This window comes from Rhipicephalus microplus, chromosome 3, assembly GCF_043290135.1.
Source record: "Rhipicephalus microplus isolate Deutch F79 chromosome 3, USDA_Rmic, whole genome shotgun sequence".
Lineage (NCBI taxonomy): Eukaryota > Metazoa > Arthropoda > Arachnida > Ixodida > Ixodidae > Rhipicephalus > Rhipicephalus microplus.
In genome coordinates, this window is record NC_134702.1 from 223,072,079 (window position 1) to 223,332,942 (window position 260,864).

Sequence of the window (260,864 nt, forward strand, 5' to 3'; positions counted from 1 at the left end):
AGTTTCTCGTTGTGGAGTTTCTAGAGTCGGAGTTTCAAATGCGGAGTCTCTAGTTTTGGAGTTTGTCGTTGCGGAGTATCTAGTTGTGGAGTTTCTAGTTGTGGAGTTTCTAGTTGTGGAGTTTCCAGTTGTAGAGTCTCTAGTTGTGGAGTATCTAGTTGTGGAGTTTCTGGTTGTGGAGGCTCTAGTTATCGAGGTTCTAGTTGTGGAGTTTCTAGTCGTGGAATTTCTAGTTGCGCAGTTTCTAGTTGTGGAGTTTCTAGTTCTGGAGTTTCCATTTGCGGAGTATCTAGTTGTCGAGTCTCTAGTTGTGGAGTCTCTACTTGTGGAGTTTGTAGTCGGAGTTTCTTTGCAGAGTTTCTAGTTGTGAAATTTCTAGTTGTGGCGTTTCTAGTTGTGGAGTCTCTAGTTGTGGAGTTTCTAGTTGTTGAGTTTCTAGTTGTGGAGTTTCTAGTTGTGGATGTTCAATTGCGGAGTCTCTAGTTGTGGAGTTTCTAGTTGCGGAGTTTCTGGTTGTGGAGTCACTAGTTGAGAAGTCTCTGGTTGTGGAGTTTCTAGTTGTGCAGTTTGTAATCGGAGTTTCTAGATGCGGAGTTTCTAGTTGTGAAGTTTCTAGTTGTGGAGTTTCAAGTTCTGGAGTTTCTAGTTGTGGAGTTTCTAGTTGCGGAGTTTCTAGTTGTGGAGGTTCTTGTTGTGGAGTTTCTAGTTTTGAAGTTTCTAATTTCGGAGTTTCTAGTTTTGGAGTCTCTAGTTGTCGAGTCTCTAATGGTGGAGTCTCTAGTTGTGGAGTTTCTAGTCGGAGTTTCTAGTTGTGGACTTTCTAGTCGTGGAGTTTCTAGCTGTAGAGTTTCTAGTTGTTGAGTTTCTAGTTGTGTAGTCTCTAGTTGTGGAGTTTGAAGTCGGTGTTCCTACTTGTGGAGTTTCTAGTTGCGGAGTGTGTAGCTGTGGAGTTTCTGGTTGCAGAGTTTCTAGTTGTGAAATTTCTAGTTGTGAAGCCTAGTTGTTGAGTTCCTAGTTGTTGAGTTCCTAGTTGCTGAGTTTCTAGTTGCGGAGTTTCTAGTGTCAGAGTTTCATTTGCGGCGTCTCTAGTTGTGGAGTTTCTAGTTGTGGAGTTTCCAGTTGTGGAGTTTCTAGTTGTAGAGTTTCCAGTTGCAGAGTTTCTAGTTGTGAAATTTCTAGTTGTGGAGTTTCTAGTTGTGGAAGCTCTAGTTGTGGAGTTTCTAGTTGTTGAGTTTCTAGTTGTTGAGTTTCTAGTTGTGGAGGTTCAATTGCGGAGTCTCTAGTTGTGGAGTTTCCAGTTGTGGATTTTCTGGTTGCGGAGTTTCTGGTTGTGGAGTCTCTAGTTGTGGAGTCTGTAGTTGTGGAGTCCCTGGTTGTGCAGTTTGTAATCGGAGTTTCTAGTTGCGGAGTTTCTAGTTGTGGAGTTTCTAGTTGTGGAATTTCTAGTTGTGGAGTTTCAAGTTGGCGAGTTTCTAGTTGTAGAGTTTCTAGTTGTTGAGTTTCTAGTTGTGGAGTTTCTAGTTGCGGAGGTTCAGTTGTGGAGTTTCTAGTTGTGGAGTTTCCAGTTGTGGAGTTTCGAGTTGCGGAGTTTCTGGTTGTGGAGTCTCTAGTTGTGGTGTCCCTAGTTTCGGAGTTTCTAGTTGTGGAGTTTCTGTTTGTGGAGTTTCTAGTTGTGGAGTTTCAAGTTCTGGAGTTTCTAGTTGTGGAGTTTCTAGTTGCGGAGTTTCTAGTTGTGGAGGTTCTAGTTGTGGAGTCTCTAGTTGTGGAGTTTCTAGTTGTGGAGTTTCTAGTTGTGAAGTTTCTAGTTCCGGAGTTTCTAGTTGTGGAGTCTCTTGTTGTCGAGTCTCTAATGGTGGAGTCTCTAGTTGTGGAGATTCTAGTCGGAGTTTCTAGTTGTGGAGTTTCTAGTTGCGGAGTTTCTAGTTTTGGAGTTTCTAGTTGTGAAGTCTCTAGTTGTGGAGTCTCTAGTTGTGGAGTTTCTAGTTGTTGAGTTTCTCGTTGTGGAGTTTCTAGAGTCGGAGTTTCAAATGCGGAGTCTCTAGTTTTGGAGTTTCTAGTTGCGGAGTATCTAGTTGTGGAGTTTCTAGTTGTGGAGTTTCCAGTTGTAGAGTCTCTAGTTGTGGAGTATCTTGTTGTGGAGTTTCTGGTTGTGGAGGCTCTAGTTATCGAGGTTCTAGTTGTGGAGTTTCTAGTCGTGGAATTTCTAGTTGCGCAGTTTCTAGTTGTGGAGTTTCTAGTTCTGGAGTTTCCAGTTGCGGAGTATCTAGTTGTCGAGTCTCTAGTTGTGGAGTCTCTACTTGTGGAGTTTGTAGTCGGAGTTTCTTTGCAGAGTTTCTAGTTGTGAAATTTCTAGTTGTGGCGTTTCTAGTTGTGGAGTCTCTAGTTGTGGAGTTTCTAGTTGTTGAGTTTCTAGTTGTGGAGTTACTAGTTGTGGATGTTCAATTGCGGAGTCTCTAGTTGTGGAGTTTCTAGTTGAGGAGTTTCCAGTTGTGGAGTTTCTAGTTGCGGAGTTTCTGGTTGTGGAGTCACTAGTTGAGAAGTCTCTAGTTGTGGAGTTTCTAGTTGTGCAGTTTGTAATCGGAGTTTCTAGATGCGGAGTTTCTAGTTGTGAAGTTTTTAGTTGTGGAGTTTCAAGTTCTGGAGTTTCTAGTTGTGGAGTTTCTAGTTGCGGAGTTTCTAGTTGTGGAGGTTCTTGTTGTGGAGTTTCTAGTTGCGAAGTTTCTAGTTTCGGAGTTTCTAGTTGTGGAGTTTCTAGTTGTCGAGTCTCTAATGGTGGAGTCTCTAGTTGTGGAGTTTCTAGTCGGAGTTTCTAGTTGTGGACTTTCTAGTCGTGGAGTTTCTAGCTGTAGAGTTTCTAGTTGTTGAGTTTCTAGTTGTGGAGTCTCTAGTTGTGGAGTTTGAACTCGGTGTTCCTACTTGTGGAATTTCTAGTTGCGGAGTGTGTAGCTGTACTGTTTCTGGTTGCAGAGTTTCTAGGTATGAAATTTCTAGTTGTGGAGCCTAGTTGTTGAGTTCCTAGTTGTTGAGTTCCTAGTTGTTGAGTTTCTAGTTACGGAGTTTCTAGTGTCGGTGTTTTATTTGCGGCGTCTCTAGTTGTGGAGTTTCTAGATGTGGAGTTTCCAGTTGTGGAGTTTCTAGTTGCGGAGTTTCTGATTGTGGAGTTTCTAGTTGTGGAATTTCTAGTTGTGGAGGTTCTAGGTGTGGAGTTTCTAGTTGTGGAGTTTCTAGTTGCGCAGTTTTTAGTTGTGGAGTTTCTAGTTCTGGAGTTTCCAGTAGCGGAGTATCTAGTTGTCGAGTCTCTAGTTGTGGAGTCTCTAGTTGTGGAGTTTCTAGTCGAAGTTTCTTGTTGCAGAGTTTCTAGTTGGGAAATTTCTAGTTGTGGAGTTTCTAGTTGTGGAGTCTCTAGTTCTGGAGTTTCTAGTTGTTGAGTTTCTAGTTGATGAGTTTCTAGTTGCGGAGGTTCGATTGCGGAGTCTCTAGTTGTGGAGTTTCTAGTTGTGGAGTTTCAAGTTGTGGATTTCCTGGTTGCGGAGTTTCTGGTTGTGGAGTCTCTAGTTGTGGAGTCTGTAGTTGTGGAGTCCCTGGTTGTGCAGATTGTAATCGGAGTTTCTCATTGCGAAATTTCTAGCTGTGGAGTTTCTAGTTGTGGAATTTCTAGTTGTGGAGTTTCAAGTTGGGGAGTTTCTAGTTGTGGAGTTTCTAGTTGCGGAGTTTTTAGTTCTGGAGGTTCTAGTTGCGGAGTTTGTAGCTGTGGAGTTTCTGGTTACAGAGTTTCTAGTTGTGAAATTTCTAGTTGTGGAGTCTAGTTGTGGAGTTTCTAGTTGTTGAGTTCCTAGTTGTTGAGTTTCCAGTTGCGGAGTTTCTAGTTGCGGGGTTTCAATTGCGGAGTCTCTAGTTGTGGAGTTTCTAGTTGTTGAGTTTCCAGTTGTGGAATTTCTAGTTGCGGAGTTTCAATTGCGGAAGCTCTAGTTGTGGAGTTTCTAGTTGTGGAGTTTCTAGTTGTGGAGTTTCTAGTTGTGGAGTCTCTAGTTGTTGAGTTTCTAGTTGCGGAGGTTCAATTGCGGAGTCTCTAGTTGTGGAATTTCTAGATGTGGAGTTTGCAGTTGTGGATTTTCTGGTTGCGGAATTTCTGGTTGTGGAGTCTCTAGTTGTGGAGTCTGTAGTTGTGGAGTCCTTGGTTGTGCAGTTTGTAATCGGAGTTTCTAGTTGCGGAGTTTCTGGTTGTGGAGTTTTTTTTGTGAATTTCTAGTTGTGGAGTTTCAAGTTGGGGAGTTTCTAGTTGTGGAGTTTCTAGTTGCGGAGTTTCTAGTTGTGGAGGTTCTAGTTGTGGAGTTTCTAGTCGTGGAGTTTCTAGTTGCGCAGTTTCTAGTTGTGGAGTTTCCAGTTCTGGAGTTTCCAGTTGCGGAGTGTCTAGTTGTGGAGTCTCTAGTTGTTGAGTCTCTAGTTGTGGAGTTTCTAGTCGGAGTTTCTAGTTGCAGAGTTTCTAGTTGTGAAATTTCTAGTTGTGGAGTTTGTAGTTGTGGAGTCTCTAGTTGTGGAGTTCCTAGTTGTTGAGTTTTCAGTTGTGGAGTTTCCAGTTGTGGAGTTTCTTGTTGCGGAGTTTCTGGTTTTTGAGTCTCTAGTTGTGGAGTTTCTAGTTGCGGAGTTTCTAGTTGTGGAGTTCCTATTTGTGGAGTTTCTAGTTGCGGAGTTTCAAGTTCTGGAGTTTCTAGTTGTGGAGTTTCTAGTTGCGGAGTTTCCAGTTGTAGAGTTTCTAGATGCGGAGTTTCTAGTTGTGGAGGTTCTAGTTGTGGAGTTTCTTGTCGTGGAGTTTCTAGTTGCGCAGTTTCTAGTTGTCGAGTCTGTAGTTGTGGAGTCTCTAGTTGTGGAGTTTCTAGTCGGAGTTTCTAGTTGCAGAGGTTCTAGTTGTAAAATTTCGAGTTGTGGAGTTTGTAGTTGTGGAGTCTCTAGCTGTGGAGTTTCTAGTTGTTGAGTTTCTAGTTGTGGAGTTTCTAGTTGCGGAGGTTCAGTTGTGGAGTCTCTTGTTGTGGAGTTTCTAGTTGTGGAGTTTCCAGTTGTGGAGTTTCGAGTTGCGGAGTTTCTGGTTGTGGAGTCTCTAGTTGTGGTGTTCCTAGTTGCGGAGTTTCTAGTTGTGGAGTTTCTATTTGTGGAGTTTCTAGTTGTGGAGTTTCAAGTTCTGGAGTTTCTAGTTGTGGAGTTTCTAGTTGCGGAGTTTCTAGTTGTGGAGGTTCTAGTTGTGGAGTTTCTAGTTGTGGAGTTTCTAGTTGGGAAGTTTCTAGTTCCGGAGTTTCTAGTTGTGGAGTCTCTTGTTGTGGAGTCTCTAGTTGTGGAGTTTCTAGTGTTTGAGTTTCTCGTTGTGGAGTTTCTAGAGTCGGAGTTTCAAATGCGGAGTCTCTAGTTTTGGAGTTTGTCGTTGCGGAGTATCTAGTTGTGGAGTTTCTAGTTGTGGAGTTTCTAGTTGTGGAGTTTCCAGTTGTAGAGTCTCTAGTTGTGGAGTATCTAGTTGTGGAGTTTCTGGTTGTGGAGGCTCTAGTTATCGAGGTTCTAGTTGTGGAGTTTCTAGTCGTGGAATTTCTAGTTGCGCAGTTTCTAGTTGTGGAGTTTCTAGTTCTGGAGTTTCCATTTGCGGAGTATCTAGTTGTCGAGTCTCTAGTTGTGGAGTCTCTACTTGTGGAGTTTGTAGTCGGAGTTTCTTTGCAGAGTTTCTAGTTGTGAAATTTCTAGTTGTGGCGTTTCTAGTTGTGGAGTCTCTAGTTGTGGAGTTTCTAGTTGTTGAGTTTCTAGTTGTGGAGTTTCTAGTTGTGGATGTTCAATTGCGGAGTCTCTAGTTGTGGAGTTTCTAGTTGCGGAGTTTCTGGTTGTGGAGTCACTAGTTGAGAAGTCTCTGGTTGTGGAGTTTCTAGTTGTGCAGTTTGTAATCGGAGTTTCTAGATGCGGAGTTTCTAGTTGTGAAGTTTCTAGTTGTGGAGTTTCAAGTTCTGGAGTTTCTAGTTGTGGAGTTTCTAGTTGCGGAGTTTCTAGTTGTGGAGGTTCTTGTTGTGGAGTTTCTAGTTTTGAAGTTTCTAATTTCGGAGTTTCTAGTTTTGGAGTCTCTAGTTGTCGAGTCTCTAATGGTGGAGTCTCTAGTTGTGGAGTTTCTAGTCGGAGTTTCTAGTTGTGGACTTTCTAGTCGTGGAGTTTCTAGCTGTAGAGTTTCTAGTTGTTGAGTTTCTAGTTGTGTAGTCTCTAGTTGTGGAGTTTGAAGTCGGTGTTCCTACTTGTGGAGTTTCTAGTTGCGGAGTGTGTAGCTGTGGAGTTTCTGGTTGCAGAGTTTCTAGTTGTGAAATTTCTAGTTGTGAAGCCTAGTTGTTGAGTTCCTAGTTGTTGAGTTCCTAGTTGCTGAGTTTCTAGTTGCGGAGTTTCTAGTGTCAGAGTTTCATTTGCGGCGTCTCTAGTTGTGGAGTTTCTAGTTGTGGAGTTTCCAGTTGTGGAGTTTCTAGTTGTAGAGTTTCCAGTTGCAGAGTTTCTAGTTGTGAAATTTCTAGTTGTGGAGTTTCTAGTTGTGGAAGCTCTAGTTGTGGAGTTTCTAGTTGTTGAGTTTCTAGTTGTTGAGTTTCTAGTTGTGGAGGTTCAATTGCGGAGTCTCTAGTTGTGGAGTTTCCAGTTGTGGATTTTCTGGTTGCGGAGTTTCTGGTTGTGGAGTCTCTAGTTTGGAGTCTGTAGTTGTGGAGTCCCTGGTTGTGCAGTTTGTAATCGGAGTTTCTAGTTGCGGAGTTTCTAGTTGTGGAGTTTCTAGTTGTGGAATTTCTAGTTGTGGAGTTTCAAGTTGGCGAGTTTCTAGTTGTAGAGTTTCTAGTTGTTGAGTTTCTAGTTGTGGAGTTTCTAGTTGCGGAGGTTCAGTTGTGGAGTTTCTAGTTGTGGAGTTTCCAGTTGTGGAGTTTCGAGTTGCGGAGTTTCTGGTTGTGGAGTCTCTAGTTGTGGTGTCCCTAGTTTCGGAGTTTCTAGTTGTGGAGTTTCTGTTTGTGGAGTTTCTAGTTGTGGAGTTTCAAGTTCTGGAGTTTCTAGTTGTGGAGTTTCTAGTTGCGGAGTTTCTAGTTGTGGAGGTTCTAGTTGTGGAGTCTCTAGTTGTGGAGTTTCTAGTTGTGGAGTTTCTAGTTGTGAAGTTTCTAGTTCCGGAGTTTCTAGTTGTGGAGTCTCTTGTTGTCGAGTCTCTAATGGTGGAGTCTCTAGTTGTGGAGATTCTAGTCGGAGTTTCTAGTTGTGGAGTTTCTAGTTGCGGAGTTTCTAGTTTTGGAGTTTCTAGTTGTGAAGTCTCTAGTTGTGGAGTCTCTAGTTGTGGAGTTTCTAGTTGTTGAGTTTCTCGTTGTGGAGTTTCTAGAGTCGGAGTTTCAAATGCGGAGTCTCTAGTTTTGGAGTTTCTAGTTGCGGAGTATCTAGTTGTGGAGTTTCTAGTTGTGGAGTTTCCAGTTGTAGAGTCTCTAGTTGTGGAGTATCTTGTTGTGGAGTTTCTGGTTGTGGAGGCTGTAGTTATCGAGGTTCTAGTTGTGGAGTTTCTAGTCGTGGAATTTCTAGTTGCGCAGTTTCTAGTTGTGGAGTTTCTAGTTCTGGAGTTTCCAGTTGCGGAGTATCTAGTTGTCGAGTCTCTAGTTGTGGAGTCTCTACTTGTGGAGTTTGTAGTCGGAGTTTCTTTGCAGAGTTTCTAGTTGTGAAATTTCTAGTTGTGGCGTTTCTAGTTGTGGAGTCTCTAGTTGTGGAGTTTGTAGTTGTTGAGTTTCTAGTTGTGGAGTTACTAGTTGTGGATGTTCAATTGCGGAGTCTCTAGTTGTGGAGTTTCTAGTTGAGGAGTTTCCAGTTGTGGAGTTTCTAGTTGCGGAGTTTCTGGTTGTGGAGTCACTAGTTGAGAAGTCTCTAGTTGTGGAGTTTCTAGTTGTGCAGTTTGTAATCGGAGTTTCTAGATGCGGAGTTTCTAGTTGTGAAGTTTTTAGTTGTGGAGTTTCAAGTTCTGGAGTTTCTAGTTGTGGAGTTTCTAGTTGCGGAGTTTCTAGTTGTGGAGGTTCTTGTTGTGGAGTTTCTAGTTGCGAAGTTTCTAGTTTCGGAGTTTCTAGTTGTGGAGTTTCTAGTTGTCGAGTCTCTAATGGTGGAGTCTCTAGTTGTGGAGTTTCTAGTCGGAGTTTCTAGTTGTGGACTTTCTAGTCGTGGAGTTTCTAGCTGTAGAGTTTCTAGTTGTTGAGTTTCTAGTTGTGGAGTCTCTAGTTGTGGAGTTTGAACTCGGTGTTCCTACTTGTGGAATTTCTAGTTGCGGAGTGTGTAGCTGTATAGTTTCTGGTTGCAGAGTTTCTAGGTATGAAATTTCTAGTTGTGGAGCCTAGTTGTTGAGTTCCTAGTTGTTGAGTTCCTAGTTGTTGAGTTTCTAGTTACGGAGTTTCTAGTGTCGGTGTTTTATTTGCGGCGTCTCTAGTTGTGGAGTTTCTAGATGTGGAGTTTCCAGTTGTGGAGTTTCTAGTTGCGGAGTTTCTGATTGTGGAGTTTCTAGTTGTGGAATTTCTAGTTGTGGAGGTTCTAGGTGTGGAGTTTCTAGTTGTGGAGTTTCTAGTTGCGCAGTTTTTAGTTGTGGAGTTTCTAGTTCTGGAGTTTCCAGTAGCGGAGTATCTAGTTGTCGAGTCTCTAGTTGTGGAGTCTCTAGTTGTGGAGTTTCTAGTCGAAGTTTCTTGTTGCAGAGTTTCTAGTTGGGAAATTTCTAGTTGTGGAGTTTCTAGTTGTGGAGTCTCTAGTTCTGGAGTTTCTAGTTGTTGAGTTTCTAGTTGATGAGTTTCTAGTTGCGGAGGTTCGATTGCGGAGTCTCTAGTTGTGGAGTTTCTAGTTGTGGAGTTTCCAGTTGTGGATTTCCTGGTTGCGGAGTTTCTGGTTGTGGAGTCTCTAGTTGTGGAGTCTGTAGTTGTGGAGTCCCTGGTTGTGCAGATTGTAATCGGAGTTTCTCATTGCGAAATTTCTAGCTGTGGAGTTTCTAGTTGTGGAATTTCTAGTTGTGGAGTTTCAAGTTGGGGAGTTTCTAGTTGTGGAGTTTCTAGTTGCGGAGTTTTTAGTTCTGGAGGTTCTAGTTGCGGAGTTTGTAGCTGTGGAGTTTCTGGTTACAGAGTTTCTAGTTGTGAAATTTCTAGTTGTGGAGTCTAGTTGTGGAGTTTCTAGTTGTTGAGTTCCTAGTTGTTGAGTTTCCAGTTGCGGAGTTTCTAGTTGCGGGGTTTCAATTGCGGAGTCTCTAGTTGTGGAGTTTCTAGTTGTTGAGTTTCCAGTTGTGGAATTTCTAGTTGCGGAGTTTCAATTGCGGAAGCTCTAGTTGTGGAGTTTCTAGTTGTGGAGTTTCTAGTTGTGGAGTTTCTAGTTGTGGAGTCTCTAGTTGTTGAGTTTCTAGTTGCGGAGGTTCAATTGCGGAGTCTCTAGTTGTGGAGTTTCTAGATGTGGAGTTTGCAGTTGTGGATTTTCTGGTTGCGGAATTTCTGGTTGTGGAGTCTCTAGTTGTGGAGTCTGTAGTTGTGGAGTCCTTGGTTGTGCAGTTTGTAATCGGAGTTTCTAGTTGCGGAGTTTCTGGTTGTGGAGTTTTTTTTGTGAATTTCTAGTTGTGGAGTTTCAAGTTGGGGAGTTTCTAGTTGTGGAGTTTCTAGTTGCGGAGTTTCTAGTTGTGGAGGTTCTAGTTGTGGAGTTTCTAGTCGTGGAGTTTCTAGTTGCGCAGTTTCTAGTTGTGGAGTTTCCAGTTCTGAAGTTTCCAGTTGCGGAGTGTCTAGTTGTGGAGTCTCTAGTTGTTGAGTCTCTAGTTGTGGAGTTTCTAGTCGGAGTTTCTAGTTGCAGAGTTTCTAGTTGTGAAATTTCTAGTTGTGGAGTTTGTAGTTGTGGAGTCTCTAGTTGTGGAGTTCCTAGTTGTTGAGTTTTCAGTTGTGGAGTTTCCAGTTGTGGAGTTTCTTGTTGCGGAGTTTCTGGTTTTTGAGTCTCTAGTTGTGGAGTTTCTAGTTGCGGAGTTTCTAGTTGTGGAGTTCCTATTTGTGGAGTTTCTAGTTGCGGAGTTTCAAGTTCTGGAGTTTCTAGTTGTGGAGTTTCTAGTTGCGGAGTTTCCAGTTGTGGAGGTTCTAGTTGTGGAGTCTCTAGTTGTGGAGTTTCTAGTTGTGGAGTTTCTAGTTGTGGAGTTTCTAGTTCTGGAGTTTCCAGTTGCGGAGTATCTAGTTGTCGAGTCTGTAGTTGTGGAGTCTCTAGTTGTGGAGTTTCTAGTCGGCGTTTCTTGTTGCAGAGTTTCTAGTTGTGAAATTTCTACTTGTGGAGTCTCTAGTTGTGGAGTTTCTAGTTGTGCAGTTTGTAATTGGAGTTTCTAGATGCGGAGTTTCTAGTTGTGAAGTTTCTAGTTGTGGAGTTTCAAGTTCTGGAGTTTCTAGTTGTGGAGTTTCTAGTGGCAGAGTTTCTAGTTGTGGAGGTTCTTGTTGTGGAGTTTCTAGTTGTCAAGTTTCTAATTTCGGAGTTTCTAGTTGTGGAGTCTCTAGTAGTCGAGTCTCTAATGGTGGAGTCTCTAGTTTTGGAGTTTCTAGTCGGAGTTTCTAGTTGTGGACTTTCTAGTCGTAGAGTTTCTAGCTGTAGAGTTTCTAGTTGTTGAGTTTCTAGTTGTGGAGTCTCTAGTTGTGGAGTTTGAAGTCGGTGTTCCTACTTGTGGAGTTTCTTGTTGCGGAGTGTGTAGCTGTGGAGTTTCTGGTTGCAGAGTTTCTAGTTGTGAAATTTCTAGTTGTGAAGTCTAGTTGTGGAGTTCCTCGTGGTTGAGTTCCTAGTTGTTGAGTTTCTAGTTGCGGTGTTTCTAGTGTCGGAGTTTCATTTGCGTCGTCTCTAGTTGTGGAGTTTCTAGTTGTGGAGTTTCCAGTTGTGGAGTTTCTGATTGTGGAGTTTCTAGTTGTGGAATTTCTAGTTGTGGAGTTTCAAGTTGGGGAGTTTCTAGTTGTGGAGTTTCTAGTTGCGGAGTTTCTAGTTGTGGAGGTTCTAGTTGTGGAGTTTCTAGTCGTGGAGTTTCTAGTTGCGCAGTTTCTAGTTGTGGAGTTTCTAGTTCTGGAGTTTCCAGTTGCGGAGTGTCTAGTTGTCGAGTCTCTAGTTGTGGAGTCTCTAGTTGTGGAGTTCCTAGTCGGAGTTTCTAGTTGCAGAGGTTCTAGTTGTGAAATTTCGAGTTGTGGAGTTTGTAGTTGCGGAGTCTCTAGTTGTGGAGTTTCTAGTTGTTAAGTTTCTAGTTGTGGAGTTTCCAGTTGCGGAGGTTCAGTTGCGGAGTCTCTTGTTGTGGAGTTTCTAGTTGTGGAGTTTCCAGTTGTGGAGTTTCTAGTTGCGGAGTTTCTGGTTGTGGAGTCTCTAGTTGTGGAGTTTCTAGTTGCGGAGTTTCTAGTTGTGGAGTTCTTTTTTGTGGAGTTTCTAGTTGCGGAGTTTCAAGTTCTGGAATTTCTAGTTCTGGAGTTTCCAGTTGCGGAGTATCTAGTTGTCGAGTCTCTAATTGTGGAGTCTCTAGTTGTGGAGTTTCTAGTCGGAGTTTCTTGTTGCAGAGTTTCTGGTTGTGAAATTTCTAGTTGTGGAGTTTCTAGTTGTGGGGTCTCTAGTTGTGGAGTTTCTAGTTGTCGAGTTTCTAGTTGTGGAGTTTCTAGTTGTGGATGTTAAATTGCGGAGTCTCTAGTTGTGGAGTTTCTAGTTGTGGAGTTTCCTGTTGTGGAGTTTCTAGTTGCGGAGTTTCTGGTTGTGGAGTCACTAGTTGAGAAGTCTCTAGTTGTGGAGTTTCTAGTTGTGCAGTTTGTAATCGGAGTTTCTAGATGCGGAGTTTCTAGTTGTGAAGTTTCTAGTTGTGGAGTTTCAAGTTCTGGAGTTTCTAGTTGTGGAGTTTCTAGTGGCAGAGTTTCTAGTTGTGGAGGTTCTTGTTGTGGAGTTTCTAGTTGTTAAGTTTCTAATTTCGGAGTTTCTAGTTGTGAAGTCTCTAGTAGTCGAGTCTCTGATGGTGGAGTCTCTAGTTGTGGAGTTTCTAGTCGGAGTTTCTAGTTGTGGACTTTCTAGTCGTGGAGTTTCTAGCTGTAGAGTTTCTAGTTGTTGAGTTTCTAGTTGTGGAGTCTCTAGTTGTGGAGTTTGAAGTCGGTGTTCCTACTTGTGGAGTTTCTAGTTGCGGAGTGTGTAGCTGGGGAGTTTCTGGTTGCAGAGTTTCTAGTTGTGAAATTTCTAGTTGTGAAGTCTAGTTGTGGAGTTCCTAGTTGTTGAGTTCCTAGTTGTTGAGTTTCTAGTTGCGGAGTTTCTAGTGTCGGAGTTTCATTTGCGTCGTCTCTAGTTGTGGAGTTTCTAGTTGTAGAGTTTCCAGTTGTGGAGTTTCTAGTTGCCGAGTTTCTGATTGTGAAGTTTCTAGTTGTGGAGTTTCTAGTTGTGGAGTTTCCAGTTGTGGAGTTTCCAGTTGTAGAGTCTCTAGTTGTGGAGTATCTAGTTGTGGAGTTTCTAGTTGTGGAGGATCTAGTTATGGAGGTTCTAGTTGTGGAGTTTCTAGTCGTGGAGTTTCTAGTTGCGCAGTTTCTAGTTGTGGAGTTTCTAGTTCTGGAGTTTCCAGTTGCGGAGTATCTAGTTGTCGAGTCTCTAGTTGTGGAGTCTCTAGTTGTGGAGTTTCTAGTCGGAGTTTCTTGTTGCAGAGTTTCTAGTTGTGAAATGTCTAGTTGTGGAGTTTCTAGTTGTGGAGTCTCTAGTTGTGGAGTTTCTAGTTGTTGAGTTTCAAGTTGTGGAGTTTCTAGTTGTGGATGTTCAATTGCGGAGTCTCTAGTTGTGGAGTTTCTAGTTGTGGAGTTTCCAGTTGTGGAGTTTCCAGTTGCGGAGTTTCTGGTTGTGGAGTCACTAGTTGAGAAGTCTCTAGTTGTGGAGTTTCTAGTTGTGCAGTTTGTAATCGGAGTTTCTAGATGCGGAGTTTCTAGTTGTGAAGTTTGTAGTTGTGGAGTTTCAAGTTCTGGAGTTTCTAGTTGTGGAGTTTCTAGTTGTGGAATTTCTAGTTGTGGAGTTTCAAGTTGGGGAGTTTCTAGTTGTGGAGTTTCTAGTTGCGGAGTTTCTAGTTGTGGAGTTTTTAGTCGTGGAGTTTCTAGTTGCGCAGTTTCTAGTTGTGGAGTTTCTAGTTCTGGAGTTTCCAGTTGCGGAGTGTCTAGTTGTCGAGTCTCTAGTTGTGGAGTCTCTAGATGTGGAGTTTCTAGTCGGAGTTTCTAGTTGCAGAGGTTCTAGTTCTGAAATTTCGAGTTGTGGAGTTTGTAGTTGTGGAGTCTCTAGTTGTGGAGTTTCTAGTTGTTGAGTTTCTAGTTGTGGAGTTTCTAGTTGCGGAGGTTCAGTTGCGGAGTCTCTTGTTGTGGAGTTTCTAGTTGTGGAGTTTCCAGTTGTGGAGTTTCTAGTTGCGGAGTTTCTGGTTGTGGAGTCTCTAGTTGTGGAGTTCCTATTTGTGGAGTTTCTAGTTGTGGAGTTTCAAGTTCTGGAGTTTCTAGTTCTGGAGTTTCCAGTTGCGGAGTATCTAGTTGTCGAGTCTCTAATTGTGGAGTCTCTAGTTGTGGAGTTTCTAGTCGGAGTTTCTTGTTGGAGAGTTTCTGGTTGTGAAATTTCTAGTTGTGGGGTCTCTAGTTGTGGAGTTTCTAGTTGTTGAGTTTCTAGTTGTGGAGTTTCTAGTTGTGGATGTTAAGTTGCGGAGTCTCTAGTTGTGGAGTTTCTAGTTGTGGAGTTTCCAGTTGTGGAGTTTCTAGTTGCGGAGTTTCTGGTTGTGGAGTCACTAGTTGAGAAGTCTCTAGTTGTGGAGTTTCTAGTTGTGCAGTTTGTAATCGGAGTTTCTAGATGCGGAGTTTCTAGTTGTGAAGTTTCTAGTTGTGGAGTTTCAAGTTCTGGAGTTTCTAATTGTGGAGTTTCTAGTTGCGGAGTTTCTAGTTGTGGAGGTTCTTGTTGTGGAGTTTCTAGTTTTGAAGTTTCTAGTTTCGGAGTTTCTAGTTTTGGAGTCTCTAGTTGTCGAGTCTCTAATGGTGGAGTCTCTAGTTGTGGAGTTTCTAGTCGGAGTTTCTAGTTGTGGACTTTCTTCGTGGAGTTTCTAGCTGTAGAGTTTCTAGTTGTTGAGTTTCTAGTTGTGGAGTCTCTAGTTGTGGAGTTTGAAGTCGGTGTTCCTACTTGTGGAGTTTCTAGTTGCGGAGTGTGTTGCTGTGGAGTTTCTGGTTGCAGAGTTTCTAGTTGTGAAATTTCTAGGTGTGAAGCCTAGTTGTTGAGTTCCTAGTTGTTGAGTTCCTAGTTGTTGAGTTTCTAGTTGCGGAGTTTCTAGTGTCAGAGTTTCATTTGCGACGTCTCTAGTTGTGGAGTTTCTAGTTGTGGAGTTTCCAGTTGTGGAGTTTCTAGTTGTGAAGTTTCCAGTTGCAGAGTTTCTAGTTGTGAAATTTCTAGTTGTGGAGTTTCTAGTTGTCGAAGCTCTAGTTGTGGAGTTTCTAGTTGTTGAGTTTCTAGTTGTTGAGTTTCTAGTTGTGGAGGTTCAATTGCGGAGTCTCTAGTTGTGGAGTTTCTAGTTGTGGAGTTTCCAGTTGTGGATTTTCTGGTTGCGGAGTTTCTGGTTGTGGAGTCTCTAGTTGTGGAGTCTGTAGTTGTGGAGTCCCTGGTTGTGCAGTTTGTAATCGGAGTTTCTAGTTGCGGAGTTTCTAGTTGTGGAGTTTCTAGTTGTGGAAAATCTAGTAGTGGAGTTTCTAGTTGCGCAGTTTCTAGTTGTCGAGTCTCTTGTTGTGGAGTCTCTAGTTGTGGAGTTTATAGTCGGAGTTTCTAGTTGCAGAGGTTCTAGTTGTAAAATTTCGAGTTGTGGAGTTTGTAGTTGTGGAGTCTCTAGCTGTGGAGTTTCTAGTTGTTGAGTTTCTAGTTGTGGAGTTTCTAGTTGCGGAGGTTAAGTTGTGGAGTCTCTTGTTGTGGAGTTTCTAGTTGTGGAGTTTCCAGTTGTGGAGTTTCGAGTTGCGGAGTTTCTGGTTGTGGAGTCTCTAGTTGTGGTGTTCCTAGTTGCGGAGTTTCTAGTTGTGGAGTTTCTATTTGTGGAGTTTCTAGTTGTGGAGTTTCAAGTTCTGGAGTTTCTAGTTGTGGAGTTTCTAGTTGCGGAGTTTCTAGTTGTGGAGGTTCTAGTTGTGGAGTCTCTAGTTGTGGAGTTTCTAGTTGTGAAGTTTCTAGTTCTGGAGTTTCTAGTTGTGGAGTCTCTTGTTGTCGAGTCTCTAATGGTGGAGTCTCTAGTTGTGGAGATTCTAGTAGGAGTTTCTAGTTGTGGAGTTTCTAGTTGCGGAGTTTCTAGTTTTGGAGTTTCTAGTTGTGAAGTCTCTAGTTGTGGAGTCTCTAGTTGTGGAGTTTCTAGTTGTTGAGTTTCTCGTTGTGGAGTTTCTAGTTGCGGAGTTTCAAATGCGGAGTCTCTAGTTTTGGAGTTTCTAGTTGCGGAGTATCTAGTTGTGGAGTTTCTAGTTGTGGAGTTTCTAGTTGTGGAGTTTCCAGTTGTAGAGTCTCTAGTTGTGGAGTATCTAGTTGTGGAGTTTCTAGTTGAGGAGTTTCCAGTTGTGGAGTTTCTAGTTGCGGAGTTTCTGGTTGTGGAGTCACTAGATGAGAAGTCTCTAGTTGTGGAGTTTCTAGTTGTGCAGTTTGTAATCGGAGTTTCTAGATGCGGAGTTTCTAGTTGTGAAGTATTTAGTTGTGGAGTTTCAAGTTCTGGAGTTTCTAGTTGTGGAGTTTCTAGTTGCGGAGTTTCTAGTTGTGGAGGTTCTTGTTGTGGAGTTTCTAGTTGTGAAGTTTCTAGTTTCGGAGTTTCTAGTTGTGGAGATTCTAGTTGTCGAGTCTCTAATGGTGGAGTCTCTAGTTGTGGAGTTTCTAGTCGGAGTTTCTAGTTGTGGACTTTCTAGTCGTGGAGTTTCTAGCTGTAGAGTTTCTAGTTGTTGAGTTTCTAGTTGTGGAGTCTCTAGTTGTAGAGTTTGAAGTCGGTGTTCCTACTTGTGGAATTTCTAGTTGCGGAGTGTGTAGCTGTAGAGTTTCTGATTGCAGAGTTTCTAGTTGTGAAATTTCTAGTTGTGAAGCCTAGTTGTTGAGTTCCTAGTTGTTGAGTTTCTAGTTGTGGAGTTTCTAGTGTCGGTGTTTTATTTGCGGCGTCTCTAGTTGTGGAGTTTCTAGATGTGGAGTTTCCAGTTGTGGAGTTTCTAGTTGCGGAGTTTCTGATTGTGGAGTTTCTAGTTGTGGAATTTCTAGTTGTGGAGGTTCTAGGTGTGGAGTTTCTAGTTGTGGAGTTTCTAGTTGCGCAGTTTTTAGTTGTGGAGTTTCTAGTTCTGGAGTTTCCAGTAGCGGAGTATCTAGTTGTCGAGTCTCTAGTTGTGGAGTCTCTAGTTGTGGAGTTTCTAGTCGAAGTTTCTTGTTGCAGAGTTTCTAGTTGGGAAATTTCTAGTTGTGGAGTTTCTAGTTGTGGAGTCTCTAGTTCTGGAGTTTCTAGTTGTTGAGTTTCTAGTTGATGAGTTTCTAGTTGCGGAGGTTCGATTGCGGAGTCTCTAGTTGTGGAGTTTCTAGTTGTGAAGTTTCCAGTTGTGGATTTCCTGGTTGCGGAGTTTCTGGTTGTGGAGTCTCTAGTTGTGGAGTCTGTAGTTGTGGAGTCCCTGGTTGTGCAGATTGTAATCGGAGTTTCTCATTGCGAAATTTCTAGCTGTGGAGTTTCTAGTTGTGGAATTTCTAGTTGTGGAGTTTCAAGTTGGGGAGTTTCTAGTTGTGGAGTTTCTAGTTGCGGAGTTTTTAGTTCTGGAGGTTCTAGTTGCGGAGTTTGTAGCTGTGGAGTTTCTGGTTACAGAGTTTCTAGTTGTGAAATTTCTAGTTGTGGAGTCTAGTTGTGGAGTTTCTAGTTGTTGAGTTCCTAGTTGTTGAGTTTCCAGTTGCGGAGTTTCTAGTTGCGGGGTTTCAATTGCGGAGTCTCTAGTTGTGGAGTTTCTAGTTGTTGAGTTTCCAGTTGTGGAATTTCTAGTTGCGGAGTTTCAATTGCGGAAGCTCTAGTTGTGGAGTTTCTAGTTGTGGAGTTTCTAGTTGTGGAGTTTCTAGTTGTGGAGTCTCTAGTTGTTGAGTTTCTAGTTGCGGAGGTTCAATTGCGGAGTCTCTAGTTGTGGAGTTTCTAGATGTGGAGTTTGCAGTTGTGGATTTTCTGGTTGCGGAATTTCTGGTTGTGGAGTCTCTAGTTGTGGAGTCTGTAGTTGTGGAGTCCTTGGTTGTGCAGTTTGTAATCGGAGTTTCTAGTTGCGGAGTTTCTGGTTGTGGAGTTTTTTTTGTGAATTTCTAGTTGTGGAGTTTCAAGTTGGGGAGTTTCTAGTTGTGGAGTTTCTAGTTGCGGAGTTTCTAGTTGTGGAGGTTCTAGTTGTGGAGTTTCTAGTCGTGGAGTTTCTAGTTGCGCAGTTTCTAGTTGTGGAGTTTCCAGTTCTGAAGTTTCCAGTTGCGGAGTGTCTAGTTGTGGAGTCTCTAGTTGTTGAGTCTCTAGTTGTGGAGTTTCTAGTCGGAGTTTCTAGTTGCAGAGTTTCTAGTTGTGAAATTTCTAGTTGTGGAGTTTGTAGTTGTGGAGTCTCTAGTTGTGGAGTTCCTAGTTGTTGAGTTTTCAGTTGTGGAGTTTCCAGTTGTGGAGTTTCTTGTTGCGGAGTTTCTGGTTTTTGAGTCTCTAGTTGTGGAGTTTCTAGTTGCGGAGTTTCTAGTTGTGGAGTTCCTATTTGTGGAGTTTCTAGTTGCGGAGTTTCAAGTTCTGGAGTTTCTAGTTGTGGAGTTTCTAGTTGCGGAGTTTCCAGTTGTGGAGGTTCTAGTTGTGGAGTCTCTAGTTGTGGAGTTTCTAGTTGTGGAGTTTCTAGTTGTGGAGTTTCTAGTTCTGGAGTTTCCAGTTGCGGAGTATCTAGTTGTCGAGTCTGTAGTTGTGGAGTCTCTAGTTGTGGAGTTTCTAGTCGGCGTTTCTTGTTGCAGAGTTTCTAGTTGTGAAATTTCTACTTGTGGAGTCTCTAGTTGTGGAGTTTCTAGTTGTGCAGTTTGTAATCGGAGTTTCTAGATGCGGAGTTTCTAGTTGTGAAGTTTCTAGTTGTGGAGTTTCAAGTTCTGGAGTTTCTAGTTGTGGAGTTTCTAGTGGCAGAGTTTCTAGTTGTGGAGGTTCTTGTTGTGGAGTTTCTAGTTGTCAAGTTTCTAATTTCGGAGTTTCTAGTTGTGGAGTCTCTAGTAGTCGAGTCTCTAATGGTGGAGTCTCTAGTTTTGGAGTTTCTAGTCGGAGTTTCTAGTTGTGGACTTTCTAGTCGTAGAGTTTCTAGCTGTAGAGTTTCTAGTTGTTGAGTTTCTAGTTGTGGAGTCTCTAGTTGTGGAGTTTGAAGTCGGTGTTCCTACTTGTGGAGTTTCTTGTTGCGGAGTGTGTAGCTGTGGAGTTTCTGGTTGCAGAGTTTCTAGTTGTGAAATTTCTAGTTGTGAAGTCTAGTTGTGGAGTTCCTAGTGGTTGAGTTCCTAGTTGTTGAGTTTCTAGTTGCGGTGTTTCTAGTGTCGGAGTTTCATTTGCGTCGTCTCTAGTTGTGGAGTTTCTAGTTGTGGAGTTTCCAGTTGTGGAGTTTCTGATTGTGGAGTTTCTAGTTGTGGAATTTCTAGTTGTGGAGTTTCAAGTTGGGGAGTTTCTAGTTGTGGAGTTTCTAGTTGCGGAGTTTCTAGTTGTGGAGGTTCTAGTTGTGGAGTTTCTAGTCGTGGAGTTTCTAGTTGCGCAGTTTCTAGTTGTGGAGTTTCTAGTTCTGGAGTTTCCAGTTGCGGAGTGTCTAGTTGTCGAGTCTCTAGTTGTGGAGTCTCTAGTTGTGGAGTTCCTAGTCGGAGTTTCTAGTTGCAGAGGTTCTAGTTGTGAAATTTCGAGTTGTGGAGTTTGTAGTTGCGGAGTCTCTAGTTGTGGAGTTTCTAGTTGTTAAGTTTCTAGTTGTGGAGTTTCCAGTTGCGGAGGTTCAGTTGCGGAGTCTCTTGTTGTGGAGTTTCTAGTTGTGGAGTTTCCAGTTGTGGAGTTTCTAGTTGCGGAGTTTCTGGTTGTGGAGTCTCTAGTTGTGGAGTTTCTAGTTGCGGAGTTTCTAGTTGTGGAGTTCTTTTTTGTGGAGTTTCTAGTTGTGGAGTTTCAAGTTCTGGAATTTCTAGTTCTGGAGTTTCCAGTTGCGGAGTATCTAGTTGTCGAGTCTCTAATTGTGGAGTCTCTAGTTGTGGAGTTTCTAGTCGGAGTTTCTTGTTGCAGAGTTTCTGGTTGTGAAATTTCTAGTTGTGGAGTTTCTAGTTGTGGGGTCTCTAGTTGTGGAGTTTCTAGTTGTCGAGTTTCTAGTTGTGGAGTTTCTAGTTGTGGATGTTAAATTGCGGAGTCTCTAGTTGTGGAGTTTCTAGTTGTGGAGTTTCCTGTTGTGGAGTTTCTAGTTGCGGAGTTTCTGGTTGTGGAGTCACTAGTTGAGAAGTCTCTAGTTGTGGAGTTTCTAGTTGTGCAGTTTGTAATCGGAGTTTCTAGATGCGGAGTTTCTAGTTGTGAAGTTTCTAGTTGTGGAGTTTCAAGTTCTGGAGTTTCTAGTTGTGGAGTTTCTAGTGGCAGAGTTTCTAGTTGTGGAGGTTCTTGTTGTGGAGTTTCTAGTTGTTAAGTTTCTAATTTCGGAGTTTCTAGTTGTGAAGTCTCTAGTAGTCGAGTCTCTGATGGTGGAGTCTCTAGTTGTGGAGTTTCTAGTCGGAGTTTCTAGTTGTGGACTTTCTAGTCGTGGAGTTTCTAGCTGTAGAGTTTCTAGTTGTTGAGTTTCTAGTTGTGGAGTCTCTAGTTGTGGAGTTTGAAGTCGGTGTTCCTACTTGTGGAGTTTCTAGTTGCGGAGTGTGTAGCTGGGGAGTTTCTGGTTGCAGAGTTTCTAGTTGTGAAATTTCTAGTTGTGAAGTCTAGTTGTGGAGTTCCTAGTTGTTGAGTTCCTAGTTGTTGAGTTTCTAGTTGCGGAGTTTCTAGTGTCGGAGTTTCATTTGCGTCGTCTCTAGTTGTGGAGTTTCTAGTTGTAGAGTTTCCAGTTGTGGAGTTTCTAGTTGCCGGGTTTCTGATTGTGAAGTTTCTAGTTGTGGAGTTTCTAGTTGTGGAGTTTCCAGTTGTGGAGTTTCCAGTTGTAGAGTCTCTAGTTGTGGAGTATCTAGTTGTGGAGTTTCTAGTTGTGGAGGATCTAGTTATGGAGGTTCTAGTTGTGGAGTTTCTAGTCGTGGAGTTTCTAGTTGCGCAGTTTCTAGTTGTGGAGTTTCTAGTTCTGGAGTTTCCAGTTGCGGAGTATCTAGTTGTCGAGTCTCTAGTTGTGGAGTCTCTAGTTGTGGAGTTTCTAGTCGGAGTTTCTTGTTGCAGAGTTTCTAGTTGTGAAATGTCTAGTTGTGGAGTTTCTAGTTGTGGAGTCTCTAGTTGTGGAGTTTCTAGTTGTTGAGTTTCAAGTTGTGGAGTTTCTAGTTGTGGATGTTCAATTGCGGAGTCTCTAGTTGTGGAGTTTCTAGTTGTGGAGTTTCCAGTTGTGGAGTTTCCAGTTGCGGAGTTTCTGGTTGTGGAGTCACTAGTTGAGAAGTCTCTAGTTGTGGAGTTTCTAGTTGTGCAGTTTGTAATCGGAGTTTCTAGATGCGGAGTTTCTAGTTGTGAAGTTTGTAGTTGTGGAGTTTCAAGTTCTGGAGTTTCTAGTTGTGGAGTTTCTAGTTGTGGAATTTCTAGTTGTGGAGTTTCAAGTTGGGGAGTTTCTAGTTGTGGAGTTTCTAGTTGCGGAGTTTCTAGTTGTGGAGTTTCTAGTCGTGGAGTTTCTAGTTGCGCAGTTTCTAGTTGTGGAGTTTCTAGTTCTGGAGTTTCCAGTTGCGGAGTGTCTAGTTGTCGAGTCTCTAGTTGTGGAGTCTCTAGATGTGGAGTTTCTAGTCGGAGTTTCTAGTTGCAGAGGTTCTAGTTCTGAAATTTCGAGTTGTGGAGTTTGTAGTTGTGGAGTCTCTAGTTGTGGAGTTTCTAGTTGTTGAGTTTCTAGTTGTGGAGTTTCTAGTTGCGGAGGTTCAGTTGCGGAGTCTCTTGTTGTGGAGTTTCTAGTTGTGGAGTTTCCAGTTGTGGAGTTTCTAGTTGCGGAGTTTCTGGTTGTGGAGTCTCTAGTTGTGGAGTTCCTATTTGTGGAGTTTCTAGTTGTGGAGTTTCAAGTTCTGGAGTTTCTAGTTCTGGAGTTTCCAGTTGCGGAGTATCTAGTTGTCGAGTCTCTAATTGTGGAGTCTCTAGTTGTGGAGTTTCTAGTCGGAGTTTCTTGTTGGAGAGTTTCTGGTTGTGAAATTTCTAGTTGTGGGGTCTCTAGTTGTGGAGTTTCTAGTTGTTGAGTTTCTAGTTGTGGAGTTTCTAGTTGTGGATGTTAAGTTGCGGAGTCTCTAGTTGTGGAGTTTCTAGTTGTGGAGTTTCCAGTTGTGGAGTTTCTAGTTGCGGAGTTTCTGGTTGTGGAGTCACTAGTTGAGAAGTCTCTAGTTGTGGAGTTTCTAGTTGTGCAGTTTGTAATCGGAGTTTCTAGATGCGGAGTTTCTAGTTGTGAAGTTTCTAGTTGTGGAGTTTCAAGTTCTGGAGTTTCTAATTGTGGAGTTTCTAGTTGCGGAGTTTCTAGTTGTGGAGGTTCTTGTTGTGGAGTTTCTAGTTTTGAAGTTTCTAGTTTCGGAGTTTCTAGTTTTGGAGTCTCTAGTTGTCGAGTCTCTAATGGTGGAGTCTCTAGTTGTGGAGTTTCTAGTCGGAGTTTCTAGTTGTGGACTTTCTTCGTGGAGTTTCTAGCTGTAGAGTTTCTAGTTGTTGAGTTTCTAGTTGTGGAGTCTCTAGTTGTGGAGTTTGAAGTCGGTGTTCCTACTTGTGGAGTTTCTAGTTGCGGAGTGTGTTGCTGTGGAGTTTCTGGTTGCAGAGTTTCTAGTTGTGAAATTTCTAGGTGTGAAGCCTAGTTGTTGAGTTCCTAGTTGTTGAGTTCCTAGTTGTTGAGTTTCTAGTTGCGGAGTTTCTAGTGTCAGAGTTTCATTTGCGACGTCTCTAGTTGTGGAGTTTCTAGTTGTGGAGTTTCCAGTTGTAGAGTTTCTAGTTGTGGAGTTTCCAGTTGCAGAGTTTCTAGTTGTGAAATTTCTAGTTGTGGAGTTTCTAGTTGTCGAAGCTCTAGTTGTGGAGTTTCTAGTTGTTGAGTTTCTAGTTGTTGAGTTTCTAGTTGTGGAGGTTCAATTGCGGAGTCTCTAGTTGTGGAGTTTCTAGTTGTGGAGTTTCCAGTTGTGGATTTTCTGGTTGCGGAGTTTCTGGTTGTGGAGTCTCTAGTTGTGGAGTCTGTAGTTGTGGAGTCCCTGGTTGTGCAGTTTGTAATCAGAGTTTCTAGTTGCGGAGTTTCTAGTTGTGGAGTTTCTAGTTGTGGAATTTCTAGTAGTGGAGTTTCTAGTTGCGCAGTTTCTAGTTGTCGAGTCTCTTGTTGTGGAGTCTCTAGTTGTGGAGTTTATAGTCGGAGTTTCTAGTTGCAGAGGTTCTAGTTGTAAAATTTCGAGTTGTGGAGTTTGTAGTTGTGGAGTCTCTAGCTGTGGAGTTTCTAGTTGTTGAGTTTCTAGTTGTGGAGTTTCTAGTTGCGGAGGTTAAGTTGTGGAGTCTCTTGTTGTGGAGTTTCTAGTTGTGGAGTTTCCAGTTGTGGAGTTTCGAGTTGCGGAGTTTCTGGTTGTGGAGTCTCTAGTTGTGGTGTTCCTAGTTGCGGAGTTTCTAGTTGTGGAGTTTCTATTTGTGGAGTTTCTAGTTGTGGAGTTTCAAGTTCTGGAGTTTCTAGTTGTGGAGTTTCTAGTTGCGGAGTTTCTAGTTGTGGAGGTTCTAGTTGTGGAGTCTCTAGTTGTGGAGTTTCTAGTTGTGAAGTTTCTAGTTCTGGAGTTTCTAGTTGTGGAGTCTCTTGTTGTCGAGTCTCTAATGGTGGAGTCTCTAGTTGTGGAGATTCTAGTAGGAGTTTCTAGTTGTGGAGTTTCTAGTTGCGGAGTTTCTAGTTTTGGAGTTTCTAGTTGTGAAGTCTCTAGTTGTGGAGTCTCTAGTTGTGGAGTTTCTAGTTGTTGAGTTTCTCGTTGTGGAGTTTCTAGTTGCGGAGTTTCAAATGCGGAGTCTCTAGTTTTGGAGTTTCTAGTTGCGGAGTATCTAGTTGTGGAGTTTCTAGTTGTGGAGTTTCTAGTTGTGGAGTTTCCAGTTGTAGAGTCTCTAGTTGTGGAGTATCTAGTTGTGGAGTTTCTAGTTGAGGAGTTTCCAGTTGTGGAGTTTCTAGTTGCGGAGTTTCTGGTTGTGGAGTCACTAGATGAGAAGTCTCTAGTTGTGGAGTTTCTAGTTGTGCAGTTTGTAATCGGAGTTTCTAGATGCGGAGTTTCTAGTTGTGAAGTATTTAGTTGTGGAGTTTCAAGTTCTGGAGTTTCTAGTTGTGGAGTTTCTAGTTGCGGAGTTTCTAGTTGTGGAGGTTCTTGTTGTGGAGTTTCTAGTTGTGAAGTTTCTAGTTTCGGAGTTTCTAGTTGTGGAGATTCTAGTTGTCGAGTCTCTAATGGTGGAGTCTCTAGTTGTGGAGTTTCTAGTCGGAGTTTCTAGTTGTGGACTTTCTAGTCGTGGAGTTTCTAGCTGTAGAGTTTCTAGTTGTTGAGTTTCTAGTTGTGGAGTCTCTAGTTGTAGAGTTTGAAGTCGGTGTTCCTACTTGTGGAATTTCTAGTTGCGGAGTGTGTAGCTGTAGAGTTTCTGATTGCAGAGTTTCTAGTTGTGAAATTTCTAGTTGTGAAGCCTAGTTGTTGAGTTCCTAGTTGTTGAGTTTCTAGTTGTGGAGTTTCTAGTGTCGGTGTTTCATTTGCGGCGTCTCTAGTTGTGGAGTTTCTAGATGTGGAGTTTCCAGTTGTGGAGTTTCTAGTTGCGGAGTTTCTGATTGTGGAGTTTCTAGTTGTGGAATTTCTAGTTGTGGAGGTTCTAGGTGTGGAGTTTCTAGTTGCGGAGTTTCTAGTTGCGCAGTTTTTAGTTGTGGAGTTTCTAGTTCTGGAGTTTCCAGTAGCGGAGTATCTAGTGTTCGAGTCTCTAGTTGTGGAGTCTCTAGTTGTGGAGTTTCTAGTCGGAGTTTCTTGTTGCAGAGTTTCTAGTTGTGAAATTTCTAGTTGTGGAGTTTCTAGTTGTGGAGTCTCGAGCTCTGGAGTTTCTAGTTGTTGAGTTTCTAGTTGTTGAGTTTCTAGTTGTGGAGGTTCAATTGCGGAGTCTCTAGTTGTGGAGTTTCTAGTTTTGGAGTTTCCAGTTGTGGATTTTCTGGTTGCGGAGTTTCTGGTTGTGGAGTCTCTAGTTGTGGAGTCTGTAGTTGTGGAGTCCCTGGTTGTGCAGTTTGTAATCGGAGTTTCTAGTTGCGGAGTTTCTAGTTGTGGAGTTTCTAGTTGTGGAATTTCTAGTAGTGGAGTTTCTAGTTGCGCAGTTTCTAGTTGTCGAGTCTCTAGTTGTGGAGTCTCTAGTTGTGGAGTTTATAGTCGGAGTTTCTAGTTGCAGAGGTTCTAGTTGTAAAATTTCGAGTTGTGGAGTTTGTAGTTGTGGAGTCTCTAGCTGTGGAGTTTCTAGTTGTTGAGTTTCTAGTTGTGGAGTTTCTAGTTGCGGAGGTTAAGTTGTGGAGTCTCTTGTTGTGGAGTTTCTAGTTGTGGAGTTTCCAGTTGTGGAGTTTCGAGTTGCGGAGTTTCTGGTTGTGGAGTCTCTAGTTGTGGTGTTCCTAGTTGCGGAGTTTCTAGTTGTGGAGTTTCTATTTGTGGAGTTTCTAGTTGTGGAGTTTCAAGTTCTGGAGTTTCTAGTTGTGGAGTTTCTAGTTGCGGAGTTTCTAGTTGTGGAGGTTCTAGTTGTGGAGTCTCTAGTTGTGGAGTTTCTAGTTGTGAAGTTTCTAGTTCTGGAGTTTCTAGTTGTGGAGTCTCTTGTTGTCGAGTCTCTAATGGTGGAGTCTCTAGTTGTGGAGATTATAGTCGGAGTTTCTAGTTGTGGAGTTTCTAGTTGCGGAGTTTCTAGTTTTGGAGTTTCTAGTTGTGAAGTCTCTAGTTGTGGAGTCTCTAGTTGTGGAGTTTCTAGTTGTTGAGTTTCTCGTTGTGGAGTTTCTAGTTGCGGAGTTTCAAATGCGGAGTCTCTAGTTTTGGAGTTTCTAGTTGCGGAGTATCTAGTTGTGGAGTTTCTAGTTGTGGAGTTTCTAGTTGTGGAGTTTCCAGTTGTAGAGTCTCTAGTTGTGGAGTATCTAGTTGTGTAGTTTCTGGTTGTGGAGGCTCTAGTTATCGAGGTTCTAGTTGTGGAGTTTCTAGTCGTGGAATTTCTAGTTGCGCAGTTTCTAGTTGTGGAGTTTCTAGTTCTGGAGTTTCCAGTTGCGGAGTATCTAGTTGTCGAGTCTCTAGTTGTGGAGTCTCTACTTGTGGAGTTTCTAGTCGGAGTTTCTTGTTGCAGAGTTTCTAGTTGTGAAGTTTCTAGTTGTGGCGTTTCTAGTTGTGGAGTCTCTAGTTGTGGAGTTTCTAGTGGTTGAGTTTCTAGTTGTGGAGTTACTAGTTGTGGATGTTCAATTGCGGAGTCTCTAGTTGTGGAGTTTCTAGTTGAGGAGTTTCCAGTTGTGGAGTTTCTAGTTGCGGAGTTTCTGGTTGTGGAGTCACTAGATGAGAAGTCTCTAGTTGTGGAGTTTCTAGTTGTGCAGTTTGTAATCGGAGTTTCTAGATGCGGAGTTTCTAGTTGTGAAGTATTTAGTTGTGGAGTTTCAAGTTCTGGAGTTTCTAGTTGTGGAGTTTCTAGTTGCGGAGTTTCTAGTTGTGGAGGTTCTTGTTGTGGAGTTTCTAGTTGTGAAGTTTCTAGTTTCGGAGTTTCTAGTGTTGGAGATTCTAGTTGTCGAGTCTCTAATGGTGGAGTCTCTAGTTGTGGAGTTTCTAGTCGGAGTTTCTAGTTGTGGACTTTCTAGTCGTGGAGTTTCTAGCTGTAGAGTTTCTAGTTGTTGAGTTTCTAGTTGTGGAGTTTCTAGTTCTGGAGCTTCTAGTTGTGGAGTTTCTAGTTCTTGAGTTTCCAGTTGCCGAGTGTCTATATGTCGAGTCTCTAGTTGTGGAGTTTCTAGTCGGAGTATCTACTTGTGGAGTTTCTAGTTGCGGAGTTTGTAGCTGTGGAGTTTCTGGTTACAGAGTTTCTAGTTGTGAAATTTCTAGTTGTGGAGTCTAGTTGTGGAGTCTAGTTGTGGAGTTTCTAGTTGTTGAGTTCCTAGTTGTTGAGTTTCCAGTTGCGGAGTTTCTAGTTGCGGAGTTTCAATTGCGGAGTCTCTAGTTGTGGAGTTTCTAGTTGTTGAGTTTCCAGTTGTGGAATTTCTAGTTGCGGAGTTTCAATTGCAGAGGCTCTATTTGTGGAGTTTCTAGTTGTGGAGTTTCTCGTTGTGGAGATTCTAGTTGGGGAGTTTCAAATGCGGAGGCTCTAGCTCTGGAGTTTCTAGTTGGGGAGTATCTAGTTGTGGAGTTTCTAGTTGTGGAGTCTCTAGTTGTTGAGTTTCTAGTTGCGGAGGTTCAATTGCGGAGTCTCTAGTTGTGGAGTTTCTAGATGTGGAGTTTGCAGTTGTGGATTTTCTGGTTGCGGAATATCTGGTTGTGGAGTCTCTAGTTGTGGAGTCTGTAGTTGTGGAGTCCTTGGTTGTGCAGTTTGTAATCGGAGTTTCTAGTTGCGGAGTTTCTGGTTGTGGAGTTTTTTTTTTGTGAATTTCTAGTTGTGGAGTTTCAAGTTGGGGAGTTTCTAGTTGTGGAGTTTCTAGTTGCGGAGTTTCTAGTGTCGGTGTTTTATTTGCGGCGTCTCTAGTTGTGGAGTTTCTAGATGTGGAGTTTCCAGTTGTGGAGTTTCTAGTTGCGGAGTTTCTGATTGTGGAGTTTCTAGTTGTGGAATTTCTAGTTGTGGAGGTTCTAGGTGTGGAGTTTCTAGTTGTGGAGTTTCTAGTTGCGCAGTTTTTAGTTGTGGAGTTTCTAGTTCTGGAGTTTCCAGTAGCGGAGTATCTAGTTGTCGAGTCTCTAGTTGTGGAGTCTCTAGTTGTGGAGTTTCTAGTCGGAGTTTCTTGTTGCAGAGTTTCTAGTTGGGAAATTTCTAGTTGTGGAGTTTCTAGTTGTGGAGTCTCTAGTTCTGGAGTTTCTAGTTGTTGAGTTTCTAGTTGATGAGTTTCTAGTTGCGGAGGTTCGATTGCGGAGTCTCTAGTTGTGGAGTTTCTAGTTGTGGAGTTTCCAGTTGTGGATTTCCTGGTTGCGGAGTTTCTGGTTGTGGAGTCTCTAGTTGTGGAGTCTGTAGTTGTGGAGTCCCTGGTTGTGCAGATTGTAATCGGAGTTTCTCATTGCGAAATTTCTAGCTGTGGAGTTTCTAGTTGTGGAATTTCTAGTTGTGGAGTTTAAAGTTGGGGAGTTTCTAGTTGTGGAGTTTCTAGTTGCGGAGTTTTTAGTTCTGGAGGTTCTAGTTGCGGAGTTTGTAGCTGTGGAGTTTCTGGTTACAGAGTTTCTAGTTGTGAAATTTCTAGTTGTGGAGTCTAGTTGTGGAGTTTCTAGTTGTTGAGTTCCTAGTTGTTGAGTTTCCAGTTGCGGAGTTTCTAGTTGCGGGGTTTCAATTGCGGAGTCTCTAGTTGTGGAGTTTCTAGTTGTTGAGTTTCCAGTTGTGGAATTTCTAGTTGCGGAGTTTCAATTGCGGAAGCTCTAGTTGTGGAGTTTCTAGTTGTGGAGTTTCTAGTTGTGGAGTTTCTAGTTGTGGAGTCTCTAGTTGTTGAGTTTCTAGTTGCGGAGGTTCAATTGCGGAGTCTCTAGTTGTGGAGTTTCTAGATGTGGAGTTTGCAGTTGTGGATTTTCTGGTTGCGGAATTTCTGGTTGTGGAGTCTCTAGTTGTGGAGTCTGTAGTTGTGGAGTCCTTGGTTGTGCAGTTTGTAATCGGAGTTTCTAGTTGCGGAGTTTCTGGTTGTGGAGTTTTTTTTGTGAATTTCTAGTTGTGGAGTTTCAAGTTGGGGAGTTTCTAGTTGTGGAGTTTCTAGTTGCGGAGTTTCTAGTTGTGGAGGTTCTAGTTGTGGAGTTTCTAGTCGTGGAGTTTCTAGTTGCGCAGTTTCTAGTTGTGGAGTTTCCAGTTCTGGAGTTTCCAGTTGCGGAGTGTCTAGTTGTGGAGTCTCTAGTTGTTGAGTCTCTAGTTGTGGAGTTTCTAGTCGGAGTTTCTAGTTGCAGAGTTTCTAGTTGTGAAATTTCTAGTTGTGGAGTTTGTAGTTGTGGAGTCTCTAGTTGTGGAGTTCCTAGTTGTTGAGTTTTCAGTTGTGGAGTTTCCAGTTGTGGAGTTTCTTGTTGCGGAGTTTCTGGTTTTTGAGTCTCTAGTTGTGGAGTTTCTAGTTGCGGAGTTTCTAGTTGTGGAGTTCCTATTTGTGGAGTTTCTAGTTGCGGAGTTTCAAGTTCTGGAGTTTCTAGTTGTGGAGTTTCTAGTTGCGGAGTTTCTTGTTGCAGAGTTTCTGGTTGTGAAATTTCTAGTTGTGGAGTTTCTAGTTGTGGGGTCTCTAGTTGTGGAGTTTCTAGTTGTCGAGTTTCTAGTTGTGGAGTTTCTAGTTGTGGATGTTCAATTGCGGAGTCTCTAGTTGTGGAGTTTCTAGTTGTGGAGTTTCCTGTTGTGGAGTTTCTAGTTGCGGAGTTTCTGGTTGTGGAGTCACTAGTTGAGAAGTCTCTAGTTGTGAAGTTTCTAGTTGTGCAGTTTGTAATCGGAGTTTCTAGATGCGGAGTTTCTAGTTGTGAAGTTTCTAGTTGTGGAGTTTCAAGTTCTGGAGTTTCTAGTTGTGGAGTTTCTAGTGGCAGAGTTTCTAGTTGTGGAGGTTCTTGTTGTGGAGTTTCTAGTTGTTAAGTTTCTAATTTCGGAGTTTCTAGTTGTGAAGTCTCTAGTAGTCGAGTCTCTGATGGTGGAGTCTCTAGTTGTGGAGTTTCTAGTCGGAGTTTCTAGTTGTGGACTTTCTAGTCGTGGAGTTTCTAGCTGTAGAGTTTCTAGTTGTTGAGTTTCTAGTTGTGGAGTCTCTAGTTGTGGAGTTTGAAGTCGGTGTTCCTACTTGTGGAGTTTCTAGTTGCGGAGTGTGTAGCTGGGGAGTTTCTGGTTGCAGAGTTTCTAGTTGTGAAATTTCTAGTTGTGAAGTCTAGTTGTGGAGTTCCTAGTTGTTGAGTTCCTAGTTGTTGAGTTTCTAGTTGCGGAGTTTCTAGTGTCGGAGTTTCATTTGCGTCGTCTCTAGTTGTGGAGTTTCTAGTTGTAGAGTTTCCAGTTGTGGAGTTTCTAGTTGCCGAGTTTCTGATTGTGAAGTTTCTAGTTGTGGAGTTTCTAGTTGTGGAGTTTCCAGTTGTGGAGTTTCCAGTTGTAGAGTCTCTAGTTGTGGAGTATCTAGTTGTGGAGTTTCTAGTTGTGGAGGATCTAGTTATGGAGGTTCTAGTTGTGGAGTTTCTAGTCGTGGAGTTTCTAGTTGCGCAGTTTCTAGTTGTGGAGTTTCTAGTTCTGGAGTTTCCAGTTGCAGAGTATCTAGTTGTCGAGTCTCTAGTTGTGGAGTCTCTAGTTGTGGAGTTTCTAGTCGGAGTTTCTTGTTGCAGAGTTTCTAGTTGTGAAATGTCTTGTTGTGGAGTTTCTAGTTGTGGAGTCTCTAGTTGTGGAGTTTCTAGTTGTTGAGTTTCAAGTTGTGGAGTTTCTAGTTGTGGATGTTCAATTGCGGAGTCTCTAGTTGTGGAGTTTCTAGTTGTGGAGTTTCCAGTTGTGGAGTTTCCAGTTGCGGAGTTTCTGGTTGTGGAGTCACTAGTTGAGAAGTCTCTAGTTGTGGAGTTTCTAGTTGTGCAGTTTGTAATCGGAGTTTCTAGATGCGGAGTTTCTAGTTGTGAAGTTTGTAGTTGTGGAGTTTCAAGTTCTGGAGTTTCTAGTTGTGGAGTTTCTAGTTGTGGAATTTCTAGTTGTGGAGTTTCAAGTTGGGGAGTTTCTAGTTGTGGAGTTTCTAGTTGCGGAGTTTCTAGTTGTGGAGTTTCTAGTCGTGGAGTTTCTAGTTGCGCAGTTTCTAGTTGTGGAGTTTCTAGTTCTGGAGTTTCCAGTTGCGGAGTGTCTAGTTGTCGAGTCTCTAGTTGTGGAGTCTCTAGATGTGGAGTTTCTAGTCGGAGTTTCTAGTTGCAGAGGTTCTAGTTCTGAAATTTCGAGTTGTGGAGTTTGTAGTTGTGGAGTCTCTAGTTGTGGAGTTTCTAGTTGTTGAGTTTCTAGTTGTGGAGTTTCTAGTTGCGGAGGTTCAGTTGCGGAGTCTCTTGTTGTGGAGTTTCTAGTTGTGGAGTTTCCAGTTGTGGAGTTTCTAGTTGCGGAGTTTCTGGTTGTGGAGTCTCTAGTTGTGGAGTTCCTATTTGTGGAGTTTCTAGTTGTGGAGTTTCAAGTTCTGGAGTTTCTAGTTCTGGAGTTTCCAGTTGCGGAGTATCTAGTTGTCGAGTCTCTAATTGTGGAGTCTCTAGTTGTGGAGTTTCTAGTCGGAGTTTCTTGTTGGAGAGTTTCTGGTTGTGAAATTTCTAGTTGTGGGGTCTCTAGTTGTGGAGTTTCTAGTTGTTGAGTTTCTAGTTGTGGAGTTTCTAGTTGTGGATGTTAAGTTGCGGAGTCTCTAGTTGTGGAGTTTCTAGTTGTGGAGTTTCCAGTTGTGGAGTTTCTAGTTGCGGAGTTTCTGGTTGTGGAGTCACTAGTTGAGAAGTCTCTAGTTGTGGAGTTTCTAGTTGTGCAGTTTGTAATCGGAGTTTCTAGATGCGGAGTTTCTAGTTGTGAAGTTTCTAGTTGTGGAGTTTCAAGTTCTGGAGTTTCTAATTGTGGAGTTTCTAGTTGCGGAGTTTCTAGTTGTGGAGGTTCTTGTTGTGGAGTTTCTAGTTTTGAAGTTTCTAGTTTCGGAGTTTCTAGTTTTGGAGTCTCTAGTTGTCGAGTCTCTAATGGTGGAGTCTCTAGTTGTGGAGTTTCTAGTCGGAGTTTCTAGTTGTGGACTTTCTTCGTGGAGTTTCTAGCTGTAGAGTTTCTAGTTGTTGAGTTTCTAGTTGTGGAGTCTCTAGTTGTGGAGTTTGAAGTCGGTGTTCCTACTTGTGGAGTTTCTAGTTGCGGAGTGTGTTGCTGTGGAGTTTCTGGTTGCAGAGTTTCTAGTTGTGAAATTTCTAGGTGTGAAGCCTAGTTGTTGAGTTCCTAGTTGTTGAGTTCCTAGTTGTTGAGTTTCTAGTTGCGGAGTTTCTAGTGTCAGAGTTTCATTTGCGGCGTCTCTAGTTGTGGAGTTTCTAGTTGTGGAGTTTCCAGTTGTGGAGTTTCTAATTGTGGAGTTTCCAGTTGCAGAGTTTCTAGTTGTGAAATTTCTAGTTGTGGAGTTTCTAGTTGTCGAAGCTCTAGTTGTGGAGTTTCTAGTTGTTGAGTTTCTAGTTGTTGAGTTTCTAGTTGTGGAGGTTCAATTGCGGAGTCTCTAGTTGTGGAGTTTCTAGTTGTGGAGTTTCCAGTTGTGGATTTTCTGGTTGCGGAGTTTCTGGTTGTGGAGTCTCTAGTTGTGGAGTCTGTAGTTGTGGAGTCCCTGGTTGTGCAGTTTGTAATCGGAGTTTCTAGTTGCGGAGTTTCTAGTTGTGGAGTTTCTAGTTGTGGAATTTCTAGTAGTGGAGTTTCTAGTTGCGCAGTTTCTAGTTGTCGAGTCTCTTGTTGTGGAGTCTCTAGTTGTGGAGTTTATAGTCGGAGTTTCTAGTTGCAGAGGTTCTAGTTGTAAAATTTCGAGTTGTGGAGTTTGTAGTTGTGGAGTCTCTAGCTGTGGAGTTTCTAGTTGTTGAGTTTCTAGTTGTGGAGTTTCTAGTTGCGGAGGTTAAGTTGTGGAGTCTCTTGTTGTGGAGTTTCTAGTTGTGGAGTTTCCAGTTGTGGAGTTTCGAGTTGCGGAGTTTCTGGTTGTGGAGTCTCTAGTTGTGGTGTTCCTAGTTGCGGAGTTTCTAGTTGTGGAGTTTCTATTTGTGGAGTTTCTAGTTGTGGAGTTTCAAGTTCTGGAGTTTCTAGTTGTGGAGTTTCTAGTTGCGGAGTTTCTAGTTGTGGAGGTTCTAGTTGTGGAGTCTCTAGTTGTGGAGTTTCTAGTTGTGAAGTTTCTAGTTCTGGAGTTTCTAGTTGTGGAGTCTCTTGTTGTCGAGTCTCTAATGGTGGAGTCTCTAGTTGTGGAGATTCTAGTAGGAGTTTCTAGTTGTGGAGTTTCTAGTTGCGGAGTTTCTAGTTTTGGAGTTTCTAGTTGTGAAGTCTCTAGTTGTGGAGTCTCTAGTTGTGGAGTTTCTAGTTGTTGAGTTTCTCGTTGTGGAGTTTCTAGTTGCGGAGTTTCAAATGCGGAGTCTCTAGTTTTGGAGTTTCTAGTTGCGGAGTATCTAGTTGTGGAGTTTCTAGTTGTGGAGTTTCTAGTTGTGGAGTTTCCAGTTGTAGAGTCTCTAGTTGTGGAGTATCTAGTTGTGGAGTTTCTAGTTGAGGAGTTTCCAGTTGTGGAGTTTCTAGTTGCGGAGTTTCTGGTTGTGGAGTCACTAGATGAGAAGTCTCTAGTTGTGGAGTTTCTAGTTGTGCAGTTTGTAATCGGAGTTTCTAGATGCGGAGTTTCTAGTTGTGAAGTATTTAGTTGTGGAGTTTCAAGTTCTGGAGTTTCTAGTTGTGGAGTTTCTAGTTGCGGAGTTTCTAGTTGTGGAGGTTCTTGTTGTGGAGTTTCTAGTTGTGAAGTTTCTAGTTTCGGAGTTTCTAGTTGTGGAGATTCTAGTTGTCGAGTCTCTAATGGTGGAGTCTCTAGTTGTGGAGTTTCTAGTCGGAGTTTCTAGTTGTGGACTTTCTAGTCGTGGAGTTTCTAGCTGTAGAGTTTCTAGTTGTTGAGTTTCTAGTTGTGGAGTCTCTAGTTGTAGAGTTTGAAGTCGGTGTTCCTACTTGTGGAATTTCTAGTTGCGGAGTGTGTAGCTGTATAGTTTCTGATTGCAGAGTTTCTAGTTGTGAAATTTCTAGTTGTGAAGCCTAGTTGTTGAGTTCCTAGTTGTTGAGTTTCTAGTTGTGGAGTTTCTAGTGTCGGTGTTTCATTTGCGGCGTCTCTAGTTGTGGAGTTTCTAGATGTGGAGTTTCCAGTTGTGGAGTTTCTAGTTGCGGAGTTTCTGATTGTGGAGTTTCTAGTTGTGGAATTTCTAGTTGTGGAGGTTCTAGGTGTGGAGTTTCTAGTTGCGGAGTTTCTAGTTGCGCAGTTTTTAGTTGTGGAGTTTCTAGTTCTGGAGTTTCCAGTAGCGGAGTATCTAGTGTTCGAGTCTCTAGTTGTGGAGTCTCTAGTTGTGGAGTTTCTAGTCGGAGTTTCTTGTTGCAGAGTTTCTAGTTGTGAAATTTCTAGTTGTGGAGTTTCTAGTTGTGGAGTCTCGAGCTCTGGAGTTTCTAGTTGTTGAGTTTCTAGTTGTTGAGTTTCTAGTTGTGGAGGTTCAATTGCGGAGTCTCTAGTTGTGGAGTTTCTAGTTTTGGAGTTTCCAGTTGTGGATTTTCTGGTTGCGGAGTTTCTGGTTGTGGAGTCTCTAGTTGTGGAGTCTGTAGTTGTGGAGTCCCTGGTTGTGCAGTTTGTAATCGGAGTTTCTAGTTGCGGAGTTTCTAGTTGTGGAGTGTCTAGTTGTGGAATTTCTAGTAGTGGAGTTTCTAGTTGCGCAGTTTCTAGTTGTCGAGTCTCTAGTTGTGGAGTCTCTAGTTGTGGAGTTTATAGTCGGAGTTTCTAGTTGCAGAGGTTCTAGTTGTAAAATTTCGAGTTGTGGAGTTTGTAGTTGTGGAGTCTCTAGCTGTGGAGTTTCTAGTTGTTGAGTTTCTAGTTGTGGAGTTTCTAGTTGCGGAGGTTAAGTTGTGGAGTCTCTTGTTGTGGAGTTTCTAGTTGTGGAGTTTCCAGTTGTGGAGTTTCGAGTTGCGGAGTTTCTGGTTGTGGAGTCTCTAGTTGTGGTGTTCCTAGTTGCGGAGTTTCTAGTTGTGGAGTTTCTATTTGTGGAGTTTCAAGTTCTGGAGTTTCTAGTTGTGGAGTTTCTAGTTGCGGAGTTTCTAGTTGTGGAGGTTCTAGTTGTGGAGTCTCTAGTTGTGGAGTTTCTAGTTGTGAAGTTTCTAGTTCTGGAGTTTCTAGTTGTGGAGTCTCTTGTTGTCGAGTCTCTAATGGTGGAGTCTCTAGTTGTGGAGATTATAGTCGGAGTTTCCAGTTGTGGAGTTTCTAGTTGCGGAGTTTCTAGTTTTGGAGTTTCTAGTTGTGAAGTCTCTAGTTGTGGAGTCTCTAGTTGTGGAGTTTCTAGTTGTTGAGTTTCTCGTTGTGGAGTTTCTAGTTGCGGAGTTTCAAATGCGGAGTCTCTAGTTTTGGAGTTTCTAGTTGCGGAGTATCTAGTTGTGGAGTTTCTAGTTGTGGAGTTTCTAGTTGTGGAGTTTCCAGTTGTAGAGTCTCTAGTTGTGGAGTATCTAGTTGTGTAGTTTCTGGTTGTGGAGGCTCTAGTTATCGAGGTTCTAGTTGTGGAGTTTCTAGTCGTGGAATTTCTAGTTGCGCAGTTTCTAGTTGTGGAGTTTCTAGTTCTGGAGTTTCCAGTTGCGGAGTATCTAGTTGTCGAGTCTCTAGTTGTGGAGTCTCTACTTGTGGAGTTTCTAGTCGGAGTTTCTTGTTGCAGAGTTTCTAGTTGTGAAGTTTCTAGTTGTGGCGTTTCTAGTTGTGGAGTCTCTAGTTGTGGAGTTTCTAGTGGTTGAGTTTCTAGTTGTGGAGTTACTAGTTGTGGATGTTCAATTGCGGAGTCTCTAGTTGTGGAGTTTCTAGTTGAGGAGTTTCCAGTTGTGGAGTTTCTAGTTGCGGAGTTTCTGGTTGTGGAGTCACTAGATGAGAAGTCTCTAGTTGTGGAGTTTCTAGTTGTGCAGTTTGTAATCGGAGTTTCTAGATGCGGAGTTTCTAGTTGTGAAGTATTTAGTTGTGGAGTTTCAAGTTCTGGAGTTTCTAGTTGTGGAGTTTCTAGTTGCGGAGTTTCTAGTTGTGGAGGTTCTTGTTGTGGAGTTTCTAGTTGTGAAGTTTCTAGTTTCGGAGTTTCTAGTGTTGGAGATTCTAGTTGTCGAGTCTCTAATGGTGGAGTCTCTAGTTGTGGAGTTTCTAGTCGGAGTTTCTAGTTGTGGACTTTCTAGTCGTGGAGTTTCTAGCTGTAGAGTTTCTAGTTGTTGAGTTTCTAGTTGTGGAGTTTCTAGTTCTGGAGCTTCTAGTTGTGGAGTTTCTAGTTCTTGAGTTTCCAGTTGCCGAGTGTCTATATGTCGAGTCTCTAGTTGTGGAGTTTCTAGTCGGAGTATCTACTTGTGGAGTTTCTAGTTGCGGAGTTTGTAGCTGTGGAGTTTCTGGTTACAGAGTTTCTAGTTGTGAAATTTCTAGTTGTGGAGTCTAGTTGTGGAGTCTAGTTGTGGAGTTTCTAGTTGTTGAGTTCCTAGTTGTTGAGTTTCCAGTTGCGGAGTTTCTAGTTGCGGAGTTTCAATTGCGGAGTCTCTAGTTGTGGAGTTTCTAGTTGTTGAGTTTCCAGTTGTGGAATTTCTAGTTGCGGAGTTTCAATTGCAGAGGCTCTATTTGTGGAGTTTCTAGTTGTGGAGTTTCTCGTTGTGGAGATTCTAGTTGGGGAGTTTCAAATGCGGAGGCTCTAGCTCTGGAGTTTCTAGTTGGGGAGTATCTAGTTGTGGAGTTTCTAGTTGTGGAGTCTCTAGTTGTTGAGTTTCTAGTTGCGGAGGTTCAATTGCGGAGTCTCTAGTTGTGGAGTTTCTAGATGTGGAGTTTGCAGTTGTGGATTTTCTGGTTGCGGAATATCTGGTTGTGGAGTCTCTAGTTGTGGAGTCTGTAGTTGTGGAGTCCTTGGTTGTGCAGTTTGTAATCGGAGTTTCTAGTTGCGGAGTTTCTGGTTGTGGAGTTTTTTTTTTGTGAATTTCTAGTTGTGGAGTTTCAAGTTGGGGAGTTTCTAGTTGTGGAGTTTCTAGTTGCGGAGTTTCTAGTTGTGGAGGTTCTAGTTGTGGAGTTTCTAGTCGTGGAGTTTCTAGTTGCGCAGTTTCTAGTTGTGGAGTTTCCAGTTCTGGAGTTTCCAGTTGCGGAGTGTCTAGTTGTGGAGTCTCCAGTTGTGGAGTTTCTAGTCGGAGTTTCTAGTTGCAGAGTTTCTAGTTGTGGAGTTTGTAGTTGTGGAGTCTCTAGTTGTGGAGTTCCTAGTTGTTGAGTTTCCAGTTGTGGAGTTTCCAGTTGTGGAGTTTCTAGTTGCGGAGTTTCTGGTTTTTGAGTCTCTAGTTGTGGAGTTTCTAGTTGCGGAGTTTCTAGTTGTGGAGTTCCTATTTGTGGAGTTTCTAGTTGCGGAGTTTCAAGTTCTGGAGTTTCTAGTTGTGGAGTTTCTAGTTGCGGAGTTTCCAGTTGTGGAGGTTCTAGTTGTGGAGTCTCTAGTTGTGGAGTTTCTAGTTGTGGAGTTTCTAGTTGTGGAGTTTCTAGTTCTGGAATTTCCAGTTGCGGAGTATCTAGTTGTCGAGTCTGTAGTTGTTGAGTCTCTAGTTGTGGAGTTTCTAGTCGGAGTTTCTTGTTGCAGAGTTTCTAGTTGTGAAATTTCTACTTGCGGAGTCTCTAGTTGTAGAGTTTCTAGTTGTGCAGTTTGTAATCGGAGTTTCTAGATGCGGAGTTTCTAGTTGTGAAGTTTCTAGTTGTGGAGTTTCAAGTTCTGGAGTTTCTAGATGTGGAGTTTCTAGTGGCAGAGTTTCTAGTTGTGGAGGTTCTTGTTGTGGAGTTACTAGTTGTCAAGTTTCTAATTTCGGAGTTTCTAGTTGTGGAGTCTCTAGTAGTCGAGTCTCTAATGGTGGAGTCTCTAGTTGTGGAGTTTCTAGTCGGAGTTTCTAGTTGTGGACTTTCTAGTCGTAGAGTTCCTAGCTGTAGAGTTTCTAGTTGTTGAGTTTCTAGTTGTGGAGTCTCTAGTTGTGGAGTTTGAAGTCGGTGTTCCTACTTGTGGAGTTTCTAGTTGCGGAGTGTGTAGCTGTGGAGTTTCTGGTTGCAGAGTTTCTAGTTGTGAAATTTCTAGTTGTGAAGTCTAGTTGTGGAGTTCCTAGTTGTTGAGTTCCTAGTTGTTGAGTTTCTAGTTGCGGAGTTTCTAGTGTCGGAGTTTCATTTGCGTCGTCTCTAGTGTTGGAGTTTCTAGTTGTAGAGTTTCCAGTTGTGGAGTTTCTAGTTGCGGAGTTTCTGATTGTGGAGTTTCTAGTTGTGGAATTTCTAGTTGTGGAGTTTCTAGTTGTGGAGTTTCCAGTTGTAGAGTCTCTAGTTGTGGAGTATCTAGTTGTGGAGTTTCTGGTTGTGGAGGCTCTAGTTATGGAGGTTCTAGTTGTGGAGTTTCTAGTCGTGGAGTTTCTAGTTGTGCAGTTTCTAGTTGCGGAGTTTCTAGTTCTGGAGTTTCCAGTTGCGGAGTATCTAGTTGTCGAGTCTCTAGTTGTGGAGTCTCTAGTTGTGGAGTTTCTAGTCGGAGTTTCTTGTTGCAGAGTTTCTAGTTGTGAAATTTCTAGTTGTGGAGTTTCTAGTTGTGGAGTCTCTAGTTGTGGAGTTTCTAGTTGTTGAGTTTCTAGTTGTGGAGTTTCTAGTTGTGGATGTTCAATTGCGGAGTCTCTAGTTGTGGAGTTTCTAGTGGTGGAGTTTCCAGTTGTGGAGTTTCTAGTTGCGGAGTTTCTGGTTGTGGAGTCACTAGTTGAGAAGTCTCTAGTTGTGGAGTTTCTAGTTGTGCAGTTTGTAATCGGAGTTTCTAGATGCGGAGTTTCTAGTTGTGAAGTTTCTAGTTGTGGAGTTTCAAGTTGTGGAGTTTCTAGTTGTGGAGTTTCTAGTTGCGGAGTTTCTAGTTGTGGAGGTTCTTGTTGTGGAGGTTCTTGTTTTGAAGTTTCTAGTTTCGGAGTTTCTAGTTTTGGAGTCTCTAGTTGTCGAGTCTCTAATGGTGGAGTTTCTAGTTGTGGAGTTTCTAGTCAGAGTTTCTAGTTGTGGACTTTATAGTCGTAGAGTTTCTAGCTGTAGAGTTTCTAGTTGTTGAGTTTCTAGTTGTGGAGTCTCTAGTTGTGGAGTTTGAAGTCGGTGTTCCTACTTGTGGAGTTTCTAGTTGCGGAGTGTGTAGCTGTGGAGTTTCTGGTTGCAGAGATTCTAGTTGTGAAATTTCTAGTTGTGAAGTCTAGTTGTGGAGTTCCTAGTTGTTGAGTTCCTAGTTGTTGAGTTTCTAGTTGCGGAGTTTCTAGTGTCGGAGTTTCATTTGCGTCGTCTCTAGTGTTGGAGTTTCTAGTTGTAGAGTTTCCAGTTGTGGAGTTTCTAGTTGCGGAGTTTCTGATTGTGGAGTTTCTAGTTGTGGAATTTCTAGTTGTGGAGTTTCTAGTTGTGGAGTTTCCAGTTGTAGAGTCTCTAGTTGTGGAGTATCTAGTTGTGGAGTTTCTGGTTGTGGAGGCTCTAGTTATGGAGGTTCTAGTTGTGGAGTTTCTAGTCGTGGAGTTTCTAGTTGCGCAGTTTCTAGTTGCGGAGTTTCTAGTTCTGGAGTTTCCAGTTGCGGAGTATCTAGTTGTCGAGTCTCTAGTTGTGGAGTCTCTAGTTGTGGAGTTTCTAGTCGGAGTTTCTTGTTGCAGAGTTTCTAGTTGTGAAATTTCTAGTTGTGGAGTTTCTAGTTGTGGAGTCTCTAGTTGTGGAGTTTCTAGTTGTTGAGTTTCTAGTTGTGGAGTTTCTAGTTGTGGATGTTCAATTGCGGAGTCTCTAGTTGTGGAGTTTCTAGTGGTGGAGTTTCCAGTTGTGGAGTTTCTAGTTGCGGAGTTTCTGGTTGTGGAGTCACTAGTTGAGAAGTCTCTAGCTGTGGAGTTTCTAGTTGTGCAGTTTGTAATCGGAGTTTCTAGATGCGGAGTTTCTAGTTGTGAAGTTTCTAGTTGTGGAGTTTCAAGTTGTGGAGTTTCTAGTTGTGGAGTTTCTAGTTGCGGAGTTTGTAGTTGTGGAGGTTCTTGTTGTGGAGGTTCTTGTTTTGAAGTTTCTAGTTTCGGAGTTTCTAGTTTTGGAGTCTCTAGTTGTCAAGTCTCTAATGGTGGAGTTTCTAGTTGTGGAGTTTCTAGTCAGAGTTTCTAGTTGTGGACTTTATAGTCGTAGAGTTTCTAGCTGTAGAGTTTCTAGTTGTTGAGTTTCTAGTTGTGGAGTCTCTAGTTGTGGAGTTTGAAGTCGGTGTTCCTACTTGTGGAGTTTCTAGTTGCGGAGTGTGTAGCTGTGGAGTTTCTGGTTGCAGAGATTCTAGTTGTGAAATTTCTAGTTGTGAAGCCTAGTTGTTGAGTTCCTAGTTGTTGAGTTCCTAGTTGTTGAGTTTCTAGTTGCGCAGTTTCTAGTGTCAGAGTTTCATTTGCGGCGTCTCTAGTTGTGGAGTTTCTAGTTGTGGAGTTTCCAGTTGTGGAGTTTCTAGTTGTGGAGTTTCCAGTTGCAGAGTTTCTAGTTGTGAAATTTCTAGTTGTGGAGTTTCTAGTTGTGGAGTCTCTAGTTGTGGAGTTTCTAGTTGGTGAGTTTCTAGTTGTGGAGTTTCTAGTTGCGGAGGTTCAGTTGTGGAGTCTCTTGTTGTGGAGTTTCTAGTTGTGGAGTTTCCAGTTGTGGAGTTTCGAGTTGCGGAGTTTCTGGTTGTGGAGTCTCTAGTTGTGGAGTTTCTAGTTGCGGAGTTTCTAGTTGTGGAGTTTCTATTTGTGGAGTTTCTAGTTGTGGAGTTTCAAGTTCTGGAGTTTCTAGTTGTGGAGTTTCTAGTTGCGGAGTTTCTAGTTGTGGAGGTTCTAGTTGTGGAGTCTCTAGTTGTGGAGTTTCTAGTTGTGAAGTTTCTAGTTCCGGAGTTTCTAGTTGTGGAGTCTCTAGTTGTCGAGTCTCTAATGGTGGAGTCTCTAGTTGTGGAGATTCTAGTCAGAGTTTCTAGTTGTGGAGTTTCTAGTTGCGGAGTTTCTAGTTTTGGAGTTTCTAGTTGTGAAGTCTCTAGTTGTGGAGTCTCTAGTTGTGGAGTTTCTAGTTGTTGAGTTTCTCGTTGTGGAGTTTCTAGTTGCGGAATTTCAAATGCGGAGTCTCTAGTTTTGGAGTTTCTAGTTGCGGAGTATCTAGTTGTGGAGTTTCTAGTTGTGGAGTTTCTAGTTGTGGAGTTTCCAGTTGTAGAGTCCCTAGTTGTGGAGTATCTAGATGTGGAGTTTCTGGTTGTGGAGGCTCTAGTTATGGAGGTTCTAGTTGTGGAGTTTCTAGTCGTGGAGTTTCTAGTTGTGGAGTTTCTAGTTGTGGAGTTTCTAGTTCTGGAGTTTCCAGTTGCGGAGTATCTAGTTGTCGGGTCTGTAGTTGTGGAGTCTCTAGTTGTGGAGTTTCTAGTCGGAGTTTCTAGTTGCAGAGTTTCTAGTTGTGAAATTTCTAGTTGTGGAGTCTCTAGTTGTGGAGTTTCTAGTTGTTGAGTTTCTAGTTGTGGAGTTTCTAGTTGTGGATGTTCAATTGCGGAGTCTCTAGTTGTGGAGTTTCTAGTGGTGGAGTTTCCAGTTGTGGAGTTTCTAGTTGCGGAGTTTCTGGTTGTGGAGTCACTAGTTGAGAAGTCTCTAGTTGTGGAGTTTCTAGTTGTGCAGTTTGTAATCGGAGTTTCTAGATGCGGAGTTTCTAGTTGTGAAGTTTCTAGTTGTGGAGTTTCAAGTTGTGGAGTTTCTAGTTGTGGAGTTTCTAGTTGCGGAGTTTCTAGTTGTGGAGGTTCTTGTTGTGGAGGTTCTTGTTTTGAAGTTTCTAGTTTCGGAGTTTCTAGTTTTGGAGTCTCTAGTTGTCGAGTCTCTAATGGTGGAGTTTCTAGTTGTGGAGTTTCTAGTCAGAGTTTCTAGTTGTGGACTTTATAGTCGTAGAGTTTCTAGCTGTAGAGTTTCTAGTTGTTGAGTTTCTAGTTGTGGAGTCTCTAGTTGTGGAGTTTGAAGTCGGTGTTCCTACTTGTGGAGTTTCTAGTTGCGGAGTGTGTAGCTGTGGAGTTTCTGGTTGCAGAGATTCTAGTTGTGAAATTTCTAGTTGTGAAGTCTAGTTGTGGAGTTCCTAGTTGTTGAGTTCCTAGTTGTTGAGTTTCTAGTTGCGGAGTTTCTAGTGTCGGAGTTTCATTTGCGTCGTCTCTAGTGTTGGAGTTTCTAGTTGTAGAGTTTCCAGTTGTGGAGTTTCTAGTTGCGGAGTTTCTGATTGTGGAGTTTCTAGTTGTGGAATTTCTAGTTGTGGAGTTTCTAGTTGTGGAGTTTCCAGTTGTAGAGTCTCTAGTTGTGGAGTATCTAGTTGTGGAGTTTCTGGTTGTGGAGGCTCTAGTTATGGAGGTTCTAGTTGTGGAGTTTCTAGTCGTGGAGTTTCTAGTTGCGCAGTTTCTAGTTGCGGAGTTTCTAGTTCTGGAGTTTCCAGTTGCGGAGTATCTAGTTGTCGAGTCTCTAGTTGTGGAGTCTCTAGTTGTGGAGTTTCTAGTCGGAGTTTCTTGTTGCAGAGTTTCTAGTTGTGAAATTTCTAGTTGTGGAGTTTCTAGTTGTGGAGTCTCTAGTTGTGGAGTTTCTAGTTGTTGAGTTTCTAGTTGTGGAGTTTCTAGTTGTGGATGTTCAATTGCGGAGTCTCTAGTTGTGGAGTTTCTAGTGGTGGAGTTTCCAGTTGTGGAGTTTCTAGTTGCGGAGTTTCTGGTTGTGGAGTCACTAGTTGAGAAGTCTCTAGTTGTGGAGTTTCTAGTTGTGCAGTTTGTAATCGGAGTTTCTAGATGCGGAGTTTCTAGTTGTGAAGTTTCTAGTTGTGGAGTTTCTAGTTGTGGAGTTTCTAGTTGTGGAGTTTCTAGTTGCGGAGTTTGTAGTTGTGGAGGTTCTTGTTGTGGAGGTTCTTGTTTTGAAGTTTCTAGTTTCGGAGTTTCTAGTTTTGGAGTCTCTAGTTGTCGAGTCTCTAATGGTGGAGTTTCTAGTTGTGGAGTTTCTAGTCAGAGTTTCTAGTTGTGGACTTTATAGTCGTAGAGTTTCTAGCTGTAGAGTTTCTAGTTGTTGAGTTTCTAGTTGTGGAGTCTCTAGTTGTGGAGTTTGAAGTCGGTGTTCCTACTTGTGGAGTTTCTAGTTGCGGAGTGTGTAGCTGTGGAGTTTCTGGTTGCAGAGATTCTAGTTGTGAAATTTCTAGTTGTGAAGCCTAGTTGTTGAGTTCCTAGTTGTTGAGTTCCTAGTTGTTGAGTTTCTAGTTGCGCAGTTTCTAGTGTCAGAGTTTCATTTGCGGCGTCTCTAGTTGTGGAGTTTCTAGTTGTGGAGTTTCCAGTTGTGGAGTTTCTAGTTGTGGAGTTTCCAGTTGCAGAGTTTCTAGTTGTGAAATTTCTAGTTGTGGAGTTTCTAGTTGTGGAGTCTCTAGTTGTGGAGTTTCTAGTTGGTGAGTTTCTAGTTGTGGAGTTTCTAGTTGCGGAGGTTCAGTTGTGGAGTCTCTTGTTGTGGAGTTTCTAGTTGTGGAGTTTCCAGTTGTGGAGTTTCGAGTTGCGGAGTTTCTGGTTGTGGAGTCTCTAGTTGTGGAGTTTCTAGTTGCGGAGTTTCTAGTTGTGGAGTTTCTATTTGTGGAGTTTCTAGTTGTGGAGTTTCAAGTTCTGGAGTTTCTAGTTGTGGAGTTTCTAGTTGCGGAGTTTCTAGTTGTGGAGGTTCTAGTTGTGGAGTCTCTAGTTGTGGAGTTTCTAGTTGTGAAGTTTCTAGTTCCGGAGTTTCTAGTTGTGGAGTCTCTAGTTGTCGAGTCTCTAATGGTGGAGTCTCTAGTTGTGGAGATTCTAGTCGGAGTTTCTAGTTGTGGAGTTTCTAGTTGCGGAGTTTCTAGTTTTGGAGTTTCTAGTTGTGAAGTCTCTAGTTGTGGAGTCTCTAGTTGTGGAGTTTCTAGTTGTTGAGTTTCTCGTTGTGGAGTTTCTAGTTGCGGAGTTTCAAATGCGGAGTCTCTAGTTTTGGAGTTTCTAGTTGCGGAGTATCTAGTTGTGGAGTTTCTAGTTGTGGAGTTTCTAGTTGTGGAGTTTCCAGTTGTAGAGTCCCTAGTTGTGGAGTATCTAGTTGTGGAGTTTCTGGTTGTGGAGGCTCTAGTTATGGAGGTTCTAGTTGTGGAGTTTCTAGTCGTGGAGTTTCTAGTTGTGGAGTTTCTAGTTGTGGAGTTTCTAGTTCTGGAGTTTCCAGTTGCGGAGTATCTAGTTGTCGGGTCTGTAGTTGTGGAGTCTCTAGTTGTGGAGTTTCTAGTCGGAGTTTCTAGTTGTAGAGTTTCTAGTTGTGAAATTTCTAGTTGTGGAGTCTCTAGTTGTGGAGTTTCTAGTTGTTGAGTTTCTAGTTGTGGAGTTTCTAGTTGTGGATGTTCAATTGCGGAGTCTCTAGTTGTGGAGTTTCTAGTGGTGGAGTTTCCAGTTGTGGAGTTTCTAGTTGCGGAGTTTCTGGTTGTGGAGTCACTAGTTGAGAAGTCTCTAATTGTGGAGTTTCTAGTTGTGCAGTTTGTAATCGGAGTTTCTAGATGCGGAGTTTCTAGTTGTGAAGTTTCTAGTTGTGGAGTTTCAAGTTGTGGAGTTTCTAGTTGTGGAGTTTCTAGTTGCGGAGTTTCTAGTTGTGGAGGTTCTTGTTGTGGAGGTTCTTGTTTTGAAGTTTCTAGTTTCGGAGTTTCTAGTTTTGGAGTCTCTAGTTGTCGAGTCTCTAATGGTGGAGTTTCTAGTTGTGGAGTTTCTAGTCAGAGTTTCTAGTTGTGGACTTTATAGTCGTAGAGTTTCTAGCTGTAGAGTTTCTAGTTGTTGAGTTTCTAGTTGTGGAGTCTCTAGTTGTGGAGTTTGAAGTCGGTGTTCCTACTTGTGGAGTTTCTAGTTGCGGAGTGTGTAGCTGTGGAGTTTCTGGTTGCAGAGATTCTAGTTGTGAAATTTCTAGTTGTGAAGTCTAGTTGTGGAGTTCCTACTTGTTGAGTTCCTAGTTGTTGAGTTTCTAGTTGCGGAGTTTCTAGTGTCGGAGTTTCATTTGCGTCGTCTCTAGTGTTGGAGTTTCTAGTTGTAGAGTTTCCAGTTGTGGAGTTTCTAGTTGCGGAGTTTCTGATTGTGGAGTTTCTAGTTGTGGAATTTCTAGTTGTGGAGTTTCTAGTTGTGGAGTTTCCAGTTGTAGAGTCTCTAGTTGTGGAGTATCTAGTTGTGGAGTTTCTGGTTGTGGAGGCTCTAGTTATGGAGGTTCTAGTTGTGGAGTTTCTAGTCGTGGAGTTTCTAGTTGCGCAGTTTCTAGTTGCGGAGTTTCTAGTTCTGGAGTTTCCAGTTGCGGAGTATCTAGTTGTCGAGTCTCTAGTTGTGGAGTCTCTAGTTGTGGAGTTTCTAGTCGGAGTTTTTTGTTGCAGAGTTTCTAGTTGTGAAATTTCTAGTTGTGGAGTTTCTAGTTGTGGAGTCTCTAGTTGTGGAGTTTCTAGTTGTTGAGTTTCTAGTTGTGGAGTTTCTAGTTGTGGATGTTCAATTGCGGAGTCTCTAGTTGTGGAGTTTCTAGTGGTGGAGTTTCCAGTTGTGGAGTTTCTAGTTGCGGAGTTTCTGGTTGTGGAGTCACTAGTTGAGAAGTCTCTAGTTGTGGAGTTTCTAGTTGTGCAGTTTGTAATCGGAGTTTCTAGATGCGGAGTTTCTAGTTGTGAAGTTTCTAGTTGTGGAGTTTCAAGTTGTGGAGTTTCTAGTTGTGGAGTTTCTAGTTGCGGAGTTTCTAGTTGTGGAGGTTCTTGTTGTGGAGGTTCTTGTTTTGAAGTTTCTAGTTTCGGAGTTTCTAGTTTTGGAGTCTCTAGTTGTCGAGTCTCTAATGGTGGAGTTTCTAGTTGTGGAGTTTCTAGTCAGAGTTTCTAGTTGTGGACTTTATAGTCGTAGAGTTTCTAGCTGTAGAGTTTCTAGTTGTTGAGTTTCTAGTTGTGGAGTCTCTAGTTGTGGAGTTTGAAGTCGGTGTTCCTACTTGTGGAGTTTCTAGTTGCGGAGTGTGTAGCTGTGGAGTTTCTGGTTGCAGAGATTCTAGTTGTGAAATTTCTAGTTGTGAAGCCTAGTTGTTGAGTTCCTAGTTGTTGAGTTCCTAGTTGTTGAGTTTCTAGTTGCGCAGTTTCTAGTGTCAGAGTTTCATTTGCGGCGTCTCTAGTTGTGGAGTTTCTAGTTGTGGAGTTTCCAGTTGTGGAGTTTCTAGTTGTGGAGTTTCCAGTTGCAGAGTTTCTAGTTGTGAAATTTCTAGTTGTGGAGTTTCTAGTTGTGGAGTCTCTAGTTGTGGAGTTTCTAGTTGGTGAGTTTCTAGTTGTGGAGTTTCTAGTTGCGGAGGTTCAGTTGTGGAGTCTCTTGTTGTGGAGTTTCTAGTTGTGGAGTTTCCAGTTGTGGAGTTTCGAGTTGCGGAGTTTCTGGTTGTGGAGTCTCTAGTTGTGGAGTTTCTAGTTGCGGAGTTTCTAGTTGTGGAGTTTCTATTTGTGGAGTTTCTAGTTGTGGAGTTTCAAGTTCTGGAGTTTCTAGTTGTGGAGTTTCTAGTTGCGGAGTTTCTAGTTGTGGAGGTTCTAGTTGTGGAGTCTCTAGTTGTGGAGTTTCTAGTTGTGAAGTTTCTAGTTCCGGAGTTTCTAGTTGTGGAGTCTCTAGTTGTCGAGTCTCTAATGGTGGAGTCTCTAGTTGTGGAGATTCTAGTCGGAGTTTCTAGTTGTGGAGTTTCTAGTTGCGGAGTTTCTAGTTTTGGAGTTTCTAGTTGTGAAGTCTCTAGTTGTGGAGTCTCTAGTTGTGGAGTTTCTAGTTGTTGAGTTTCTCGTTGTGGAGTTTCTAGTTGCGGAGTTTCAAATGCGGAGTCTCTAGTTTTGGAGTTTCTAGTTGCGGAGTATCTAGTTGTGGAGTTTCTAGTTGTGGAGTTTCTAGTTGTGGAGTTTCCAGTTGTAGAGTCCCTAGTTGTGGAGTATCTAGTTGTGGAGTTTCTGGTTGTGGAGGCTCTAGTTATGGAGGTTCTAGTTGTGGAGTTTCTAGTCGTGGAGTTTCTAGTTGTGGAGTTTCTAGTTGTGGAGTTTCTAGTTCTGGAGTTTCCAGTTGCGGAGTATCTAGTTGTCGAGTCTGTAGTTGTGGAGTCTCTAGTTGTGGAGTTTCTAGTCGGAGTTTCTAGTTGCAGAGTTTCTAGTTGTGAAGTTTCTAGTTGTGGAGTTTCTAGTTGTGGAGTCTCTAGTTCTGGAGTTTCTAGTTGTTGAGTTTCTAGTTGATGAGTTTCTAGTTGCGGAGGTTCGATTGCGGAGTCTCTAGTTGTGGAGTTTCTAGTTGTGGAGTTTCCAGTTGTGGATTTCCTGGTTGCGGAGTTTCTTGTTGTGGAGTCTCTAGTTGTGGAGTCTGTAGTTGTGGAGTCCCTGGTTGTGCAGATTGTAATCGGAGTTTCTCACTGCGAAATTTCTAGTTGTGGAGTTTCTAGTTGTGGAATTTCTAGTTGTGGAGTTTCAAGTTTGGGAGTTTCTAGTTGTGGAGTTTCTAGTTGCGGAGTTTTTGTTCTGGAGGTTCTAGTTGCGGAGTTTGTAGCTGTGGAGTTTCTGGTTACAGAGTTTCTAGTTGTGAAATTTCTAGTTGTGGAGTCTAGTTGTGGAGTTTCTAGTTGTTGAGTTTCCAGTTGCGGAGTTTCTAGTTGCGGGGTTTCAATTGCGGAGTCTCTAGTTGTGGAGTTTCTAGTTGTTGAGTTTCCAGTTGTGGAATTTCTAGTTGCGGAGTTTCAATTGCGGAAGCTCTAGTTGTGGAGTTTCTAGTTGTGGAGTTTCTAGTTGTGGAGTTTCTAGTTGTGGAGTCTCTAGTTGTTGAGTTTCTAGTTGCGGAGGTTCAATTGCGGAGTCTCTAGTTGTGGAGTTTCTAGATGTGGAGTTTGCAGTTGTGGATTTTCTGGTTGCGGAATTTCTGGTTGTGGAGTCTCTAGTTGTGGAGTCTGTAGTTGTGGAGTCCTTGGTTGTGCAGTTTGTAATCGGAGTTTCTAGTTGCGGAGTTTCTGGTTGTGGAGTTTTTTTTGTGAATTTCTAGTTGTGGAGTTTCAAGTTGGGGAGTTTCTAGTTGTGGAGTTTCTAGTTGCGGAGTTTCTAGTTGTGGAGGTTCTAGTTGTGGAGTTTCTAGTCGTGGAGTTTCTAGTTGCGCAGTTTCTAGTTGTGGAGTTTCCAGTTCTGGAGTTTCCAGTTGCGGAGTGTCTAGTTGTGGAGTCTCTAGTTGTTGAGTCTCTAGTTGTGGAGTTTCTAGTCGGAGTTTCTAGTTGCAGAGTTTCTAGTTGTGAAATTTCTAGTTGTGGAGTTTGTAGTTGTGGAGTCTCTAGTTGTGGAGTTCCTAGTTGTTGAGATTTCAGTTGTGGAGTTTCCAGTTGTGGAGTTTCTTGTTGCGGAGTTTCTGGTTTTTGAGTCTCTAGTTGTGGAGTTTCTAGTTGCGGAGTTTCTAGTTGTGGAGTTCCTATTTGTGGAGTTTCTAGTTGCGGAGTTTCAAGTTCTGGAGTTTCTAGTTGTGGAGTTTCTAGTTGCGGAGTTTCCAGTTGTGGAGGTTCTAGTTGTGGAGTCTCTAGTTGTGGAGTTTCTAGTTGTGGAGTTTCTAGTTGTGGAGTTTCTAGTTCTGGAGTTTCCAGTTGCGGAGTATCTAGTTGTCGAGTCTGTAGTTGTGGAGTCTCTAGTTGTGGAGTTTCTAGTCGGCGTTTCTTGTTGCAGAGTTTCTAGTTGTGAAATTTCTACTTGTGGAGTCTCTAGTTGTGGAGTTTCTAGTTGTGCAGTTTGTAATCGGAGTTTCTAGATGCGGAGTTTCTAGTTGTGAAGTTTCTAGTTGTGGAGTTTCAAGTTCTGGAGTTTCTAGTTGTGGAGTTTCTAGTGGCAGAGTTTCTAGTTGTGGAGGTTCTTGTTGTGGAGTTTCTAGTTGTCAAGTTTCTAATTTCGGAGTTTCTAGTTGTGGAGTGTCTAGTAGTCGAGTCTCTAATGGTGGAGTCTCTAGTTTTGGAGTTTCTAGTCGGAGTTTCTAGTTGTGGACTTTCTAGTCGTAGAGTTTCTAGCTGTAGAGTTTCTAGTTGTTGAGTTTCTAGTTGTGGAGTCTCTAGTTGTGGAGTTTGAAGTCGGTGTTCCTACTTGTGGAGTTTCTTGTTGCGGAGTGTGTAGCTGTGGAGTTTCTGGTTGCAGAGTTTCTAGTTGTGAAATTTCTAGTTGTGAAGTCTAGTTGTGGAGTTCCTAGTGGTTGAGTTCCTAGTTGTTGAGTTTCTAGTTGCGGTGTTTCTAGTGTCGGAGTTTCATTTGCGTCGTCTCTAGTTGTGGAGTTTCTAGTTGTGGAGTTTCCAGTTGTGGAGTTTCTGATTGTGGAGTTTCTAGTTGTGGAATTTCTAGTTGTGGAGTTTCAAGTTGGGGAGTTTCTAGTTGTGGAGTTTCTAGTTGCGGAGTTTCTAGTTGTGGAGGTTCTAGTTGTGGAGTTTCTAGTCGTGGAGTTTCTAGTTGCGCAGTTTCTAGTTGTGGAGTTTCTAGTTCTGGAGTTTCCAGTTGCGGAGTGTCTAGTTGTCGAGTCTCTAGTTGTGGAGTCTCTAGTTGTGGAGTTCCTAGTCGGAGTTTCTAGTTGCAGAGGTTCTAGTTGTGAAATTTCGAGTTGTGGAGTTTGTAGTTGCGGAGTCTCTAGTTGTGGAGTTTCTAGTTGTTAAGTTTCTAGTTGTGGAGTTTCTAGTTGCGGAGGTTCAGTTGCGGAGTCTCTTGTTGTGGAGTTTCTAGTTGTGGAGTTTCCAGTTGTGGAGTTTCTAGTTGCGGAGTTTCTGGTTGTGGAGTCTCTAGTTGTGGAGTTTCTAGTTGCGGAGTTTCTAGTTGTGGAGTTCTTTTTTGTGGAGTTTCTAGTTGTGGAGTTTCAAGTTCTGGAATTTCTAGTTCTGGAGTTTCCAGTTGCGGAGTATCTAGTTGTCGAGTCTCTAATTGTGTAGTCTCTAGTTTTTGAGTTTCTAGTCGGAGTTTCTTGTTGCAGAGTTTCTGGTTGTGAAATTTCTAGTTGTGGAGTTTCTAGTTGTGGGGTCTCTAGTTGTGGAGTTTCTAGTTGTCGAGTTTCTAGTTGTGGAGTTTCTAGTTGTGGATGTTAAATTGCGGAGTCTCTAGTTGTGGAGTTTCTAGTTGTGGAGTTTCCTGTTGTGGAGTTTCTAGTTGCGGAGTTTCTGGTTGTGGAGTCACTAGTTGAGAAGTCTCTAGTTGTGGAGTTTCTAGTTGTGCAGTTTGTAATCGGAGTTTCTAGATGCGGAGTTTCTAGTTGTGAAGTTTCTAGTTGTGGAGTTTCAAGTTCTGGAGTTTCTAGTTGTGGAGTTTCTAGTGGCAGAGTTTCTAGTTGTGGAGGTTCTTGTTGTGGAGTTTCTAGTTGTTAAGTTTCTAATTTCGGAGTTTCTAGTTGTGGAGTCTCTAGTAGTCGAGTCTCTGATGGTGGAGTCTCTAGTTGTGGAGTTTCTAGTCGGAGTTTCTAGTTGTGGACTTTCTAGTCGTGGAGTTTCTAGCTGTAGAGTTTCTAGTTGTTGAGTTTCTAGTTGTGGAGTCTCTAGTTGTGGAGTTTGAAGTCGGTGTTCCTACTTGTGGAGTTTCTAGTTGCGGAGTGTGTAGCTGGGGAGTTTCTGGTTGCAGAGTTTCTAGTTGTGAAATTTCTAGTTGTGAAGTCTAGTTGTGGAGTTCCTAGTTGTTGAGTTCCTAGTTGTTGAGTTTCTAGTTGCGGAGTTTCTAGTGTCGGAGTTTCATTTGCGTCGTCTCTAGTTGTGGAGTTTCTAGTTGTAGAGTTTCCAGTTGTGGAGTTTCTAGTTGCGGAGTTTCTGATTGTGAAGTTTCTAGTTGTGGAGTTTCTAGTTGTGGAGTTTCCAGTTGTGGAGTTTCCAGTTGTAGAGTCTCTAGTTGTGGAGTATCTAGTTGTGGAGTTTCTAGTTGTGGAGGATCTAGTTATGGAGGTTCTAGTTGTGGAGTTTCTAGTCGTGGAGTTTCTAGTTGCGCAGTTTCTAGTTGTGGAGTTTCTAGTTCTGGAGTTTCCAGTTGCGGAGTATCTAGTTGTCGAGTCTCTAGTTGTGGAGTCTCTAGTTGTGGAGTTTCTAGTCGGAGTTTCTTGTTGCAGAGTTTCTAGTTGTGAAATGTCTAGTTGTGGAGTTTCTAGTTGTGGAGTCTCTAGTTGTGGAGTTTCTAGTTGTTGAGTTTCAAGTTGTGGAGTTTCTAGTTGTGGATGTTCAATTGCGGAGTCTCTAGTTGTGGAGTTTCTAGTTGTGGAGTTTCCAGTTGTGGAGTTTCCAGTTGCGGAGTTTCTGGTTGTGGAGTCACTAGTTGAGAAGTCTCTAGTTGTGGAGTTTCTAGTTGTGCAGTTTGTAATCGGAGTTTCTAGATGCGGAGTTTCTAGTTGTGAAGTTTGTAGTTGTGGAGTTTCAAGTTCTGGAGTTTCTAGTTGTGGAGTTTCTAGTTGTGGAATTTCTAGTTGTGGAGTTTCAAGTTGGGGAGTTTCTAGTTGTGGAGTTTCTAGTTGCGGAGTTTCTAGTTGTGGAGTTTCTAGTCGTGGAGTTTCTAGTTGCGCAGTTTCTAGTTGTGGAGTTTCTAGTTCTGGAGTTTCCAGTTGCGGAGTGTCTAGTTGTCGAGTCTCTAGTTGTGGAGTCTCTAGATGTGGAGTTTCTAGTCGGAGTTTCTAGTTGCAGAGGTTCTAGTTCTGAAATTTCGAGTTGTGGAGTTTGTAGTTGTGGAGTCTCTAGTTGTGGAGTTTCTAGTTGTTGAGTTTCTAGTTGTGGAGTTTCTAGTTGCGGAGGTTCAGTTGCGGAGTCTCTTGTTGTGGAGTTTCTAGTTGTGGAGTTTCCAGTTGTGGAGTTTCTAGTTGCGGAGTTTCTGGTTGTGGAGTCTCTAGTTGTGGAGTTCCTATTTGTGGAGTTTCTAGTTGTGGAGTTTCAAGTTCTGGAGTTTCTAGTTCTGGAGTTTCCAGTTGCGGAGTATCTAGTTGTCGAGTCTCTAATTGTGGAGTCTCTAGTTGTGGAGTTTCTAGTCGGAGTTTCTTGTTGGAGAGTTTCTGGTTGTGAAATTTCTAGTTGTGGGGTCTCTAGTTGTGGAGTTTCTAGTTGTTGAGTTTCTAGTTGTGGAGTTTCTAGTTGTGGATGTTAAGTTGCGGAGTCTCTAGTTGTGGAGTTTCTAGTTGTGGAGTTTCCAGTTGTGGAGTTTCTAGTTGCGGAGTTTCTGGTTGTGGAGTCACTAGTTGAGAAGTCTCTAGTTGTGGAGTTTCTAGTTGTGCAGTTTGTAATCGGAGTTTCTAGATGCGGAGTTTCTAGTTGTGAAGTTTCTAGTTGTGGAGTTTCAAGTTCTGGAGTTTCTAATTGTGGAGTTTCTAGTTGCGGAGTTTCTAGTTGTGGAGGTTCTTGTTGTGGAGTTTCTAGTTTTGAAGTTTCTAGTTTCGAAGTTTCTAGTTTTGGAGTCTCTAGTTGTCGAGTCTCTAATGGTGGAGTCTCTAGTTGTGGAGTTTCTAGTCGGAGTTTCTAGTTGTGGACTTTCTTCGTGGAGTTTCTAGCTGTAGAGTTTCTAGTTGTTGAGTTTCTAGTTGTGGAGTCTCTAGTTGTGGAGTTTGAAGTCGGTGTTCCTACTTGTGGAGTTTCTAGTTGCGGAGTGTGTTGCTGTGGAGTTTCTGGTTGCAGAGTTTCTAGTTGTGAAATTTCTAGGTGTGAAGCCTAGTTGTTGAGTTCCTAGTTGTTGAGTTCCTAGTTGTTGAGTTTCTAGTTGCGGAGTTTCTAGTGTCAGAGTTTCATTTGCGGCGTCTCTAGTTGTGGAGTTTCTAGTTGTGGAGTTTCCAGTTGTGGAGTTTCTAGTTGTGGAGTTTCCAGTTGCAGAGTTTCTAGTTGTGAAATTTCTAGTTGTGGAGTTTCTAGTTGTCGAAGCTCTAGTTGTGGAGTTTCTAGTTGTTGAGTTTCTAGTTGTTGAGTTTCTAGTTGTGGAGGTTCAATTGCGGAGTCTCTAGTTGTGGAGTTTCTAGTTGTGGAGTTTCCAGTTGTGGATTTTCTGGTTGCGGAGTTTCTGGTTGTGGAGTCTCTAGTTGTGGAGTCTGTAGTTGTGGAGTCCCTGGTTGTGCAGTTTGTAATCGGAGTTTCTAGTTGCGGAGTTTCTAGTTGTGGAGTTTCTAGTTGTGGAATTTCTAGTAGTGGAGTTTCTAGTTGCGCAGTTTCTAGTTGTCGAGTCTCTTGTTGTGGAGTCTCTAGTTGTGGAGTTTATAGTCGGAGTTTCTAGTTGCAGAGGTTCTAGTTGTAAAATTTCGAGTTGTGGAGTTTGTAGTTGTGGAGTCTCTAGCTGTGGAGTTTCTAGCTGTTGAGTTTCTAGTTGTGGAGTTTCTAGTTGCGGAGGTTAAGTTGTGGAGTCTCTTGTTGTGGAGTTTCTAGTTGTGGAGTTTCCAGTTGTGGAGTTTCGAGTTGCGGAGTTTCTGGTTGTGGAGTCTCTAGTTGTGGTGTTCCTAGTTGCGGAGTTTCTAGTTGTGGAGTTTCTATTTGTGGAGTTTCTAGTTGTGGAGTTTCAAGTTCTGGAGTTTCTAGTTGTGGAGTTTCTAGTTGCGGAGTTTCTAGTTGTGGAGGTTCTAGTTGTGGAGTCTCTAGTTGTGGAGTTTCTAGTTGTGAAGTTTCTAGTTCTGGAGTTTCTAGTTGTGGAGTCTCTTGTTGTCGAGTCTCTAATGGTGGAGTCTCTAGTTGTGGAGATTCTAGTAGGAGTTTCTAGTTGTGGAGTTTCTAGTTGCGGAGTTTCTAGTTTTGGAGTTTCTAGTTGTGAAGTCTCTAGTTGTGGAGTCTCTAGTTGTGGAGTTTCTAGTTGTTGAGTTTCTCGTTGTGGAGTTTCTAGTTGCGGAGTTTCAAATGCGGAGTCTCTAGTTTTGGAGTTTCTAGTTGCGGAGTATCTAGTTGTGGAGTTTCTAGTTGTGGAGTTTCTAGTTGTGGAGTTTCCAGTTGTAGAGTCTCTAGTTGTGGAGTATCTAGTTGTGTAGTTTCTGGTTGTGGAGGCTCTAGTTATCGAGGTTCTAGTTGTGGAGTTTCTAATCGTGGAATTTCTAGTTGCGCAGTTTCTAGTTGTGGAGTTTCTAGTTCTGGAGTTTCCAGTTGCGGAGTATCTAGTTGTCGAGTCTCTAGTTGTGGAGTCTCTACTTGTGGAGTTTCTAGTCGGAGTTTCTTGTTGCAGAGTTTCTAGTTGTGAAGTTTCTAGTTGTGGCGTTTCTAGTTGTGGAGTCTCTAGTTGTGGAGTTTCTAGTTGTTGAGTTTCTAGTTGTGGAGTTACTAGTTGTGGATGTTCAATTGCGGAGTCTCTAGTTGTGGAGTTTCTAGTTGAGGAGTTTTCAGTTGTGGAGTTTCTAGTTGCGGAGTTTCTGGTTGTGGAGTCACTAGATGAGAAGTCTCTAGTTGTGGAGTTTCTAGTTGTGCAGTTTGTAATCGGAGTTTCTAGATGCGGAGTTTCTAGTTGTGAAGTATTTAGTTGTGGAGTTTCAAGTTCTGGAGTTTCTAGTTGTGGAGTTTCTAGTTGCGGAGTTTCTAGTTGTGGAGGTTCTTGTTGTGGAGTTTCTAGTTGTGAAGTTTCTAGTTTCGGAGTTTCTAGTTGTGGAGATTCTAGTTGTCGAGTCTCTAATGGTGGAGTCTCTAGTTGTGGAGTTTCTAGTCGGAGTTTCTAGTTGTGGACTTTCTAGTCGTGGAGTTTCTAGCTGTAGAGTTTCTAGTTGTTGAGTTTCTAGTTGTGGAGTCTCTAGTTGTAGAGTTTGAAGTCGGTGTTCCTACTTGTGGAATTTCTAGTTGCGGAGTGTGTAGCTGTATAGTTTCTGGTTGCAGAGTTTCTAGTTGTGAAATTTCTAGTTGTGAAGCCTAGTTGTTGAGTTCCTAGTTGTTGAGTTTCTAGTTGTGGAGTTTCTAGTGTCGGTGTTTCATTTGCGGCGTCTCTAGTTGTGGAGTTTCTAGATGTGGAGTTTCCAGTTGTGGAGTTTCTAGTTGCGGAGTTTCTGATTGTGGAGTTTCTAGTTGTGGAATTTCTAGTTGTGGAGGTTCTAGGTGTGGAGTTTCTAGTTGCGGAGTTTCTAGTTGCGCAGTTTTTAGTTGTGGAGTTTCTAGTTCTGGAGTTTCCAGTAGCGGAGTATCTAGTTGTCGAGTCTCTAGTTGTGGAGTCTCTAGTTGTGGAGTTTCTAGTCGGAGTTTCTTGTTGCAGAGTTTCTAGTTGTGAAATTTCTAGTTGTGGAGTTTCTAGTTGTGGAGTCTCGAGCTCTGGAGTTTCTAGTTGTTGAGTTTCTAGTTGTTGAGTTTCTAGTTGTGGAGGTTCAATTGCGGAGTCTCTAGTTGTGGAGTTTCTAGTTGTGGAGTTTCCAGTTGTGGATTTTCTGGTTGCGGAGTTTCTGGTTGTGGAGTCTCTAGTTGTGGAGTCTGTAGTTGTGGAGTCCCTGGTTGTGCAGTTTGTAATCGGAGTTTCTAGTTGCGGAGTTTCTAGTTGTGGAGTTTCTAGTTGTGGAATTTCTAGTAGTGGAGTTTCTAGTTGCGCAGTTTCTAGTTGTCGAGTCTCTAGTTGTGGAGTCTCTAGTTGTGGAGTTTATAGTCGGAGTTTCTAGTTGCAGAGGTTCTAGTTGTAAAATTTCGAGTTGTGGAGTTTGTAGTTGTGGAGTCTCTAGCTGTGGAGTTTCTAGTTGTTGAGTTTCTAGTTGTGGAGTTTCTAGTTGCGGAGGTTAAGTTGTGGAGTCTCTTGTTGTGGAGTTTCTAGTTGTGGAGTTTCCAGTTGTGGAGTTTCGAGTTGCGGAGTTTCTGGTTGTGGAGTCTCTAGTTGTGGTGTTCCTAGTTGCGGAGTTTCTAGTTGTGGAGTTTCTATTTGTGGAGTTTCTAGTTGTGGAGTTTCAAGTTCTGGAGTTTCTAGTTGTGGAGTTTCTAGTTGCGGAGTTTCTAGTTGTGGAGGTTCTAGTTGTGGAGTCTCTAGTTGTGGAGTTTCTATTTGTGAAGTTTCTAGTTCTGGAGTTTCTAGTTGTGGAGTCTCTTGTTGTCGAGTCTCTAATGGTGGAGTCTCTAGTTGTGGAGATTATAGTCGGAGTTTCTAGTTGTGGAGTTTCTAGTTGCGGAGTTTCTAGTTTTGGAGTTTCTAGTTGTGAAGTCTCTAGTTGTGGAGTCTCTAGTTGTGGAGTTTCTAGTTGTTGAGTTTCTCGTTGTGGAGTTTCTAGTTGCGGAGTTTCAAATGCGGAGTCTCTAGTTTTCGAGATTCTAGTTGCGGAGTATCTAGTTGTGGAGTTTCTAGTTGTGGAGTTTCTAGTTGTGGAGTTTCCAGTTGTAGAGTCTCTAGTTGTGGAGTATCTAGTTGTGTAGTTTCTGGTTGTGGAGGCTCTAGTTATCGAGGTTCTAGTTGTGGAGTTTCTAGTCGTGGAATTTCTAGTTGCGCAGTTTCTAGTTGTGGAGTTTCTAGTTCTGGAGTTTCCAGTTGCGGAGTATCTAGTTGTCGAGTCTCTAGTTGTGGAGTCTCTACTTGTGGAGTTTCTAGTCGGAGTTTCTTGTTGCAGAGTTTCTAGTTGTGAAGTTTCTAGTTGTGGCGTTTCTAGTTGTGGAGTCTCTAGTTGTGGAGTTTCTAGTGGTTGAGTTTCTAGTTGTGGAGTTACTAGTTGTGGATGTTCAATTGCGGAGTCTCTAGTTGTGGAGTTTCTTGTTGAGGAGTTTCCAGTTGTGGAGTTTCTAGTTGCGGAGTTTCTGGTTGTGGAGTCACTAGATGAGAAGTCTCTAGTTGTGGAGTTTCTAGTTGTGCAGTTTGTAATCGGAGTTTCTAGATGCGGAGTTTCTAGTTGTGAAGTATTTAGTTGTGGAGTTTCAAGTTCTGGAGTTTCTAGTTGTGGAGTTTCTAGTTGCGGAGTTTCTAGTTGTGGAGGTTCTTGTTGTGGAGTTTCTAGTTGTGAAGTTTCTAGTTTCGGAGTTTCTAGTTGTGGAGATTCTAGTTGTCGAGTCTCTAATGGTGGAGTCTCTAGTTGTGGAGTTTCTAGTCGGAGTTTCTAGTTGTGGACTTTCTAGTCGTGGAGTTTCTAGCTGTAGAGTTTCTAGTTGTTGAGTTTCTAGTTGTGGAGTTTCTAGTTCTGGAGCTTCTAGTTGTGGAGTTTCTAGTTCTTGAGTTTCCAGTTGCCGAGTGTCTATATGTCGAGTCTCTAGTTGTGGAGTTTCTAGTCGGAGTATCTACTTGTGGAGTTTCTAGTTGCGGAGTTTGTAGCTGTGGAGTTTCTGGTTACAGAGTTTCTAGTTGTGAAATTTCTAGTTGTGGAGTCTAGTTGTGGAGTCTAGTTGTGGAGTTTCTAGTTGTTGAGTTCCTAGTTGTTGAGTTTCCAGTTGCGGAGTTTCTAGTTGCGGAGTTTCAATTGCGGAGTCTCTAGTTGTGGAGTTTCTAGTTGTTGAGTTTCCAGTTGTGGAATTTCTAGTGGCGGAGTTTCAATTGCAGAGGCTCTATTTGTGGAGTTTCTAGTTGTGGAGTTTCTCGTTGTGGAGATTCTAGTTGCGGAGTTTCAAATGCGGAGGCTCTAGCTCTGGAGTTTCTAGTTGGGGAGTATCTAGTTGTGGAGTTTCTAGTTGTGGAGTCTCTAGTTGTTGAGTTTCTAGTTGCGGAGGTTCAATTGCGGAGTCTCTAGTTGTGGAGTTTCTAGATGTGGAGTTTGCAGTTGTGGATTTTCTGGTTGCGGAATATCTGGTTGTGGAGTCTCTAGTTGTGGAGTCTGTAGTTGTGGAGTCCTTGGTTGTGCAGTTTGTAATCGGAGTTTCTAGTTGCGGAGTTTCTGGTTGTGGAGTTTTTTTTTGTGAATTTCTAGTTGTGGAGTTTCAAGTTGGGGAGTTTCTAGTTGTGGAGTTTCTAGTTGCGGAGTTTCTAGTTGTGGAGGTTCTAGTTGTGGAGTTTCTAGTCGTGGAGTTTCTAGTTGCGCAGTTTCTAGTTGTGGAGTTTCCAGTTCTGGAGTTTCCAGTTGCGGAGTGTCTAGTTGTGGAGTCTCCAGTTGTGGAGTTTCTAGTCGGAGTTTCTAGTTGCAGAGTTTCTAGTTGTGAAATTTCTAGTTGTGGAGTTTGTAGTTGTGGAGTCTCTAGTTGTGGAGTTCCTAGTTGTTGAGTTTCCAGTTGTGGAGTTTCCAGTTGTGGAGTTTCTAGTTGCGGAGTTTCTGGTTTTTGAGTCTCTAGTTGTGGAGTTTCTAGTTGCGGAGTTTCTAGTTGTGGAGTTCCTATTTGTGGAGTTTCTAGTTGCGGAGTTTCAAGTTCTGGAGTTTCTAGTTGTGGAGTTTCTAGTTGCGGAGTTTCCAGTTGTGGAGGTTCTAGTTGTGGAGTCTCTAGTTGTGGAGTTTCTAGTTGTGGAGTTTCTAGTTGTGGAGTTTCTAGTTCTGGAATTTCCAGTTGCGGAGTATCTAGTTGTCGAGTCTGTAGTTGTTGAGTCTCTAGTTGTGGAGTTTCTAGTCGGAGTTTCTTGTTGCAGAGTTTCTAGTTGTGAAATTTCTACTTGCGGAGTCTCTAGTTGTGGAGTTTCTAGTTGTGCAGTTTGTAATCGGAGTTTCTAGATGCGGAGTTTCTAGTTGTGAAGTTTCTAGTTGTGGAGTTTCAAGTTCTGGAGTTTCTAGTTGTGGAGTTTCTAGTGGCAGAGTTTCTAGTTGTGGAGGTTCTTGTTGTGGAGTTTCTAGTTGTCAAGTTTCTAATTTCGGAGTTTCTAGTTGTGGAGTCTCTAGTAGTCGAGTCTCTAATGGTGGAGTCTCTAGTTGTGGAGTTTCTAGTCGGAGTTTCTAGTTGTGGACTTTCTAGTCGTAGAGTTCCTAGCTGTAGAGTTTCTAGTTGTTGAGTTTCTAGTTGTGGAGTCTCTAGTTGTGGAGTTTGAAGTCGGTGTTCCTACTTGTGGAGTTTCTAGTTGCGGAGTGTGTAGCTGTGGTGTTTCTGGTTGCAGAGTTTCTAGTTGTGAAATTTCTAGTTGTGAAGTCTAGTTGTGGAGTTCCTAGTTGTTGAGTTCCTAGTTGTTGAGTTTCTAGTTGCGGAGTTTCTAGTGTCGGAGTTTCATTTGCGTCGTCTCTAGTGTTGGAGTTTCTAGTTGTAGAGTTTCCAGTTGTGGAGTTTCTAGTTGCGGAGTTTCTGATTGTGGAGTTTCTAGTTGTGGAATTTCTAGTTGTGGAGTTTCTAGTTGTGGGGTTTCCAGTTGTAGAGTCTCTAGTTGTGGAGTATCTAGTTGTGGAGTTTCTGGTTGTGGAGGCTCTAGTTATGGAGGTTCTAGTTGTGGAGTTTCTAGTCGTGGAGTTTCTAGTTGCGCAGTTTCTAGTTGCGGAGTTTCTAGTTCTGGAGTTTCCAGTTGCGGAGTATCTAGTTGTCGAGTCTCTAGTTGTGGAGTCTCTAGTTGTGGAGTTTCTAGTCGGAGTTTCTTGTTGCAGAGTTTCTAGTTGTGAAATTTCTAGTTGTGGAGTTTCTAGTTGTGGAGTCTCTAGTTGTGGAGTTTCTAGTTGTTGAGTTTCTAGTTGTGGAGTTTCTAGTTGTGGATGTTCAATTGCGGAGTCTCTAGTTGTGGAGTTTCTAGTGGTGGAGTTTCCAGTTGTGGAGTTTCTAGTTGCGGAGTTTCTGGTTGTGGAGTCACTAGTTGAGAAGTCTCTAGTTGTGGAGTTTCTAGTTGTGCAGTTTGTAATCGGAGTTTCTAGATGCGGAGTTTCTAGTTGTGAAGTTTCTAGTTGTGGAGTTTCAAGTTGTGGAGTTTCTAGTTGTGGAGTTTCTAGTTGCGGAGTTTCTAGTTGTGGAGGTTCTTGTTGAGGAGGTTCTTGTTTTGAAGTTTCTAGTTTCGGAGTTTCTAGTTTTGGAGTCTCTAGTTGTCGAGTCTCTAATGGTGGAGTTTCTAGTTGTGGAGTTTCTAGTCAGAGTTTCTAGTTGTGGACTTTATAGTCGTAGAGTTTCTAGCTGTAGAGTTTCTAGTTGTTGAGTTTCTAGTTGTGGAGTCTCTAGTTGTGGAGTTTGAAGTCGGTGTTCCTACTTGTGGAGTTTCTAGTTGCGGAGTGTGTAGCTGTGGAGTTTCTGGTTGCAGAGATTCTAGTTGTGAAATTTCTAGTTGTGAAGCCTAGTTGTTGAGTTCCTAGTTGTTGAGTTCCTAGTTGTTGAGTTTCTAGTTGCGCAGTTTCTAGTGTCAGAGTTTCATTTGCGGCGTCTCTAGTTGTGGAGTTTCTAGTTGTGGAGTTTCCAGTTGTGGAGTTTCTAGTTGTGGAGTTTCCAGTTGCAGAGTTTCTAGTTGTGAAATTTCTAGTTGTGGAGTTTCTAGTTGTGGAGTCTCTAGTTGTGGAGTTTCTAGTTGGTGAGTTTCTAGTTGTGGAGTTTCTAGTTGCGGAGGTTCAGTTGTGGAGTCTCTTGTTGTGGAGTTTCTAGTTGTGGAGTTTCCAGTTGTGGAGTTTCGAGTTGCGGAGTTTCTGGTTGTGGAGTCTCTAGTTGTGGAGTTTCTAGTTGCGGAGTTTCTAGTTGTGGAGTTTCTATTTGTGGAGTTTCTAGTTGTGGAGTTTCAAGTTCTGGAGTTTCTAGTTGTGGAGTTTCTAGTTGCGGAGTTTCTAGTTGTGGAGGTTCTAGTTGTGGAGTCTCTAGTTGTGGAGTTTCTAGTTGTGAAGTTTCTAGTTCCGGAGTTTCTAGTTGTGGAGTCTCTAGTTGTCGAGTCTCTAATGGTGGAGTCTCTAGTTGTGGAGATTCTAGTCGGAGTTTCTAGTTGTGGAGTTTCTAGTTGCGGAGTTTCTAGTTTTGGAGTTTCTAGTTGTGAAGTCTCTAGTTGTGGAGTCTCTAGTTGTGGAGTTTCTAGTTGTTGAGTTTCTCGTTGTGGAGTTTCTAGTTATGGAGGTTCTAGTTGTGGAGTTTCTAGTCGTGGAGTTTCTAGTTGTGGAGTTTCTAGTTGTGGAGTTTCTAGTTCTGGAGTTTCCAGTTGCGGAGTATCTAGTTGTCGAGTCTGTAGTTGTGGAGTCTCTAGTTGTGGAGTTTCTAGTCGGAGTTTCTAGTTGCAGAGTTTCTAGTTGTGAAGTTTCTAGTTGTGGCGTTTCTAGTTGTGGAGTCTCTAGTTGTGGAGTTTCTAGTTGTTGAGTTTCTAGTTGTGGAGTTACTAGTTGTGGATGTTCAATTGCGGAGTCTCTAGTTGTGGAGTTTCTAGTTGAGGAGTTTCCAGTTGTGGAGTTTCTAGTTGCGGAGTTTCTGGTTGTGGAGTCACTAGATGAGAAGTCTCTAGTTGTGGAGTTTCTAGTTGTGCAGTTTGTAATCGGAGTTTCTAGATGCGGAGTTTCTAGTTGTGAAGTATTTAGTTGTGGAGTTTCAAGTTCTGGAGTTTCTAGTTGTGGAGTTTCTAGTTGCGGAGTTTCTAGTTGTGGAGGTTCTTGTTGTGGAGTTTCTAGTTGTGAAGTTTCTAGTTTCGGAGTTTCTAGTTGTGGAGTTTCTAGTTGTCGAGTCTCTAATGGTGGAGTCTCTAGTTGTGGAGTTTCTAGTCGGAGTTTCTAGTTGTGGACTTTCTAGTCGTGGGGTTTCTAGCTGTAGAGTTTCTAGTTGTTGAGTTTCTAGTTGTGGAGTCTCTAGTTGTAGAGTTTGAAGTCGGTGTTCCTACTTGTGGAATTTCTAGTTGCGGAGTGTGTAGCTGTATAGTTTCTGGTTGCAGAGTTTCTAGTTGTGAAATTTCTAGTTGTGAAGCCTAGTTGTTGAGTTCCTAGTTGCGGAGTTTCTAGTGTCGGTGTTTCATTTGCGGCGTCTCTAGTTGTGGAGTTTCTAGATGTGGAGTTTCCAGTTGTGGAGTTTCTAGTTGCGGAGTTTCTGATTGTGGAGTTTCTAGTTGTGGAATTTCTAGTTGTGGAGGTTCTAGGTCTGGAGTTTCTAGTTGCGGAGTTTCTAGTTGCGCAGTTTTTAGTTGTGGAGTTTCTAGTTCTGGAGTTTCCAGTAGCGGAGTATCTAGTTGTCGAGTCTCTAGTTGTGGAGTCTCTAGTTGTGGAGTTTCTAGTCGGAGTTTCTTGTTGCAGAGTTTCTAGTTGTGAAATTTCTAGTTGTGGAGTTTCTAGTTGTGGAGTCTCGAGTTCTGGAGTTTCTAGTTGTTGAGTTTCTAGTTGTTGAGTTTCTAGTTGCGGAGGTTCAATTGCGGAGTCTCTAGTTGTGGAGTTTCTAGTTGTGGAGTTTCCAGTTGTGGATTTCCTGGTTGCGGAGTATCTGGTTGTGGAGTCTGTAGTTGTGGAGTCTGTAGTTGTGGAGTCCCTGGTTGTGCAGATTGTAATCGGAGTTTCTCACTGCGAAATTTCTAGTTGTGGAGTTTCTAGTTGTGGAATTTCTAGTTGTGGAGTTTCAAGTTGGGGAGTTTCTAGTTGTGGAGTTTCTAGTTGCGGAGTTTCTAGTTCTGGAGCTTCTAGTTGTGGAGTTTCTAGTTCTTGAGTTTCCAGTTGCCGAGTGTCTATAAGTCGAGTCTCTAGTTGTGGAGTTTCTAGTCGGAGTATCTACTTGTGGAGTTTCTAGTTGCGGAGTTTGTAGCTGTGGAGTTTCTGGTTACAGAGTTTCTAGTTGTGAAATTTCTAGTTGTGGAGTCTAGTTGTGGAGTCTAGTTGTGGAGTTTCTAGTTGTTGAGTTCCTAGTTGTTGAGTTTCCAGTTGCGGAGTTTCTAGTTGCGGAGTTTCAATTGCAGAGTCTCTAGTTGTGGAGTTTCTAGTTGTTGAGTTTCCAGTTGTGGAATTTCTAGTTGCGGAGTTTCAATTGCAGAGGCTCTATTTGTGGAGTTTCTAGTTGTGGAGTTTCTCGTTGTGGAGATTCTAGTTGCGGAGTTTCAAATGCGGAGGCTCTAGCTCTGGAGTTTCTAGTTGGGGAGTATCTAGTTGTGGAGTTTCTAGTTGTGGAGTCTCTAGTTGTTGAGTTTCTAGTTGCGGAGGTTCAATTGCGGAGTCTCTAGTTGTGGAGTTTCTAGATGTGGAGTTTGCAGTTGTGGATTTTCTGGTTGCGGAATTTCTGGTTGTGGAGTCTCTAGTTGTGGAGTCTGTAGTTGTGGAGTCCTTGGTTGTGCAGTTTGTAATCGGAGTTTCTAGTTGCGGAGTTTCTGGTTGTGGAGTTTTTTTTTTGTGAATTTCTAGTTGTGGAGTTTCAAGTTGGGGAGTTTCTAGTTGTGGAGTTTCTAGTTGCGGAGTTTCTAGTTGTGGAGGTTCTAGTTGTGGAGTTTCTAGTCGTGGAGTTTCTAGTTGCGCAGTTTCTAGTTGTGGAGTTTCCAGTTCTGGAGTTTCCAGTTGCGGGGTGTCTAGTTGTGGAGTCTCTAGTTGTGGAGTTTCTAGTCGGAGTTTCTAGTTGCAGAGTTTCTAGTTGTGAAATTTCTAGTTGTGGAGTTTGTAGTTGTGGAGTCTCTAGTTGTGGAGTTCCTAGTTGTTGAGTTTCCAGTTGTGGAGTTTCCAGTTGTGGAGTTTCTAGTTGCGGAGTTTCTGGTTTTTGAGTCTCTAGTTGTGGAGTTTCTAGTTGCGGAGTTTCTAGTTGTGGAGTTCCTATTTGTGGAGTTTCTAGTTGCGGAGTTTCAAGTTCTGGAGTTTCTAGTTGTGGAGTTTCTAGTTGCGGAGTTTCCAGTTGTGGAGGTTCTAGTTGTGGAGTCTCTAGTTGTGGAGTTTCTAGTTGTGGAGTTTCTAGTTGTGGAGTTTCTAGTTCTGGAGTTTCCAGTTGCGGAGTATCTAGTTGTCGAGTCTGTAGTTGTTGAGTCTCTAGTTGTGGAGTCTCTAGTTGTGGAGTTTCTAGTTGTGCAGTTTGTAATCGGAGTTTCTAGATGCGGAGTTTCTAGTTGTGAAGTTTCTAGTTGTGGAGTTTCAAGTTCTGGAGTTTCTAGTTGTGGAGTTTCTAGTGGCAGAGTTTCTAGTTGTGGAGGTTCTTGTTGTGGAGTTTCTAGTTGTCAAGTTTCTAATTTCGGAGTTTCTAGTTGTGGAGTCTCTAGTAGTCGAGTCTCTAATGGTGGAGTCTCTAGTTGTGGAGTTTCTAGTCAGAGTTTCTAGTTGTGGACTTTCTAGTCGTAGAGTTCCTAGCTGTAGAGTTTCTAGTTGTTGAGTTTCTAGTTGTGGAGTCTCTAGTTGTGGAGTTTGAAGTCGGTGTTCCTACTTGTGGAGTTTCTAGTTGCGGAGTGTGTAGCTGTGGAGTTTCTGGTTGCAGAGTTTCTAGTTGTGAAATTTCTAGTTGTGAAGTCTAGTTGTGGAGTTCCTAGTTGTTGAGTTCCTAGTTGTTGAGTTTCTAGTTGCGGAGTTTCTAGTGTCGGAGTTTCATTTGCGTCGTCTCTAGTGTTGGAGTTTCTAGTTGTAGAGTTTCCAGTTGTGGAGTTTCTAGTTGCGGAGTTTCTGATTGTGGAGTTTCTAGTTGTGGAATTTCTAGTTGTGGAGTTTCTAGTTGTGGAGTTTCCAGTTGTAGAGTCTCTAGTTGTGGAGTATCTAGTTGTGGAGTTTCTGGTTGTGGAGGCTCTAGTTATGGAGGTTCTAGTTGTGGAGTTTCTAGTCGTGGAGTTTCTAGTTGCGCAGTTTCTAGTTGCGGAGTTTCTAGTTCTGGAGTTTCCAGTTGCGGAGTATCTAGTTGTCGAGTCTCTAGTTGTGGAGTCTCTAGTTGTGGAGTTTCTAGTCGGAGTTTCTTGTTGCAGAGTTTCTAGTTGTGAAATTTCTAGTTGTGGAGTTTCTAGTTGTGGAGTCTCTAGTTGTGGAGTTTCTAGTTGTTGAGTTTCTAGTTGTGGAGTTTCTAGTTGTGGATGTTCAATTGCGGAGTCTCTAGTTGTGGAGTTTCTAGTGGTGGAGTTTCCAGTTGTGGAGTTTCTAGTTGCGGAGTTTCTGGTTGTGGAGTCACTAGTTGAGAAGTCTCTAGTTGTGGAGTTTCTAGTTGTGCAGTTTGTAATCGGAGTTTCTAGATGCGGAGTTTCTAGTTGTGAAGTTTCTAGTTGTGGAGTTTCAAGTTGTGGAGTTTCTAGTTGTGGAGTTTCTAGTTGCGGAGTTTCTAGTTGTGGAGGTTCTTGTTGTGGAGGTTCTTGTTTTGATGTTTCTAGTTTCGGAGTTTCTAGTTTTGGAGTCTCTAGTTGTCGAGTCTCTAATGGTGGAGTTTCTAGTTGTGGAGTTTCTAGTCAGAGTTTCTAGTTGTGGACTCTATAGTCGTAGAGTTTCTAGCTGTAGAGTTTCTAGTTGTTGAGTTTCTAGTTGTGGAGTCTCTAGTTGTGGAGTTTGAAGTCGGTGTTCCTACTTGTGGAGTTTCTAGTTGCGGAGTGTGTAGCTGTGGAGTTTCTGGTTGCAGAGATTCTAGTTGTGAAATTTCTAGTTGTGAAGCCTAGTTGTTGAGTTCCTAGTTGTTGAGTTCCTAGTTGTTGAGTTTCTAGTTGCGCAGTTTCTAGTGTCAGAGTTTCATTTGCGGCGTCTCTAGTTGTGGAGTTTCTAGTTGTGGAGTTTCCAGTTGTGGAGTTTCTAGTTGTGGAGTTTCCAGTTGCAGAGTTTCTAGTTGTGAAATTTCTAGTTGTGGAGTTTCTAGTTGTGGAGTCTCTAGTTGTGGAGTTTCTAGTTGGTGAGTTTCTAGTTGTGGAGTTTCTAGTTGCGGAGGTTCAGTTGTGGAGTCTCTTGTTGTGGAGTTTCTAGTTGTGGAGTTTCCAGTTGTGGAGTTTCGAGTTGCGGAGTTTCTGGTTGTGGAGTCTCTAGTTGTGGAGTTTCTAGTTGCGGAGTTTCTAGTTGTGGAGTTTCTATTTGTGGAGTTTCTAGTTGTGGAGTTTCAAGTTCTGGAGTTTCTAGTTGTGGAGTTTCTAGTTGCGGAGTTTCTAGTTGTGGAGGTTCTAGTTGTGGAGTCTCTAGTTGTGGAGTTTCTAGTTGTGAAGTTTCTAGTTCCGGAGTTTCTAGTTGTGGAGTCTCTAGTTGTCGAGTCTCTAATGGTGGAGTCTCTAGTTGTGGAGATTCTAGTCGAAGTTTCTAGTTGTGGAGTTTCTAGTTGCGGAGTTTCTAGTTTTGGAGTTTCTAGTTGTGAAGTCTCTAGTTGTGGAGTCTCTAGTTGTGGAGTTTCTAGTTGTTGAGTTTCTCGTTGTGGAGTTTCTAGTTGCGGAGTTTCAAATGCGGAGTCTCTAGTTTTGGAGTTTCTAGTTGCGGAGTATCTAGTTGTGGAGTTTCTAGTTGTGGAGTTTCTAGTTGTGGAGTTTCCAGTTGTAGAGTCCCTAGTTGTGGAGTATCTAGTTGTGGAGTTTCTGGTTGTGGAGGCTCTAGTTATGGAGGTTCTAGTTGTGGAGTTTCTAGTCGTGGAGTTTCTAGTTGTGGAGTTCCTATTTGTGGAGTTTCTAGTTGCGGAGTTTCAAGTTCTGGAGTTTCTAGTTGTGGAGTTTCTAGTTGCGGAGTTTCCAGTTGTGGAGGTTCTAGTTGTGGAGTCTCTAGTTGTGGAGTTTCTAGTTGTGGAGTTTCTAGTTGTGGAGTTTCTAGTTCTGGAGTTTCCAGTTGCGGAGTATCTAGTTGTCGAGTCTGTAGTTGTTGAGTCTCTAGTTGTGGAGTTTCTAGTCGGAGTTTCTTGTTGCAGAGTTTCTAGTTGTGAAATTTCTACTTGCGGAGTCTCTAGTTGTGGAGTTTCTAGTTGTGCAGTTTGTAATCGGAGTTTCTAGATGCGGAGTTTCTAGTTGTGAAGTTTCTAGTTGTGGAGTTTCAAGTTCTGGAGTTTCTAGTTGTGGAGTTTCTAGTGGCAGAGTTTCTAGTTGTGGAGGTTCTTGTTGTGGAGTTTCTAGTTGTCAAGTTTCTAATTTCGGAGTTTCTAGTTGTGGAGTCTCTAGTAGTCGAGTCTCTAATGGTGGAGTCTCTAGTTGTGGAGTTTCTAGTCGGAGTTTCTAGTTGTGGACTTTCTAGTCGTAGAGTTCCTAGCTGTAGAGTTTCTAGTTGTTGAGTTTCTAGTTGTGGAGTCTCTAGTTGTGGAGTTTGAAGTCGGTGTTCCTACTTGTGGAGTTTCTAGTTGCGGAGTGTGTTGCTGTGGAGTTTCTGGTTGCAGAGTTTCTAGTTGTGAAATTTCTAGGTGTGAAGCCTAGTTGTTGAGTTCCTAGTTGTTGAGTTCCTAGTTGTTGAGTTTCTAGTTGCGGAGTTTCTAGTGTCAGAGTTTCATTTGCGGCGTCTCTAGTTGTGGAGTTTCTAGTTGTGGAGTTTCCAGTTGTGGAGTTTCTAGTTGTGGAGTTTCCAGTTGCAGAGTTTCTAGTTGTGAAATTTCTAGTTGTGGAGTTTCTAGTTGTGCAGTTTGTAATCGGAGTTTCTAGATGCGGAGTTTCTAGTTGTGAAGTTTCTAGTTGTGGAGTTTCAAGTTCTGGAGTTTCTAATTGTGGAGTTTCTAGTTGCGGAGTTTCTAGTTGTGGAGGTTCTTGTTGTGGAGTTTCTAGTTTTGAAGTTTCTAGTTTCGGAGTTTCTAGTTTTGGAGTCTCTAGTTGTCGAGTCTCTAATGGTGGAGTCTCTAGTTGTGGAGTTTCTAGTCGGAGTTTCTAGTTGTGGACTTTCTTCGTGGAGTTTCTAGCTGTAGAGTTTCTAGTTGTTGAGTTTCTAGTTGTGGAGTCTCTAGTTGTGGAGTTTGAAGTCGGTGTTCCTACTTGTGGAGTTTCTAGTTGCGGAGTGTGTTGCTGTGGAGTTTCTGGTTGCAGAGTTTCTAGTTGTGAAATTTCTAGGTGTGAAGCCTAGTTGTTGAGTTCCTAGTTGTTGAGTTCCTAGTTGTTGAGTTTCTAGTTGCGGAGTTTCTAGTGTCAGAGTTTCATTTGCGGCGTCTCTAGTTGTGGAGTTTCTAGTTGTGGAGTTTCCAGTTGTGGAGTTTCTAGTTGTGGAGTTTCCAGTTGCAGAGTTTCTAGTTGTGAAATTTCTAGTTGTGGAGTTTCTAGTTGTCGAAGCTCTAGTTGTGGAGTTTCTAGTTGTTGAGTTTCTAGTTGTTGAGTTTCTAGTTGTGGAGGTTCAATTGCGGAGTCTCTAGTTGTGGAGTTTCTAGTTGTGGAGTTTCCAGTTGTGGATTTTCTGGTTGCGGAGTTTCTGGTTGTGGAGTCTCTAGTTGTGGAGTCTGTAGTTGTGGAGTCCCTGGTTGTGCAGTTTGTAATCGGAGTTTCTAGTTGCGGAGTTTCTAGTTGTGGAGTTTCTAGTTGTGGAATTTCTAGTAGTGGAGTTTCTAGTTGCGCAGTTTCTAGTTGTCGAGTCTCTTGTTGTGGAGTCTCTAGTTGTGGAGTTTATAGTCGGAGTTTCTAGTTGCAGAGGTTCTAGTTGTAAAATTTCGAGTTGTGGAGTTTGTAGTTGTGGAGTCTCTAGCTGTGGAGTTTCTAGCTGTTGAGTTTCTAGTTGTGGAGTTTCTAGTTGCGGAGGTTAAGTTGTGGAGTCTCTTGTTGTGGAGTTTCTAGTTGTGGAGTTTCCAGTTGTGGAGTTTCGAGTTGCGGAGTTTCTGGTTGTGGAGTCTCTAGTTGTGGTGTTCCTAGTTGCGGAGTTTCTAGTTGTGGAGTTTCTATTTGTGGAGTTTCTAGTTGTGGAGTTTCAAGTTCTGGAGTTTCTAGTTGTGGAGTTTCTAGTTGCGGAGTTTCTAGTTGTGGAGGTTCTAGTTGTGGAGTCTCTAGTTGTGGAGTTTCTAGTTGTGAAGTTTCTAGTTCTGGAGTTTCTAGTTGTGGAGTCTCTTGTTGTCGAGTCTCTAATGGTGGAGTCTCTAGTTGTGGAGATTCTAGTAGGAGTTTCTAGTTGTGGAGTTTCTAGTTGCGGAGTTTCTAGTTTTGGAGTTTCTAGTTGTGAAGTCTCTAGTTGTGGAGTCTCTAGTTGTGGAGTTTCTAGTTGTTGAGTTTCTCGTTGTGGAGTTTCTAGTTGCGGAGTTTCAAATGCGGAGTCTCTAGTTTTGGAGTTTCTAGTTGCGGAGTATCTAGTTGTGGAGTTTCTAGTTGTGGAGTTTCTAGTTGTGGAGTTTCCAGTTGTAGAGTCTCTAGTTGTGGAGTATCTAGTTGTGTAGTTTCTGGTTGTGGAGGCTCTAGTTATCGAGGTTCTAGTTGTGGAGTTTCTAGTCGTGGAATTTCTAGTTGCGCAGTTTCTAGTTGTGGAGTTTCTAGTTCTGGAGTTTCCAGTTGCGGAGTATCTAGTTGTCGAGTCTCTAGTTGTGGAGTCTCTACTTGTGGAGTTTCTAGTCGGAGTTTCTTGTTGCAGAGTTTCTAGTTGTGAAGTTTCTAGTTGTGGCGTTTCTAGTTGTGGAGTCTCTAGTTGTGGAGTTTCTAGTTGTTGAGTTTCTAGTTGTGGAGTTACTAGTTGTGGATGTTCAATTGCGGAGTCTCTAGTTGTGGAGTTTCTAGTTGAGGAGTTTCCAGTTGTGGAGTTTCTAGTTGCGGAGTTTCTGGTTGTGGAGTCACTAGATGAGAAGTCTCTAGTTGTGGAGTTTCTAGTTGTGCAGTTTGTAATCGGAGTTTCTAGATGCGGAGTTTCTAGTTGTGAAGTATTTAGTTGTGGAGTTTCAAGTTCTGGAGTTTCTAGTTGTGGAGTTTCTAGTTGCGGAGTTTCTAGTTGTGGAGGTTCTTGTTGTGGAGTTTCTAGTTGTGAAGTTTCTAGTTTCGGAGTTTCTAGTTGTGGAGATTCTAGTTGTCGAGTCTCTAATGGTGGAGTCTCTAGTTGTGGAGTTTCTAGTCGGAGTTTCTAGTTGTGGACTTTCTAGTCGTGGAGTTTCTAGCTGTAGAGTTTCTAGTTGTTGAGTTTCTAGTTGTGGAGTCTCTAGTTGTAGAGTTTGAAGTCGGTGTTCCTACTTGTGGAATTTCTAGTTGCGGAGTGTGTAGCTGTATAGTTTCTGGTTGCAGAGTTTCTAGTTGTGAAATTTCTAGTTGTGAAGCCTAGTTGTTGAGTTCCTAGTTGTTGAGTTTCTAGTTGTGGAGTTTCTAGTGTCGGTGTTTCATTTGCGGCGTCTCTAGTTGTGGAGTTTCTAGATGTGGAGTTTCCAGTTGTGGAGTTTCTAGTTGCGGAGTTTCTGATTGTGGAGTTTCTAGTTGTGGAATTTCTAGTTGTGGAGGTTCTAGGTGTGGAGTTTCTAGTTGCGGAGTTTCTAGTTGCGCAGTTTTTAGTTGTGGAGTTTCTAGTTCTGGAGTTTCCAGTGGCGGAGTATCTAGTTGTCGAGTCTCTAGTTGTGGAGTCTCTAGTTGTGGAGTTTCTAGTCGGAGTTTCTTGTTGCAGAGTTTCTAGTTGTGAAATTTCTAGTTGTGGAGTTTCTAGTTGTGGAGTCTCGAGCTCTGGAGTTTCTAGTTGTTGAGTTTCTAGTTGTTGAGTTTCTAGTTGTGGAGGTTCAATTGCGGAGTCTCTAGTTGTGGAGTTTCTAGTTGTGGAGTTTCCAGTTGTGGATTTTCTGGTTGCGGAGTTTCTGGTTGTGGAGTCTCTAGTTGTGGAGTCTGTAGTTGTGGAGTCCCTGGTTGTGCAGTTTGTAATCGGAGTTTCTAGTTGCGCAGTTTCTAGTTGTCGAGTCTCTAGTTGTGGAGTCTCTAGTTGTGGAGTTTATAGTCGGAGTTTCTAGTTGCAGAGGTTCTAGTTGTAAAATTTCGAGTTGTGGAGTTTGTAGTTGTGGAGTCTCTAGCTGTGGAGTTTCTAGTTGTTGAGTTTCTAGTTGTGGAGTTTCTAGTTGCGGAGGTTAAGTTGTGGAGTCTCTTGTTGTGGAGTTTCTAGTTGTGGAGTTTCCAGTTGTGGAGTTTCGAGTTGCGGAGTTTCTGGTTGTGGAGTCTCTAGTTGTGGTGTTCCTAGTTGCGGAGTTTCTAGTTGTGGAGTTTCTATTTGTGGAGTTTCTAGTTGTGGAGTTTCAAGTTCTGGAGTTTCTAGTTGTGGAGTTTCTAGTTGCGGAGTTTCTAGTTGTGGAGGTTCTAGTTGTGGAGTCTCTAGTTGTGGAGTTTCTAGTTGTGAAGTTTCTAGTTCTGGAGTTTCTAGTTGTGGAGTCTCTTGTTGTCGAGTCTCTAATGGTGGAGTCTCTAGTTGTGGAGATTATAGTCGGAGTTTCTAGTTGTGGAGTTTCTAGTTGCGGAGTTTCTAGTTTTGGAGTTTCTAGTTGTGAAGTCTCTAGTTGTGGAGTCTCTAGTTGTGGAGTTTCTAGTTGTTGAGTTTCTCGTTGTGGAGTTTCTAGTTGCGGAGTTTCAAATGCGGAGTCTCTAGTTTTCGAGTTTCTAGTTGCGGAGTATCTAGTTGTGGAGTTTCTAGTTGTGGAGTTTCTAGTTGTGGAGTTTCCAGTTGTAGAGTCTCTAGTTGTGGAGTATCTAGTTGTGTAGTTTCTGGTTGTGGAGGCTCTAGTTATCGAGGTTCTAGTTGTGGAGTTTCTAGTCGTGGAATTTCTAGTTGCGCAGTTTCTAGTTGTGGAGTTTCTAGTTCTGGAGTTTCCAGGTGCGGAGTATCTAGTTGTCGAGTCTCTAGTTGTGGAGTCTCTACTTGTGGAGTTTCTAGTCGGAGTTTCTTGTTGCAGAGTTTCTAGTTGTGAAGTTTCTAGTTGTGGCGTTTCTAGTTGTGGAGTCTCTAGTTGTGGAGTTTCTAGTGGTTGAGTTTCTAGTTGTGGAGTTACTAGTTGTGGATGTTCAATTGCGGAGTCTCTAGTTGTGGAGTTTCTAGTTGAGGAGTTTCCAGTTGTGGAGTTTCTAGTTGCGGAGTTTCTGGTTGTGGAGTCACTAGATGAGAAGTCTCTAGTTGTGGAGTTTCTAGTTGTGCAGTTTGTAATCGGAGTTTCTAGATGCGGAGTTTCTAGTTGTGAAGTATTTAGTTGTGGAGTTTCAAGTTCTGGAGTTTCTAGTTGTGGAGTTTCTAGTTGCGGAGTTTCTAGTTGTGGAGGTTCTTGTTGTGGAGTTTCTAGTTGTGAAGTTTCTAGTTTCGGAGTTTCTAGTTGTGGAGATTCTAGTTGTCGAGTCTCTAATGGTGGAGTCTCTAGTTGTGGAGTTTCTAGTCGGAGTTTCTAGTTGTGGACTTTCTAGTCGTGGAGTTTCTAGCTGTAGAGTTTCTAGTTGTTGAGTTTCTAGTTGTGGAGTTTCTAGTTCTGGAGCTTCTAGTTGTGGAGTTTCTAGTTCTTGAGTTTCCAGTTGCCGAGTGTCTATATGTCGAGTCTCTAGTTGTGGAGTTTCTAGTCGGAGTATCTACTTGTGGAGTTTCTAGTTGCGGAGTTTGTAGCTGTGGAGTTTCTGGTTACAGAGTTTCTAGTTGTTAAATTTCTAGTTGTGGAGTCTAGTTGTGGAGTCTAGTTGTGGAGTTTCTAATTGTTGAGTTCCTAGTTGTTGAGTTTCCAGTTGCGGAGTTTCTAGTTGCGGAGTTTCAATTGCGGAGTCTCTAGTTGTGGAGTTTCTAGTTGTTGAGTTTCCAGTTGTGGAATTTCTAGTTGCGGAGTTTCAATTGCAGAGGCTCTATTTGTGGAGTTTCTAGTTGTGGAGTTTCTCGTTGTGGAGATTCTAGTTGCGGAGTTTCAAATGCGGAGGCTCTAGCTCTGGAGTTTCTAGTTGGGGAGTATCTAGTTGTGGAGTTTCTAGTTGTGGAGTCTCTAGTTGTTGAGTTTCTAGTTGCGGAGGTTCAATTGCGGAGTCTCTAGTTGTGGAGTTTCTAGATGTGGAGTTTGCAGTTGTGGATTTTCTGGTTGCGGAATTTCTGGTTGTGGAGTCTCTAGTTGTGGAGTCTGTAGTTGTGGAGTCCTTGGTTGTGCAGTTTGTAATCGGAGTTTCTAGTTGCAGAGTTTCTGGTTGTGGAGTTTTTTTTGTGAATTTCTAGTTGTGGAGTTTCAAGTTGGGGAGTTTCTAGTTGTGGAGTTTCTAGTTGCGGAGTTTCTAGTTGTGGAGGTTCTAGTTGTGGAGTTTCTAGTCGTGGAGTTTCTAGTTGCGCAGTTTCTAGTTGTGGAGTTTCCAGTTCTGGAGTTTCCAGTTGCGGAGTGTCTAGTTGTGGAGTCTCTAGTTGTGGAGTTTCTAGTCGGAGTTTCTAGTTGCAGAGTTTCTAGTTGTGAAATTTCTAGTTGTGGAGTTTGTAGTTGTGGAGTCTCTAGTTGTGGAGTTCCTAGTTGTTGAGTTTCCAGTTGTGGAGTTTCCAGTTGTGGAGTTTCTAGTTGCGGAGTTTCTGGTTTTTGAGTCTCTAGTTGTGGAGTTTCTAGTTGCGGAGTTTCTAGTTGTGGAGTTCCTATTTGTGGAGTTTCTAGTTGCGGAGTTTCAAGTTCTGGAGTTTCTAGTTGTGGAGTTTCTAGTTGCGGAGTTTCCAGTTGTGGAGGTTCTAGTTGTGGAGTCTCTAGTTGTGGAGTTTCTAGTTGTGGAGTTTCTAGTTCTGGAGTTTCCAGTTGCGGAGTATCTAGTTGTCGAGTCTGTAGTTGTTGAGTCTCTAGTTGTGGAGTTTCTAGTCGGAGTTTCTTGTTGCAGAGTTTCTAGTTGTGAAATTTCTACTTGCGGAGTCTCTAGTTGTGGAGTTTCTAGTTGTGCAGTTTGTAATCGGAGTTTCTAGATGCGGAGTTTCTAGTTGTGAAGTTTCTAGTTGTGGAGTTTCAAGTTCTGGAGTTTCTAGTTGTGGAGTTTCTAGTGGCAGAGTTTCTAGTTGTGGAGGTTCTTGTTGTGGAGTTTCTAGTTGTCAAGTTTCTAATTTCGGAGTTTCTAGTTGTGGAGTCTCTAGTAGTCGATTCTCTAATGGTGGAGTCTCTAGTTGTGGAGTTTCTAGTCGGAGTTTCTAGTTGTGGACTTTCTAGTCGTAGAGTTCCTAGCTGTAGAGTTTCTAGTTGTTGAGTTTCTAGTTGTGGAGTCTCTAGTTGTGGAGTTTGAAGTCGGTGTTCCTACTTGTGGAGTTTCTAGTTGCGGAGTGTGTAGCTGTGGAGTTTCTGGTTGCAGAGTTTCTAGTTGTGAAATTTCTAGTTGTGAAGTCTAGTTGTGGAGTTCCTAGTTGTTGAGTTCCTAGTTGTTGAGTTTCTAGTTGCGGAGTTTCTAGTGTCGGAGTTTCATTTGCGTCGTCTCTAGTGTTGGAGTTTCTAGTTGTAGAGTTTCCAGTTGTGGAGTTTCTAGTTGCGGAGTTTCTGATTGTGGAGTTTCTAGTTGTGGAATTTCTAGTTGTGGAGTTTCTAGTTGTGGAGTTTCCAGTTGTAGAGTCTCTAGTTGTGGAGTATCTAGTTGTGGAGTTTCTGGTTGTGGAGGCTCTAGTTATGGAGGTTCTAGTTGTGGAGTTTCTAGTCGTAGAGTTTCTAGTTGCGCAGTTTCTAGTTGCGGAGTTTCTAGTTCTGGAGTTTCCAGTTGCGGAGTATCTAGTTGTCGAGTCTCTAGTTGTGGAGTCTCTAGTTGTGGAGTTTCTAGTCGGAGTTTCTTGTTGCAGAGTTTCTAGTTGTGAAATTTCTAGTTGTGGAGTTTCTAGTTGTGGAGTCTCTAGTTGTGGAGTTTCTAGTTGTTGAGTTTCTAGTTGTGGAGTTTCTAGTTGTGGATGTTCAATTGCGGAGTCTCTAGTTGTGGAGTTTCTAGTGGTGGAGTTTCCAGTTGTGGAGTTTCTAGTTGCGGAGTTTCTGGTTGTGGAGTCACTAGTTGAGAAGTCTCTAGTTGTGGAGTTTCTAGTTGTGCAGTTTGTAATCGGAGTTTCTAGATGCGGAGTTTCTAGTTGTGAAGTTTCTAGTTGTGGAGTTTCAAGTTGTGGAGTTTCTAGTTGTGGAGTTTCTAGTTGCGGAGTTTCTAGTTGTGGAGGTTCTTGTTGTGGAGGTTCTTGTTTTGATGTTTCTAGTTTCGGAGTTTCTAGTTTTGGAGTCTCTAGTTGTCGAGTCTCTAATGGTGGAGTTTCTAGTTGTGGAGTTTCTAGTCAGAGTTTCTAGTTGTGGACTCTATAGTCGTAGAGTTTCTAGCTGTAGAGTTTCTAGTTGTTGAGTTTCTAGTTGTGGAGTCTCTAGTTGTGGAGTTTGAAGTCGGTGTTCCTACTTGTGGAGTTTCTAGTTGCGGAGTGTGTAGCTGTGGAGTTTCTGGTTGCAGAGATTCTAGTTGTGAAATTTCTAGTTGTGAAGCCTAGTTGTTGAGTTCCTAGTTGTTGAGTTCCTAGTTGTTGAGTTTCTAGTTGCGCAGTTTCTAGTGTCAGAGTTTCATTTGCGGCGTCTCTAGTTGTGGAGTTTCTAGTTGTGGAGTTTCCAGTTGTGGAGTTTCTAGTTGTGGAGTTTCCAGTTGCAGAGTTTCTAGTTGTGAAATTTCTAGTTGTGGAGTTTCTAGTTGTGGAGTCTCTAGTTGTGGAGTTTCTAGTTGGTGAGTTTCTAGTTGTGGAGTTTCTAGTTGCGGAGGTTCAGTTGTGGAGTCTCTTGTTGTGGAGTTTCTAGTTGTGGAGTTTCCAGTTGTGGAGTTTCGAGTTGCGGAGTTTCTGGTTGTGGAGTCTCTAGTTGTGGAGTTTCTAGTTGCGGAGTTTCTAGTTGTGGAGTTTCTATTTGTGGAGTTTCTAGTTGTGGAGTTTCAAGTTCTGGAGTTTCTAGTTGTGGAGTTTCTAGTTGCGGAGTTTCTAGTTGTGGAGGTTCTAGTTGTGGAGTCTCTAGTTGTGGAGTTTCTAGTTGTGAAGTTTCTAGTTCCGGAGTTTCTAGTTGTGGAGTCTCTAGTTGTCGAGTCTCTAATGGTGGAGTCTCTAGTTGTGGAGATTCTAGTCGGAGTTTCTAGTTGTGGAGTTTCTAGTTGCGGAGTTTCTAGTTTTGGAGTTTCTAGTTGTGAAGTCTCTAGTTGTGGAGTCTCTAGTTGTGGAGTTTCTAGTTGTTGAGTTTCTCGTTGTGGAGTTTCTAGTTGCGGAGTTTCAAATGCGGAGTCTCTAGTTTTGGAGTTTCTAGTTGCGGAGTATCTAGTTGTGGAGTTTCTAGTTGTGGAGTTTCTAGTTGTGGAGTTTCCAGTTGTAGAGTCCCTAGTTGTGGAGTATCTAGTTGTGGAGTTTCTGGTTGTGGAGGCTCTAGTTATGGAGGTTCTAGTTGTGGAGTTTCTAGTCGTGGAGTTTCTAGTTGTGGAGTTCCTATTTGTGGAGTTTCTAGTTGCGGAGTTTCAAGTTCTGGAGTTTCTAGTTGTGGAGTTTCTAGTTGCGGAGTTTCCAGTTGTGGAGGTTCTAGTTGTGGAGTCTCTAGTTGTGGAGTTTCTAGTTGTGGAGTTTCTAGTTGTGGAGTTTCTAGTTCTGGAGTTTCCAGTTGCGGAGTATCTAGTTGTCGAGTCTGTAGTTGTTGAGTCTCTAGTTGTGGAGTTTCTAGTCGGAGTTTCTTGTTGCAGAGTTTCTAGTTGTGAAATTTCTACTTGCGGAGTCTCTAGTTGTGGAGTTTCTAGTTGTGCAGTTTGTAATCGGAGTTTCTAGATGCGGAGTTTCTAGTTGTGAAGTTTCTAGTTGTGGAGTTTCAAGTTCTGGAGTTTCTAGTTGTGGAGTATCTAGTTGTGGAGTTTCTGGTTGTGGAGGCTCTAGTTATGGAGGTTCTAGTTGTGGAGTTTCTAGTCGTGGAGTTTCTAGTTGTGGAGTTCCTATTTGTGGAGTTTCTAGTTGCGGAGTTTCAAGTTCTGGAGTTTCTAGTTGTGGAGTTTCTAGTTGCGGAGTTTCCAGTTGTGGAGGTTCTGGTTGTGGAGGCTCTAGTTATGGAGGTTCTAGTTGTGGAGTTTCTAGTCGTGGAGTTTCTAGTTGTGGAGTTCCTATTTGTGGAGTTTCTAGTTGCGGAGTTTCAAGTTCTGGAGTTTCTAGTTGTGGAGTTTCTAGTTGCGGAGTTTCTAGTTGTGGACTTTCTAGTCGTAGAGTTCCTAGCTGTAGAGTTTCTAGTTGTTGAGTTTCTAGTTGTGGAGTCTCTAGTTGTGGAGATCGAAGTCGGTGTTCCTACTTGTGGAGTTTCTAGTTGCGGAGTGTGTTGCTGTGGAGTTTCTGGTTGCAGAGTTTCTAGTTGTGAAATTTCTAGGTGTGAAGCCTAGTTGTTGAGTTCCTAGTTGTTGAGTTCCTAGTTGTTGAGTTTCTAGTTGCGGAGTTTCTAGTGTCAGAGTTTCATTTGCGGCGTCTCTAGTTGTGGAGTTTCTAGTTGTGGAGTTTCCAGTTGTGGAGTTTCTAGTTGTGGAGTTTCCAGTTGCAGAGTTTCTAGTTGTGAAATTTCTAGTTGTGAAGTTTCTAGTTGTGCAGTTTGTAATCGGAGTTTCTAGATGCGGAGTTTCTAGTTGTGAAGTTTCTAGTTGTGGAGTTTCAAGTTCTGGAGTTTCTAATTGTGGAGTTTCTAGTTGCGGAGTTTCTAGTTGTGGAGGTTCTTGTTGTGGAGTTTCTAGTTTTGAAGTTTCTAGTTTCGGAGTTTCTAGTTTTGGAGTCTCTAGTTGTCGAGTCTCTAATGGTGGAGTCTCTAGTTGTGGAGTTTCTAGTCGGAGTTTCTAGTTGTGGACTTTCTTCGTGGAGTTTCTAGCTGTAGAGTTTCTAGTTGTTGAGTTTCTAGTTGTGGAGTCTCTAGTTGTGGAGTTTGAAGTCGGTGTTCCTACTTGTGGAGTTTCTAGTTGCGGAGTGTGTTGCTGTGGAGTTTCTGGTTGCAGAGTTTCTAGTTGTGAAATTTCTAGGTGTGAAGCCTAGTTGTTGAGTTCCTAGTTGTTGAGTTCCTAGTTGTTGAGTTTCTAGTTGCGGAGTTTCTAGTGTCAGAGTTTCATTTGCGGCGTCTCTAGTTGTGGAGTTTCTAGTTGTGGAGTTTCCAGTTGTGGAGTTTCTAGTTGTGGAGTTTCCAGTTGCAGAGTTTCTAGTTGTGAAATTTCTAGTTGTGGAGTTTCTAGTTGTCGAAGCTCTAGTTGTGGAGTTTCTAGTTGTTGAGTTTCTAGTTGTTGAGTTTCTAGTTGTGGAGGTTCAATTGCGGAGTCTCTAGTTGTGGAGTTTCTAGTTGTGGAGTTTCCAGTTGTGGATTTTCTGGTTGCGGAGTTTCTGGTTGTGGAGTCTCTAGTTGTGGAGTCTGTAGTTGTGGAGTCCCTGGTTGTGCAGTTTGTAATCGGAGTTTCTAGTTGCGGAGTTTCTAGTTGTGGAGTTTCTAGTTGTGGAATTTCTAGTAGTGGAGTTTCTAGTTGCGCAGTTTCTAGTTGTCGAGTCTCTTGTTGTGGAGTCTCTAGTTGTGGAGTTTATAGTCGGAGTTTCTAGTTGCAGAGGTTCTAGTTGTAAAATTTCGAGTTGTGGAGTTTGTAGTTGTGGAGTCTCTAGCTGTGGAGTTTCTAGCTGTTGAGTTTCTAGTTGTGGAGTTTCTAGTTGCGGAGGTTAAGTTGTGGAGTCTCTTGTTGTGGAGTTTCTAGTTGTGGAGTTTCCAGTTGTGGAGTTTCGAGTTGCGGAGTTTCTGGTTGTGGAGTCTCTAGTTGTGGTGTGCCTAGTTGCGGAGTTTCTAGTTGTGGAGTTTCTATTTGTGGAGTTTCTAGTTGTGGAGTTTCAAGTTCTGGAGTTTCTAGTTGTGGAGTTTCTAGTTGCGGAGTTTCTAGTTGTGGAGGTTCTAGTTGTGGAGTCTCTAGTTGTGGAGTTTCTAGTTGTGAAGTTTCTAGTTCTGGAGTTTCTAGTTGTGGAGTCTCTTGTTGTCGAGTCTCTAATGGTGGAGTCTCTAGTTGTGGAGATTCTAGTAGGAGTTTCTAGTTGTGGAGTTTCTAGTTGCGGAGTTTCTAGTTTTGGAGTTTCTAGTTGTGAAGTCTCTAGTTGTGGAGTCTCTAGTTGTGGAGTTTCTAGTTGTTGAGTTTCTCGTTGTGGAGTTTCTAGTTGCGGAGTTTCAAATGCGGAGTCTCTAGTTTTGGAGTTTCTAGTTGCGGAGTATCTAGTTGTGGAGTTTCTAGTTGTGGAGTTTCTAGTTGTGGAGTTTCCAGTTGTAGAGTCTCTAGTTGTGGAGTATCTAGTTGTGTAGTTTCTGGTTGTGGAGGCTCTAGTTATCGAGGTTCTAGTTGTGGAGTTTCTAGTCGTGGAATTTCTAGTTGCGCAGTTTCTAGTTGTGGAGTTTCTAGTTCTGGAGTTTCCAGTTGCGGAGTATCTAGTTGTCGAGTCTCTAGTTGTGGAGTCTCTACTTGTGGAGTTTCTAGTCGGAGTTTCTTGTTGCAGAGTTTCTAGTTGTGAAGTTTCTAGTTGTGGCGTTTCTAGTTGTGGAGTCTCTAGTTGTGGAGTTTCTAGTTGTTGAGTTTCTAGTTGTGGAGTTACTAGTTGTGGATGTTCAATTGCGGAGTCTCTAGTTGTGGAGTTTCTAGTTGAGGAGTTTCCAGTTGTGGAGTTTCTAGTTGCGGAGTTTCTGGTTGTGGAGTCACTAGATGAGAAGTCTCTAGTTGTGGAGTTTCTAGTTGTGCAGTTTGTAATCGGAGTTTCTAGATGCGGAGTTTCTAGTTGTGAAGTATTTAGTTGTGGAGTTTCAAGTTCTGGAGTTTCTAGTTGTGGAGTTTCTAGTTGCGGAGTTTCTAGTTGTGGAGGTTCTTGTTGTGGAGTTTCTAGTTGTGAAGTTTCTAGTTTCGGAGTTTCTAGTTGTGGAGATTCTAGTTGTCGAGTCTCTAATGGTGGAGTCTCTAGTTGTGGAGTTTCTAGTCGGAGTTTCTAGTTGTGGACTTTCTAGTCGTGGAGTTTCTAGCTGTAGAGTTTCTAGTTGTTGAGTTTCTAGTTGTGGAGTCTCTAGTTGTAGAGTTTGAAGTCGGTGTTCCTACTTGTGGAATTTCTAGTTGCGGAGTGTGTAGCTGTATAGTTTCTGGTTGCAGAGTTTCTAGTTGTGAAATTTCTAGTTGTGAAGCCTAGTTGTTGAGTTCCTAGTTGTTGAGTTTCTAGTTGTGGAGTTTCTAGTGTCGGTGTTTCATTTGCGGCGTCTCTAGTTGTGGAGTTTCTAGATGTGGAGTTTCCAGTTGTGGAGTTTCTAGTTGCGGAGTTTCTGATTGTGGAGTTTCTAGTTGTGGAATTTCTAGTTGTGGAGGTTCTAGGTGTGGAGTTTCTAGTTGCGGAGTTTCTAGTTGCGCAGTTTTTAGTTGTGGAGTTTCTAGTTCTGGAGTTTCCAGTAGCGGAGTATCTAGTTGTCGAGTCTCTAGTTGTGGACTCTCTAGTTGTGGAGTTTCTAGTCGGAGTTTCTTGTTGCAGAGTTTCTAGTTGTGAAATTTCTAGTTGTGGAGTTTCTAGTTGTGGAGTCTCGAGCTCTGGAGTTTCTAGTTGTTGAGTTTCTAGTTGTTGAGTTTCTAGGTGTGGAGGTTCAATTGCGGAGTCTCTAGTTGTGGAGTTTCTAGTTGTGGAGTTTCCAGTTGTGGATTTTCTGGTTGCGGAGTTTCTGGTTGTGGAGTCTCTAGTTGTGGAGTCTGTAGTTGTGGAGTCCCTGGTTGTGCAGTTTGTAATCGGAGTTTCTAGTTGCGGAGTTTCTAGTTGTGGAGTTTCTAGTTGTGGAATTTCTAGTAGTGGAGTTTCTAGTTGCGCAGTTTCTAGTTGTCGAGTCTCTAGTTGTGGAGTCTCTAGTTGTGGAGTTTATAGTCGGAGTTTCTAGTTGCAGAGGTTCTAGTTGTAAAATTTCGAGTTGTGGAGTTTGTAGTTGTGGAGTCTCTAGCTGTGGAGTTTCTAGTTGTTGAGTTTCTAGTTGTGGAGTTTCTAGTTGCGGAGGTTAAGTTGTGGAGTCTCTTGTTGTGGAGTTTCTAGTTGTGGAGTTTCCAGTTGTGGAGTTTCGAGTTGCGGAGTTTCTGGTTGTGGAGTCTCTAGTTGTGGTGTTCCTAGTTGCGGAGTTTCTAGTTGTGGAGTTTCTATTTGTGGAGTTTCTAGTTGTGGAGTTTCAAGTTCTGGAGTTTCTAGTTGTGGAGTTTCTAGTTGCGGAGTTTCTAGTTGTGGAGGTTCTAGTTGTGGAGTCTCTAGTTGTGGAGTTTCTAGTTGTGAAGTTTCTAGTTCTGGAGTTTCTAGTTGTGGAGTCTCTTGTTGTCGAGTCTCTAATGGTGGAGTCTCTAGTTGTGGAGATTATAGTCGGAGTTTCTAGTTGTGGAGTTTCTAGTTGCGGAGTTTCTAGTTTTGGAGTTTCTAGTTGTGAAGTCTCTAGTTGTGGAGTCTCTAGTTGAGGAGTTTCTAGTTGTTGAGTTTCTCGTTGTGGAGTTTCTAGTTGCGGAGTTTCAAATGCGGAGTCTCTAGTTTTCGAGTTTCTAGTTGCGGAGTATCTAGTTGTGGAGTTTCTAGTTGTGGAGTTTCTAGTTGTGGAGTTTCCAGTTGTAGAGTCTCTAGTTGTGGAGTATCTAGTTGTGTAGTTTCTGGTTGTGGAGGCTCTAGTTATCGAGGTTCTAGTTGTGGAGTTTCTAGTCGTGGAATTTCTAGTTGCGCAGTTTCTAGTTGTGGAGTTTCTAGTTCTGGAGTTTCCAGTTGCGGAGTATCTAGTTGTCGAGTCTCTAGTTGTGGAGTCTCTACTTGTGGAGTTTCTAGTCGGAGTTTCTTGTTGCAGAGTTTCTAGTTGTGAAGTTTCTAGTTGTGGCGTTTCTAGTTGTGGAGTCTCTAGTTGTGGAGTTTCTAGTGGTTGAGTTTCTAGTTGTGGAGTTACTAGTTGTGGATGTTCAATTGCGGAGTCTCTAGTTGTGGAGTTTCTAGTTGAGGAGTTTCCAGTTGTGGAGTTTCTAGTTGCGGAGTTTCTGGTTGTGGAGTCACTAGATGAGAAGTCTCTAGTTGTGGAGTTTCTAGTTGTGCAGTTTGTAATCGGAGTTTCTAGATGCGGAGTTTCTAGTTGTGAAGTATTTAGTTGTGGAGTTTCAAGTTCTGGAGTTTCTAGTTGTGGAGTTTCTAGTTGCGGAGTTTCTAGTTGTGGAGGTTCTTGTTGTGGAGTTTCTAGTTGTGAAGTTTCTAGTTTCGGAGTTTCTAGTTGTGGAGATTCTAGTTGTCGAGTCTCTAATGGTGGAGTCTCTAGTTGTGGAGTTTCTAGTCGGAGTTTCTAGTTGTGGACTTTCTAGTCGTGGAGTTTCTAGCTGTAGAGTTTCTAGTTGTTGAGTTTCTAGTTGTGGAGTTTCTAGTTCTGGAGCTTCTAGTTGTGGAGTTTCTAGTTCTTGAGTTTCCAGTTGCCGAGTGTCTATATGTCGAGTCTCTAGTTGTGGAGTTTCTAGTCGGAGTATCTACTTGTGGAGTTTCTAGTTGCGGAGTTTGTAGCTGTGGAGTTTCTGGTTACAGAGTTTCTAGTTGTGAAATTTCTAGTTGTGGAGTCTAGTTGTGGAGTCTAGTTGTGGAGTTTCTAGTTGTTGAGTTCCTAGTTGTTGAGTTTCCAGTTGCGGAGTTTCTAGTTGCGGAGTTTCAATTGCGGAGTCTCTAGTTGTGGAGTTTCTAGTTGTTGAGTTTCCAGTTGTGGAATTTCTAGTTGCGGATTTTCAATTGCAGAGGCTCTATTTGTGGAGTTTCTAGTTGTGGAGTTTCTCGTTGTGGAGATTCTAGTTGCGGAGTTTCAAATGCGGAGGCTCTAGCTCTGGAGTTTCTAGTTGGGGAGTATCTAGTTGTGGAGTTTCTAGTTGTGGAGTCTCTAGTTGTTGAGTTTCTAGTTGCGGAGGTTCAATTGCGGAGTCTCTAGTTGTGGAGTTTCTAGATGTGGAGTTTGCAGTTGTGGATTTTCTGGTTGCGGAATATCTGGTTGTGGAGTCTCAAGTTGTGGAGTCTGTAGTTGTGGAGTCCTTGGTTGTGCAGTTTGTAATCGGAGTTTCTAGTTGCGGAGTTTCTGGTTGTGGAGTTTTTTTTGTGAATTTCTAGTTGTGGAGTTTCAAGTTGGGGAGTTTGTAGTTGTGGAGTTTCTAGTTGCGGAGTTTCTAGTTGTGGAGGTTCTAGTTGTGGAGTTTCTAGTCGTGGAGTTTCTAGTTGCGCAGTTTCTAGTTGTGGAGTTTCCAGTTCTGGAGTTTCCAGTTGCGGAGTGTCTAGTTGTGGAGTCTCCAGTTGTGGAGTTTCTAGTCGGAGTTTCTAGTTGCAGAGTTTCTAGTTGTGAAATTTCTAGTTGTGGAGTTTGTAGTTGTGGAGTCTCTAGTTGTGGAGTTCCTAGTTGTTGAGTTTCCAGTTGTGGAGTTTCCAGTTGTGGAGTTTCTAGTTGCGGAGTTTCTGGTTTTTGAGTCTCTAGTTGTGGAGTTTCTAGTTGCGGAGTTTCTAGTTGCGGAGTTCCTATTTGTGGAGTTTCTAGTTGCGGAGTTTCAAGTTCTGGAGTTTCTAGTTGTGGAGTTTCTAGTTGCGGAGTTTCCAGTTGTGGAGGTTCTAGTTGTGGAGTCTCTAGTTGTGGAGTTTCTAGTTGTGGAGTTTCTAGTTGTGGAGTTTCTAGTTCTGGAATTTCCAGTTGCGGAGTATCTAGTTGTCGAGTCTGTAGTTGTTGAGTCTCTAGTTGTGGAGTTTCTAGTCGGAGTTTCTTGTTGCAGAGTTTCTAGTTGTGAAATTTCTACTTGCGGAGTCTCTAGTTGTGGAGTTTCTAGTTGTGCAGTTTGTAATCGGAGTTTCTAGATGCGGAGTTTCTAGTTGTGAAGTTTCTAGTTGTGGAGTTTCAAGTTCTGGAGTTTCTAGTTGTGGAGTTTCTAGTGGCAGAGTTTCTAGTTGTGGAGGTTCTTGTTGTGGAGTTTCTAGTTGTCAAGTTTCTAATTTCGGAGTTTCTAGTTGTGGAGTCTCTAGTAGTCGAGTCTCTAATGGTGGAGTCTCTAGTTGTGGAGTTTCTAGTCGGAGTTTCTAGTTGTGGACTTTCTAGTCGTAGAGTTCCTAGCTGTAGAGTTTCTAGTTGTTGAGTTTCTAGTTGTGGAGTCTCTAGTTGTGGAGTTTGAAGTCGGTGTTCCTACTTGTGGAGTTTCTAGTTGCGGAGTGTGTAGCTGTGGAGTTTCTGGTTGCAGAGTTTCTAGTTGTGAAATTTCTAGTTGTGAAGCCTAGTTGTTGAGTTCCTAGTTGTTGAGTTTCTAGTTGTGGAGTTTCTAGTGTCGGTGTTTCATTTGCGGCGTCTCTAGTTGTGGAGTTTCTAGATGTGGAGTTTCCAGTTGTGGAGTTTCTAGTTGCGGAGTTTCTGATTGTGGAGTTTCTAGTTGTGGAATTTCTAGTTGTGGAGGTTCTAGGTGTGGAGTTTCTAGTTGCGGAGTTTCTAGTTGCGCAGTTTTTAGTTGTGGAGTTTCTAGTTCTGGAGTTTCCAGTAGCGGAGTATCTAGTTGTCGAGTCTCTAGTTGTGGAGTCTCTAGTTGTGGAGTTTCTAGTCGGAGTTTCTTGTTGCAGAGTTTCTAGTTGTGAAATTTCTAGTTGTGGAGTTTCTAGTTGTGGAGTCTCGAGCTCTGGAGTTTCTAGTTGTTGAGTTTCTAGTTGTTGAGTTTCTAGTTGTGGAGGTTCAATTGCGGAGTCTCTAGTTGTGGAGTTTCTAGTTGTGGAGTTTCCAGTTGTGGATTTTCTGGTTGCGGAGTTTCTGGTTGTGGAGTCTCTAGTTGTGGAGTCTGTAGTTGTGGAGTCCCTGGTTGTGCAGTTTGTAATCGGAGTTTCTAGTTGCGGAGTTTCTGATTGTGGAGTTTCTAGTTGTGGAATTTCTAGTTGTGGAGGTTCTAGGTGTGGAGTTTCTAGTTGCGGAGTTTCTAGTTGCGCAGTTTTTAGTTGTGGAGTTTCTAGTTCTGGAGTTTCCAGTAGCGGAGTATCTAGTTGTCGAGTCTCTAGTTGTGGAGTCTCTAGTTGTGGAGTTTCTAGTCGGAGTTTCTTGTTGCAGAGTTTCTAGTTGTGAAATTTCTAGTTGTGGAGTTTCTAGTTGTGGAGTCTCGAGCTCTGGAGTTTCTAGTTGTTGAGTTTCTAGTTGTTGAGTTTCTAGTTGTGGAGGTTCAATTGCGGAGTCTCTAGTTGTGGAGTTTCTAGTTGTGGAGTTTCCAGTTGTGGATTTTCTGGTTGCGGAGTTTCTGGTTGTGGAGTCTCTAGTTGTGGAGTCTGTAGTTGTGGAGTCCCTGGTTGTGCAGTTTGTAATCGGAGTTTCTAGTTGCGGAGTTTCTAGTTGTGGAGTTTCTAGTTGTGGAATTTCTAGTAGTGGAGTTTCTAGTTGCGCAATTTCTAGTTGTCGAGTCTCTAGTTGTGGAGTCTCTAGTTGTGGAGTTTATAGTCGGAGTTTCTAGTTGCAGAGGTTCTAGTTGTAAAATTTCGAGTTGTGGAGTTTGTAGTTGTGGAGTCTCTAGCTGTGGAGTTTCTAGTTGTTGAGTTTCTAGTTGTGGAGTTTCTAGTTGCGGAGGTTAAGTTGTGGAGTCTCTTGTTGTGGAGTTTCTAGTTGTGGAGTTTCCAGTTGTGGAGTTTCGAGTTGCGGAGTTTCTGGTTGTGGAGTCTCTAGTTGTGGTGTTCCTAGTTGCGGAGTTTCTAGTTGTGGAGTTTCTATTTGTGGAGTTTCTAGTTGTGGAGTTTCAAGTTCTGGAGTTTCTAGTTGTGGAGTTTCTAGTTGCGGAGTTTCTAGTTGTGGAGGTTCTAGTTGTGGAGTCTCTAGTTGTGGAGTTTCTAGTTGTGAAGTTTCTAGTTCTGGAGTTTCTAGTTGTGGAGTCTCTTGTTGTCGAGTCTCTAATGGTGGAGTCTCTAGTTGTGGAGATTATAGTCGGAGTTTCTAGTTGTCGAGTCTCTAGTTGTGGAGTCTCTACTTGTGGAGTTTCTAGTCGGAGTTTCTTGTTGCAGAGTTTCTAGTTGTGAAGTTTCTAGTTGTGGCGTTTCTAGTTGTGGAGTCTCTAGTTGTGGAGTTTCTAGTTGTTGAGTTTCTAGTTGTGGAGTTACTAGTTGTGGATGTTCAATTGCGGAGTCTCTAGTTGTGGAGTTTCTAGTTGAGGAGTTTCCAGTTGTGGAGTTTCTAGTTGCGGAGTTTCTGGTTGTGGAGTCACTAGATGAGAAGTCTCTAGTTGTGGAGTTTCTAGTTGCGGAGTTTCTAGTTGTGGAGGTTCTTGTTGTGGAGTTTCTAGTTGTGAAGTTTCTAGTTTCGGAGTTTCTAGTTGTGGAGATTCTAGTTGTCGAGTCTCTAATGGTGGAGTCTCTAGTTGTGGAGTTTCTAGTCGGAGTTTCTAGTTGTGGACTTTCTAGTCGTGGAGTTTCTAGCTGTAGAGTTTCTAGTTGTTGAGTTTCTAGTTGTGGAGTTTCTAGTTCTGGAGCTTCTAGTTGTGGAGTTTCTAGTTCTTGAGTTTCCAGTTGCCGAGTGTCTATATGTCGAGTCTCTAGTTGTGGAGTTTCTAGTCGGAGTATCTACTTGTGGAGTTTCTAGTTGCGGAGTTTGTAGCTGTGGAGTTTCTGGTTACAGAGTTTCTAGTTGTGAAATTTCTAGTTGTGGAGTCTAGTTGTGGAGTCTAGTTGTGGAGTTTCTAGTTGTTGAGTTCCTAGTTGTTGAGTTTCCAGTTGCGGAGTTTCTAGTTGCGGAGTTTCAATTGCGGAGTCTCTAGTTGTGGAGTTTCTAGTTGTTGAGTTTCCAGTTGTGGAATTTCTAGTTGCGGATTTTCAATTGCAGAGGCTCTATTTGTGGAGTTTCTAGTTGTGGAGTTTCTCGTTGTGGAGATTCTAGTTGCGGAGTTTCAAATGCGGAGGCTCTAGCTCTGGAGTTTCTAGTTGGGGAGTATCTAGTTGTGGAGTTTCTAGTTGTGGAGTCTCTAGTTGTTGAGTTTCTAGTTGCGGAGGTTCAATTGCGGAGTCTCTAGTTGTGGAGTTTCTAGATGTGGAGTTTGCAGTTGTGGATTTTCTGGTTGCGGAATATCTGGTTGTGGAGTCTCAAGTTGTGGAGTCTGTAGTTGTGGAGTCCTTGGTTGTGCAGTTTGTAATCGGAGTTTCTAGTTGCGGAGTTTCTGGTTGTGGAGTTTTTTTTGTGAATTTCTAGTTGTGGAGTTTCAAGTTGGGGAGTTTGTAGTTGTGGAGTTTCTAGTTGCGGAGTTTCTAGTTGTGGAGGTTCTAGTTGTGGAGTTTCTAGTCGTGGAGTTTCTAGTTGCGCAGTTTCTAGTTGTGGAGTTTCCAGTTCTGGAGTTTCCAGTTGCGGAGTGTCTAGTTGTGGAGTCTCCAGTTGTGGAGTTTCTAGTCGGAGTTTCTAGTTGCAGAGTTTCTAGTTGTGAAATTTCTAGTTGTGGAGTTTGTAGTTGTGGAGTCTCTAGTTGTGGAGTTCCTAGTTGTTGAGTTTCCAGTTGTGGAGTTTCCAGTTGTGGAGTTTCTAGTTGCGGAGTTTCTGGTTTTTGAGTCTCTAGTTGTGGAGTTTCTAGTTGCGGAGTTTCTAGTTGCGGAGTTTCTAGTTGTGGAGGTTCTTGTTGTGGAGTTTCTAGTTGTCAAGTTTCTAATTTCGGAGTTTCTAGTTGTGGAGTCTCTAGTAGTCGAGTCTCTAATGGTGGAGTCTCTAGTTGTGGAGTTTCTAGTCGGAGTTTCTAGTTGTGGACTTTCTAGTCGTAGAGTTCCTAGCTGTAGAGTTTCTAGTTGTTGAGTTTCTAGTTGTGGAGTCTCTAGTTGTGGAGTTTGAAGTCGGTGTTCCTACTTGTGGAGTTTCTAGTTGCGGAGTGTGTAGCTGTGGAGTTTCTGGTTGCAGAGTTTCTAGTTGTGAAATTTCTAGTTGTGAAGCCTAGTTGTTGAGTTCCTAGTTGTTGAGTTTCTAGTTGTGGAGTTTCTAGTGTCGGTGTTTCATTTGCGGCGTCTCTAGTTGTGGAGTTTCTAGATGTGGAGTTTCCAGTTGTGGAGTTTCTAGTTGCGGAGTTTCTGATTGTGGAGTTTCTAGTTGTGGAATTTCTAGTTGTGGAGGTTCTAGGTGTGGAGTTTCTAGTTGCGGAGTTTCTAGTTGCGCAGTTTTTAGTTGTGGAGTTTCTAGTTCTGGAGTTTCCAGTAGCGGAGTATCTAGTTGTCGAGTCTCTAGTTGTGGAGTCTCTAGTTGTGGAGTTTCTAGTCGGAGTTTCTTGTTGCAGAGTTTCTAGTTGTGAAATTTCTAGTTGTGGAGTTTCTAGTTGTGGAGTCTCGAGCTCTGGAGTTTCTAGTTGTTGAGTTTCTAGTTGTTGAGTTTCTAGTTGTGGAGGTTCAATTGCGGAGTCTCTAGTTGTGGAGTTTCTAGTTGTGGAGTTTCCAGTTGTGGATTTTCTGGTTGCGGAGTTTCTGGTTGTGGAGTCTCTAGTTGTGGAGTCTGTAGTTGTGGAGTCCCTGGTTGTGCAGTTTGTAATCGGAGTTTCTAGTTGCGGAGTTTCTGATTGTGGAGTTTCTAGTTGTGGAATTTCTAGTTGTGGAGGTTCTAGGTGTGGAGTTTCTAGTTGCGGAGTTTCTAGTTGCGCAGTTTTTAGTTGTGGAGTTTCTAGTTCTGGAGTTTCCAGTAGCGGAGTATCTAGTTGTCGAGTCTCTAGTTGTGGAGTCTCTAGTTGTGGAGTTTCTAGTCGGAGTTTCTTGTTGCAGAGTTTCTAGTTGTGAAATTTCTAGTTGTGGAGTTTCTAGTTGTGGAGTCTCGAGCTCTGGAGTTTCTAGTTGTTGAGTTTCTAGTTGTTGAGTTTCTAGTTGTGGAGGTTCAATTGCGGAGTCTCTAGTTGTGGAGTTTCTAGTTGTGGAGTTTCCAGTTGTGGATTTTCTGGTTGCGGAGTTTCTGGTTGTGGAGTCTCTAGTTGTGGAGTCTGTAGTTGTGGAGTCCCTGGTTGTGCAGTTTGTAATCGGAGTTTCTAGTTGCGGAGTTTCTAGTTGTGGAGTTTCTAGTTGTGGAATTTCTAGTAGTGGAGTTTCTAGTTGCGCAATTTCTAGTTGTCGAGTCTCTAGTTGTGGAGTCTCTAGTTGTGGAGTTTATAGTCGGAGTTTCTAGTTGCAGAGGTTCTAGTTGTAAAATTTCGAGTTGTGGAGTTTGTAGTTGTGGAGTCTCTAGCTGTGGAGTTTCTAGTTGTTGAGTTTCTAGTTGTGGAGTTTCTAGTTGCGGAGGTTAAGTTGTGGAGTCTCTTGTTGTGGAGTTTCTAGTTGTGGAGTTTCCAGTTGTGGAGTTTCGAGTTGCGGAGTTTCTGGTTGTGGAGTCTCTAGTTGTGGTGTTCCTAGTTGCGGAGTTTCTAGTTGTGGAGTTTCTATTTGTGGAGTTTCTAGTTGTGGAGTTTCAAGTTCTGGAGTTTCTAGTTGTGGAGTTTCTAGTTGCGGAGTTTCTAGTTGTGGAGGTTCTAGTTGTGGAGTCTCTAGTTGTGGAGTTTCTAGTTGTGAAGTTTCTAGTTCTGGAGTTTCTAGTTGTGGAGTCTCTTGTTGTCGAGTCTCTAATGGTGGAGTCTCTAGTTGTGGAGATTATAGTCGGAGTTTCTAGTTGTCGAGTCTCTAGTTGTGGAGTCTCTACTTGTGGAGTTTCTAGTCGGAGTTTCTTGTTGCAGAGTTTCTAGTTGTGAAGTTTCTAGTTGTGGCGTTTCTAGTTGTGGAGTCTCTAGTTGTGGAGTTTCTAGTTGTTGAGTTTCTAGTTGTGGAGTTACTAGTTGTGGATGTTCAATTGCGGAGTCTCTAGTTGTGGAGTTTCTAGTTGAGGAGTTTCCAGTTGTGGAGTTTCTAGTTGCGGAGTTTCTGGTTGTGGAGTCACTAGATGAGAAGTCTCTAGTTGTGGAGTTTCTAGTTGCGGAGTTTCTAGTTGTGGAGGTTCTTGTTGTGGAGTTTCTAGTTGTGAAGTTTCTAGTTTCGGAGTTTCTAGTTGTGGAGATTCTAGTTGTCGAGTCTCTAATGGTGGAGTCTCTAGTTGTGGAGTTTCTAGTCGGAGTTTCTAGTTGTGGACTTTCTAGTCGTGGAGTTTCTAGCTGTAGAGTTTCTAGTTGTTGAGTTTCTAGTTGTGGAGTTTCTAGTTCTGGAGCTTCTAGTTGTGGAGTTTCTAGTTCTTGAGTTTCCAGTTGCCGAGTGTCTATATGTCGAGTCTCTAGTTGTGGAGTTTCTAGTCGGAGTATCTACTTGTGGAGTTTCTAGTTGCGGAGTTTGTAGCTGTGGAGTTTCTGGTTACAGAGTTTCTAGTTGTGAAATTTCTAGTTGTGGAGTCTAGTTGTGGAGTCTAGTTGTGGAGTTTCTAGTTGTTGAGTTCCTAGTTGTTGAGTTTCCAGTTGCGGAGTTTCTAGTTGCGGAGTTTCAATTGCGGAGTCTCTAGTTGTGGAGTTTCTAGTTGTTGAGTTTCCAGTTGTGGAATTTCTAGTTGCGGATTTTCAATTGCAGAGGCTCTATTTGTGGAGTTTCTAGTTGTGGAGTTTCTCGTTGTGGAGATTCTAGTTGCGGAGTTTCAAATGCGGAGGCTCTAGCTCTGGAGTTTCTAGTTGGGGAGTATCTAGTTGTGGAGTTTCTAGTTGTGGAGTCTCTAGTTGTTGAGTTTCTAGTTGCGGAGGTTCAATTGCGGAGTCTCTAGTTGTGGAGTTTCTAGATGTGGAGTTTGCAGTTGTGGATTTTCTGGTTGCGGAATATCTGGTTGTGGAGTCTCTAGTTGTGGAGTCTGTAGTTGTGGAGTCCTTGGTTGTGCAGTTTGTAATCGGAGTTTCTAGTTGCGGAGTTTCTGGTTGTGGAGTTTTTTTTGTGAATTTCTAGTTGTGGAGTTTCAAGTTGGGGAGTTTGTAGTTGTGGAGTTTCTAGTTGCGGAGTTTCTAGTTGTGGAGGTTCTAGTTGTGGAGTTTCTAGTCGTGGAGTTTCTAGTTGCGCAGTTTCTAGTTGTGGAGTTTCCAGTTCTGGAGTTTCCAGTTGCGGAGTGTCTAGTTGTGGAGTCTCCAGTTGTGGAGTTTCTAGTCGGAGTTTCTAGTTGCAGAGTTTCTAGTTGTGAAATTTCTAGTTGTGGAGTTTGTAGTTGTGGAGTCTCTAGTTGTGGAGTTCCTAGTTGTTGAGTTTCCAGTTGTGGAGTTTCCAGTTGTGGAGTTTCTAGTTGCGGAGTTTCTGGTTTTTGAGTCTCTAGTTGTGGAGTTTCTAGTTGCGGAGTTTCTAGTTGTGGAGTTCCTATTTGTGGAGTTTCTAGTTGCGGAGTTTCAAGTTCTGGAGTTTCTAGTTGTGGAGTTTCTAGTTGCGGAGTTTCCAGTTGTGGAGGTTCTAGTTGTGGAGTCTCTAGTTGTGGAGTTTCTAGTTGTGGAGTTTCTAGTTGTGGAGTTTCTAGTTCTGGAATTTCCAGTTGCGGAGTATCTAGTTGTCGAGTCTGTAGTTGTTGAGTCTCTAGTTGTGGAGTTTCTAGTCGGAGTTTCTTGTTGCAGAGTTTCTAGTTGTGAAATTTCTACTTGCGGAGTCTCTAGTTGTGGAGTTTCTAGTTGTGCAGTTTGTAATCGGAGTTTCTAGATGCGGAGTTTCTAGTTGTGAAGTTTCTAGTTGTGGAGTTTCAAGTTCTGGAGTTTCTAGTTGTGGAGTTTCTAGTGGCAGAGTTTCTAGTTGTGGAGGTTCTTGTTGTGGAGTTTCTAGTTGTCAAGTTTCTAATTTCGGAGTTTCTAGTTGTGGAGTCTCTAGTAGTCGAGTCTCTAATGGTGGAGTCTCTAGTTGTGGAGTTTCTAGTCGGAGTTTCTAGTTGTGGACTTTCTAGTCGTAGAGTTCCTAGCTGTAGAGTTTCTAGTTGTTGAGTTTCTAGTTGTGGAGTCTCTAGTTGTGGAGTTTGAAGTCGGTGTTCCTACTTGTGGAGTTTCTAGTTGCGGAGTGTGTAGCTGTGGAGTTTCTGGTTGCAGAGTTTCTAGTTGTGAAATTTCTAGTTGTGAAGTCTAGTTGTGGAGTTCCTAGTTGTTGAGTTCCTAGTTGTTGAGTTTCTAGTTGCGGAGTTTCTAGTGTCGGAGTTTCATTTGCGTCGTCTCTAGTGTTGGAGTTTCTAGTTGTAGAGTTTCCAGTTGTGGAGTTTCTAGTTGCGGAGTTTCTGATTGTGGAGTTTCTAGTTGTGGAATTTCTAGTTGTGGAGTTTCTAGTTGTGGAGTTTCCAGTTGTAGAGTCTCTAGTTGTGGAGTATCTAGTTGTGGAGTTTCTGGTTGTGGAGGCTCTAGTTATGGAGGTTCTAGTTGTGGAGTTTCTAGTCGTGGAGTTTCTAGTTGCGCAGTTTCTAGTTGCGGAGTTTCTAGTTCTGGAGTTTCCAGTTGCGGAGTATCTAGTTGTCGAGTCTCTAGTTGTGGAGTCTCTAGTTGTGGAGTTTCTAGTCGGAGTTTCTTGTTGCAGAGTTTCTAGTTGTGAAATTTCTAGTTGTGGAGTTTCTAGTTGTGGAGTCTCTAGTTGTGGAGTTTCTAGTTGTTGAGTTTCTAGTTGTGGAGTTTCTAGTTGTGGATGTTCAATTGCGGAGTCTCTAGTTGTGGAGTTTCTAGTGGTGGAGTTTCCAGTTGTGGAGTTTCTAGTTGCGGAGTTTCCGGTTGTGGAGTCACTAGTTGAGAAGTCTCTAGTTGTGGAGTTTCTAGTTGTGCAGTTTGTAATCGGAGTTTCTAGATGCGGAGTTTCTAGTTGTGAAGTTTCTAGTTGTGGAGTTTCAAGTTGTGGAGTTTCTAGTTGTGGAGTTTCTAGTTGCGGAGTTTCTAGTTGTGGAGGTTCTTGTTGTGGAGGTTCTTGTTTTGAAGTTTCTAGTTTCGGAGTTTCTAGTTTTGGAGTCTCTAGTTGTCGAGTCTCTAATGGTGGAGTTTCTAGTTGTGGAGTTTCTAGTCAGAGTTTCTAGTTGTGGACTTTATAGTCGTAGAGTTTCTAGCTGTAGAGTTTCTAGTTGTTGAGTTTCTAGTTGTGGAGTCTCTAGTTGTGGAGTTTGAAGTCGGTGTTCCTACTTGTGGAGTTTCTAGTTGCGGAGTGTGTAGCTGTGGAGTTTCTGGTTGCAGAGATTCTAGTTGTGAAATTTCTAGTTGTGAAGCCTAGTTGTTGAGTTCCTAGTTGTTGAGTTCCTAGTTGTTGAGTTTCTAGTTGCGCAGTTTCTAGTGTCAGAGTTTCATTTGCGGCGTCTCTAGTTGTGGAGTTTCTAGTTGTGGAGTTTCCAGTTGTGGAGTTTCTAGTTGTGGAGTTTCCAGTTGCAGAGTTTCTAGTTGTGAAATTTCTAGTTGTGGAGTTTCTAGTTGTGGAGTCTCTAGTTGTGGAGTTTCTAGTTGGTGAGTTTCTAGTTGTGGAGTTTCTAGTTGCGGAGGTTCAGTTGTGGAGTCTCTTGTTGTGGAGTTTCTAGTTGTGGAGTTTCCAGTTGTGGAGTTTCGAGTTGCGGAGTTTCTGGTTGTGGAGTCTCTAGTTGTGGAGTTTCTAGTTGCGGAGTTTCTAGTTGTGGAGTTTCTATTTGTGGAGTTTCTAGTTGTGGAGTTTCAAGTTCTGGAGTTTCTAGTTGTGGAGTTTCTAGTTGCGGAGTTTCTAGTTGTGGAGGTTCTAGTTGTGGAGTCTCTAGTTGTGGAGTTTCTAGTTGTGAAGTTTCTAGTTCCGGAGTTTCTAGTTGTGGAGTCTCTAGTTGTCGAGTCTCTAATGGTGGAGTCTCTAGTTGTGGAGATTCTAGTCGGAGTTTCTAGTTGTGGAGTTTCTAGTTGCGGAGTTTCTAGTTTTGGAGTTTCTAGTTGTGAAGTCTCTAGTTGTGGAGTCTCTAGTTGTGGAGTTTCTAGTTGTTGAGTTTCTCGTTGTGGAGTTTCTAGTTGCGGAGTTTCAAATGCGGAGTCTCTAGTTTTGGAGTTTCTAGTTGCGGAGTATCTAGTTGTGGAGTTTCTAGTTGTGGAGTTTCTAGTTGTGGAGTTTCCAGTTGTAGAGTCCCTAGTTGTGGAGTATCTAGTTGTGGAGTTTCTGGTTGTGGAGGCTCTAGTTATGGAGGTTCTAGTTGTGGAGTTTCTAGTCGTGGAGTTTCTAGTTGTGGAGTTTCTAGTTGTGGAGTTTCTAGTTCTGGAGTTTCCAGTTGCGGAGTATCTAGTTGTCGAGTCTGTAGTTGTGGAGTCTCTAGTTGTGGAGTTTCTAGTCGGAGTTTCTAGTTGCAGAGTTTCTAGTTGTGAAGTTTCTAGTTGTGGCGTTTCTAGTTGTGGAGTCTCTAGTTGTGGAGTTTCTAGTTGTTGAGTTTCTAGTTGTGGAGTTACTAGTTGTGGATGTTCAATTGCGGAGTCTCTAGTTGTGGAGTTTCTAGTTGAGGAGTTTCCAGTTGTGGAGTTTCTAGTTGCGGAGTTTCTGGTTGTGGAGTCACTAGATGAGAAGTCTCTAGTTGTGGAGTTTCTAGTTGTGCAGTTTGTAATCGGAGTTTCTAGATGCGGAGTTCCTAGTTGTGAAGTATTTAGTTGTGGAGTTTCAAGTTCTGGAGTTTCTAGTTGTGGAGTTTCTAGTTGCGGAGTTTCTAGTTGTGGAGGTTCTTGTTGTGGAGTTTCTAGTTGTGAAGTTTCTAGTTTCGGAGTTTCTAGTTGTGGAGTTTCTAGTTGTCGAGTCTCTAATGGTGGAGTCTCTAGTTGTGGAGTTTCTAGTCGGAGTTTCTAGTTGTGGACTTTCTAGTCGTGGGGTTTCTAGCTGTAGAGTTTCTAGTTGTTGAGTTTCTAGTTGTGGAGTCTCTAGTTGTAGAGTTTGAAGTCGGTGTTCCTACTTGTGGAATTTCTAGTTGCGGAGTGTGTAGCTGTATAGTTTCTGGTTGCAGAGTTTCTAGTTGTGAAATTTCTAGTTGTGAAGCCTAGTTGTTGAGTTCCTAGTTGCGGAGTTTCTAGTGTCGGTGTTTCATTTGCGGCGTCTCTAGTTGTGGAGTTTCTAGATGTGGAGTTTCCAGTTGTGGAGTTTCTAGTTGCGGAGTTTCTGATTGTGGAGTTTCTAGTTGTGGAATTTCTAGTTGTGGAGGTTCTAGGTCTGGAGTTTCTAGTTGCGGAGTTTCTAGTTGCGCAGTTTTTAGTTGTGGAGTTTCTAGTTCTGGAGTTTCCAGTAGCGGAGTATCTAGTTGTCGAGTCTCTAGTTGTGGAGTCTCTAGTTGTGGAGTTTCTAGTCGGAGTTTCTTGTTGCAGAGTTTCTAGTTGTGAAATTTCTAGTTGTGGAGTTTCTAGTTGTGGAGTCTCGAGTTCTGGAGTTTCTAGTTGTTGAGTTTCTAGTTGTTGAGTTTCTAGTTGCGGAGGTTCAATTGCGGAGTCTCTAGTTGTGGAGTTTCTAGTTGTGGAGTTTCCAGTTGTGGATTTCCTGGTTGCGGAGTATCTGGTTGTGGAGTCTCTAGTTGTGGAGTCTGTAGTTGTGGAGTCCCTGGTTGTGCAGATTGTAATCGGAGTTTCTCACTGCGAAATTTCTAGTTGTGGAGTTTCTAGTTGTGGAATTTCTAGTTGTGGAGTTTCAAGTTGGGGAGTTTCTAGTTGTGGAGTTTCTAGTTGCGGAGTTTCTAGTTCTGGAGCTTCTAGTTGTGGAGTTTCTAGTTCTTGAGTTTCCAGTTGCCGAGTGTCTATATGTCGAGTCTCTAGTTGTGGAGTTTCTAGTCGGAGTATCTACTTGTGGAGTTTCTAGTTGCGGAGTTTGTAGCTGTGGAGTTTCTGGTTACAGAGTTTCTAGTTGTGAAATTTCTAGTTGTGGAGTCTAGTTGTGGAGTCTAGTTGTGGAGTTTCTAGTTGTTGAGTTCCTAGTTGTTGAGTTTCCAGTTGCGGAGTTTCTAGTTGCGGAGTTTCAATTGCGGAGTCTCTAGTTGTGGAGTTTCTAGTTGTTGAGTTTCCAGTTGTGGAATTTCTAGTTGCGGAGTTTCAATTGCAGAGGCTCTATTTGTGGAGTTTCTAGTTGTGGAGTTTCTCGTTGTGGAGATTCTAGTTGCGGAGTTTCAAATGCGGAGGCTCTAGCTCTGGAGTTTCTAGTTGGGGAGTATCTAGTTGTGGAGTTTCTAGTTGTGGAGTCTCTAGTTGTTGAGTTTCTAGTTGCGGAGGTTCAATTGCGGAGTCTCTAGTTGTGGAGTTTCTAGATGTGGAGTTTGCAGTTGTGGATTTTCTGGTTGCGGAATTTCTGGTTGTGGAGTCTCTAGTTGTGGAGTCTGTAGTTGTGGAGTCCTTGGTTGTGCAGTTTGTAATCGGAGTTTCTAGTTGCGGAGTTTCTGGTTGTGGAGTTTTTTTTTTTGTGAATTTCTAGTTGTGGAGTTTCAAGTTGGGGAGTTTCTAGTTGTGGAGTTTCTAGTTGCGGAGTTTCTAGTTGTGGAGGTTCTAGTTGTGGAGTTTCTAGTCGTGGAGTTTCTAGTTGCGCAGTTTCTAGTTGTGGAGTTTCCAGTTCTGGAGTTTCCAGTTGCGGAGTGTCTAGTTGTGGAGTCTCTAGTTGTGGAGTTTCTAGTCGGAGTTTCAAGTTGCAGAGTTTCTAGTTGTGAAATTTCTAGTTGTGGAGTTTGTAGTTGTGGAGTCTCTAGTTGTGGAGTTCCTAGTTGTTGAGTTTCCAGTTGTGGAGTTTCCAGTTGTGGAGTTTCTAGTTGCGGAGTTTCTGGTTTTCGAGTCTCTAGTTGTGGAGTTTCTAGTTGCGGAGTTTCTAGTTGTGGAGTTCCTATTTGTGGAGTTTCTAGTTGCGGAGTTTCAAGTTCTGGAGTTTCTAGTTGTGGAGTTTCTAGTTGCGGAGTTTCCAGTTGTGGAGGTTCTAGTTGTGGAGTCTCTAGTTGTGGAGTTTCTAGTTGTGGAGTTTCTAGTTGTGGAGTTTCTAGTTCTGGAGTTACCAGTTGCGGAGTATCTAGTTGTCGAGTCTGTAGTTGTTGAGTCTCTAGTTGTGGAGTTTCTAGTCGGAGTTTCTTGTTGCAGAGTTTCTAGTTGTGAAATTTCTACTTGCGGAGTCTCTAGTTTGGAGTTTCTAGTTGTGCAGTTTGTAATCGGAGTTTCTAGATCCGGAGTTTCTAGTTGTGAAGTTTCTAGTTGTGGAGTTTCAAGTTCTGGAGTTTCTAGTTGTGGAGTTTCTAGTGGCAGAGTTTCTAGTTGTGGAGGTTCTTGTTGTGGAGTTTCTAGTTGTCAAGTTTCTAATTTCGGAGTTTCTAGTTGTGGAGTCTCTAGTAGTCGAGTCTCTAATGGTGGAGTCTCTAGTTGTGGAGTTTCTAGTCGGAGTTTCTAGTTGTGGACTTTCTAGTCGTAGAGTTTCTAGCTGTAGAGTTTCTAGTTGTTGAGTTTCTAGTTGTGGAGTCTCTAGTTGTGGAGTTTGAAGTCGGTGTTCCTACTTGTGGAGTTTCTAGTTGCGGAGTGTGTAGCTGTGGAGTTTCTGGTTGCAGAGTTTCTAGTTGTGAAATTTCTAGTTGTGAAGTCTAGTTGTGGAGTTCCTAGTTGTTGAGTTCCTAGTTGTTGAGTTTCTAGTTGCGGAGTTTCTAGTGTCGGAGATTCATTTGCGTCGTCTCTAGTGTTGGAGTTTCTAGTTGTAGAGTTTCCAGTTGTGGAGTTTCTAGTTGCGGAGTTTCTGATTGTGGAGTTTCTAGTTGTGGAATTTCTAGTTGTGGAGTTTCTAGTTGTGGAGTTTCCAGTTGTAGAGTCTCTAGTTGTGGAGTATCTAGTTGTGGAGTTTCTGGTTGTGGAGGCTCTAGTTATGGAGGTTCTAGTTGTGGAGTTTCTAGTCGTGGAGTTTCTAGTTGCGCAGTTTCTAGTTGCGGAGTTTCTAGTTCTGGAGTTTCCAGTTGCGGAGTATCTAGTTGTCGAGTCTCTAGTTGTGGAGTCTCTAGTTGTGGAGTTTCTAGTCGGAGTTTCTTGTTGCAGAGTTTCTAGTTGTGAAATTTCTAGTTGTGGAGTTTCTAGTTGTGGAGTCTCTAGTTGTGGAGTTTCTAGTTGTTGAGTTTCTAGTTGTGGAGTTTCTAGTTGTGGATGTTCAATTGCGGAGTCTCTAGTTGTGGAGTTTCTAGTGGTGGAGTTTCCAGTTGTGGAGTTTCTAGTTGCGGAGTTTCTGGTTGTGGAGTCACTAGTTGAGAAGTCTCTAGTTGTGGAGTTTCTAGTTGTGCAGTTTGTAATCGGAGTTTCTAGATGCGGAGTTTCTAGTTGTGAAGTTTCTAGTTGTGGAGTTTCAAGTTGTGGAGTTTCTAGTTGTGGAGTTTCTAGTTGCGGAGTTTCTAGTTGTGGAGGTTCTTGTTGTGGAGGTTCTTGTTTTGATGTTTCTAGTTTCGGAGTTTCTAGTTTTGGAGTCTCTAGTTGTCGAGTCTCTAATGGTGGAGTTTCTAGTTGTGGAGTTTCTAGTCAGAGTTTCTAGTTGTGGACTCTATAGTCGTAGAGTTTCTAGCTGTAGAGTTTCTAGTTGTTGAGTTTCTAGTTGTGGAGTCTCTAGTTGTGGAGTTTGAAGTCGGTGTTCCTACTTGTGGAGTTTCTAGTTGCGGAGTGTGTAGCTGTGGAGTTTCTGGTTGCAGAGATTCTAGTTGTGAAATTTCTAGTTGTGAAGCCTAGTTGTTGAGTTCCTAGTTGTTGAGTTCCTAGTTGTTGAGTTTCTAGTTGCGCAGTTTCTAGTGTCAGAGTTTCATTTGCGGCGTCTCTAGTTGTGGAGTTTCTAGTTGTGGAGTTTCCAGTTGTGGAGTTTCTAGTTGTGGAGTTTCCAGTTGCAGAGTTTCTAGTTGTGAAATTTCTAGTTGTGGAGTTTCTAGTTGTGGAGTCTCTAGTTGTGGAGTTTCTAGTTGGTGAGTTTCTAGTTGTGGAGTTTCTAGTTGCGGAGGTTCAGTTGTGGAGTCTCTTGTTGTGGAGTTTCTAGTTGTGGAGTTTCCAGTTGTGGAGTTTCGAGTTGCGGAGTTTCTGGTTGTGGAGTCTCTAGTTGTGGAGTTTCTAGTTGCGGAGTTTCTAGTTGTGGAGTTTCTATTTGTGGAGTTTCTAGTTGTGGAGTTTCAAGTTCTGGAGTTTCTAGTTGTGGAGTTTCTAGTTGCGGAGTTTCTAGTTGTGGAGGTTCTAGTTGTGGAGTCTCTAGTTGTGGAGTTTCTAGTTGTGAAGTTTCTAGTTCCGGAGTTTCTAGTTGTGGAGTCTCTAGTTGTCGAGTCTCTAATGGTGGAGTCTCTAGTTGTGGAGATTCTAGTCGGAGTTTCTAGTTGTGGAGTTTCTAGTTGCGGAGTTTCTAGTTTTGGAGTTTCTAGTTGTGAAGTCTCTAGTTGTGGAGTCTCTAGTTGTGGAGTTTCTAGTTGTTGAGTTTCTCGTTGTGGAGTTTCTAGTTGCGGAGTTTCAAATGCGGAGTCTCTAGTTTTGGAGTTTCTAGTTGCGGAGTATCTAGTTGTGGAGTTTCTAGTTGTGGAGTTTCTAGTTGTGGAGTTTCCAGTTGTAGAGTTCCTAGTTGTGGAGTATCTAGTTGTGGAGTTTCTGTTTGTGGAGGCTCTAGTTATGGAGGTTCTAGTTGTGGAGTTTCTAGTCGTGGAGTTTCTAGTTGTGGAGTTCCTATTTGTGGAGTTTCTAGTTGCGGAGTTTCAAGTTCTGGAGTTTCTAGTTGTGGAGTTTCTAGTTGCGGAGTTTCCAGTTGTGGAGGTTCTAGTTGTGGAGTCTCTAGTTGTGGAGTTTCTAGTTGTGGAGTTTCTAGTTGTGGAGTTTCTAGTTCTGGAGTTTCCAGTTGCGGAGTATCTAGTTGTCGAGTCTGTAGTTGTTGAGTCTCTAGTTGTGGAGTTTCTAGTCGGAGTTTCTTGTTGCAGAGTTTCTAGTTGTGAAATTTCTACTTGCGGAGTCTCTAGTTGTGGAGTTTCTAGTTGTGCAGTTTGTAATCGGAGTTTCTAGATGCGGAGTTTCTAGTTGTGAAGTTTCTAGTTGTGGAGTTTCAAGTTCTGGAGTTTCTAGTTGTGGAGTTTCTAGTGGCAGAGTTTCTAGTTGTGGAGGTTCTTGTTGTGGAGTTTCTAGTTGTCAAGTTTCTAATTTCGGAGTTTCTAGTTGTGGAGTCTCTAGTAGTCGAGTCTCTAATGGTGGAGTCTCTAATTGTGGAGTTTCTAGTCGGAGTTTCTAGTTGTGGACTTTCTAGTCGTAGAGTTCCTAGCTGTAGAGTTTCTAGTTGTTGAGTTTCTAGTTGTGGAGTCTCTAGTTGTGGAGTTTGAAGTCGGTGTTCCTACTTGTGGAGTTTGTAGTTGCGGAGTGTGTAGCTGTGGAGTTTCTGGTTGCAGAGTTTCTAGTTGTGAAATTTCTAGTTGTGAAGTCTAGTTGTGGAGTTCCTAGTTGTTGAGTTCCTAGTTGTTGAGTTTCTAGTTGCGGAGTTTCTAGTGTCGGAGTTTCATTTGCGTCGTCTCTAGTGTTGGAGTTTCTAGTTGTAGAGTTTCCAGTTGTGGAGTTTCTAGTTGCGGAGTTTCTGATTGTGGAGTTTCTAGTTGTGGAATTTCTAGTTGTGGAGTTTCTAGTTGTGGAGTTTCCAGTTGTAGAGTCTCTAGTTGTGGAGTATCTAGTTGTGGAGTTTCTGGTTGTGGAGGCTCTAGTTATGGAGGTTCTAGTTGTGGAGTTTCTAGTCGTGGAGTTTCTAGTTGCGCAGTTTCTAGTTGCGGAGTTTCTAGTTCTGGAGTTTCCAGTTGCGGAGTATCTAGTTGTCGAGTCTCTAGTTGTGGAGTCTCTAGTTGTGGAGTTTCTAGTCGGAGTTTCTTGTTGCAGAGTTTCTAGTTGTGAAATTTCTAGTTGTGGAGTTTCTAGTTGTGGAGTTTCTAGTTGTTGAGTTTCTAGTTGTGGAGTTTCTAGTTGTGGATGTTCAATTGCGGAGTCTCTAGTTGTGGAGTTTCTAGTGGTGGAGTTTCCAGTTGTGGAGTTTCTAGTTGCGGAGTTTCTGGTTGTGGAGTCACTAGTTGAGAAGTCTCTAGTTGTGGAGTTTCTAGTTGTGCAGTTTGTAATCGGAGTTTCTAGATGCGGAGTTTCTAGATGTGAAGTTTCTAGTTGTGGAGTTTCAAGTTGTGGAGTTTCTAGTTGTGGAGTTTCTAGTTGCGGAGTTTCTAGTTGTGGAGGTTCTTGTTGTGGAGGTTCTTGTTTTGAAGTTTCTAGTTTCGGAGTTTCTAGTTTTGGAGTCTCTAGTTGTCGAGTCTCTAATGGTGGAGTTTCTAGTTGTGGAGTTTCTAGTCAGAGTTTCTAGTTGTGGACTTTATAGTCGTAGAGTTTCTAGCTGTAGAGTTTCTAGTTGTTGAGTTTCTAGTTGTGGAGTCTCTAGTTGTGGAGTTTGAAGTCGGTGTTCCTACTTGTGGAGTTTCTAGTTGCGGAGTGTGTAGCTGTGGAGTTTCTGGTTGCAGAGATTCTAGTTGTGAAATTTCTAGTTGTGAAGCCTAGTTGTTGAGTTCCTAGTTGTTGAGTTCCTAGTTGTTGAGTTTCTAGTTGCGCAGTTTCTAGTGTCAGAGTTTCATTTGCGGCGTCTCTAGTTGTAGAGTTTCTAGTTGTGGAGTTTCCAGTTGTGGAATTTCTAGTTGTGGAGTTTCCAGTTGCAGAGTTTCTAGTTGTGAAATTTCTAGTTGTGGAGTTTCTAGTTGTGGAGTCTCTAGTTGTGGAGTTTCTAGTTGGTGAGTTTCTAGTTGTGGAGTTTCTAGTTGCGGAGGTTCAGTTGTGGAGTCTCTTGTTGTGGAGTTTCTAGTTGTGGAGTTTCCAGTTGTGGAGTTTCGAGTTGCGGAGTTTCTGGTTGTGGAGTCTCTAGTTGTGGAGTTTCTAGTTGCGGAGTTTCTAGTTGTGGAGTTTCTATTTGTGGAGTTTCTAGTTGTGGAGTTTCAAGTTCTGGAGTTTCTAGTTGTGGAGTTTCTAGTTGCGGAGTTTCTAGTTGTGGAGGTTCTAGTTGTGGAGTCTCTAGTTGTGGAGTTTCTAGTTGTGAAGTTTCTAGTTCCGGAGTTTCTAGTTGTGGAGTCTCTAGTTGTCGAGTCTCTAATGGTGGAGTCTCTAGTTGTGGAGATTCTAGTCGGAGTTTCTAGTTGTGGAGTTTCTAGTTGCGGAGTTTCTAGTTTTGGAGTTTCTAGTTGTGAAGTCTCTAGTTGTGGAGTCTCTAGTTGTGGAGTTTCTAGTTGTTGAGTTTCTCGTTGTGGAGTTTCTAGTTGCGGAGTTTCAAATGCGGAGTCTCTAGTTTTGGAGTTTCTAGTTGCGGAGTATCTAGTTGTGGAGTTTCTAGTTGTGGAGTTTCTAGTTGTGGAGTTTCCAGTTGTAGAGTCCCTAGTTGTGGAGTATCTAGTTGTGGAGTTTCTGGTTGTGGAGGCTCTAGTTATGGAGGTTCTAGTTGTGGAGTTTCTAGTCGTGGAGTTTCTAGTTGTGGAGTTTCTAGTTGTGGAGTTTCTAGTTCTGGAGTTTCCAGTTGCGGAGTATCTAGTTGTCGAGTCTGTAGTTGTGGAGTCTCTAGTTGTGGAGTTTCTAGTCGGAGTTTCTAGTTGCAGAGTTTCTAGTTGTGAAGTTTCTAGTTGTGGCGTTTCTAGTTGTGGAGTCTCTAGTTGTGGAGTTTCTAGTTGTTGAGTTTCTAGTTGTGGAGTTACTAGTTGTGGATGTTCAATTGCGGAGTCTCTAGTTGTGGAGTTTCTAGTTGAGGAGTTTCCAGTTGTGGAGTTTCTAGTTGCGGAGTTTCTGGTTGTGGAGTCACTAGATGAGAAGTCTCTAGTTGTGGAGTTTCTAGTTGTGCAGTTTGTAATCGGAGTTTCTAGATGCGGAGTTTCTAGTTGTGAAGTATTTAGTTGTGGAGTTTCAAGTTCTGGAGTTTCTAGTTGTGGAGTTTCTAGTTGCGGAGTTTCTAGTTGTGGAGGTTCTTGTTGTGGAGTTTCTAGTTGTGAAGTTTCTAGTTTCGGAGTTTCTAGTTGTGGAGTTTCTAGTTGTCGAGTCTCTAATGGTGGAGTCTCTAGTTGTGGAGTTTCTAGTCGGAGTTTCTAGTTGTGGACTTTCTAGTCGTGGAGTTTCTAGCTGTAGAGTTTCTAGTTGTTGAGTTTCTAGTTGTGGAGTCTCTAGTTGTAGAGTTTGAAGTCGGTGTTCCTACTTGTGGAATTTCTAGTTGCGGAGTGTGTAGCTGTATAGTTTCTGGTTGCAGAGTTTCTAGTTGTGAAATTTCTAGTTGTGAAGCCTAGTTGTTGAGTTCCTAGTTGTTGAGTTTCTAGTTGCGGAGTTTCTAGTGTCGGTGTTTCATTTGCGGCGTCTCTAGTTGTGGAGTTTCTAGATGTGGAGTTTCCAGTTGTGGAGTTTCTAGTTGCGGAGTTTCTGATTGTGGAGTTTCTAGTTGTGGAATTTCTAGTTGTGGAGGTTCTAGGTCTGGAGTTTCTAGTTGCGGAGTTTCTAGTTGCGCAGTTTTTAGTTGTGGAGTTTCTAGTTCTGGAGTTTCCAGTAGCGGAGTATCTAGTTGTCGAGTCTCTAGTTGTGGAGTCTCTAGTTGTGGAGTTTCTAGTCGGAGTTTCTTGTTGCAGAGTTTCTAGTTGTGAAATTTCTAGTTGCGGAGTTTCTAGTTGTGGAGGTTCTTGTTGTGGAGGTTCTAGTTTTGAAGTTTCTAGTTTCGGAGTTTCTAGTTTTGGAATCTCTAGTTGTCGAGTCTCTAATGGTGGAGTTTCTAGTTGTGGAGTTTCTAGTCAGAGTTTCTAGTTGTGGACTTTATAGTCTTGGAGTTTCTAGCTGTAGAGTTTCTAGTTGTTGAGTTTCTAGTTGTGGAGTTTGAAGTCGGTGTTCCTACTTGTGGAGTTTCTAGTTGCGGAGTGTGTAGCTGTGGAGTTTCTGGTTGCAGAGTTTCTAGTTGTGAAATTTCTAGTTGTGGAGTTTCTAGTTGTTGAGTCTCTAGTTGTGGAGTTTCTAGTTGGTGAGTTTCTAGTTGTGGAGTTTCTAGTTGCGGAGGTTCAGTTGTGGAGTCTCTTGTTGTGGAGTTTCTAGTTGTGGAGTTTCCAGTTGTGGAGTTTCGAGTTGCGGAGTTTCTGGTTGTGGAGTCTCTAGTTGTGGAGTTTCTCGTTGCGGAGTTTCTAGTTGTGGAGTTTCTTTTTGTGGAGTTTCTAGTTGTGGAGTTTCAAGTTCTGGAGTTTCTAGTTGTGGAGTTTCTAGTTGCGGAGTTTCTAGTTGTGGAGGTTCTAGTTGTGGAGTCTCTAGTTGTGGAGTTTCTAGTTGTGAAGTTTCTAGTTCCGGAGTTTCTAGTTGTGGAGTCTCTAGTTGTCGAGTCTCTAATGGTGGAGTCTCTAGTTGTGGAGATTCTAGTCGGAGTTTCTAGTTGTGGAGTTTCTAGTTGCGGAGTTTCTAGTTTTGGAGTTTCTACTTGTGAAGTCCCTAGTTGTGGAGTCTCTAGTTGTGGAGTTTCTAGTTGTGAAGTCTCTAGTTGTGGAGTCTCTAGTTGTGGAGTCTCTAGTTGTTGAGTTTCTCGTTGTGGAAATTCTAGTTGTGGAGTTTCAAATGCGGAGTCTCTAGTTTTGGAGTTTCTAGTTGCGGAGTATCTAGTTGTGGAGTTTCTAGTTGTGGAGTTTCTAGTTGTGGAGTTTCCAGTTGTAGAGTCTCTAGTTGTGGAGTATCTAGTTGTGGAGTTTCTGGTTGTGGAGGCTCTAGTTATGGAGGTTCTAGTTGTGGAGTTTCTAGTCGTGGAGTTTCTAGTTGTTGAGTTTCTAGTTGTGGAGTTTCTAGTTCTGGAGTTTCCAGTTGCGGAGTATCTAGTTGTCGAGTCTGTAGTTGTGGAGTCTCTAGTTGTGGAGTTTCTAGTCGGAGTTTCTTGTTGCAGAGTTTCTAGTTGTGAAATTTCTACTTGTGGAGTCTCTAGTTGTGGAGTTTCTAGTTGTGCAGTTTGTAATTGGAGTTTTTAGATGCGGAGTTTCTAGTTGTGAAGTTTCTAGTTGTGGAGTTTCAAGTTCTGGAGTTTCTAGTTGTGGAGTTTCTAGTGGCAGAGTTTCTAGTTGTGGAGGTTCTTGTTGTGGAGTTTCTAGTTGTCAAGTTTCTAATTTCGGAGTTTCTAGTTGTGGAGTCTCTAGTAGTCGAGTCTCTAATGGTGGAGTCTCTAGTTGTGGAGATTCTAGTCGGAGTTTCTAGTTGTGGACTTTCTAGTCGTAGAGTTTCTAGCTGTAGAGTTTCTAGTTGTGGAGTCTCTAGTTGTGGAGTTTGAAGTCGGTGTTCCTACTTGTGGAGTTTCTAGTTGCGGAGTGTGTAGCTGTGGAGTTTCTGGTTGCAGAGTTTCTAGTTGTGAAATTTCTAGTTGTGAAGTCTAGTTGTGGAGTTCCTAGTTGTTGAGTTCCTAGTTGTTGAGTTTCTAGTTGCGGAGTTTCTAGTGTCGGAGTTTCATTTGCGTCGTCTCTAGTGTTGGAGTTTCTAGTTGTAGAGTTTCCAGTTGTGGAGTTTCTAGTTGCGGAGTTTCTGATTGTGGAGTTTCTAGTTGTGGAATTTCTAGTTGTGGAGTTTCTAGTTGTGGAGTTTCCAGTTGTAGAGTCTCTAGTTGTGGAGTATCTAGTTGTGGAGTTTCTGGTTGTGGAGGCTCTAGTTATGGAGGTTCTAGTTGTGGAGTTTCTAGTCGTGGAGTTTCTAGTTGCGCAGTTTCTAGTTGCGGAGTTTCTAGTTCTGGAGTTTCCAGTTGCGGAGTATCTAGTTGTCGAGTCTCTAGTTGTGGAGTCTCTAGTTGTGGAGTTTCTAGTCGGAGTTTCTTGTTGCAGAGTTTCTAGTTGTGAAATTTCTAGTTGTGGAGTTTCTAGTTGTGGAGTCTCTAGTTGTGGAGTTTCTAGTTGTTGAGTTTCTAGTTGTGGAGTTTCTAGTTGTGGATGTTCAATTGCGGAGTCTCTAGTTGTGGAGTTTCTAGTGGTGGAGTTTCCAGTTGTGGAGTTTCTAGTTGCGGAGTTTCTGGTTGTGGAGTCACTAGTTGAGAAGTCTCTAGTTGTGGAGTTTCTAGTTGTGCAGTTTGTAATCGGAGTTTCTAGATGCGGAGTTTCTAGTTGTGAAGTTTCTAGTTGTGGAGTTTCAAGTTGTGGAGTTTCTAGTTGTGGAGTTTCTAGTTGCGGAGTTTCTAGTTGTGGAGGTTCTTGTTGTGGAGGTTCTTGTTTTGATGTTTCTAGTTTCGGAGTTTCTAGTTTTGGAGTCTCTAGTTGTCGAGTCTCTAATGGTGGAGTTTCTAGTTGTGGAGTTTCTAGTCAGAGTTTCTAGTTGTGGACTCTATAGTCGTAGAGTTTCTAGCTGTAGAGTTTCTAGTTGTTGAGTTTCTAGTTGTGGAGTCTCTAGTTGTGGAGTTTGAAGTCGGTGTTCCTACTTGTGGAGTTTCTAGTTGCGGAGTGTGTAGCTGTGGAGTTTCTGGTTGCAGAGATTCTAGTTGTGAAATTTCTAGTTGTGAAGCCTAGTTGTTGAGTTCCTAGTTGTTGAGTTCCTAGTTGTTGAGTTTCTAGTTGCGCAGTTTCTAGTGTCAGAGTTTCATTTGCGGCGTCTCTAGTTGTGGAGTTTCTAGTTGTGGAGTTTCCAGTTGTGGAGTTTCTAGTTGTGGAGTTTCCAGTTGCAGAGTTTCTAGTTGTGAAATTTCTAGTTGTGGAGTTTCTAGTTGTGGAGTCTCTAGTTGTGGAGTTTCTAGTTGGTGAGTTTCTAGTTGTGGAGTTTCTAGTTGCGGAGGTTCAGTTGTGGAGTCTCTTGTTGTGGAGTTTCTAGTTGTGGAGTTTCCAGTTGTGGAGTTTCGAGTTGCGGAGTTTCTGGTTGTGGAGTCTCTAGTTGTGGAGTTTCTAGTTGCGGAGTTTCTAGTTGTGGAGTTTCTATTTGTGGAGTTTCTAGTTGTGGAGTTTCAAGTTCTGGAGTTTCTAGTTGTGGAGTTTCTAGTTGCGGAGTTTCTAGTTGTGGAGGTTCTAGTTGTGGAGTCTCTAGTTGTGGAGTTTCTAGTTGTGAAGTTTCTAGTTCCGGAGTTTCTAGTTGTGGAGTCTCTAGTTGTCGAGTCTCTAATGGTGGAGTCTCTAGTTGTGGAGATTCTAGTCGGAGTTTCTAGTTGTGGAGTTTCTAGTTGCGGAGTTTCTAGTTTTGGAGTTTCTAGTTGTGAAGTCTCTAGTTGTGGAGTCTCTAGTTGTGGAGTTTCTAGTTGTTGAGTTTCTCGTTGTGGAGTTTCTAGTTGCGGAGTTTCAAATGCGGAGTCTCTAGTTTTGGAGTTTCTAGTTGCGGAGTATCTAGTTGTGGAGTTTCTAGTTGTGGAGTTTCTAGTTGTGGAGTTTCCAGTTGTAGAGTCCCTAGTTGTGGAGTATCTAGTTGTGGAGTTTCTGGTTGTGGAGGCTCTAGTTATGGAGGTTCTAGTTGTGGAGTTTCTAGTCGTGGAGTTTCTAGTTGTGGAGTTCCTATTTGTGGAGTTTCTAGTTGCGGAGTTTCAAGTTCTGGAGTTTCTAGTTGTGGAGTTTCTAGTTGCGGAGTTTCCAGTTGTGGAGGTTCTAGTTGTGGAGTCTCTAGTTGTGGAGTTTCTAGTTGTGGAGTTTCTAGTTGTGGAGTTTCTAGTTCTGGAGTTTCCAGTTGCGGAGTATCTAGTTGTCGAGTCTGTAGTTGTTGAGTCTCTAGTTGTGGAGTTTCTAGTCGGAGTTTCTTGTTGCAGAGTTTCTAGTTGTGAAATTTCTACTTGCGGAGTCTCTAGTTGTGGAGTTTCTAGTTGTGCAGTTTGTAATCGGAGTTTCTAGATGCGGAGTTTCTAGTTGTGAAGTTTCTAGTTGTGGAGTTTCAAGTTCTGGAGTTTCTAGTTGTGGAGTTTCTAGTGGCAGAGTTTCTAGTTGTGGAGGTTCTTGTTGTGGAGTTTCTAGTTGTCAAGTTTCTAATTTCGGAGTTTCTAGTTGTGGAGTCTCTAGTAGTCGAGTCTCTAATGGTGGAGTCTCTAGTTGTGGAGTTTCTAGTCGGAGTTTCTAGTTGTGGACTTTCTAGTCGTAGAGTTCCTAGCTGTAGAGTTTCTAGTTGTTGAGTTTCTAGTTGTGGAGTCTCTAGTTGTGGAGTTTGAAGTCGGTGTTCCTACTTGTGGAGTTTGTAGTTGCGGAGTGTGTAGCTGTGGAAATTCTGGTTGCAGAGTTTCTAGTTGTGAAATTTCTAGTTGTGAAGTCTAGTTGTGGAGTTCCTAGTTGTTGAGTTCCTAGTTGTTGAGTTTCTAGTTGCGGAGTTTCTAGTGTCGGAGTTTCATTTGCGTCGTCTCTAGTGTTGGAGTTTCTAGTTGTAGAGTTTCCAGTTGTGGAGTTTCTAGTTGCGGAGTTTCTGATTGTGGAGTTTCTAGTTGTGGAATTTCTAGTTGTGGAGTTTCTAGTTGTGGAGTTTCCAGTTGTAGAGTCTCTAGTTGTGGAGTATCTAGTTGTGGAGTTTCTGGTTGTGGAGGCTCTAGTTATGGAGGTTCTAGTTGTGGAGTTTCTAGTCGTGGAGTTTCTAGTTGCGCAGTTTCTTGTTGCGGAGTTTCTAGTTCTGGAGTTTCCAGTTGCGGAGTATCTAGTTGTCGAGTCTCTAGTTGTGGAGTCTCTAGTTGTGGAGTTTCTAGTCGGAGTTTCTTGTTGCAGAGTTTCTAGTTGTGAAATTTCTAGTTGTGGAGTTTCTAGTTGTGGAGTCTCTAGTTGTGGAGTTTCTAGTTGTTGAGTTTCTAGTTGTGGAGTTTCTAGTTGTGGATGTTCAATTGCGGAGTCTCTAGTTGTGGAGTTTCTAGTGGTGGAGTTTCCAGTTGTGGAGTTTCTAGTTGCGGAGTTTCTGGTTGTGGAGTCACTAGTTGAGAAGTCTCTAGTTGTGGAGTTTCTAGTTGTGCAGTTTGTAATCGGAGTTTCTAGATGCGGAGTTTCTAGATGTGAAGTTTCTAGTTGTGGAGTTTCAAGTTGTGGAGTTTCTAGTTGTGGAGTTTCTAGTTGCGGAGTTTCTAGTTGTGGAGGTTCTTGTTGTGGAGGTTCTTGTTTTGAAGTTTCTAGTTTCGGAGTTTCTAGTTTTGGAGTCTCTAGTTGTAGAGTCTCTAATGGTGGAGTTTCTAGTTGTGGAGTTTCTAGTCAGAGTTTCTAGTTGTGGACTTTATAGTCGTAGAGTTTCTAGCTGTAGAGTTTCTAGTTGTTGAGTTTCTAGTTGTGGAGTCTCTAGTTGTGGAGTTTGAAGTCGGTGTTCCTACTTGTGGAGTTTCTAGTTGCGGAGTGTGTAGCTGTGGAGTTTCTGGTTGCAGAGATTCTAGTTGTGAAATTTCTAGTTGTGAAGCCTAGTTGTTGAGTTCCTAGTTGTTGAGTTCCTAGTTGTTGAGTTTCTAGTTGCGCAGTTTCTAGTGTCAGAGTTTCATTTGCGGCGTCTCTAGTTGTGGAGTTTCTAGTTGTGGAGTTTCCAGTTGTGGAATTTCTAGTTGTGAAGTTTCCAGTTGCAGAGTTTCTAGTTGTGAAATTTCTAGTTGTGGTGTTTCTAGTTGTGGAGTCTCTAGTTGTGGAGTTTCTAGTTGGTGAGTTTCTAGTTGTGGAGTTTCTAGTTGCGGAGGTTCAGTTGTGGAGTCTCTTGTTGTGGAGTTTCTAGTTGTGGAGTTTCCAGTTGTGGAGTTTCGAGTTGCGGAGTTTCTGGTTGTGGAGTCTCTAGTTGTGGAGTTTCTAGTTGCGGAGTTTCTAGTTGTGGAGTTTCTATTTGTGGAGTTTCTAGTTGTGGAGTTTCAAGTTCTGGAGTTTCTAGTTGTGGAGTTTCTAGTTGCGGAGTTTCTAGTTGTGGAGGTTCTAGTTGTGGAGTCTCTAGTTGTGGAGTTTCTAGTTGTGAAGTTTCTAGTTCCGGAGTTTCTAGTTGTGGAGTCTCTAGTTGTCGAGTCTCTAATGGTGGAGTCTCTAGTTGTGGAGATTCTAGTCGGAGTTTCTAGTTGTGGAGTTTCTAGTTGCGGAGTTTCTAGTTTTGGAGTTTCTAGTTGTGAAGTCTCTAGTTGTGGAGTCTCTAGTTGTGGAGTTTCTAGTTGTTGAGTTTCTCGTTGTGGAGTTTCTAGTTGCGGAGTTTCAAATGCGGAGTCTCTAGTTTTGGAGTTTCTAGTTGCGGAGTATCTAGTTGTGGAGTTTCTAGTTGTGGAGTTTCTAGTTGTGGAGTTTCCAGTTGTAGAGTCCCTAGTTGTGGAGTATCTAGTTGTGGAGTTTCTGGTTGTGGAGGCTCTAGTTATGGAGGTTCTAGTTGTGGAGTTTCTAGTCGTGGAGTTTCTAGTTGTGGAGTTTCTAGTTGTGGAGTTTCTAGTTCTGGAGTTTCCAGTTGCGGAGTATCTAGTTGTCGAGTCTGTAGTTGTGGAGTCTCTAGTTGTGGAGTTTCTAGTCGGAGTTTCTAGTTGCAGAGTTTCTAGTTGTGAAGTTTCTAGTTGTGGCGTTTCTAGTTGTGGAGTCTCTAGTTGTGGAGTTTCTAGTTGTTGAGTTTCTAGTTGTGGAGTTACTAGTTGTGGATGTTCAATTGCGGAGTCTCTAGTTGTGGAGTTTCTAGTTGAGGAGTTTCCAGTTGTGGAGTTTCTAGTTGCGGAGTTTCTGGTTGTGGAGTCACTAGATGAGAAGTCTCTAGTTGTGGAGTTTCTAGTTGTGCAGTTTGTAATCGGAGTTTCCAGATGCGGAGTTTCTAGTTGTGAAGTATTTAGTTGTGGAGTTTCAAGTTCTGGAGTTTCTAGTTGTGGAGTTTCTAGTTGCGGAGTTTCTAGTTGTGGAGGTTCTTGTTGTGGAGTTTCTAGTTGTGAAGTTTCTAGTTTCGGAGTTTCTAGTTGTGGAGTTTCTAGTTGTCGAGTCTCTAATGGTGGAGTCTCTAGTTGTGGAGTTTCTAGTCGGAGTTTCTAGTTGTGGACTTTCTAGTCGTGGAGTTTCTAGCTGTAGAGTTTCTAGTTGTTGAGTTTCTAGTTGTGGAGTCTCTAGTTGTAGAGTTTGAAGTCGGTGTTCCTACTTGTGGAATTTCTAGTTGCGGAGTGTGTAGCTGTATAGTTTCTGGTTGCAGAGTTTCTAGTTGTGAAATTTCTAGTTGTGAAGCCTAGTTGTTGAGTTCCTAGTTGTTGAGTTTCTAGTTGCGGAGTTTCTAGTGTCGGTGTTTCATTTGCGGCGTCTCTAGTTGTGGAGTTTCTAGATGTGGAGTTTCCAGTTGTGGAGTTTCTAGTTGCGGAGTTTCTGATTGTGGAGTTTCTAGTTGTGGAATTTCTAGTTGTGGAGGTTCTAGGTCTGGAGTTTCTAGTTGCGGAGTTTCTAGTTGCGCAGTTTTTAGTTGTGGAGTTTCTAGTTCTGGAGTTTCCAGTAGCGGAGTATCTAGTTGTCGAGTCTCTAGTTGTGGAGTCTCTAGTTGTGGAGTTTCTAGTCGGAGTTTCTTGTTGCAGAGTTTCTAGTTGTGAAATTTCTAGTTGCGGAGTTTCTAGTTGTGGAGGTTCTTGTTGTGGAGGTTCTAGTTTTGAAGTTTCTAGTTTCGGAGTTTCTAGTTTTGGTATCTCTAGTTGTCGAGTCTCTAATGGTGGAGTTTCTAGTTGTGGAGTTTCTAGTCAGAGTTTCTAGTTGTGGACTTTATAGTCGTGGAGTTTCTAGCTGTAGAGTTTCTAGTTGTTGAGTTTCTAGTTGTGGAGTTTGAAGTCGGTGTTCCTACTTGTGGAGTTTCTAGTTGCGGAGTGTGTAGCTGTGGAGTTTCTGGTTGCAGAGTTTCTAGTTGTGAAATTTCTAGTTGTGGAGTTTCTAGTTGTGGAGTCTCTAGTTGTGGAGTTTCTAGTTGGTGAGTTTCTAGTTGTGGAGTTTCTAGTTGCGGAGGTTCAGTTGTGGAGTCTCTTGTTGTGGAGTTTCTAGTTGTGGAGTTTCCAGTTGTGGAGTTTCGAGTTGCGGAGTTTCTAGTTGTGGAGTTTCTAGTGGCAGAGTTTCTAGTTGTGGAGGTTCTTGTTGTGGAGTTTCTAGTTGTCAAGTTTCTAATTTCGGAGTTTCTAGTTGTGGAGTCTCTAGTAGTCGAGTCTCTAATGGTGGAGTCTCTAGTTGTGGAGTTTCTAGTCGGAGTTTCTAGTTGTGGACTTTCTAGTCGTAGAGTTCCTAGCTGTAGAGTTTCTAGTTGTTGAGTTTCTAGTTGTGGAGTCTCTAGTTGTGGAGTTTGAAGTCGGTGTTCCTACTTGTGGAGTTTGTAGTTGCGGAGTGTGTAGCTGTGGAAATTCTGGTTGCAGAGTTTCTAGTTGTGAAATTTCTAGTTGTGAAGTCTAGTTGTGGAGTTCCTAGTTGTTGAGTTCCTAGTTGTTGAGTTTCTAGTTGCGGAGTTTCTAGTGTCGGAGTTTCATTTGCGTCGTCTCTAGTGTTGGAGTTTCTAGTTGTAGAGTTTCCAGTTGTGGAGTTTCTAGTTGCGGAGTTTCTGATTGTGGAGTTTCTAGTTGTGGAATTTCTAGTTGTGGAGTTTCTAGTTGTGGAGTTTCCAGTTGTAGAGTCTCTAGTTGTGGAGTATCTAGTTGTGGAGTTTCTGGTTGTGGAGGCTCTAGTTATGGAGGTTCTAGTTGTGGAGTTTCTAGTCGTGGAGTTTCTAGTTGCGCAGTTTCTAGTTGCGGAGTTTCTAGTTCTGGAGTTTCCAGTTGCGGAGTATCTAGTTGTCGAGTCTCTAGTTGTGGAGTCTCTAGTTGTGGAGTTTCTAGTCGGAGTTTCTTGTTGCAGAGTTTCTAGTTGTGAAATTTCTAGTTGTGGAGTTTCTAGTTGTGGAGTCTCTAGTTGTGGAGTTTCTAGTTGTTGAGTTTCTAGTTGTGGAGTTTCTAGTTGTGGATGTTCAATTGCGGAGTCTCTAGTTGTGGAGTTTCTAGTGGTGGAGTTTCCAGTTGTGGAGTTTCTAGTTGCGGAGTTTCTGGTTGTGGAGTCACTAGTTGAGAAGTCTCTAGTTGTGGAGTTTCTAGTTGTGCAGTTTGTAATCGGAGTTTCTAGATGCGGAGTTTCGAGATGTGAAGTTTCTAGTTGTGGAGTTTCAAGTTGTGGAGTTTCTAGTTGTGGAGTTTCTAGTTGCGGAGTTTCTAGTTGTGGAGGTTCTTGTTGTGGAGGTTCTTGTTTTGAAGTTTCTAGTTTCGGAGTTTCTAGTTTTGGAGTCTCTAGTTGTCGAGTCTCTAATGGTGGAGTTTCTAGTTGTGGAGTTTCTAGTCAGAGTTTCTAGTTGTGGACTTTATAGTCGTAGAGTTTCTAGCTGTAGAGTTTCTAGTTGTTGAGTTTCTAGTTGTGGAGTCTCTAGTTGTGGAGTTTGAAGTCGGTGTTCCTACTTGTGGAGTTTCTAGTTGCGGAGTGTGTAGCTGTGGAGTTTCTGGTTGCAGAGATTCTAGTTGTGAAATTTCTAGTTGTGAAGCCTAGTTGTTGAGTTCCTAGTTGTTGAGTTCCTAGTTGTTGAGTTTCTAGTTGCGCAGTTTCTAGTGTCAGAGTTTCATTTGCGGCGTCTCTAGTTGTGGAGTTTCTAGTTGTGGAGTTTCCAGTTGTGGAATTTCTAGTTGTGAAGTTTCCAGTTGCAGAGTTTCTAGTTGTGAAATTTCTAGTTGTGGTGTTTCTAGTTGTGGAGTCTCTAGTTGTGGAGTTTCTAGTTGGTGAGTTTCTAGTTGTGGAGTTTCTAGTTGCGGAGGTTCAGTTGTGGAGTCTCTTGTTGTGGAGTTTCTAGTTGTGGAGTTTCCAGTTGTGGAGTTTCGAGTTGCGGAGTTTCTGGTTGTGGAGTCTCTAGTTGTGGAGTTTCTAGTTGCGGAGTTTCTAGTTGTGGAGTTTCTATTTGTGGAGTTTCTAGTTGTGGAGTTTCAAGTTCTGGAGTTTCTAGTTGTGGAGTTTCTAGTTGCGGAGTTTCTAGTTGTGGAGGTTCTAGTTGTGGAGTCTCTAGTTGTGGAGTTTCTAGTTGTGAAGTTTCTAGTTCCGGAGTTTCTAGTTGTGGAGTCTCTAGTTGTCGAGTCTCTAATGGTGGAGTCTCTAGTTGTGGAGATTCTAGTCGGAGTTTCTAGTTGTGGAGTTTCTAGTTGCGGAGTTTCTAGTTTTGGAGTTTCTAGTTGTGAAGTCTCTAGTTGTGGAGTCTCTAGTTGTGGAGTTTCTAGTTGTTGAGTTTCTCGTTGTGGAGTTTCTAGTTGCGGAGTTTCAAATGCGGAGTCTCTAGTTTTGGAGTTTCTAGTTGCGGAGTATCTAGTTGTGGAGTTTCTAGTTGTGGAGTTTCTAGTTGTGGAGTTTCCAGTTGTAGAGTCCCTAGTTGTGGAGTATCTAGTTGTGGAGTTTCTGGTTGTGGAGGCTCTAGTTATGGAGGTTCTAGTTGTGGAGTTTCTAGTCGTGGAGTTTCTAGTTGTGGAGTTTCTAGTTGTGGAGTTTCTAGTTCTGGAGTTTCCAGTTGCGGAGTATCTAGTTGTCGAGTCTGTAGTTGTGGAGTCTCTAGTTGTGGAGTTTCTAGTCGGAGTTTCTAGTTGCAGAGTTTCTAGTTGTGAAGTTTCTAGTTGTGGCGTTTCTAGTTGTGGAGTCTCTAGTTGTGGAGTTTCTAGTTGTTGAGTTTCTAGTTGTGGAGTTACTAGTTGTGGATGTTCAATTGCGGAGTCTCTAGTTGTGGAGTTTCTAGTTGAGGAGTTTCCAGTTGTGGAGTTTCTAGTTGCGGAGTTTCTGGTTGTGGAGTCACTAGATGAGAAGTCTCTAGTTGTGGAGTTTCTAGTTGTGCAGTTTGTAATCGGAGTTTCTAGATGCGGAGTTTCTAGTTGTGAAGTATTTAGTTGTGGAGTTTCAAGTTCTGGAGTTTCTAGTTGTGGAGTTTCTAGTTGCGGAGTTTCTAGTTGTGGAGGTTCTTGTTGTGGAGTTTCTAGTTGTGAAGTTTCTAGTTTCGGAGTTTCTAGTTGTGGAGTTTCTAGTTGTCGAGTCTCTAATGGTGGAGTCTCTAGTTGTGGAGTTTCTAGTCGGAGTTTCTAGTTGTGGACTTTCTAGTCGTGGAGTTTCTAGCTGTAGAGTTTCTAGTTGTTGAGTTTCTAGTTGTGGAGTCTCTAGTTGTAGAGTTTGAAGTCGGTGTTCCTACTTGTGGAATTTCTAGTTGCGGAGTGTGTAGCTGTATAGTTTCTGGTTGCAGAGTTTCTAGTTGTGAAATTTCTAGTTGTGAAGCCTAGTTGTTGAGTTCCTAGTTGTTGAGTTTCTAGTTGCGGAGTTTCTAGTGTCGGTGTTTCATTTGCGGCGTCTCTAGTTGTGGAGTTTCTAGATGTGGAGTTTCCAGTTGTGGAGTTTCTAGTTGCGGAGTTTCTGATTGTGGAGTTTCTAGTTGTGGAATTTCTAGTTGTGGAGGTTCTAGGTCTGGAGTTTCTAGTTGCGGAGTTTCTAGTTGCGCAGTTTTTAGTTGTGGAGTTTCTAGTTCTGGAGTTTCCAGTAGCGGAGTATCTAGTTGTCGAGTCTCTAGTTGTGGAGTCTCTAGTTGTGGAGTTTCTAGTCGGAGTTTCTTGTTGCAGAGTTTCTAGTTGTGAAATTTCTAGTTGCGGAGTTTCTAGTTGTGGAGGTTCTTGTTGTGGAGGTTCTAGTTTTGAAGTTTCTAGTTTCGGAGTTTCTAGTTTTGGTATCTCTAGTTGTCGAGTCTCTAATGGTGGAGTTTCTAGTTGTGGAGTTTCTAGTCAGAGTTTCTAGTTGTGGACTTTATAGTCGTGGAGTTTCTAGCTGTAGAGTTTCTAGTTGTTGAGTTTCTAGTTGTGGAGTTTGAAGTCGGTGTTCCTACTTGTGGAGTTTCTAGTTGCGGAGTGTGTAGCTGTGGAGTTTCTGGTTGCAGAGTTTCTAGTTGTGAAATTTCTAGTTGTGGAGTTTCTAGTTGTGGAGTCTCTAGTTGTGGAGTTTCTAGTTGGTGAGTTTCTAGTTGTGGAGTTTCTAGTTGCGGAGGTTCAGTTGTGGAGTCTCTTGTTGAGGAGTTTCTAGTTGTGGAGTTTCCAGTTGTGGAGTTTCGAGTTGCGGAGTTTCTGGTTGTGGAGTCTCTAGTTGTGGAGTTTCTCGTTGCGGAGTTTCTAGTTGTGGAGTTTCTTTTTGTGGAGTTTCTAGTTGTGGAGTTTCAAGTTCTGGAGTTTCTAGTTGTGGAGTTTCTAGTTGCGGAGTTTCTAGTTGTGGAGGTTCTAGTTGTGGAGTCTCTAGTTGTGGAGTTTCTAGTTGTGAAGTTTCTAGTTCCGGAGTTTCTAGTTGTGGAGTCTCTAGTTGTCGAGTCTCTAATGGTGGAGTCTCTAGTTGTGGAGATTCTAGTCGGAGTTTCTAGTTGTGGAGTTTCTAGTTGCGGAGTTTCTAGTTTTGGAGTTTCTACTTGTGAAGTCCCTAGTTGTGGAGTCTCTAGTTGTGGAGTTTCTAGTTGTGAAGTCTCTAGTTGTGGAGTCTCTAGTTGTGGAGTCTCTAGTTGTTGAGTTTCTCGTTGTGGAAATTCTAGTTGTGGAGTTTCAAATGCGGAGTCTCTAGTTTTGGAGTTTCTAGTTGCGGAGTATCTAGTTGTGGAGTTTCTAGTTGTGGAGTTTCTAGTTGTGGAGTTTCCAGTTGTAGAGTCTCTAGTTGTGGAGTATCTAGTTGTGGAGTTTCTGGTTGTGGAGGCTCTAGTTATGGAGGTTCTAGTTGTGGAGTTTCTAGTCGTGGAGTTTCTAGTTGTTGAGTTTCTAGTTGTGGAGTTTCTAGTTCTGGAGTTTCCAGTTGCGGAGTATCTAGTTGTCGAGTCTGTAGTTGTGGAGTCTCTAGTTGTGGAGTTTCTAGTCGGAGTTTCTTGTTGCAGAGTTTCTAGTTGTGAAATTTCTACTTGTGGAGTCTCTAGTTGTGGAGTTTCTAGTTGTGCAGTTTGTAATTGGAGTTTTTAGATGCGGAGTTTCTAGTTGTGAAGTTTCTAGTTGTGGAGTTTCAAGTTCTGGAGTTTCTAGTTGTGGAGTTTCTAGTGGCAGAGTTTCTAGTTGTGGAGGTTCTTGTTGTGGAGTTTCTAGTTGTCAAGTTTCTAATTTCGGAGTTTCTAGTTGTGGAGTCTCTAGTAGTCGAGTCTCTAATGGTGGAGTCTCTAGTTGTGGAGATTCTAGTCGGAGTTTCTAGTTGTGGACTTTCTAGTCGTAGAGTTTCTAGCTGTAGAGTTTCTAGTTGTGGAGTCTCTAGTTGTGGAGTTTGAAGTCGGTGTTCCTACTTGTGGAGTTTCTTGTTGCGGAGTGTGTAGCTGTGGAGTTTCTGGTTGCAGAGTTTCTAGTTGTGAAATTTCTAGTTGTGAAGTCTAGTTGTGGAGTTCCTAGATGTTGAGTTCCTAGTTGTTGAGTTTCTAGTTGCGGAGTTTCTAGTGTCGGAGTTTCATTTGCGTCGTCTCTAGTTGTGGAGTTTCTAGTTGTGAAGTTTCCAGTTGTGGAGTTTCTAGTTGCGGAGTTTCTGATTGTGGAGTTTCTAGTTGTGGAATTTCTAGTTGTGGAGTTTCTAGTTGTGGAGTTTCCAGTTGTAGAGTCTCTAGTTGTGGAGTATCTAGTTGTGGAGTTTCTGGTTGTGGAGGCTCTAGTTATGGAGGTTCTAGTTGTGGAGTTTCTAGTCGTGGAGTTTCTAGTTGCGCAGTTTCTAGTTGTGGAGTTTCTAGTTCTGGAGTTTCCAGTTGCGGAGTATCTAGTTGTCGAGTCTCTAGTTGTGGAGTCTCTAGTTGTGGAGTTTTTAGTCGGAGTTTCTTGTTGCAGAGTTTATAGTTGTGGAGTTTCTAGTTGTGGATGTTCAATTGCGGAGTCTCTAGTTGTGGAGTTTCTAGTTGTGGAGTTTCCAGTTGTGGAGTTTCTAGTTGCGGAGTTTCTGGTTGTGGAGTCACTAGTTGAGAAATCTCTAGTTGTGGAGTTTCTAGTTGTGCAGTTTGTAATCGGAGTTTCTAGATGCGGAGTTTCTAGTTGTGAAGTTTCTAGTTGTGGAGTTTCAAGTTCTGGAGTTTCTAGTTGTGGAGTTTCTAGTTGCGGATTTTCTAGTTGTGGAGGTTCTTGTTGTGGAGGTTCTAGTTTTGAAGTTTCTAGTTTCGGAGTTTCTAGTTTTGGAGTCTCTAGTTGTCGAGTCTCTAATGCTGGAGTCTCTAGTTGTGGAGTTTCTAGTCGGAGTTTCTAGTTGTGGACTTTCTAGCCGTGGAGTTTCTAGCTGTAGAGTTTCTAGTTGTTGAGTTTCTAGTTGTGGAGTCTCTAGTTGTGGAGTTTGAAGTCGGTGTTCCTACTTGTGGAGTTTCTAGTTGCGGAGTGTGTAGCTGTGGAGTTTCTGGTTGCAGAGTTTCTAGTTGTGAAATTTCTAGTTGTGAAGCCTAGTTGTTGAGTTCCTAGTTGTTGAGTTCCTAGTTGTTGAGTTCCTAGTTGTTGAGTTTCTAGTTGCGGAGTTTCTAGTGTCAGAGTTTCATTTGCGGCGTCTCTAGTTGTGGAGTTTCTAGTTGTGGAGTTTCCAGTTGTGGAGTTTCTAGTTGTGGAGTTTCCAGTTGCAGAGTTTCTAGTTGTGAAATTTCTAGTTGTGGAGTTTCTAGTTGTGGAGTCTCTAGTTGTGGAGTTTCTAGTTGGTGAGTTTCTAGTTGTGGAGTTTCTAGTTGCGGAGGTTCAGTTGTGGAGTCTCTTGTTGTGGAGTTTCTAGTTGTGGAGTTTCCAGTTGTGGAGTTTCGAGTTGCGGAGTTTCTGGTTGTGGAGTCTCTAGTTGTGGAGTTTCTAGTTGCGGAGTTTCTAGTTGTGGAGTTTCTAGTCGTGGAGTTTCTAGTTGCAGAGTTTCTAGTTGTGGAGGTTCTAGTTGTGGAGTCTCTAGTTGTGGAGTTTCTAGTTGTGAAGTTTCTAGTTCCGGAGTTTCTAGTTGTGGAGTCTCTAGTTGTCGAGTCTCTAATGGTGGAGTCTCTAGTTGTGGAGATTCTAGTCGGAGTTTCTAGTTGTGGAGTTTCTAGTTTTGGAGTTTCTAGTTTTGGAGTTTCTAGTTGTGAAGTCTCTAGTTGTGGAGTCTCTAGTTGTGGAGTTTCTAGTTGTTGAGTTTCTCGTTGTGGAGTTTCTAGTTGCGGAGTTTCAAATGCGGAGTCTCTAGTTTTGGAGTTTCTAGTTGCGGAGTATCTAGTTGTGGAGTTTCTAGTTGTGGAGTTTCTAGTTGTGGAGTTTCCAGTTGTAGAGTCTCTAGTTGTGGAGTATCTAGTTGTGGAGTTTCTGGTTGTGGAGGCTCTAGTTATGGAGGTTCTAGTTGTGGAGTTTCTAGTCGTGGAATTTCTAGTTGCGCAGTTTCTAGTTGTGGAGTTTCTAGTTCTGGAGTTTCCAGTTGCGGAGTATCTAGTTGTCGAGTCTCTAGTTGTGGAGTCTCTAGTTGTGGAGTTTTTAGTCGGAGTTTCTTGTTGCAGAGTTTCTAGTTGTGAAATTTCTAGTTGTGGCGTTTCTAGTTGTGGAGTCTCTAGTTGTGGAGTTTCTAGTTGTTGAGTTTCTAGTTGTGGAGTTACTAGTTGTGGATGTTCAATTGCGGAGTCTCTAGTTGTGGAGTTTCTAGTTGAGGAGTTTCCAGTTGTGGAGTTTCTAGTTGCGGAGTTTCTGGTTGTGGAGTCACTAGATGAGAAGTCTCTAGTTGTGGAGTTTCTAGTTGTGCAGTTTGTAATCGGAGTTTCTAGATGCGGAGTTTCTAGTTGTGAAGTTTTTAGTTGTGGAGTTTCAAGTTCTGGAGTTTCTAGTTGTGGAGTTTCTAGTTGCAGAGTTTCTAGTTGTGGAGGTTCTTGTTGTGGAGTTTCTAGTTGTGAAGTTTCTAGTTTCGGAGTTTCTAGTTGTGGAGTCTCTAGTTGTCGAGTCTCTAATGGTGGAGTCTCTAGTTGTGGGGTTTCTAGTCGGAGTTTCTAGTTGTGGACTTTCTAGTCGTGGAGTTTCTAGCTGTAGAGTTTCTAGTTGTTGAGTTTCTAGTTGTGGAGTCTCTAGTTGTGGAGTTTGAAGTCGGTGTTCCTACTTGTGGAATTTCTAGTTGCGGAGTGTGTAGCTGTATAGTTTCTGGTTGCAGAGTTTCTAGTTGTGAAATTTCTAGTTGTGAAGCCTGGTTGTTGAGTTCCTAGTTGTTGAGTTTCTAGTTGCGGAGTTTCTAGTGTCGGTGTTTCATTTGCGGCGTCTCTAGTTGTGGAGTTTCTAGTTGTGGAGTTTCCAGTTGTGGAGTTTCTGATTGCGGAGTTTCTGATTGTGGAGTTTCTAGTTGTGGAATTTCTATTTGTGGAGGTTCTAGGTGTGGAGTTTCTAGTTGTGGAGTTTCTAGTAGCGCAGTTTTTAGTTGTGGAGTTTCTAGTTCTGGAGTTTCCAGTAGCGGAGTATCTAGTTGTCGAGTCTCTAGTTGTGGAGTCTCTAGCTGTGGAGTTTCTTGTCGGAGTTTCTTGTTGCAGAGTTTCTAGTTGTGAAATTTCTAGTTGTGGAGTTTCTAGTTGTGGAGTCTCTAGTTCTGGAGTTTCTAGTTGTTGAGTTTCTAGTTGTTGAGTTTCTAGTTGCGGAGGTTCAATTGCGGAGTCTCTAGTTGTGGAGTTTCTAGTTGTGGAGTTTCCAGTTGTGGATTTCCTGGTTGCGGAGTTTCTGGTTGTGGAGTCTCTAGTTGTGGAGTCTGTAGTTGTGGAGTCCCTGGTTGTGCAGATTGTAATCGGAGTTTCTCATTGCGAAATTTCTAGTTGTGGAGTTTCTAGTTGTGGAATCTCTAGTTGTGGAGTTTCAAGTTGGGGAGTTTCTAGTTGTGGAGTTTCTAGTTGCGGAGTTTCTAGTTCTGGAGGTTCTAGTTGTGGAGTTTCTAGTTCTTGAGTTTCCAGTTGCCGAGTGTCTATATGTCGAGTCTCTAGTTGTGGAGTTTCTAGTCGGAGTTTCTACTTGTGGAGATTTAGTTGCGGAGTTTGTAGCTGTGGAATTTCTGGTTACAGAGTTTCTAGTTGTGAAATTTCTAGTTGTGGAGTCTAGTTGTGGAGTTTCTAGTTGTTGAGTTCCTAGTTGTTGAGTTTCCAGTTTCGGAGTTTCTAGTTGTGGAGTTTCAATTGCGGAGTCTCTAGTTGTGGAGTTTCTAGTTGTTGAGTTTCCAGTTGTGGAATTTCTAGTTGCGGAGTTTCAATTGCGGAGGCTCTAGTTGTGGAGTTTCTAGTTGTGGAGTTTCTCGTTGTGGAGATTCTAGTTGCGGAGTTTCAAATGCGGAGGCTCTAGCTCTGGAGTTTCTAGTTGGGGAGTATCTAGTTGTGGAGTTTCTAGTTGTGGAGTCTCTAGTTGTTGAGTTTCTAGTTTCGGAGGTTCAATTGCGGAGTCTCTAGTTGTGGAGTCTGTAGTTGTGGAGTCCCTCGTTGTGCAGTTTGTAAACGGAGTTTCTAGTTGCGGAGTTTCTGGTTGTGGAGTTTTTTTTGTGAATTTCTAGTTGTGGAGTTTCAAGTTGGGGAGTTTCTAGTTGTGGAGTTTCTAGTTGCGGAGTTTCTAGTTGTGGAGGTTCTAGTTGTGGAGTTTCTAGTCGTGGAGTTTCTAGTTGCGCAGTTTCTAGTTCTGGAGTTTCCAGTTCTGGAGTTTCCAGTTGCGGAGTGTCTAGTTGTCGAGTCTCTAAGTGTGGAGTCTCTAGTTGTGGAGTTTCTAGTCGGAAATTCTAGTTGTTGAGTTTCTAGTTGTGAAATTTCTAGTTGTGGAGTTTGTAGTTGTGGAGTCTCTAGTTGTGGAGTTTCTAGTTGTTGAGTTTCCAGTTCTGGAGTTTCCAGTTGTGGAGTTTCTAGTTGCGGAGTTTCTGGTTTTTGAGTCTCTAGTTGTGGAGTTTCTAGTTGCGGAGTTTCTAGTTGTGGAGTTTCTAGTTGTGGAGTCTCTAGTTGTGGAGTTTCTAGTTGTGGAGTTTCTAGTTGTGGAGTTTCTAGTTCTGGAGTTTCCAGTTGCGGAGTATCTAGTTGTCGAGTCTGTAGTTGTGGAGTCTCTAGTTGTGGAGTTTCTAGTCGGAGTTTCTTGTTGCAGAGTTTCTAGTTGTGAAATTTCTACTTGTGGAGTTTCTAGTTGTGGAGTTTCTAGTTGTTGAGTTTTTAGTTGTGGAGTTTCTAGTTGTGGATGTTCAATTGCGGAGTCTCTAGTTGTGGAGTTTCTAGTTGCGGAGTGTCTAGTTGAGGAGTTTCTAGTTGCGGAGTTTCCTGTTGTGGAGGTTCTAGTTGTGGAGTCTCTAGTTGTGGAGTTTCTAGTTGTGGAGTTTCTAGTTGTGGAGTTTCTAGTTCTGGAGTTTCCAGTTGCGGAGTATCTAGTTGTCGAGTGTGTAGTTGTGGAGTCTCTAGTTGTGGAGTTTCTAGTCGGAGTTTCTTGTTGCAGAGTTTCTAGTTGTGAAATTTCTTCTTGTGGAGTTTCTAGTTGCGGAGTTTCTAGTTGTTGAGTTTTTAGTTGTGGAGTTTCTAGTTGTGGATGTTCAATTGCGGAGTCTCTAGTTGTGGAGTTTCTAGTTGCGGAGTGTCTAGTTGAGGAGTTTCTAGTTGTGGAGTTTCTAGTTGTGGAGTTTCCAGTTGTAGAGTCTCTAGTTTTGGAGTATCTAGTTGTGGAGTTTCTGGTTGTGGAGTCTCTAGTTGGGGAGTTTCTAGTCGGAGTTTCTTGTTGCAGAGTATCTACTTGTGGAATTTCTCCTTGTGGAGTTTCTAGTTGTGGAGTTTCTAGTTGTTGAGTTTTTAGTTGTGGAGTTTCTAGTTGTGGATGTTCAATTGCGGAGTCTCTAGTTGTGGAGTTTCTAGTTGTGGAGTTTTCAGTTGTGGAGTTTCTAGTTGTGGAGGTTCTTGTTGTGGAGTTTCTAGTTGTGAAGTTTTTAGTTTCGGAGTTTCTAAATGGAGTCTCTAGTTGTCGAGTCTCTAATGGTGGAGTCTCTAGTTGTGGAGTTTCTAGTCGGAGTTTCTAGTTGTAGACTTTCTAGTCGTGGAGTTTCTAGCTGTAGAGTTTCTAGTTGTTGAGTTTCTAGTTGTGGAGTCTCTAGTTTTGGAGTTTGAAGTCGGTGTTCCTACTTGTGGAGTTTCTAGTTGCGGAGTGTGTAGCTGTGGAGTTTCTGGTTGCAGAGTTTTTAGTTGTGAAATTTCTAGTTGTGAAGCCTAGTTGTGGAGTTTCTAGTTGTAGAGTCTCTAGTTTTGGAGTATCTAGTTGTGGAGTTTCTGGTTGTGGAGACTCTAGGTATGGAGGTTCTAGTTGTGGCGTTTCTAGTCGTGCAGTTTCTAGTTGCGCAGTTTCTAGTTGTGGAGTTTCTAGTTCTGGAGTTTCCAGTTGCGGAGTATCTAGTTGTCGAGTCTGTAGTTGTGGAGTTTCTAGTCGGAGTTTCTTGTGGCAGAGTTTCTAGTTGTGAAATTTCTACTTGTGGAGTTTCTCGTTGCGAAGTTTCTAGTGTCGGAGTTTCATTTGCGGCGTCTCTAGTTGTGGAGTTTCTAGTTGTGGAGTTGCCAGTTGTGGAGTTTCTAGTTGCGGAGTTTCTAATTGTGGAGTTTCTAGTTGCGGATTTTCTAGTTGTTGAGGTTCTTGTTGTGGAGGTTCTAGTTTTGAAGTTTCTAGTTTCGCAGTTTCTAGTTTTGGAGTCTCTAGTTGTCGAGTCTCTAATGGTGGAGTCTCTAGTTGTGGAGTTTCTAGTCGGAGTTTCTAGTTGTGGACTTTCTAGTCATGGAGTTTCTAGCTGTAGAGTTTCTAGTTGTTGAGTTTCTAGTTGTGGAGTCTCTAGTTGTGGAGTTTGAAGTCGGTGTTCCTACTTGTGGAGTTTCTAGTTGCGGAGTGTGTAGCTGTGGAGTTTCTGGTTGCAGAGTTTCTAGTTGTGAAATTTCTAGTTGTGAAGCCTAGTTGTTGAGTTCCTAGTTGTTGAGTTCCTAGTTGTTGAGTTTCTAGTTGCGGAGTTTCTAGTGTCAGAGTTTCATTTGCGGCGTCTCTAGTTGTGGAGTTTCTAGTTGTGGAGTTTCCAGTTGTGGAGTTTCTAGTTGTGGAGTTTCCAGTTGCAGAGTTTCTAGTTGTGAAATTTCTAGTTGTGGAGTTTCTAGTTGTGGAGTCTCTAGTTGTGGAGTTTCTAGTTGGTGAGTTTCTAGTTGTGGAGTTTCTAGTTGCGGAGGTTCAGTTGTGGAGTCTCTTGTTGTGGAGTTTCTAGTTGTGGAGTTTCCAGTTGTGGAGTTTCGAGTTGCGGAGTTTCTGGTTGTGGAGTCTCTAGTTGTGGAGTTTCTAGTTGTGGAGGTTCTAGTTGTGGAGTCTCTAGTTGTGGAGTTTCTAGTTGTGAAGTTTCTAGTTCCGGAGTTTCTAGTTGTGGAGTCTCTAGTTGTCGAGTCTCTAATGGTGGAGTCTCTAGTTGTGGAGATTCTAGTCGGAGTTTCTAGTTGTGGAGTTTCTAGTTGCGGAGTTTCTAGTTTTGGAGTTTCTACTTGTGAAGTCTCTAGTTGTGGAGTCTCTAGTTGCGGAGTTTCTAGTTGTGAAGTCTCTAGTTGTGGAGTCTCTAGTTGTGGAGTCTCTAGTTGTTGAGTTTCTCGTTGTGGAAATTCTAGTTGTGGAGTTTCAAATGCGGAGTCTCTAGTTTTGGAGTTTCTAGTTGCGGAGTATCTAGTTGTGGAGTTTCTAGTTGTGGAGTTTCTAGTTGTGGAGTTTCCAGTTGTAGAGTCTCTAGTTGTGGAGTATCTAGTTGTGGAGTTTCTGGTTGTGGAGGCTCTAGTTATGGAGGTTCTAGTTGTGGAGTTTCTAGTCGTGGAGTTTCTAGTTGTTGAGTTTCTAGTTGTGGAGTTTCTAGTTCTGGAGTTTCCAGTTGCGGAGTATCTAGTTGTCGAGTCTGTAGTTGTGGAGTCTCTAGTTGTGGAGTTTCTAGTCGGAGTTTCTTGTTGCAGAGTTTCTAGTTGTGAAATTTCTACTTGTGGAGTCTCTAGTTGTGGAGTTTCTAGTTGTGCAGTTTGTAATTGGAGTTTTTAGATGCGGAGTTTCTAGTTGTGAAGTTTCTAGTTGTGGAGTTTCAAGTTCTGGAGTTTCTAGTTGTGGAGTTTCTAGTGGCAGAGTTTCTAGTTGTGGAGGTTCTTGTTGTGGAGTTTCTAGTTGTCAAGTTTCTAATTTCGGAGTTTCTAGTTGTGGAGTCTCTAGTAGTCGAGTCTCTAATGGTGGAGTCTCTAGTTGTGGAGTTTCTAGTCGGAGTTTCTAGTTGTGGACTTTCTAGTCGTAGAGTTTCTAGCTGTAGAGTTTCTAGTTGTGGAGTCTCTAGTTGTGGAGTTTGAAGTCGGTGTTCCTACTTGTGGAGTTTCTTGTTGCGGAGTGTGTAGCTGTGGAGTTTCTGGTTGCAGAGTTTCTAGTTGTGAAATTTCTAGTTGTGAAGTCTAGTTGTGGAGTTCCTAGATGTTGAGTTCCTAGTTGTTGAGTTTCTAGTTGCGGAGTTTCTAGTGTCGGAGTTTCATTTGCGTCGTCTCTAGTTGTAGAGTTTCTAGTTGTGAAGTTTCCAGTTGTGGAGTTTCTAGTTGCGGAGTTTCTGATTGTGGAGTTTCTAGTTGTGGAATTTCTAGTTGTGGAGTTTCTAGTTGTGGAGTTTCCAGTTGTAGAGTCTCTAGTTGTGGAGTATCTAGTTGTGGAGTTTCTGGTTGTGGAGGCTCTAGTTATGGAGGTTCTAGTTGTGGAGTTTCTAGTCGTGGAGTTTCTAGTTGCGCAGTTTCTAGTTGTGGAGTTTCTAGTTCTGGAGTTTCCAGTTGCGGAGTATCTAGTTGTCGAGTCTCTAGTTGTGGAGTCTCTAGTTGTGGAGTTTTTAGTCGGAGTTTCTTGTTGCAGAGTTTCTAGTTGTGGAGTTTCTAGTTGTGGATGTTCAATTGCGGAGTCTCTAGTTGTGGAGTTTCTAGTTGTGGAGTTTCCAGTTGTGGAGTTTCTAGTTGCGGAGTTTCTGGTTGTGGAGTCACTAGTTGAGAAATCTCTAGTTGTGGAGTTTCTAGTTGTGCAGTTTGTAATCGGAGTTTCTAGATGCGGAGTTTCTAGTTGTGAAGTTTCTAGTTGTGGAGTTTCAAGTTCTGGAGTTTCTAGTTGTGGAGTTTCTAGTTGCGGATTTTCTAGTTGTGGAGGTTCTTGTTGTGGAGGTTCTAGTTTTGAAGTTTCTAGTTTCGGAGGTTCTAGTTTTGGAGTCTCTAGTTGTCGAGTCTCTAATGCTGGAGTCTCTAGTTGTGGAGTTTCTAGTCGGAGTTTCTAGTTGTGGACTTTCTAGCCGTGGAGTTTCTAGCTGTAGAGTTTCTAGTTGTTGAGTTTCTAGTTGTGGAGTCTCTAGTTGTGGAGTTTGAAGTCGGTGTTCCTACTTGTGGAGTTTCTAGTTGCGGAGTGTGTAGCTGTGGAGTTTCTGGTTGCAGAGTTTCTAGTTGTGAAATTTCTAGTTGTGAAGCCTAGTTGTTGAGTTCCTAGTTGTTGAGTTCCTAGTTGTTGAGTTCCTAGTTGTTGAGTTTCTAGTTGCGGAGTTTCTAGTGTCAGAGTTTCATTTGCGGCGTCTCTAGTTGTGGAGTTTCTAGTTGTGGAGTTTCCAGTTGTGGAGTTTCTTGTTGTGGAGTTTCCAGTTGCAGAGTTTCTAGTTGTGAAATTTCTAGTTGTGGAGTTTCTAGTTGTGGAGTCTCTAGTTGTGGAGTTTCTAGTTGGTGAGTTTCTAGTTGTGGAGTTTCTAGTTGCGGAGGTTCAGTTGTGGAGTCTCTTGTTGTGGAGTTTCTAGTTGTGGAGTTTCCAGTTGTGGAGTTTCGAGTTGCGGAGTTTCTGGTTGTGGAGTCTCTAGTTGTGGAGTTTCTAGCTGCGGAGTTTCTAGTTGTGGAGTTTCTAGTCGTGGAGTTTCTAGTTGCAGAGTTTCTAGTTGTGGAGGTTCTAGTTGTGGAGTCTCTAGTTGTGGAGTTTCTAGTTGTGAAGTTTCTAGTTCCGGAGTTTCTAGTTGTGGAGTCTCTAGTTGTCGAGTCTCTAATGGTGGAGTCTCTAGTTGTGGAGATTCTAGTCGGAGTTTCTAGTTGTGGAGTTTCTAGTTTTGGAGTTTCTAGTTTTGGAGTTTCTAGTTGTGAAGTCTCTAGTTGTGGAGTCTCTAGTTGTGGAGTTTCTAGTTGTTGAGTTTCTCGTTGAGGAGTTTCTAGTTGCGGAGTTTCAAATGCGGAGTCTCTAGTTTTGGAGTTTCTAGTTGCGGAGTATCTAGTTGTGGAGTTTCTAGTTGTGGAGTTTCTAGTTGTGGAGTTTCCAGTTGTAGAGTCTCTAGTTGTGGAGTATCTAGTTGTGGAGTTTCTGGTTGTGGAGGCTCTAGTTATGGAGGTTCTAGTTGTGGAGTTTCTAGTCGTGGAATTTCTAGTTGCGCAGTTTCTAGTTGTGGAGTTTCTAGTTCTGGAGTTTCCAGTTGCGGAGTATCTAGTTGTCGAGTCTCTAGTTGTGGAGTCTCTAGTTGTGGAGTTTTTAGTCGGAGTTTCTTGTTGCAGAGTTTCTAGTTGTGAAATTTCTAGTTGTGGCGTTTCTAGTTGTGGAGTCTCTAGTTGTGGAGTTTCTAGTTGTTGAGTTTCTAGTTGTGGAGTTACTAGTTGTGGATGTTCAATTGCGGAGTCTCTAGTTGTGGAGTTTCTAGTTGAGGAGTTTCCAGTTGTGGAGTTTCTAGTTGCGGAGTTTCTGGTTGTGGAGTCACTAGATGAGAAGTCTCTAGTTGTGGAGTTTCTAGTTGTGCAGTTTGTAATCGGAGTTTCTAGATGCGGAGTTTCTAGTTGTGAAGTTTTTAGTTGTGGAGTTTCAAGTTCTGGAGTTTCTAGTTGTGGAGTTTCCAGTTGCAGAGTTTCTAGTTGTGGAGGTTCTTGTTGTGGAGTTTCTAGTTGTGAAGTTTCTAGTTTCGGAGTTTCTAGTTGTGGAGTCTCTAGTTGTCGAGTCTCTAATGGTGGAGTCTCTAGTTGTGGGGTTTCTAGTCGGAGTTTCTAGTTGTGGACTTTCTAGTCGTGGAGTTTCTAGCTGTAGAGTTTCTAGTTGTTGAGTTTCTAGTTGTGGAGTCTCTAGTTGTGGAGTTTGAAGTCGGTGTTCCTACTTGTGGAATTTCTAGTTGCGGAGTGTGTAGCTGTATAGTTTCTGGTTGCAGAGTTTCTAGTTGTGAAATTTCTAGTTGTGAAGCCTGGTTGTTGAGTTCCTAGTTGTTGAGTTTCTAGTTGCGGAGTTTCTAGTGTCGGTGTTTCATTTGCGGCGTCTCTAGTTGTGGAGTTTCTAGTTGTGGAGTTTCCAGTTGTGGAGTTTCTGATTGCGGAGTTTCTGATTGTGGAGTTTCTAGTTGTGGAATTTCTATTTGTGGAGGTTCTAGGTGTGGAGTTTCTAGTTGTGGAGTTTCTAGTAGCGCAGTTTTTAGTTGTGGAGTTTCTAGTTCTGGAGTTTCCAGTAGCGGAGTATCTAGTTGTCGAGTCTCTAGTTGTGGAGTCTCTAGCTGTGGAGTTTCTTGTCGGAGTTTCTTGTTGCAGAGTTTCTAGTTGTGAAATTTCTAGTTGTGGAGTTTCTAGTTGTGGAGTCTCTAGTTCTGGAGTTTCTAGTTGTTGAGTTTCTAGTTGTTGAGTTTCTAGTTGCGGAGGTTCAATTGCGGAGTCTCTAGTTGTGGAGTTTCTAGTTGTGGAGTTTCCAGTTGTGGATTTCCTGGTTGCGGAGTTTCTGGTTGTGGAGTCTCTAGTTGTGGAGTCTGTAGTTGTGGAGTCCCTGGTTGTGCAGATTGTAATCGGAGTTTCTCATTGCGAAATTTCTAGTTGTGGAGTTTCTAGTTGTGGAATCTCTAGTTGTGGAGTTTCAAGTTGGGGAGTTTCTAGTTGTGGAGTTTCTAGTTGCGGAGTTTCTAGTTCTGGAGGTTCTAGTTGTGGAGTTTCTAGTTCTTGAGTTTCCAGTTGCCGAGTGTCTATATGTCGAGTCTCTAGTTGTGGAGTTTCTAGTCGGAGTTTCTACTTGTGGAGATTTAGTTGCGGAGTTTGTAGCTGTGGAATTTCTGGTTACAGAGTTTCTAGTTGTGAAATTTCTAGTTGTGGAGTCTAGTTGTGGAGTTTCTAGTTGTTGAGTTCCTAGTTGTTGAGTTTCCAGTTTCGGAGTTTCTAGTTGTGGAGTTTCAATTGCGGAGTCTCTAGTTGTGGAGTTTCTAGTTGTTGAGTTTCCAGTTGTGGAATTTCTAGTTGCGGAGTTTCAATTGCGGAGGCTCTAGTTGTGGAGTTTCTAGTTGTGGAGTTTCTCGTTGTGGAGATTCTAGTTGCGGAGTTTCAAATGCGGAGGCTCTAGCTCTGGAGTTTCTAGTTGGGGAGTATCTAGTTGTGGAGTTTCTAGTTGTGGAGTCTCTAGTTGTTGAGTTTCTAGTTTCGGAGGTTCAATTGCGGAGTCTCTAGTTGTGGAGTCTGTAGTTGTGGAGTCCCTCGTTGTGCAGTTTGTAAACGGAGTTTCTAGATGCGGAGTTTCTGGTTGTGGAGTTTTTTTTGTGAATTTCTAGTTGTGGAGTTTCAAGTTGGGGAGTTTCTAGTTGTGGAGTTTCTAGTTGCGGAGTTTCTAGTTGTGGAGGTTCTAGTTGTGGAGTTTCTAGTCGTGGAGTTTCTAGTTGCGCAGTTTCTAGTTCTGGAGTTTCCAGTTCTGGAGTTTCCAGTTGCGGAGTGTCTAGTTGTCGAGTCTCTAAGTGTGGAGTCTCTAGTTGTGGAGTTTCTAGTCGGAAATTCTAGTTGTTGAGTTTCTAGTTGTGAAATTTCTAGTTGTGGAGTTTGTAGTTGTGGAGTCTCTAGTTGTGGAGTTTCTAGTTGTTGAGTTTCCAGTTCTGGAGTTTCCAGTTGTGGAGTTTCTAGTTGCGGAGTTTCTGGTTTTTGAGTCTCTAGTTGTGGAGTTTCTAGTTGCGGAGTTTCTAGTTGTGGAGTTTCTAGTTGTGGAGTCTCTAGTTGTGGAGTTTCTAGTTGTGGAGTTTCTAGTTGTGGAGTTTCTAGTTCTGGAGTTTCCAGTTGCGGAGTATCTAGTTGTCGAGTCTGTAGTTGTGGAGTCTCTAGTTGTGGAGTTTCTAGTCGGAGTTTCTTGTTGCAGAGTTTCTAGTTGTGAAATTTCTACTTGTGGAGTTTCTAGTTGTGGAGTTTCTAGTTGTTGAGTTTTTAGTTGTGGAGTTTCTAGTTGTGGATGTTCAATTGCGGAGTCTCTAGTTGTGGAGTTTCTAGTTGCGGAGTGTCTAGTTGAGGAGTTTCTAGTTGCGGAGTTTCCTGTTGTGGAGGTTCTAGTTGTGGAGTCTCTAGTTGTGGAGTTTCTAGTTGTGGAGTTTCTAGTTGTGGAGTTTCTAGTTCTGGAGTTTCCAGTTGCGGAGTATCTAGTTGTCGAGTCTGTAGTTGTGGAGTCTCTAGTTGTGGAGTTTCTAGTCGGAGTTTCTTGTTGCAGAGTTTCTAGTTGTGAAATTTCTTCTTGTGGAGTTTCTAGTTGTGGAGTTTCTAGTTGTTGAGTTTTTAGTTGTGGAGTTTCTAGTTTTGGATGTTCAATTGCGGAGTCTCTAGTTGTGGAGTTTCTAGTTGCGGAGTGTCTAGTTGAGGAGTTTCTAGTTGTGGAGTTTCTAGTTGTGGAGTTTCCAGTTGTAGAGTCTCTAGTTTTGGAGTATCTAGTTGTGGAGTTTCTGGTTGTGGAGTCTCTAGTTGGGGAGTTTCTAGTCGGAGTTTCTTGTTGCAGAGTATCTACTTGTGGAATTTCTCCTTGTGGAGTTTCTAGTTGTGGAGTTTCTAGTTGTTGAGTTTTTAGTTGTGGAGTTTCTAGTTGTGGATGTTCAATTGCGGAGTCTCTAGTTGTGGAGTTTCTAGTTGTGGAGTTTTCAGTTGTGGAGTTTCTAGTTGTGGAGGTTCTTGTTGTGGAGTTTCTAGTTGTGAAGTTTTTAGTTTCGGAGTTTCTAGTTGTGGAGTCTCTAGTTGTCGAGTCTCTAATGGTGGAGTCTCTAGTTGTGGAGTTTCTAGTCGGAGTTTCTAGTTGTAGACTTTCTAGTCGTGGAGTTTCTAGCTGTAGAGTTTCTAGTTGTTGAGTTTCTAGTTGTGGAGTCTCTAGTTTTGGAGTTTGAAGTCGGTGTTCCTACTTGTGGAGTTTCTAGTTGCGGAGTGTGTAGCTGTGGAGTTTCTGGTTGCAGAGTTTTTAGTTGTGAAATTTCTAGTTGTGAAGCCTAGTTGTGGAGTTTCTAGTTGTAGAGTCTCTAGTTTTGGAGTATCTAGTTGTGGAGTTTCTGGTTGTGGAGACTCTAGGTATGGAGGTTCTAGTTGTGGCGTTTCTAGTCGTGCAGTTTCTAGTTGCGCAGTTTCTAGTTGTGGAGTTTCTAGTTCTGGAGTTTCCAGTTGCGGAGTATCTAGTTGTCGAGTCTGTAGTTGTGGAGTTTCTAGTCGGAGTTTCTTGTGGCAGAGTTTCTAGTTGTGAAATTTCTACTTGTGGAGTTTCTCGTTGCGAAGTTTCTAGTGTCGGAGTTTCATTTGCGGCGTCTCTAGTTGTGGAGTTTCTAGTTGTGGAGTTGCCAGTTGTGGAGTTTCTAGTTGCGGAGTTTCTAATTGTGGAGTTTCTAGTTGCGGATTTTCTAGTTGTTGAGGTTCTTGTTGTGGAGGTTCTAGTTTTGAAGTTTCTAGTTTCGCAGTTTCTAGTTTTGGAGTCTCTAGTTGTCGAGTCTCTAATGGTGGAGTCTCTAGTTGTGGAGTTTCTAGTCGGAGTTTCTAGTTGTGGACTTTCTAGTCATGGAGTTTCTAGCTGTAGAGTTTCTAGTTGTTGAGTTTCTAGTTGTGGAGTCTCTAGTTGTGGAGTTTGAAGTCGGTGTTCCTACTTGTGGAGTTTCTAGTTGCGGAGTGTGTAGCTGTGGAGTTTCTGGTTGCAGAGTTTCTAGTTGTGAAATTTCTAGTTGTGAAGCCTAGTTGTTGAGTTCCTAGTTGTTGAGTTCCTAGTTGTTGAGTTTCTAGTTGCGGAGTTTCTAGTGTCAGAGTTTCATTTGCGGCGTCTCTAGTTGTGGAGTTTCTAGTTGTGGAGTTTCCAGTTGTGGAGTTTCTAGTTGTGGAGTTTCCAGTTGCAGAGTTTCTAGTTGTGAAATTTCTAGTTGTGGAGTTTCTAGTTGTGGAGTCTCTAGTTGTGGAGTTTCTAGTTGGTGAGTTTCTAGTTGTGGAGTTTCTAGTTGCGGAGGTTCAGTTGTGGAGTCTCTTGTTGTGGAGTTTCTAGTTGTGGAGTTTCCAGTTGTGGAGTTTCGAGTTGCGGAGTTTCTGGTTGTGGAGTCTCTAGTTGTGGAGTTTCTAGTTGCGGAGTTTCTAGTTGTGGAGTTTCTAGTTGTGGAGTTTCTAGTTGCGGAGTTTCTAGTTGTGGAGGTTCTAGTTGTGGAGTCTCTAGTTGTGGAGTTTCTAGTTGTGAAGTTTCTAGTTCCGGAGTTTCTAGTTGTGGAGTCTCTAGTTGTCGAGTCTCTAGTTGTGGAGATTCTAGTCGGAGTTTCTAGTTGTGGAGTTTCTAGTTTTGGAGTTTCTAGTTTTGGAGTTTCTAGTTGTGAAGTCTCTAGTTGTGGAGTCTCTAGTTGTGGAGTTTCTAGTTGTTGAGTTTCTCGTTGTGGAGTTTCTAGTTGCGGAGTTTCAAATGCGGAGTCTGTAGTTTTGGAGTTTCTAGTTGTGGAGTATCTAGTTGTGGAGTTTCTAGTTGTGGAGTTTCTAGTTGTGGAGTTTCCAGTTGTAGAGTCTCTAGTTGTGGAGTATCTAGTTGTGGAGTTTCTGGTTGTGGAGGCTCTAGTTATGGAGGTTCTAGTTGTGGAGTTTCTAGTCATGGAATTTCTAGTTGCGCAGTTTCTAGTTGTGGAGTTTCTAGTTCTGGAGTTTCCAGTTGCGGAGTATCTAGTTGTCGAGTCTCTAGTTGTGGAGTCTCTAGTTGTGGAGTTTCTAGTTGTTGAGTTTCTAGTTGTGGAGTTACTAGTTGTGGATGTTCAATTGCGGAGTCTCTAGTTGTGGAGTTTCTAGTTGAGGAGTTTCCAGTCGTGGAGTTTCTAGTTGCGGAGTTTCTGGTTGTGGAGTCACTAGATGAGAAGTCTCTAGTTGTGGAGTTTCTAGTTGTGCAGTTTGTAATCGGAGTTTCTAGATGCGGAGTTTCTAGTTGTGAAGTTTTTAGTTGTGGAGTTTCAAGTTCTGGAGTTTCTAGTTGTGGAGTTTCTAGTTGCGGAGTTTCTAGTTGTGGAGGTTCTTGTTGTGGAGTTTCTAGTTGTGAAGTTTCTAGTTTCGGAGTTTCTAGTTGTGGAGTCTGTAGTTGTCGAGTCTCTAATGGTGGAGTCTCTAGTTGTGGGGTTTCTAGTCGGAGTTTCTAGTTGTGGACTTTCTAGTCGTGGAGTTTCTAGCTGTAGAGTTTCTAGTTGTTGAGTTTCTAGTTGTGGAGTCTCTAGTTGTGGAGTTTGAAGTCGGTGTTCCTACTTGTGGAATTTCTAGTTGCGGAGTGTGTAGCTGTATAGTTTCTGGTTGCAGAGTTTCTAGTTGTGAAATTTCTAGTTGTGAAGCCTAGTTGTTGAGTTCCTAGTTGTTGAGTTTCTAGTTGCGGAGTTTCTAGTGTCGGTGTTTCATTTGCGGCGTCTCTAGTTGTGGAGTTTCTAGTTGTGGTGTTTCCAGTTGTGGAGTTTCTGATTGCGGAGTTTCTGATTGTGGAGTTTCTAGTTGTGGAATTTCTAGTTGTGGAGGTTCTAGGTGTGGAGTTTCTAGTTGTGGAGTTTCTAGTTGCGCAGTTTTTAGTTGTGGAGTTTCTAGTTCTGGAGTTTCCAGTTGCGGAGTATCTAGTTGTCGAGTCTCTAGTTGTGGAGTCTCTAGCTGTGGAGTTTCTTGTCGGAGTTTCTTGTTGCAGAGTTTCTAGTTGTGAAATTTCTAGTTGTGGAGTTTCTAGTTGTGGAGTCTCTAGTTCTGGAGTTTCTAGTTGTTGAGTTTCTAGTTGTTGAGTTTCTAGTTGCGGAGGTTCAATTGCGGGGTCTCTAGTTGTGGAGTTTCTAGTTGTGGAGTTTCCAGTTGTGGATTTCCTGGTTGCGGAGTTTCTGGTTGTGGAGCCTCTAGTTGTGGAGTCTGTAGTTGTGGAGTCCCTGGTTGTGCAGATTGTAATCGGAGTTTCTCATTGCGAAATTTCTAGTTGTGGAGTTTCTAGTTGTGGAATCTCTAGTTGTGGAGTTTCAAGTTGGGGAGTTTCTAGTTGTGGAGTTTCTAGTTGCGGAGTTTCTAGTTCTGGAGGTTCTAGTTGTGGAGTTTCTAGTTCTTGAGTTTCCAGTTGCCGAGTGTCTATATGTCGAGTCTCTAGTTGTGGAGTTTCTAGTCGGAGTTTCTACTTGTGGAGTTTCTAGTTGCGGAGTTTGTAGCTGTGGAATTTCTGGTTACAGAGTTTCTAGTTGTGAAATTTCTAGTTGTGGAGTCTAGTTGTGGAGTTTCTAGTTGTTGAGTTCCTAGTTGTTGAGTTTCCAGTTTCGGAGTTTCTAGTTGCGGAGTTTCAATTGCGGAGTCTCTAGTTGTGGAGTTTCTAGTTGTTGAGTTTCCAGTTGTGGAATTTCTAGTTGCGGAGTTTCAATTGCGGAGGCTCTAGTTGTGGAGTTTCTAGTTGTGGAGTTTCTCGTTGTGGAGATTCTAGTTGCGGAGTTTCAAATGCGGAGGCTCTAGCTCTGGAGTTTCTAGTTGGGGAGTATCTAGTTGTGGAGTTTCTAGTTGTGGAGTCTCTAGTTGTTGAGTTTCTAGTTTCGGAGGTTCAATTGCGGAGTCTCTAGTTGTGGAGTCTGTAGTTGTGGAGTCCCTCATTGTGCAGTTTGTAATCGGAGTTTCTAGTTGCGGAGTTTCTGGTTGTGGAGTTTTTTTTGTGAATTTCTAGTTGTGGAGTTTCAAGTTGGGGAGTTTCCAGTTGTGGAGTTTCTAGTTGCGGAGTTTCTAGTTGTGGAGGTTCTAGTTGTGGAGTTTCTAGTCGTGGAGTTTCTAGTTGCGCAGTTTCTAGTTCTGGAGTTTCCAGTTCTGGAGTTTCCAGTTGCGGAGTGTCTAGTTGTCGAGTCTCTAAGTGTGGAGTCTCTAGTTGTGGAGTTTCTAGTCGGAGTTTCTAGTTGTAGAGTTTCTAGTTGTGAAATTTCTAGTTGTGGAGTTTGTAGTTGTGGAGTCTCTAGTTGTGGAGTTTCTAGTTGTTGAGTTTCCAGTTGTGGAGTTTCCAGTTGTGGAGTTTCTAGTTGCGGAGTTTCTGGTTTTTGAGTCTCTAGTTGTGGAGTTTCTAGTTGCGGAGTTTCTAGTTGTGGAGTTCCTATTTGTGGAGTTTCTAGTTGCAGAGTTTCAAGTTCTGGAGTTTCTGGTTGTGGAGTTTCTAGTTGCGGAGTTTCTAGTTCCGGAGTTTCTAGTTGTGGAGTCTCTAGTTGTCGAGTCTCTAATGGTGGAGTCTCTAGTTGTGGAGATTCTAGTCGGAGTTTCTAGTTGTGGAGTTTCTAGTTGTGGATGTTCAATTGCGCAGTCTCTAGTTGTGGAGTTTCTAGTTGCGGAGTGTCTAGTTGAGGAGTTTCTAGTTGCGGAGTTTCCTGTTGTGGAGGTTCTAGTTGTGGAGTCTCTAGTTGTGGAGTTTCTAGTTGTGGAGTTTCTAGTGTCAGAGTTTCATTTGCGGCGTCTCTAGTTGTGGAGTTTCTAGTTGTGGAGTTTCCAGTTGTGGAGTTTCTAGTTGTGGAGTTTCCAGTTGCAGAGTTTCTAGTTGTGAAATTTCTAGTTGTGGAGTTTCTAGTTGTGGAGTCTCTAGTTGTGGAGTTTCTAGTTGGTGAGTTTCTAGTTGTGGAGTTTCTAGTTGCGGAGGTTCAGTTGTGGAGTCTCTTGTTGTGGAGTTTCTAGTTGTGGAGTTTCCAGTTGTGGAGTTTCGAGTTGCGGAGTTTCTGGTTGTGGAGTCTCTAGTTGTGGAGTTTCTAGTTGCGGAGTTTCTAGTTGTGGAGTTTCTAGTTGTGGAGTTTCTAGTTGCAGAGTTTCTAGTTGTGGAGGTTCTAGTTGTGGAGTCTCTAGTTGTGGAGTTTCTAGTTGTGAAGTTTCTAGTTCCGGAGTTTCTAGTTGTGGAGTCTCTAGTTGTCGAGTCTCTAATGGTGGAGTCTCTAGTTGTGGAGATTCTAGTCGGAGTTTCTAGTTGTGGAGTTTCTAGTTTTGGAGTTTCTAGTTTTGGAGTTTCTAGTTGTGAAGTCTCTAGTTGTGGAGTCTCTAGTTGTGGAGTTTCTAGTTGTTGAGTTTCTCGTTGTGGAGTTTCTAGTTGCGGAGTTTCAAATGCGGAGTCTCTAGTTTTGGAGTTTCTAGTTGCGGAGTATCTAGTTGTGGAGTTTCTAGTTGTGGAGTTTCTAGTTGTGGAGTTTCCAGTTGTAGAGTCTCTAGTTGTGGAGTATCTAGTTGTGGAGTTTCTGGTTGTGGAGGCTCTAGTTATGGAGGTTCTAGTTGTGGAGTTTCTAGTCGTGGAATTTCTAGTTGCGCAGTTTCTAGTTGTGGAGTTTCTAGTTCTGGAGTTTCCAGTTGCGGAGTATCCAGTTGTCGAGTCTCTAGTTGTGGAGTCTCTAGTTGTGGAGTTTTTAGTCGGAGTTTCTTGTTGCAGAGTTTCTAGTTGTGAAATTTCTAGTTGTGGCGTTTCTAGTTGTGGAGTCTCTAGTTGTGGAGTTTCTAGTTGTTGAGTTTCTAGCTGTGGAGTTACTAGTTGTGGATGTTCAATTGCGGAGTCTCTAGTTGTGGAGTTTCTAGTTGAGGAGTTTCCAGTTGTGGAGTTTCTAGTTGCGGAGTTTCTGGCTGTGGAGTCACTAGATGAGAAGTCTCTAGTTGTGGAGTTTCTAGTTGTGCAGTTTGTAATCGGAGTTTCTAGATGCGGAGTTTCTAGTTGTGAAGTTTTTAGTTGTGGAGTTTCAAGTTCTGGAGTTTCTAGTTGTGGAGTTTCTAGTTGCAGAGTTTCTAGTTGTGGAGGTTCTTGTTGTGGAGTTTCTAGTTGTGAAGTTTCTAGTTTCGGAGTTTCTAGTTGTGGAGTCTCTAGTTGTCGAGTCTCTAATGGTGGAGTCTCTAGTTGTGGGGTTTCTAGTCGGAGTTTCTAGTTGTGGACTTTCTAGTCGTGGAGTTTCTAGCTGTAGAGTTTCTAGTTGTTGAGTTTCTAGTTGTGGAGTCTCTAGTTGTGGAGTTTGAAGTCGGTGTTCCTACTTGTGGAATTTCTAGTTGCGGAGTGTGTAGCTGTATAGTTTCTGGTTGCAGAGTTTCTAGTTGTGAAATTTCTAGTTGTGAAGCCTGGTTGTTGAGTTCCTAGTTGTTGAGTTTCTAGTTGCGGAGTTTCTAGTGTCGGTGTTTCATTTGCGGCGTCTCTAGTTGTGGAGTTTCTAGTTGTGGAGTTTCCAGTTGTGGAGTTTCTGATTGCGGAGTTTCTGATTGTGGAGTTTCTAGTTGTGGAATTTCTATTTGTGGAGGTTCTAGGTGTGGAGTTTCTAGTTGTGGAGTTTCTAGTAGCGCAGTTTTTAGTTGTGGAGTTTCTAGTTCTGGAGTTTCCAGTAGCGGAGTATCTAGTTGTCGAGTCTCTAGTTGTGGAGTCTCTAGCTGTGGAGTTTCTTGTCGGAGTTTCTAGTTTTGGAGTTTCTAGTTTTGGAGTTTCTAGTTGTGAAGTCTCTAGTTGTGGAGTCTCTAGTTGTGGAGTTTCTAGTTGTTGAGTTTCTCGTTGTGGAGTTTCTAGTTGCGGAGTTTCAAATGCGGAGTCTGTAGTTTTGGAGTTTCTAGTTGTGGAGTATCTAGTTGTGGAGTTTCTAGTTGTGGAGTTTCTAGTTGTGGAGTTTCCAGTTGTAGAGTCTCTAGTTGTGGAGTATCTAGTTGTGGAGTTTCTGGTTGTGGAGGCTCTAGTTATGGAGGTTCTAGTTGTGGAGTTTCTAGTCATGGAATTTCTAGTTGCGCAGTTTCTAGTTGTGGAGTTTCTAGTTCTGGAGTTTCCAGTTGCGGAGTATCTAGTTGTCGAGTCTCTAGTTGTGGAGTCTCTAGTTGTGGAGTTTCTAGTTGTTGAGTTTCTAGTTGTGGAGTTACTAGTTGTGGATGTTCAATTGCGGAGTCTCTAGTTGTGGAGTTTCTAGTTGAGGAGTTTCCAGTCGTGGAGTTTCTAGTTGCGGAGTTTCTGGTTGTGGAGTCACTAGATGAGAAGTCTCTAGTTGTGGAGTTTCTAGTTGTGCAGTTTGTAATCGGAGTTTCTAGATGCGGAGTTTCTAGTTGTGAAGTTTTTAGTTGTGGAGTTTCAAGTTCTGGAGTTTCTAGTTGTGGAGTTTCTAGTTGCGGAGTTTCTAGTTGTGGAGGTTCTTGTTGTGGAGTTTCTAGTTGTGAAGTTTCTAGTTTCGGAGTTTCTAGTTGTGGAGTCTGTAGTTGTCGAGTCTCTAATGGTGGAGTCTCTAGTTGTGGGGTTTCTAGTCGGAGTTTCTAGTTGTGGACTTTCTAGTCGTGGAGTTTCTAGCTGTAGAGTTTCTAGTTGTTGAGTTTCTAGTTGTGGAGTCTCTAGTTGTGGAGTTTGAAGTCGGTGTTCCTACTTGTGGAATTTCTAGTTGCGGAGTGTGTAGCTGTATAGTTTCTGGTTGCAGAGTTTCTAGTTGTGAAATTTCTAGTTGTGAAGCCTAGTTGTTGAGTTCCTAGTTGTTGAGTTTCTAGTTGCGGAGTTTCTAGTGTCGGTGTTTCATTTGCGGCGTCTCTAGTTGTGGAGTTTCTAGTTGTGGTGTTTCCAGTTGTGGAGTTTCTGATTGCGGAGTTTCTGATTGTGGAGTTTCTAGTTGTGGAATTTCTAGTTGTGGAGGTTCTAGGTGTGGAGTTTCTAGTTGTGGAGTTTCTAGTTGCGCAGTTTTTAGTTGTGGAGTTTCTAGTTCTGGAGTTTCCAGTTGCGGAGTATCTAGTTGTCGAGTCTCTAGTTGTGGAGTCTCTAGCTGTGGAGTTTCTTGTCGGAGTTTCTTGTTGCAGAGTTTCTAGTTGTGAAATTTCTAGTTGTGGAGTTTCTAGTTGTGGAGTCTCTAGTTCTGGAGTTTCTAGTTGTTGAGTTTCTAGTTGTTGAGTTTCTAGTTGCGGAGGTTCAATTGCGGGGTCTCTAGTTGTGGAGTTTCTAGTTGTGGAGTTTCCAGTTGTGGATTTCCTGGTTGCGGAGTTTCTGGTTGTGGAGCCTCTAGTTGTGGAGTCTGTAGTTGTGGAGTCCCTGGTTGTGCAGATTGTAATCGGAGTTTCTCATTGCGAAATTTCTAGTTGTGGAGTTTCTAGTTGTGGAATCTCTAGTTGTGGAGTTTCAAGTTGGGGAGTTTCTAGTTGTGGAGTTTCTAGTTGCGGAGTTTCTAGTTCTGGAGGTTCTAGTTGTGGAGTTTCTAGTTCTTGAGTTTCCAGTTGCCGAGTGTCTATATGTCGAGTCTCTAGTTGTGGAGTTTCTAGTCGGAGTTTCTACTTGTGGAGTTTCTAGTTGCGGAGTTTGTAGCTGTGGAATTTCTGGTTACAGAGTTTCTAGTTGTGAAATTTCTAGTTGTGGAGTCTAGTTGTGGAGTTTCTAGTTGTTGAGTTCCTAGTTGTTGAGTTTCCAGTTTCGGAGTTTCTAGTTGCGGAGTTTCAATTGCGGAGTCTCTAGTTGTGGAGTTTCTAGTTGTTGAGTTTCCAGTTGTGGAATTTCTAGTTGCGGAGTTTCAATTGCGGAGGCTCTAGTTGTGGAGTTTCTAGTTGTGGAGTTTCTCGTTGTGGAGATTCTAGTTGCGGAGTTTCAAATGCGGAGGCTCTAGCTCTGGAGTTTCTAGTTGGGGAGTATCTAGTTGTGGAGTTTCTAGTTGTGGAGTCTCTAGTTGTTGAGTTTCTAGTTTCGGAGGTTCAATTGCGGAGTCTCTAGTTGTGGAGTCTGTAGTTGTGGAGTCCCTCATTGTGCAGTTTGTAATCGGAGTTTCTAGTTGCGGAGTTTCTGGTTGTGGAGTTTTTTTTGTGAATTTCTAGTTGTGGAGTTTCAAGTTGGGGAGTTTCCAGTTGTGGAGTTTCTAGTTGCGGAGTTTCTAGTTGTGGAGGTTCTAGTTGTGGAGTTTCTAGTCGTGGAGTTTCTAGTTGCGCAGTTTCTAGTTCTGGAGTTTCCAGTTCTGGAGTTTCCAGTTGCGGAGTGTCTAGTTGTCGAGTCTCTAAGTGTGGAGTCTCTAGTTGTGGAGTTTCTAGTCGGAGTTTCTAGTTGTAGAGTTTCTAGTTGTGAAATTTCTAGTTGTGGAGTTTGTAGTTGTGGAGTCTCTAGTTGTGGAGTTTCTAGTTGTTGAGTTTCCAGTTGTGGAGTTTCCAGTTGTGGAGTTTCTAGTTGCGGAGTTTCTGGTTTTTGAGTCTCTAGTTGTGGAGTTTCTAGTTGCGGAGTTTCTAGTTGTGGAGTTCCTATTTGTGGAGTTTCTAGTTGCAGAGTTTCAAGTTCTGGAGTTTCTGGTTGTGGAGTTTCTAGTTGCGGAGTTTCTAGTTCCGGAGTTTCTAGTTGTGGAGTCTCTAGTTGTCGAGTCTCTAATGGTGGAGTCTCTAGTTGTGGAGATTCTAGTCGGAGTTTCTAGTTGTGGAGTTTCTAGTTGTGGATGTTCAATTGCGGAGTCTCTAGTTGTGGAGTTTCTAGTTGCGGAGTGTCTAGTTGAGGAGTTTCTAGTTGCGGAGTTTCCTGTTGTGGAGGTTCTAGTTGTGGAGTCTCTAGTTGTGGAGTTTCTAGTTGTGGAGTTTCTAGTGTCAGAGTTTCATTCGCGGCGTCTCTAGTTGTGGAGTTTCTAGTTGTGGAGTTTCCAGTTGTGGAGTTTCTAGTTGTGGAGTTTCCAGTTGCAGAGTTTCTAGTTGTGAAATTTCTAGTTGTGGAGTTTCTAGTTGTGGAGTCTCTAGTTGTGGAGTTTCTAGTTGGTGAGTTTCTAGTTGTGGAGTTTCTAGTTGCGGAGGTTCAGTTGTGGAGTCTCTTGTTGTGGAGTTTCTAGTTGTGGAGTTTCCAGTTGTGGAGTTTCGAGTTGCGGAGTTTCTGGTTGTGGAGTCTCTAGTTGTGGAGTTTCTAGTTGCGGAGTTTCTAGTTGTGGAGTTTCTAGTTGTGGAGTTTCTAGTTGCAGAGTTTCTAGTTGTGGAGGTTCTAGTTGTGGAGTCTCTAGTTGTGGAGTTTCTAGTTGTGAAGTTTCTAGTTCCGGAGTTTCTAGTTGTGGAGTCTCTAGTTGTCGAGTCTCTAATGGTGGAGTCTCTAGTTGTGGAGATTCTAGTCGGAGTTTCTAGTTGTGGAGTTTCTAGTTTTGGAGTTTCTAGTTTTGGAGTTTCTAGTTGTGAAGTCTCTAGTTGTGGAGTCTCTAGTTGTGGAGTTTCTAGTTGTTGAGTTTCTCGTTGTGGAGTTTCTAGTTGCGGAGTTTCAAATGCGGAGTCTCTAGTTTTGGAGTTTCTAGTTGCGGAGTATCTAGTTGTGGAGTTTCTAGTTGTGGAGTTTCTAGTTGTGGAGTTTCCAGTTGTAGAGTCTCTAGTTGTGGAGTATCTAGTTGTGGAGTTTCTGGTTGTGGAGGCTCTAGTTATGGAGGTTCTAGTTGTGGAGTTTCTAGTCGTGGAATTTCTAGTTGCGCAGTTTCTAGTTGTGGAGTTTCTAGTTCTGGAGTTTCCAGTTGCGGAGTATCTAGTTGTCGAGTCTCTAGTTGTGGAGTCTCTAGTTGTGGAGTTTTTAGTCGGAGTTTCTTGTTGCAGAGTTTCTAGTTGTGAAATTTCAAGTTGTGGCGTTTCTAGTTGTGGAGTCTCTAGTTGTGGAGTTTCTAGTTGTTGAGTTTCTAGCTGTGGAGTTACTAGTTGTGGATGTTCAATTGCGGAGTCTCTAGTTGTGGAGTTTCTAGTTGAGGAGTTTCCAGTTGTGGAGTTTCTAGTTGCGGAGTTTCTGGTTGTGGAGTCACTAGATGAGAAGTCTCTAGTTGTGGAGTTTCTAGTTGTGCAGTTTGTAATCGGAGTTTCTAGATGCGGAGTTTCTAGTTGTGAAGTTTTTAGTTGTGGAGTTTCAAGTTCTGGAGTTTCTAGTTGTGGAGTTTCTAGTTGCAGAGTTTCTAGTTGTGGAGGTTCTTGTTGTGGAGTTTCTAGTTGTGAAGTTTCTAGTTTCGGAGTTTCTAGTTGTGGAGTCTCTAGTTGTCGAGTCTCTAATGGTGGAGTCTCTAGTTGTGGGGTTTCTAGTCGGAGTTTCTAGTTGTGGACTTTCTAGTCGTGGAGTTTCTAGCTGTAGAGTTTCTAGTTGTTGAGTTTCTAGTTGTGGAGTCTCTAGTTGTGGAGTTTGAAGTCGGTGTTCCTACTTGTGGAATTTCTAGTTGCGGAGTGTGTAGCTGTATAGTTTCTGGTTGCAGAGTTTCTAGTTGTCAAATTTCTAGTTGTGAAGCCTGGTTGTTGAGTTCCTAGTTGTTGAGTTTCTAGTTGCGGAGTTTCTAGTGTCGGTGTTTCATTTGCGGCGTCTCTAGTTGTGGAGTTTCTAGTTGTGGAGTTTCCAGTTGTGGAGTTTCTGATTGCGGAGTTTCTGATTGTGGAGTTTCTAGTTGTGGAATTTCTATTTGTGGAGGTTCTAGGTGTGGAGTTTCTAGTTGTGGAGTTTCTAGTAGCGCAGTTTTTAGTTGTGGAGTTTCTAGTTCTGGAGTTTCCAGTAGCGGAGTATCTAGTTGTCGAGTCTCTAGTTGTGGAGTCTCTAGCTGTGGAGTTTCTTGTCGGAGTTTCTTGTTGCAGAGTTTCTAGTTGTGAAATTTCTAGTTGTGGAGTTTCTAGTTGTGGAGTCTCTAGTTCTGGAGTTTCTAGTTGTTGAGTTTCTAGTTGTTGAGTTTCTAGTTGCGGAGGTTCAATTGCGGAGTCTCTAGTTGTGGAGTTTCTAGTTGTGGAGTTTCCAGTTGTGGATTTCCTGGTTGCGGAGTTTCTGGTTGTGGAGTCTCTAGTTGTGGAGTCTGTAGTTGTGGAGTCCCTGGTTGTGCAGATTGTAATCGGAGTTTCTCATTGCGAAATTTCTAGTTGTGGAGTTTCTAGTTGTGGAATCTCTAGTTGTGGAGTTTCAAGTTGGGGAGTTTCTAGTTGTGGAGTTTCTAGTTGCGGAGTTTCTAGTTCTGGAGGTTCTAGTTGTGGAGTTTCTAGTTCTTGAGTTTCCAGTTGCCGAGTGTCTATATGTCGAGTCTCTAGTTGTGGAGTTTCTAGTCGGAGTTTCTACTTGTGGAGATTTAGTTGCGGAGTTTGTAGCTGTGGAATTTCTGGTTACAGAGTTTCTAGTTGTGAAATTTCTAGTTGTGGAGTCTAGTTGTGGAGTTTCTAGTTGTTGAGTTCCTAGTTGTTGAGTTTCCAGTTTCGGAGTTTCTAGTTGCGGAGTTTCAATTGCGGAGTCTCTAGTTGTGGAGTTTCTAGTTGTTGAGTTTCCAGTTGTGGAATTTCTAGTTGCGGAGTTTCAATTGCGGAGGCTCTAGTTGTGGAGTTTCTAGTTGTGGAGTTTCTCGTTGGGGAGATTCTAGTTGCGGAGTTTCAAATGCGGAGGCTCTAGCTCTGGAGTTTCTAGTTGGGGAGTATCTAGTTGTGGAGTTTCTAGTTGTGGAGTCTCTAGTTGTTGAGTTTCTAGTTTCGGAGGTTCAATTGCGGAGTCTCTAGTTGTGGAGTCTGTAGTTGTGGAGTCCCTCGTTGTGCAGTTTGTAATCGGAGTTTCTAGTTGCGGAGTTTCTGGTTGTGGAGTTTTTTTTGTGAATTTCTAGTTGTGGAGTTTCAAGTTGGGGAGTTTCTAGTTGTGGAGTTTCTAGTTGCGGAGTTTCTAGTTGTGGAGGTTCTAGTTGTGGAGTTTCTAGTCGTGGAGTTTCTAGTTGCGCAGTTTCTAGTTCTGGAGTTTCCAGTTCTGGAGTTTCCAGTTGCGGAGTGTCTAGTTGTCGAGTCTCTAAGTGTGGAGTCTCTAGTTGTGGAGTTTCTAGTCGGAAATTCTAGTTGTAGAGTTTCTAGTTGTGAAATTTCTAGTTGTGGAGTTTGTAGTTGTGGAGTCTCTAGTTGTGGAGTTTCTAGTTGTTGAGTTTCCAGTTGTGGAGTTTCCAGTTGTGGAGTTTCTAGTTGCGGAGTTTCTGGTTTTTGAGTCTCTAGTTGTGGAGTTTCTAGTTGCGGAGTTTCTAGTTGTGGAGTTTCTAGTTGTGGAGTCTCTAGTTGTGGAGTTTCTAGTTGTGGAGTTTCTAGTTGTGGAGTTTCTAGTTCTGGAGTTTCCAGTTGCGGAGTATCTAGTTGTCGAGTCTGTAGTTGTGGAGTCTCTAGTTGTGGAGTTTCTAGTCGGAGTTTCTTGTTGCAGAGTTTCTAGTTGTGAAATTTCTACTTGTGGAGTTTCTAGTTGTGGAGTTTCTAGTTGTTGAGTTTTTAGTTGTGGAGTTTCTAGTTGTGGATGTTCAATTGCGGAGTCTCTAGTTGTGGAGTTTCTAGTTGCGGAGTGTCTAGTTGAGGAGTTTCTAGTTGCGGAGTTTCCTGTTGTGGAGGTTCTAGTTGTGGAGTCTCTAGTTGTGGAGTTTCTAGTTGTGGAGTTTCTAGTTGTGGAGTTTCTAGTTCTGGAGTTTCCAGTTGCGGAGTATCTAGTTGTCGAGTCTGTAGTTGTGGAGTCTCTAGTTGTGGAGTTTCTAGTCGGAGTTTCTTGTTGCAGAGTTTCTAGTTGTGAAATTTCTACTTGTGGAGTTTCTAGTTGTGGAGTTTCTAGTTGTTGAGTTTTTAGTTGTGGAGTTTCTAGTTGTGGATGTTCAATTGCGGAGTCTCTAGTTGTGGAGTTTCTAGTTGCGGAGTGTCTAGTTGAGGAGTTTCTAGTTGTGGAGTTTCTAGTTGTGGAGTTTCCAGTTGTAGAGTCTCTAGTTTTGGAGTATCTAGTTGTGGAGTTTCTGGTTGTGGAGTCTCTAGTTGGGGAGTTTCTAGTCGGAGTTTCTTGTTGCAGAGTATCTACTTGTGGAATTTCTCCTTGTGGAGTTTCTAGTTGTGGAGTTTCTAGTTGTTGAGTTTTTAGTTGTGGAGTTTCTAGTTGTGGATGTTCAATTGCGGAGTCTCTAGTTGTGGAGTTTCTAGTTGTGGAGTTTTCAGTTGTGGAGTTTCTAGTTGTGGAGGTTCTTGTTGTGGAGTTTCTAGTTGTGAAGTTTTTAGTTTCGGAGTTTCTAGTTGTGGAGTCTCTAGTTGTCGAGTCTCTAATGGTGGAGTCTCTAGTTGTGGAGTTTCTAGTCGGAGTTTCTAGTTGTAGACTTTCTAGTCGTGGAGTTTCTAGCTGTAGAGTTTCTAGTTGTTGAGTTTCTAGTTGTGGAGTCTCTAGTTTTGGAGTTTGAAGTCGGTGTTCCTACTTGTGGAGTTTCTAGTTGCGGAGTGTGTAGCTGTGGAGTTTCTGGTTGCAGAGTTTTTAGTTGTGAAATTTCTAGTTGTGAAGCCTAGTTGTGGAGTTTCTAGTTGTAGAGTCTCTAGTTTTGGAGTATCTAGTTGTGGAGTTTCTGGTTGTGGAGACTCTAGGTATGGAGGTTCTAGTTGTGGCGTTTCTAGTCGTGCAGTTTCTAGTTGCGCAGTTTCTAGTTGTGGAGTTTCTAGTTCTGGAGTTTCCAGTTGCTGAGTATCTAGTTGTCGAGTCTGTAGTTGTGGAGTCTCTAGTTGTGGAGTTTCTAGTCGGAGTTTCTTGTGGCAGAGTTTCTAGTTGTGAAATTTCTACTTGTGGAGTTTCTCGTTGCGAAGTTTCTAGTGTCGGAGTTTCATTTGCGGCGTCTCTAGTTGTGGAGTTTCTAGTTGTGGAGTTGCCAGTTGTGGAGTTTCTAGTTGCGGAGTTTCTAATTGTGGAGTTTCTAGTTGCGGATTTTCTAGTTGTTGAGGTTCTTGTTGTGGAGGTTCTAGTTTTGAAGTTTCTAGTTTCGGAGTTTCTAGTTTTGGAGTCTCTAGTTGTCGAGTCTCTAATGGTGGAGTCTCTAGTTGTGGAGTTTCTAGTCGGAGTTTCTAGTTGTGGACTTTCTAGTCATGGAGTTTCTAGCTGTAGAGTTTCTAGTTGTTGAGTTTCTAGTTGTGGAGTCTCTAGTTGTGGAGTTTGAAGTCGGTGTTCCTACTTGTGGAGTTTCTAGTTGCGGAGTGTGTAGCTGTGGAGTTTCTGGTTGCAGAGTTTCTAGTTGTGAAATTTCTAGTTGTGAAGCCTAGTTGTTGAGTTCCTAGTTGTTGAGTTCCTAGTTGTTGAGTTTCTAGTTGCGGAGTTTCTAGTGTCAGAGTTACATTTGCGGCGTCTCTAGTTGTGGAGTTTCTAGTTGTGGAGTTTCCAGTTGTGGAGTTTCTAGTTGTGGAGTTTCCAGTTGCAGAGTTTCTAGTTGTGAAATTTCTAGTTGTGGAGTTTCTAGTTGTGGAGTCTCTAGTTGTGGAGTTTCTAGTTGGTGAGTTTCTAGTTGTGGAGTTTCTAGTTGCGGAGGTTCAGTTGTGGAGTCTCTTGTTGTGGAGTTTCTAGTTGTGGAGTTTCCAGTTGTGGAGTTTCGAGTTGCGGAGTTTCTGGTTGTGGAGTCTCTAGTTGTGGAGTTTCTAGTTGCGGAGTTTCTAGTTGTGGAGTTTCTAGTTGTGGAGTTTCTAGTTGCGGAGTTTCTAGTTGTGGAGGTTCTAGTTGTGGAGTCTCTAGTTGTGGAGTTTCTAGTTGTGAAGTTTCTAGTTCCGGAGTTTCTAGTTGTGGAGTCTCTAGTTGTCGAGTCTCTAGTTGTGGAGATTCTAGTCGGAGTTTCTAGTTGTGGAGTTTCTAGTTTTGGAGTTTCTAGTTTTGGAGTTTCTAGTTGTGAAGTCTCTAGTTGTGGAGTCTCTAGTTGTGGAGTTTCTAGTTGTTGAGTTTCTCGTTGTGGAGTTTCTAGTTGCGGAGTTTCAAATGCGGAGTCTGTAGTTTTGGAGTTTCTAGTTGTGGAGTATCTAGTTGTGGAGTTTCTAGTTGTGGAGTTTCTAGTTGTGGAGTTTCCAGTTGTAGAGTCTCTAGTTGTGGAGTATCTAGTTGTGGAGTTTCTGGTTGTGGAGGCTCTAGTTATGGAGGTTCTAGTTGTGGAGTTTCTAGTCATGGAATTTCTAGTTGCGCAGTTTCTAGTTGTGGAGTTTCTAGTTCTGGAGTTTCCAGTTGCGGAGTATCTAGTTGTCGAGTCTCTAGTTGTGGAGTCTCTAGTTGTGGAGTTTCTAGTTGTTGAGTTTCTAGTTGTGGAGTTACTAGTTGTGGATGTTCAATTGCGTGGTCTCTAGTTGTGGAGTTTCTAGTTGAGGAGTTTCCAGTTGTGGAGTTTCTAGTTGCGGAGTTTCTGGTTGTGGAGTCACTAGATGAGAAGTCTCTAGTTGTGGAGTTTCTAGTTGTGCAGTTTGTAATCGGAGTTTCTAGATGCGGAGTTTCTAGTTGTGAAGTTTTTAGTTGTGGAGTTTCAAGTTCTGGAGTTTCTAGTTGTGGAGTTTCTAGTTGCGGAGTTTCTAGTTGTGGAGGTTCTTGTTGTGGAGTTTCTAGTTGTGAAGTTTCTAGTTTCGGAGTTTCTAGTTGTGGAGTCTGTAGTTGTCGAGTCTCTAATGGTGGAGTCTCTAGTTGTGGGGTTTCTAGTCGGAGTTTCTAGTTGTGGACTTTCTAGTCGTGGAGTTTCTAGCTGTAGAGTTTCTAGTTGTTGAGTTTCTAGTTGTGGAGTCTCTAGTTGTGGAGTTTGAAGTCGGTGTTCCTACTTGTGGAATTTCTAGTTGCGGAGTGTGTAGCTGTATAGTTTCTGGTTGCAGAGTTTCTAGTTGTGAAATTTCTAGTTGTGAAGCCTAGTTGTTGAGTTCCTAGTTGTTGAGTTTCTAGTTGCGGAGTTTCTAGTGTCGGTGTTTCATTTGCGGCGTCTCTAGTTGTGGAGTTTCTAGTTGTGGTGTTTCCAGTTGTGGAGTTTCTGATTGCGGAGTTTCTGATTGTGGAGTTTCTAGTTGTGGAATTTCTAGTTGTGGAGGTTCTAGGTGTGGAGTTTCTAGTTGTGGAGTTTCTAGTTGCGCAGTTTTTAGTTGTGGAGTTTCTAGTTCTGGAGTTTCCAGTTGCGGAGTATCTAGTTGTCGAGTCTCTAGTTGTGGAGTCTCTAGCTGTGGAGTTTCTTGTCGGAGTTTCTTGTTGCAGAGTTTCTAGTTGTGAAATTTCTAGTTGTGGAGTTTCTAGTTGTGGAGTCTCTAGTTCTGGAGTTTCTAGTTGTTGAGTTTCTAGTTGTTGAGTTTCTAGTTGCGGAGGTTCAATTGCGGGGTCTCTAGTTGTGGAGTTTCTAGTTGTGGAGTTTCCAGTTGTGGATTTCCTGGTTGCGGAGTTTCTGGTTGTGGAGCCTCTAGTTGTGGAGTCTGTAGTTGTGGAGTCCCTGGTTGTGCAGATTGTAATCGGAGTTTCTCATTGCGAAATTTCTAGTTGTGGAGTTTCTAGTTGTGGAATCTCTAGTTGTGGAGTTTCAAGTTGGGGAGTTTCTAGTTGTGGAGTTTCTAGTTGCGGAGTTTCTAGTTCTGGAGGTTCTAGTTGTGGAGTTTCTAGTTCTTGAGTTTCCAGTTGCCGAGTGTCTATATGTCGAGTCTCTAGTTGTGGAGTTTCTAGTCGGAGTTTCTACTTGTGGAGTTTCTAGTTGCGGAGTTTGTAGCTGTTGAATTTCTGGTTACAGAGTTTCTAGTTGTGAAATTTCTAGTTGTGGAGTCTAGTTGTGGAGTTTCTAGTTGTTGAGTTCCTAGTTGTTGAGTTTCCAGTTTCGGAGTTTCTAGTTGCGGAGTTTCAATTGCGGAGTCTCTAGTTGTGGAGTTTCTAGTTGTTGAGTTTCCAGTTGTGGAATTTCTAGTTGCGGAGTTTCAATTGCGGAGGCTCTAGTTGTGGAGTTTCTAGTTGTGGAGTTTCTCGTTGTGGAGATTCTAGTTGCGGAGTTTCAAATGCGGAGGCTCTAGCTCTGGAGTTTCTAGTTGGGGAGTATCTAGTTGTGGAGTTTCTAGTTGTTGAGTTTTTAGTTGTGGAGTTTCTAGTTGTGGATGTTCAATTGCGGAGTCTCTAGTTGTGGAGTTTCTAGTTGCGGAGTGTCTAGTTGAGGAGTTTCTAGTTGTGGAGTTTCTAGTTGTGGAGTTTCCAGTTGTAGAGTCTCTAGTTTTGGAGTATCTAGTTGTGGAGTTTCTGGTTGTGGAGTCTCTAGTTGGGGAGTTTCTAGTCGGAGTTTCTTGTTGCAGAGTATCTACTTGTGGAATTTCTCCTTGTGGAGTTTCTAGTTGTGGAGTTTCTAGTTGTTGAGTTTTTAGTTGTGGAGTTTCTAGTTGTGGATGTTCAATTGCGGAGTCTCTAGTTGTGGAGTTTCTAGTTGTGGAGTTTTCAGTTGTGGAGTTTCTAGTTGTGGAGGTTCTTGTTGTGGAGTTTCTAGTTGTGAAGTTTTTAGTTTCGGAGTTTCTAGTTGTGGAGTCTCTAGTTGTCGAGTCTCTAATGGTGGAGTCTCTAGTTGTGGAGTTTCTAGTCGGAGTTTCTAGTTGTAGACTTTCTAGTCGTGGAGTTTCTAGCTGTAGAGTTTCTAGTTGTTGAGTTTCTAGTTGTGGAGTCTCTAGTTTTGGAGTTTGAAGTCGGTGTTCCTACTTGTGGAGTTTCTAGTTGCGGAGTGTGTAGCTGTGGAGTTTCTGGTTGCAGAGTTTTTAGTTGTGAAATTTCTAGTTGTGAAGCCTAGTTGTGGAGTTTCTAGTTGTAGAGTCTCTAGTTTTGGAGTATCTAGTTGTGGAGTTTCTGGTTGTGGAGACTCTAGGTATGGAGGTTCTAGTTGTGGCGTTTCTAGTCGTGCAGTTTCTAGTTGCGCAGTTTCTAGTTGTGGAGTTTCTAGTTCTGGAGTTTCCAGTTGCTGAGTATCTAGTTGTCGAGTCTGTAGTTGTGGAGTCTCTAGTTGTGGAGTTTCTAGTCGGAGTTTCTTGTGGCAGAGTTTCTAGTTGTGAAATTTCTACTTGTGGAGTTTCTCGTTGCGAAGTTTCTAGTGTCGGAGTTTCATTTGCGGCGTCTCTAGTTGTGGAGTTTCTAGTTGTGGAGTTGCCAGTTGTGGAGTTTCTAGTTGCGGAGTTTCTAATTGTGGAGTTTCTAGTTGCGGATTTTCTAGTTGTTGAGGTTCTTGTTGTGGAGGTTCTAGTTTTGAAGTTTCTAGTTTCGGAGTTTCTAGTTTTGGAGTCTCTAGTTGTCGAGTCTCTAATGGTGGAGTCTCTAGTTGTGGAGTTTCTAGTCGGAGTTTCTAGTTGTGGACTTTCTAGTCATGGAGTTTCTAGCTGTAGAGTTTCTAGTTGTTGAGTTTCTAGTTGTGGAGTCTCTAGTTGTGGAGTTTGAAGTCGGTGTTCCTACTTGTGGAGTTTCTAGTTGCGGAGTGTGTAGCTGTGGAGTTTCTGGTTGCAGAGTTTCTAGTTGTGAAATTTCTAGTTGTGAAGCCTAGTTGTTGAGTTCCTAGTTGTTGAGTTCCTAGTTGTTGAGTTTCTAGTTGCGGAGTTTCTAGTGTCAGAGTTACATTTGCGGCGTCTCTAGTTGTGGAGTTTCTAGTTGTGGAGTTTCCAGTTGTGGAGTTTCTAGTTGTGGAGTTTCCAGTTGCAGAGTTTCTAGTTGTGAAATTTCTAGTTGTGGAGTTTCTAGTTGTGGAGTCTCTAGTTGTGGAGTTTCTAGTTGGTGAGTTTCTAGTTGTGGAGTTTCTAGTTGCGGAGGTTCAGTTGTGGAGTCTCTTGTTGTGGAGTTTCTAGTTGTGGAGTTTCCAGTTGTGGAGTTTCGAGTTGCGGAGTTTCTGGTTGTGGAGTCTCTAGTTGTGGAGTTTCTAGTTGCGGAGTTTCTAGTTGTGGAGTTTCTAGTTGTGGAGTTTCTAGTTGCGGAGTTTCTAGTTGTGGAGGTTCTAGTTGTGGAGTCTCTAGTTGTGGAGTTTCTAGTTGTGAAGTTTCTAGTTCCGGAGTTTCTAGTTGTGGAGTCTCTAGTTGTCGAGTCTCTAGTTGTGGAGATTCTAGTCGGAGTTTCTAGTTGTGGAGTTTCTAGTTTTGGAGTTTCTAGTTTTGGAGTTTCTAGTTGTGAAGTCTCTAGTTGTGGAGTCTCTAGTTGTGGAGTTTCTAGTTGTTGAGTTTCTCGTTGTGGAGTTTCTAGTTGCGGAGTTTCAAATGCGGAGTCTGTAGTTTTGGAGTTTCTAGTTGTGGAGTATCTAGTTGTGGAGTTTCTAGTTGTGGAGTTTCTAGTTGTGGAGTTTCCAGTTGTAGAGTCTCTAGTTGTGGAGTATCTAGTTGTGGAGTTTCTGGTTGTGGAGGCTCTAGTTATGGAGGTTCTAGTTGTGGAGTTTCTAGTCATGGAATTTCTAGTTGCGCAGTTTCTAGTTGTGGAGTTTCTAGTTCTGGAGTTTCCAGTTGCGGAGTATCTAGTTGTCGAGTCTCTAGTTGTGGAGTCTCTAGTTGTGGAGTTTCTAGTTGTTGAGTTTCTAGTTGTGGAGTTACTAGTTGTGGATGTTCAATTGCGTGGTCTCTAGTTGTGGAGTTTCTAGTTGAGGAGTTTCCAGTTGTGGAGTTTCTAGTTGCGGAGTTTCTGGTTGTGGAGTCACTAGATGAGAAGTCTCTAGTTGTGGAGTTTCTAGTTGTGCAGTTTGTAATCGGAGTTTCTAGATGCGGAGTTTCTAGTTGTGAAGTTTTTAGTTGTGGAGTTTCAAGTTCTGGAGTTTCTAGTTGTGGAGTTTCTAGTTGCGGAGTTTCTAGTTGTGGAGGTTCTTGTTGTGGAGTTTCTAGTTGTGAAGTTTCTAGTTTCGGAGTTTCTAGTTGTGGAGTCTGTAGTTGTCGAGTCTCTAATGGTGGAGTCTCTAGTTGTGGGGTTTCTAGTCGGAGTTTCTAGTTGTGGACTTTCTAGTCGTGGAGTTTCTAGCTGTAGAGTTTCTAGTTGTTGAGTTTCTAGTTGTGGAGTCTCTAGTTGTGGAGTTTGAAGTCGGTGTTCCTACTTGTGGAATTTCTAGTTGCGGAGTGTGTAGCTGTATAGTTTCTGGTTGCAGAGTTTCTAGTTGTGAAATTTCTAGTTGTGAAGCCTAGTTGTTGAGTTCCTAGTTGTTGAGTTTCTAGTTGCGGAGTTTCTAGTGTCGGTGTTTCATTTGCGGCGTCTCTAGTTGTGGAGTTTCTAGTTGTGGTGTTTCCAGTTGTGGAGTTTCTGATTGCGGAGTTTCTGATTGTGGAGTTTCTAGTTGTGGAATTTCTAGTTGTGGAGGTTCTAGGTGTGGAGTTTCTAGTTGTGGAGTTTCTAGTTGCGCAGTTTTTAGTTGTGGAGTTTCTAGTTCTGGAGTTTCCAGTTGCGGAGTATCTAGTTGTCGAGTCTCTAGTTGTGGAGTCTCTAGCTGTGGAGTTTCTTGTCGGAGTTTCTTGTTGCAGAGTTTCTAGTTGTGAAATTTCTAGTTGTGGAGTTTCTAGTTGTGGAGTCTCTAGTTCTGGAGTTTCTAGTTGTTGAGTTTCTAGTTGTTGAGTTTCTAGTTGCGGAGGTTCAATTGCGGGGTCTCTAGTTGTGGAGTTTCTAGTTGTGGAGTTTCCAGTTGTGGATTTCCTGGTTGCGGAGTTTCTGGTTGTGGAGCCTCTAGTTGTGGAGTCTGTAGTTGTGGAGTCCCTGGTTGTGCAGATTGTAATCGGAGTTTCTCATTGCGAAATTTCTAGTTGTGGAGTTTCTAGTTGTGGAATCTCTAGTTGTGGAGTTTCAAGTTGGGGAGTTTCTAGTTGTGGAGTTTCTAGTTGCGGAGTTTCTAGTTCTGGAGGTTCTAGTTGTGGAGTTTCTAGTTCTTGAGTTTCCAGTTGCCGAGTGTCTATATGTCGAGTCTCTAGTTGTGGAGTTTCTAGTCGGAGTTTCTACTTGTGGAGTTTCTAGTTGCGGAGTTTGTAGCTGTTGAATTTCTGGTTACAGAGTTTCTAGTTGTGAAATTTCTAGTTGTGGAGTCTAGTTGTGGAGTTTCTAGTTGTTGAGTTCCTAGTTGTTGAGTTTCCAGTTTCGGAGTTTCTAGTTGCGGAGTTTCAATTGCGGAGTCTCTAGTTGTGGAGTTTCTAGTTGTTGAGTTTCCAGTTGTGGAATTTCTAGTTGCGGAGTTTCAATTGCGGAGGCTCTAGTTGTGGAGTTTCTAGTTGTGGAGTTTCTCGTTGTGGAGATTCTAGTTGCGGAGTTTCAAATGCGGAGGCTCTAGCTCTGGAGTTTCTAGTTGGGGAGTATCTAGTTGTGGAGTTTCTAGTTGTTGAGTTTTTAGTTGTGGAGTTTCTAGTTGTGGATGTTCAATTGCGGAGTCTCTAGTTGTGGAGTTTCTAGTTGCGGAGTGTCTAGTTGAGGAGTTTCTAGTTGTGGAGTTTCTAGTTGTGGAGTTTCCAGTTGTAGAGTCTCTAGTTTTGGAGTATCTAGTTGTGGAGTTTCTGGTTGTGGAGTCTCTAGTTGGGGAGTTTCTAGTCGGAGTTTCTTGTTGCAGAGTATCTACTTGTGGAATTTCTCCTTGTGGAGTTTCTAGTTGTGGAGTTTCTAGTTGTTGAGTTTTTAGTTGTGGAGTTTCTAGTTGTGGATGTTCAATTGCGGAGTCTCTAGTTGTGGAGTTTCTAGTTGTGGAGTTTTCAGTTGTGGAGTTTCTAGTTGTGGAGGTTCTTGTTGTGGAGTTTCTAGTTGTGAAGTTTTTAGTTTCGGAGTTTCTAGTTGTGGAGTCTCTAGTTGTCGAGTCTCTAATGGTGGAGTCTCTAGTTGTGGAGTTTCTAGTCGGAGTTTCTAGTTGTAGACTTTCTAGTCGTGGAGTTTCTAGCTGTAGAGTTTCTAGTTGTTGAGTTTCTAGTTGTGGAGTCTCTAGTTTTGGAGTTTGAAGTCGGTGTTCCTACTTGTGGAGTTTCTAGTTGCGGAGTGTGTAGCTGTGGAGTTTCTGGTTGCAGAGTTTTTAGTTGTGAAATTTCTAGTTGTGAAGCCTAGTTGTGGAGTTTCTAGTTGTAGAGTCTCTAGTTTTGGAGTATCTAGTTGTGGAGTTTCTGGTTGTGGAGACTCTAGGTATGGAGGTTCTAGTTGTGGCGTTTCTAGTCGTGCAGTTTCTAGTTGCGCAGTTTCTAGTTGTGGAGTTTCTAGTTCTGGAGTTTCCAGTTGCTGAGTATCTAGTTGTCGAGTCTGTAGTTGTGGAGTCTCTAGTTGTGGAGTTTCTAGTCGGAGTTTCTTGTGGCAGAGTTTCTAGTTGTGAAATTTCTACTTGTGGAGTTTCTCGTTGCGAAGTTTCTAGTGTCGGAGTTTCATTTGCGGCGTCTCTGGTTGTGGAGTTTCTAGTTGTGGAGTTGCCAGTTGTGGAGTTTCTAGTTGCGGAGTTTCTAATTGTGGAGTTTCTAGTTGCGGATTTTCTAGTTGTTGAGGTTCTTGTTGTGGAGGTTCTAGTTTTGAAGTTTCTAGTTTCGGAGTTTCTAGTTTTGGAGTCTCTAGTTGTCGAGTCTCTAATGGTGGAGTCTCTAGTTGTGGAGTTTCTAGTCGGAGTTTCTAGTTGTGGACTTTCTAGTCATGGAGTTTCTAGCTGTAGAGTTTCTAGTTGTTGAGTTTCTAGTTGTGGAGTCTCTAGTTGTGGAGTTTGAAGTCGGTGTTCCTACTTGTGGAGTTTCTAGTTGCGGAGTGTGTAGCTGTGGAGTTTCTGGTTGCAGAGTTTCTAGTTGTGAAATTTCTAGTTGTGAAGCCTAGTTGTTGAGTTCCTAGTTGTTGAGTTCCTAGTTGTTGAGTTTCTAGTTGCGGAGTTTCTAGTGTCAGAGTTACATTTGCGGCGTCTCTAGTTGTGGAGTTTCTAGTTGTGGAGTTTCCAGTTGTGGAGTTTCTAGTTGTGGAGTTTCCAGTTGCAGAGTTTCTAGTTGTGAAATTTCTAGTTGTGGAGTTTCTAGTTGTGGAGTCTCTAGTTGTGGAGTTTCTAGTTGGTGAGTTTCTAGTTGTGGAGTTTCTAGTTGCGGAGGTTCAGTTGTGGAGTCTCTTGTTGTGGAGTTTCTAGTTGTGGAGTTTCCAGTTGTGGAGTTTCGAGTTGCGGAGTTTCTGGTTGTGGAGTCTCTAGTTGTGGAGTTTCTAGTTGCGGAGTTTCTAGTTGTGGAGTTTCTAGTTGTGGAGTTTCTAGTTGCGGAGTTTCTAGTTGTGGAGGTTCTAGTTGTGGAGTCTCTAGTTGTGGAGTTTCTAGTTGTGAAGTTTCTAGTTCCGGAGTTTCTAGTTGTGGAGTCTCTAGTTGTCGAGTCTCTAGTTGTGGAGATTCTAGTCGGAGTTTCTAGTTGTGGAGTTTCTAGTTTTGGAGTTTCTAGTTTTGGAGTTTCTAGTTGTGAAGTCTCTAGTTGTGGAGTCTCTAGTTGTGGAGTTTCTAGTTGTTGAGTTTCTCGTTGTGGAGTTTCTAGTTGCGGAGTTTCAAATGCGGAGTCTGTAGTTTTGGAGTTTCTAGTTGTGGAGTATCTAGTTGTGGAGTTTCTAGTTGTGGAGTTTCTAGTTGTGGAGTTTCCAGTTGTAGAGTCTCTAGTTGTGGAGTATCTAGTTGTGGAGTTTCTGGTTGTGGAGGCTCTAGTTATGGAGGTTCTAGTTGTGGAGTTTCTAGTCATGGAATTTCTAGTTGCGCAGTTTCTAGTTGTGGAGTTTCTAGTTCTGGAGTTTCCAGTTGCGGAGTATCTAGTTGTCGAGTCTCTAGTTGTGGAGTCTCTAGTTGTGGAGTTTCTAGTTGTTGAGTTTCTAGTTGTGGAGTTACTAGTTGTGGATGTTCAATTGCGTGGTCTCTAGTTGTGGAGTTTCTAGTTGAGGAGTTTCCAGTTGTGGAGTTTCTAGTTGCGGAGTTTCTGGTTGTGGAGTCACTAGATGAGAAGTCTCTAGTTGTGGAGTTTCTAGTTGTGCAGTTTGTAATCGGAGTTTCTAGATGCGGAGTTTCTAGTTGTGAAGTTTTTAGTTGTGGAGTTTCAAGTTCTGGAGTTTCTAGTTGTGGAGTTTCTAGTTGCGGAGTTTCTAGTTGTGGAGGTTCTTGTTGTGGAGTTTCTAGTTGTGAAGTTTCTAGTTTCGGAGTTTCTAGTTGTGGAGTCTGTAGTTGTCGAGTCTCTAATGGTGGAGTCTCTAGTTGTGGGGTTTCTAGTCGGAGTTTCTAGTTGTGGACTTTCTAGTCGTGGAGTTTCTAGCTGTAGAGTTTCTAGTTGTTGAGTTTCTAGTTGTGGAGTCTCTAGTTGTGGAGTTTGAAGTCGGTGTTCCTACTTGTGGAATTTCTAGTTGCGGAGTGTGTAGCTGTATAGTTTCTGGTTGCAGAGTTTCTAGTTGTGAAATTTCTAGTTGTGAAGCCTAGTTGTTGAGTTCCTAGTTGTTGAGTTTCTAGTTGCGGAGTTTCTAGTGTCGGTGTTTCATTTGCGGCGTCTCTAGTTGTGGAGTTTCTAGTTGTGGTGTTTCCAGTTGTGGAGTTTCTGATTGCGGAGTTTCTGATTGTGGAGTTTCTAGTTGTGGAATTTCTAGTTGTGGAGGTTCTAGGTGTGGAGTTTCTAGTTGTGGAGTTTCTAGTTGCGCAGTTTTTAGTTTTGGAGTTTCTAGTTCTGGAGTTTCCAGTTGCGGAGTATCTAGTTGTCGAGTCTCTAGTTGTGGAGTCTCTAGCTGTGGAGTTTCTTGTCGGAGTTTCTTGTTGCAGAGTTTCTAGTTGTGAAATTTCTAGTTGTGGAGTTTCTAGTTGTGGAGTCTCTAGTTCTGGAGTTTCTAGTTGTTGAGTTTCTAGTTGTTGAGTTTCTAGTTGCGGAGGTTCAATTGCGGGGTCTCTAGTTGTGGAGTTTCTAGTTGTGGAGTTTCCAGTTGTGGATTTCCTGGTTGCGGAGTTTCTGGTTGTGGAGCCTCTAGTTGTGGAGTCTGTAGTTGTGGAGTCCCTGGTTGTGCAGATTGTAATCGGAGTTTCTCATTGCGAAATTTCTAGTTGTGGAGTTTCTAGTTGTGGAATCTCTAGTTGTGGAGTTTCAAGTTGGGGAGTTTCTAGTTGTGGAGTTTCTAGTTGCGGAGTTTCTAGTTCTGGAGGTTCTAGTTGTGGAGTTTCTAGTTCTTGAGTTTCCAGTTGCCGAGTGTCTATATGTCGAGTCTCTAGTTGTGGAGTTTCTAGTCGGAGTTTCTACTTGTGGAGTTTCTAGTTGCGGAGTTTGTAGCTGTTGAATTTCTGGTTACAGAGTTTCTAGTTGTGAAATTTCTAGTTGTGGAGTCTAGTTGTGGAGTTTCTAGTTGTTGAGTTCCTAGTTGTTGAGTTTCCAGTTTCGGAGTTTCTAGTTGCGGAGTTTCAATTGCGGAGTCTCTAGTTGTGGAGTTTCTAGTTGTTGAGTTTCCAGTTGTGGAATTTCTAGTTGCGGAGTTTCAATTGCGGAGGCTCTAGTTGTGGAGTTTCTAGTTGTGGAGTTTCTCGTTGTGGAGATTCTAGTTGCGGAGTTTCAAATGCGGAGGCTCTAGCTCTGGAGTTTCTAGTTGGGGAGTATCTAGTTGTGGAGTTTCTAGTTGTGGAGTCTCTAGTTGTTGAGTTTCTAGTTTCGGAGGTTCAATTGCGGAGTCTCTAGTTGTGGAGTCTGTAGTTGTGGAGTCCCTCATTGTGCAGTTTGTAATCGGAGTTTCTAGTTGCGGAGTTTCTGGTTGTGGAGTTTTTTTTGTGAATTTCTAGTTGTGGAGTTTCAAGTTGGGGAGTTTCTAGTTGTGGAGTTTCTAGTTGCGGAGTTTCTAGTTGTGGAGGTTCTAGTTGTGGAGTTTCTAGTCGTGGAGTTTCTAGTTGCGCAGTTTCTAGTTCTGGAGTTTCCAGTTCTGTAGTTTCCAGTTGCGGAGTGTCTAGTTGTCGAGTCTCTAAGTGTGGAGTCTCTAGTTGTGGAGTTTCTAGTCGGAGTTTCTAGTTGTAGAGTTTCTAGTTGTGAAATTTCTAGTTGTGGAGTTTGTAGTTGTGGAGTCTCTAGTTGTGGAGTTTCTAGTTGTTGAGTTTCCAGTTGTGGAGTTTCCAGTTGTGGAGTTTCTAGTTGCGGAGTTTCTGGTTTTTGAGTCTCTAGTTGTGGAGTTTCTAGTTGCGGAGTTTCTAGTTGTGGAGTTCCTATTTGTGGAGTTTCTAGTTGCAGAGTTTCAAGTTCTGGAGTTTCTGGTTGTGGAGTTTCCAGTTGCGGAGTGTCTAGTTGTCGAGTCTCTAAGTGTGGAGTCTCTAGTTGTGGAGTTTCTAGTCGGAAATTCTAGTTGTAGAGTTTCTAGTTGTGAAATTTCTAGTTGTGGAGTTTGTAGTTGTGGAGTCTCTAGTTGTGGAGTTTCTAGTTGTTGAGTTTCCAGTTGTGGAGTTTCCAGTTGTGGAGTTTCTAGTTGCGGAGTTTCTGGTTTTTGAGTCTCTAGTTGTGGAGTTTCTAGTTGCGGAGTTTCTAGTTGTGGAGTTTCTAGTTGTGGAGTCTCTAGTTGTGGAGTTTCTAGTTGTGGAGTTTCTAGTTGTGGAGTTTCTAGTTCTGGAGTTTCCAGTTGCGGAGTATCTAGTTGTCGAGTCTGTAGTTGTGGAGTCTCTAGTTGTGGAGTTTCTAGTCGGAGTTTCTTGTTGCAGAGTTTCTAGTTGTGAAATTTCTACTTGTGGAGTTTCTAGTTGTGGAGTTTCTAGTTGTTGAGTTTTTAGTTGTGGAGTTTCTAGTTGTGGATGTTCAATTGCGGAGTCTCTAGTTGTGGAGTTTCTAGTTGCGGAGTGTCTAGTTGAGGAGTTTCTAGTTGCGGAGTTTCCTGTTGTGGAGGTTCTAGTTGTGGAGTCTCTAGTTGTGGAGTTTCTAGTTGTGGAGTTTCTAGTTGTGGAGTTTCTAGTTCTGGAGTTTCCAGTTGCGGAGTATCTAGTTGTCGAGTCTGTAGTTGTGGAGTCTCTAGTTGTGGAGTTTCTAGTCGGAGTTTCTTGTTGCAGAGTTTCTAGTTGTGAAATTTCTACTTGTGGAGTTTCTAGTTGTGGAGTTTCTAGTTGTTGAGTTTTTAGTTGTGGAGTTTCTAGTTGTGGATGTTCAATTGCGGAGTCTCTAGTTGTGGAGTTTCTAGTTGCGGAGTGTCTAGTTGAGGAGTTTCTAGTTGTGGAGTTTCTAGTTGTGGAGTTTCCAGTTGTAGAGTCTCTAGTTTTGGAGTATCTAGTTGTGGAGTTTCTGGTTGTGGAGTCTCTAGTTGGGGAGTTTCTAGTCGGAGTTTCTTGTTGCAGAGTATCTACTTGTGGAATTTCTCCTTGTGGAGTTTCTAGTTGTGGAGTTTCTAGTTGTTGAGTTTTTAGTTGTGGAGTTTCTAGTTGTGGATGTTCAATTGCGGAGTCTCTAGTTGTGGAGTTTCTAGTTGTGGAGTTTTCAGTTGTGGAGTTTCTAGTTGTGGAGGTTCTTGTTGTGGAGTTTCTAGTTGTGAAGTTTTTAGTTTCGGAGTTTCTAGTTGTGGAGTCTCTAGTTGTCGAGTCTCTAATGGTGGAGTCTCTAGTTGTGGAGTTTCTAGTCGGAGTTTCTAGTTGTAGACTTTCTAGTCGTGGAGTTTCTAGCTGTAGAGTTTCTAGTTGTTGAGTTTCTAGTTGTGGAGTCTCTAGTTTTGGAGTTTGAAGTCGGTGTTCCTACTTGTGGAGTTTCTAGTTGCGGAGTGTGTAGCTGTGGAGTTTCTGGTTGCAGAGTTTTTAGTTGTGAAATTTCTAGTTGTGAAGCCTAGTTGTGGAGTTTCTAGTTGTAGAGTCTCTAGTTTTTGAATTTCTAGTTGTGGAGTTTCTGGTTGTGGAGACTCTAGGTATGGAGGTTCTAGTTGTGGCGTTTCTAGTCGTGCAGTTTCTAGTTGCGCAGTTTCTAGTTGTGGAGTTTCTAGTTCTGGAGTTTCCAGTTGCGGAGTATCTAGTTGTCGAGTCTGTAGTTGTGGAGTCTCTAGTTGTGGAGTTTCTAGTCGGAGTTTCTTGTGGCAGAGTTTCTAGTTGTGAAATTTCTACTTGTGGAGTTTCTCGTTGCGAAGTTTCTAGTGTCGGAGTTTCATTTGCGGCGTCTCTAGTTGTGGAGTTTCTAGTTGTGGAGTAGCCAGTTGTGGAGTTTCTAGTTGCGGAGTTTCTAATTGTGGAGTTTCTAGTTGTGGAATTTCTAGTTGTGGAGGTTCTAGTTGTGGAGTTTCTAGTCGTGGAGTTTCCAGTTGCGGAGTATCTAGTTGTCGAGTCTCTAGTTGTGGAGTCTCTAGCTGTGGAGTTTCTTGTCGGAGTTTCTTGTTGCAGAGTTTCTAGTTGTGAAATTTCTAGTTGTGGAGTTTCTAGTTGTGGAGTCTCTAGTTCTGGAGTTTCTAGTTGTTGAGTTTCTAGTTGTTGAGTTTCTAGTTGCGGAGGTTCAATTGCGGGGTCTCTAGTTGTGGAGTTTCTAGTTGTGGAGTTTCCAGTTGTGGATTTCCTGGTTGCGGAGTTTCTGGTTGTGGAGCCTCTAGTTGTGGAGTCTGTAGTTGTGGAGTCCCTGGTTGTGCAGATTGTAATCGGAGTTTCTCATTGCGAAATTTCTAGTTGTGGAGTTTCTAGTTGTGGAATCTCTAGTTGTGGAGTTTCAAGTTGGGGAGTTTCTAGTTGTGGAGTTTCTAGTTGCGGAGTTTCTAGTTCTGGAGGTTCTAGTTGTGGAGTTTCTAGTTCTTGAGTTTCCAGTTGCCGAGTGTCTATATGTCGAGTCTCTAGTTGTGGAGTTTCTAGTCGGAGTTTCTACTTGTGGAGTTTCTAGTTGCGGAGTTTGTAGCTGTTGAATTTCTGGTTACAGAGTTTCTAGTTGTGAAATTTCTAGTTGTGGAGTCTAGTTGTGGAGTTTCTAGTTGTTGAGTTCCTAGTTGTTGAGTTTCCAGTTTCGGAGTTTCTAGTTGCGGAGTTTCAATTGCGGAGTCTCTAGTTGTGGAGTTTCTAGTTGTTGAGTTTCCAGTTGTGGAATTTCTAGTTGCGGAGTTTCAATTGCGGAGGCTCTAGTTGTGGAGTTTCTAGTTGTGGAGTTTCTCGTTGTGGAGATTCTAGTTGCGGAGTTTCAAATGCGGAGGCTCTAGCTCTGGAGTTTCTAGTTGGGGAGTATCTAGTTGTGGAGTTTCTAGTTGTGGAGTCTCTAGTTGTTGAGTTTCTAGTTTCGGAGGTTCAATTGCGGAGTCTCTAGTTGTGGAGTCTGTAGTTGTGGAGTCCCTCATTGTGCAGTTTGTAATCGGAGTTTCTAGTTGCGGAGTTTCTGGTTGTGGAGTTTTTTTTGTGAATTTCTAGTTGTGGAGTTTCAAGTTGGGGAGTTTCTAGTTGTGGAGTTTCTAGTTGCGGAGTTTCTAGTTGTGGAGGTTCTAGTTGTGGAGTTTCTAGTCGTGGAGTTTCTAGTTGCGCAGTTTCTAGTTCTGGAGTTTCCAGTTCTGTAGTTTCCAGTTGCGGAGTGTCTAGTTGTCGAGTCTCTAAGTGTGGAGTCTCTAGTTGTGGAGTTTCTAGTCGGAGTTTCTAGTTGTAGAGTTTCTAGTTGTGAAATTTCTAGTTGTGGAGTTTGTAGTTGTGGAGTCTCTAGTTGTGGAGTTTCTAGTTGTTGAGTTTCCAGTTGTGGAGTTTCCAGTTGTGGAGTTTCTAGTTGCGGAGTTTCTGGTTTTTGAGTCTCTAGTTGTGGAGTTTCTAGTTGCGGAGTTTCTAGTTGTGGAGTTCCTATTTGTGGAGTTTCTAGTTGCAGAGTTTCAAGTTCTGGAGTTTCTGGTTGTGGAGTTTCCAGTTGCGGAGTGTCTAGTTGTCGAGTCTCTAAGTGTGGAGTCTCTAGTTGTGGAGTTTCTAGTCGGAAATTCTAGTTGTAGAGTTTCTAGTTGTGAAATTTCTAGTTGTGGAGTTTGTAGTTGTGGAGTCTCTAGTTGTGGAGTTTCTAGTTGTTGAGTTTCCAGTTGTGGAGTTTCCAGTTGTGGAGTTTCTAGTTGCGGAGTTTCTGGTTTTTGAGTCTCTAGTTGTGGAGTTTCTAGTTGCGGAGTTTCTAGTTGTGGAGTTTCTAGTTGTGGAGTCTCTAGTTGTGGAGTTTCTAGTTGTGGAGTTTCTAGTTGTGGAGTTTCTAGTTCTGGAGTTTCCAGTTGCGGAGTATCTAGTTGTCGAGTCTGTAGTTGTGGAGTCTCTAGTTGTGGAGTTTCTAGTCGGAGTTTCTTGTTGCAGAGTTTCTAGTTGTGAAATTTCTACTTGTGGAGTTTCTAGTTGTGGAGTTTCTAGTTGTTGAGTTTTTAGTTGTGGAGTTTCTAGTTGTGGATGTTCAATTGCGGAGTCTCTAGTTGTGGAGTTTCTAGTTGCGGAGTGTCTAGTTGAGGAGTTTCTAGTTGCGGAGTTTCCTGTTGTGGAGGTTCTAGTTGTGGAGTCTCTAGTTGTGGAGTTTCTAGTTGTGGAGTTTCTAGTTGTGGAGTTTCTAGTTCTGGAGTTTCCAGTTGCGGAGTATCTAGTTGTCGAGTCTGTAGTTGTGGAGTCTCTAGTTGTGGAGTTTCTAGTCGGAGTTTCTTGTTGCAGAGTTTCTAGTTGTGAAATTTCTACTTGTGGAGTTTCTAGTTGTGGAGTTTCTAGTTGTTGAGTTTTTAGTTGTGGAGTTTCTAGTTGTGGATGTTCAATTGCGGAGTCTCTAGTTGTGGAGTTTCTAGTTGCGGAGTGTCTAGTTGAGGAGTTTCTAGTTGTGGAGTTTCTAGTTGTGGAGTTTCCAGTTGTAGAGTCTCTAGTTTTGGAGTATCTAGTTGTGGAGTTTCTGGTTGTGGAGTCTCTAGTTGGGGAGTTTCTAGTCGGAGTTTCTTGTTGCAGAGTATCTACTTGTGGAATTTCTCCTTGTGGAGTTTCTAGTTGTGGAGTTTCTAGTTGTTGAGTTTTTAGTTGTGGAGTTTCTAGTTGTGGATGTTCAATTGCGGAGTCTCTAGTTGTGGAGTTTCTAGTTGTGGAGTTTTCAGTTGTGGAGTTTCTAGTTGTGGAGGTTCTTGTTGTGGAGTTTCTAGTTGTGAAGTTTTTAGTTTCGGAGTTTCTAGTTGTGGAGTCTCTAGTTGTCGAGTCTCTAATGGTGGAGTCTCTAGTTGTGGAGTTTCTAGTCGGAGTTTCTAGTTGTAGACTTTCTAGTCGTGGAGTTTCTAGCTGTAGAGTTTCTAGTTGTTGAGTTTCTAGTTGTGGAGTCTCTAGTTTTGGAGTTTGAAGTCGGTGTTCCTACTTGTGGAGTTTCTAGTTGCGGAGTGTGTAGCTGTGGAGTTTCTGGTTGCAGAGTTTTTAGTTGTGAAATTTCTAGTTGTGAAGCCTAGTTGTGGAGTTTCTAGTTGTAGAGTCTCTAGTTTTTGAATTTCTAGTTGTGGAGTTTCTGGTTGTGGAGACTCTAGGTATGGAGGTTCTAGTTGTGGCGTTTCTAGTCGTGCAGTTTCTAGTTGCGCAGTTTCTAGTTGTGGAGTTTCTAGTTCTGGAGTTTCCAGTTGCGGAGTATCTAGTTGTCGAGTCTGTAGTTGTGGAGTCTCTAGTTGTGGAGTTTCTAGTCGGAGTTTCTTGTGGCAGAGTTTCTAGTTGTGAAATTTCTACTTGTGGAGTTTCTCGTTGCGAAGTTTCTAGTGTCGGAGTTTCATTTGCGGCGTCTCTAGTTGTGGAGTTTCTAGTTGTGGAGTAGCCAGTTGTGGAGTTTCTAGTTGCGGAGTTTCTAATTGTGGAGTTTCTAGTTGTGGAATTTCTAGTTGTGGAGGTTCTAGTTGTGGAGTTTCTAGTCGTGGAGTTTCTAGTTGCGCAGTTTTTAGTTGTGGAGTTTCTAGTTGCGGATTTTCTAGTTGTTGAGGTTCTTGTTGTGGAGGTTCTAGTTTTGAAGTTTCTAGTTTCGGAGTTTCTAGTTTTGGAGTCTCTAGTTGTCGAGTCTCTAATGGTGGAGTCTCTAGTTGTGGAGTTTCTAGTCGGAGTTTCTAGTTGTGGACTTTCTAGTCATGGAGTTTCTAGCTGTAGAGTTTCTAGTTGTTGAGTTTCTAGTTGTGGAGTCTCTAGTTGTGGAGTTTGAAGTCGGTGTTCCTACTTGTGGAGTTTCTAGTTGCGGAGTGTGTAGCTGTGGAGTTTCTGGTTGCAGAGTTTCTAGTTGTGAAATTTCTAGTTGTGAAGCCTAGTTGTTGAGTTCCTAGTTGTTGAGTTCCTAGTTGTTGAGTTTCTAGTTGCGGAGTTTCTAGTGTCAGAGTTTCATTTGCGGCGTCTCTAGTTGTGGAGTTTCTAGTTGTGGAGTTTCCAGTTGTGGAGTTTTTAGTTGTGGAGTTTCCAGTTGCAGAGTTTCTAGTTGTGAAATTTCTAGTTGTGGAGTTTCTAGTTGTGGAGTCTCTAGTTGTGGAGTTTCTAGTTGGTGAGTTTCTAGTTGTGGAGTTTCTAGTTGCGGAGGTTCAGTTGTGGAGTCTCTTGTTGTGGAGTTTCTAGTTGTGGAGTTTCCAGTTGTGGAGTTTCGAGTTGCGGAGTTTCTGGTTGTGGAGTCTCTAGTTGTGGAGTTTCTAGTTGCGGAGTTTCTAGTTGTGGAGTTTCTAGTTGTGGAGTTTCTAGTTGCGGAGTTTCTAGTTGTGGAGGTTCTAGTTGTGGAGTCTCTAGTTGTGGAGTTTCTAGTTGTGAAGTTTCTAGTTCCGGAGTTTCTAGTTGTGGAGTCTCTAGTTGTCGAGTCTCTAATGGTGGAGTCTCTAGTTGTGGAGATTCTAGTCGGAGTTTCTAGTTGTGGAGTTTCTAGTTTTGGAGTTTCTAGTTTTGGAGTTTCTAGTTGTGAAGTCTCTAGTTGTGGAGTCTCTAGTTGTGGAGTTTCTAGTTGTTGAGTTTCTCGTTGTGGAGTTTCTAGTTGCGGAGTTTCAAATGCGGAGTCTGTAGTTTTGGAGTTTCTAGTTGTGGAGTATCTAGTTGTGGAGTTTCTAGTTGTGGAGTTTCTAGTTGTGGAGTTTCCAGTTGTAGAGTCTCTAGTTGTGGAGTATCTAGTTGTGGAGTTTCTGGTTGTGGAGGCTCTAGTTATGGATGTTCTAGAGTTGGAGTTTCTAGTCATGGAATTTCTAGTTGCGCAGTTTCTAGTTGTGGAGTTTCTAGTTCTGGAGTTTCCAGTTGCGGAGTATCTAGTTGTCGAGTCTCTAGTTGTGGAGTCTCTAGTTGTGGAGTTTCTAGTTGTTGAGTTTCTAGTTGTGGAGTTACTAGTTGTGGATGTTCAATTGCGGAGTCTCTAGTTGTGGAGTTTCTAGTTGAGGAGTTTCCAGTTGTGGAGTTTCTAGTTGCGGAGTTTCTGGTTGTGGAGTCACTAGATGAGAAGTCTCTAGTTGTGGAGTTTCTAGTTGTGCAGTTTGTAATCGGAGTTTCTAGATGCGGAGTTTCTAGTTGTGAAGTTTTTAGTTGTGGAGTTTCAAGTTCTGGAGTTTCTAGTTGTGGAGTTTCTAGTTGCGAAGTTTCTAGTTGTGGAGGTTCTTGTTGTGGAGTTTCTAGTTGTGAAGTTTCTAGTTTCGGAGTTTCTAGTTGTGGAGTCTGTAGTTGTCGAGTCTCTAATGGTGGAGTCTCTAGTTGTGGGGTTTCTAGTCGGAGTTTCTAGTTGTGGACTTTCTAGTCGTGGAGTTTCTAGCTGTAGAGTTTCTAGTTGTTGAGTTTCTAGTTGTGGAGTCTCTAGTTGTGGAGTTTGAAGTCGGTGTTCCTACTTGTGGAATTTCTAGTTGTGGAGTGTGTAGCTGTATAGTTTCTGGTTGCAGAGTTTCTAGTTGTGAAATTTCTAGTTGTGAAGCCTAGTTGTTGAGTTCCTAGTTGTTGAGTTTCTAGTTGCGGAGTTTCTAGTGTCGGTGTTTCATTTGCGGCGTCTCTAGTTGTGGAGTTTCTAGTTGTGGAATTTCTAGTTGTGGAGGTTCTAGGTGTGGAGTTTCTAGTTGTGGAGTTTCTAGTTGCGCAGTTTTTAGTTGTGGAGTTTCTAGTTCTGGAGTTTCCAGTTGCGGAGTATCTAGTTGTCGAGTCTCTAGTTGTGGAGTCTCTAGCTGTGGAGTTTCTTGTCGGAGTTTCTTGTTGCAGAGTTTCTAGTTGTGAAATTTCTAGTTGTGGAGTTTCTAATTGTGGAGTCTCTAGTTCTGGAGTTTCTAGTTGTTGAGTTTCTAGTTGTTGAGTTTTTAGTTGCGGAGGTTCAATTGCGGGGTCTCTAGTTGTGGAGTTTCTAGTTGTGGAGTTTCCAGTTGTGGATTTCCTGGTTGCGGAGTTTCTGGTTGTGGAGCCTCTAGTTGTGGAGTCTGTAGTTGTGGAGTCCCTGGTTGTGCAGATTGTAATCGGAGTTTCTCATTGCGAAATTTCTAGTTGTGGAGTTTCTAGTTGTGGAATCTCTAGTTGTGGAGTTTCAAGTTGGGGAGTTTCTAGTTGTGGAGTTTCTAGTTGCGGAGTTTCTAGTTCTGGAGGTTCTAGTTGTGGAGTTTCTAGTTCTTGAGTTTCCAGTTGCCGAGTGTCTATATGTCGAGTCTCTAGTTGTGGAGTTTCTAGTCGGAGTTTCTACTTGTGGAGTTTCTAGTTGCGGAGTTTGTAGCTGTGGAATTTCTGGTTACAGTGTTTCTAGTTGTGAAATTTCTAGTTGTGGAGTCTAGTTTCGGAGTTTCTAGTTGCGGAGTTTCAATTGCGGAGTCTCTAGTTGTGGAGTTTCTAGTTGTTGAGTTTCCAGTTGTGGAATTTCTAGTTGCGGAGTTTCAATTGCGGAGGCTCTAGTTGTGGAGTTTCTAGTAGTGGAGTTTCTCGTTGTGGAGATTCTAGTTGCGGAGTTTCAAATGCGGAGGCTCTAGCTCTGGAGTTTCTAGTTGGGGAGTATCTAGTTGTGGAGTTTCTAGTTGTGGAGTCTCTAGTTGTTGAGTTTCTAGTTTCGGAGGTTCAATTGCGGAGTCTCTAGTTGTGGAGTCTGTAGTTGTGGAGTCCCTCGTTGTGCAGTTTGTAATCGGAGTTTCTAGTTGCGGAGTTTCTGGTTGTGGAGTTTTTTTTGTGAATTTCTAGTTGTGGAGTTTCAAGTTGGGGAGTTTCTAGTTGTGGAGTTTCTAGTTGCGGAGTTTCTAGTTGTGGAGGTTCTAGTTGTGGAGTTTCTAGTCGTGGAGTTTCTAGTTGCGCAGTTTCTAGTTCTGGAGTTTCCAGTTCTGGAGTTTCCAGTTGCGGAGTGTCTAGTTGTCGAGTCTCTAAGTGTGGAGTCTCTAGTTGTGGAGTTTCTAGTCGGAGTTTCTAGTTGTAGAGTTTCTAGTTGTGAAATTTCTAGTTGTGGAGTTTGTAGTTGTGGAGTCTCTAGTTGTGGAGTTTCTAGTTGTTGAGTTTCCAGTTGTGGAGTTTCTAGTTGCGGAGTTTCTGGTTTTTGAGTCTCTAGTTGTGGAGTTTCTAGTTGCGGAGTTTCTAGTTGTGGAGTTCCTATTTGTGGAGTTTCTAGTTGCAGAGTTTCAAGTTCTGGAGTTTCTGGTTGTGGAGTTTCTAGTTGCGGAGTTTCCTGTTGTGGAGGTTCTAGTTGTGGAGTCTCTAGTTGTGGAGTTTCTAGTTGTGGAGTTTCTAGTTGTGGAGTTTCTAGTTCTGGAGTTTCCAGTTGCGGAGTATCTAGTTGTCGAGTCTGTAGTTGTGGAGTCTCTAGTTGTGGAGTTTCTAGTCGGAGTTTCTTGTTGCAGAGTTTCTAGTTGTGAAATTTCTACTTGTGGAGTTTCTAGTTGTGGAGTTTCTAGTTGTTGAGTTTTTAGTTGTGGAGTTTCTAGTTGTGGATGTTCAATTGCGGAGTCTCTAGTTGTGGAGTTTCTAGTTGCGGAGTGTCTAGTTGAGGAGTTTCTAGTTGTGGAGTTTCTAGTTGTGGAGTTTCCAGTTGTAGAGTCTCTAGTTTTGGAGTATCTAGTTGTGGAGTTTCTGGTTGTGGAGTCTCTAGTTGGGGAGTTTCTAGTCGGAGTTTCTTGTTGCAGAGTTTCTAGTTGCGGAATTTCTCCTTGTGGAGTTTCTAGTTGTGGAGTTTCTAGTTGTTGAGTTTTTAGTTGTGGAGTTTCTAGTTGTGGATGTTCAATTGCGGAGTCTCTAGTTGTGGAGTTTCTAGTTGTGGAGTTTTCAGTTGTGGAGTTTCTAGTTGTGGAGGTTCTTGTTGTGGAGTTTCTAGTTGTGAAGTTTTTAGTTTCGGAGTTTCTAGTTGTGGAGTCTCTAGTTGTCGAGTCTCTAATGGTGGAGTCTCTAGTTGTGGAGTTTCTAGTCGGAGTTTCTAGTTGTAGACTTTCTAGTCGTGGAGTTTCTAGCTGTAGAGTTTCTAGTTGTTGAGTTTCTAGTTGTGGAGTCTCTAGTTTTGGAGTTTGAAGTCGGTGTTCCTACTTGTGGAGTTTCTAGTTGCGGAGTGTGTAGCTGTGGAGTTTCTGGTTGCAGAGTTTTTAGTTGTGAAATTTCTAGTTGTGAAGCTTAGTTGTGGAGTTTCTAGTTGTATAGTCTCTAGTTTTGGAGTATCTAGTTGTGGAGTTTCTGGTTGTGGAGACTCTAGGTATGGAAGTTCTAGTTGTGGCGTTTCTAGTCGTGCAGTTTCTAGTTGCGCAGTTTCTAGTTGTGGAGTTTCTAGTTCTGGAGTTTCCAGTTGCGGAGTATCTAGTTGTCGAGTCTGTAGTTGTGGAGTCTCTAGTTGTGGAGTTTCTAGTCGGAGTTTCTTGTGGCAGAGTTTCTAGTTGTGAAATTTCTACTTGTGGAGTTTCTCGTTGCGAAGTTTCTAGTGTCGGAGTTTCATTTGCGGCGTCTCTGGTTGTGGAGTTTCTAGTTGTGGAGTTGCCAGTTGTGGAGTTTCTAGTTGCGGAGTTTCTAATTGTGGAGTTTCTAGTTGTGGAATTTCTAGTTGTGGAGGTTCTAGTTGTGGAGTTTCTAGTTGCGCAGTTTTTAGTTGTGGAGTTTCTAGTTGTGGATTTTCTAGTTGTGGAGGTTCTTGTTGTGGAGGTTCTAGTTTTGAAGTTTCTAGTTTCGGAGTTTCTAGTTTTGGAGTCTCTAGTTGTCGAGTCTCTAATGGTGGAGTCTCTAGTTGTGGAGTTTCTAGTCGGAGTTTCTAGTTGTGGACTTTCTAGTCATGGAGTTTCTAGCTGTAGAGTTTCTAGTTGTTGAGTTTCTAGTTGTGGAGTCTCTAGTTGTGGAGTTTGAAGTCGGTGTTCCTACTTTTGGAGTTTCTAGTTGCGGAGTGTGTAGCTGTGGAGTTTCTGGTTGCAGAGTTTCTAGTTGTGAAATTTCTAGTTGTGAAGCCTAGTTGTTGAGTTCCTAGTTGTTGAGTTCCTAGTTGTTGAGTTTCTAGTTGCGGAGTTTCTAGTGTCAGAGTTTCACTTGCGGCGTCTCTAGTTGTGGAGTTTCTAGTTGTGGAGTTTTCAGTTGTGGAGTTTCTAGTTGTGGAGTTTCCAGTTGCAGAGTTTCTAGTTGGGAAATTTCTAGTTGTGGAGTTTCTAGTTGTGGAGTCTCTAGTTGTGGAGTTTCTAGTTGGTGAGTTTCTAGTTGTGGAGTTTCTAGTTGCGGAGGTTCAGTTGTGGAGTCTCTTGTTGTGGAGTTTCTAGTTGTGGAGTTTCCAGTTGTGGAGTTTCGAGTTGCGGAGTTTCTGGTTGTGGAGTCTCTAGTTGTGGAGTTTCTAGTTGCGGAGTTTCTAGTTGTGGAGTTTCTAGTTGTGGAGTTTCTAGTTGCGGAGTTTCTAGTTGTGGAGGTTCTAGTTGTGGAGTCTCTAGTTGTGGAGTTTCTAGTTGTGAAGTTTCTAGTTCCGGAGTTTCTAGTTGTGGAGTCTCTAGTTGTCGAGTCTCTAATGGTGGAGTCTCTAGTTGTGGAGATTCTAGTCGGAGTTTCTAGTTGTGGAGTTTCTAGTTTTGGAGTTTCTAGTTTTGGAGTTTCTAGTTGTGAAGTCTCTAGTTGTGGAGTCTCTAGTTGTGGAGTTTCTAGTTGTTGAGTTTCTCGTTGTGGAGTTTCTAGTTGCGGAGTTTCAAATGCGGAGTCTGTAGTTTTGGAGTTTCTAGTTGCGGAGTATCTAGTTGTGGAGTTTCTAGTTGTGGAGTTTCTAGTTGTGGAGTTTCCAGTTGTAGAGTCTCTAGTTGTGGAGTATCTAGTTGTGGAGTTTCTGGTTGTGGAGGCTCTAGTTATGGAGGTTCTAGTTGTGGAGTTTCTAGTCGTGGAATTTCTAGTTGCGCAGTTTCTAGTTGTGGAGTTTCTAGTTCTGGAGTTTCCAGTTGCGGAGTATCTAGTTGTCGAGTCTCTAGTTGTGGAGTCTCTAGTTGTGGAGTTTCTAGTTGTTGAGTTTCTAGTTGTTGAGTTACTAGTTGTGGATGTTCAATTGCGGAGTCTCTAGTTGTGGAGTTTCTAGTTGAGGAGTTTCCAGTTGTGGAGTTTCTAGTTGCGGAGTTTCTGGTTGTGGAGTCACTAGATGAGAAGTCTCTAGTTGTGGAGTTTCTAGTTGTGCAGTTTGTAATCGGAGTTTCTAGATGCGGAGTTTCTAGTTGTGAAGTTTTTAGTTGTGGAGTTTCAAGTTCTGGAGTTTCTAGTTGTGGAGTTTCTAGTTGCGGAGTTTCTAGTTGTGGAGGTTCTTGTTGTGGAGTTTCTAGTTGTGAAGTTTCTAGTTTCGGAGTTTCTAGTTGTGGAGTCTGTAGTTGTCGAGTCTCTAATGGTGGAGTCTCTAGTTGTGGGGTTTCTAGTTGGAGTTTCTAGTTGTGGACTTTCTAGTCGTGGAGTTTCTAGCTGTAGAGTTTCTAGTTGTTGAGTTTCTAGTTGTGGAGTCTCTAGTTGTGGAGTTTGAAGTCGGTGTTCCTACTTGTGGAATTTCTAGTTGCGGAGTGTGTAGCTGTATAGTTTCTGGTTGCAGAGTTTCTAGTTGTGAAATTTCTAGTTGTGAAGCCTAGTTGTTGAGTTCCTAGTTGTTGAGTTTCTAGTTGCGGAGTTTCTAGTGTCGGTGTTTCATTTGCGGCGTCTCTAGTTGTGGAGTTTCTAGTTGTGGTGTTTCCAGTTGTGGAGTTTCTGATTGCGGAATTTCTGATTGTGGAGTTTCTAGTTGTGGAATTTCTAGTTGTGGAGGTTCTAGGTGTGGAGTTTCTAGTTGTGGAGTTTCTAGTTGCGCAGTTTTTAGTTGTGGAGTTTCTAGTTCTGGAGTTTCCAGTTGCGGAGTATCTAGTTGTCGAGTCTCTAGTTGTGGAGTCTCTAGCTGTGGAGTTTCTTGTCGGAGTTTCTTGTTGCAGAGTTTCTAGTTGTGAAATTTCTAGTTGTGGAGTTTCTAGTTGTGGAGTCTCTAGTTCTGGAGTTTCTAGTTGTTGAGTTTCTAGTTGTTGAGTTTCTAGTTGCGGAGGTTCAATTGCGGAGTCTCCAGTTGTGGAGTTTCTAGTTGTGGAGTTTCCAGTTGTGGATTTCCTGGTTGCGGAGTTTCTGGTTGTGGAGTCTCTAGTTGTGGAGTCTGTAGTTGTGGAGTCCCTGGTTGTGCAGATTGTAATCGGAGTTTCTCATTGCGAAATTTCTAGTTGTGGAGTTTCTAGTTGTGGAATCTCTAGTTGTGGAGTTTCTAGTTGTGGAGGTTCTAGTTGTGGAGTCTCTAGTTGTGGAGTTTCTAGTTGTGAAGTTTCTAGTTCCGGAGTTTCTAGTTGTGGAGTCTCTAGTTGTCGAGTCTCTAATGGTGGAGTCTCTAGTTGTGGAGATTCTAGTCGGAGTTTCTAGTTGTGGAGTTTCTAGTTTTGGAGTTTCTAGTTTTGGAGTTTCTAGTTGTGAAGTCTCTAGTTGCCGAGTGTCTATATGTCGAGTCTCTAGTTGTGGAGTTTCTAGTCGGAGTTTCTACTTGTGGAGTTTCTAGTTGCGGAGTTTGTAGCTGTGGAATTTCTGGTTACAGAGTTTCTAGTTGTGAAATTTCTAGTTGTGGAGTCTAGTTGTGGAGTTTCTAGTTGTTGAGTTCCTAGTTGTTGAGTTTCCAGTTTCGGAGTTTCTAGTTGCGGAGTTTCAATTGCGGAGTCTCTAGTTGTGGAGTTTCTAGTTGTTGAGTTTCCAGTTGTGGAATTTCTAGTTGCGGAGTTTCAATTGCGGAGGCTCTAGTTGTGGAGTTTCTAGTTGTGGAGTTTCTCGTTGTGGAGATTCTAGTTGCGGAGTTTCAAATGCGGAGGCTCTAGCTCTGGAGTTTCTAGTTGGGGAGTATCTAGTTGTGGAGTTTCTAGTTGTGGAGTCTCTAGTTGTTGAGTTTCTAGTTTCGGAGGTTCAATTGCGGAGTCTCTAGTTGTGGAGTCTGTAGTTGTGGAGTCCCTCGTTGTGCAGTTTGTAATCGGAGTTTCTAGTTGCGGAGTTTCTGGTTGTGGAGTTTTTTTTGTGAATTTCTAGTTGTGGAGTTTCAAGTTGGGGAGTTTCTAGTTGTGGAGTTTCTAGTTGCGGAGTTTCTAGTTGTGGAGGTTCTAGTTGTGGAGTTTCTAGTCGTGGAGTTTCTAGTTGCGCAGTTTCTAGTTCTGGAGTTTCTAGTTCTGGAGTTTCCAGTTGCGGAGTGTCTAGTTGTCGAGTCTCTAGTTGTGGAGTCTCTAGTTGTGGAGTTTCTAGTCGGAGTTTCTAGTTGTAGAGTTTCTAGTTGTGAAATTTCTAGTTGTGGAGTTTGTAGTTGTGGAGTCTCTAGTTGTGGAGTTTCTAGTTGTTGAGTTTCCAGTTGTGGAGTTTCCAGTTGTGGAGTTTCTAGTTGCGGAGTTTCTGGTTTTTGAGTCTCTAGTTGTGGAGTTTCTAGTTGCGGAGTTTCTAGTTGTGGAGTTCCTATTTGTGGAGTTTCTAGTTGCGGAGTTTCAAGTTCTGGAGTTTCTGGTTGTGGAGTTTCTAGTTGCGGAATTTCCTGTTGTGGAGGTTCTAGTTGTGGAGTCTCTAGTTGTGGAGTTTCTAGTTGTGGAGTTTCTAGTTGTGGAGTTTCTAGTTCTGGAGTTTCCAGTTGCGGAGTATCTAGTTGTCGAGTCTGTAGTTGTGGATTCTCTAGTTGTGGAGTTTCTAGTCGGAGTTTCTTGTTGCAGAGTTTCTAGTTGTGAAATTTCTACTTGTGGAGTTTCTAGTTGTGGAGTTTCTAGTTGTTGAGTTTTTAGTTGTGGAGTTTCTAGTTGTGGATGTTCAATTGCGGAGTCTCTAGTTTTGGAGTTTCTAGTTGCGGAGTGTCTAGTTGAGGAGTTTCTAGTTGTGGAGTTACTAGTTGTGGAGTTTCCAGTTGTAGAGTCTCTAGTTTTGGAGTATCTAGTTGTGGAGTTTCTGGTTGTGGAGTCTCTAGTTGGGGAGTTTCTAGTCGGAGTTTCTTGTTGCAGAGTTTCTAGTTGTGGAATTTCTCCTTGTGGAGTTTCTAGTTGTGGAGTTTCTAGTTGTTGAGTTTTTAGTTGTGGAGTTTCTAGTTGTGGATGTTCAATTGCGGAGTCTCTAGTTGTGGAGTTTCTAGTTGTGGAGTTTTCAGTTGTGGAGTTTCTAGTTGTGGAGGTTCTTGTTGTGGAGTTTCTAGTTGTGAAGTTTTTAGTTTCGGAGTTTCTAGTTGTGGAGTCTCTAGTTGTCGAGTCTCTAATGGTGGAGTCTCTAGTTGTGGAGTTTCTAGTCGGAGTTTCTAGTTGTAGACTTTCTAGTCGTGGAGTTTCTAGCTGTAGAGTTTCTAGTTGTTGAGTTTCTAGTTGTGGAGTCTCTAGTTGTGGAGTTTGAAGTCGGTGTTCCTACTTGTGGAGTTTCTAGTTGCGGAGTGTGTAGCTGTGGAGTTTCTGGTTGCAGAGTTTTTAGTTGTGAAATTTCTAGTTGTGAAGCCTAGTTGTGGAGTTTCCAGTTGTAGAGTCTCTAGTTTTGGAGTAACTAGTTGTGGAGTTTCTGGTTGTGGAGGCTCTAGTTATGGAGGTTCTAGTTGTGGCGTTTCTAGTCGTGCAGTTTCTAGTCTCGCAGTTTCTAGTTGTGGAGTTTCTAGTTCTGGAGTTTCCAGTTGCGGAGTATCTAGTTGTCGAGTCTGTAGTTGTGGAGTCTCTAGTTGTGGAGTTTCTAGTCGGAGTTTCTTGTGGCAGAGTTTCTAGTTGTGAAATTTCTACTTGTGGAGTTTCTAGTTGCGAAGTTTCTAGTGTCGGAGTTTCATTTGCGGCGTCTCTAGTTGTGGAGTTTCTAGTTGTGGAGTTGCCAGTTGTGGAGTTTCTAGTTGCGCAGTTTCTAATTGTGGAGTTTATAGTTGTGGAATTTCTAGTTGTGGAGGTTCTAGTTGTGGAGTTTCTAGTCGTGGAGTTTTTAGTTGCGCAGTTTTTAGTTGTGGAGTTTCTAGTTCTGGAGTTTCCAGTTGCGGAGTATCTAGTTGTCGAGTCTCTAGTTGTGGAGTCTCTAGTTGTGGAGTTTCTAGTCGGAGTTTCTTGTTGCAGAGTTTCTAGTTGTGAAATTTCTAGTTCTGGAGTTTCTAGTTTTGGAGTCTCTAGTTGTGGAGTTTCTAGTTGTTGAGTTTCTAGTTGTTGAGTTTCTAGTTGCGGAGGTTCAATTGCGGAGTCTCTAGTTGTGGAGTTTCTAGTTGTGGAGTTTCCAGTTGTGGATTTTCTGGTTGCGGAGTTTCTGGTTGTGGAGTCTCTAGTTGTCGAGTCTCAAGTTGTGGAGTCTCTAGTTGTGGAGTTTCTAGTCGGAGTTTCTTCTTGCGGAGTTTCTAGTTGTGAAATTTCTAGATGTGGAGTTTCTAGTTGTGGGGTCTCTAGTTGTGAAGTTTCTAGTTGTGGAGTTTCAAGTTGTGGAGGTTCTTGTTGTGGAGTTTCTAGTTGTCAAGTTTCTAATTTCGGAGTTTCTAGTTGTGGAGTCTCTAGTAGTCGAGTCTCTAATGGTGGAGTCTCTAGTTGTGGAGTTTCTAGTCGGAGTTTCTAGTTGTGCACTTTCTAGTCGTAGAGTTTCTAGCTGTAGAGTTTCTAGTTGTTGAGTTTCTAGTTGTGGAGTCTCTAGTTGTGGAGTTTGAAGTCGGTGTTCCTACTTGTGGAGTTTCTAGTTGCGGAGTGTGTAGCTGTGGAGTTTCTGGTTGCAGAGTTTCTAGTTGTGAAATTTCTAGTTGTGAAGCCTAGTTGTTGAGTTCCTAGTTGTGGAGTTCCTAGTTGTTGAGTTTCTAGTTGCGGAGTTTCTAGTGTCAGAGTTTCATTTGCGGCGTCTCTAGTTGTGGAGTTTCTAGTTGTGGAGTTTCCAGTTGTGGAGTTTCTAGTTGTGGAGTTTCCAGTTGCAGAGTTTCTAGTTGTGAAATTTCTAGTTGTGGAGATTCTAGTTGTGGAGTCTCTAGTTGTGGAGTTTCTAGTTGGTGAGTTTCTAGTTGTGGAGTTTCTAGTTGCGGAGGTTCAGTTGTGGAGTCTCTTGTTGTGGAGTTTCTAGTTGTGGAGTTTCCAGTTGTGGAGTTTCGAGTTGCGGAGTTTCTGGTTGTGGAGTCTCTAGTTGTGGAGTTTCTAGTTGCGGAGTTTCTAGTTGTGGAGTTTCTATTTGTGGAGTTTCTAGTTGTGGAGTTTCAAGTTCTGGAGTTTCTAGTTGTGGAGTTTCTAGTGGCGGAGTTTCTAGTTGCGGAGGTTCTAGTTGTGGAGTCTCTAGTTGTGGAGTTTCTAGTTGTGAAGTTTCTAGTTCCGGAGTTTCTAGTTGTGAAATTTCTAGTTGTGGAGTTTCTAGTTGTGGAGTCTCTAGTTCTGGAGTTTCTAGTTGTTGAGTTTCTAGTTGTTGAGTTTCTAGTTGCGGAGGTTCAATTGCGGGGTCTCTAGTTGTGGAGTTTCTAGTTGTGGAGTTTCCAGTTGTGGATTTCCTGGTTGCGGAGTTTCTGGTTGTGGAGCCTCTAGTTGTGGAGTCTGTAGTTGTGGAGTCCCTGGTTGTGCAGATTGTAATCGGAGTTTCTCATTGCGAAATTTCTAGTTGTGGAGTTTCTAGTTGTGGAATCTCTAGTTGTGGAGTTTCAAGTTGGGGAGTTTCTAGTTGTGGAGTTTCTAGTTGCGGAGTTTCTAGTTCTGGAGGTTCTAGTTGTGGAGTTTCTAGTTCTTGAGTTTCCAGTTGCCGAGTGTCTATATGTCGAGTCTCTAGTTGTGGAGTTTCTAGTCGGAGTTTCTACTTGTGGAGTTTCTAGTTGCGGAGTTTGTAGCTGTGGAATTTCTGGTTACAGAGTTTCTAGTTGTGAAATTTCTAGTTGTGGAGTCTAGTTGTGGAGTTTCTAGTTGTTGAGTTCCTAGTTGTTGAGTTTCCAGTTTCGGAGTTTCTAGTTGCGGAGTTTCAATTGCGGAGTCTCTAGTTGTGGAGTTTCTAGTTGTTGAGTTTCCAGTTGTGGAATTTCTAGTTGCGGAGTTTCAATTGCGGAGGCTCTAGTTGTGGAGTTTCTAGTTGTGGAGTTTCTCGTTGTGGAGATTCTAGTTGCGGAGTTTCAAATGCGGAGGCTCTAGCTCTGGAGTTTCTAGTTGGGGAGTATCTAGTTGTGGAGTTTCTAGTTGTGGAGTCTCTAGTTGTTGAGTTTCTAGTTTCGGAGGTTCAATTGCGGAGTCTCTAGTTGTGGAGTCTGTAGTTGTGGAGTACCTCGTTGTGCAGTTTGTAATCGGAGTTTCTAGTTGCGGAGTTTCTGGTTGTGGAGTTTTTTTGTGAATTTCTAGTTGTGGAGTTTCAAGTTGGGGAGTTTCTAGTTGTGGAGTTTCTAGTTGCGGAGTTTCTAGTTGTGGAGGTTCTAGTTGTGGAGTTTCTAGTCGTGGAGTTTCTAGTTGCGCAGTTTCTAGTTCTGGAGTTTCCAGTTCTGGAGTTTCCAGTTGCGGAGTGTCTAGTTGTCGAGTCTCTAAGTGTGGAGTCTTTAGTTGTGGAGTTTCTAGTCGGAGTTTCTAGTTGTAGAGTTTCTAGTTGTGAAATTTCTAGTTGTGGAGTTTGTAGTTGTGGAGTCTCTAGTTGTGGAGTTTCTAGTTGTTGAGTTTCCAGTTGTGGAGTTTCCAGTTGTGGAGTTTCTAGTTGCGGAGTTTCTGGTTTTTGAGTCTCTAGTTGTGGAGTTTCTAGTTGCGGAGTTTCTAGTTGTGGAGTTCCTATTTGTGGAGTTTCTAGTTGCAGAGTTTCAAGTTCTGGAGTTTCTGGTTGTGGAGTTTCTAGTTGCGGAGTTTCCTGTTGTGGAGGTTCTAGTTGTGGAGTCTCTAGTTGTGGAGTTTCTAGTTGTGGAGTTTCTAGTTGTGGAGTTTCTAGTTCTGGAGTTTCCAGTTGCGGAGTATCTAGTTGTCGAGTCTGTAGTTGTGGATTCTCTAGTTGTGGAGTTTCTAGTCGGAGTTTCTTGTTGCAGAGTTTCTAGTTGTGAAATTTCTACTTGTGGAGTTTCTAGTTGTGGAGTTTCTAGTTGTTGAGTTTTTAGTTGTGGAGTTTCTAGTTGTGGATGTTCAATTGCGGAGTCTCTAGTTGTGGAGTTTCTAGTTGCGGAGTGTCTAGTTGAGGATTTTCTAGTTGTGGAGTTTCTAGTTGTGGAGTTTCCAGTTGTAGAGTCTCTAGTTTTGGAGTATCTAGTTGTGGAGTTTCTGGTTGTGGAGTCTCTAGTTGGGGAGTTTCTAGTCGGAGTTTCTTGTTGCAGAGTTTCTAGTTGTGGAATTTCTCCTTGTGGAGTTTCTAGTTGTGGAGTTTCTAGTTGTTGAGTTTTTAGTTGTGGAGTTTCTAGTTGTGGATGTTCAATTGCGGAGTCTCTAGTTGTGGAGTTTCTAGTTGTGGAGTTTTCAGTTGTGGAGTTTCTAGTTGTGGAGGTTCTTGTTGTGGAGTTTCTAGTTGTGAAGTTTTTAGTTTCGGAGTTTCTAGTTGTGGAGTCTCTAGTTGTCGAGTCTCTAATGGTGGAGTCTCTAGTTGTGGAGTTTCTAGTCGGAGTTTCTAGTTGTAGACTTTCTAGTCGTGGAGTTTCTAGCTGTAGAGTTTCTAGTTGTTGAGTTTCTAGTTGTGGAGTCTCTAGTTGTGGAGTTTGAAGTCGGTGTTCCTACTTGTGGAGTTTCTAGTTGCGGAGTGTGTAGCTGTGGAGTTTCTGGTTGCAGAGTTTTTAGTTGTGAAATTTCTAGTTGTGAAGCCTAGTTGTGGAGTTTCCAGTTGTAGAGTCTCTAGTTTTGGAGTAACTAGTTGTGGAGTTTCTGGTTGTGGAGGCTCTAGTTATGGAGGTTCTAGTTGTGGCGTTTCTAGTCGTGCAGTTTCTAGTCTCGCAGTTTCTAGTTGTGGAGTTTCTAGTTCTGGAGTTTCCAGTTGCGGAGTATCTAGTTGTCGAGTCTGTAGTTGTGGAGTCTCTAGTTGTGGAGTTTCTAGTCGGAGTTTCTTGTGGCAGAGTTTCTAGTTGTGAAATTTCTACTTGTGGAGTTTCTAGTTGCGAAGTTTCTAGTGTCGGAGTTTCATTTGCGGCGTCTCTAGTTGTGGAGTTTCTAGTTGTGGAGTTGCCAGTTGTGGAGTTTCTAGTTGCGCAGTTTCTAATTGTGGAGTTTATAGTTGTGGAATTTCTAGTTGTGGAGGTTCTAGTTGTGGAGTTTCTAGTCGTGGAGTTTTTAGTTGCGCAGTTTTTAGTTGTGGAGTTTCTAGTTCTGGAGTTTCCAGTTGCGGAGTATCTAGTTGTCGAGTCTCTAGTTGTGGAGTCTCTAGTTGTGGAGTTTCTAGTCGGAGTTTCTTGTTGCAGAGTTTCTAGTTGTGAAATTTCTAGTTCTGGAGTTTCTAGTTTTGGAGTCTCTAGTTGTGGAGTTTCTAGTTGTTGAGTTTCTAGTTGTTGAGTTTCTAGTTGCGGAGGTTCAATTGCGGAGTCTCTAGTTGTGGAGTTTCTAGTTGTGGAGTTTCCAGTTGTGGATTTTCTGGTTGCGGAGTTTCTGGTTGTGGAGTCTCTAGTTGTCGAGTCTCAAGTTGTGGAGTCTCTAGTTGTGGAGGTTCTAGTCGGAGTTTCTTCTTGCGGAGTTTCTAGTTGTGAAATTTCTAGATGTGGAGTTTCTAGTTGTGGGGTCTCTAGTTGTGAAGTTTCTAGTTGTGGAGTTTCAAGTTGTGGAGGTTCTTGTTGTGGAGTTTCTAGTTGTCAAGTTTCTAATTTCGGAGTTTCTAGTTGTGGAGTCTCTAGTAGTCGAGTCTCTAATGGTGGAGTCTCTAGTTGTGGAGTTTCTAGTCGGAGTTTCTAGTTGTGCACTTTCTAGTCGTAGAGTTTCTAGCTGTAGAGTTTCTAGTTGTTGAGTTTCTAGTTGTGGAGTCTCTAGTTGTGGAGTTTGAAGTCGGTGTTCCTACTTGTGGAGTTTCTAGTTGCGGAGTGTGTAGCTGTGGAGTTTCTGGTTGCAGAGTTTCTAGTTGTGAAATTTCTAGTTGTGAAGCCTAGTTGTTGAGTTCCTAGTTGTGGAGTTCCTAGTTGTTGAGTTTCTAGTTGCGGAGTTTCTAGTGTCAGAGTTTCATTTGCGGCGTCTCTAGTTGTGGAGTTTCTAGTTGTGGAGTTTCCAGTTGTGGAGTTTCTAGTTGTGGAGTTTCCAGTTGCAGAGTTTCTAGTTGTGAAATTTCTAGTTGTGGAGATTCTAGTTGTGGAGTCTCTAGTTGTGGAGTTTCTAGTTGGTGAGTTTCTAGTTGTGGAGTTTCTAGTTGCGGAGGTTCAGTTGTGGAGTCTCTTGTTGTGGAGTTTCTAGTTGTGGAGTTTCCAGTTGTGGAGTTTCGAGTTGCGGAGTTTCTGGTTGTGGAGTCTCTAGTTGTGGAGTTTCTAGTTGCGGAGTTTCTAGTTGTGGAGTTTCTATTTGTGGAGTTTCTAGTTGTGGAGTTTCAAGTTCTGGAGTTTCTAGTTGTGGAGTTTCTAGTGGCGGAGTTTCTAGTTGCGGAGGTTCTAGTTGTGGAGTCTCTAGTTGTGGAGTTTCTAGTTGTGAAGTTTCTAGTTCCGGAGTTTCTAGTTGTGAAATTTCTAGTTGTGGAGTTTCTAGTTGTGGAGTCTCTAGTTCTGGAGTTTCTAGTTGTTGAGTTTCTAGTTGTTGAGTTTCTAGTTGCGGAGGTTCAATTGCGGGGTCTCTAATTGTGGAGTTTCTAGTTGTGGAGTTTCCAGTTGTGGATTTCCTGGTTGCGGAGTTTCTGGTTGTGGAGCCTCTAGTTGTGGAGTCTGTAGTTGTGGAGTCCCTGGTTGTGCAGATTGTAATCGGAGTTTCTCATTGCGAAATTTCTAGTTGTGGAGTTTCTAGTTGTGGAATCTCTAGTTGTGGAGTTTCAAGTTGGGGAGTTTCTAGTTGTGGAGTTTCTAGTTGCGGAGTTTCTAGTTCTGGAGGTTCTAGTTGTGGAGTTTCTAGTTCTTGAGTTTCCAGTTGCCGAGTGTCTATATGTCGAGTCTCTAGTTGTGGAGTTTCTAGTCGGAGTTTCTACTTGTGGAGTTTCTAGTTGCGGAGTTTGTAGCTGTGGAATTTCTGGTTACAGAGTTTCTAGTTGTGAAATTTCTAGTTGTGGAGTCTAGTTGTGGAGTTTCTAGTTGTTGAGTTCCTAGTTGTTGAGTTTCCAGTTTCGGAGTTTCTAGTTGCGGAGTTTCAATTGCGGAGTCTCTAGTTGTGGAGTTTCTAGTTGTTGAGTTTCCAGTTGTGGAATTTCTAGTTGCGGAGTTTCAATTGCGGAGGCTCTAGTTGTGGAGTTTCTAGTTGTGGAGTTTCTCGTTGTGGAGATTCTAGTTGCGGAGTTTCAAATGCGGAGGCTCTAGCTCTGGAGTTTCTAGTTGGGGAGTATCTAGTTGTGGAGTTTCTAGTTGTGGAGTCTCTAGTTGTTGAGTTTCTAGTTTCGGAGGTTCAATTGCAGAGTCTCTAGTTGTGGAGTCTGTAGTTGTGGAGTACCTCGTTGTGCAGTTTGTAATCGGAGTTTCTAGTTGCGGAGTTTCTGGTTGTGGAGTTTTTTTGTGAATTTCTAGTTGTGGAGTTTCAAGTTGGGGAGTTTCTAGTTGTGGAGTTTCTAGTTGCGGAGTTTCTAGTTGTGGAGGTTCTAGTTGTGGAGTTTCTAGTCGTGGAGTTTCTAGTTGCGCAGTTTCTAGTTCTGGAGTTTCCAGTTCTGGAGTTTCCAGTTGCGGAGTGTCTAGTTGTCGAGTCTCTAAGTGTGGAGTCTTTAGTTGTGGAGTTTCTAGTCGGAGTTTCTAGTTGTAGAGTTTCTAGTTGTGAAATTTCTAGTTGTGGAGTTTGTAGTTGTGGAGTCTCTAGTTGTGGAGTTTCTAGTTGTTGAGTTTCCAGTTGTGGAGTTTCCAGTTGTGGAGTTTCTAGTTGCGGAGTTTCTGGTTTTTGAGTCTCTAGTTGTGGAGTTTCTAGTTGCGGAGTTTCTAGTTGTGGAGTTCCTATTTGTGGAGTTTCTAGTTGCAGAGTTTCAAGTTCTGGAGTTTCTGGTTGTGGAGTTTCTAGTTGCGGAGTTTCCTGTTGTGGAGGTTCTAGTTGTGGAGTCTCTAGTTGTGGAGTTTCTAGTTGTGGAGTTTCTAGTTGTGGAGTTTCTAGTTCTGGAGTTTCCAGTTGCGGAGTATCTAGTTGTCGAGTCTGTAGTTGTGGAGTCTCTAGTTGTGGAGTTTCTAGTCGGAGTTTCTTGTTGCAGAGTTTCTAGTTGTGAAATTTCTACTTGTGGAGTTTCTAGTTGTGGAGTTTCTAGTTGTTGAGTTTTTAGTTGTGGAGTTTCTAGTTGTGGATGTTCAATTGCGGAGTCTCTAGTTGTGGAGTTTCTAGTTGCGGAGTGTCTAGTTGAGGATTTTCTAGTTGTGGAGTTTCTAGTTGTGGAGTTTCCAGTTGTAGAGTCTCTAGTTTTGGAGTATCTAGTTGTGGAGTTTCTGGTTGTGGAGTCTCTAGTTGGGGAGTTTCTAGTCGGAGTTTCTTGTTGCAGAGTTTCTAGTTGTGGAATTTCTCCTTGTGGAGTTTCTAGTTGTGGAGTTTCTAGTTGTTGAGTTTTTAGTTGTGGAGTTTCTAGTTGTGGATGTTCAATTGCGGAGTCTCTAGTTGTGGAGTTTCTAGTTGTGGAGTTTTCAGTTGTGGAGTTTCTAGTTGTGGAGGTTCTTGTTGTGGAGTTTCTAGTTGTGAAGTTTTTAGTTTCGGAGTTTCTAGTTGTGGAGTCTCTAGTTGTCGAGTCTCTAATGGTGGAGTCTCTAGTTGTGGAGTTTCTAGTCGGAGTTTCTAGTTGTAGACTTTCTAGTCGTGGAGTTTCTAGCTGTAGAGTTTCTAGTTGTTGAGTTTCTAGTTGTGGAGTCTCTAGTTTTGGAGTTTGAAGTCGGTGTTCCTACTTGTGGAGTTTCTAGTTGCGGAGTGTGTAGCTGTGGAGTTTCTGGTTGCAGAGTTTTTAGTTGTGAAATTTCTAGTTGTGAAGCCTAGTTGTGGAGTTTCTAGTTGTATAGTCTCTAGTTTTGGAGTATCTAGTTGTGGAGTTTCTGGTTGTGGAGACTCTAGGTATGGAAGTTCTAGTTGTGGCGTTTCTAGTCGTGCAGTTTCTAGTTGCGCAGTTTCTAGTTGTGGAGTTTCTAGTTCTGGAGTTTCCAGTTGCGGAGTATCTAGTTGTCGAGTCTGTAGTTGTGGAGTCTCTAGTTGTGGAGTTTCTAGTCGGAGTTTCTTGTGGCAGAGTTTCTAGTTGTGAAATTTCTACTTGTGGAGTATCTCGTTGCGAAGTTTCTAGTGTCGGAGTTTCATTTGCGGCGTCTCTAGTTGTGGAGTTTCTAGTTGTGGAGTTGCCAGTTGTGGAGTTTCTAGTTGCGGAGTTTCTAATTGTGGAGTTTCTAGTTGTGGAATTTCTAGTTGTGGAGGTTCTAGTTGTGGAGTTTCTAGTTGCGCAGTTTTTAGTTGTGGAGTTTCTAGTTGCGGATTTTCTAGTTGTGGAGGTTCTTGTTGTGGAGGTTCTAGTTTTGAAGTTTCTAGTTTCGGAGTTTCTAGTTTTGGAGTCTCTAGTTGTCGAGTCTCTAATGGTGGAGTCTCTAGTTGTGGAGTTTCTAGTCGGAGTTTCTAGTTGTGGACTTTCTAGTCATGGAGTTTCTAGCTGTAGAGTTTCTAGTTGTTGAGTTTCTAGTTGTGGAGTCTCTAGTTGTGGAGTTTGAAGTCGGTGTTCCTACTTGTGGAGTTTCTAGTTGCGGAGTGTGTAGCTGTGGAGTTTCTGGTTGCAGAGTTTCTAGTTGTGAAATTTCTAGTTGTGAAGCCTAGTTGTTGAGTTCCTAGTTGTTGAGTTCCTAGTTGTTGAGTTTCTAGTTGCGAAGTTTCTAGTGTCAGAGTTTCACTTGCGGCGTCTCTAGTTGTGGAGTTTCTAGTTGTGGAGTTTTCAGTTGTGGAGTTTCTAGTTGTGGAGTTTCCAGTTGCAGAGTTTCTAGTTGGGAAATTTCTAGTTGTGGAGTTTCTAGTTGTGGAGTCTCTAGTTGTGGAGTTTCTAGTTGGTGAGTTTCTAGTTGTGGAGTTTCTAGTTGCGGAGGTTCAGTTGTGGAGTCTCTTGTTGTGGAGTTTCTAGTTGTGGAGTTTCCAGTTGTGGAGTTTCGAGTTGCGGAGTTTCTGGTTGTGGAGTCTCTAGTTGTGGAGTTTCTAGTTGCGGAGTTTCTAGTTGTGGAGTTTCTAGTTGTGGAGTTTCTAGTTGCGGAGTTTCTAGTTGTGGAGGTTCTAGTTGTGGAGTCTCTAGTTGTGGAGTTTCTAGTTGTGAAGTTTCTAGTTCCGGAGTTTCTAGTTGTGGAGTCTCTAGTTGTCGAGTCTCTAATGGTGGAGTCTCTAGTTGTGGAGATTCTAGTCGGAGTTTCTAGTTGTGGAGTTTCTAGTTTTGGAGTTTCTAGTTTTGGAGTTTCTAGTTGTGAAGTCTCTAGTTGCCGAGTGTCTATATGTCGAGTCTCTAGTTGTGGAGTTTCTAGTCGGAGTTTCTACTTGTTGAGTTTCTAGTTGCGGAGTTTGTAGCTGTGGAATTTCTGGTTACAGAGTTTCTAGTTGTGAAATTTCTAGTTGTGGAGTCTAGTTGTGGAGTTTCTAGTTGTTGAGTTCCTAGTTGTTGAGTTTCCAGTTTCGGAGTTTCTAGTTGCGGAGTTTCAATTGCGGAGTCTCTAGTTGTGGAGTTTCTAGTTGTTGAGTTTCCAGTTGTGGAATTTCTAGTTGCGGAGTTTCAATTGCGGAGGCTCTAGTTGTGGAGTTTCTAGTTGTGGAGTTTCTCGTTGTGGAGATTCTAGTTGCGGAGTTTCAAATGCGGAGGCTCTAGCTCTGGAGTTTCTAGTTGGGGAGTATCTAGTTGTGGAGTTTCTAGTTGTGGAGTCTCTAGTTGTTGAGTTTCTAGTTTCGGAGGTTCAATTGCGGAGTCTCTAGTTGTGGAGTCTGTAGATGTGGAGTCCCTCGTTGTGCAGTTTGTAATCGGAGTTTCTAGTTGCGGAGTTTCTGGTTGTGGAGTTTTTTTTGTGAATTTCTAGTTGTGGAGTTTCAAGTTGGGGAGTTTCTAGTTGTGGAGTTTCTAGTTGCGGAGTTTCTAGTTGTGAGGTTCTAGTTGTGGAGTTTCTAGTCGTGGAGTTTCTAGTTGCGCAGTTTCTAGTTCTGGAGTTTCTAGTTCTGGAGTTTCCAGTTGCGGAGTGTCTAGTTGTCGAGTCTTTAGTTGTGGAGTCTCTAGTTGTGGAGTTTCTAGTCGGAGTTTCTAGTTGTAGAGTTTCTAGTTGTGAAATTTCTAGTTGTGGAGTTTGTAGTTGTGGAGTCTCTAGTTGTGGAGTTTCTAGTTGTTGAGTTTCAAGTTGTGGAGTTTCCAGTTGTGGAGTTTCTAGTTGCGGAGTTTCTGGTTTTTGAGTCTCTAGTTGTGGAGTTTCTAGTTGCGGAGTTTCTAGTTGTGGAGTTTCTAGTTCTGGAATTTCCAGTTGCGGAGTATCTAGTTGTCGAGTCTGTAGTTGTGGATTCTCTAGTTGTGGAGTTTCTAGTCGGAGTTTCTTGTTGCAGAGTTTCTAGTTGTGAAATTTCTACTTGTGGAGTTTCTAGTTGTGGAGTTTCTAGTTGTTGAGTTTTTAGTTGTGGAGTTTCTAGTTGTGGATATTCAATTGCGGAGTCTCTAGTTTTGGAGTTTCTAGTTGCGGAGTGTCTAGTTGAGGAGTTTCTAGTTGTGGAGTTACTAGTTGTGGAGTTTCCAGTTGTAGAGTCTCTAGTTTTGGAGTATCTAGTTGTGGAGTTTCTGGTTGTGGAGTCTCTAGTTGGGGAGTTTCTAGTCGGAGTTTCTTGTTGCAGAGTTTCTAGTTGTGGAATTTCTCCTTGTGGAGTTTCTAGTTGTGGAGTTTCTAGTTGTTGAGTTTTTAGTTGTGGAGTTTCTAGTTGTGGATGTTCAATTGCGGAGTCTCTAGTTGTGGAGTTTCTAGTTGTGGAGTTTTCAGTTGTGGAGTTTCTAGTTGTGGAGGTTCTTGTTGTGGAGTTTCTAGTTGTGAAGTTTTTAGTTTCGGAGTTTCTAGTTGTGGAGTCTCTAGTTGTCGAGTCTCTAATGGTGGAGTCTCTAGTTGTGGAGTTTCTAGTCGGAGTTTCTAGTTGTAGACTTTCTAGTCGTGGAGTTTCTAGCTGTAGAGTTTCTAGTTGTTGAGTTTCTAGTTGTGGAGTCTCTAGTTGTGGAGTTTGAAGTCGGTGTTCCTACTTGTGGAGTTTCTAGTTGCGGAGTGTGTAGCTGTGGAGTTTCTGGTTGCAGAGTTTTTAGTTGTGAAATTTCTAGTTGTGAAGCCTAGTTGTGGAGTTTCCAGTTGTAGAGTCTCTAGTTTTGGAGTAACTAGTTGTGGAGTTTCTGGTTGTGGAGACTCTAGTTATGGAGGTTCTAGTTGTGGCGTTTCTAGTCGTGCAGTTTCTAGTCTCGCAGTTTCTAGTTGTGGAGTTTCTAGTTCTGGAGTTTCCAGTTGCGGAGTATCTAGTTGTCGAGTCTGTAGTTGTGGAGTCTCTAGTTGTGGAGTTTCTAGTCGGAGTTTCTTGTGGCAGAGTTTCTAGTTGTGAAATTTCTACTTGTGGAGTTTCTAGTTGCGAAGTTTCTAGTGTCGGAGTTTCATTTGCGGCGTCTCTAGTTGTGGAGTTTCTAGTTGTGGAGTTGCCAGTTGTGGAGTTTCTAGTTGCGCAGTTTCTAATTGTGGAGTTTATAGTTGTGGAATTTCTAGTTGTGGAGGTTCTAGTTGTGGAGTTTCTAGTCGTGGAGTTTCTAGTTGCGCAGTTTTTAGTTGTGGAGTTTCTAGTTCTGGAGTTTCCAGTTGCGGAGTATCTAGTTGTCGAGTCTCTAGTTGTGGAGTCTCTAGTTGTGGAGTTTCTAGTCGGAGTTTCTTGTTGCAGAGTTTCTAGTTGTGAAATTTCTAGTTGTGGAGTTTCTAGTTTTGGAGTCTCTAGTTGTGGAGTTTCTAGTTGTTGAGTTTCTAGTTGTTGAGTTTCTAGTTGCGGAGGTTCAATTGCGGAGTCTCTAGTTGTGGAGTTTCTAGTTGTGGAGTTTCCAGTTGTGGATTTTCTGGTTGCGGAGTTTCTGGTTGTGGAGTCTCTAGTTGTCGAGTCTCAAGTTGTGGAGTCTCTAGTTGTGGAGTTTCTAGTCGGAGTTTCTTCTTGCGGAGTTTCTAGTTGTGAAATTTCTAGATGTGGAGTTTCTAGTTGTGGGGTCTCTAGTTGTGAAGTTTCTAGTTGTGGAGTTTCAAGTTGTGGAGGTTCTTGTTGTGGAGTTTCTAGTTGTCAAGTTTCTAATTTCGGAGTTTCTAGTTGTGGAGTCTCTAGTAGTCGAGTCTCTAAAGGTGGAGTCTCTAGTTGTGGAGTTTCTAGTCGGAGTTTCTAGTTGTGCACTTTCTAGTCGTAGAGTTTCTAGCTGTAGAGTTTCTAGTTGTTGAGTTTCTAGTTGTGGAGTCTCTAGTTGTGGAGTTTGAAGTCGGTGTTCCTACTTGTGGAGTTTCTAGTTGCGGAGTGTGTAGCTGTGGAGTTTCTGGTTGCAGAGTTTCTAGTTGTGAAATTTCTAGTTGTGAAGCCTAGTTGTTGAGTTCCTAGTTGTTGAGTTCCTAGTTGTTGAGTTTCTAGTTGCGGAGTTTCTAGTGTCAGAGTTTCATTTGCGGCGTCTCTAGTTGTGGAGTTTCTAGTTGTGGAGTTTCCAGTTGTGGAGTTTCTAGTTGTGGAGTTTCCAGTTGCAGAGTTTCTAGTTGCGAAATTTCTAGTTGTGGAGATTCTAGTTGTGGAGTCTCTAGTTGTGGAGTTTCTAGTTGGTGAGTTTCTAGTTGTGGAGTTTCTAGTTGCGGAGGTTCAGTTGTGGAGTCTCTTGTTGTGGAGTTTCTAGTTGTGGAGTTTCCAGTTGTGGAGTTTCGAGTTGCGGAGTTTCTGGTTGTGGAGTCTCTAGTTGTGGAGTTTCTAGTTGCGGAGTTTCTAGTTGTGGAGTTTCTATTTGTGGAGTTTCTAGTTGTGGAGTTTCAAGTTCTGGAGTTTCTAGTTGTGGAGTTTCTAGTGGCGGAGTTTCTAGTTGCGGAGGTTCTAGTTGTGGAGTCTCTAGTTGTGGAGTTTCTAGTTGTGAAGTTTCTAGTTCCGGAGTTTCTAGTTGTGGAGTCTCTAGTTGTCGAGTCTCTAATGGTGGAGTCTCTAGTTGTGGAGATTCTAGTCGGAGTTTCTAGTTGTGGAGTTTCTAGTTGCGGAGTTTCTAGTTTTGGAGTTTCTAGTTGTGAAGTCTCTAGTTGTGGAGTTTCTAGTTGTGGAGTTTCTAGTTGTTGAGTTTCTCGTTGTGGAGTTTCTAGTTGCGGAGTTTCAAATGCGGAGTCTCTAGTTTTGGAGTTTCTAGTTGCGGAGTATCTAGTTGTGGAGTTTCTAGTTGTGGAGTTTCTAGTTGTGGAGTTTCCAGTTGTAGAGTCTCTAGTTGTGGAGTATCTAGTTGTGGAGTTTCTAGCTGTGGAGGCTCTAGTTATGGAGGTTCTAGTTGTGGAGTTTCTAGTCGTGGAATTTCTAGTTGCGCAGTTTCTAGTTGTGGAGTTTCTAGTTCTGGAGTTTCCAGTTGCGGAGTATCTAGTTGTCGAGTCTCTAGTTGTGGAGTCTCTAGTTGTGAAGTTTCTAGTCGGAGTTTCTTGTTGCAGAGTTTCTAGTTGTGAAATTTCTAGTTGTGGCGTTTCTAGTTGTGGAGTCTCTAGTTGTGGAGTTTCTAGTCTTTGAGTTTCTAGTTGTGGAGTTACTAGTTGTGGATGTTCAATTGCGGAGTCTCTAGTTGTGGAGTTTCTAGTTGAGGAGTTTCCAGTTGTGGAGTTTCTAGTTGCGGAGTTTCTGGTTGTGGAGTCACTAGATGAGAAGTCTCTAGTTGTGGAGTTTCTAGTTGTGCAGATTGTAATCGGAGTATCTAGATGCGGAGTTTCTAGTTGTGAAGTTTTTAGTTGCGGAGTTTCTAGTTGCGGAGTTTCTAGTTGTGGAGGTTCTTGTTGTGGAGTTTCTAGTTGTGAAGTTTCTAGTTTCGGAGTTTCTAGTTGTGGAGTCTCTAGTTGTCGAGTCTCTAATGGTGGAGTCTCTAGTTGTGGAGTTTCTAGTCGGAGTTTCTAGTTGTGGACTTTCTAGTCGTGGAGTTTCTAGCTGTAGAGTTTCTAGTTGTTGAGTTTCTAGTTGTGGAGTCTCTAGTTGTGGAGTTTGAAGTCGGTGTTCCTACTTATGGAATTTCTAGTTGCGGAGTGTGTAGCTGTATAGTTTCTGGTTGCAGAGTTTCTAGTTGTGAAATTTCTAGTTGTGAAGCCTAGTGGTTGAGTTCCTAGTTGTTGAGTTTCTAGTTGCGGAGTTTCTAGTGTCGGTGTTTCATTTGCGGCATCTCTAGTTGTGGAGTTTCTAGTTGTGGAGTTTCCAGTTGTGGAGTTTCTGATTGCGGAGTTTCTGATTGTGGAGTTTCTAGTTGTGGAATTTCTAGTTGTGGAGGTTCTAGGTGTGGAGTTTCTAGTTGTGGAGTTTCTAGTTGCGCAGTTTTTAGTTGTGGAGTTTCTAGTTCTGGAGTTTCCAGTAGCGGAGTATCTAGTTGTCAAGTCTCTAGTTGTGGAGTCTCTAGTTGTGGAGTTTCTAGTCGGAGTTTCTTGTTGCAGAGTTTCTAGTTGTGAAATTTCTAGTTGTGAAGCCTAGTTGTTGAGTTCCTAGTTGTAGAGTTCCTAGTTGTTGAGTTTTTCGTTGCGGAGTTTCTAGTGTCAGAGTTTCATTTGCTGCGTCTCTAGTTGTGAAATTTCTAGTTGTGGAGTTTCTAGTTGTGGAGTCTCTAGTTGTGGAGTTTCTAGTTGGTGAGTTTCTAGTTGTTGAGTTTCTAGTTGCGGAGGTTCAATTGCGGAGTCTCTAGTTATGGAGTTTCTAGTTGTGGAGTTTCCAGTTGTGGATTTCCTGGTTGCGGAGTTTCTGGTTATGGAGTCTCTAGTTGTGGAGTCTGTAGTTGTGGAGTCCCTGGTTGTGCAGATTGTAATCGGAGTTTCTCATTGCGAAATTTCTAGTTGTGGAGTTTCTAGTTGTGGAATCTCTAGTTGTGGAGTTTAAAGTTGGGGAGTTTCTAGTTGTGGAGTTTCTAGTTGCGGAGTTTCTAGTTCTGGAGGTTCTAGTTGTGGAGTTTCTAGTTCTTGAGTTTCCAGTTGCCGAGTGTCTATATGTCGAGTCTCTAGTTGTGGAGTTTCTAGTCGGAGTTTCTACTTGTGGAGTTTCTAGTTGCGGAGTCTTTAGCTGTGGAAATTCTGGTTACAGAGTTTCTAGTTGTGAAATTTCTAGTTGTGGAGTCTAGTTGTGGAGTTTCTAGTTGTTGAGTTCCTAGTTGTTGAGTTTCCAGTTTCGGAGTTTCTAGTTGCGGAGTTTCAATTGCGGAGTCTCTAGTTGTGGAGTTTCTAGTTGTTGAGTTTCCAGTTGTGGAATTTCTAGTTGCGGAGTTTCAATTGCGGAGGCTCTAGTTATGGAGTTTCTAGTTGTGGAGTTTCTCGTTGTGGAGATTCTAGTTGCGGAGTTTCAAATGCGGAGGCTCTAGCTCTGGAGTTTCTAGTTGGGTAGTATCTAGTTGTGGAGTTTCTAGTTGCGGAGGTTCAATTGCGGAGTCTCTAGTTGTGGAGTTTCTAGATGTGGAGTTTGCAGTTGTGGATTTTCTGGTTGCGGAGTTTCTGGTTGTGGAGTCTCTAGTTGTGGAGTCTGTAGTTGTGGAGTCCCTGGTTGTGCAGTTTGTAATCGGAGTTTCTAGTTGCGGAGTTTCTGGTTGTGGAGATTTTTTTGTGAATTTCTAGTTGTGGAGTTTCAAGTTGGGGAGTTTCTAGTTGTAGAGTTTCTAGTTGCGGAGTTTCTAGTTGTGGAGGTTCTAGTTGTGGAGTTTCTAGTCGTGGAGTTTCTAGTTGCGCAGTTTCTAGTTCTGGAGTTTCCAGTTCTGGAGTTTCCAGTTGCGGAGTGTCTAGTTGTCGAGTCTCTAGTTGTGGAGTCTCTAGTTGCGGAGTTTCTAGTTGTGGAGTTCCTATTTGTGGAGTTTCTAGTTGCGGAGTTTCAAGTTCTGGAATTTCTGGTTGTGGAGTTTCTAGTTGCGGAGTTTCCAGTTGTGGAGGTTCTAGTTGTGGAGTCTCTAGTTGTGGAGTTTCTAGTTGTGGAGTTTCTAGTTGTGAAGTTTCTAGTTCTGGAGTTTCCAGTTGCGGAGTATCTAGTTGTCGAGTCTGTAGTTGTGGAGTCTCTAGTTGTGGAGTTTCTAGTCGGAGTTTCTTGTTGCAGAGTTTCTAGTTGTGAAATTTCTACTTGTGGAGTTTCTAGTTGTGGAGTTTCTAGTTGTTGAGTTTTTAGTTGTGGAGTTTCTAGTTGTGGATGTTCAATTGCGGAGTCTCTAGTTGTGGAGTTTCTAGTTGCGGAGTGTCTAGTTGAGGAGTTTCTAGTTGTGGAGTTTCTAGTTGTGGAGTTTCCAGTTGTAGAGTCTCTAGTTTTGGAGTATCTAGTTGTGGAGTTTCTGGTTGTGGAGTCTCTAGTTGTGGAGTTTCTAGTCGGAGTTTCTTGTTGCAGAGTTTCTAGTTGTGAAATTTCTCCTTGTGGAGTTTCTAGTTGTTGAGTTTCTAGTTGTTGAGTTTTTAGTTGTGGAGTTTCTAGTTGTGGATGTTAAATTGCGGAGTCTCTAGTTGTGGAGTTTCTAGTTGTGGAGTTTCCAGTTGTGGAGTTTCTAGTTGTGGAGGTTCTAGTTGTGGAGTCTCTAGTTGTGGAGTTTCTAGTTGTGAAGTTTCTAGTTCCGGAGTTTCTAGTTGTGGAGTCTCTAGTTGTCGAGTCTCTAATGGAGGAGTCTCTAGTTGTGGAGATTCTAGTCGGAGTTTCTAGTTGTGGAGTTTCTAGTTGCAGAGTTTCTAGTTTTGGAGTTTCTAGTTGTGAAGTCTCTAGCTGTAGAGTTTCTAGTTGTTGAGTTTCTAGTTGTGGAGTCTCTAGTTGTGGAGTTTGAAGTCGGTGTTCCTACTTATGGAATTTCTAGTTGCGGAGTGTGTAGCTGTATAGTTTCTGGTTGCAGAGTTTCTAGTTGTGAAATTTCTAGTTGTGAAGCCTAGTTGTTGAGTTCCTAGTTGTTGAGTTTCTAGTTGCGGAGTTTCTAGTGTCGGTGTTTCATTTGCGGCATCTCTAGTTGTGGAGTTTCTAGTTGTGGAGTTTCCAGTTGTGAAGTTTCTGATTGCGGAGTTTCTGATTGTGGAGTTTCTAGTTGTGGAATTTCTAGTTGTGGAGGTTCTAGGTGTGGAGTTTCTAGTTGTGGAGTTTCTAGTTGCGCAGTTTTTAGTTGTGGAGTTTCTAGTTCTGGAGTTTCCAGTAGCGGAGTATCTAGTTGTCAAGTCTCTAGTTGTGGAGTCTCTAGTTGTGGAGTTTCTAGTCGGAGTTTCTTGTTGCAGAGTTTCTAGTTGTGAAATTTCTAGTTGTGGAGTTTCTAGTTGTGGAGTCTCTAGTTCTGGAGTTTCTAGTTGTTGAGTTTTTAGTTGTGGAGTTTCTAGTTGTGGATGTTCAATTGCGGAGTCTCTAGTTGTGGAGTTTCTAGTTGTGGAGTTTCCAGTTGTGGAGTTTCTAGTTGTGGAGGTTCTTGTTGTGGAGTTTCTAGTTGTGAAGTTTTTAGTTTCGGAGTTTCTAGTTTTGGAGTCTCTAGTTGTCGAGTCTCTAATGGTGGAGTCTCTAGTTGTGGAGTTTCTAGTCGGAGTTTCTAGTTGTGGACTTTCTAGTCGTGGAGTTTCTAGCTGTAGAGTTTCTAGTTGTTGAGTTTCTAGTTGTGGAGTCTCTAGTTGTGGAGTTTGAAGTCGGTGTTGCTACTTGTGGAGTTTCTAGTTGCGGAGTGTGTAGCTGTGGAGTTTCTGGTTGCAGAGTTTTTAGTTGTGAAATTTCTAGTTGTGAAGCCTAGTTGTGGAGTTTCCAGTTGTAGAGTCTCTAGTTTTGGAGTATCTAGTTGTGGAGTTTCTGGTTGTGGAGACTCTAGTTATGGAGGTTCTAGTTTTGGCGTTTCTAGTCGTGCAAATTCTAGTTGCGCAGTTTCTAGTTGTGGAGTTTCTAGTTCTGGAGTTTCCAGTTGCGGAGTATCTAGTTGTCGAGTCTGTAGTTGTGGAGTCTCTAGTTGTGGAGTTTCTAGTCGGAGTTTCTTGTTGCAGAGTTTCTAGTTGTGAAATTTCTAGTTGTGGAGTTTCTAGTTTTGGAGTCTCTAGTTGTGGAGTTTCTAGTTGTTGAGTTTCTAGTTGCGGAGATTCAATTGCGGAATCTCTAGTTGTGGAGTTTCTAGTTGTGGAGTTTCCAGTTGTGGATTTTCTGGTTGCGGAGTTTCTGGTTGTGGAGTCTCTAGTTGTCGAGTCTCAAGTTGTGGAGTCTCAAGTTGTGGAGTCTCTAGTTGTGGAGTTTCTAGTTGGAGTTTCTTCTTGCAGAGTTTCTAGTTGTGAAATTTCTAGATGTGGAGTTTCTAGTTGTGGGATCTCTAGTTGTGAAGTTTCTAGTTTTGGAGTTTCAAGTTCTGGAGTTTGTATTGTGGAGTTTCTAGTGGCAGAGTTTCTAGTTGTGGAGGTTCTTGTTGTGGAGTTTCTAGTTGTCAAGTTTCTAATTTCGGAGTTTCTAGTTGTTTAGTCTCTAGTAGTCGAGTCTCTAATGGTGGAGTCTCTAGTTGTGGAGTTTCTAGTCGGAGTTTCTAGTTGTGGACTTTCTAGTCGTAGAGTTTCTAGCTGTAGAGTTTCTAGTTGTTGAGTTTCTAGTTGTGGAGTCTCTAGTTGTGGAGTTTGAAGTCGGTGTTCCTACTTGTGGAGTTTCTAGTTGCGGAATGTGTAGCTGAGGAGTTTCAGGGTGCAGAGTTTCTAGTTGTGAAATTTCTAGTTGTGAAGCCTAGTTGTTGAGTTCCTAGTTGTTGAGTTCCTAGTTGTTGAGTTTCTAGTTGCGGAGTTTCTAGTGTCAGAGTTTCATTTGCGGCGTCTCTAGTTGTGGAGTTTCTAGTTGTGGAGTTTCCAGTTGTGGAGTTTCTAGTTGTGGAGTTTCTAGTTGGTGAGTTTCTAGTTGTGGAGTTTCTAGTTGCGGAGGTTCAGTTGTGGAGTCTCTTGTTGTGGAGTTTCTAGTTGTGGAGTTTCCAGTTGTGGAGTTTCGAGTTGCGGAGTTTCTGGTTGTGGAGTCTCTAGTTGTGGAGTTTCTAGTTGCGGAGTTTCTAGTTGTGGAGTTTCTATTTGTGGAGTTTCTAGTTGTGGAGTTTCAAGTTCTGGAGTTTCTAGTTGTGGAGTTTCTAGTTGCGGAGTTTCTAGTTGTGGAGGTTCTAGTTGTGGAGTCTCTAGTTGTGGAGTTTCTAGTTGTGAAGTTTCTAGTTCCGGAGTTTCTAGTTGTGGAGTCTCTAGTTGTCGAGTCTCTAATGGAGGAGTCTCTAGTTGTGGAGATTCTAGTCGGAGTTTCTAGTTGTGGAGTTTCTAGTTGCAGAGTTTCTAGTTTTGGAGTTTCTAGTTGTGAAGTCTCTAGCTGTAGAGTTTCTAGTTGTTGAGTTTCTAGTTGTGGAGTCTCTAGTTGTGGAGATTGAAGTCGGTGTTCCTACTTATGGAATTTCTAGTTGCGGAGTGTGTAGCTGTATAGTTTCTGGTTGCAGAGTTTCTAGTTGTGAAATTTCTAGTTGTGAAGCCTAGTTGTTGAGTTCCTAGTTGTTGAGTTTCTAGTTGCGGAGTTTCTATTGTCGGTGTTTCATTTGCGGCATCTCTAGTTGTGGAGTTTCTAGTTGTGGAGTTTCCAGTTGTGGAGTTTCTGATTGCGGAGTTTCTGATTGTGGAGTTTCTAGTTGTGGAATTTCTAGTTGTGGAGGTTCTAGGTGTGGAGTTTCTAGTTTTGGAGTTTCTAGTTGCGCAGTTTTTAGTTGTGGAGTTTCTAGTTCTGGAGTTTCCAGTAGCGGAGTATCTAGTTGTCAAGTCTCTAGTTGTGGAGTCTCTAGTTGTGGAGTTTCTAGTCGGAGTTTCTTGTTGCAGAGTTTCTAGTTGTGAAATTTCTAGTTGTGGAGTTTCTAGTTGTGGAGTCTCTAGTTCTGGAGTTTCTAGTTGTTGAGTTTCTAGTTGTGGAGTTTCTAGTTGTGGATGTTCAATTGCGGAGTCTCTAGTTGTGGAGTTCCTAGTTGTGGAGTTTCCAGTTGTGGAGTTTCTAGTTGCGGAGTTCCTGGTTGTGGAGTCACTAGTTGAGAAGTCTCTAGTTGTGGAGTTTCTAGTTGTGCAGTTTGTAATCGGAGTTTCTAGATGCGGAGTTTCTAGTTGTGAAGTTTCTAGTTGTGGAGTTTCAAGTTCTGGAGTTTCTAGTTGTGGAGTTTCTAGTTGCGGAGTTTCTAGTTGTGGAGGTTCTTGTTGTGGAGGTTCTAGTTTTGAAGTTTCTAGTTTCGGAGTTTCTAGTTTTGGAGTCTCTAGTTGTCGAGTCTCTAATGGTGGAGTCTCTAGTTGTGGAGTTTCTAGTCGGAGTTTCTAGTTGTGGACTTTCTAGTCGTGGAGTTTCTAGCTGTAGAGTTTCGAGTTGTTGAGTTTCTAGTTGTGGAGTCTCTAGTTGTGGAGTTTGAAGTCGGTGTTCCTTTTTGTGGAGTTTCTAGTTGCGGAGTGTGTAGCTGTGGAGTTTCTGGTTGCAGAATTTCTAGTTGTGAAATTTCTAGTTGTGAAGCCTAGTTGTTGAGTTCCTAGTTGTAGAGTTCCTAGTTGTTGAGTTTTTCGTTGCGGAGTTTCTAGTGTCAGAGTTTCATATGCTGCGTCTCTAGTTGTGGAGTTTCTAGTTGTGGAGTTTCTAGTTGTGGAGTCTCTAGTTGTGGAGTTTCTAGTTGGTGAGTTTCTAGTTGTGGAGTTTCTAGTTGCGGAGGTTCAGTTGTGGAGTCTCTTGTTGTGGAGTTTCTAGTTGTGGAGTTTCCAGTTGTGGAGTTTCGAGTTGCGGAGTTTCTGGTTGTGGAGTCTCTAGTTGTGGAGTTTCTAGTTGCGGAGTTTCTAGTTGTGGAGTTTCTATTCGTGGAGTTTCTAGTTGTGGAGTTTCAAGTTCTGGTGTTTCTAGTTGTGGAGTTTCTAGTTGCGGAGTTTCTAGTTGTGGAGGTTCTAGTTGTGGAGTCTCTAGTTGTGGAGTTTCTTGTTGTGAAGTTTCTAGTTCCGGAGTTTCTAGTTGTGGCGTCTCTAGTTGTCGAGTCTCTAATGGTGGAGTCTCTAGTTGTGGAGATTCTAGTCGGAGTTTCTAGTTGTGGAGTTTCTAGTTGCGGAGTTTCTAGTTTTGGAGTTTCTAGTTGTGAAGTCTCTAGTTGTGGAGTCTCTAGTTGTGGAGTTTCTAGTTGTTGAGTTTCTCGTTGTGGAGTTTCTAGTTGCGGAGTTTCAAATGCGGAGTCTCTAGTTTTGGAGTTTCTAGTTGCGGAGTATCTAGTTGTGGAGTTTCTAGTTGTGGAGTTTCCAGTTGCAGAGTTTCTAGTTGTGAAATTTCTAGTTGTGGAGTTTCTAGTTGTGGAGTCTCTAGTTGTGGAGTTTCTAGTTGGTGAGTTTCTAGTTGTGGAGTTTCTAGTTGCGGAGGTTCAGTTGTGGAGTCTCTTGTTGTGGGGTTTCTAGTTGTGGAGTTTCCAGTTATGGAGTTTCGAGTTGCAGAGTTTCTGGTTGTGGAGTCTCTAGTTGTGGAGTTTCTAGTTGCGGAGTTTCTAGTTGTGGAGTTTCTATTCGTGGAGTTTCTAGTTGTGGAGTTTCAAGTTCTGGAGTTTCTAGTTGTGGAGTTTCTAGTTGCAGAGTTTCTAGTTGTGGAGGTTCTAGTTGTGGAGTCTCTAGTTGTGGAGTTTCTAGTTGTGAAGTTTCTAGTTCCGGAGTTTCTAGTTGTGGAGTCTCTAGTTGTCGAGTCTCTAATGGTGGAGTCTCTAGTTGTGGAGATTCTAGTCGGAGTTTCTAGTTGTGGAGTTTCTAGTTGCGGAGTTTCTAGTTTTGGAGTTTCTAGTTTTGAAGTCTCTAGTTGTGGAGTCTCTAGTTGTGGAGTTTCTAGTTGTTGAGTTTCTCGTTGTGGAGTTTCTGGTTGCGGAGTTTCAAATGCGGAGTCTCTAGTTTTGGAGTTTCTAGTTGCGGAGTATCTAGTTGTGGAGTTTCTAGTTGTGGAGTTTCTAGTTGTGGAGTTTCCAGTTGTAGAGTCTCTAGTTGTGGAGTATCTAGTTGTGGAGTTTCTGGTTGTGGAGGCTCTAGTTATGGAGGTTCTAGTTGTGGAGTTTCTAGTCGTGGAATTTCTAGTGGCGCAGTTTCTAGTTGTGGAGTTTCTAGTTCTGGAGTTTCCAGTTGCGGAGTATCTAGTTGTCGAGTCTCTAGTTGTGGAGTCTCTAGTTGTGGAGTTTCTAGTCGGAGTTTATTGTTGCAGAGTTTCTAGTTGTGAAATTTCTAGTTGTGGCGTTTCTAGTTGTGGAGTCTCTAGTTGTGGAGTTTCTAGTTGAGTTTCTAAATGTGGAGTTACTAGTTGTGGATGTTCAATTGCGGAGTCTCTAGTTGTGGAGTTTCTAGTTGAGGAGTTTCCAGTTGTGGAGTTTCTAGTTGCGGAGTTTCTGGTTTTGGAGTCACTAGATGAGAAGTCTCTAGTTGTGGAGTTTCTAGTTGTGCAGTTTGTAATCGGAGTTTCTAGATGCGGAGTTTCTAGTTGTGAAGTTTTTAGTTGTGGAGGTTCAAGTTCTGGAGTTTCTAGTTGTGGAGTTTCTAGTTGTGGAGTTTCTAGTTGTGAAGTTTCTAGTTTCGGAGTTTCTAGTTGTGGAGTCTCTAGTTGTCGAGTCTCTAATGGTGGAGTCTCTAGTTGTGGAGTTTCTAGTCGGAGTTTCTAGTTGTGGACTTTCTAGTCGTGGAGTTTCTAGCTGTAGAGTTTCTAGTTGATGAGTTTCTAGTTGTGGAGTCTCTAGTTGTGGAGTTTGAAGTCGGTGTTCCTACTTGTGGAATTTCTAGTTGCGGAGTGTGTAGCTGTATAGTTTCTGGTTGCAGAGTTTCTAGTTGTGAAATTTCTAGTTGTGAAGCCTAGTTGTTGAGTTCCTAGTTGTTGAGTTTCTAGTTGCGGAGTTTCTAGTGTCGGTGTTTCATTTGCGGCGTCTCTAGTTGTGGAGTTTCTAGTTGTGGAGTTGCCAGTTGTGGAGTTTCTAGTTGCGGAGTTTCTAATTGTGGAGTTTCTAGTTGTGGAATTTCTAGTTGTGGAGGTTCTAGTTGTGGAGTTTCTAGTCGTGGAGTTTCTAGTTGCGCAGTTTTTAGTTGTGGAGTTTCTAGTTGCGGATTTTCTAGTTGTTGAGGTTCTTGTTGTGGAGGTTCTAGTTTTGAAGTTTCTAGTTTCGGAGTTTCTAGTTTTGGAGTCTCTAGTTGTCGAGTCTCTAATGGTGGAGTCTCTAGTTGTGGAGTTTCTAGTCGGAGTTTCTAGTTGTGGACTTTCTAGTCATGGAGTTTCTAGCTGTAGAGTTTCTAGTTGTTGAGTTTCTAGTTGTGGAGTCTCTAGTTGTGGAGTTTGAAGTCGGTGTTCCTACTTGTGGAGTTTCTAGTTGCGGAGTGTGTAGCTGTGGAGTTTCTGGTTGCAGAGTTTCTAGTTGTGAAATTTCTAGTTGTGAAGCCTAGTTGTTGAGTTCCTAGTTGTTGAGTTCCTAGTTGTTGAGTTTCTAGTTGCGGAGTTTCTAGTGTCAGAGTTTCATTTGCGGCGTCTCTAGTTGTGGAGTTTCTAGTTGTGGAGTTTCCAGTTGTGGAGTTTTTAGTTGTGGAGTTTCCAGTTGCAGAGTTTCTAGTTGTGAAATTTCTAGTTGTGGAGTTTCTAGTTGTGGAGTCTCTAGTTGTGGAGTTTCTAGTTGGTGAGTTTCTAGTTGTGGAGTTTCTAGTTGCGGAGGTTCAGTTGTGGAGTCTCTTGTTGTGGAGTTTCTAGTTGTGGAGTTTCCAGTTGTGGAGTTTCGAGTTGCGGAGTTTCTGGTTGTGGAGTCTCTAGTTGTGGAGTTTCTAGTTGCGGAGTTTCTAGTTGTGGAGTTTCTAGTTGTGGAGTTTCTAGTTGCGGAGTTTCTAGTTGTGGAGGTTCTAGTTGTGGAGTCTCTAGTTGTGGAGTTTCTAGTTGTGAAGTTTCTAGTTCCGGAGTTTCTAGTTGTGGAGTCTCTAGTTGTCGAGTCTCTGATGGTGGAGTCTCTAGTTGTGGAGATTCTAGTCGGAGTTTCTAGTTGTGGAGTTTCTAGTTTTGGAGTTTCTAGTTTTGGAGTTTCTAGTTGTGAAGTCTCTAGTTGTGGAGTCTCTAGTTGTGGAGTTTCTAGTTGTTGAGTTTCTCGTTGTGGAGTTTCTAGTTGCGGAGTTTCAAATGCGGAGTCTGTAGTTTTGGAGTTTCTAGTTGTGGAGTATCTAGTTGTGGAGTTTCTAGTTGTGGAGTTTCTAGTTGTGGAGTTTCCAGTTGTAGAGTCTCTAGTTGTGGAGTATCTAGTTGTGGAGTTTCTGGTTGTGGAGGCTCTAGTTATGGAGGTTCTAGTTGTGGAGTTTCTCGTTGTGGAGTTTCTAGTTGCGGAGTTTCAAATGCGGAGTCTGTAGTTTTGGAGTTTCTAGTTGTGGAGTATCTAGTTGTGGAGTTTCTAGTTGTGGAGTTTCTAGTTGTGGAGTTTCCAGTTGTAGAGTCTCTAGTTGTGGAGTATCTAGTTGTGGAGTTTCTGGTTGTGGAGGCTCTAGTTATGGAGGTTCTAGTTGTGGAGTTTCTAGTCATGGAATTTCTAGTTGCGCAGTTTCTAGTTGTGGAGTTTCTAGTTCTGGAGTTTCCAGTTGCGGAGTATCTAGTTGTCGAGTCTCTAGTTGTGGAGTCTCTAGTTGTGGAGTTTCTAGTTGTGAAGTTTTTAGTTGTGGAGTTTCAAGTTCTGGAGTTTCTAGTTGTGGAGTTTCTAGTTGCGAAGTTTCTAGTTGTGGAGGTTCTTGTTGTGGAGTTTCTAGTTGTGAAGTTTCTAGTTTCGGAGTTTCTAGTTGTGGAGTCTGTAGTTGTCGAGTCTCTAATGGTGGAGTCTCTAGTTGTGGGGTTTCTAGTCGGAGTTTCTAGTTGTGGACTTTCTTGTCGTGGAGTTTCTAGCTGTAGAGTTTCTAGTTGTTGAGTTTCTAGTTGTGGAGTCTCTAGTTGTGGAGTTTGAAGTCGGTGTTCCTACTTGTGGAATTTCTAGTTGCGGAGTGTGTAGCTGTATAGTTTCTGGTTGCAGAGTTTCTAGTTGTGAAATTTCTAGTTGTGAAGCCTAGTTGTTGAGTTCCTAGTTGTTGAGTTTCTAGTTGCGGAGTTTCTAGTGTCGGTGTTTCATTTGCGGCGTCTCTAGTTGTGGAGTTTCTAGTTGTGGTGTTTCCAGTTGTGGAGTTTCTGATTGCGGAGTTTCTGATTGTGGAGTTTCTAGTTGTGGAATTTCTAGTTGTGGAGGTTCTAGGTGTGGAGTTTCTAGTTGTGGAGTTTCTAGTTGCGCAGTTTTTAGTTGTGGAGTTTCTAGTTCTGGAGTTTCCAGTTGCGGAGTATCTAGTTGTCGAGTCTCTAGTTGTGGAGTCTCTAGCTGTGGAGTTTCTTGTCGGAGTTTCTTGTTGCAGAGTTTCTAGTTGTGAAATTTCTAGTTGTGGAGTTTCTAGTTGTGGAGTCTCTAGTTCTGGAGTTTCTAGTGTTTGAGTTTCTAGTTGTTGAGTTTTTAGTTGCGGAGGTTCAATTGCGGGGTCTCTAGTTGTGGAGTTTCTAGTTGTGGAGTTTCCAGTTGTGGATTTCCTGGTTGCGGAGTTTCTGGTTGTGGAGCCTCTAGTTGTGGAGTCTGTAGTTGTGGAGTCCCTGGTTGTGCAGATTGTAATCGGAGTTTCTCATTGCGAAATTTCTAGTTGTGGAGTTTCTAGTTGTGGAATCTCTAGTTGTGGAGTTTCAAGTTGGGGAGTTTCTAGTTGTGGAGTTTCTAGTTGCGGAGTTTCTAGTTCTGGAGGTTCTAGTTGTGGAGTTTCTAGTTCTTGAGTTTCCAGTTGCCGAGTGTCTATATGTCGAGTCTCTAGTTGTGGAGTTTCTAGTCGGAGTTTCTACTTGTGGAGTTTCTAGTTGCGGAGTTTGTAGCTGTGGAATTTCTGGTTACAGAGTTTCTAGTTGTGAAATTTCTAGTTGTGGAGTCTAGTTGTGGAGTTTCTAGTTGTTGAGTTCCTAGTTGTTGAGTTTCCAGTTTCGGAGTTTCTAGTTGCGGAGTTTCAATTGCGGAGTCTCTAGTTGTGGAGTTTCTAGTTGTTGAGTTTCCAGTTGTGGAATTTCTAGTTGCGGAGTTTCAATTGCGGAGGCTCTAGTTGTGGAGTTTCTAGTTGTCGAGTTTCTCGTTGTGGAGATTCTAGTTGCGGAGTTTCAAATGCGGAGGCTCTAGCTCTGGAGTTTCTAGTTGGGGAGTATCTAGTTGTGGAGTTTCTAGTTGTGGAGTCTCTAGTTGTTGAGTTTCTAGTTTCGGAGGTTCAATTGCGGAGTCTCTAGTTGTGGAGTCTGTAGTTGTGGAGTCCCTCGTTGTGCAGTTTGTAATCGGAGTTTCTAGTTGCGGAGTTTCTGGTTGTGGAGTTTTTTTGTGAATTTCTAGTTGTGGAGTTTCAAGTTGGGGAGTTTCTAGTTGTGGAGTTTCTAGTTGCGGAGTTTCTAGTTGTTGAGGTTCTAGTTGTGGAGTTTCTAGTCGTGGAGTTTCTAGTTGCGCAGTTTCTAGTTCTGGAGTTTCCAGTTCTGGAGTTTCCAGTTGCGGAGTGTCTAGTTGTCGAGTCTCTAAGTGTGGAGTCTCTAGTTGTGGAGTTTCTAGTCGGAGTTTCTAGTTGTAGAGTTTCTAGTTGTGAAATTTCTAGTTGTGGAGTTTGTAGTTGTGGAGTCTCTAGTTGTGGAGTTTCTAGTTGTTGAGTTTCCAGTTGTGGAGTTTCCAGTTGTGGAGTTTCTAGTTGCGGAGTTTCTGGTTTTTGAGTCTCTAGTTGTGGAGTTTCTAGTTGCGGAGTTTCTAGTTGTGGAGTTCCTATTTGTGGAGTTTCTAGTTGCAGAGTTTCAAGTTCTGGAGTTTCTGGTTGTGGAGTTTCTAGTTGCGGAGTTTCCTGTTGTGGAGGTTCTAGTTGTGGAGTCTCTAGTTGTGGAGTTTCTAGTTGTGGAGTTTCTAGTTGTGGAGTTTCTAGTTCTGGAGTTTCCAGTTGCGGAGTATCTAGTTGTCGAGTCTGTAGTTGTGGAGTCTCTAGTTGTGGAGTTTCTAGTCGGAGTTTCTTGTTGCAGAGTTTCTAGTTGTGAAATTTCTACTTGTGGAGTTTCTAGTTGTGGAGTTTCTAGTTGTTGAGTTTTTAGTTGTGGAGTTTCTAGTTGTGGATGTTCAATTGCGGAGTCTCTAGTTGTGGAGTTTCTAGTTGCGGAGTGTCTAGTTGAGGAGTTTCTAGTTGTGGAGTTTCTAGTTGTGGAGTTTCCAGTTGTAGAGTCTCTAGTTTTGGAGTATCTAGTTGTGGAGTTTCTGGTTGTGGAGTCTCTAGTTGGGGAGTTTCTAGTCGGAGTTTCTTGTTGCAGAGTTTCTAGTTGTGGAATTTCTCCTTGTGGAGTTTCTAGTTGTGGAGTTTCTAGTTGTTGAGTTTTTAGTTGTGGAGTTTCTAGTTGTGGATGTTCAATTGCGGAGTCTCTAGTTGTGGAGTTTCTAGTTGTGGAGTTTTCAGTTGTGGAGTTTCTAGTTGTGGAGGTTCTTGTTGTGGAGTTTCTAGTTGTGAAGTTTTTAGTTTCGGAGTTTCTAGTTGTGGAGTCTCTAGTTGTCGAGTCTCTAATGGTGGAGTCTCTAGTTGTGGAGTTTCTAGTCGGAGTTTCTAGTTGTAGACTTTCTAGTCGTGGAGTTTCTAGCTGTAGAGTTTCTAGTTGTTGAGTTTCTAGTTGTGGAGTCTCTAGTTTTGGAGTTTGAAGTCGGTGTTCCTACTTGTGGAGTTTCTAGTTGCGGAGTGTGTAGCTGTGGAGTTTCTGGTTGCAGAGTTTTTAGTTGTGAAATTTCTAGTTGTGAAGCCTAGTTGTGGAGTTTCTAGTTGTATAGTCTCTAGTTTTGGAGTATCTAGTTGTGGAGTTTCTGGTTGTGGAGACTCTAGGTATGGAAGTTCTAGTTGTGGCGTTTCTAGTCGTGCAGTTTCTAGTTGCGCAGTTTCTAGTTGTGGAGTTTCTAGTTCTGGAGTTTCCAGTTGCGGAGTATCTAGTTGTCGAGTCTGTAGTTGTGGAGTCTCTAGTTGTGGAGTTTCTAGTCGGAGTTTCTTGTGGCAGAGTTTCTAGTTGTGAAATTTCTACTTGTGGAGTTTCTCGTTGCGAAGTTTCTAGTGTCGGAGTTTCATTTGCGGCGTCTCTAGTTGTGGAGTTTCTAGTTGTGGAGTTGCCAGTTGTGGAGTTTCTAGTTGCGGAGTTTCTAATTGTGGAGTTTCTAGTTGTGGAATTTCTAGTTGTGGAGGTTCTAGTTGTGGAGTTTCTAGTTGCGCAGTTTTTAGTTGTGGAGTTTCTAGTTGCGGATTTTCTAGTTGTGGAGGTTCTTGTTGTGGAGGTTCTAGTTTTGAAGTTTCTAGTTTCGGAGTTTCTAGTTTTGGAGTCTCTAGTTGTCGAGTCTCTAATGGTGGAGTCTCTAGTTGTGGAGTTTCTAGTCGGAGTTTCTACTTGTGGACTTTCTAGTCATGGAGTTTCTAGCTGTAGAGTTTCTAGTTGTTGAGTTTCTAGTTGTGGAGTCTCTAGTTGTGGAGTTTGAAGTCGGTGTTCCTACTTGTGGAGTTTCTAGTTGCGGAGTGTGTAGCTGTGGAGTTTCTGGTTGCAGAGTTTTTAGTTGTGAAATTTCTAGTTGTGAAGCCTAGTTGTTGAGTTCCTAGTTGTTGAGTTCCTAGTTGTTGAGTTTCTAGTTGCGGAGTTTCTAGTGTCAGAGTTTCACTTGCGGCGTCTCTAGTTGTGGAGTTTCTAGTTGTGGAGTTTTCAGTTGTGGAGTTTCTAGTTGTGGAGTTTCCAGTTGCAGAGTTTCTAGTTGGGAAATTTCTAGTTGTGGAGTTTCGAGTTGTGGAGTCTCTAGTTGTGGAGTTTCTAGTTGGTGAGTTTCTAGTTGTGGAGTTTCTAGTTGCGGAGGTTCAGTTGTGGAGTCTCTTGTTGTGGAGTTTCTAGTTGTGGAGTTTCCAGTTGTGGAGTTTCGAGTTGCGGAGTTTCTGGTTGTGGAGTCTCTAGTTGTGGAGTTTCTAGTTGCGGAGTTTCTAGTTGTGGAGTTTCTAGTTGTGGAGTTTCTAGTTGCGGAGTTTCTAGTTGTGGAGGTTCTAGTTGTGGAGTCTCTAGTTGTGGAGTTTCTAGTTGTGAAGTTTCTAGTTCCGGAGTTTCTAGTTGTGGAGTCTCTAGTTGTCGAGTCTCTAATGGTGGAGTCTCTAGTTGTGGAGATTCTAGTCGGAGTTTCTAGTTGTGGAGTTTCTAGTTTTGGAGTTTCTAGTTTTGCAGTTTCTAGTTGTGAAGTCTCTAGTTGTGGAGTCTCTAGTTGTGGAGTTTCTAGTTGTTGAGTTTCTCGTTGTGGAGTTTCTAGTTGCGGAGTTTCAAATGCGGAGTCTGTAGTTTTGGAGTTTCTAGTTGCGGAGTATCTAGTTGTGGAGTTTCTAGTTGTGGAGTTTCTAGTTGTGGAGTTTCCAGTTGTAGAGTCTCTAGTTGTGGAGTATCTAGTTGTGGAGTTTCTGGTTGTGGAGGCTCTAGTTATGGAGGTTCTAGTTGTGGAGTTTCTAGTCGTGGAATTTCTAGTTGCGCAGTTTCTAGTTGTGGAGTTTCTAGTTCTGGAGTTTCCAGTTGCGGAGTATCTAGTTGTCGAGTCTCTAGTTGTGGAGTCTCTAGTTGTGGAGTTTCTAGTTGTTGAGTTTCTAGTTGTTGAGTTACTAGTTGTGGATGTTCAATTGCGGAGTCTCTAGTTGTGGAGTTTCTAGTTGAGGAGTTTCCAGTTGTGGAGTTTCTAGTTGCGGAGTTTCTGGTTGTGGAGTCACTAGATGAGAAGTCTCTAGTTGTGGAGTTTCTAGTTGTGCAGTTTGTAATCGGAGTTTCTAGATGCGGAGTTTCTGGTTGTGAAGTTTTTAGTTGTGGAGTTTCAAGTTCTGGAGTTTCTAGTTGTGGAGTTTCTAGTTGCGGAGTTTCTAGTTGTGGAGGTTCTTGTTGTGGAGTTTCTAGTTGTGAAGTTTCTAGTTTCGGAGTTTCTAGTTGTGGAGTCTCTAGTTGTCGAGTCTCTAATGGTGGAGTCTCTAGTTGTGGAGTTTCTAGTCGGAGTTTCTAGTTGTAGACTTTCTAGTCGTGGAGTTTCTAGCTGTAGAGTTTCTAGTTGTTGAGTTTCTAGTTGTGGAGTCTCTAGTTGTGGAGTTTGAAGTCGGTGTTCCTACTTGTGGAGTTTCTAGTTGCGGAGTGTGTAGCTGTGGAGTTTCTGGTTGCAGAGTTTTTAGTTGTGAAATTTCTAGTTGTGAAGCCTAGTTGTGGAGTTTCCAGTTGTAGAGTCTCTAGTTTTGGAGTAACTAGTTGTGGAGTTTCTGGTTGTGGAGGCTCTAGTTATGGAGGTTCTAGTTGTGGCGTTTCTAGTCGTGCAGTTTCTAGTCTCGCAGTTTCTAGTTGTGGAGTTTCTAGTTCTGGAGTTTCCAGTTGCGGAGTATCTAGTTGTCGAGTCTGTAGTTGTGGAGTCTCTAGTTGTGGAGTTTCTAGTCGGAGTTTCTTGTGGCAGAGTTTCTAGTTGTGAAATTTCTACTTGTGGAGTTTCTAGTTGCGAAGTTTCTAGTGTCAGAGTTTCATTTGCGGCGTCTCTAGTTGTGGAGTTTCTAGTTGTGGAGTTGCCAGTTGTGGAGTTTCTAGTTGTGCAGTTTCTAATTGTGGAGTTTATAGTTGTGGAATTTCTAGTTGTGGAGGTTCTAGTTGTGGAGTTTCTAGTCGTGGAGTTTTTAGTTGCGCAGTTTTTAGTTGTGGAGTTTCTAGTTCTGGAGTTTCCAGTTGCGGAGTATCTAGTTGTCGAGTCTCTAGTTGTGGAGTCTCTAGTTGTGGAGTTTCTAGTCGGAGTTTCTTGTTGCAGAGTTTCTAGTTGTGAAATTTCTAGTTGTGGAGTTTCTAGTTTTGGAGTCTCTAGTTGTGGAGTTTCTAGTTGTTGAGTTTCTAGTTGTTGAGTTTCTAGTTGCGGAGGTTCAATTGCGGAGTCTCTAGTTGTGGAGTTTCTAGTTGTGGAGTTTCCAGTTGTGGATTTTCTGGTTGCGGAGTTTCTGGTTGTGGAGTCTCTAGTTGTCGAGTCTCAAGTTGTGGAGTCTCTAGTTGTGGAGTTTCTAGTCGGAGTTTCTTCTTGCGGAGTTTCTAGTTGTGAAATTTCTAGATGTGGAGTTTCTAGTTGTGGGGTCTCTAGTTGTGAAGTTTCTAGTTGTGGAGTTTCAAGTTGTGGAGGTTCTTGTTGTGGAGTTTCTAGTTGTCAAGTTTCTAATTTCGGAGTTTCTAGTTGTGGAGTCTCTAGTAGTCGAGTCTCTAATGGTGGAGTCTCTAGTTGTGGAGTTTCTAGTCGGAGTTTCTAGTTGTGCACTTTCTAGTCGTGGAGTTTCTAGCTGTAGAGTTTCTAGTTGTTGAGTTTCTAGTTGTGGAGTCTCTAGTTGTGGAGTTTGAAGTCGGTGTTCCTACTTGTGGAGTTTCTAGTTGCGGAGTGTGTAGCTGTGGAGTTTCTGGTTGCAGAGTTTCTAGTTGTGAAATTTCTAGTTGTGAAGCCTAGTTGTTGAGTTCCTAGTTGTTGAGTTCCTAGTTGTTTAGTTTCTAGTTGCGGAGTTTCTAGTGTCAGAGTTTCATTTGCGGCGTCTCTAGTTGTGGAGTTTCTAGTTGTGGAGTTTCCAGTTGTGGAGTTTCTAGTTGTGGAGTTTCCAGTTGCAGAGTTTCTAGTTGTGAAATTTCTAGTTGTGGAGATTCTAGTTGTGGAGTCTCTAGTTGTGGAGTTTCTAGTTGGTGAGTTTCTAGTTGTGGAGTTTCTAGTTGCGGAGGTTCAGTTGTGGAGTCTCTTGTTGTGGAGTTTCTAGTTGTGGAGTTTCCAGTTGTGGAGTTTCGAGTTGCGGAGTTTCTGGTTGTGGAGTCTCTAGTTGTGGAGTTTCTAGTTGCGGAGTTTCTAGTTGTGGAGTTTCTATTTGTGGAGTTTCTAGTTGTGGAGTTTCAAGTTCTGGAGTTTCTAGTTGTGGAGTTTCTAGTGGCGGAGTTTCTAGTTGCGGAGGTTCTAGTTGTGGAGTCTCTAGTTGTGGAGTTTCTAGTTGTGAAGTTTCTAGTTCCGGAGTTTCTAGTTGTGAAATTTCTAGTTGTGGAGTTTCTAGTTGTGGAGTCTCTAGTTCTGGAGTTTCTAGTTGTTGAGTTTCTAGTTGTTGAGTTTCTAGTTGCGGAGGTTCAATTGCGGGGTCTCTAGTTGTGGAGTTTCTAGTTGTGGAGTTTCCAGTTGTGGATTTCCTGGTTGCGGAGTTTCTGGTTGTGGAGCCTCTAGTTGTGGAGTCTGTAGTTGTGGAGTCCCTGGTTGTGCAGATTGTAATCGCAGTTTCTCATTGCGAAATTTCTAGTTGTGGAGTTTCTAGTTGTGGAATCTCTAGTTGTGGAGTTTCAAGTTGGGGAGTTTCTAGTTGGGGAGTCTCTAGTTGTGGAGTTTCTAGTTGTGAAGTTTCTAGTTCCGGAGTTTCTAGTTGTGGAGTCTCTAGTTGTCGAGTCTCTAATGGTGGAGTCTCTAGTTGTGGAGATTCTAGTCGGAGTTTCTAGTTGTGGAGTTTCTAGTTTTGGAGTTTCTAGTTTTGGAGTTTCTAGTTGTGAAGTCTCTAGTTGCCGAGTGTCTATATGTCGAGTCTCTAGTTGTGGAGTTTCTAGTCGGAGTTTCTACTTGTGGAGTTTCTAGTTGCGGAGTTTGTAGCTGTGGAATTTCTGGTTACAGAGTTTCTAGTTGTGAAATTTCTAGTTGTGGAGTCTAGTTGTGGAGTTTCTAGTTGTTGAGTTCCTATTTGTTGAGTTTCCAGTTTCGGAGTTTCTAGTTGCGGAGTTTCAATTGCGGAGTCTCTAGTTGTGGAGTTTCTAGTTGTTGAGTTTCCAGTTGTGGAGTTTCGAGTTGCGGAGTTTCTGGTTGTGGAGTCTCTAGTTGTGGAGTTTCTAGTTGCGGAGTTTCTAGTTGTGTAGTTTCTATTTGTGGAGTTTCTAGTTGTGGAGTTTCAAGTTCTGTAGTTTCTAGTTGTGGAGTTTCTAGTGGCGGAGTTTCTAGTTGCGGAGGTTCTAGTTGTGGAGTCTCTAGTTGTGGAGTTTCTAGTTGTGAAGTTTCTAGTTCCGGAGTTTCTAGTTGTGAAATTTCTAGTTGTGGAGTTTCTAGTTGTGGAGTCTCTAGTTCTGGAGTTTCTAGTTGTTGAGTTTCTAGTTGTTGAGTTTCTAGTTGCGGAGGTTCAATTGCAGAGTCTCTAGTTGTGGAGTTTTTAGTTGTGGAGTTTCCAGTTGTGGATTTCCTGGTTGCGGAGTTTCTGGTTGTGGAGTCTCTAGTTGTGGAGTCTGTAGTTGTGGAGTCCCTGGTTGTGCAGATTGTAATCGGAGTTTCTCATTGCGAAATTTCTAGTTGTGGAGTTTCTAGTTGTGGAATCTCTAGTTGTGGAGTTTCTAGTTGTGGAGGTTCTAGTTGTGGAGTCTCTAGTTGTGGAGTTTCTAGTTGTGAAGTTTCTAGTTCCGGAGTTTCTAGTTGTGGAGTCTCTAGTTGTCGAGTCTCTAATGGTGGAGTCTCTAGTTGTGGAGATTCTAGTCGGAGTTTCTAGTTGTGGAGTTTCTAGTTTTGGAGTTTCTAGTTTTGGAGTTTCTAGTTGTGAAGTCTCTAGTTGCCGAGTGTCTATATGTCGAGTCTCTAGTTGTGGAGTTTCTAGTCGGAGTTTCTACTTGTGGAGTTTCTAGTTGCGGAGTTTGTAGCTGTGGAATTTCTGGTTACAGAGTTTCTAGTTGTGAAATTTCTAGTTGTGGAGTCTAGTTGTGGAGTTTCTAGTTGTTGAGTTCCTAGTTGTTGAGTTTCCAGTTTCGGAGTTTCTAGTTGCGGAGTTTCAATTGCGGAGTCTCTAGTTGTGGAGTTTCTAGTTGTTGAGTTTCCAGTTGTGGAATTTCTAGTTGCGGAGTTTCAATTGCGGAGGCTCTAGTTGTGGAGTTTCTAGTTGTGGAGTTTCTCGTTGTGGAGATTCTAGTTGCGGAGTTTCAAATGCGGAGGCTCTAGCTCTGGAGTTTCTAGTTGGGGAGTATCTAGTTGTGGAGTTTCTAGTTGTGGAGTCTCTAGTTGTTGAGTTTCTAGTTTCGGAGGTTCAATTGCGGAGTCTCTAGTTGTGGAGTCTGTAGTTGTGGAGTCCCTCGTTGTGCAGTTTGTAATCGGAGTTTCTAGTTGCGGAGTTTCTGGTTGTGGAGTTTTTTTTGTGAATTTCTAGTTGTGGAGTTTCAAGTTGGGGAGTTTCTAGTTGTGGAGTTTCTAGTTGCGGAGTTTCTAGTTGTGGAGGTTCTAGTTGTGGAGTTTCTAGTCGTGGAGTTTCTAGTTGCGCAGTTTCTAGTTCTGGAGTTTCTAGTTCTGGAGTTTCCAGTTGCGGAGTGTCTAGTTGTCGAGTCTCTAGTTGTGGAGTCTCTAGTTGTGGAGTTTCTAGTCGGAGTTTCTAGTTGTAGAGTTTCTAGTTGTGAAATTTCTAGTTGTGGAGTTTGTAGTTGTGGAGTCTCTAGTTGTGGAGTTTCTAGTTGTTGAGTTTCCAGTTGTGGAGTTTCCAGTTGTGGAGTTTCTAGTTGCGGAGTTTCTGGATTTTGAGTCTCTAGTTGTGGAGTTTCTAGTTGCGGAGTTTCTAGTTGTGGAGTTCCTATTTGTGGAGTTTCTAGTTGCGGAGTTTCAAGTTCTGGAGTTTCTGGTTGTGGAGTTTCTAGTTGCGGAGTTTCCTGTTGTGGAGGTTCTAGTTGTGGAGTCTCTAGTTGTGGAGTTTCTAGTTGTGGAGTTTCTAGTTGTGGAGTTTCTAGTTCTGGAGTTTCCAGTTGCGGAGTATCTAGTTGTCGAGTCTGTAGTTGTGGATTCTCTAGTTGTGGAGTTTCTAGTCGGAGTTTCTTGTTGCAGAGTTTCTAGTTGTGAAATTTCTACTTGTGGGGTTTCTAGTTGTGGAGTTTCTAGTTGTTGAGTTTTTAGTTGTGGAGTTTCTAGTTGTGGATGTTCAATTGCGGAGTCTCTAGTTTTGGAGTTTCTAGTTGCGGAGTGTCTAGTTGAGGAGTTTCTAGTTGTGGAGTTACTAGTTGTGGAGTTTCCAGTTGTAGAGTCTCTAGTTTTGGAGTATCTAGTTGTGGAGTTTCTGGTTGTGGAGTCTCTAGTTGGGGAGTTTCTAGTCGGAGTTTCTTGTTGCAGAGTTTCTAGTTGTGGAATTTCTCCTTGTGGAGTTTCTAGTTGTGGAGTTTCTAGTTGTTGAGTTTTTAGTTGTGGAGTTTCTAGTTGTGGATGTTCAATTGCGGAGTCTCTAGTTGTGGAGTTTCTAGTTGTGGAGTTTTCAGTTGTGGAGTTTCTAGTTGTGGAGGTTCTTGTTGTGGAGTTTCTAGTTGTGAAGTTTTTAGTTTCGGAGTTTCTAGTTGTGGAGTCTCTAGTTGTCGAGTCTCTAATGGTGGAGTCTCTAGTTGTGGAGTTTCTAGTCGGAGTTTCTAGTTGTAGACTTTCTAGTCGTGGAGTTTCTAGCTGTAGAGTTTCTAGTTGTTGAGTTTCTAGTTGTGGAGTCTCTAGTTGTGGAGTTTGAAGTCGGTGTTCCTACTTGTGGAGTTTCTAGTTGCGGAGTGTGTAGCTGTGGAGTTTCTGGTTGCAGAGTTTTTAGTTGTGAAATTTCTAGTTGTGAAGCCTAGTTGTGGAGTTTCCAGTTGTAGAGTCTCTAGTTTTGGAGTAACTAGTTGTGGAGTTTCTGGTTGTGGAGGCTCTAGTTATGGAGGTTCTAGTTGTGGCGTTTCTAGTCGTGCAGTTTCTAGTCTCGCAGTTTCTAGTTGTGGAGTTTCTAGTTCTGGAGTTTCCAGTTGCGGAGTATCTAGTTGTCGAGTCTGTAGTTGTGGAGTCTCTAGTTGTGGAGTTTCTAGTCGGAGTTTCTTGTGGCAGAGTTTCTAGTTGTGAAATTTCTACTTGTGGAGTTTCTAGTTGCGAAGTTTCTAGTGTCGGAGTTTCATTTGCGGCGTCTCTAGTTGTGGAGTTTCTAGTTGTGGAGTTGCCAGTTGTGGAGTTTCTAGTTGTGCAGTTTCTAATTGTGGAGTTTATAGTTGTGGAATTTCTAGTTGTGGAGGTTCTAGTTGTGGAGTTTCTAGTCGTGGAGTTTTTAGTTGCGCAGTTTTTAGTTGTGGAGTTTCTAGTTCTGGAGTTTCCAGTGGCGGAGTATCTAGTTGTCGAGTCTCTAGTTGTGGAGTCTCTAGTTGTGGAGTTTCTAGTCGGAGTTTCTTGTTGCAGAGTTTCTAGTTGTGAAATTTCTAGTTGTGGAGTTTCTAGTTTTGGAGTCTCTAGTTGTGGAGTTTCTAGTTGTTGAGTTTCTAGTTGTTGAGTTTCTAGTTGCGGAGGTTCAATTGCGGAGTCTCTAGTTGTGGAGTTTCTAGTTGTGGAGTTTCCAGTTGTGGATTTTCTGGTTGCGGAGTTTCTGGTTGTGGAGTCTCTAGTTGTCGAGTCTCAAGTTGTGGAGTCTCTAGTTGTGGAGTTTCTAGTCGGAGTTTCTTCTTGCGGAGTTTCTAGTTGTGAAATTTCTAGATGTGGAGTTTCTAGTTGTGGGGTCTCTAGTTGTGAAGTTTCTAGTTGTGGAGTTTCAAGTTGTGGAGGTTCTTGTTGTGGAGTTTCTAGTTGTCAAGTTTCTAATTTCGGAGTTTCTAGTTGTGGAGTCTCTAGTAGTCGAGTCTCTAATGGTGGAGTCTCTAGTTGTGGAGTTTCTAGTCGGAGTTTCTAGTTGTGCACTTTCTAGTCGTGGAGTTTCTAGCTGTAGAGTTTCTAGTTGTTGAGTTTCTAGTTGTGGAGTCTCTAGTTGTGGAGTTTGAAGTCGGTGTTCCTACTTGTGGAGTTTCTAGTTGCGGAGTGTGTAGCTGTGGAGTTTCTGGTTGCAGAGTTTCTAGTTGTGAAATTTCTAGTTGTGAAGCCTAGTTGTTGAGTTCCTAGTTGTTGAGTTCCTAGTTGTTGAGTTTCTAGTTGCGGAGTTTCTAGTGTCAGAGTTTCATTTGCGGCGTCTCTAGTTGTGGAGTTTCTATTTGTGGAGTTTCCAGTTGTGGAGTTTCTAGTTGTGGAGTTTCCAGTTGCAGAGTTTCTAGTTGTGAAATTTCTAGTTGTGGAGATTCTAGTTGTGGAGTCTCTAGTTGTGGAGTTTCTAGTTGGTGAGTTTCTAGTTGTGGAGTTTCTAGTTGCGGAGGTTCAGTTGTGGAGTCTCTTGTTGTGGAGTTTCTAGTTGTGGAGTTTCCAGTTGTGGAGTTTCGAGTTGCGGAGTTTCTGGTTGTGGAGTCTCTAGTTGTGGAGTTTCTAGTTGCGGAGTTTCTAGTTGTGGAGTTTCTATTTGTGGAGTTTCTAGTTGTGGAGTTTCAAGTTCTGGAGTTTCTAGTTGTGGAGTTTCTAGTGGCGGAGTTTCTAGTTGCGGAGGTTCTAGTTGTGGAGTCTCTAGTTGTGGAGTTTCTAGTTGTGAAGTTTCTAGTTCCGGAGTTTCTAGTTGTGAAATTTCTAGTTGTGGAGTTTCTAGTTGTGGAGTCTCTAGTTCTGGAGTTTCTAGTTGTTGAGTTTCTAGTTGTTGAGTTTCTAGTTGCGGAGGTTCAATTGCGGGGTCTCTAGTTGTGGAGTTTCTAGTTGTGGAGTTTCCAGTTGTGGATTTCCTGGTTGCGGAGTTTCTGGTTGTGGAGCCTCTAGTTGTGGAGTCTGTAGTTGTGGAGTCCCTGGTTGTGCAGATTGTAATCGCAGTTTCTCATTGCGAAATTTCTAGTTGTGGAGTTTCTAGTTGTGGAATCTCTAGTTGTGGAGTTTCAAGTTGGGGAGTTTCTAGTTGTGGAGTCTCTAGTTGTGGAGTTTCTAGTTGTGAAGTTTCTAGTTCCGGAGTTTCTAGTTGTGGAGTCTCTAGTTGTCGAGTCTCTAATGGTGGAGTCTCTAGTTGTGGAGATTCTAGTCGGAGTTTCTAGTTGTGGAGTTTCTAGTTTTGGAGTTTCTAGTTTTGGAGTTTCTAGTTGTGAAGTCTCTAGTTGCCGAGTGTCTATATGTCGAGTCTCTAGTTGTGGAGTTTCTAGTCGGAGTTTCTACTTGTGGAGTTTCTAGTTGCGGAGTTTGTAGCTGTGGAATTTCTGGTTACAGAGTTTCTAGTTGTGAAATTTCTAGTTGTGGAGTCTAGTTGTGGAGTTTCTAGTTGTTGAGTTCCTATTTGTTGAGTTTCCAGTTTCGGAGTTTCTAGTTGCGGAGTTTCAATTGCGGAGTCTCTAGTTGTGGAGTTTCTAGTTGTTGAGTTTCCAGTTGTGGAGTTTCGAGTTGCGGAGTTTCTGGTTGTGGAGTCTCTAGTTGTGGAGTTTCTAGTTGCGGAGTTTCTAGTTGTGTAGTTTCTATTTGTGGAGTTTCTAGTTGTGGAGTTTCAAGTTCTGTAGTTTCTAGTTGTGGAGTTTCTAGTGGCGGAGTTTCTAGTTGCGGAGGTTCTAGTTGTGGAGTCTCTAGTTGTGGAGTTTCTAGTTGTGAAGTTTCTAGTTCCGGAGTTTCTAGTTGTGAAATTTCTAGTTGTGGAGTTTCTAGTTGTGGAGTCTCTAGTTCTGGAGTTTCTAGTTGTTGAGTTTCTAGTTGTTGAGTTTCTAGTTGCGGAGGTTCAATTGCGGAGTCTCTAGTTGTGGAGTTTCTAGTTGTGGAGTTTCCAGTTGTGGATTTCCTGGTTGCGGAGTTTCTGGTTGTGGAGTCTCTAGTTGTGGAGTCTGTAGTTGTGGAGTCCCTGGTTGTGCAGATTGTAATCGGAGTTTCTCATTGCGAAATTTCTAGTTGTGGAGTTTCTAGTTGTGGAATCTCTAGTTGTGGAGTTTCTAGTTGTGGAGGTTCTAGTTGTGGAGTCTCTAGTTGTGGAGTTTCTAGTTGTGAAGTTTCTAGTTCCGGAGTTTCTAGTTGTGGAGTCTCTAGTTGTCGAGTCTCTAATGGTGGAGTCTCTAGTTGTGGAGATTCTAGTCGGAGTTTCTAGTTGTGGAGTTTCTAGTTTTGGAGTTTCTAGTTTTGGAGTTTCTAGTTGTGAAGTCTCTAGTTGCCGAGTGTCTATATGTCGAGTCTCTAGTTGTGGAGTTTCTAGTCGGAGTTTCTACTTGTGGAGTTTCTAGTTGCGGAGTTTGTAGCTGTGGAATTTCTGGTTACAGAGTTTCTAGTTGTGAAATTTCTAGTTGTGGAGTCTAGTTGTGGAGTTTCTAGTTGTTGAGTTCCTAGTTGTTGAGTTTCCAGTTTCGGAGTTTCTAGTTGCGGAGTTTCAATTGCGGAGTCTCTAGTTGTGGAGTTTCTAGTTGTTGAGTTTCCAGTTGTGGAATTTCTAGTTGCGGAGTTTCAATTGCGGAGGCTCTAGTTGTGGAGTTTCTAGTTGTGGAGTTTCTCGTTGTGGAGATTCTAGTTGCGGAGTTTCAAATGCGGAGGCTCTAGCTCTGGAGTTTCTAGTTGGGGAGTATCTAGTTGTGGAGTTTCTAGTTGTGGAGTCTCTAGTTGTTGAGTTTCTAGTTTCGGAGGTTCAATTGCGGAGTCTCTAGTTGTGGAGTCTGTAGTTGTGGAGTCCCTCGTTGTGCAGTTTGTAATCGGAGTTTCTAGTTGCGGAGTTTCTGGTTGTGGAGTTTTTTTTGTGAATTTCTAGTTGTGGAGTTTCAAGTTGGGGAGTTTCTAGTTGTGGAGTTTCTAGTTGCGGAGTTTCTAGTTGTGGAGGTTCTAGTTGTGGAGTTTCTAGTCGTGGAGTTTCTAGTTGCGCAGTTTCTAGTTCTGGAGTTTCTAGTTCTGGAGTTTCCAGTTGCGGAGTGTCTAGTTGTCGAGTCTCTAGTTGTGGAGTCTCTAGTTGTGGAGTTTCTAGTCGGAGTTTCTAGTTGTAGAGTTTCTAGTTGTGAAATTTCTAGTTGTGGAGTTTGTAGTTGTGGAGTCTCTAGTTGTGGAGTTTCTAGTTGTTGAGTTTCCAGTTGTGGAGTTTCCAGTTGTGGAGTTTCTAGTTGCGGAGTTTCTGGATTTTGAGTCTCTAGTTGTGGAGTTTCTAGTTGCGGAGTTTCTAGTTGTGGAGTTCCTATTTGTGGAGTTTCTAGTTGCGGAGTTTCAAGTTCTGGAGTTTCTGGTTGTGGAGTTTCTAGTTGCGGAGTTTCCTGTTGTGGAGGTTCTAGTTGTGGAGTCTCTAGTTGTGGAGTTTCTAGTTCTGGAGTTTCCAGTTGCGGAGTATCTAGTTGTCGAGTCTGTAGTTGTGGATTCTCTAGTTGTGGAGTTTCTAGTCGGAGTTTCTTGTTGCAGAGTTTCTAGTTGTGAAATTTCTACTTGTGGGGTTTCTAGTTGTGGAGTTTCTAGTTGTTGAGTTTTTAGTTGTGGAGTTTCTAGTTGTGGATGTTCAATTGCGGAGTCTCTAGTTTTGGAGTTTCTAGTTGCGGAGTGTCTAGTTGAGGAGTTTCTAGTTGTGGAGTTACTAGTTGTGGAGTTTCCAGTTGTAGAGTCTCTAGTTTTGGAGTATCTAGTTGTGGAGTTTCTGGTTGTGGAGTCTCTAGTTGGGGAGTTTCTAGTCGGAGTTTCTTGTTGCAGAGTTTCTAGTTGTGGAATTTCTCCTTGTGGAGTTTCTAGTTGTGGAGTTTCTAGTTGTTGAGTTTTTAGTTGTGGAGTTTCTAGTTGTGGATGTTCAATTGCGGAGTCTCTAGTTGTGGAGTTTCTAGTTGTGGAGTTTTCAGTTGTGGAGTTTCTAGTTGTGGAGGTTCTTGTTGTGGAGTTTCTAGTTGTGAAGTTTTTAGTTTCGGAGTTTCTAGTTGTGGAGTCTCTAGTTGTCGAGTCTCTAATGGTGGAGTCTCTAGTTGTGGAGTTTCTAGTCGGAGTTTGTAGTTGTAGACTTCCTAGTCGTGGAGTTTCTAGCTGTAGAGTTTCTAGTTGTTGAGTTTCTAGTTGTGGAGTCTCTAGTTGTGGAGTTTGAAGTCGGTGTTCCTACTTGTGGAGTTTCTAGTTGCGGAGTGTGTAGCTGTGGAGTTTCTGGTTGCAGAGTTTTTAGTTGTGAAATTTCTAGTTGTGAAGCCTAGTTGTGGAGTTTCCAGTTGTAGAGTCTCTAGTTTTGGAGTAACTAGTTGTGGAGTTTCTGGTTGTGGAGGCTCTAGTTATGGAGGTTCTAGTTGTGGCGTTTCTAGTAGTGCAGTTTCTAGTCTCGCAGTTTCTAGTTGTGGAGTTTCTAGTTCTGGAGTTTCCAGTTGCGGAGTATCTAGTTGTCGAGTCTGTAGTTGTGGAGTCTCTAGTTGTGGAGTTTCTAGTCGGAGTTTCTTGTGGCAGAGTTTCTAGTTGTGAAATTTCTACTTGTGGAGTTTCTAGTTGCGAAGTTTCTAGTGTCGGAGTTTCATTTGCGGCGTCTCTAGTTGTGGAGTTTCTAGTTGTGGAGTTGCCAGTTGTGGAGTTTCTAGTTGTGCAGTTTCTAATTGTGGAGTTTATAGTTGTGGAATTTCTAGTTGTGGAGGTTCTAGTTGTGGAGTTTCTAGTCGTGGAGTTTTTAGTTGCGCAGTTTTTAGTTGTGGAGTTTCTAGTTCTGGAGTTTCCAGTTGCGGAGTATCTAGTTGTCGAGTCTCTAGTTGTGGAGTCTCTAGTTGTGGAGTTTCTAGTCGGAGTTTCTTGTTGCAGAGTTTCTAGTTGTGAAATTTCTAGTTGTGGAGTTTCTAGTTTTGGAGTCTCTAGTTGTGGAGTTTCTAGTTGTTGAGTTTCTAGTTGTTGAGTTTCTAGTTGCGGAGGTTCAATTGCGGAGTCTCTAGTTGTGGAGTTTCTAGTTGTGGAGTTTCCAGTTGTGGATTTTCTGGTTGCGGAGTTTCTGGTTGTGGAGTCTTTAGTTGTCGAGTCTCAAGTTGTGGAGTCTCTAGTTGTGGAGTTTCTAGTCGGAGTTTCTTCTTGCGGAGTTTCTAGTTGTGAAATTTCTAGATGTGGAGTTTCTAGTTGTGGGGTCTCTAGTTGTGAAGTTTCTAGTTGTGGAGTTTCAAGTTGTGGAGGTTCTTGTTGTGGAGTTTCTAGTTGTCAAGTTTCTAATTTCGGAGTTTCTAGTTGTGGAGTCTCTAGTAGTCGAGTCTCTAATGGTGGAGTCTCTAGTTGTGGAGTTTCTAGTCGGAGTTTCTAGTTGTGCACTTTCTAGTCGTGGAGTTTCTAGCTGTAGAGTTTCTAGTTGTTGAGTTTCTAGTTGTGGAGTCTCTAGTTGTGGAGTTTGAAGTCGGTGTTCCTACTTGTGGAGTTTCTAGTTGCGGAGTGTGTAGCTGTGGAGTTTCTGGTTGCAGAGTTTCTAGTTGTGAAATTTCTAGTTGTGAAGCCTAGTTGTTGAGTTCCTAGTTGTTGAGTTCCTAGTTGTTGAGTTTCTAGTTGCGGAGTTTCTAGTGTCAGAGTTTCATTTGCGGCGTCTCTAGTTGTGGAGTTTCTAGTTGTGGAGTTTCCAGTTGTGGAGTTTCTAGTTGTGGAGTTTCCAGTTGCAGAGTTTCTAGTTGTGAAATTTCTAGTTGTGGAGATTCTAGTTGTGGAGTCTCTAGTTGTGGAGTTTCTAGTTGGTGAGTTTCTAGTTGTGGAGTTTCTAGTTGCGGAGGTTCAGTTGTGGAGTCTCTTGTTGTGGAGTTTCTAGTTGTGGAGTTTCCAGTTGTGGAGTTTCGAGTTGCGGAGTTTCTGGTTGTGGAGTCTCTAGTTGTGGAGTTTCTAGTTGCGGAGTTTCTAGTTGTGGAGTTTCTATTTGTGGAGTTTCTAGTTGTGGAGTTTCAAGTTCTGGAGTTTCTAGTTGTGGAGTTTCTAGTGGCGGAGTTTCTAGTTGCGGAGGTTCTAGTTGTGGAGTCTCTAGTTGTGGAGTTTCTAGTTGTGAAGTTTCTAGTTCCGGAGTTTCTAGTTGTGAAATTTCTAGTTGTGGAGTTTCTAGTTGTGGAGTCTCTAGTTCTGGAGTTTCTAGTTGTTGAGTTTCTAGTTGTTGAGTTTCTAGTTGCGGAGGTTCAATTGCGGGGTCTCTAGTTGTGGAGTTTCTAGTTGTGGAGTTTCCAGTTGTGGATTTCCTGGTTGCGGAGTGTCTGGTTGTGGAGCCTCTAGTTGTGGAGTCTGTAGTTGTGGAGTCCCTGGTTGTGCAGATTGTAATCGCAGTTTCTCATTGCGAAATTTCTAGTTGTGGAGTTTCTAGTTGTGGAATCTCTAGTTGTGGAGTTTCAAGTTGGGGAGTTTCTAGTTGTGGAGTTTCTAGTTGCGGAGTTTCTAGTTCTGGAGGTTCTAGTTGTGGAGTTTCTAGTTCTTGAGTTTCCAGTTGCCGAGTGTCTATATGTCGAGTCTCTAGTTGTGGAGTTTCTAGTCGGAGTTTCTACTTGTGGAGTTTCTAGTTGCGGAGTTTGTAGCTGTGGAATTTCTGGTTACAGAGTTTCTAGTTGTGAAATTTCTAGTTGTGGAGTCTAGTTGTGGAGTTTCTAGTTGTTGAGTTCCTAGTTGTTGAGTTTCCAGTTTCGGAGTTTCTAGTTGCGGAGTTTCAATTGCGGAGTCTCTAGTTGTGGAGTTTCTAGTTGTTGAGTTTCCAGTTGTGGAATTTCTAGTTGCGGAGTTTCAATTGCGGAGGCTCTAGTTGTGGAGTTTCTAGTTGTGGAGTTTCTCGTTGTGGAGATTCTAGTTGCGGAGTTTCAAATGCGGAGGCTCTAGCTCTGGAGTTTCTAGTTGGGGAGTATCTAGTTGTGGAGTTTCTAGTTGTGGAGTCTCTAGTTGTTGAGTTTCTAGTTTCGGAGGTTCAATTGCGGAGTCTCTAGTTGTGGAGTCTGTAGTTGTGGAGTACCTCGTTGTGCAGTTTGTAATCGGAGTTTCTAGTTGCGGAGTTTCTGGTTGTGGAGTTTTTTTTGTGAATTTCTAGTTGTGGAGTTTCAAGTTGGGGAGTTTCTAGTTGTGGAGTTTCTAGTTCTGGAGTTTCTAGTTCTGGAGTTTCCAGTTGCGGAGTGTCTAGTTGTCGAGTCTCTAGTTGTGGAGTCTCTAGTTGTGGAGTTTCTAGTCGGAGTTTCTAGTTGTAGAGTTTCTAGTTGTGAAATTTCTAGTTGTGGAGTTTGTAGTTGTGGAGTCTCTAGTTGTGGAGTTTCTAGTTGTTGAGTTTCCAGTTGTGGAGTTTCCAGTTGTGGAGTTTCTAGTTGCGGAGTTTCTGGTTTTTGAGTCTCTAGTTGTGGAGTTTCTAGTTGCGGAGTTTCTAGTTGTTGAGTTTCTAGTTCTGGAATTTCCAGTTGCGGAGTATCTAGTTGTCGAGTCTGTAGTTGTGGATTCTCTAGTTGTGGAGTTTCTAGTCGGAGTTTCTTGTTGCAGAGTTTCTAGTTGTGAAATTTCTACTTGTGGAGTTTCTAGTTGTGGAGTTTCTAGTTGTTGAGTTTTTAGTTGTGGAGTTTCTAGTTGTGGATGTTCAATTGCGGAGTCTCTAGTTTTGGAGTTTCTAGTTGCGGAGTGTCTAGTTGAGGAGTTTCTAGTTGTGGAGTTACTAGTTGTGGAGTTTCCAGTTGTAGAGTCTCTAGTTTTGGAGTATCTAGTTGTGGAGTTTCTGGTTGTGGAGTCTCTAGTTGGGGAGTTTCTAGTCGGAGTTTCTTGTTGCAGAGTTTCTAGTTGTGGAATTTCTCCTTGTGGAGTTTCTAGTTGTGGAGTTTCTAGTTGTTGAGTTTTTAGTTGTGGAGTTTCTAGTTGTGGATGTTCAATTGCGGAGTCTCTAGTTGTGGAGATTCTAGTTGTGGAGTTTTCAGTTGTGGAGTTTCTAGTTGTGGAGGTTCTTGTTGTGGAGTTTCTAGTTGTGAAGTTTTTAGTTTCGGAGTTTCTAGTTGCGGAGTTTCAAGTTCTGGAATTTCTGGTTGTGGAGTTTCTAGTAGCGGAGTTTCCAGTTGTGGAGGTTCTAGTTGTGGAGTCTCTAGTTGTGGAGTTTCTAGTTGTGGAGTTTCTAGTTGTGAAGTTTCTAGTTCTGGAGTTTCCAGTTGCGGAGTATCTAGTTGTCGAGTCTGTAGTTGTGGAGTCTCTAGATGTGGAGTTTCTAGTCGGAGTTTCTTGTTGCAGAGTTTCTAGTTGTGAAATTTCTACTTGTGGAGTTTCTAGTTGTGGAGTTTCTAGTTGTTGAGTTTTTAGTTGTGGAGTTTCTAGTTGTGGAAGTTCAATTGCGGAGTCTCTAGTTTTGGAGTTTCTAGTTGCGGAGTGTCTAGTTGAGGAGTTTCTAGTTGTGGAGTTACTAGTTGTGGAGTTTCCAGTTGTAGAGTCTCTAGTTTTGGAGTATCTAGTTGTGGAGTTTCTGGTTGTGGAGTCTCTAGTTGGGGAGTTTCTAGTCGGAGTTTCTTGTTGCAGAGTTTCTAGTTGTGGAATTTCTCCTTGTGGAGTTTCTAGTTGTGGAGTTTCTAGTTGTTGAGTTTTTAGTTGTGGAGTTTCTAGTTGTGGATGTTCAATTGCGGAGTCTCTAGTTGTGGAGTTTCTAGTTGTGGAGTTTTCAGTTGTGGAGTTTCTAGTTGTGGAGGTTCTTGTTGTGGAGTTTCTAGTTGTGAAGTTTTTAGTTTCGGAGTTTCTAGTTGTGGAGTCTCTAGTTGTCGAGTCTCTAATGGTGGAGTCTCTAGTTGTGGAGTTTCTAGTCGGAGTTTCTAGTTGTAGACTTTCTAGTCGTGGAGTTTCTAGCTGTAGAGTTTCTAGTTGTTGAGTTTCTAGTTGTGGAGTCTCTAGTTGTGGAGTTTGAAGTCGGTGTTCCTACTTGTGGAGTTTCTAGTTGCGGAGTGTGTAGCTGTGGAGTTTCTGGTTGCAGAGTTTTTAGTTGTGAAATTTCTAGTTGTGAAGCCTAGTTGTGGAGTTTCCAGTTGTAGAGTCTCTAGTTTTCGAGTAACTAGTTGTGGAGTTTCTGGTTGTGGAGACTCTAGTTATGGAGGTTCTAGTTGTGGCGTTTCTAGTCGTGCAGTTTCTAGTCTCGCAGTTTCTAGTTGTGGAGTTTCTAGTTCTGGAGTTGCCAGTTGCGGAGTATCTAGTTGTCGAGTCTGTAGTTGTGGAGTCTCTAGTTGTGGAGTTTCTAGTCGGAGTTTCTTGTGGCAGAGTTTCTAGTTGTGAAATTTCTACTTGTGGAGTTTCTAGTTGCGAAGTTTCTAGTGTCGGAGTTTCATTTGCGGCGTCTCTAGTTGTGGAGTTTCTAGTTGTGGAGTTGCCAGTTGTGGAGTTTCTAGTTGCGCAGTTTCTAATTGTGGAGTTTATAGTTGTGGAATTTCTAGTTGTGGAGGTTCTAGTTGTGGAGTTTCTAGTCGTGGAGTTTCTAGTTGCGCAGTTTTTAGTTGTGGAGTTTCTAGTTCTGGAGTTTCCAGTTGCGGAGTATCTAGTTGTCGAGTCTCTAGTTGTGGAGTCTCTAGTTGTGGAGTTTCTAGTCGGAGTTTCTTGTTGCAGAGTTTCTAGTTGTGAAATTTCTAGTTGTGGAGTTTCTAGTTTTGGAGTCTCTAGTTGTGGAGTTTCTAGTTGTTGAGTTTCTAGTTGTTGAGTTTCTAGTTGCGGAGGTTCAATTGCGGAGTCTCTAGTTGTGGAGTTTCTAGTTGTGGAGTTTCCAGTTGTGGATTTTCTGGTTGCGGAGTTTCTGGTTGTGGAGTCTCTAGTTGTCGAGTCTCAAGTTGTGGAGTCTCTAGTTGTGGAGTTTCTAGTCGGAGTTTCTTCTTGCGGAGTTTCTAGTTGTGAAATTTCTAGATGTGGAGTTTCTAGTTGTGGGGTCTCTAGTTGTGAAGTTTCTAGTTGTGGAGTTTCAAGTTGTGGAGGTTCTTGTTGTGGAGTTTCTAGTTGTCAAGTTTCTAATTTCGGAGTTTCTAGTTGTGGAGTCTCTAGTAGTCGAGTCTCTAATGGTGGAGTCTCTAGTTGTGGAGTTTCTAGTCGGAGTTTCTAGTTGTGCACTTTCTAGTCGTAGAGTTTCTAGCTGTAGAGTTTTTAGTTGTTGAGTTTCTAGTTGTGGAGTCTCTAGTTGTGGAGTTTGAAGTCGGTGTTCCTACTTGTGGAGTTTCTAGTTGCGGAGTGTGTAGCTGTGGAGTTTCTGGTTGCAGAGTTTCTAGTTGTGAAATTTCTAGTTGTGAAGCCTAGTTGTTGAGTTCCTAGTTGTTGAGTTCCTAGTTGTTGAGTTTCTAGTTGCGGAGTTTCTAGTGTCAGAGTTTCATTTGCGGCGTCTCTAGTTGTGGAGTTTCTAGTTGTGGAGTTTCCAGTTGTGGAGTTTCTAGTTGTGGAGTTTCCAGTTGCAGAGTTTCTAGTTGTGAAATTTCTAGTTGTGGAGATTCTAGTTGTGGAGTCTCTAGTTGTGGAGTTTCTAGTTGGTGAGTTTCTAGTTGTGGAGTTTCTAGTTGCGGAGGTTCAGTTGTGGAGTCTCTTGTTGTGGAGTTTCTAGTTGTGGAGTTTCCAGTTGTGGAGTTTCGAGTTGCGGAGTTTCTGGTTGTGGAGTCTCTAGTTGTGGAGTTTCTAGTTGCGGAGTTTCTAGTTGTGGAGTTTCTATTTGTGGAGTTTCTAGTTGTGGAGTTTCAAGTTCTGGAGTTTCTAGTTGTGGTGTTTCTAGTGGCGGAGTTTCTAGTTGCGGAGGTTCTAGTTGTGGAGTCTCTAGTTGTGGAGTTTCTAGTTGTGAAGTTTCTAGTTCCGGAGTTTCTAGTTGTGGAGTCTCTAGTTGTCGAGTCTCTAATGGTGGAGTCTCTAGTTGTGGAGATTCTAGTCGGAGTTTCTAGTTGTGGAGTTTCTAGTTGCGGAGTTTCTAGTTTTGGAGTTTCTAGTTGTGAAGTCTCTAGTTGTGGAGTTTCTAGTTGTGGAGTTTCTAGTTGTTGAGTTTCTCGTTGTGGAGTTTCTAGTTGCGGAGTTTCAAATGCGGAGTCTCTAGTTTTGGAGTTTCTAGTTGCGGAGTATCTAGTTGTGGAGTTTCTAGTTGTGGAGTTTCTAGTTGTGGAGTTTCCAGTTGTAGAGTCTCTAGTTGTGGAGTATCTAGTTGTGGAGTTTCTAGCTGTGGAGGCTCTAGTTATGGAGGTTCTAGTTGTGGAGTTTCTAGTCGTGGAATTTCTAGTTGCGCAGTTTCTAGTTGTGGAGTTTCTAGTTCTGGAGTTTCCAGTTGCGGAGTATCTAGTTGTCGAGTCTCTAGTTGTGGAGTCTCTAGTTGTGAAGTTTCTAGTCGGAGTTTCTTGTTGCAGAGTTTCTAGTTGTGAAATTTCTAGTTGTGGCGTTTCTAGTTGTGGAGTCTCTAGTTGTGGAGTTTCTAGTTGTTGAGTTTCTAGTTGTGGAGTTACTAGTTGTGGATGTTCAATTGCGGAGTCTCTAGTTGTGGAGTTTCTAGTTGTGCAGATTGTAATCGGAGTATCTAGATGCGGAGTTTCTAGTTGTGAAGTTTTTAGTTGCGGAGTTTCTAGTTGCGGAGTTTCTAGTTGTGGAGGTTCTTGTTGTGGAGTTTCTAGTTGTGAAGTTTCTAGTTTCGGAGTTTCTAGTTGTGGAGTCTCTAGTTGTCGAGTCTCTAATGGTGGAGTCTCTAGTTGTGGAGTTTCTAGTCGGAGTTTCTAGTTGTGGACTTTCTAGTCGTGGAGTTTCTAGCTGTAGAGTTTCTAGTTGTTGAGTTTCTAGTTGTGGAGTCTCTTGTTGTGGAGTTTGAAGTCGGTGTTCCTACTTATGGAATTTCTAGTTGCGGAGTGTGTAGCTGTATAGTTTCTGGTTGCAGAGTTTCTAGTTGTGAAATTTCTAGTTGTGAAGCCTAGTTGTTGAGTTCCTAGTTGTTGAGTTTCTAGTTGCGGAGTTTCTAGTGTCGGTGTTTCATTTGCGGCATCTCTAGTTGTGGAGTTTCCAGTTGTGGAGTTTCTGATTGCGGAGTTTCTGATTGTGGAGTTTCTAGTTGTGGAATTTCTAGTTGTGGAGGTTCTAGGTGTGGAGTTTCTAGTTGTGGAGTTTCTAGTTGCGCAGTTTTTAGTTGTGGAGTTTCTAGTTCTGGAGTTTCCAGTAGCGGAGTATCTAGTTGTCAAGTCTCTAGTTGTGGAGTCTCTAGTTGTGGAGTTTCTAGTCGGAGTTTCTTGTTGCAGAGTTTCTAGTTGTGAAATTTCTAGTTGTGGAGTTTCTAGTTGCGGAGTCTTTAGTTCTGGAGTTTCTAGTTGTTGAGTTTCTAGTTGTTGAGTTTCTAGTTGCGGAGGTTCAATTGCGGAGTCTCTAGTTATGGAGTTTCTAGTTGTGGAGTTTCCAGTTGTGGATTTCCTGGTTGCGGAGTTTCTGGTTGTGGAGTCTCTAGTTGTGGAGTCTGTAGTTGTGGAGTCCCTGGTTGTGCAGATTGTAATCGGAGTTTCTCATTGCGAAATTTCTAGTTGTGGAGTTTCTAGTTGTGGAATCTCTAGTTGTGGAGTTTAAAGTTGGGGAGTTTCTAGTTGTGGAGTTTCTAGTTGCGGAGTTTCTAGTTCTGGAGGTTCTAGTTGTGGAGTTTCTAGTTCTTGAGTTTCCAGTTGCCGAGTGTCTATATGTCGAGTCTCTAGTTGTGGAGTTTCTAGTCGGAGTTTCTACTTGTGGAGTTTCTAGTTGCGGAGTCTTTAGCTGTGGAAATTCTGGTTACAGAGTTTCTAGTTGTGAAATTTCTAGTTGTGGAGTCTAGTTGTGGAGTTTCTAGTTGTTGAGTTCCTAGTTGTTGAGTTTCCAGTTTCGGAGTTTCTAGTTGCGGAGTTTCAATTGCGGAGTCTCTAGTTGTGGAGTTTCTAGTTGTTGAGTTTCCAGTTGTGGAATTTCTAGTTGCGGAGTTTCAATTGCGGAGGCTCTAGTTGTGGAGTTTCTAGTTGTGGAGTTTCTCGTTGTGGAGATTCTAGTTGCGGAGTTTCAAATGCGGAGGCTCTAGCTCTGGAGTTTCTAGTTGGGTAGTATCTAGTTGTGGAGTTTCTAGTTGCGGAGGTTCAATTGCGGAGTCTCTAGTTGTGGAGTTTCTAGATGTGGAGTTTGCAGTTGTGGATTTTCTGGTTGCGGAGTTTCTGGTTGTGGAGTCTCTAGTTGTGGAGTCTGTAGTTGTGGAGTCCCTGGTTGTGCAGTTTGTAATCGGAGTTTCTAGTTGCGGAGTTTCTGGTTGTGGAGATTTTTTTGTGAATTTCTAGTTGTGGAGTTTCAAGTTGGGGAGTTTCTAGTTGTAGAGTTTCTAGTTGCGGAGTTTCTAGTTGTGGAGGTTCTAGTTGTGGAGTTTCTAGTCGTGGAGTTTCTAGTTGCGCAGTTTCTAGTTCTGGAGTTTCCAGTTCTGGAGTTTCCAGTTGCGGAGTGTCTAGTTGTCGAGTCTCTAGTTGTGGAGTCTCTAGTTGCGGAGTTTCTAGTTGTGGAGTTCCTATTTGTGGAGTTTCTAGTTGCGGAGTTTCAAGTTCTGGAATTTCTGTTTGTGGAGTTTCTAGTTGCGGAGTTTCCAGTTGTGGAGGTTCTAGTTGTGGAGTCTCTAGTTGTGGAGTTTCTAGTTGTGGAGTTTCTAGTTGTGAAGTTTCTAGTTCTGGAGTTTCCAGTTGCGGAGTATCTAGTTGTCGAGTCTGTAGTTGTGGAGTCTCTAGTTGTGGAGTTTCTAGTCGGAGTTTCTTGTTGCAGAGTTTCTAGTTGTGAAATTTCTACTTGTGGAGTTTCTAGTTGTGGAGTTTCTAGTTGTTGAGTTTTTAGTTGTGGAGTTTCTAGTTGTGGATGTTCAATTGCGGAGTCTCTAGTTGTGGAGTTTCTAGTTGCGGAGTTTCTAGTTGAGGAGTTTCTAGTTGTGGAGTTTCTAGTTGTGGAGTTTCCAGTTGTAGAGTCTCTAGTTTTGGAGTATCTAGTTGTGGAGTTTCTGGTTGTGGAGTCTCTAGTTGTGGAGTTTCTAGTCGGAGTTTCTTGTTGCAGAGTTTCTAGTTGTGAAATTTCTCCTTGTGGAGTTTCTAGTTGTTGAGTTTCTAGTTGTTGAGTTTTTAGTTGTGGAGTTTCTAGTTGTGGATGTTCAATTGCGGAGTCTCTAGTTGTGGAGTTTCTAGTTGTGGAGTTTCCAGTTGTGGAGTTTCTAGTTGTGGAGGTTCTTGTTGTGGAGTTTCTAGTTGTGAAGTTTTTAGTTTAGGAGTTTCTAGTTGTGGAGTCTCTAGTTGTCGAGTCTCTAATGGTGGAGTCTCTAGTTGTGGAGTTTCTAGTCGGAGTTTCTAGTTGTGGACTTTCTAGTCGTGGAGTTTCTAGCTGTAGAGTTTCTAGTTGTTGAGTTTCTAGTTGTGGAGTCTCTAGTTGTGGAGTTTGAAGTCGGTGTTGCTACTTGTGGAGTTTCTAGTTGCGGAGTGTGTAGCTGTGGAGTTTCTGGTTGCAGAGTTTTTAGTTGTGAAATTTCTAGTTGTGAAGCCTAGTTGTGGAGTTTCCAGTTGTAGAGTCTCTAGTTTTGGAGTATCTAGTTGTGGAGTTTCTGGTTGTGGAGACTCTAGTTATGGAGGTTCTAGTTGTGGCGTTTCTAGTCGTGCAAATTCTAGTTGCGCAGTTTCTAGTTGTGGAGTTTCTAGTTTTGGAGTTTCCAGTTGCGTAGTATCTAGTTGTCGAGTCTGTAGTTGTGGAGTCTCTAGTTGTGGAGTTTCTAGTCGGAGTTTCTTGTTGCAGAGTTTCTAGTTGTGAAATTTCTAGTTGTGGAGTTTCTAGTTTTGGAGTCTCTAGTTGTGGAGTTTCTAGTTGTTGAGTTTCTAGTTGTTGAGTTTCTAGTTGCGGAGGTTCAATTGCGGAGTCTCTAGTTGTGGAGTTTCTAGTTGTGGAGTTTCCAGTTGTGGATTTTCTGGTTGTGGAGTTTCTGGTTGTGGAGTCTCTAGTTGTCGAGTCTCAAGTTGTGGAGTCTCTAGTTGTGGAGTTTCTAGTCGGAGTTTCTTCTTGCAGAGTTTCTAGTTGTGAAATTTCTAGATGTGGAGTTTCTAGTTGTGGGGTCTCTAGTTGTGAAGTTTCTAGTTTTGGAGTTTCAAGTTCTGGAGTTTCTATTGTGGAGTTTCTAGTGGCAGAGTTTCTAGTTGTGGAGGTTCTTGTTGTGGAGTTTCTAGTTGTCAAGTTTCTAATTTCGGAGTTTCTAGTTGCTTAGTCTCTAGTAGTCGAGTCTCTAATGGTGGAGTCTCTAGTTGTGGAGTTTCTAGTCGGAGTTTCTAGTTGTGGACTTTCTAGTCGTAGAGTTTCTAGCTGTAGAGTTTCTAGTTGTTGAGTTTCTAGTTGTGGAGTCTCTAGTTGTGGAGTTTGAAGTCGGTGTTCCTACTTGTGGAGTTTCTAGTTGCGGAATGTGTAGCTGAGGAGTTTCAGGGTGCAGAGTTTCTAGTTGTGAAATTTCTAGTTGTGAAGCCTAGTTGTTGAGTTCCTAGTTGTTGAGTTCCTAGTTGTTGAGTTTCTAGTTGCGGAGTTTCTAGTGTCAGAGTTTCATTTGCGGCGTCTCTAGTTGTGGAGTTTCTAGTTGTGGAGTTTCCAGTTGTGGAGTTTCTAGTTGTGGAGTTTCCAGTTGCAGAGTTTCTAGTTGTGAAATTTCTAGTTGTGGAGTTTCTAGTTGTGGAGTCTCTAGTTGTGGAGTTTCTAGTTGGTGAGTTTCTAGTTGTGGAGTTTCTAGTTGCGGAGGTTCAGTTGTGGAGTCTCTTGTTGTGGAGTTTCTAGTTGTGGAGTTTCCAGTTGTGGAGTTTCGAGTTGCGGAGTTTCTGGTTGTGGAGTCTCTAGTTGTGGAGTTTCTAGTTGCGGAGTTTCTAGTTGTGGAGTTTCTATTTGTGGAGTTTTTAGTTGTGGAGTTTCAAGTTCTGGAGTTTCTAGTTGTGGAGTTTCTAGTTGCGGAGTTTCTAGTTGTGGAGGTTCTAGTTGTGGAGTCTCTAGTTGTGGAGTTTCTAGTTGTGAAGTTTCTAGTTCCGGAGTTTCTAGTTGTGGAGTCTCTAGTTGTCGAGTCTCTAATGGAGGAGTCTCTAGTTGTGGAGATTCTAGTCGGAGTTTCTAGTTGCAGAGTTTCTAGTTTTGGAGTTTCTAGTTGTGAAGTCTCTAGCTGTAGAGTTTCTAGTTGTTGAGTTTCTAGTTGTGGAGTCTCTAGTTGTGGAGTTTGAAGTCGGTGTTCCTACTTATGGAATTTCTAGTTGCGGAGTGTGTAGCTGTATAGTTTCTGGTTGCAGAGTTTCTAGTTGTGAAATTTCTAGTTGTGAAGCCTAGTTGTTGAGTTCCTAGTTGTTGAGTTTCTAGTTGCGGAGTTTCTAGTGTCGGTGTTTCATTTGCGGCATCTCTAGTTGTGGAGTTTCTAGTTGTGGAGTTTCCAGTTGTGAAGTTTCTGATTGCGGAGTTTCTGATTGTGGAGTTTCTAGTTGTGGAATTTCTAGTTGTGGAGGTTCTAGGTGTGGAGTTTCTAGTTGTGGAGTTTCTAGTTGCGCAGTTTTTAGTTGTGGAGTTTCTAGTTGTGGAGTTTCCAGTAGCGGAGTATCTAGTTGTCAAGTCTCTAGTTGTGGAGTCTCTAGTTGTGGAGTTTCTAGTCGGAGTTTCTTGTTGCAGAGTTTCTAGTTGTGAAATTTCTAGTTGTGGAGTTTCTAGTTGTGGAGTCTCTAGTTCTGGAGTTTCTAGTTGTTGAGTTTCTAGTTGTTGAGTTTCTAGTTGCGGAGGTTCAATTGCGGAGTCTCTAGTTGTGGAGTTTCTAGATGTGGAGTTTGCGGTTGTGGATTTTCTGGTTGCGGAGTTTCTGGTTGTGGAGTCTCTAGTTGTGGAGTCTGTAGTTGTGGAGTCCCTGGTTGTGCAGTTTGTAATCGGAGTTTCTAGTTGCGGAGTTTCTGGTTGTGGAGATTTTTTTGTGAATTTCTAGTTGTGGAGTTTCAAGTTGGGGAGTTTCTAGTTGTAGAGTTTCTAGTTGTGAAATTTCTAGTTGTGGAGTTTCTAGTTGTGGAGTCTCTAGTTCTGGAGTTTCTAGTTGTTGAGTTTCTAGTTGTTGAGTTTCTAGTTGCGGAGGTTCAATTTCGGAGTCTCTAGTTATGGAGTTTCTAGTTGTGGAGTTTCCAGTTGTAGATTTCCTGGTTGCGGAGTTTCTGGTTGTGGAGTCTCTATTTGTGGAGTCTGTAGTTGTGGAGTCCCTGGTTGTGCAGATTGTAATCGGAGTTTCTCATTGCGAAATTTCTAGTTGTGGAGTTTCTAGTTGTGGAATCTCTAGTTGTGGAGATTCAAGTTGGGGAGTTTCTAGTTGTGGAGTTTCTAGTTGCGGAGTTTCTAGTTCTGGAGGTTCTAGTTGTGGAGTTTCTAGTTCTTGAGTTTCCAGTTGCCGAGTGTCTATATGTCGAGTCTCTAGTTGTGGAGTTTCTAGTCGGAGTTTCTACTTGTGGAGTTTCTAGTTGCGGAGTTTTTAGCTGTGGAAATTCTGGTTACAGAGTTTCTAGTTGTGAAATTTCTAGTTGTGGAGTCTAGTTGTGGAGTTTCTAGTTGTTGAGTTCCTAGTTGTTGAGTTTCCAGTTTCGGAGTTTCTAGTTGCGGAGTTTCAATTGCGGAGTCTCTAGTTGTGGAGTTTCTAGTTGTTGAGTTTCCAGTTGTGGAATTTCTAGTTGCGGAGTTTCAATTGCGGAGGCTCTAGTTGTGGAGTTTCTAGTTGTAGAGTTTCTCGTTGTGGAGATTCTAGTTGCGGAGTTTCAAATGCGGAGGCTCTAGCTCTGGAGTTTCTAGTTGGGGAGTATCTAGTTGTGGAGTTTCTAGTTGCGGAGGTTCAATTGCGGAGTCTCTAGTTGTGGAGTTTCTAGATGTGGAGTTTGCAGTTGTGGATTTTCTGGTTGCGGAGTTTCTGGTTGTGGAGTCTCTAGTTGTGGAGTCTGTAGTTGTGGAGTCCCTGGTTGTGCAGTTTGTAATCGGAGTTTCTAGTTGCGGAGTTTCTGGTTGTGGAGATTTTTTTGTGAATTTCTAGTTGTGGAGTTTCAAGTTGGGGAGTTTCTAGTTGTAGAGTTTCTAGTGGCGGAGTTTCTAGTTGTGGAGGTTCTAGTTGTGGAGTTTCTAGTCGTGGAGTTTCTAGTTGCGCAGTTTCTAGTTCTGGAGTTTCCAGTTCTGGAGTTTCCAGTTGCGGAGTGTCTAGTTGTCGAGTCTCTAGTTGTGGAGTCTCTAGTTGCGGAGTTTCTAGTTGTGGAGTTCCTATTTGTGGAGTTTCTAGTTGCGGAGTTTCAAGTTCTGGAATTTCTGGTTGTGGAGTTTCTAGTTGCGGAGTTTCCAGTTGTGGAGGTTCTAGTTGTGGAGCCTTAGTTGTGGAGTTTCTAGTTGTGGAGTTTCTAGTTGTGAAGTTTCTAGTTCTGGAGTTTCCAGTTGCAGAGTATCTAGTTGTCGAGTCTGTAGTTGTGGAGTCTCTAGTTGTGGAGTTTCTAGTCGGAGTTTCTTGTTGCAGAGTTTCTAGTTGTGAAATTTCTACTTGTGGAGTTTCTAGTTGTGGAGTTTCTAGTTGTTGAGTTTTTAGTTGTGGAGTTTCTAGTTGTGGATGTTCAATTGCGGAGTCTCTAGTTGTGGAGTTTCTAGTTGCGGAGTGTCTAGTTGAGGAGTTTCTAGTTGTGGAGTTTCTAAATGTGGAGTTTCCAGTTGTAGAGTCTCTAGTTTTGGAGTATCTAGTTGTGGAGTTTCTGGTTGTGGAGTCTCTAGTTGTGGAGTTTCTAGTCGGAGTTTCTTGTTGCAGAGTTTCTAGTTGTGAAATTTCTCCTTGTGGAGTTTCTAGTTGTTGAGTTTCTAGTTGTTGAGTTTTTAGTTGTGGAGTTTCTAGTTGTGGATGTTCAATTGCGGAGTCTCTAGTTGAGGAGTTTCTAGTTGTGGAGTTTCCAGTTGTGGAGTTTCTAGTTGTGGAGGTTCTTGTTTTGGAGTTTCTAGTTGTGAAGTTTTTAGTTTCGGAGTTTCTAGTTGTGGAGTCTCTAGTTGTCGAGTCTCTAATGGTGGAGTCTCTAGTTGTGGAGTTTCTAGTCGGAGTTTCTAGTTGTGGACTTTCTAGTCGTGGAGTTTCTAGCTGTAGAGTTTCTAGTTGTTGAGTTTCTAGTTGTGGAGTCTCTAGTTGTGGAGTTTGAAGTCGGTGTTGCTACTTGTGGAGTTTCTAGTTGCGGAGTGTGTAGCTGTGGAGTTTCTGGTTGCAGAGTTTTTAGTTGTGAAATTTCTAGTTGTGAAGCCTAGTTGTGGAGTTTCCAGTTGTAGAGTCTCTAGTTTTGGAGTATCTAGTTGTGGAGTTTCTGGTTGTGGAGACTCTAGTTATGGAGGTTCTAGTTTTGGCGTTTCTAGTCGTGCAAATTCTAGTTGCGCAGTTTCTAGTTGTGGAGTTTCTAGTTCTGGAGTTTCCAGTTGCGGAGTATCTAGTTGTCGAGTCTGTAGTTGTGGAGTCTCTAGTTGTGGAGTTTCTAGTCGGAGTTTCTTGTTGCAGAGTTTCTAGTTGTGAAATTTCTAGTTGTGGAGTTTCTAGTTTTGGAGTCTCTAGTTGTGGAGTTTCTAGTTGTTGAGTTTCTAGTTGTTGAGTTTCTAGTTGCGGAGATTCAATTGCGGAATCTCTAGTTGTGGAGTTTCTAGTTGTGGAGTTTCCAGTTGTGGATTTTCTGGTTGCGGAGTTTCTGGTTGTGGAGTCTCTAGTTGTCGAGTCTCAAGTTGTGGAGTCTCAAGTTGTGGAGTCTCTAGTTGTGGAGTTTCTAGTTGGAGTTTCTTCTTGCAGAGTTTCTAGTTGTGAAATTTCTAGATGTGGAGTTTCTAGTTGTGGGGTCTCTAGTTGTGAAGTTTCTAGTTTTGGAGTTTCAAGTTCTGGAGTTTCTATTGTGGAGTTTCTAGTGGCAGAGTTTCTAGTTGTGGAGGTTCTTGTTGTGGAGTTTCTAGTTGTCAAGTTTCTAATTTCGGAGTTACTAGTTGTTTAGTCTCTAGTAGTCGAGTCTCTAATGGTGGAGTCTCTAGTTGTGGAGTTTCTAGTCGGAGTTTCTAGTTGTGGAATTTCTAGTCGTAGAGTTTCTAGCTGTAGAGTTTCTAGTTGTTGAGTTTCTAGTTGTGGAGTCTCTAGTTGTGGAGTTTGAAGTCGGTGTTCCTACTTGTGGAGTTTCTAGTTGCGGAATGTGTAGCTGAGGAGTTTCAGGGTGCAGAGTTTCTAGTTGTGAAATTTCTAGTTGTGAAGCCTAGTTGTTGAGTTCCTAGTTGTTGAGTTCCTAGTTGTTGAGTTTCTAGTTGCGGAGTTTCTAGTGTCAGAGTTTCATTTGCGGCGTCTCTAGTTGTGGAGTTTCTAGTTGTGAAGTTTCCAGTTGTGGAGTTTCTAGTTGTGGAGTTTCTAGTTGGTGAGTTTCTAGTTGTGGAGTTTCTAGTTGCGGAGGTTCAGTTGTGGAGTCTCTTGTTGTGGAGTTTCTAGTTGTGGAGTTTCCAGTTGTGGAGTTTCGAGTTGCGGAGTTTCTGGTTGTGGAGTCTCTAGTTGTGGAGTTTCTAGTTGCGGAGTTTCTAGTTGTGGAGTTTCTATTTGTGGAGTTTCTAGTTGTGGAGTTTCAAGTTCTGGAGTTTCTAGTTGTGGAGTTTCTAGTTGCGGAGTTTCTAGTTGTGGAGGTTCTAGTTGTGGAGTCTCTAGTTGTGGAGTTTCTAGTTGTGAAGTTTCTAGTTCCGGAGTTTCTAATTGCGGAGTCTCTAGTTGTCGAGTCTCTAATGGAGGAGTCTCTAGTTGTGGAGATTCTAGTCGGAGTTTCTAGTTGTGGAGTCTCTAGTTGTGGAGATTGAAGTCGGTGTTCCTACTTATGGAATTTCTAGTTGCGGAGTGTGTAGCTGTATAGTTTCTGGTTGCAGAGTTTCTAGTTGTGAAATTTCTAGTTGTGAAGCCTAGTTGTTGAGTTCCTAGTTGTTGAGTTTCTAGTTGCGGAGTTTCTAGTGTCGGTGTTTCATTTGCGGCATCTCTAGTTGTGGAGTTTCTAGTTGTGGAGTTTCCAGTTGTGGAGTTTCTGATTGCGGAGTTTCTGATTGTGGAGTTTCTAGTTGTGGAATTTCTAGTTGTGGAGGTTCTAGGTGTGGAGTTTCTAGTTGTGGAGTTTCTAGTTGCGCAGTTTTTAGTTGTGGAGTTTCTAGTTCTGGAGTTTCCAGTAGCGGAGTATCTAGTTGTCAAGTCTCTAGTTGTGGAGTCTCTAGTTGTGGAGTTTCTAGTCGGAGTTTCTTGTTGCAGAGTTTCTAGTTGTGAAATTTCTAGTTGTGGAGTTTCTAGTTGTGGAGTCTCTAGTTCTGGAGTTTCTAGTTGTTGAGTTTCTAGTTGTGGAGTTTCTAGTTGTGGATGTTCAATTGCGGAGTCTCTAGTTGTGGAGTTCCTAGTTGTGGAGTTTCCAGTTGTGGAGTTTCTAGTTGCGGAGTTTCTGGTTGTGGAGTCACTAGTTGAGAAGTCTCTAGTTGTGGAGTTTCTAGTTGTGCAGTTTGTAATCGGAGTTTCTAGATGCGGAGTTTCTAGTTGTGAAGTTTCTAGTTGTGGAGTTTCAAGTTCTGGAGTTTCTAGTTGTGGAGTTTCTAGTTGCGGAGTTTCTAGTTGTGGAGGTTCTTGTTGTGGAGGTTCTAGTTTTGAAGTTTCTAGTTTCGGAGTTTCTAGTTTTGGAGTCTCTAGTTGTCGAGTCTCTAATGGTGGAGTCTCTAGTTGTGGAGTTTCTAGTCGGAGTTTCTAGTTGTGGACTTTCTAGTCGTGGAGTTTCTAGCTGTAGAGTTTCGAGTTGTTGAGTTTCTAGTTGTGGAGTCTCTAGTTGTGGAGTTTGAAGTCGGTGTTCCTACTTGTGGAGTTTCTAGTTGCGGAGTGTGTAGCTGTGGAGTTTCTGGTTGCAGAATTTCTAGTTGTGAAATTTCTAGTTGTGAAGCCTAGTTGTTGAGTTCCTAGTTGTAGAGTTCCTAGTTGTTGAGTTTTTCGTTGCGGAGTTTCTAGTGTCAGAGTTTCATTTGCTGCGTCTCTAGTTGTGGAGTTTCTAGTTGGTGAGTTTCTAGTTGTGGAGTTTCTAGTTGCGGAGGTTCAGTTGTGGAGTCTCTTGTTGTGGAGTTTCTAGTTGTGGAGTTTCCAGTTGTGGAGTTTCGAGTTGCGGAGTTTCTGGTTGTGGAGTCTCTAGTTGTGAAGTTTCTAGTTGCGGAGTTTCTAGTTGTGGAGTTTCTATTCGTGGAGTTTCTAGTTGTGGAGTTTCAAGTTCTGGTGTTTCTAGTTGTGGAGTTTCTAGTTGCGGAGTTTCTAGTTGTGGAGGTTCTAGTTGTGGAGTCTCTAGTTGTGGAGTTTCTAGTTGTGAAGTTTCTAGTTCCGGAGTTTCTAGTTGTGGAGTCTCTAGTTGTCGAGTCTCTAATGGTGGAGTCTCTAGTTGTGGAGATTCTAGTCGGAGTTTCTAGTTGTGGAGTTTCTAGTTGCGGAGTTTCTAGTTTTGGAGTTTCTAGTTGTGAAGTCTCTAGTTGTGGAGTCTCTAGTTGTGGAGTTTCTAGTTGTTGAGTTTCTCGTTGTGGAGTTTCTAGTTGCGGAGTTTCAAATGCGGAGTCTCTAGTTTTGGAGTTTCTAGTTGCGGAGTATCTAGTTGTGGAGTTTCTAGTTGTGGAGTTTCCAGTTGCAGAGTTTCTAGTTGTGAAATTTCTAGTTGTGGAGTTTCTAGTTGTGGAGTCTCTAGTTGTGGAGTTTCTAGTTGGTGAGTTTCTAGTTGTGGAGTTTCTAGTTGCGGAGGTTCAGTTGTGGAGTCTCTTGTTGTGGGGTTTCTAGTTGTGGAGTTTCCAGTTATGGAGTTTCGAGTTGCAGAGTTTCTGGTTGTGGAGTCTCTAGTTGTGGAGTTTCTAGTTGCGGAGTTTCTAGTTGTGGAGTTTCTATTCGTGGAGTTTCTAGTTGTGGAGTTTCAAGTTCTGGAGTTTCTAGTTGTGGAGTTTCTAGTTGCGGAGTTTCTAGTTGTGGAGGTTCTAGTTGTGGAGTCTCTAGTTGTGGAGTTTCTAGTTGTGAAGTTTCTAGTTCCGGAGTTTCTAGTTGTGGAGTCTCTAGTTGTCGAGTCTCTAATGGTGGAGTCTCTAGTTGTGGAGATTCTAGTCGGAGTTTCTAGTTGTGGAGTTTCTAGTTGCGGAGTTTCTAGTTTTGGAGTTTCTAGTTTTGAAGTCTCTAGTTGTGGAGTCTCTAGTTGTGGAGTTTCTAGTTGTTGAGTTTCTCGTTGTGGAGTTTCTGGTTGCGGAGTTTCAAATGCGGAGTCTCTAGTTTTGGAGTTTCTAGTTGCGGAGTATCTAGTTGTGGAGTTTCTAGTTGTGGAGTTTCTAGTTGTGGAGTTTCCAGTTGTAGAGTCTCTAGTTGTGGAGTATCTAGTTGTGGAGTTTCTGGTTGTGGAGGCTCTAGTTATGGAGGTTCTAGTTGTGGAGTTTCTAGTCGTGGAATTTCTAGTGGCGCAGTTTCTAGTTGTGGAGTTTCTAGTTCTGGAGTTTCCAGTTGCGGAGTATCTAGTTGTCGAGACTCTAGTTGTGGAGTCTCTAGTTGTGGAGTTTCTAGTCGGAGTTTCTTGTTGCAGAGTTTCTAGTTGTGAAATTTCTAGTTGTGGCGTTTCTAGTTGTGGAGTCTCTAGTTGTGGAGTTTCTAGTTGAGTTTCTAAATGTGGAGTTACTAGTTGTGGATGTTCAATTGCGGAGTCTCTAGTTGTGGAGTTTCTAGTTGAGGAGTTTCCAGTTGTGGAGTTTCTAGTTGCGGAGTTTCTGGTTTTGGAGTCACTAGATGAGAAGTCTCTAGTTGTGGAGTTTCTAGTTGTGCAGTTTGTAATCGGAGTTTCTAGATGCGGAGTTTCTAGTTGTGAAGTTTTTAGTTGTGGAGGTTCAAGTTCTGGAGTTTCTAGTTGTGGAGTTTCTAGTTGCGGAGTTTCTAGTTGTGGAGGTTCTTGTTGTGGAGTTTCTAGTTGTGAAGTTTCTAGTTTCGGAGTTTCTAGTTGTGGAGTCTCTAGTTGTCGAGTCTCTAATGGTGGAGTCTCTAGTTGTGGAGCTTCTAGTCGGAGTTTCTAGTTGTGGACTTTCTAGTCGTGGGGTTTCTAGCTGTAGAGTTTCTAGTTGATGAGTTTCTAGTTGTGGAGTCTCTAGTTGTGGAGTTTGAAGTCGGTGTTCCTACTTGTGGAATTTCTAGTTGCGGAGTGTGTAGCTGTATAGTTTCTGGTTGCAGAGTTTCTAGTTGTGAAATTTCTAGTTGTGAAGCCTAGTTGTTGAGTTCCTAGTTGTTGAGTTTCTAGTTGCGGAGTTTCTAGTGTCGGTGTTTCATTTGCGGCGTCTCTAGTTGTGGAGTTTCTAGTTGTGGAGTTTCCAGTTGTGGAGTTTCTGATTGCGGAGTTTCTGATTGTGGAGTTTATAGTTGTGGAATTTCTAGTTGTGGAGGTTCTAGGTGTGGAGTTTCTAGTTGTGGAGTTTCTAGTTGCGCAGTTTTTAGTTGTGGAGTTTCTAGTTCTGGAGTTTCCAGTAGCGGAGTATCTAGTTGTCGAGTCTCTAGTTGTGGAGTCTCTAGTTGTGGAGTTTCTAGTCGGAGTTTCTTGTTGCAGAGTTTCTAGCTGTGAAATTTCTAGTTGTGGAGTTTCTAGTTGTGGAGTCTCTAGTTCTGGAGTTTCTAGTTGTTGAGTTTCTAGTTGCGGAGGTTCAATTGCGGAGTCTCTAGTTGTGGAGTTTCTAGTTGTGGAGTTTCCAGTTGTGGATTTCCTGGTTGCGGTGTTTCTGGTTGTGGAGTCTCTAGTTGTGGAGTCTGTAGTTGTGGAGTCCCTGGTTGTGCAGATTGTAATCGGAGTTTCTCATTGCGAAATTTCTAGTTGTGGAGTCTCTAGTTGTGGAATCTCTAGTTGAGGAGTTTCAAGTTGTGGAGTTTCTAGTTGTGGAGTTTCTAGTTTCGGAGTTTCTAGTTCTTGAGTTTCCAGTTGCCGAGTGTCTATATGTCGAGTCTCTAGTTGTGCAGTTTCTAGTCGGAGTTTCTACTTGTGGAGTTTCTAGTTGCGGAGTTTGTAGCTGTGGAATTTCTGGTTACAGAGTTTCTTGTTGTGAAATTTCTAGTTGTGGAGTATAGTTGTGGAGTTTCTAGTTGTTGAGTTCCTAGTTGTTGAGTTTCCAGTTTCGGAGTTTCTAGTTGCGGAGTTTCAATTGCGGAGTCTCTAGTTGTGGAGTTTCTAGTTGTTGAGTTTCCAGTTGTGGAATTTCTAGTTGCAGAGTTTCAATTGCGGAGGCTCTAGTTGTGGAGTTTCTAGTTGTGGAGTTTCTCGTTGTGGAGATTCTAGTTGCGGAGTTTCAAATGCGGAGGCTCTAGCTCTGGAGTTTCTAGTTGGGGAGTATCTAGTTGTGGAGTTTCTAGTTGTGGAGTCTCTAGTTGTTGAGTTTCTAGTTGCGGAGGTTCAATTGCAGAGTCTCTAGTTGTGGAGTTTCTAGATGTGGAGTTTGCAGTTGTGGATTTTCTGGTTGCGGAGTTTCTGGTTGTGGAGTCTCTAGTTGTGGAGTCTGTAGTTGTGGAGTCTCTGGTTGTGCAGTTTGTAATCGGAGTTTCTAGTTGCGGAGTTTCTGGTTGTGGAGTTTTTTTTGTGAATTTCTAGTTGTGGAGTTTCAAGTTGGGGAGTTTCTAGTTGTGGAGTTTCTAGTTGCGGAGTTTCTAGTTGTGGAGGTTCTAGTTGTGGAGTTTCTAGTCGTGGAGTTTCTAGTTGCGCAGTTTCTAGTTCTGGAGTTTCCAGTTCTGGAGTTTCCAGTTGCGGAGTGTCTAGTTGTCGAGTCTCTAGTTGTGGAGTCTCTAGTTGTGGAGTTTCTAGTCGGAGTTTCTAGTTGTAGAGTTTCTAGTTGTGAAATTTCTAGTTGTGAAGTTTGTAGTTGTGGAGTCTCTAGTTGTGGAGTTTCTAGTTGTTGAGTTTCTAGTCGGAGTTTCTTGTTGCAGAGTTTCTAGTTGTGAAATTTCTAGTTGTGGAGTTTCTAGTTGTGGAGTCTCTAGTTGTGAAGTTTCTAGTTGTTGAGTTTCTAGTTGTGGAGTTTCTAGTTGTAGATGTTCAATTGCGGAGTCTCTAGTTGTGGAGTTCCTAATTGTGGAGTTTCCAGTTGTGGAGTTTCTAGTTGCGGAGTTTCTGGTTGTGGAGTCACTAGTTGAGAAGTCTCTAGTTGTGGAGTTTCTAGTTGTGCAGTTTGTAATCGGAGTTTCTAGTTGCGGAGTTTCTAGTTGTGAAGTTTCTAGTTGTGGAGTTTCAAGTTCTGGAGTTTCTAGTTGTGGAGTTTCCAGTTGCGGAGTTTTTAGTTGTGGAGGTTCTTGTTGTGGAGGTTCTAGTTTTGAAGTTTCTAGTTTCAGAGTTTCTAGTTTTGGAGTCTCTAGTTGTCGAGTCTCTAATGGTGGAGTCTCTAGTTGTGGAGTTTCTAGTCGGAGTTTCTAGTTGTGGACTTTCTAGTCGTGGAGTTTCTAGCTGTAGAGTTTCTAGTTGTTGAGTTTCTAGTTGTGGAGTCTCTAGTTGTGGAGTTTGAAGTCGGTGTTCCTACTTGTGGAGTTTCTAGTTGCGGAGTGTGTAGCTGTGGAGTTTCTGGTTGCAGAATTTCTAGTTGTGAAATTTCTAGTTGTGAAGCCTAGTTGTTGAGTTCCTAGTTGTTGAGTTCCTAGTTGTTGAGTTTCTAGTAGCGGAGTTTCTAGTGTCAGAGTTTCATTTGCGGCGTCTCTACTTGTTGAGTTTCTAGTTGTGGAGTTTCCAGTTGTGGAGTTTCTAGTTGTGGAGTTTCCAGTTGCAGAGTTTCTAGTTGTGAAATTTCTAGTTGTGGAGTTTCTATTTGTGGAGTCTCTAGTTGTGGAGTTTCTAGTTGGTGAGTTTCTAGTTGTGGAGTTTCTAGTTGTGGAGGTTCAGTTGTGGAGTCTCTTGTTGTGGAGTTTCTAGTTGTGGAGTTTCCAGTTATGGAGTTTCGAGTTGCAGAGTTTCTGGTTGTGGAGTCTCTAGTTGTGGAGTTTCTAGTTGCGGAGTTTCTAGTTGTGGAGTTTCTATTCGTGGAGTTTCTAGTTGTGGAGTTTCAAGTTCTGGAGTTTCTAGTTGTGGAGTTTCTAGTTGCGGAGTTTCTAGTTGTGGAGGTTCTTGTTGTGGAGTCTCTAGTTGTGGAGTTACTAGTTGTGAAGTTTCTAGTTCCGGAGTTTCTAGTTGTGGAGTCTCTAGTTGTCGAGTCTCTAATGGTGGAGTCTCTAGTTTTGGAGTTTCTAGTTGCGGAGTATCTAGTTGTGGAGTTTCTAGTTGTGGAGTTTCCAGTTGTAGAGTCTCTAGTTGTGGAGTATCTAGTTGTGGAGTTTCTGGTTGTGGAGGCTCTAGTTGTGGAGGTTCTAGTTGTGGAGTTTCTAGTCGTGGAATTTCTAGTGGCGCAGTTTCTAGTTGTGGAGTTTCTAGTTCTGGAGTTTCCAGTTGCGGAGTATCTAGTTGTCGAGTCTCTAGTTGTGGAGTCTCTAGTTGTGGAGTTTCTAGTCGGAGTTTCTTGTTGCAGAGTTTCTAGTTGTGAAATTTCTAGTTGTGGCGTTTCTAGTTGTGGAGTCTCTAGTTGTGGAGTTTCTAGTTGTTGAGTTTCTAGTTGTGGAGTTACTAGTTGTGGATGTTCCATTGCGGAGTCTCTAGTTGTGGAGTTTCTAGTTGAGGAGTTTCCAGTTGTGGAGTTTCTAGTTGCGGAGTTTCTGGTTGTGGAGTCACTAGATGAGAAGTCTCTTGTTGTGGAGTTTCTAGTTGTGCAGTTTGTAATCGGAGTTTCTAGATGCGGAGTTTCTAGTTGTGAAGTTTTTAGTTGTGGAGTTTCAAGTTCTGGAGTTTCTAGTTGTGGAGTTTCTAGTTGCGGAGTTTCTAGTTGTGGAGGTTCTTGTTGTGGAGTTTCTAGTTGTGAAGTTTCTAGTTTCGGAGTTTCTAGTTGTGGAGTCTCTAGTTCTCGAGTCTCTAATGGTGGAGTGTCTAGTTGTGGAGTTTCTAGTCGGAGTTTCTACTTGTGGAGTTTCTAGTTGCGGAGTTTTTAGCTGTGGAAATTCTGGTTACAGAGTTTCTAGTTGTGAAATTTCTAGTTGTGGAGTCTAGTTGTGGAGTTTCTAGTTGTTGAGTTCCTAGTTGTTGAGTTTCCAGTTTCGGAGTTTCTAGTTGCGGAGTTGCAATTGCGGAGTCTCTAGTTGTGGAGTTTCTAGTTGTTGAGTTTCCAGTTGTGGAATTTCTAGTTGCGGAGTTTCAATTGCGGAGGCTCTAGTTGTGGAGTTTCTAGTTGTGGAGTTTCTCGTTGTGGAGATTCTAGTTGCGGAGTTTCAAATGCGGAGGCTCTAGCTCTGGAGTTTCTAGTTGGGGAGTATCTAGTTGTGGAGTTTCTAGTTGCGGAGGTTCAATTGCGGAGTCTCTAGTTGTGGAGTTTCTAGATGTGGAGTTTGCAGTTGTGGATTTTCTGGTTGCGGAGTTTCTGGTTGTGGAGTCTCTAGTCGTGGAGTCTGTAGTTGTGGAGTCCCTGGTTGTGCAGTTTGTAATCGGAGTTTCTAGTTGCGGAGTTTCTGGTTGTGGAGATTTTTTTGTGAATTTCTAGTTGTGGAGTTTCAAGTTGGGGAGTTTCTACTTGTAGAGTTTCTAGTGGCGGAGTTTCTAGTTGTGGAGGTTCTAGTTGTGGAGTTTCTAGTCGTGGAGGTTCTAGTTTTGAAGTTTCTAGTTTCGGAGTTTCTAGTTTTGGAGTCTCTAGTTGTCGAGTCTCTAATGGTGGAGTCTCTAGTTGTGGAGTTTCTAGTCGGAGTTTCTAGTTGTGGACTTTCTAGTCGTGGAGTTTCTAGCTGTAGAGTTTCGAGTTGTTGAGTTTCTAGTTGTGGAGTCTCTAGTTGTGGAGTTTGAAGTCGGTGTTCCTACTTGTGGAGTTTCTAGTTGCGGAGTGTGTAGCTGTGGAGTTTCTGGTTGCAGAATTTCTAGTTGTGAAATTTCTAGTTGTGAAGCCTAGTTGTTGAGTTCCTAGTTGTAGAGTTCCTAGTTGTTGAGTTTTTCGTTGCGGAGTTTCTAGTGTCAGAGTTTCTAGTTGTGGAGTCTCTAGTTGTGGAGTTTCTAGTTGGTGAGTTTCTAGTTGTGGAGTTTCTAGTTGCGGAGGTTCAGTTGTGGAGTCTCTTGTTGTGGAGTTTCTAGTTGTGGAGTTTCCAGTTGTGGAGTTCCGAGTTGCGGAGTTTCTGGTTGTGGAGTCTCTAGTTGTGAAGTTTCTAGTTGCGGAGTTTCTAGTTGTGGAGTTTCTATTCGTGGAGTTTCTAGTTGTGGAGTTTCAAGTTCTGGTGTTTCTAGTTGTGGAGTTTCTAGTTGCGGAGTTTCTAGTTGTGGAGGTTCTAGTTGTGGAGTCTCTAGTTGTGGAGTTTCTAGTTGTGAAGTTTCTAGTTCCGGAGTTTCTAGTTGTGGAGTCTCTAGTTGTCGAGTCTCTAATGGTGGAGTCTCTAGTTGTGGAGATTCTAGTCGGAGTTTCTAGTTGTGGAGTTTCTAGTTGCGGAGTTTCTAGTTTTGGAGTTTCTAGTTTTGAAGTCTCTAGTTGTGGAGTCTCTAGTTGTGGAGTTTCTAGTTGTTGAGTTTCTCGTTGTGGAGTTTCTAGTTGCGGAGTTTCAAATGCGGAGTCTCTAGTTTTGGAGTTTCTAGTTGCGGAGTATCTAGTTGTGGAGTTTCTAGTTGTGGAGTTTTTAGTTGTGGAGTTTCCAGTTGTAGAGTCTCTAGTTGTGGAGTATCTAGTTGTGGAGTTTCTGGTTGTGGAGGCTCTAGTTATGGAGGTTCTAGTTGTGGAGTTTCTAGTCGTGGAATTTCTAGTGGCGCAGTTTCTAGTTGTGGAGTTTCTAGTTCTGGAGTTTCCGGTTGCGGAGTATCTAGTTGTCGAGTCTCTAGTTGTGGAGTCTCTAGTTGTGGAGTTTCTAGTCGGAGTTTCTTGTTGCAGAGTTTCTAGTTGTGAAATTTCTAGTTGTGGCGTTTCTAGTTGTGGAGTCTCTAGTTGTGGAGTTTCTAGTTGAGTTTCTAAATGTGGAGTTACTAGTTGTGGATGTTCAATTGCGGAGTCTCTAGTTGTGGAGTTTCTAGTTGAGGAGTTTCCAGTTGTGGAGTTTCTAGTTGCGGAGTTTCTGGTTGTGGAGTCACTAGATGAGAAGTCTCTAGTTGTGGAGTTTCTAGTTGTGCAGTTTGTAATCGGAGTTTCTAGATGCGGAGTTTCTAGTTGTGAAGTTTTTAGTTTTGGAGGTTCAAGTTCTGGAGTTTCTAGTTGTGGAGTTTCTAGTTGCGGAGTTTCTAGTTGTGGAGGTTCTTGTTGTGGAGTTTCTAGTTGTGAAGTTTCTAGTTTCGGAGTTTCTAGTTGTGGAGTCTCTAGTTGTCGAGTCTCTAATGGTGGAGTCTCTAGTTGTGGAGTTTCTAGTCGGAGTTTCTAGTTGTGGGCTTTCTAGTCGTGGAGTTTCTAGCTGTAGAGTTTCTAGTTGATGAGTTTCTAGTTGTGGAGTCTCTAGTTGTGGAGTTTGAAGTCGGTGTTCCTACTTGTGGAATTTCTAGTTGCGGAGTGTGTAGCTGTATAGTTTCTGGTTGCAGAGTTTCTAGTTGTGAAATTTCTAGTTGAGAAGCCTAGTTGTTGAGTTCCTAGTTGTTGAGTTTCTAGTTGCGGAGTTTCTAGTGTCGGTGTTTCATTTGCGGCGTCTCTAGTTGTGGAGTTTCTAGTTGTGGAGTTTCCAGTTGTGGAGTTTCTGATTGCGGAGTTTCTGATTGTGGATTTTCTAGTTGTGGAATTTCTAGTTGAGGAGGTTCTAGGTGTGGAGTTTCTAGTTGTGGAGTTTCTAGTTGCGCAGTTTTTAGTTGTGGAGTTTCTAGTTCTCGAGTTTCCAGTAGCGGAGTATCTAGTTGTCGAGTCTCTAGTTGTGGAGTCTCTAGTTGTGGAGTTTCTAGTCGGAGTTTCTTGTTGCAGAGTTTCTAGCTGTGAAATTTCTAGTTGTGGAGTTTCTAGTTGTGGAGTCTCTAGTTCTGGAGTTTCTAGTTGTTGAGTTTCTAGTTGTTGAGTTTCTAGTTGCGGAGGTTCAATTGCGGAGTCTCTAGTTGTGGAGTTTCTAGTTGTGGAGTTTCCAGTTGTGGATTTCCTGGTTGCGGAGTTTCTGGTTGTGGAGTCTCTAGTTGTGGAGTCTGTAGTTGTGGAGTCTCTGGTTGTGCAGATTGTAATCGGAGTTTCTCATTGCGAAATTTCTAGTTGTGGAGTCTCTAGTTGTGGAATCTCTAGTTGAGGAGTTTCAAGTTGTGGAGTTTCTAGTTGTGGAGTTTCTAGTTTCGGAGTTTCTAGTTCTTGAGTTTCCAGTTGCCGAGTGTCTATATGTCGAGTCTCTAGTTGTGCAGTTTCTAGTCGGAGTTTCTACTTGTGGAGTTTCTAGTTGCGGAGTTTGTAGCTGTGGAATTTCTGGTTACAGAGTTTCTTGTTGTGAAATTTCTAGTTGTGGAGTATAGTTGTGGAGTTTCTAGTTGTTGAGTTCCTAGTTGTTGAGTTTCCAGTTTCGGAGTTTCTAGTTGCGGAGTTTCAATTGCGGAGTCTCTAGTTGTGGAGTTTCTAGTTGTTGAGTTTCCAGTTGTGGAATTTCTAGTTGCAGAGTTTCAATTGCGGAGGCTCTAGTTGTGGAGTTTCTAGTTGTGGAGTTTCTCGTTTGTGGAGATTCTAGTTGCGGAGTTTCAAATGCGGAGGCTCTAGCTCTGGAGTTTCTAGTTGGGGAGTATCTAGTTGTGGAGTTTCTAGTTGTGGAGTCTCTAGTTGTTGAGTTTCTAGTTGCGGAGGTTCAATTGCAGAGTCTCTAGTTGTGGAGTTTCTAGATGTGGAGTTTGCAGTTGTGGATTTTCTGGTTGCGGAGTTTCTGGTTGTGGAGTCTCTAGTTGTGGAGTCTGTAGTTGTGGAGTCTCTGGTTGTGCAGTTTGTAATCGGAGTTTCTAGTTGCGGAGTTTCTGGTTGTGGAGTTTTTTTTGTGAATTTCTAGTTGTGGAGTTTCAAGTTGGGGAGTTTCTAGTTGTGGAGTTTCTAGTTGCGGATTTTCTAGTTGTGGAGGTTCTAGTTGTGGAGTTTCTAGTCGTGGAGTTTCTAGTTGCGCAGTTTCTAGTTCTGGAGTTTCCAGTTCTGGAGTTTCCAGTTGCGGAGTGTCTAGTTGTCGAGTCTCTAGTTGTGGAGTCTCTAGTTGTGGAGTTTCTAGTCGGAGTTTCTAGTTGCAGAGTTTCTAGTTGTGAAATTTCTAGTTGTGAAGTTTGTAGTTGTGGAGTCTCTAGTTGTGGAGTTTCTAGTTGTTGAGTTTCTAGTCGGAGTTTCTTGTTGCAGAGTTTCTAGTTGTGAAATTTCTAGTTGTGGAGTTTCTAGTTGTGGAGTCTCTAGTTGTGAAGTTTCTAGTTGTTGAGTTTCTAGTTGTGGAGTTTCTAGTTGTAGATGTTCAATTGCGGAGTCTCTAGTTGTGGAGTTCCTAATTGTGGAGTTTCCAGTTGTGGAGTTTCTAGTTGCGGAGTTTCTGGTTGTGGAGTCACTAGTTGAGAAGTCTCTAGTTGTGGAGTTTCTAGTTGTGCAGTTTGTAATCGGAGTTTCTAGTTGCGGAGTTTCTAGTTGTGAAGTTTCTAGTTGTGGAGTTTCAAGTTCTGGAGTTTCTAGTTGTGGAGTTTCTAGTTGCGGAGTTTCTAGTTGTGGAGGTTCTTGTTGTGGAGGTTCTAGTTTTGAAGTTTCTAGTTCCGGAGTTTCTAGTTTTGGAGTCTCTAGTTGTCGAGTCTCTAATGGTGGAGTCTCTAGTTGTGGAGTTTCTAGTCGGAGTTTCTAGTTGTGGACTTTCTAGTCGTGGAGTTTCTAGCTGTAGAGTTTCTAGTTGTTGAGTTTCTAGTTGTGGAGTCTCTAGTTGTGGAGTTTGAAGTCGGTGTTCCTACTTGTGGAGTTTCTAGTTGCGGAGTGTGTAGCTGTGGAGTTTCTGGTTGCAGAATTTCTAGTTGTGAAATTTCTAGTTGTGAAGCCTAGTTGTTGAGTTCCTAGTTGTTGAGTTCCTAGTTGTTGAGTTTCTAGTAGCGGAGTTTCTAGTGTCAGAGTTTCATTTGCGGCGTCTCTACTTGTGGAGTTTCTAGTTGTGGAGTTTCCAGTTGTGGAGTTTCTAGTTGTGGAGTTTCCAGTTGCAGAGTTTCTAGTTGTGAAATTTCTAGTTGTGGAGTTTCTATTTGTGGAGTCTCTAGTTGTGGAGTTTCTAGTTGGTGAGTTTCTAGTTGTGGAGTTTCTAGTTGTGGAGGTTCAGTTGTGGAGTCTCTTGTTGTGGAGTTTCTAGTTGTGGAGTTTCCAGTTATGGAGTTTCGAGTTGCAGAGTTTCTGGTTGTGGAGTCTCTAGTTGTGGAGTTTCTAGTTGCGGAGTTTCTAGTTGTGGAGTTTCTATTCGTGGAGTTTCTAGTTGTGGAGTTTCAAGTTCTGGAGTTTCTAGTTGTGGAGTTTCTAGTTGCGGAGTTTCTAGTTGTGGAGGTTCTTGTTGTGGAGTCTCTAGTTGTGGAGTTACTAGTTGTGAAGTTTCTAGTTCCGGAGTTTCTAGTTGTGGAGTCTCTAGTTGTCGAGTCTCTAATGGTGGAGTCTCTAGTTTTGGAGTTTCTAGTTGCGGAGTATCTAGTTGTGGAGTTTCTAGTTGTGGAGTTTCTGGTTGTGGAGGCTCTAGTTATGGAGGTTCTAGTTGTGGAGTTTCTAGTCGTGGAATTTCTAGTGGCGCAGTTTCTAGTTGTGGAGTTTCTAGTTCTGGAGTTTCCAGTTGCGGAGTATCTAGTTGTCGAGTCTCTAGTTGTGGAGTCTCTAGTTGTGGAGTTTCTAGTCGGAGTTTCTTGTTGCAGAGTTTCTAGTTGTGAAATTTCTAGTTGTGGCGTTTCTAGTTGTGGAGTCTCTAGTTGTGGAGTTTCTAGTTGTTGAGTTTCTAGTTGTGGAGTTACTAGTTGTGGATGTTCCATTGCGGAGTCTCTAGTTGTGGAGTTTCTAGTTGAGGAGTTTCCAGTTGTGGAGTTTCTAGTTGTTGAGTTTCTAGTTGTGGAGTTACTAGTTGTGGATGTTCCATTGCGGAGTCTCTAGTTGTGGAGTTTCTAGTTGAGGAGTTTCCAGTTGTGGAGTTTCTAGTTGCGGAGTTTCTGGTTGTGGAGTCACTAGATGAGAAGTCTCTTGTTGTGGAGTTTCTAGTTGTGCAGTTTGTAATCGGAGTTTCTAGATGCGGAGTTTCTAGTTGTGAAGTTTTTAGTTGTGGAGTTTCAAGTTCTGGAGTTTCTAGTTGTGGAGTTTCTAGTTGCGGAGTTTCTAGTTGTGGAGGTTCTTGTTGTGGAGTTTCTAGTTGTGAAGTTTCTAGTTTCGGAGTTTCTAGTTGTGGAGTCTCTAGTTCTCGAGTCTCTAATGGTGGAGTGTCTAGTTGTGGAGTTTCTAGTCGGAGTTTCTACTTGTGGAGTTTCTAGTTGCGGAGTTTTTAGCTGTGGAAATTCTGGTTACAGAGTTTCTAGTTGTGAAATTTCTAGTTGTGGAGTCTAGTTGTGGAGTTTCTAGTTGTTGAGTTCCTAGTTGTTGAGTTTCCAGTTTCGGAGTTTCTAGTTGCGGAGTTGCAATTGCGGAGTCTCTAGTTGTGGAGTTTCTAGTTGTTGAGTTTCCAGTTGTGGAATTTCTAGTTGCGGAGTTTCAATTGCGGAGGCTCTAGTTGTGGAGTTTCTAGTTGTGGAGTTTCTCGTTGTGGAGATTCTAGTTGCGGAGTTTCAAATGCGGAGGCTCTAGCTCTGGAGTTTCTAGTTGGGGAGTATCTAGTTGTGGAGTTTCTAGTTGCGGAGGTTCAATTGCGGAGTCTCTAGTTGTGGAGTTTCTAGATGTGGAGTTTGCAGTTGTGGATTTTCTGGTTGCGGAGTTTCTGGTTGTGGAGTCTCTAGTCGTGGAGTCTGTAGTTGTGGAGTCCCTGGTTGTGCAGTTTGTAATCGGAGTTTCTAGTTGCGGAGTTTCTGGTTGTGGAGATTTTTTTGTGAATTTCTAGTTGTGGAGTTTCAAGTTGGGGAGTTTCTACTTGTAGAGTTTCTAGTGGCGGAGTTTCTAGTTGTGGAGGTTCTAGTTGTGGAGTTTCTAGTCGTGGAGGTTCTAGTTTTGAAGTTTCTAGTTTCGGAGTTTCTAGTTTTGGAGTCTCTAGTTGTCGAGTCTCTAATGGTGGAGTCTCTAGTTGTGGAGTTTCTAGTCGGAGTTTCTAGTTGTGGACTTTCTAGTCGTGGAGTTTCTAGCTGTAGAGTTTCGAGTTGTTGAGTTTCTAGTTGTGGAGTCTCTAGTTGTGGAGTTTGAAGTCGGTGTTCCTACTTGTGGAGTTTCTAGTTGCGGAGTGTGTAGCTGTGGAGTTTCTGGTTGCAGAATTTCTAGTTGTGAAATTTCTAGTTGTGAAGCCTAGTTGTTGAGTTCCTAGTTGTAGAGTTCCTAGTTGTTGAGTTTTTCGTTGCGGAGTTTCTAGTGTCAGAGTTTCTAGTTGTGGAGTCTCTAGTTGTGGAGTTTCTAGTTGGTGAGTTTCTAGTTGTGGAGTTTCTAGTTGCGGAGGTTCAGTTGTGGAGTCTCTTGTTGTGGAGTTTCTAGTTGTGGAGTTTCCAGTTGTGGAGTCAAGAGTTGCGGAGTTTCTGGTTGTGGAGTCTCTAGTTGTGAAGTTTCTAGTTGCGGAGTTTCTAGTTGTGGAGTTTCTATTCGTGGAGTTTCTAGTTGTGGAGTTTCAAGTTCTGGTGTTTCTAGTTGTGGAGTTTCTAGTTGCGGAGTTTCTAGTTGTGGAGGTTCTAGTTGTGGAGTCTCTAGTTGTGGAGTTTCTAGTTGTGAAGTTTCTAGTTCCGGAGTTTCTAGTTGTGGAGTCTCTAGTTGTCGAGTCTCTAATGGTGGAGTCTCTAGTTGTGGAGATTCTAGTCGGAGTTTCTAGTTGTGGAGTTTCTAGTTGCGGAGTTTCTAGTTTTGGAGTTTCTAGTTTTGAAGTCTCTAGTTGTGGAGTCTCTAGTTGTGGAGTTTCTAGTTGTTGAGTTTCTCGTTGTGGAGTTTCTAGTTGCGGAGTTTCAAATGCGGAGTCTCTAGTTTTGGAGTTTCTAGTTGCGGAGTATCTAGTTGTGGAGTTTCTAGTTGTGGAGTTTTTAGTTGTGGAGTTTCCAGTTGTAGAGTCTCTAGTTGTGGAGTATCTAGTTGTGGAGTTTCTGGTTGTGGAGGCTCTAGTTATGGAGGTTCTAGTTGTGGAGTTTCTAGTCGTGGAATTTCTAGTGGCGCAGTTTCTAGTTGTGGAGTTTCTAGTTCTGGAGTTTCCGGTTGCGGAGTATCTAGTTGTCGAGTCTCTAGTTGTGGAGTCTCTAGTTGTGGAGTTTCTAGTCGGAGTTTCTTGTTGCAGAGTTTCTAGTTGTGAAATTTCTAGTTGTGGCGTTTCTAGTTGTGGAGTCTCTAGTTGTGGAGTTTCTAGTTGAGTTTCTAAATGTGGAGTTACTAGTTGTGGATGTTCAATTGCGGAGTCTCTAGTTGTGGAGTTTCTAGTTGAGGAGTTTCCAGTTGTGGAGTTTCTAGTTGCGGAGTTTCTGGTTGTGGAGTCACTAGATGAGAAGTCTCTAGTTGTGGAGTTTCTAGTTGTGCAGTTTGTAATCGGAGTTTCTAGATGCGGAGTTTCTAGTTGTGAAGTTTTTAGTTTTGGAGGTTCAAGTTCTGGAGTTTCTAGTTGTGGAGTTTCTAGTTGCGGAGTTTCTAGTTGTGGAGGTTCTTGTTGTGGAGTTTCTAGTTGTGAAGTTTCTAGTTTCGGAGTTTCTAGTTGTGGAGTCTCTAGTTGTCGAGTCTCTAATGGTGGAGTCTCTAGTTGTGGAGTTTCTAGTCGGAGTTTCTAGTTGTGGGCTTTCTAGTCGTGGAGTTTCTAGCTGTAGAGTTTCTAGTTGATGAGTTTCTAGTTGTGGAGTCTCTAGTTGTGGAGTTTGAAGTCGGTGTTCCTACTTGTGGAATTTCTAGTTGCGGAGTGTGTAGCTGTATAGTTTCTGGTTGCAGAGTTTCTAGTTGTGAAATTTCTAGTTGAGAAGCCTAGTTGTTGAGTTCCTAGTTGTTGAGTTTCTAGTTGCGGAGTTTCTAGTGTCGGTGTTTCATTTGCGGCGTCTCTAGTTGTGGAGTTTCTAGTTGTGGAGTTTCCAGTTGTGGAGTTTCTGATTGCGGAGTTTCTGATTGTGGAGTTTCTAGTTGTGGAATTTCTAGTTGAGGAGGTTCTAGGTGTGGAGTTTCTAGTTGTGGAGTTTCTAGTTGCGCAGTTTTTAGTTGTGGAGTTTCTAGTTCTCGAGTTTCCAGTAGCGGAGTATCTAGTTGTCGAGTCTCTAGTTGTGGAGTCTCTAGTTGTGGAGTTTCTAGTCGGAGTTTCTTGTTGCAGAGTTTCTAGCTGTGAAATTTCTAGTTGTGGAGTTTCTAGTTGTGGAGTCTCTAGTTCTGGAGTTTCTAGTTGTTGAGTTTCTAGTTGTTGAGTTTCTAGTTGCGGAGGTTCAATTGCGGAGTCTCTAGTTGTGGAGTTTCTAGTTGTGGAGTTTCCAGTTGTGGATTTCCTGGTTGCGGAGTTTCTGGTTGTGGAGTCTCTAGTTGTGGAGTCTGTAGTTGTGGAGTCTCTGGTTGTGCAGATTGTAATCGGAGTTTCTCATTGCGAAATTTCTAGTTGTGGAGTCTCTAGTTGTGGAATCTCTAGTTGAGGAGTTTCAAGTTGTGGAGTTTCTAGTTGTGGAGTTTCTAGTTTCGGAGTTTCTAGTTCTTGAGTTTCCAGTTGCCGAGTGTCTATATGTCGAGTCTCTAGTTGTGCAGTTTCTAGTCGGAGTTTCTACTTGTGGAGTTTCTAGTTGCGGAGTTTGTAGCTGTGGAATTTCTGGTTACAGAGTTTCTTGTTGTGAAATTTCTAGTTGTGGAGTATAGTTGTGGAGTTTCTAGTTGTTGAGTTCCTAGTTGTTGAGTTTCCAGTTTCGGAGTTTCTAGTTGCGGAGTTTCAATTGCGGAGTCTCTAGTTGTGGAGTTTCTAGTTGTTGAGTTTCCAGTTGTGGAATTTCTAGTTGCAGAGTTTCAATTGCGGAGGCTCTAGTTGTGGAGTTTCTAGTTGTGGAGTTTCTCGTTGTGGAGATTCTAGTTGCGGAGTTTCAAATGCGGAGGCTCTAGCTCTGGAGTTTCTAGTTGGGGAGTATCTAGTTGTGGAGTTTCTAGTTGTGGAGTCTCTAGTTGTTGAGTTTCTAGTTGCGGAGGTTCAATTGCAGAGTCTCTAGTTGTGGAGTTTCTAGATGTGGAGTTTGCAGTTGTGGATTTTCTGGTTGCGGAGTTTCTGGTTGTGGAGTCTCTAGTTGTGGAGTCTGTAGTTGTGGAGTCTCTGGTTGTGCAGTTTGTAATCGGAGTTTCTAGTTGCGGAGTTTCTGGTTGTGGAGTTTTTTTTGTGAATTTCTAGTTGTGGAGTTTCAAGTTGGGGAGTTTCTAGTTGTGGAGTTTCTAGTTGCGGATTTTCTAGTTGTGGAGGTTCTAGTTGTGGAGTTTCTAGTCGTGGAGTTTCTAGTTGCGCAGTTTCTAGTTCTGGAGTTTCCAGTTCTGGAGTTTCCAGTTGCGGAGTGTCTAGTTGTCGAGTCTCTAGTTGTGGAGTCTCTAGTTGTGGAGTTTCTAGTCGGAGTTTCTAGTTGCAGAGTTTCTAGTTGTGAAATTTCTAGTTGTGAAGTTTGTAGTTGTGGAGTCTCTAGTTGTGGAGTTTCTAGTTGTTGAGTTTCTAGTCGGAGTTTCTTGTTGCAGAGTTTCTAGTTGTGAAATTTCTAGTTGTGGAGTTTCTAGTTGTGGAGTCTCTAGTTGTGAAGTTTCTAGTTGTTGAGTTTCTAGTTGTGGAGTTTCTAGTTGTAGATGTTCAATTGCGGAGTCTCTAGTTGTGGAGTTCCTAATTGTGGAGTTTCCAGTTGTGGAGTTTCTAGTTGCGGAGTTTCTGGTTGTGGAGTCACTAGTTGAGAAGTCTCTAGTTGTGGAGTTTCTAGTTGTGCAGTTTGTAATCGGAGTTTCTAGTTGCGGAGTTTCTAGTTGTGAAGTTTCTAGTTGTGGAGTTTCAAGTTCTGGAGTTTCTAGTTGTGGAGTTTCTAGTTGCGGAGTTTCTAGTTGTGGAGGTTCTTGTTGTGGAGGTTCTAGTTTTGAAGTTTCTAGTTCCGGAGTTTCTAGTTTTGGAGTCTCTAGTTGTCGAGTCTCTAATGGTGGAGTCTCTAGTTGTGGAGTTTCTAGTCGGAGTTTCTAGTTGTGGACTTTCTAGTCGTGGAGTTTCTAGCTGTAGAGTTTCTAGTTGTTGAGTTTCTAGTTGTGGAGTCTCTAGTTGTGGAGTTTGAAGTCGGTGTTCCTACTTGTGGAGTTTCTAGTTGCGGAGTGTGTAGCTGTGGAGTTTCTGGTTGCAGAATTTCTAGTTGTGAAATTTCTAGTTGTGAAGCCTAGTTGTTGAGTTCCTAGTTGTTGAGTTCCTAGTTGTTGAGTTTCTAGTAGCGGAGTTTCTAGTGTCAGAGTTTCATTTGCGGCGTCTCTACTTGTGGAGTTTCTAGTTGTGGAGTTTCCAGTTGTGGAGTTTCTAGTTGTGGAGTTTCCAGTTGCAGAGTTTCTAGTTGTGAAATTTCTAGTTGTGGAGTTTCTATTTGTGGAGTCTCTAGTTGTGGAGTTTCTAGTTGGTGAGTTTCTAGTTGTGGAGTTTCTAGTTGTGGAGGTTCAGTTGTGGAGTCTCTTGTTGTGGAGTTTCTAGTTGTGGAGTTTCCAGTTATGGAGTTTCGAGTTGCAGAGTTTCTGGTTGTGGAGTCTCTAGTTGTGGAGTTTCTAGTTGCGGAGTTTCTAGTTGTGGAGTTTCTATTCGTGGAGTTTCTAGTTGTGGAGTTTCAAGTTCTGGAGTTTCTAGTTGTGGAGTTTCTAGTTGCGGAGTTTCTAGTTGTGGAGGTTCTTGTTGTGGAGTCTCTAGTTGTGGAGTTACTAGTTGTGAAGTTTCTAGTTCCGGAGTTTCTAGTTGTGGAGTCTCTAGTTGTCGAGTCTCTAATGGTGGAGTCTCTAGTTTTGGAGTTTCTAGTTGCGGAGTATCTAGTTGTGGAGTTTCTAGTTGTGGAGTTTCTGGTTGTGGAGGCTCTAGTTATGGAGGTTCTAGTTGTGGAGTTTCTAGTCGTGGAATTTCTAGTGGCGCAGTTTCTAGTTGTGGAGTTTCTAGTTCTGGAGTTTCCAGTTGCGGAGTATCTAGTTGTCGAGTCTCTAGTTGTGGAGTCTCTAGTTGTGGAGTTTCTAGTCGGAGTTTCTTGTTGCAGAGTTTCTAGTTGTGAAATTTCTAGTTGTGGCGTTTCTAGTTGTGGAGTCTCTAGTTGTGGAGTTTCTAGTTGTTGAGTTTCTAGTTGTGGAGTTACTAGTTGTGGATGTTCCATTGCGGAGTCTCTAGTTGTGGAGTTTCTAGCTGAGGAGTTTCCAGTTGTGGAGTTTCTAGTTGCGGAGTTTCTGGTTGTGGAGTCACTAGATGAGAAGTCTCTAGTTGTGGAGTTTCTAGTTGTGCAGTTTGTAATCGGAGTTTCTAGATGCGGAGTTTCTAGTTGTGAAGTTTTTAGTTGTGGAGTTTCAAGTTCTGGAGTTTCTAGTTGTGGAGTTTCTAGTTGCGGAGTTTCTAGTTGTGGAGGTTCTTGTTGTGGAGTTTCTAGTTGTGAAGTTTCTAGTTTCGGAGTTTCTAGTTGTGGAGTCTCTAGTTCTCGAGTCTCTAATGGTGGAGTCTCTAGTTGTGGAGTTTCTAGTCGGAGTTTCTACTTGTGGAGTTTCTAGTTGCGGGGTTTTTAGCTGTGGAACTTCTGGTTACAGAGTTTCTAGTTGTGAAATTTCTAGTTGTGGAGTCTAGTTGTGGAGTTTCTTGTTGTTGAGTTCCTAGTTGTTGAGTTTCCAGTTTCGGAGTTTCTAGTTGCGGAGTTGCAATTGCGGAGTCTCTAGTTGTGGAGTTTCTAGTTGTTGAGTTTCCAGTTGTGGAATTTCTAGTTGCGGAGTTTCAATTGCGGAGGCTCTAGTTGTGGAGTTTCTAGTTGTGGAGTTTCTCGTTGTGGAGATTCTAGTTGCGGAGTTTCAAATGCGGAGGCTCTAGCTCTGGAGTTTCTAGTTGGGGAGTATCTAGTTGTGGAGTTTCTAGTTGCGGAGGTTCAATATCGGAGTCTCTAGTTGTGGAGTTTCTAGATGTGGAGTTTGCAGTTGTGGATTTTCTGGTTGCGGAGTTTCTGGTTGTGGAGTCTCTAGTTGTGGAGTCTGTAGTTGTGGAGTCCCTGGTTGTGCAGTTTGTAATCGGAGTTTCTAGTTGCGGAGTTTCTGGTTGTGGAGATTTTTTTGTGAATTTCTAGTTGTGGAGTTTCAAGTTGGGGAGTTTCTACTTGTAGAGTTTCTAGTGGCGGAGTTTCTAGTTGTGGAGGTTCTAGTTGTGGAGTTTCTAGTCGTGGAGGTTCTAGTTTTGAAGTTTCTAGTTTCGGAGTTTCTAGTTTTGGAGTCTCTAGTTGTCGAGTCTCTAATGGTGGAGTCTCTAGTTGTGGAGTTTCTAGTCGGAGTTTCTAGTTGTGGACTTTCTAGTCGTGGAGTTTCTAGCTGTAGAGTTTCGAGTTGTTGAGTTTCTAGTTGTGGAGTCTCTAGTTGTGGAGTTTGAAGTCGGTGTTCCTACTTGTGGAGTTTCTAGTTGCGGAGTGTGTAGCTGTGGAGTTTCTGGTTGCAGAATTTCTAGTTGTGAAATTTCTAGTTGTGAAGCCTAGTTGTTGAGTTCCTAGTTGTAGAGTTCCTAGTTGTTGAGTTTTTCGTTGCGGAGTTTCTAGTGTCAGAGTTTCTAGTTGTGGAGTCTCTAGTTGTGGAGTTTCTAGTTGGTGAGTTTCTAGTTGTGGAGTTTCTAGTTGCGGAGGTTCAGTTGTGGAGTCTCTTGTTGTGGAGTTTCTAGTTGTGGAGTTTCCAGTTGTGGAGTTTCGAGTTGCGGAGTTTCTGGTTGTGGAGTCTCTAGTTGTGAAGTTTCTAGTTGCGGAGTTTCTAGTTGTGGAGTTTCTATTCGTGGAGTTTCTAGTTGTGGAGTTTCAAGTTCTGGTGTTTCTAGTTGTGGAGTTTCTAGTTGCGGAGTTTCTAGTTGTGGAGGTTCTAGTTGTGGAGTCTCTAGTTGTGGAGTTTCTAGTTGTGAAGTTTCTAGTTCCGGAGTTTCTAGTTGTGGAGTCTCTAGTTGTCGAGTCTCTAATGGTGGAGTCTCTAGTTGTGGAGATTCTAGTCGGAGTTTCTAGTTGTGGAGTTTCTAGTTGCGGAGTTTCTAGTTTTGGAGTTTCTAGTTTTGAAGTCTCTAGTTGTGGAGTCTCTAGATGTGGAGTTTCTAGTTGTTGAGTTTCTCGTTGTGGAGTTTCTGGTTGCGGAGTTTCAAATGCGGAGTCTCTAGTTTTGGAGTTTCTAGTTGCGGAGTATCTAGTTGTGGAGTTTCTAGTTGTGGAGTTTTTAGTTGTGGAGTTTCCAGTTGTAGAGTCTCTAGTTGTGGAGTATCTAGTTGTGGAGTTTCTGGTTGTGGAGGCTCTAGTTATGGAGGTTCTAGTTGTGGAGTTTCTAGTCGTGGAATTTCTAGTGGCGCAGTTTCTAGTTGTGGAGTTTCTAGTTCTGGAGTTTCCAGTTGCGGAGTATCTAGTTGTCGAGTCTCTAGTTGTGGAGTCTCTAGTTGTGGAGTTTCTAGTCGGAGTTTCTTGTTGCAGAGTTTCTAGTTGTGAAATTTCTAGTTGTGGCGTTTCTAGTTGTGGAGTCTCTAGTTGTGGAGTTTCTAGTTGAGTTTCTAAATGTGGAGTTACTAGTTGTGGATGTTCAATTGCGGAGTCTCTAGTTGTGGAGTTTCTAGTTGAGGAGTTTCCAGTTGTGGAGTTTCTAGTTGCGGAGTTTCTGGTTGTGGAGTCACTAGATGAGAAGTCTCTAGTTGTGGAGTTTCTAGTTGTGCAGTTTGTAATCGGAGTTTCTAGTTGCGGAGTTTCTAGTTGTGGAGGTTCTTGTTGTGGAGTTTCTAGTTGTGAAGTTTCTAGTTTCGGAGTTTCTAGTTGTGGAGTCTCTAGTTGTCGAGTCTCTAATGGTGGAGTCTCTAGTTGTGGAGTTTCTAGTCGGAGTTTCTAGTTGTGGACTTTCTAGTCGTGGAGTTTCTAGCTGTAGAGTTTCTAGTTGATGAGTTTCTAGTTGTGGAGTCTCTAGTTGTGGAGTTTGAAGTCGGTGTTCCTACTTGTGGAATTTCTAGTTGCGGAGTGTGTAGCTGTATAGTTTCTGGTTGCAGAGTTTCGAGTTGTGAAATTTCTAGTTGTGAAGCCTAGTTGTTGAGTTCCTAGTTGTTGAGTTTCTAGTTGCGGAGTTTCCAGTGTCTGTGTTTCATTTGCGGCGTCTCTAGTTGTGGAGTTTCTAGTTGTGGAGTTTCCAGTTGTGGAGTTTCTGATTGCGGAGTTTCTGATTGTGGAGTTTCTAGTTGTGGAATTTCTAGTTGTGGAGGTTCTAGGTGTGGAGTTTCTAGTTGTGGAGTTTCTAGTTGCGCAGTTTTTAGTTGTGGAGTTTCTAGTTCTGGAGTTTCCAGTAGCGGAGTATCTAGTTATCGAGTCTCTAGATGTGGAGTCTCTAGTTGTGGAGTTTCTAGTCGGAGTTTCTTGTTGCAGAGTTTCTAGCTGTGAAATTTCTAGTTGTGGAGTTTCTAGTTGTGGAGTCTCTAGTTCTGGAGTTTCTAGTTGTTGAGTTTCTAGTTGTTGAGTTTCTAGTTGCGGAGGTTCAATTGCGGAGTCTCTAGTTGTGGAGTTTCTAGTTGTGGAGTTTCCAGTTGTGGATTTCCTGGTTGCGGAGTTTCTGGTTGTGGAGTCTCTAGTTGTGGAGTCTGTAGTTGTGGAGTCCCTAGTTGTGCAGATTGTAATCGGAGTTTCTCATTACGAAATTTCTAGTTGTGGAGTCTCTAGTTGTGGAATCTCTAGTTGAGGGGTTTCAAGTTGTGGAGTTTCTAGTTGTGGAGTGTCTAGTTGCGGAGTTTCTAGTTCTTGAGTTTCCAGTTGCCGAGTGTCTATATGTCGAGTCTCTAGTTGTGCAGTTTCTAGTCGGAGTTTCTACTTGTGGAGTGTCTAGTTGCGGAGTTTGTAGCTGTGGAATTTCTGGTTACAGAGTTTCTAGTTGTGAAATTTCTAGTTGTGGAGTATAGTTGTGGAGTTTCTAGTTGTTGAGTTCCTAGTTGTTGAATTTCCAGTTTCGGAGTTTCTAGTTGCGGAGTTTCAATTGCGGAGTCTCTAGTTGTGGAGTTTCTAGTTGTTGAGTTTCCAGTTGTGGAATTTCTAGTTGCAGAGTTTCAATTGCGGAGGCTCTAGTTGTGGAGTTTCTAGTTGTGGAGTTTCTCGTTGTGGAGATTCTAGTTGCGGAGTTTCAAATGCGGAGGCTCTAGCTCTGGAGTTTCTAGTTGGGGAGTATCTAGTTGTGGAGTTTCTAGTTGTGGAGTCTCTAGTTGTTGAGTTTCTAGTTGCGGAGGTTCAATTGCAGAGTCTCTAGTTGTGGAGTTTCTAGATGTGGAGTTTGCAGTTGTGGATTTTCTGGTTGCGGAGTTTCTGGTTGTGGAGTCTCTAGTTGTGGAGTCTGTAGTTGTGGAGTCTCTGGTTGTGCAGTTTGTAATCGGAGTTTCTAGTTGCGGAGTTTCTGGTTGTGGAGTTTTTTTTTGGGAATTTCTAGTTGTGGAGTTTCAAGTTGGGGAGTTTCTAGTTGTGGAGTTTCTAGTTGCGGAGTTTCTAGTTGTGGAGGTTCTAGTTGTGGAGTTTCTAGTCGTGGAGTTTCTAGTTGCGCAGTTTCTAGTTCTGGAGTTTCAAGTTCTGGAGTTTCCAGTTGCGGAGTGTCTAGTTGTCGAGTCTCTAGTTGTGGAGTCTCTAGTTGTGGAGTTTCTAGTCGGAGTTTCTAGTTGTAGAGTTTCTAGTTGTGAAATTTCTAGTTGTGAAGTTTGTAGTTGTGGAGTCTCTAGTTGTGGAGTTTCTAGTTGTTGAGTTTCTAGTCGGAGTTTCTTGTTGCAGAGTTTCTAGTTGTGAAATTTCTAGTTGTGGAGTTTCTAGTTGTGGAGTCTCTAGTTGTGAAGTTTCTAGTTGTTGAGTTTCTAGTTGTGGAGTTTCTAGTTGTAGATGTTCAATTGCGGAGTCTCTAGTTGTGGAGTTCCTAGTTGTGGAGTTTCCAGTTGTGGAGTTTCTAGTTGCGGAGTTTCTGGTTGTGGAGTCACTAGTTGAGAAGTCTCTAGTTGTGGAGTTTCTAGTTGTGCAGTTTGTAATCGGAGTTTCTAGATGCGGAGTTTCTAGTTGTGAAGTTTCTAGTTGTGGAGTTTCAAGTTCTGGAGTTTCTAGTTGTGGAGTTTCTAGTTGCGGAGTTTCTAGTTGTGGAGGTTCTTGTTGTGGAGGTTCTAGTTTTGAAGTTTCTAGTTTCGGAGTTTCTAGTTTTGGAGTCTCTAGTTGTCGAGTCTCTAATGGTGGAGTCTCTAGTTGTGGAGTTTCTAGTCGGAGTTTCTAGTTGTGGACTTTCTAGTCGTGGAGTTTCTAGCTGTAGAGTTTCTAGTTGTTGAGTTTCTAGTTGTGGAGTCTCTAGTTGTGGAGTTTGAAGTCGGTGTTCCTACTTGTGGAGTTTCTAGTTGCGGAGTGTGTAGCTGTGGAGTTTCTGGTTGCAGAATTTGTAGTTGTGAAATTTCTAGTTGTGAAGCCTAGTTTTTGAGTTCCTAGTTGTTGAGTTCCTAGTTGTTGAGTTTCTAGTTGCGGAGTTTCTAGTGTCAGAGTTTCATTTGCGGCGTCTCTACTTGTGGAGTTTCTAGTTGTGGAGTTTCCAGTTGTGGAGTTTCTAGTTGTGGAGTTTCCAGTTGCAGAGTTTCTAGTTGTGAAATTTCTAGTTGTGGAGTTTCTAGTTGTGGAGTCTCTAGTTGTGGAGTTTCTAGTTGGTGAGTTTCTAGTGTTGGAGTTTCTAGTTGCGGAGGTTCAGTTGTGGAGTCTCTTGTTGTGGAGTTTCTAGTTGTGGAGTTTCCAGTTATGGAGTTTCGAGTTGCAGAGTTTCTGGTTGTGGAGTCTCTAGTTGTGGAGTTTCTAGTTGCGGAGTTTCTAGTTGTGGAGTTTCTATTCGTGGAGTTTCTAGTTGTGGAGTTTCAAGTTCTGGAGTTTCTAGTTGTGGAGTTTCTAGTTGCGGAGTTTCTAGTTGTGGAGGTTCTAGTTGTGGAGTCTCTAGTTGTGGAGTTACTAGTTGTGAAGTTTCTAGTTCCGGAGTTTCTAGTTGTGGAGTCTCTAGTTGTCGAGTCTCTAATGGTGGAGTCTCTAGTTGTGGAGATTCTAGTCGGAGTTTCTAGTTGTGGAGTTTCTAGTTGCGGAGTTTCTAGTTTTGGAGTTTCTAGTTGTGAAGTCTCTAGTTGTGGAGTCTCTAGCTGTGGAGTTTCTAGTTGTTGAGTTTCTCGTTGTGGAGTTTCTAGTTGCGGAGTTTCAAATGCGGAGTCTCTAGTTTTGGAGTTTCTAGTTGCGGAGTATCTAGTTGTGGAGTTTCTAGTTGTGGAGTTTCTAGTTGTGGAGTTTCCAGTTGTAGAGTCTCTAGTTGTGGAGTATCTAGTTGTGGAGTTTCTGGTTGTGGAGGCTCTAGTTATGGAGGTTCTAGTTGTGGAGTTTCTAGTCGTGGAATTTCTAGTGGCGCAGTTTCTAGTTGTGGAGTTTCTAGTTCTGGAGTTTCCAGTTGAGGAGTATCTAGTTGTCGAGTCTCTAGTTGTGGAGTCTCTAGTTGTGGAGTTTCTAGTCGGAGTTTCTTGTTGCAGAGTTCCTAGTTGTGAAATTTCCAGTTGTGGCGTTTCTAGTTGTGGAGTCTCTAGTTGTGGAGTTTCTAGTTGTTGAGTTTCTAGTTGTGGAGTTACTAGTTGTGGATGTTCCATTGCGGAGTCTCTAGTTGTGGAGTTTCTAGTTGAGGAGTTTCCAGTTGTGGAGTTTCTAGTTGCGGAGTTTCTGGTTGTGGAGTCACTAGATGAGAAGTCTCTAGTTGTGGAGTTTCTAGTTGTGCAGTTTGTAGTCGGAGTTTCTAGATGCGGAGTTTCTAGTTGTGAAGTTTTTAGTTGTGGAGTTTCAAGTTCTGGAGTTTCTAGTTGTGGAGTTTCTAGTTGCGGAGTTTCTAGTTGTGGAGGTTCTTGTTGTGGAGTTTCTAGTTGTGAAGTTTCTAGTTTCGGAGTTTCTAGTTGTGGAGTCTCTAGTTGTCGAGTCTCTAATGGTGGAGTCTCTAGTTGTGGAGTTTCTAGTCGGAGTTTCTACTTGTGGAGTTTCTAGTTGCGGAGTTTTTAGCTGTGGAAATTCTGGTTACAGAGTTTCTAGTTGTGAAATTTCTAGTTGTGGAGTCTAGTTGTGGAGTTTCTAGTTGTTGAGTTCCTAGTTGTTGAGTTTCCAGTTTCGGAGTTTCTAGTTGCGGAGTTTCAATTGCGGAGTCTCTAGTTGTGGAGTTTCTAGTTGTTGAGTTTTCAGTTGTGGAATTTCTAGTTGCGGAGTTTCAATTGCGGAGGCTCTAGTTGTGGAGTTTCTAGTTGTGGAGTTTCTCGTTGTGGAGATTCTAGTTGCGGAGTTTCAAATGCGGAGGCTCTAGCTCTGGAGTTTCTAGTTGGGGAGTATCTAGTTGTGGAGTTTCTAGTTGCGGAGGTTCAATTGCGGAGTCTCTAGTTGTGGAGTTTCTAGATGTGGAGTTTGCAGTTGTGGATTTTCTGGTTGCGGAGTTTCTGGTTGTGGAGTCTCTAGTTGTGGAGTCTGTAGTTGTGGAGTCCCTGGTTGTGCAGTTTGTAATCGGAGTTTCTAGTTGCGGAGTTTCTGGTTGTGGAGATTTTTTTGTGAATTTCTAGTTGTTGAGTTTCAAGTTGGGGAGTTTCTAGTTGTAGAGTTTCTAGTGGCAGAGTTTCTAGTTGTGGAGGTTCTAGTTGTGGAGTTTCTAGTCGTGGAGTTTTTAGTTGCGCAGTTTTTAGTTCTGAAGTTTCCAGTTCTGGAGTTTCCAGTTGCGGAGTGTCTAGTTGTCGAGTCTCTAGTTGTGGAGTCTCTAGTTGCGGAGTTTCTAGTTGTGGAGTTCCTATTTGTGGAGTTTCTAGTTGCGGAGTTTCAAGTTCTGGAATTTCTGGTTGTGGAGTTTCTAGTTGCGGAGTTTCCAGTTGTGGAGGTTCTAGTTGTGGAGTCTCTAGTTGTGGAGTTTCTAGTTGTGGAGTTTCTAGTTGTGAAGTTTCTAGTTCTGGAGTTTCCAGTTGCAGAGTATCTAGTTGTCGAGTGTGTAGTTGTGGAGTCTCTAGTTGTGGTGTTTCTAGTCGGAGTTTCTTGTTGCAGAGTTTCTAGTTGTGAAATTTCTACTTGTGGAGTTTCTAGTTGTGGAGTTTCTAGTTGTTGAGTTTTTAGTTGTGGAGTTTCTAGTTGTGGATGTTCAATTGCGGAGTCTCTAGTTGTGGAGTTTCTAGTTGCGGAGTGTCTAGTTGAGGAGTTTCTAGTTGTGGAGTTTCTAGTTGTGGAGTTTCCAGTTGTAGAGTCTCTAGTTTTGGAGTATCTAGTTGTGGAGTTTCTGGTTGTGGAGTCTCTAGTTGTGGAGTTTCTAGTCGGAGTTTCTTGTTGCAGAGTTTCTAGTTGTGAAATTTCTCCTTGTGGAGTTTCTAGTTGTTGAGTTTCTAGTTGTTGAGTTTTTAGTTGTGGAGTTTCTAGTTGTGGATGTTCAATTGCGGAGTCTCTAGTTGTGGAGTTTCTAGTTGTGGAGTTTCCAGTTGTGGAGTTTCTAGTGTTGGAGGTTCTTGTTGTGGAGTTTCTAGTTGTGAAGTTTTTAGTTTCGGAGTTTCTAGTTGTGGAGTCTCTAGTTGTCGAGTCTCTAATGGTGGAGTCTCTAGTTGTGGAGTTTCTAGTCGGAGTTTCTAGTTGTGGACTTTCTAGTCGTGGAGTTTCTAGCTGTAGAGTTTCTAGTTGTTGAGTTTCTAGTTGTGGAGTCTCTAGTTGTGGAGTTTGAAGTCGGTGTTGCTACTTGTGGAGTTTCTAGTTGCGGAGTGTGTAGCTGTGGAGTTTCTGGTTGCAGAGTTTTTAGTTGTGAAATTTCTAGTTGTGAAGCCTAGTTGCGGAGTTTCCAGTTGTAGAGTCTCTAGTTTTGGAGTATCTAGTTGTGGAGTTTCTGGTTGTGGAGACTCTAGTTATGGAGGTTCTAGTTGTGGCGTTTCTAGTCGTGCAGTTTCTAGTTGCGCAGTTTCTAGTTGTGGAGTTTCTAGTTCTGGAGTTTCCAGTTGCGGAGTATCTAGTTGTCGAGTCTGTAGTTGTGGAGTCTCTAGTTGTGGAGTTTCTAGTCGGAGTTTCTTGTTGCAGAGTTTCTAGTTGTGAAATTTCTAGTTGTGGAGTTTCTAGTTTTGGAGTCTCTAGTTGTGGAGTTTCTAGTTGTTGAGTTTCTAGTTGTTGAGTTTCTAGTTGCGGAGGTTCAATTGCGGAGTCTCTAGTTGTGGAGTTTCTAGTTGTGGAGTTTCCAGTTGTGGATTTTCTGGTTGCGGAGTTTCTGGTTGTGGAGTCTCTAGTTGTCGAGTCTCAAGTTGTGGAGTCTCTAGTTGTGGAGTTTCTAGTCGGAGTTTCTTCTTGCAGAGTTTCTAGTTGTGAAATTTCTAGATGTGGAGTTTCTAGTTGTGGGGTCTCTAGTTGTGAAGTTTCTAGTTTTGGAGTTTCAAGTTCTGGAGTTTCTATTGTGGAGTTTCTAGTGGCAGAGTTTCTAGTTGTGAAGGTTCTTGTTGTGGAGTTTCTAGTTGTCAAGTTTCTAATTTCGGAGTTTCTAGTTGTTTAGTCTCTAGTAGTCGAGTCTCTAATGGTGGAGTCTCTAGTTGTGGAGTTTCTAGTCGGAGTTTCTAGTTGTGGACTTTCTAGTCGTAGAGTTTCTAGCTGTAGAGTTTCTAGTTGTTGAGTTTCTAGTTGTGGAGTCTCTAGTTGTGGAGTTTGAAGTCGGTGTTCCTACTTGTGGAGTTTCTAGTTGCGGAATGTGTAGCTGAGGAGTTTCAGGGTGCAGAGTTTCTAGTTGTGAAATTTCTAGTTGTGAAGCCTAGTTGTTGAGTTCCTAGTTGTTGAGTTCCTAGTTGTTGAGTTTCTAGTTGCGGAGTTTCTAGTGTCAGAGTTTCATTTGCGGCGTCTCTAGTTGTGGAGTTTCTAGTTGTGGAGTTTCCAGTTGTGGAGTTTCTAGTTGTGGAGTTTCCAGTTGCAGAGTTTCTAGTTGTGAAATTTCTAGTTGTGGAGTTTCTAGTTGTGGAGTCTCTAGTTGTGGAGTTTCTATTTGGTGAGTTTCTAGTTGTGGAGTTTCTAGTTGCGGAGGTTCAGTTGTGGAGTCTCTTGTTGTGGAGTTTCTAGTTGTGGAGTTTCCAGTTGTGGAGTTTCGAGTTGCGGAGTTTCTGGTTGTGGAGTCTCTAGTTGTGGAGTTTCTAGTTGCGGAGTTTCTAGTTGTGGAGTTTCTATTTGTGGAGTTTCTAGTTGTGGAGTTTCAAGTTCTGGAGTTTCTAGTTGTGGAGTTTCTAGTTGCGGAGTTTCTAGTTGTGGAGGTTCTAGTTGTGGAGTCTCTAGTTGTGGAGTTTCTAGTTGTGAAGTTTCTAGTTCCGGAGTTTCTAGTTGTGGAGTCTCTAGTTGTCGAGTCTCTAATGGAGGAGTCTCTAGTTGTGGAGATTCTAGTCGGAGTTTCTAGTTGTGGAGTTTCTAGTTGCAGAGTTTCTAGTTTTGGAGTTTCTAGTTGTGAAGTCTCTAGTTGTGGAGTCTCTAGTTGTGGAGTTTCTAGTTGTTGAGTTTCTCGTTGTGGAGTTTCTAGTTGCGGAGTTTCAAATGCGGAGTCTCTAGTTTTGGAGTTTCTAGTTGCGGAGTATCTAGTTGTGGAGTTTCTAGTTGTGGAGTTTCTAGTTGTGGAGTTTCCAGTTGTAGAGTCTCTAGTTGTGGAGTATCTAGTTGTGGAGTTTCTGGTTGTGGAGGCTCTAGTTATGGAGGTTCTAGTTGTGGAGTTTCTAGTTGTGGAGTTTCTAGTTGTGGAGTTTCTAGTTGTGGAGTTTCTAGTTCTGGAGTTTCCAGTTGCAGAGTATCTAGTTGTCGAGTCTGTAGTTGTGGAGTCTCTAGTTGTGGAGTTTCTAGTCGGAGTTTCTTGTTGCAGAGTTTCTAGTTGTGAAATTTCTACTTGTGGAGTCTCTAGTTGTAGAGTTTCTAGTTGTGCAGTTTGTAATTGGAGTTTTTAGATGCGGAGTTTCTAGTTGTGAAGTTTCTAGTTGTGGAGTTTCAAGTTCTGGAGTTTCTAGTTGTGGAGTTTCTAGTGGCAGAGTTTCTAGTTGTGGAGGTTCTTGTTGTGGAGGTTCTTGTTGTCAAGTTTTTAATTTCGGCGTTTCTAGTTGTGGAGTCTCTAGTAGTCGAGTCTCTAATGGTGGAGTCTCTAGTTGTGGAGTTTTTAGTCGGAGTTTCTAGTTGTGGACTTTCTAGTCGTAGAGTTTCTAGCTGTAGAGTTTCTAGTTGTTGAGTTTCTAGTTGTGGAGTCTCTAGTTGTGGAGTTTGAAGTCTGTGTTCCTACTTGTGGAGTTTCTAGTTGCGGAGTGTGTAGCTGTGGAGTTTCTGGTTGCAGAGTTTCTAGTTGTGAAATTTCTAGTTGTGAAGTCTAGTTGTGGAGTTCCTAGTTGTTGAGTTTCTAGTTGTTGAGTTTCTAGTTGCGGAGTTTCTAGTGTCGGAGTTTCATTTGCGTCGTCTCTAGTTGTGGAGTTTCTAGTTGTGGAGTTTCCAGTTGTGGAGTTTCCAGTTGTAGAGTCTCTAGTTGTGGAGTATCTAGTTGTGGAGTTTCTGGTTGTGGAGGCTCTAGTTATGGAGGTTCTAGTTGTGGAGTTTCTAGTCGTAGAGTTTCTAGTTGCGCAGTTTCTAGTTGTGGAGTTTCTAGTTCTGGAGTTTCCAGTTGCGGAGTATCTAGTTGTCGAGTCTCTAGTTGTGGAGTCTCTAGTTGTGGAGTTTCTAGTCGGAGTTTCTTGTTGCAGAGTTTCTAGTTGTGAAATTTCTAGTTGTGGAGTTTCTAGTTGTGGAGTCTCTAGTTGTGGAGTTTCTAGTTGTTGAGTTTCTAGTTGTGGAGTTTCTAGTTGTGGATGTTCAATTGCGGAGTCTCTAGTTGTGGAGTTCCTAGTTGTGGAGTTTCCAGTTGTGGAGTTTCTAGTTGCGGAGTTTCTGGTTGTGGAGTCACTAGTTGAGAAGTCTCTAGTTGTGGAGTTTCTAGTTGTGCAGTTTGTAATCGGAGTTTCTAGATGCGGAGTTTCTAGTTGTGAAGTTTCTAGTTGTGGAGTTTCAAGTTCTGGAGTTTCTAGTTGTGGAGTTTCTAGTTGCGGAGTTTCTAGTTGTGGAGGTTCTTGTTGTGGAGGTTCTAGTTTTGAAGTTTCTAGTTTCGGAGTTTCTAGTTTTGGAGTCTCTAGTTGTCGAGTCTCTAATGGTGGAGTCTCTAGTTGTGGAGTTTCTAGTCGGAGTTTCTAGTTGTGGACTTTCTAGTCGTGGAGTTTCTAGCTGTAGAGTTT